Here is a 288,358-nt window from a genome sequence, read left to right as displayed (position 1 = left end):
AGAAGGGGACAGCATCCAGCAAGGGGAAGGAGCCACAACCACCCAGCAAGGCCACCTTAAAGACTCCAGCTGACAGACCCAAGGTGACATCACCATCTGCCAAGGGCAGGAAGGGGCACAAAACACGAGCCAAGCCAGGTCAGCTGTCCGAGCCTGCAGGTGATGGCCTGGTGGCTACCAGAACAACTGCCATCACCGGCATCTGCACCATGGCCAGTACCGCCACCTGCACCACCGCAAGCACCACTACTGTCAGCAGCAGCCCCAGTGGGCAGCCGTCCGAGGCTGCAGGAGAAGGGCTGGTGCCTCCCCCCACCACTGGTAGCACCAGCACCTGCTCCGTGGCCTGCACGGCCGCAAGCACCGCCCCAAGCACCGCCACCTGCACCACTGACAGTAGTACCACTGCCAGCAGCAGCGGCCCCAGTAGGCAGCTGTCCGAGGCTGCAGTAGAAGGGCTAGAGCCTCCCCCCACCACTGGCAGCACCAGAACTTCCACCGCGGCCAGCACCGCCACCTGCACCGCTGACAGTAGCACAACTGCCAGCAGCCCTGGTGGGAGGCCGTCTGAGGCTGCAGGAGAAAGGCTGGAGCCTCCCCCCATCACTGACAGCACCACCACCAGCACCGGCACTACTAACACTGTGCAGCCGTAGCCGCCGGTGGATGGACTGTAGCCCTCCCTCCATGGACTATCATGCATCCTGGCCACTGCAAATCTCGTGGCTCTGACACCCAGGTGAGGGACTGTGACCTGGCACCCCGCATGTGCTGCATCACTGGGCACAAAGCACCCTCCAGAACCAGTGGAGAAAGGCATCTATTCACCCTACCCTTGGCAGGATGAAGCACACTGAGCACAAATCCCCCTGCAGAACCAGTGCAGAAAGGCATCCACTCACCCTATCCTTGGCAGGATGAAGCACACTGGGCACAAAGCGCCCCTCCCCCAGAACCAGTGGAGAAAGGCATCCACTCACAATATCCTTGGCAGGATGAAGCACACTGGACACAAAGCCCCCTCCAGAACCAGTGGAACATGTCACCCACTTGAGAGCCTGTGGCTTTGCTCTCCTCAGGAACAAGCAGTGGGCAAACCACCCACTTGAGAGATTTGAGAGACTGTGGCTTTCACTTCCCACGACCAAGCAGTGGGCAAACCACCCACTTCAGAGACTTGAGAGTCTGTGGCTTTGCACTCCCCAGTACAAGCTTTCTACTACAACTACTAATAGCGTTGGGGTCCTCCTGACATTTTCAAGTTCTATGATCTGTCAAAGGTTGCTCTACCAAAACTTGTCCAAGTTCTAGCTATCAAGTGATGAAGAAACGTAGAGGTGTACTTTTTCCCTTATTTTGCCACTCTTCAGCCACACTGTAGTCTTGACTTTTTTGAAAGGGGTGCCCTTCATTTATAATACTATCAACACATTTGTATATATTGCTTAATAAGCATTTTTTGTTATTTGTAAGCACTTTGAATAACTGGTGTTTATTATTTAGCAGTACTCAACTTATCAACCTCATGAGGAGGATGACACAGCATGGACTTACATTATTGGAATTCACTACCTGCAAGCCACAACATGAGCCAGAATATGTGCCTTGCAATGGTGACAAGCAATGTTACTCTAAACATTGGTCATTCTTCTAGTATATGCACTGAACCTACTGCAAAATTACTTTTTCACTGATCATTGAAAAAACAATATTTTCATAGTCCCAAACATTTGCCCAGGCAGTGCATTGAAAAAACTAGTTTATAGTAATTGGTAGTACCTTCCATTAATGAATAACATAATTAAAATGTATACATGTGCAATAATCTGATTATTGGACATTTTTACTACAAAAATGGCTGTCAGGTGTATTGTAAATGAAGGGCACAGTTGATGAATATTAGTCGTAATATGCTGGATGTAGAAAATAACTATAACTGCTAAATTTATATGATTTTGTGTGAGTAAATTCATAACGTAACTATAACATCCCTGTAACCTTTGTTTTTTTGAGTGAATGTCTATGATTTTTTTCAGCACACACGTTAATATAACCAATGGGAGTGTAGCCACAGGCCAATTCTGCTGCATGCACCCAAAGCCAAGCTACACATGGCCTTTGGCTGTGCGCAGCATGGGGTTGGAGGCAGTGGGTGTTTTCTTTTCCATTTTTTCACTTGACCTGTGGATCCTCTATGAATTTACACAGAGGGCCCCACTGAGGCCCACAGAGGTTCCATGAGTGGATCCGCAGATCCACCGATTAAATGGAAAAACAATTGGCCACTTTTTTGTCCCATTGGGTCTGGATACCTGTACATGTTTTTGCACTCTTCTTTTCCCACCGCTCAGCTGATGTGAGAATCAAAATGGAGGCTGCAGGTCTTCTGTTAGGTTGCGGCCAGTCAATCAAGGTTTTGCCCTGATCCGCCAGAGGATCCCCTTCTCTATATATCTATATTTTTATCTTAAATAGCTCCAAATCTACATAATAGATTTACACCAAATCACAAAAAGCACAATCTGCGTACCAAGATCTAGCTTCCTGCCAAATTTGGTGTATTTTCCTTCAATGGTTTGGGCTGTAGGTGTGTCTAAAGCCCCTTTGGAGAAATGCATAAGAAAAGCATGTTTTGGCCCCCCTCTTTTTCTCAGCTCCCGCTAGATGGATCATTCCGAAACTCAGCAGCTGAACTGACTGTCATATTAGTTTTTAAAATGTCAATTTGTCAAGCAGTGCCAAAGTTATTGGCAAAACAAATAGACTTTTCCTGTGTAAACTAGGTTCTAACTATAACTACCAGTAGGTTTTATATATATATAAAGCACTCTGGAGCTCCATACGGTAAAATTGAAGCTCAGTAAGGTCCTCACCCACATTTGCTGTTACAGATGACTGCAAATATCCACATATAGGACATATGTGAAAAGGCATGCATATATTTATGTTATCATTGAAAGTATGCATTATCATTTATGATTTGTATAGTATGATGCAGTATAAGGTTTAAAGGATTGCTGTCCTTTAAATATCCCACCTGGCATTTTGTATTTCCTTTTTCTAGAATATACACAAAAGTTATATCAGAAATCTATTCTAAGATCAGAAAGATCTTCCAATGGATCCCGCTGTCAGCCATGAAAACCATCACCCAGGACCTCATTGCCAGGCCCTCATCACCAACAGGCTCAACTAGAGCAATGCACTCTATGCCGAAACCATAAAACAACTCATGACCCATATCCAGCCAATCCAAAACGCAGCTGCTAGGCTCACCCTTGACCTCCCCGGAAGAACCAGGATCACTCCTCGCCGTACAGCTCTCCACTGGCTCCCAGTCCAACAAAGATGCCTCTTCAGGCTCCTCACCCACTCCTACAAAGCCCTTCACAACTTAGGCCATGCCTACCTCAACAACTGCCTCTCCTTTCACCAACCATCAAGGCCTACATCTCCTGCATCCGACGCAACCGCTCCGGAAGCAGTTCCTTATCCCACATTGCTGCCAAGGCCTGGAGTGATCTCCCCCTTCATCTGTGAACATCCCCTTCCCTAAGTGAGTTCAGGAAGCAGCTGAAGACCTGGTTCTTTAACCAACATTTCCTACTGGCTGAAGCTCGCTGAATCCTGCATCCAACCCCATGTTACGTACATCCAAAGGCCATGCGTAGCTTGGCTTTAGGTGCATGCAGCAGACTTAGCCGTTGGCTAAACACCCACTGGTTATATTAACATGCTTGCTGAAAAAAACATAGACATTCACTGAAAAAAAAACAAAGGTTACAGGGATGTTATAGTTACATTATGAATTTACCCACACAAAATCATAGAAACTCAGCAGTTATGGTTATGTTTAACTCAAGTAACTATAACTCATACCCTAAGGTAACTATAACTCATACCCTTAGCATGCACAGCAAATTACTCCAAATATTACATAATTGTTTGATTGATCTGTGGCATCAATTATATTATCACTGCAGCATTTGAAATTAAATTATTGATGAGAAAACTGTGCATGGTGGGGTCACGTGTTATTGTTACCTTAGGGCGCAAGTTATAGTTATTTGAGTTAACCATAACTATAACTGCTGAATTTCTATGGTTTTGTGCGAGTAAACTCAGAACATAACTATAACGTCCCCCTGCAACCTTTGTTTTTTTAGTGAATATGGATATGCACATACATACATATATATATATATATATATATATATATATATATATATAGAGAGAGAGAGAGAGAGAGAAAAAGTGGCTGGAAAACACTTTATAATATCATTGTTCCTGTTCTTCAAATTAAAACGCTTGGTACCCTCACCTTCCAACAAGTTAAAACCTCAAAGTACGAATTTTCACTTGCACAAGACAAGTCCTAGGTATGTGCGCCTTAACACAATTCTGCAATCACACGGCTTGCAAATGGCATTTTTATCATGCCCTGACATTCCAAGACTTTGCCTGCTGACAACCACGTGTGTTAAATGGTTAAAATGACGCAAATAAATGTGCTGCTTTTTTCTTGTACAAAGGTTTATAAGTGCAGTCGTCATTTTGCATAATTATTTTTGGCATTTTATCCATCTCATATAATCTTCGGCAAAAGGGTAGAGCACTCGAACAGCCCCCTCCCTGTGCGAAGCAGCTCTTTGAGAAAAGTGCTTGCTATACTTAGAGCCCATATTTTGCTGTTATGGTAACTACATATAAAAATGAAAATGACGCAAAAAGGCTTATTTGAAAAAAGCATCGATTTATTTTGGCAACTGAATTCTGTGTGGGAGAAAGTTTTATTTCCCAGTAGATTCATACATATTCCTAGTATGCTGTCATTTGCGAAACTAACAGGATGTTTACTAAAGAAATTAACAGGGTGGTTTGATGTAGAGAAGAAACAATGTAATGACCCATCTCACATAGGGAAAATTATGTTTTTATAGCTGCGCACGCGTTGAAGCACGTGTAATACTATGCAAGCGATTCTGAACAAACAGCATTCACAAAGAGTATTCAGATATGTTCGTCTAAGTGTAGATATATGCCGACACATCCTCTTACGAATATGCAAATCAGGAACAGCGCAGACGAGTATATGAAACCGAAAGTGTCTCAAGACCTCTGAAGATGTACACCATCCAACTCAAGAGGAAGAAGAACTTCACTGAGCGGTAGGAAGACGTTGTGGTCAACTTTGTAGTTGATGACTATGGTGAACTGCTTCCAAACACCCTTAGTGGTGCCGAGAAGCAGGGCATATGGTGGATACTACCAGTGGGTGAATGCAATGGGACTTAGGCACGCAACATGGACAAGATTCAGAAATAGTGTCAAGATAGGAGCGTGTTTGTAAAAGATGTGTGCGTAATGTGACAGCTGTTGATCTTGGTAGTAGTCACAACCACGCCTCCCGCTCATTCCCGTGGAACTGTGCATTTTTCCACCACCCACCCTAGCAGCTATAGTTGCCACTTTCGGAGCCCACAATCATTAGTCGATGTGAGGGCACTCATGAGTATACACACCAATATGTTATCCCTATAAATGAAACAATGCCCCAAAACACCATGTACTGTGCCTACCACACACAAAGGGGCAAGTGCAAAATATACAACACATCTCATACATGCAGTAACAAAAGTAGCAATGACTATATTGTTATCTACATCTGCACAAAAAGCAACATGCTTACATGTCAATAATCATTTTAATTTTTCTAGGCCGATTGGGAAAACAATGTAGGGATCAACAGCAGCAGCCACTCTTCACGTGGCAACAGCACAGCAAAGACTGACTCCTCTGTCTGTCCCTTTCATCCTGTTAAGTAGGACCGACAGCAATGTCAGTCATACCCTAATGCTTAATTTGTGAAAAGATATCTGTCAAGGCACAACATTTTAAAAATAATTTTGCCTCTCACTGTCACTGCCAGCGTAATCCAGTACAGCCACTGGTGCTCTCCACTCCCAGCATGGGCATTGCCTTTTGTTGTTAGTGCTAGTATCACCCCAGCTTACATGTGGTAAGGTTTGGGGGATAAGGGAAAGGCTGGGCTGTGAGAAACAACTCACCATCTCCTAAAAGAGCAGAGGAGTTAGATGCATTCTGTAGTTGAGATGCAGGATAGTACATTTTAAAAGTCCGTGCCCCGAATTCCACCTTTTCAAGAGTGTTAAAAACATTATTAAATATTTAAACATCCTCTGTGGATTACAACTGAATTGGACTTCCAAATATATGAATAGAGAGATGAGCAGGAACCCTGGTATCTCGAGCCACTTGAGAATCTTTTCACCACAGGCTTCACTTACTCCAGTTTATCCACAACAAACATTCAGAATAAGTGTGGGCGAGGTCAGAAAAAGCATGCAGACCAAGGGGATACACTAGTCAACAAGCACATAGAAAAACTGGAGACATAGGTGGTCATTACAACCTCGGTGGTCTTTTAACAAGACCGCCGAGGGACCACCGTGTGGAAGACCGCCAGTAATGGCGGTTTGCCGCTCGGCGTATTATGACCGTTGGCTGCCCTCCATCGTTTTTCCAACGGAGGGCCGCCAACAGCCATACTTGCGGGCGGCGGGGAAGTGGAGGTTGCTCCACCTCCACCGCCACACCAACAGAACACCACCCAGCTAATCACATCCTGTGATTCTGCGCGGCGGTGTTCTGTTGGCGGTGTGGTATCGGCGGAGCTGCCCCCATGGCTCCCGCCCCCTCCCGGCGGATCGACGGAACTGGTAAGTTGATCGTCCGTTAGGGGAGGGGGTGGGGGGGTGTTGTGTGTTGTGTGGGTGCATGGGGGTGTGTGTCTGTGTATGTATTGGGGTGTGAGTGCGTGTATGCTTGCGGGGGTGTTGCGTGTTTTGGGAATGAGTGCATGTATGTCTGTAGGTATGTCTGTGTGGATGTGTGCGTGAATGTGGGTGTACGTGTCTGACTGTGTGTGTGGATGTTGGCATGTATGTCGGTGTGTGTGCGTGTATGTGTGTTGGTGGTGCCTGCGTGCGTGTCGGGTTTGTATGTGTAAAGTAATGTCGGGGGTCGGGTGGGGAGGGGGGCCCTGCCACCTTTGGGGGGTGGGAGGGGCGGTGGGGGGTGTAGGGGAGGGCGTCGGGGAGACCCCTATCAGTGCCAGGGAAGGAATTCCCTGGCACTGATAGTGCTTACCGCCATGGATTTCACGGCGGTTCCTACCGCTGGAAATCCACGGCGGTAAGCCGGGTCAAAATACCGGCGGCGGTATTGTGACGGCTGCCGGGCTGGAGACCCAGGTCTCCAGCTCAGCGGTCGTCTCCGCCCTGGCGGGCGGAACGGAGAAGCGGCGGATGACCATGGCGGTAACCGCCATGGTCATAATCCTCAAAAAAAGACCGCCAGCCTGTTGGCGGTCTTACCGCCGCTTTAACACCGTCTGCCAGGGTTGTAATGACCCCCATAGTGCTCAACGAGGCGACAGGCTAAGCAGTGCACACAGTACAAACTGCACAATGAACAAACAGACTAGGGTGTTCCACTCTATGGTCCATACTTCAGCAGGGGCTGGGGCAATCGCCCGAGGCAGGACAGTTGACCGTTCATGACTGGGCAGTAATAAGCAAGCAGGGGTGTGCCACACCTCTCCACTGCACAGGGTAGAAAGTAAGCAGCCATACATGGCAGGCGTAGGCAATATAGGACACAGTGGCACATCTGCAGGTACCAATGCATATGTTTGCAGCTCACCTCATTTAAGCTCATCTGAAAGTTTTTCAAAATCGAAGTAAATGTGATTTACATATGTCACAATGCCACAATGTGGATACCTGGGCCTGGGTAGGGCTGGGAAGGAATACAGTGCAAACAACATCCTTTTGCAAAGTATGATGGGTAATTCAGGACTGTTGCCTGTGGGACAAGTGCAACAGTCAAATTCCGCAGATATAAGTGCCTGTGGCAACCACCATCAATCACATTTGTTTACACGTCTTATGTACATGTGTGGTTTCTCAATGTTCTATGTCCCAACCACCCATGTCTATGCGTTCACATCTGTAGGAAAATACCTCTTTTTGCATGATTACCCCAATTTTTGTGAACTGATGCTGCTGGTATTTTGACTCTGTGACTTTGCTAACCAGGCCACAGAGCATGTGTTCTGATCCCTGAAACATGCTGAAATTGGTTATACTCCTAATTTGCATATTTAGCTTTCTTATAAGTCACCAGAATATGGATCAAAGAGTAACGCTAGATGCTATGTTCTCTATAGGAAGGCTGGCTGTTCCATAGGAAAGCACTGGATTATATCATTACATTTAATAATGCTAATTTTGGTTATGAACCATCTAGAAATATATTTCAAATAGTCTTTTCAATATTAATTTCAAATACAACTTAATGATAATTTTAGAACATTCCATTTTCCCTGCCTAAATCCTCTGGAGGTGCATTTGCATGAGTTCCAACTGTCACCTGGAAGCTGAATAGCACCCTTGAACAGGTGTGAAAGCTGCTCCCACAGCAGGACAAGGGTCATGGGTTAAGGAGGTGTTTCTGTTCCTTTGGTAGGATAACTATCTGGTCTATGCCCAGGAATTTAATTTACTTCAAACAGACCTACCCTGTCACAGGTCAATGGTAGTGGACATCTGGGTAGGGACTTTCCCTTTTCCTACGGCCAGGCAGGCACCAATCCCAGTGGGAGAAGAGCTGCCAATAGAAGTGATTTGAAGTGGCCACACAGGAGGGATTACTCATTTCCCTGGCCACACCTCTGGAGTGATCATGCAGACTCTGTAGAAGGGGAGTAGGGTTTCACTACCTTGGCTTTGGGTATTCAGGCGCACTGTGGGATTGCTTGCAGTAGCTATTGGTCAGGGAGAGGTCAGAAGTCTCCCTCACCCACAAACCTTTTCCAGGGATAAATGTGGGACCTCTATGTGCACTACTCAGAACACTCTGGACCTGTGGAAGAACAGAAGAAAGGCTTGCTGTTTGAGACCTGTGAGTGGACCTAAAGTACCCAGGACAAAGAAGTGGACTCATAGGATTAGGCGGCTTACCTCTTGTTAAACTACAGGAACACAACAAGTAGCCCTTTTTCTGTAGAGTCCACCTGACCAGTTTCAACTGGACGTACCCTGGACAGTGCTGGTTGCTTCTACTGGAGTTGGCCTTGGTCCCCCCGCCCCCTCCCCCAAGATTTGTTCCAGAGGTCCTGGGACCCTTGGCTGTGTGAAAGTGTATTCTTCCTAAAATCCTGAACAACCTGTGACATACTAGCTTTTTGGTTCCATAAACTCCAAGATGCCAGGACAAATCTTCCAAGTCAATCCAATAAAGGTGCATTGCCACTGGGCCAAAGATTCAGGTTGCTCCCACTCTGAGCTTTTCAGAGTAGCACATGCATTCAGGGGACACTGTGGAGGACAGCCAGCATTGTGGAGCCTGTTTGGCTACAGCCTGATGCCATGCCCTGCTGAGGATTCCTGACTTCTACTTCAGATACTAAGTCAGTTGATAACATTTCTGACCGGATGAACCAGGTTTCCGTGTCTGACACATGTTCCATCACAGTTGGGCTTAAATTGTGCCTAGGTCCTGGTTAAGTACAAATAGATGACTGCGGTTGGTGCTTATCACTTTTTCGCACTTGTTAGAATGGGGTCTTTGGTTGGTAGTCAGGTTACCCCCTGTCCAAGCAAGGACCCTCACTCTATCCAGGGTAAAGCAGACTCACCCTCAGCTAATCCCCACTCACCCCCTTGGTAGCTTGGCACGAGCAGGCAGGCTTAACTTCAGAGTCTAGCTGTAAAGTATTTGTACCAATGCACACAGTAACTTAGTAAAAACACTACAAAATGACACAAAACAGGTTTAGAAAAATAGCAAATATTTATCTAAACAAAACAGGACCCAAACAACATACATCCACCATACACAAGTGAAGTTATGGATTAAAAAGCAAGAACGAGTCTTAAATACTTGAGAAAACAGTAAAAACACTGTTTGTGTTGAAAAGTACCTGGGTAGTGTCAAAATAACACGCACGGGTGAGTGTGCGTCGGAGAGGGCTAGTGGTGCATCGATTTCTCACCCGCAAGCGAGACCGTGTGATGTTTCTCCTCCTCCGGTCACATCGCGTGCGTCGTTTCTTCTCTCCGCAGGAGAGCGGTGCATTGTTTTTCCTCTCCCAGCAATGCTGCATCAAAAATCCAGCCGCACGGTATCAGGAAACCGTGCTGTTTGGGTTGCGACGATATCAACCTCTGTCAGCGGGTACTGCCCGTCATTTGTCCAGCTGCATGTGTTGATTTTCAAGCTGCGATGCAGGTGGAGTGTCGATTTCTGCAGCGAAGCTGGCGGCACGTCATTTTTCAGCCGTGTCTCGGAAGGTGCGTCGAAATCTTCCCCGCACGGCGGTCTGTGCCTGGATTTTCAGTCTTGGTCTGCCAGCTTCATCTTCCAAGGCCCCAGGAATTGGATAGGGCATCACTTGGCAGGGCAGGAGTCTCAGCAGAGAGTCCAGGTCCTGGTAGGAGAAGTCTTTAATGGCCCTGAGACTTCAACAACAGAAGGCAAGCTCAGGACAAGCCCTTGGAGATTTCTTCACAAGCAGGAATGCACAACAAAGTCCAGTCTTTGTCCGCTTGCACAGGTAGAAGCAGCAACTGCAGGGCAGCTCCACAAAGCACTGTTACAGGCAGGGCAGCACTTCTCCTCTGCTCTTCTCCAGGCAGAGGTTCCTCTTGATGTCTAGAAGTGATCTAAAGTCTGTGGTTTTGGGTACTCTTCTTTTACCCATTTTGGCCATTGAAGTGGGCTTACTTCAAAGGAAAGTCTCTCTGGTTTGTGAAATCCTGCCTTGGCCAGGCCACAGACACACACCAAGGGGTTGGAGACTGCATTGTGTGAGGGCTGTCAGGTGTAAGTGACCACTCCTCCCCTCCCTCCTAGCACAGATGGCTCATCAGGATATGCAGGCTGCCCCCCAGCTCCCTTTGGGTCACTGTCTAGAGAGAGGTGCAAACAGCCCAACTGTCAAACTGACCCAGACAGGGAATCCACAAACAGGTAGAGTCACAGAATGGTTTAAGCAAGAAAATGCCCACTTTCTAAAAGTGGCATTTTCAAACACACAATCTTAAAACCAACTTTACTAAAATATGTATTTTTAATTTGTGAGTTCAGAAACCCCAAACTCTACATGTCCATCTGCTCCCAAAGGGAATCTATGCTTTATTCATATTTAAAGGCAGCCCGTATGTTAACCTATGTGAGGGATAGGCCTTCCAACAGTGAAAAACGAATTTGGCAGTATTTCATTGTTAGGACATATAAAACACATTAGTATATGTCCTACCTTAAACATACACTGTACCCTGCCCATGGGGCTACCTAGGGCCTACCTTAGGGGTGTCTTACATGTAACAAAAAGGGATTCACAAATAGCCCAAATGTCAGTCTGACACAGGCAGGGAATCCACAAACAGGCAGAGTCACAGAATGATTTAAGCAAGAAAATGCCTACTTCCCAAAAGTGGCATTTTCAAACTAACAATCTAAAAACCATCTTCACAATTTTTTTTATTTTTTGTAGATTTTGGGTTCAGAGACCCCAAACTGCACATTTCTGTCTGCTCTCAAAGATAAACTGCACTTTAAGAATATTTAAAGGCAGCCCCCATGTTAACCTACGAGAGAGATAGGCCTTACAACAGTAAAAGCCGAATTTGGCAGTATTTCACTGTTAGGACATGTAAAACACATCAGTACATGTCCCTCCTTTAACATACACTGCACCCTGCCCCTGGGGCTACCTAGGGCCTACCTTATGGTGCCATACATATATGAACAGGGAATGTTTGGAGCCACGTCGAATTGATAGTTTAAAAACTGCACACACAGACACTGCAGTGGCAGGTCTGAGCCATATTTACAGGGCTACTCATGTTGGTGGCAGAATCAGTGCTGCAGGCCCACTAGTAGCATTTGATGTACAGGCCCTGGGCACCTCTCGTGCGCTTTCCTAGGGATTTATTAGTAAATCAAATATGCCAATTATTGAAAAGGTAATTACACATACAATTTCACATGGGGAACACTTGCACTTTAGCACTGGTGTGTAGTTGATTAAGTGCCCAGAATAACAAAAACAGCAAAAACTGAGTCTAGCACACAGCACAAACCTGGGAAGTAGAGGCAAAAATTAGGGGGAACTACGCCAAGAATGCCAGGTCTACCACGTTCCTAAATTAAGCCTGTCTGCTCTATGCCATAGCCATCAGGGGTTGAGCTCTTGTTTATATTAGTGAACCTTTACTGAACCATACAGCAATAATGGCACTATTACTAATGATGGACTACCATCTACCCCAAATAATAATCCACTTTCTCACATTTCACACTGTCACTCTATGGAAAACCCTTTCCAAAACATCCCCACCTCAAGTAAGGTATGATATCTTTATGTCTCCTTTGCTGGACTCAAGGTGCTAGCTCCTCAGCAACCTCAACAGATATTGCCTTTCCTGCAGTGCCATTCAAACATCCCTTACACACTGTTTAATGCATAGCATGTATCACATAACTATCATGTTGTTCACGCAAGTGCCATGTCTACATTGTCTTTATGCAACACACACCCTTGCGATATCCACTAGGTATGCAAACATGGGTGTCTGAGAATATGTCTACTAAGTATCACTAGCAACATCAGTGTTAGCTTGATTAAAATTCCTATTGATGTTTCTGTCTGAAAACCCAACATCATCCCAATGTTACATCAGAGGTTGTGCATATCTGGCAAATATACATGAGCAAACACAGGTGTAACTTTCATGACCTGTGATGTCTCTTTACTTATGTTGAATCCAACTGTCCTATCAGCAAAGGTGCCATTGTGATATGCCACATCCAGTTAAATGGAATGGTTTTGTGACAGCATCAGTAGTGCTGGTGAGTACATGGAGAAGCACATGGTCTGACTTACCTTACTCATTGCTGTTCCACCTTCAATATATAACATTTAGGGGCATATTTATACTCCGTTTGCGCCAAATTTGCGTCGTTTTTTTCGACGCAAATTCGACGCAAAACTAACTCCATATTTATACTTTGGCGTTAGACGCGTCTAGCGCCAAAGTTCCTGGAATTAGCGTCATTTTTTTGCGTGAACACCTTCCTTGCGTTAATGATATGCAAGGTAGGCTTTCCCGTCTTAAAAAATGACTCCGACGCTATTGCGTCGGATTTATACTCCCGGTCAAAAATGACGCCCGGGAGTGGGCGGGTCTAAAAAACCCGCATTTGCGCCGGATTTTAGCGCCTGGGTCAGGGCAGGCGTTAAGGGACCTGTGGGCTCATAATGAGCCCAGAGGTGCCCTCCCCTGCCCCCAGGGACACCCCCTGCCACCCTTGCCCACCCCAGGAGGACACCCAAGGATGGAGGGACCCACCCCAGGGACATTAAGGTAAGTCCAGGTAAGTATTTTAAAAAAAAAAAAATGGTGGCATAGGGGGGCCTGATTTGTGCCCCCCTACATGCCACTATGCCCAATGACCATGCCCAGGGCACAGAAGTCCCCTGGGCATGGCCATTGGGCAAGGGGGCATGACTCCTGTCTTTGCTAAGACAGGAGTCATTTCAATGGGGGATGGGCGTCGTAAAAAAATGGCGCAAATCGGGTTAAGACGTTTTTTTTGCCTCAGCCTGACTTGCCCCATTTTTAGACGCCCAAACGCCATTTTTCCCTACGCCGGCGCAGCCTGGTGTACGTGTTTTTTTTTCACGCACACCAGGCAGCGCCGGTCGGCTAACACCGGCTAACGCCATTCAATAAATACGGCGCCCGCATGGCGCTTCAGAATGGCGTTAGCCGGCGCTAATTTTTTTGGCGCAAAACTGCGTTAGCGCAGTTTTGCGTCAAAAAGTATAAATATGGGCCTTACCATCCACATGTCTCCACATGTATTTGCGCACAGCTCCAAGCACTCAACTTCCCCCGGTCACATCAACTCTACTTGTGTCAGGGGGGTCCATGGCAAGCAGGCCATCAAACTTCTGGCATGCATCAGTTAAGTATGTACAGAGTCATAAAGCATCTATGGCGGTGCATGACATCAATTAATGCAATGTGAAATAACCACATATTTATGTCACTGATGATTGTTGGGCAGGACATGGGAGAAAACATCATCCATGTCAAAACACCCATGTCCTTAGTTCACACATTAATCTGAGAAATGACAGGTGTGAAAGGTGTGGTACTCTATCAAAAAAGGGCGTATTACATGTCTGCAGGTTGGGCCACATACCACACTTGTGATCGAGTGTCTCATCCGCCAAACTCTGAATGAGGACCTTAATTTTATTATTTTACATTTAGATAAAAACAAGCTCAACGTTATAAGTTACAATGAGGTAAACATCTTTCTTTGGGTATTGAAGTGATAATGTGGTTCAAAACATAAACAGTCATATGTGGACATCCAAACATATAGCCTGCCCCTTCATTAGACAGAAACCTTAATTGCCATGGAGCTACCACCCTTCCTACACAGGCTCACCTTCCACCAAGTATTGATAAGATCTAGGCTGAGTTCAGGGGAATGGCGCCCTCACATGGCAACTTAAAAGATAGATTTTTAAATGTGTTGTTTGTTTCATTTGTAATGATATTAGAGTCACGTTATTGAGCAATATGATGAGAGACATACTTGCGAGAAGGTGGGTGGTCATTTTTCCTATTAATGTGGCTTCTGCCTGTCTGGTCAGGAGAAGATGACCATGATGGCTACAGCCTAATTGCTCACCAGACTGATTGGATCCAACATGATGGTAATCATTACGGTGAGGAGTGTATGGCCACTTTGAGTTGGCAGTGCCTAGCCACCAATTGATGACCACTACATGTCAATGAGGAGCACTTGGGTGCTTCCTCTCTCATCTGTGTACTATGATAGTGGAGTAACACATCCACACATGGCAACATACAATGCTGGAAGACAAGCTGCACACCTCCTAGTAGCACCAGGTCCTGAGAGACACGCTCACCATAAACTAGTCTCCGCAGGTGAAAAAGCATAACTGGGAAGGAAAAAGTGAGATACGTCAATCACAACAAACAGGTATTGCAGAAAATGTTGCTTGTTTAAATAATTAATCGGGGTAATTGTTACTAACCTTCATTGTTACATGTTGGCATTTTACCCTCAGCTATCCACTCCTGTAACCCCCGCGTCATCTCCCACGTGGTAAGTTGGAAGAGTAATGAAGGGGCAAGATTTGTTTCCAGTTTCAGACTGATGTTGTTGAATGCTGGGCTGATGTTAAGCAGTGATAAAGGGGAGAGGCTGATACCATATACTCCGGCCACTTGCAGCTCATTCTGTCTGGTCAGTAGTTTTCTAAGCCTTCCATGGTCACTATAATTGCATATACCGTGGGACGATAAAAGTAAAGTATTGTTACATCTGTAAATTAGTCTGACTAGGATGAAGATTTGGGATTAAATTGTCTACTTTTAAATGTTGTCTGCTTGAGTCTGCAGTATGTTGTTTGGCCCCAGTAAAACCCTCATGTCAGCTTTAAGACATAGTGAGCGTGCTGCATGTGTTAGGAATAACATTATTCACTTTCAGTCAAACGCCTATGGTATACAGCTATTATAGAGAATTACAGGGCACCATGACCAGCAAACTGGACGAACGGATAAGAAAAAGCTGTCTGAAAACCAATGGTTCCGTGAGAGTGTGAATTTTCTAATATGTTTATTAATGATTTTCAAATTAAAATGTGTAATGATTTAACATGTACAACAAGAAACTTTTGAAATGTCTGTTTTTCTGTTCTTGCCAAAGCAAATTATATTCAAACGCTGTGGTTATTTTCCATGATTGAAAGCTTTCATAATAAGTGTTTTTGAAGTCTGTGTAGATGCACCCACAACTACCCCTAGTGGGTTGCAGCGTTATGTCTTACAAGGTCGTGTATTAACTGAGCATTGCATAAGTTGAAATGTCCTATTGCTTGGATATGTTGGTAATATCTGGTCTTTCCTTGAGGATGGAAGTAGAAGGATACAGTAAAAGTTTCTTCCTGGAAACAAGATATTCGAGAGGCGATGAGACAATGGAGTTACAGACGAGACGGAAGAAGTAAAGACACATCAAAAGAAAATGTTATACTTAGCATAGATTGGCTGAAATGAAACCACCCCATTGACTGACCATTCAGGAGTTAATTAGCATTTAGTATAACAACCTGGGTAGAATGATTAGAGGGGTTGTTGTTCTTCTTCTTCTTAGTCCTTGCGTGTAGAGTGATTCTTGGAGAGCAGACGATATTCGAGCCTAGCTGTCATTAGGCCTCTGATGATATAACTGATGGTGTCCTCAAGCTGAAGCTGATCATTTGCTGTTACTACCTTTGTGGTAATGTATGTTTTTAAATGTGAATTGTGTCTCTCTTGCTTTCCAGGTACCAGCTGCAACTAATGATTTTATTGCTGCACATTAATAGTTTTTTTATATATCATAATCAAGTTAAGAGTTTTCTAAATTAATGTTACTAAATTCTTTTCACATGAAGCACAACGTGTAATGCTAATTTGTGGTTAGTTAGGGAATTAATTTTGATATTCTTATGGTTTGTTTTTAAATCATTTGATGCTGAACTAATGTATACTCTGCCATTATTACCAGTTTTTGTATTACTAATAAGTGTGATTCTTTTGGAGATAATTTGTTTAATTGTATTAATCAAATTGAGATACCTATGTCATTTTGACCAACCGCTATTGATCTTATATGCTTATCACCTGTGTTTGAGAGTTATTTTCCTGACATTAGCATTGTGAAAATAGGGAAATAAATCTATGACCTTTAATTACTAAACCGGTGTAGATATTGACTGAAGTTTTATAATATTGAATGTTGTTGTTATTAATGGTCCTCACACATCCCATTGGTGACATCCCCTCAAACCTATGTTGCTTAGATCCATCATCCTCTAGCACTGAATCCACTATTCAGCATTGATAATAGCTAGGATTCTGTGGCGCATTAGCAGTTCTAAAAAACATTGTTAAAATGTGCTGTTCTTAGGAATATCTGAAGAAATTAGTTCTTATTCATTAGGTTCCCACGTTCTTTCACCAACTGTAGCCTGTCACATAAAGCAAACTGGTCTCTCTGTAACATTCGATGGAGCACTGATATGGGCCATCACATCCAGGCAACCTGCAGAATATTTTAAACATTTGGTTTGCTGGAAGGGACCTTCATGCTGTTTTGTTTTATCTACGACACATTGGCCCTCATTTTGACTTCAGCGGATGGAAAAGCCTGTCTGCCGAAGTTCCGGTGGAGAGGTGTTGCCAGTTTGGCTGCCTCCCCTCCAGGGCCATTATGAGTTTACCGCTTGGTGATAGGGTGGAAACTCAGTTTCTGCCCACTGCCCCAGCGGGAAACGGCCTACAGCTTTGTATCCAGCTCATAACAGAGCCAACGGCAATGCTGTAGTGCATAGGGTTCACAAGCACCCGTCGCAAAGTTCACTGTCTGCAGAGCAGACAGTGTACTTTGTGACAGTGCTGGCCAAGGGTGCTCCTGCACTGCCCGTTCTAAGTGCATGGGCAGTGGAGGGCTCCCCCTGAGGCACCAGACATTTCATGGCAGTAGGGAGAGAAGGGAGTCGTAATCCCCAGGGCAGCGCTGCTTGAAACACTGCTCTCGTGGATTAGGACCACCGGTATCGTCACACCGTCATGCTGACGAAAAGTGGCAGTGCTGGCGGTCCAACTGTGTCAGTCGTAATGTGGCGGTCAGACAACCCTGGTGTTCATTGGACCGCCAGGGTCGTAATAAGGCCCATTATCTTTGGACCTGTTGTCCAATCAGGTCATGACTATGCCAAAAGCCAGTATCTTAGCATTCACCAAAACTGCTAACTTTGAAAAAAGCACAAAATGCTGTGTGTCTTTGGGGTTCAAGGTTCAAATGCAATGCTCATTCCTCAAAAATCCACTGTAAGCTGTGCTAGCTACCAGCGGAAGTTAGAATTAAACCCAAAGTTTTGGGTCAGATGTATCAAAGTATTTTACATTTGCAAACGGTGCGAATCGCAAAGTAGTCTTTCCGAATGTATAAAAGGTATTCACTGGGCAATTTTAAGGAATCTCTAAAACAGCGATTCCCTAAAATTGTGACACCATTTTGTGAATCACAATTTGCGATTCCGTAAATAGGAAATTGCAAATAGGGAATACCTATTTATGATTTCCTATGCACATGTAACAAGCATTTCCTAAATGCAAACTGGGCATTTAGGAAATGTTATTACCACCAAATCCAAGTTGGAGGTAACCATGTGCAATTTAAAAAAAAATGCATTAAAAATTCATTTTATATAGTGCCATTGAGCACATAGATGTGTGCGAACTACATGTAAACAATTTGTTTTGGGGTTGCATCATAGGGGACCTTAGACCTTCAGCATCCTTGCTTTTGCATTTCCTAATTTGTGAATTTCCGCAAAGAAATGGCAAATTAGAGAATGCAAAACCATTCTCACCTAAAGGCCTTCAGGCCTTTAGGAACGAATGGAGTCGCAATCTCTAAAAGCGATTCCCTAATAGCGATTGCAAATTTTAAGAAATCGATAGTAAGGAATCGTTATTTTGTTACATAGCATTTTGCATTCCCTAAATAGCGATTTCTTAAAATTCACTGATTAGGGAATACAAAATGTGAGTTTGATACATCTGGCCAGTAATGCTTTAGTTTAACGCCCTGGGGCAGGGCGCTAGTTGCTAGGAAACACAATTCTTCCTTATACATTTACACTTTGCTTAACAAAATCTTGGCATTTAGGTTAGATTCAGGTTGGTGCCCATGCGTTTTAATCGTCTCCCGTTCATATTACCTGGATAAACACATTTTGCAGGTTTTTATCAGTTCCAAAAGACAGCTTGACCTTTAGAGTTTAGAGTAGTATGTTATCTATGGTTTCCAGGCTTATGCCGTTCATCTTTGCCTTTAGTTCATGTTGAAATTGTTTAAAAAGCATCTTAACAGGTCTACTCTAAGGGTGGTGTTAGCAGGGGTCGTTCTAAGCTCTGATAATTAAATGAATGAATCACTTAATTTATTTAGAAAGGGTAAAGGCCAAAGGTGAAGTCAGGACATTCAATGACCTGTAGTGGCGATGTGGATCCACCACTTCCTCACCTAGTTGGAACTACAGCTACGAATGGCCACATGTCGAGTGAGACAAGTGAGCAGGGGAAATAGGACTGGGAGAGACACTGACAGATCACAACTTTTGTGATGCTGGGTGCACGGTTGTTGTGCTGGGATGCGTTAACGGGCTGGTCACGCACTGTGCGCTGAATGTAATGTCTTCAGCTTAACATTGATATGATGGAAAAGGCAACAGGTCATATACTGCAATCATTATATCTCTAAGGATCGGTCTACATTTAAATGGATGACCTTGGAATTCCCAATATGGTTAAATACCTGCTAAAGAAGCTTACCCTGCTCTCGCATTAAATAAAGCTCAGTGTAAAGTACTAATGTCTAAAAAAAAATCAAACTTCAGCTTCCGGTTGAGTCTGTTAATGTACTTGTTTAAAACTGTGAACAACATAAAAATGGAGCAGCGGCTTCCCAAAATCAAATTAGGAGCCGAGCTCCCTGAAAAAAGGTAGCACACACACTTTTGCCCAGTTTCAGAATTTTGCAGAACTAGTCACATGTCCATACCTTTTGCTATTCTAAAGAGGAAGTGCAGAGATAATCTCATGGGAGCAAAAAAAAATTAGAGTGGACGGCCTTCCAGCATCAACGGTATGTACCGTTTTCTGCAAGTACAGCTTTGTTTATAATCACACGGTCATGCCAAGCGGTCACTCATATTAGCTGAGACAAGGTAACTTTGTCGTTTGTATATGTCAGCACTGTAAGGAAAACATGGCGTTTATAGGCTTCCTTAATTAAACATCAGGGTGAGCAAGTTCCATCTATCTGACAACAGTTTTTTTATGGATAGTCAGTTGTGCAGTGACCGTAATACAAGTGAGCAAAGGGTTTTTACAGCTGTCACTGAATCAATATTAAATAAACATTATTCAGACGCATTCATTTATACTGGCGCATACCCATGGTGAGAGGTTTAGGAAATCCCTTTGCCTTTATAAATTATTTAATGCATGGAGACTAAAAAAATCAGGTCGCTAAAGTACTAACGTGCTACTTTGGGGAAACGCATAACAACAGTAGCATCATAATCTCAAATAAACATAATCAAAATCTAAAAATTCTATTAAGAATAAATAGAAGCATCTATAGTGCCTAGACAACTGGCAAAGTGCATTCAACTAGATTTTTAAAGCTGCACCAGAAAGCAATGTTCTTAGCACTGCAGCAGTAGGTACAAGTCTACAGCTTGTGCATTAGACCCATGTGCAGTATTCAGATGCAAAACTGTGAAATGCATCAAAAGCATGCAAGCTGAATCCCTTAGTGACTAACTTATCTTACTTGGATCTCAAACTTCTACCAGGGACTGAAGAAAAAAAATCGACAGCATGTCCTGAAAGTGGAACTCTGAAGCTAGTGAATTCCAGCACCTCTGTTCCAGAGAACACAATGAAGTGCTGTAGGGACATAGGTGAAACACTGGGAACAGCTAGTCTGTAGTCCCAAGACCTAGCACCTGATGTCTGGTTTGTATTGAAAGATGTGTTCTTATATCTGCAACACTGCAGAGTCAGCATGAACACATCAGTCCCATGCGCCTATACTACCCCAACTGGGCAGTTAGGTAGTGATTCCATCAACCCACGGGGAAGGTGTTCAGGTCGAAATAGAAACTAAAATACCTAACAATAAATAAGAAAAATGTTGCAGATCTCCCTGTTGAAAAAGAAGAGGTTGCTGTCTTTTTTTGTTCCACTTATGCTTTCCTGATTATTCTTCATAGGGGAGGCAAAATTCTTATCTCACTTGGTGCTAGGCTTTCTCATGAGAGAGATGGGTTTAGGCAAGACCAACTTTATGCCAACACAATAAGGTTAGTTTCTATTCAGTCAACCCCTACTGGCACCCTTTCCTCCGCTGTTGAAGTGAATGCATACCCAGGGAGATGGCTAAAATGCCTATGAATGTCTCTGCTGTTTTCACTTACTGATTCCTTCTTCCTTGAATGCCACCCCACACCAAATGGTTCACAGAGACATAGAGAAATAGTGCAACAATACTTTTTATCCAACATTAAATTACAACATTTATTTTAAGTCTAATGGCAACTGTTGTCTCTAGTGTAATCACAAACAGTTATACCATTCATAATATGCCCAATGTAGAATTCTCATATTGCCCAATGAACTAGTGATTTATCATTAACAGGAGCACTAAATCCATTTATGCAAATTTTCGGAATTAAGAGCCTGATTACGAGTTTGGTGGTCCTAAGACTGCCAAACTCGCAGTGACGGTCCGACCGTCCCAATCCTGGCAGTCTCACCACCAGATTACTATCCTGGTGGTCTGACCGCCAGGAGACTGACACCACTGCCGGGATCAGGGATCCCGCCGGGATGGCAGCAGTGAAAGTCATGGGCAGCTACGGTGGTGCTGAGTCTGGCATCACTGTGTTGATCATGACTTTCCACCAGCCTTTCCATGCCAGGGTCCCTGCAATGAAAAGTCTGGCAAAAAGGCAGAGTTGGGGCCACAGGGGGTCTCCTGCATTGCCCACGACCAAGACCATGTAGTGGGCAGTGCAGAGGCCCCCCAGTCAGCACCCTTGGACAGTGCACATTCCAAGGGTGCTGTGTGCGTTGTCATTGCAGAGACCAATGCCATGGGTCAGCCCAGCGGAAACATTGTAACACAACGTTTCCACCTGTCAGCCTAGCAGTAATACGACAGTGGTGAGGCTGCGGGCTTAACAGCTTCCTCTCTGCCACCGTATTAGAGTTTGGGTGGTTTAACCGTCAACTTGTAATCAGGCCCTTAGTCTCGAAGCAGAAATATAAGGAGTATTGAGTCTCAAGAGAGGGAAAGATACATCTGCCTGCAAAGGTTGCCAGGGCAATGCTAGGATTTAACTACTCTAACTGCAGCCAGAGCATAAAATTAAATCATCAAAGTCAAGGGAAGATATATCTCCCACAGTTCCCAATGTAAAAAGGACCAATCAAAAATCAGCATTCTTGATGTCCTTGATGTCAGACTCCATCTTGTGGATAATACAATACCAGAGTCTTCCATCATTGCAGCCTTTACAATATCTCGCAAATGAGTATCCACCTCCTCTGCCTCCTATTCCATTCAGATGCTGAAAGTTATTGTTCATCCAATTAACTGCAACAAACATGGACTTTGCAGAGTAACACAACAAAAATATTGTAGGTAATGAGAACACAGTGACTCTGGTGCCTAAAAAAACAAGAACGTTTTGCCACACCAAGGAAAAGTACAACATTTACTTTTAAATGGATTCGGTCACGTAGGCCCACTCATTTGAGTGTTAATATGCATTTATCTCAATTATAGCTAAATCAAAAACATCAAAATCACTTGTTTCATTAAACATACATGGAAAATAATGTGTGGCCACTTATAAGTAATGGTTAAGCAGGTTGCATGTTAGCATATTATTATTGCTGCACCAATAGCGTCTGAAACCAAAATGGCAGCAGGGATTCCAAGTCTAGTGATACCTTCCAAAACTTGCAAGTCTTGAAATCATTATGCATGGAAGAATGTGTGTGTCATAGTTCTATCCTCCAGATCAGGAGAAGTCTTTCCCTGTTTCAATGCCTGCATATCAATTTTTAGTAAGGAAATCAAATAAGGGTGGCAAATCTAAAGCCTTTTATTGCAAATTAAGGAAAAATCCCTTTGTCCCTAAGTGGTGCCCCAACAGTCTCCAAGAGAGATGTCTTTCCAGTGGAATTACAGTGGAACGACATGTAATGGAAATGTTCCCTCAACATTAATCCCTGACACTTGAAAAGATGCGTATACCTTTTTATTCAGAAGTCTCAAAATTAAGCTGACACAATTTACTCCCTGTGCTCTTGTGCACACTAATAGGGAGCCTACTAGTGTTCAAATACGCTTCTGGACATTCCAGGTTCTTGAATGTTATTCAGAAATTCCAATTGATTCCAGAACCATGCCAGGTTTGTGGAAGCTAGTCTGCTTATGTTAAACAGTCTAATACCTAAAATTCTGTGCTCACTAATTCAGCTCCACCCAGCACGCGAAGGATGGGTGGAAGAATTCAGCACATCTATAGCAGGCAGCTCGTGCTCTGCTCACTAATGATGCATGTGATTATTGTGAGATGTGTTAAGCTCTAGTTCCTGTCAGTCCAGTGTTGGTCATTGACGCTGTGTTCCTGTTTGACTGACTCCATTTTTCCTGAGTTCCTTAAACTTTAGTTAATCCTTGTTCCTTGAGCTGACACTGCCTGCAGAGCTTCTTTGATCCTATATTCGTGAGCCTTAATTTCGGGGCCAGAACTATTTATTGTATCCTTGAAAGTTTTCTCCTTCTGTAGTTACCTTTTTCCATGCCTGCCTCCTTATCATTTACCTGTTTATCAATGTTCTAGTATCCTACCTACCTGTTCCTGCTGTCTTAGCTTCCAGTTCCATTGTGTGGTTTGTTACTTGCTTTCTGCCAAGTGTTCCGTTTTCTTTCCTTTCTCCCCTTTTAAGCACTCCTTCTTGCTAGGTTGCCAATCATGCCTATGTATTTAATTCGACAACCTTGCTGTAACTGCCTTATGTGTTCTTGTTTGATCACCAGAATTTTTGGGCACAGCTGACAACCTAGGTGGTACTTCTTGTCTACTGAGGGTATTGTCTTGGAGTTACTTTTATAACCCCACCATAGGTATCAGCTTCACAGGCCTTGCCTTTTCACGTATGTCGTTTATGTAGGTATTTGCAGTCAGTATCAGTAACAGCAAATGTGGGTGAGGACCTTACTGAGGTTCAGTTTTAACGTATGGAGCTCCAGAAGGCTTTACCCCATATTCCACTTATTGGTAATGTTTATATATATATATATATATATATATATATCTATATATATATATATATATATATATATACATACATATATATATATTACATAGTGGCGGTCACCAGTAGGTAGAGAAAAAGCATTTTTTGACTTGCCAATATCATTGGCACTGTTTGATAAATGTTCGCACAATTTTCCAAAAAGAGTACCAAGGTGAATTGCAATCTTTATTCCTCCTAGTGAGGGAGAACAGGAACGCGTTTCAGTCAACCTGTTCGCCGACATTTATACCCACACGTGATTGAATACGAACGAGACAACTTAAAAACCAACCTTATTTTTACATATTTCAACCTTGTCATAACAATGCTGGCTCAAATGTTAAACAATGATAGAGCAGTCGGGCTGTACTCAATATAATGAATACTTTCAAAACTTTCTATCATGAATACGCCCAAACTGCTCATAACGAGGTAAATAGTTATAAAAAACTCTCTGTGTATAACAAGCATGGAACGATCTTGAGGTGAGAAGCGAACATAAATTATTGTCAATAGTTGATCAACAATACGCATGGCACTTCCGAGCCCAATATATATACACAGTATAAATAACTCCAATATTAAATGTTGCATTTTATATAGATTTTATATAGATTGCACAAAATTGAACCATCACAAACCATCAGAAACATTCTTGTCCTATTCAATACACATATTAAACAGGAAGGCCAACAGCACACAGAATATAAAGTTCAATAGTGTTGCAGGGATAGGTATCCCTGGTGGTGTGTTGTCGAAGTGAAAGAGTTGAATGGAGTCTCAGGTCTGGTTTGCAGAAGGTGTCTTTATTTGTGGCAACTATAAATCAGAGTGCCATCAACGAGATACAGCCAACACGTGTTTCGTCACACAAGTGACTTTATCAAGACTGGGCCATGCGGCCAGAATGGTACGACAACACACCACCAGGGATACCTATCCCTGCAACACTATTGAACTTTATATTCTGTGTGCTGTTGGCCTTCCTGTTTAATATTTGTCCTTGGGTACTTTGTTACCCATTCTTTGTGCCTACTGGGTAGTAAGGCACTGGGCCAGATTGCACCAGATTCTATGTTTACTTGGATATTTGTCACAAAATCATTGTTTTACTGTTTAGATGTGCGGCGTCCTTTCACCCTTACTACCCTTGTTTGCTGTTTCTATTCAATTCACAATTGTATATAATTGCCAAATCTCGTATTAATCACTTATGGGTGTTATAAGGATTTCTAGTATTGAATTGAGCCCAAGTGGGCACCACATACCTTGAAGTCAAACCCCAACCCTCACCCAGGTACACAAACATGTAGCACCTTTGCTCTGCATAACATCCACATGCAAGCTCTGAAAAAAACATTGAAAACACTGCATTAAAACCAATACATTTCCCCCAACACTAACTATACCTATGGAAAAATAGATATTAAGCAAAAAACATTCTCAACTTTTCCAATGCATGTAAAGTTTAAAGATTTGACATATAGGCTCTCATTCTGACCCTGGCGGTCCTAAACCGCCAGGGCCGCGGGCAACGGAAGCACCGCCAACAGGCTGGCGGTGCTTCATTGCCCATTCTGACCGCGGCGGTAAAGCCGCGGTCAGAAAAGGGGATCCGGCGGTTTCCCGCTGGAATACCCCTGGCAGGGCTGAACCTCCATGGCGGCGCTGCAAGCAGCGCCGCCATGGGGATTCCGACCCCCTTCCCGCCAGCCTGTTTCAGGCAGTTTTGACCGCCAGGAACAGGATGGCGGGAACGGGTGTCGTGGGGCCCCCTAACAGGGCCCCAGCATGATTTTCACTGTCTGCATAGCAGACAGTGAAAATCGCGACGGGTGCAACTGCACCCGTCGCACCCCTGCAACACCGCCGGCTCCATTCGGAGCTGGCCTCTGTGTTGCAGGGCCTTTCCCGCTGGGCCGGCGGGCACTCCTTTGGCGGGCGCCCGCCGGCCCAGCGGGAAAGCCAGAATGGCCTCCGCGGTCTTTTGACCGCGGAGCGGCCAAATGGCGGTGACCGCATGGCGCGGTCAGAATTACCGCCATAGTGTGATTGATGGAGTACCCAAAGACATTAGGGGAGGCAACAGAGAAAATAAGTTGTGGATCTTGGAATCTAGATACATAATTGCTTTCGATACCAAGGAACCGCATAGTTTGAATAGCAGTGAAGAACTGTATATACATTTGAAAAGTTTAAACAAACCAATTCCTATCACCAGTTTAAGTATAATCCTTGTAATCGGAAAATATTGATAATGGAATGCGTGCACTGAACACAGTACTTGCTGCCAAGGTACGTACTCAAGGGAGTTTCGAATCTGGAAAATTTTGAACGTGCACCACAAAGAACAAAGTAATCAAATCCGCTTAGTCCATATAATGACGAGAGTAATTTCTCTTTAGTAAAGTGTCCTTGGATGTAAAAACAAAACAGCCAACGCATTTCGTCCTTGTTGAAGGACTTCTTCAGGGCTGCAAACATGATAAGAGCACAAAAAATAATCTAAATATATACACAGACAAACAAGACATATAAGGAAACATACAACAATATTTCAAATATATAATATCAAAAATTATCACCAACAACATAAATACACATGAGGGCAGGAGACAACAAAAACAGACAGCAGAAAGATGAAAAATACTTATCATAATGAATTAGAAAGCTACCAACAATACAATACCTATGAAAATAGGGGCAAATTAAAGACTGATCTCTATGATAAATCTTGACTGCAAAGTGTATGCTAAAATGACAGCACGTAGACTGGAGTCAGTTATTTTGCAATTAATGGGTATGTCGCAAACTGGTTTCTTAAAAAGTAGACTTGCTTCGGATAATGATTGATTATTCTGTCATGTTTTAGAAAAAGCCAAATAATCACTTACCTCTACAGCATTGGCCCTTGATGCAGAGAAGGCCTTTGATGAGGTGTCTTGGCCTTTTCTGAAAGCAGTCCTACATAAATGCCAATTGGGAGATGAGTTTACATAAATGATTATGGCCCTCATTATGACATTGTCGGTAAATCCCACTTACCGCCATGCTGACTGCCGCCAACATACCGATTACCGCCACCAATATTATGGCCCACACATAGCAATCCGTCACTATACAGCCACACACACACAAGTCCGCCAGCCCAAAAGTCAGTGATAAGCTGGCAGTAGCAAAACCCTCACTGTTACGCCAACAGAACTACGCCCACAGCATTATGACCCACAAATCACTGCGGCAGACTTTAAATGGCGCTAAACCATTGGCTCAAAATACACACAACCTAACAAAACTACACCACATTGAACAATTCAAACTACACACACCTGACACACATACACACACCACACCCACACCACTATAAAACACACACCCACATTACCCACAACCCTTTACGATTACAAACAAGTGCCACAGGGGAGATAGCAAAATTCCCAGACAAGACCACAGACACACACCACCATCACCTATACAACATCCACGCACCCTACATCACACAGCCCAACACAGTACCAAACACACCCTCACCCACACCACTCACAATACACCCGTTGCACTGCAAAGACACCTCAGGTTCTCTGAGGAGGAGCTAAGGGTCATGGTGGAGGAAATCATCCGGGTAGAGCCACAGCAATTTGAATCACAGGTGAAACAGACGTCCATTGCTAGGAAGATGGAGCTATGGTGGAGAATCGTGGACAGGGTCAATGCCGTGGGACAGCACCCAAGAACAAGGGATGACATCAGGGAGAGATGGAACGACCTACGGGGGAAGGTATGTTCCACAGCAGCAAGACACCAAATAGCTGTACGGAGGACAGGTGGTGGACCCCCACCTCCTCCCCCACAACTAACAACATGGGAGGAGCAAGTCTTGGCAATCATGCATCCGGAGGGCCTGGTAGGAGTAGGAGGAGGACTGGACTCTGGTAAGTCAAATCTCTATTACTGTCACCATCCCTACCTGCATGCCATCGCAAACCCCCACCCTTACCCTCACTTCCATCACTTCACCACTTCACCACCTCCCACATACCCCACAATCACAACTCACTCATCCCAATACTAAGCCCTGCATGCAACACCAATGCATGGACACCCCTCACAGACCTGCATGGACACCCATCACTACAGCATGCACATTAGAGAGAATCACCTAGCCCACACAATCACTACTCACACAAGGCAAAGCTTCCAGGGCAATAACAACCATACAGGGCAACACACCCATGCACAAGATGACACACACAGAGACAATAACACTGCATTGACATCCCCACAGGTCCCCCACCCAACGTCACCGGGAAGGAGGTACCAGCAACTTCCAGTCCACCCCCAGAAGAGGCCCACAGGGATGACAGCAGCTCTGGATGCCTGGATCTGGATGACCAACCTGGCCCATCAGGGACCCTCACCCACACCACTCACAATACACCCATTGCACTGCAACAACACCTCAGGTTCTCTGAGGAGGAGCTAAGGGTCATGATGGAGGAAATCATCCGGGTAGAGCCACAGCAATTCGAATCACAGGTAAAACAGACGTCCATTGCTAGGAAGATGGAGCTATGGCGGAGAATCGTGGACAGGGTCAATGCCATGGGACAGCACCCAAGAACAAGGGATGACATCAGGAGGATATGGAACGACCTATGGGGAAGGCATGTTCCACAGCAGCAAGACACCAAATAGCTGTACGGAGGACAGGTGGTGGAACCCCACCTCCTCCCCCACAACTAACAACATGGGAGGAACAAGTCTTGGCAATCATGCATCCGGAGGGCCTGGTAGGAGTAGGAGGAGGACTGGACTCTGGTAAGTCAAATCTCTATTACTGTCACCCTCCCTACCTGCATGCCATCACAAACCCCCATCCTTACCCTCACGTCCATCACTTCACCACTTCACCACCTCCCACATACCCCACAATCACAACTCACTCATCCCAATACTAAGCCCTGCATGCAACACCAATGTATGGACACCCCTCACAGACCTGCATGGACACCCATCACTAAAGCATGCACATTAGAGAGAATCACCTAGCCCACAAAATCACTACTCACACAAGGCAAAGCTTCCAGGGCAATAAGAACCATACAGTGCAACACACCCATGCACAAGATGACACACACAGAGACAATAACACTGCATTTACATCCCCACAAGTCCCCCACCCAACGTCACCGGGAAGGAGGTGCCAGCAACTTTCAGTCCACCCCCAGAAGAGGCCCACAGGGATGACAGCAGCTCTGGATGCCTTGATCTGGATGACCAACCAGGCCCATCAGGGATCTCCGGAAAGTCGGTAACCCAGGCACAGTCCCATACCACCACAAAGCCTCCCCCCCTCAGGAAACAGCACTATACCCACCCAGCGGACCCATACCTCTGTCCCCAGGACACATCAATCAGCAGTGTGTCCACCACTACAGGGAACCCAGGCCACCCCACAAACACAGGACGATCAGGGACCTGGGGTCAGTGGCAGTGGGCACACGGTTCCGGGGACAGAAGCACAGGACAACAGGGAAGCTGGGAGGACTGCTGTGCGAAAGGGGGAGGACAGGCCCAAGGAACCGACTCTCCAGGAGGCACTCACCAACATCCTGGGCGCATACCACCATTCCCAGGAGACGATGGGCCAGATACTGGACAAGTTGCAGGAGACCCAGCGGCTGCAGGAGGGACAGTACCTGGGGATCAGGGAGGACTTGAAGTCCATTAACACCACGCTGGTCTCCATTGCAGGGGTGCTGGCAGACATTGCCAACACCATGAGGCTTGCAGTGTCACACCACCGGGCCCCTGACACTAGCCAAACCGATGAACAGCCTTCCACCTCTGCTGCCGCTAGTGGACAGGAGGCCCCCACAGGAACAACAGGCCACCATCACCCCACCCCCTGCATAAGGAGAACCACCCGGCAAACGGTCCCTCCGATCCATGCAGATGCCAGAGAACACTGCCAAGACCCCCGCCAGGAAACAAGACTCTCCTGAATGTCACCCTTGTGTCTCACTCTGTCACACTGTCCACCTTCAACTGTCATGTCTCCCCTTCCTATGCCCTCTTGGACAATGCACCTGTGATACAAATTGACTGGACTCTATTACGGACTTTCCTCCATCATCACCCCAGCCCATTGCACATCCCCCTCTAATCATTAGCACTTAAATAAACAGCATTTGAATAAATACGAGTATGGAGTCTGTCACTTCATTTAACCATTTATTTGTTTAACAAGATTTAAGCACTGCAATATAACTGTACAGTAATGTATACATAGGAATGACCTGTAGTTGGCTGCAGTCAACACACCAGGAGCGATAGTGGGGCACAAATATCTGAAAATAGAGATGCCAAAGGGTACAGTAAGTGGCCATAGAAGTGGGAAAATCAGCCTGCCAGTGACAATGTCAAATACAAAACTGTCAATGTAAAGTGTAATTACAGTGTCTTACCTGGGTGTCATTGGAAGTACTGTCTTATTATACAACTTCTGTTGTCCTCATCCTCATCCTCTGCCTCCTCATCTTCACTGTTCACAGGGTCCACTGCTGCCACACGCCCATCTCCAGCCTCATTCTCCTGCAGAAAAGGCAACTGGCGACGTAAGGCAAGGTTGTGCATACAGCATGCCACGATGATCTGGCACACCTTCTTGGGTGAGTAGTACAGTGATCCACCTCTTAGATGTAGGCAATGAAACCTGGCCTTCAGGAGGCCGAATGTCCTTTCTATTATTATTCTTGTTTGCCCATGTGCCTCATTGTAATGTTCCTCTGCACTTGTCCTAGGATTCCTCGCAGGGGTCCATAGCAATGAGAGGTTGGGGTAACCAGAGTCTCTCAAGTGGGTGGTTTGCCCACTGCTTGGACCTGGGGAGTGCCAAGCCACAGTCTCTCAAGTGGGTGGTTTGCCCACTGCATGGTCCTGGGGAGTGCAAGGCCAAAGTCGCTCAAGTGGGTGGTTTTCCCACTGCATGGTCTTGGGAAGTGCAAAGCCACAGTCTCTCTAGTGGGTGGTTTGCCCCCTGCGTGGTCCTGGGGAGTGCAAGGCCACAGTCTCTCAGGTGGGTGGTTTGCCCCCTGCATGGGCATGGGGAGTGCAAGGCCACAGTCTCTCAAGTGGGTGGTTTGCCCAATGCTTGGTCTTTAGGAGTGCAAAGCCACAGTCTCTCAAGTGGATGGCTTCTCCACTGGTTCTGGAAGGGGCCTTGTGCCCAGTGTACTTCATCCTGAGAGGGATGGAGTGATTGGATGGCTTCTCCACCAGTTCTGGAGGGGGCCTTTCCCAGTGTGCTTCATCCTGGGAAGGATGGGGTGAGTGGATGGCTTCTTCCACTGGTTCTGGAGGTGGCCTTGTGTCCAGTGTGCTTCAACCTGGGAAGGATGGGGTGAGTGGATGGCTTCTTCCACTGGTTCTGGAGGGGGCATTGTGCCCAGTGTGCTTCATCCTGGGAAGGATGGGGTGAGTGGATGGCTTCTCCACTGGTTCTGAAGGGGGCATTCTGCCCTGTGATGCAGATCTTGGGGAGTGCAAGTCACAGTCTCTCACCTGAATGCCAGAAACCACTGGATTTGCAGGGGCCAGGACGCACAACAGCCCATGGAGGCAGGACTACACACTCTCCACCGGTGGTGATGGCTGTTCAGTGGTGGCAGTGGCGGTGCTGGTGTCAGGGCTGGCAGTGGTGGGAGGAGGCTCCAACCCATCCCCTGCAGCCTTGGATGGCTGCCCACTGGACCTGCTGCTGGCAGTGGTGCTGGTGGCAGTGCTGGTGCCGGTGCTGGCAGTAGTGGGGGAAGGCTCCAGTCCAACCCCTGCAGCCTCGGACGGCTGCCCACTGGGGCTGCTGCTGCTGGAAGTGGTGCTGGTGGCGGTGCTAGAAGAGGTGGGGGGGGCTACAGCCCTTCCCTTGCAGCCTCGGACAGCTGAACCACCACGGTTGGTAGTGGGGGCTCCGCTTGAGACCCAGCACCAGGCCTCCTGTCCTTCCTGCCTGCTGGTACAGGCCCCTTGCCCTTCCTGTCAGCAGCCGGAGATTGCCCCTTGCCCTTCACACCTGCAGCTGGTGGTGCCTTCTTGCCCTTCCTAGTCGCAGCTGGTGGTGCCTCCTTGCCCTTCCTTGATGCACCTGGTGCAGGCACCCTGTCAGTGTTGCTGCCTGGTGCCCGGGATCCTCTCCCACCTGCAGTAGCTGTTGACACTAATGTGCCCCTGGACTGGGTGGCTGAGGTGCTTGCCTGGGTTTTCTTCACCTTGGCCTGGTGGATGGACGGGGGGAGGAGGGGTAGGGAAGAGGTCAATGGTGGAAAGGAAAAGCTTCTTAGGGACATTGGGGTGGGAAGATGGTGAAGGTTTGGAAATGGAGGAAGACGAAGTGGTTGTAGGAGGTGTCTGTCTGCTGTGTTTGGGTGAAGGTGCATGGGCTGGATGCTGTTGTGAGGTGGGTGGTTGTTGGGTGTCTGAGTGCTTACGTTTGTGTACAATGGCAGGAGGGGGCACAGACACAGAGGGAGAGGACACAGGGGACGTGTGCATTGAAGTGGGGATGGTGACTGCCAGTGAGGGGCGTGTAGTGATAGGCGTGCTGATGGTAGTGGATGAGGATGTAGTGCATGCCGATGTGAGTGTAGACGCTACTGGGAGGGAGGTGGACGAGGATGAGAAGGGGGACACAGTGGAGGCAGTGGATGTTGGTATGTCTGCATCTGGATGGTGTTTGTGTGACTGCCTGTGTGGTGCTTGTGTTTGCCTGAACCACTCCTGTGTGTTGTCCTGGGTGCATGCTGGTCTGCCTGTGTGCTTGGGGTAGGTTGAGGGGAATAGGATTGGGCAGAGAAGGTTGGAGGGGAGAGGCTAGAAACAGGGACAATGGCTGCCATCAGAGAGGAGGCCAGAGCCTGGATTGATCTCTGTTGGGCTGTCATGCCACAGTGAATGCCCTTTTTGGAATGCATTTATTTGTTGCAAATGGGCTGCCAGCCCATGGATGGCATTCACAATTGTTGACTGCCCAACAGAGATGGATCTCAGGAGGTTATTAGCCTCCTCACTCAGGGCAGCAGGGCTACCTGGGGAGGTGCCTGGGGCCAAGGAGATGCCCACCCTCCTAGGTGAGCGGGCATGGGAAACACGCTGAGGGGCTGCTAGGAGGGCAGTGCTGGTACGGGGGATGGCAGCTGTACCTGTAGTTGGGATGGGCACAGAGGTGTTCCCCACCACCAGGGAGTTTCCATCGGAGGAGGTATCACTGTCAGAACTGTCCCCTCCAGTCTCTGCCGTGGTGCTCCCATGGCCCTCCGTCCCACTGGTGCCCTCACCGTCGGTGGATTCATTCTCTTGGGCCCTGTGGGATACAGCTCTCCCAGTCGCTGGTGCCTCTGCTCCTCTGCCAGATGATGCTAATGCACATAAGGACAGGTTGATAAAACAAAAAGTGGGGGGGGAACGAGACAAAGGATACCCTTGGTCAATGGCGGCAACAACTCCACTGTTACGCACTAGGCAATGCACTACCATTCACAATGCTAGTCACCAGCCCATGGACAGGGATACCTAACAGAATACCTAACACCAATTGCAGCATACCTGATACCCACAGACCCCTGCCCAGTAGTGGAGGCCTACTGTCAGAGTCACCAGATTCTCGGGGTCTGTGCACGTTCCCAACACGTCCACCACTGAACAGCTCCAAGACTCTGATAGATAAATCACAGAGGCTGAGAGAGTTCAAGAGGGGAAGAGGGGATTAGGAAGGGAACAGCTGGGAAGGAGGCCTGTAGTAAGAAGAAGGTTAGAACACACAATATGTAAATTATATATCCTGAAATCAATACTAGACTATGATTCTAAGCCTAGTTATTCTGAAAACATGAACAATCTAGGAATTAAGTTTAAAATGACTAAGTTTCAAGCTGGCCGGATACCTGTAAGGGAATCAAGATGAATTAAATGAAAACTTTCTTATTCAAGTACTTTCCTTTACATGAGAATCAGAAAAACATTCTGACTAAATTTTAAACCAGTCATATAAATCCTGTTTTGAGAATGCATACTAGGACCATGCAATATTGCATCTAGAAACTCTGGCCACACAAATTGCGCATATTGCAGATATATATATATATATATATCGTAAACACCATAAAAGGATTTTGCACCATGAATAACACAATATGGATTCAGGAAGCAATTCACATAACTTGTCAACTCAAATATTACATAATAAATATCTTAGAATAGTGGCATACAATAAACAACATGAATTAAACTTGAGGAGAGAATCGTGCATCTTGCCGATTCCAGTGTCACCATGTAAAATACCAAGAAATGGTAGCACGCAATGAATATCAAAGTCAAATCCTCATTAAACGAATTGTGCGTCTTTCCGATTCGTAAAACACAATGTAAATGCTAAGAAATAACAGCTCACAATGAATAACAAGATCAAAGTAGAATGAAACGAATCGCGCTTCTTTTTCCGATTCTTAAGCCACCATGTAAATGTCAGGAAATGGTAGCGCACAATGAACAACAAAGTTAAATCCTCATGAAACTAATTGCGTGTCTTGCCAATTCGTAAGACATCATGTAAATGTCAAGAAATAGTAGCGCGCAATGGACAACAATGTTTAAACACCATAAAACGAATTGCGCGTCTTGCCGATTCTTAAGCCACCATGCAAATGTCAAGAAATGGTAGCATGCAATGAATAACAAAGTCAAAACCTTTATGAAACAAATCGCGCGTCTTGCCTATTTGTAAACTACCATATAAATGTCAAGAAATGGTAGCGCGCAAATAATCTGTTACTCATTAAAGAATTAAACCAAGAACATGAAAATTCTCGATAACGGTGTCGGGACAGTCCAACCACCGTCTTACCGCCTGGAACAATGATCACCAATGGATGAAGGGCAGAAGACTGGAAGATCCAAATAGGCCGCCTGGACAGGAGTTCAGGAAGAAGCTGCTGCTCAGCACCGGGACCTTTGAATAGTGAGCACTGGGAGTTGGGCTGGCTCTTCTTTTATAGAGTCTTGGCCCAGCCCACAACCACGCCCAGGCATGTTGCAGGGAAAGTCTCTGGAAGGCCCTGGAAAGGGGCCACACCCTAACACACTCTGAAAACCTGCAGCAATACATTGCAAAGGAACAGTATTTGTAAGCATATTAAAAATAAGTGTTCAGGATTGAACTCTGCAATGCAAAAGGTTAAACCACAACATATCAGCACAATGCATAAATTACGTTGTTTTGAGAGTGCTGGGTTTTTGCAGTTTAGTTGCCAATAGAGCGCGTACTGCTCTGGTGTTGACACCTACTAGCTTGTTTGGAAGAGGTTGACATCAGATCCTTCCCAACATGGGCCCAACCCTTCACTGGCCGCCCTGGCCTAGGGGCACCCATAGGGCCACATCCACCACCCAGATGCCACCCCACCATGCACAAGTAGTACATTGGGGCACTGTACTCACCCCCTTATGGCTGCTGTGATGCCCATCACCCATTCCATTTTTGTTACCACCGGCCTGTTGGTGGTATTACTGCTGCTTTCTCACCAACCGCCAGGGTTGTAAAGAATGCGTCTTTATATTCTAACCCAACTGCAAAAATTAGAGTTAATGGTTATCTTCCACAAGTATTCCCATTAACTCAGGGTACTTGTCAAGGCTGCCCATTATCTCCTCTTCTCTTCCTTTAGTTTATTGAACCTGTGATTGCATCCTTTAGCGACAATCTTGATATATCTGGAATTCCTTTTCCATCAGGAAGACAAGTGGTGGCAGCATATGCCAATTATGTGTTACTATTTGCAAAGAATGCTTCTCAAGCTCTGCCCATCATTATGATGGTGATTGAGAGATACTCAATAGTAGCAGGATACTCTCTAAATAGAGATAAAACCAAAGGTTCACTGCACCTCTGATTTGATTGCCACTCTAGGTTTGAAATGGCAGCCAGATAATATTAAATACTTGGGAATTTTGTTAGTAGGGATTTCCAGGGTGGTACCAACGCCATCAAAAGCCTGGCGGAAACATATCACGGAAAATGAAAGACTCACCAACAGGTACACAGAGGACCCTGCTGCTGCCACGGAACCGGAACTTCAAGGCTTCCCAATGCTCTTCTACACCATGGCCCTCCTGGAACACCAACGCCAATGAAGACGATGACAGTGAGTACAGCCACCTAGCACACAAGGGAGGGAGGGAGGAAAGGAAGAGTGACACACACACACACAACACACACCATTCACACACACACCATACACAGAACCAGCTGCAGAGTTAAACCAATGTCACAGGACCCACAATAAAATAAAACAAGGACCACAATGAGAATAGACTAACACTGTAATGTGATGCCAACAGCCACCATATAACCCATTTGAATCTTAATGCAGGCATCAATGTCCAGCATGGGCCCATGGACAGTCCAAAGTACAAAAGGGCCACATGGCAATAGGGCACAGTCCAAGGCCCAACTTGACTCCTGACACAATCCGGAATCCACTGTTCTGGGGCATCATGTTGAAAATGGGCAGGCACCTCAGGGTGAAGGGGGCACCTCAGCTGAAGTGGGGAACTTTCCCACTGAGTCTGGAGGGGGCTCCACACCCTATTGTCTTTGGTGGCAAGTGAAAGGCCACAGTCTCTGAAGTGGGGAACTTGCCCACTGGTTCTGGAGGGGGCTCCATGCTCAATTGTCTTTGGTGGGAATGTAAGGCCACAGTCTCTGAATTGGGGAACTTTCCCACTGGTTCTGGAGGGGGCTCCATGCCCAAGTGTCTTTGGTGTGGAGTGTAAGGTCACAGTCTCTGAAGTGGGGAACTTTCCCACTAGTTCTGGAGGGGCCTTCTGGTACAACAGTCCCTGGAGGGTGGCCTACATTCCAGAGGTGAGGGCTGCTGTGCCTGTGCTGGAGGTGAGGGCTGCTATGCCTGTGCTGGAGGTGAGGGCTGTTGTGCCTCTGCTGGAGGTGAGGGCTGCTGTACTTGTGCTGGAAGTGAGGGCTGCTGTGCCTCTGTTGGAGATAAAGGCTGCTGTGCCTGTGCTGGAGGTGAGAGATGCTGTGCCTGTGCTGGAGGTGAGGGCTGCAGTGCCTCTATCTGGAGTTGGGGGCTCCTTGCCCTCTGCTAGTGGAGTGGGCCTCTTGCCTTTCATTAGTAGTGGAGTGGGAACATTCCCTTTCTTTGCTGGTAGAGTGAGTACCTTCCCTTTCTGTGTTGATGGAGTGGGAACCTTCCCTTTCTTTTCTGGTGGAGTGGGTACTTTCCATTTCTGTGTTGGTGGAGTGGGATCCTTGGAAATCTTTGGTGGTGGAGGGGGATCCATGTGTCCCCTCTTGTGACGGGTCCCCTTGGCCTTTGACATGTCACTTGTGTTCTTGCCTCCAGGACTAGGAGTTGCCTTTACTGTCCCCATCTCCTGTCCCTTGCTTTTCACCACCTTATTCCTCCCTTTCTGAGCCAGAGGTGTGCTCTCAGTAGGAGTGGCAGCTGTCACACTCTGGGGCCCCTTTGTGCCAGCAGCTGCTGATTTGATGGGAGAAGTGGCAGGCTGTTTGGCTGAGGAGCTGTGCTGGGACGTTGGGACCCTGCTCTTACAGGAAGGACAGGGAATGGAGAGGGAGGGAAGAGGTCAAGACGTGCAAAGAAAAGCTTCTTAGGGGCATTGGGGCGGGATTTTGGAGGATGGATGGGAGTGGAGGTTGAGGGAGTGGTTGTTGGAGGTGTACATCTGCTGGAATTGGGTGCAGATGCATGGACAGTGTGTGTGTGAGGTGGACGGCTGTTGGGTGTCTGAGTGCATGTGTTTTTGTCTCTTGGGGGGCAGACAGGGTGGGAGAGGACAAAGGGGATGAGTGGATGGATGTTGTGGAGGTGTCTGCAAGTGAGGTGCATGTGCTGCTTGATGTGGTGATGGTGGTGGTAGCTGTTGATGCAATGCATGCAAGTGTGAGTGCGGATCTGACTGTGAGGGAGAAGGAGAAGGAGGGGTAGACAGCAAAGGCAGTGGACGTTGTGTGTGCAACTGTCTGTTGTTTGTGTGAGTGCTTGTGGCCTGAAGTGTGCTGCCTGTGTTTGACTGTGCTACTCTTGTCTGGTGTTTTGTGTGCATGCTTGTCTGTATTTGTGTCTAGGATGTTTTGGGGTTGAGGAGAATGGGACTCGTAGGTGGTAGTTGGAGGGGGGACATTTGGAATAGGGACACTGGCTGCCATCAGAGAGGAGGCCAGAGCCTGAAACGATCCCTGTAGGCCCGCTAACCCACCGTGGATGCCCTCCAGGTATGCATTTCATTGCTGCATCTGGGATGCCAACCCTGGATGGTATTCACAATGGTTGACTGCCCTACAGAGATGGATCTCAGGAGGTCAATAGCCTCCTCACTGAGGGCAGCAGGGCTGACTGAGGCAGGGCCTGAGGTGCCTGGTGCAAATGAGATGCCCACCCTCCTGGCTGAGAAGGCACAGCCAACTTGGTGGGGGGCTACTTGGAGGGTGGTGCTGGTACGGGGTGGCGGCTGTACCTGTAGCTGGGGTGGTTCCAGAGGCATCCACTACGAGCAGGGAGCTTCCATCGGAGGAGGAATTAGAGTCTGTGTTGTCACCTCCTATCTCTACTGTAGTGCTTCCCTCGCTCACTGTCCCACTGATGCCCTCTGGGTTAGTGGACTCTGCCTCCTGAGTCCTGTGGGATGCAGCTCCCTCAGTTGCCGATGCTCCTGCTCCTCCACCAGACGGTGCTAATGCACACATGGGCAGAATGACAGAAGAAAATGGGGGGGAGAGAAAGGGAGCACTGGGTCAATTACACCAGCAAACCACAGTTGGCAGATACATTACCATCACACACAGGGATCAGGATTGCACACTATGCATCGCACTGGCATTCAACTGGCTAGGTTCCACAGCAAAATGAGAGCCAACCACCACCAACTGCTCCCCTGCTGGGACACACTAAGCCCTGTCTGGCATGTACCGCAACCTAGCTAGATTACCAGATTTTGCTATACACCCATTTACCTTGAGCTGGATCACGCAGCAATGGCTGAGCTGGCATTAAGGGGCACCCACTAACTGAAACCTACTACCAGGATCCATGCCACCCAACAAAAATGGTTGTCACGCTCACTGTACTCACCACCTTGTGGCTGCTGTGCTGCCCGCAAGCACCCATCTAGCTCTGGGTGGACCACTGCCAGTATGCGGGCCATCAGGGGGCTCAGGTTCTGACAGGCTCCCCGCCCTTGTTGGGAGACCATCCTCAGCTGGGCCTCCATGGTCTTCCAGGCCGAGATCTCAGGTCCTCCCACCTTTTCCTACAGTGGGTGCTCTGCCTGCCATAGACCCCCAGGGTCCGCACGTCCTTGGCGATGGCACGCCACAATCCCTTCTTCTGATGGGCACTGACCTGAAGAGGTAATACTGACAGGAGGACACTATTAACCATACAATCCAGCCTGTCACACATACGGCCCACAAATACCATTTCCATCTCCATTGGCACACACATCGCCTGGAGCACTGCATGTACACTACCACCAGTGCATGTACACTACCACCAGACATACCCCCACCCAAATGACACACTACTAGCACACACATCTCCATGCAACCTTGTCGCAGGCATCGTGCCCATGGTGTACTCACCTGCTGGTCTGGAGGTCCATACAGCTGTCCATACAGCGGTAGGACCCCATCCACCAGGCGCTCTAACTCCTCTGAAGTGAAGGCAGGGGCCCTTTCCCCTGTCACACGGGCCATGACAGGATCCGGACACAGGTCACAGCAGTAGATGTGTTGTCCTGTCGAAAGTCCGGAATTAAGTGAGGTTTTAGACAGAAAATGGCGTTCAAGCCCGCAGCGGTGTACAACGTCCCCGCCGCTGGTGATCCCATTGGACACTGTACTCCATAGAGCCCCATTATGGCCAATGAGGAATAGCACGGTGGTGCAAGACCGCCTTCTGCCATGACGCCCAACGCCGGTGGAGTTACATCACTTCCACCTGTCCATACTTACAGGACAGGCAGTCGCCATTTTATGGTGGTGGACAATATTCAGAAATTGGAAACTACGTCATTGCTATAAATTGCACATACATTGCCATTCACATTGTCTGGTTACATACATGCTCTATGTACACTGAGGTGGTGGTTCCATTGTTCAGTTTGTGACACCCTACTCACTCTTGTGTCCCTTAGGTACCTACCACTGCAGAGGAATAGGTGGAGGAGCCCTACTTGTGTACAGACCCCTTCTGGACTTGGCTATACTGGAGGACAGGCACATTATACTGACCTATAGACTGTACAGGGCCACAATCACATAGCTGTGTACTCGATTGGAGCCTGATCTGATATCAGCTATCCGTCATCCCACTGGGATACCACCTCTTGTGCAAGTGCTATCAGTGCTTTATTTCCTGGCAACTGTTTTTTTCAAAGTGATAGTGGGCTTGGCAGCAGGAAGGTCACAGCCAATATTCTCAATCGTGCTGGCAATGGTTTTCTCTGCCTTGGTCAAACACATGGTGCAGGTACATCTCTTTCCCCCAAGTGGAAGATTTGGCCACTGTGAAGGCTGGATTCTAAACAATGGGACATATTCCTAACATCATTCAGGCGATTGTTGGAACGCATATTGCATTTGTCCCCCCCGGCACAATGCACAGGTGTTCAGGAATCAGAAGAGTTTCCACTCACTCAATGTGCAAATGGTGTGCTTGGAATGTCACTGCCAAGTATCCTAGGCCAGTGCATGACTCCTTCGTCCTGAGGAATAGCAGCATCGCAAATGTGATGGCACAACTACAGAGGCACAGGGTGTGGCTAATAGGTGAGCCAGAGTCCCCACCCAATGTATGTGAGTGTATGCCTTCTGGAGTCATCCTCCATACCATTGTGTAAGGCTAATGTTTGTCCCTCAATTCTTGCAGGAGACTCTGGCTACCCAAACCTGTCATGGCTCCTGACCCCTGTGAGGAATGCCAGGACAGGGGTTGAGAATCGGTATAATGATGCACATTCCTTTGGCCTCCTGAAGGCCAGGTTCAGATGCCTCCATCTGACAGGTGGATCCCTCTGCTACTTCCCTGAGAAGGTTGTAGCATGCTGCATGTTGCACAACCTGGCCCTCAGGCGACATATGCCTTATCTGCAGAAGGAGGATATTGGAAATGCCCCTGTGGCAGCAGTGGACCCTGAGGACAGTGAGGATGAGGAGGCAGAGGATGAGGATGTCCACAGCAGAACATCAGTTTAACAGCAGTACTTCCAATGACACACAGGTGGGACAGTGGAGCTGACCATTCCTCTGATTATTTATCTTTTCAGTGTGGCTGTAGCAGGATGGCAGTCACTTCCTTTGCATCTCTACTGACTGTCACCTATGCCTTCCCATTTTGCGGATGTTGGTGTTATACTGATGTGATGGCCACAGACAGCTATAGGTCGTTATTTGTATGCTATGACAGAGTTCAGGTCAATTGCACAAGATGTAACTGTTACCATAATTGCACATTTTCATCACATAAATCATTATTACTCAAGTTGTGTTTAAGGGTGTTTATTGTAGTGAAATGTATAGATGGAATAGTGCAATGGAAGCGGGTGATGGTAGAGGAAAGTCCAGGGTATTGGTCCAGTCTCTTTGTATCACAAATCCAGTGTCCAAGGGGCCATAGGAGGGGAGAAAAGGCAGTTCAAAGTGGAAAAGGCGACAGAGTGGGACATAAGGGGGACATTCAGGAGGGTCTCATTTCCTTGCAGTGGTCTTGGTCATGACAAGTACCTCTGGCATCTGCCTGGGTCACAGGGAACATTTGTCAGGTTGTTCACCTTCTGCAGGAGTGCTGGTGGCCTGTGGGTCCTGTGGCAGGGCTTCCTGTCCACTAGCTGCAGCAGATGTGGTGGGCTGTTCAGTTGACTGGCTAGTGGAAGGGGCCCGCTGGTGTGCTGTATACTCCCTCAGTATGTTGGCCATATGAGCCACTGTAGGAAAGTACCATCTTGCCTAGCATGTTACCTGCATTTTTACTTGTGTGTCAGTTTGTTTTTGCCTGTCTCAGTGGGATCCTGCTAGCCAGGACCCCAGTGCTCATAGTTGTGGCCTGAATGTGTTCCTGTGTGGTGCCTAACTGTATCACTGAGGCTCTGCTACTCAGAACTCCGTGCTTATGCTCTCTCTGTCTTTAAAATTGTCACTGCAGGCAAGTGACCATTTTTACCAATTCTGATTGGCACATTGGACACCCTTATAATTCCCTAGTATATGGTACCTAGGTACCCAGGGTATTGGGGTTCCAGGAGATCCCTATGGGCTGTAGAATTTATTTTGCCACCCATTGGGAGCTCAGACAATTCTTACACAGGACTGCCATTTCAGCCTGAGTGAAATAACGTCTTCGTTATTTCACAGCCATTTTACACTGCACTTAAGTAACTTATAAGTCACCTATATGTCTAACCCTCACTTAGTGAAGATTAGGTGCAAAGTTACTAAGTGTGAGGGCACTCTGGCACTAGCCAAGGTGCCCCCACATAGTTCAGGGCAATTTCCCCGGACTCTGTGAGTGCGGGGACACCATTACACGTGTGCACTACATATAGGTCAATACCTATATGTAGCTTCACAATGGTAACTCTGAATATGGCCATGTAACATGTCTAAGATCATGGAATTGTCCCCCCATGCCAAATCTGGTAGTGGGGTGCCAATCCCATGTATCCCCGGAGCTCCAGCATGGACCCCGGGTACTGCCAAACTAGCTCTCTGGGGTTTTTACTGCAGCTACTGCTGCTGCCAACCCGCAGGCAGGGTTCTGCCCTCCTGGGGTCTGGGCAGCCCAGTCCCAGGAAGGCAGAACAAAGCATTTGCTCTGAGAGAGGGTGTTACACCTTCTCCCTTTGGAAATAGGTGTCAAGGGCTGGGGAGGAGTAGCCTCCCCAGCCTCTGGAAATGCTTTGAAGGGCACAGATGGTGCCCTCCTTGCATAAGCCAGTCTACACCGGTTCAGGGATCCCCCAGCCCCTGCTCTGGCGTGAAACTGGACAAAGGAAAGGCGAGTGACCACTCCCCTGTCCATCGCCACCCCAGGGGGGGTGCCCAGAGCTCCTCCAGTGTGTCCCAGACCTCTGACATCTTGAATGCAGAGGTGTGAGGGCACAATAGAGGCCTCTGAGTGGCCAGTGCAAGCAGGTGATGTCAGAGACCCCTCCTGATAGATACTTACCTGACTAGGTGGCCAATCCTCCTCTGAGGGCTATTTAGGGTCTCTCCTGTGGGCTTCTCTTCCGATAACGAATGCAAGAGCTCACCAGAGTTCCTCTGCATCTCCCTCTTCGACTTCTGCCAAGGATCGACCGCTGACTGCTCCAGGACGCCTGCAAAACTGCAACAAAGTAGCAAGAAGACTACCAGTGACATTGTAGTGCCTAATCCTGCCGGCTTTCTTGACTATTTCCTGGTGGTGCAGGCTCTAGGGGCTGTCTGCCTTCACCTTGCACTGGAAGCCAAGAAGAACTCTCCTGTGGGTCGATGGAATCTCCCCCCTGCTACAGCAGGCACCATACTTCTGCTTCGCCGGTCCTCTGGGTTCCCTCTCATCTTGATGAGCATGGTCCCTGGAACACAGGAGCTGGATCCAAGTGACCCCGATAGTCCAGTGGTCCATCTGTCCAAATTTGGTGGAGGTAAGTCCTTGCCTCCCCACACCAGACAGTAATCCTGTGTACTGTGTGAACTGCAGCTGCTAGGGCTTCTGTGCACTTTTGCAAGGAATCCTTTGCGCACAGCACAGCCCATGTCCCCAGCACTCCATCCTGCATTGCTCAACTCGCTGAGTTGACCACCGGCTTCATTGGACCCTCTTTTGAAGTGTTGAGATGACCGCCATTTCTTGAACCCATGTTCAAGTGCTTCTGCAGGTGCTGCCTGCTTCTGCATGAGCTCTCTGTGTTGCTGAGTGCCCCCTCTGTCTCCTCCTCCAAGGGGCGCCCTCCTGGTCCTTCCTGGGCCCGGGCAGCACCCATTTTATTTAACCACGACCTTTGCAGCTAGCAAGCCTTGTTTGCAGTCTTTCTGTATGGAAACAACTCTGCATCCTCCAGGACACCGTGGGACATTTTCTGTGCAAAGGAAAAGTTCCTGCCATCTTCCGTTGTTGCAGAATCTTCATCTTCTTCCACCCAGAGGCAGCCATTTAGCACCTTCATCCGGGGTTTAGTGGGCTCCTGCCCCCCCCCCCTGGACACTTTCATGACTCTTGGACTTGGTCCCCTTCCTTTACAGGTCCTCAGGTCCAGGAATCCATCTTCAGTGCTTTGCAGTCAATTGTGGTCTTTGCAGAATCTCCTATCACGACTTTAGTGTGTTTCTGGGGAAATAGGGTAACTTTACTCCTACTTTTCAGGGTCTCGGTGGGGTATCTTGGACACCCTCAGTGTTTTCTAACACTCCCAGTGACCCCCTACACACTACACTAGGCCTGGGGTCCCTAAGTGGTTTGCATTCCATTTTGTTAGTATATGGTCTGTGTTGCCCCTAGGCATATTGCATCCTATTGAATTCTACAGTGTTTCCACTACTTTTCTAACTGTTTACTTACCTGATTTTGGCTTGTGTGTATATTTTGTGAATTTTACTTACCTCCTCTGTGATATTTTTGGCACATTGTCACTAAAATAAAGTACCTTTATGTTTAGTAACTCTGAGTATTGTGATTATTATGATATAGTGCTATATGATATAAGTGGTATAGTAGGAGCTTTGCATGTCTCCTAGTTCAGCCTAAGCTGCTCTGCTATAGCTACCTCTATCAGCCTAAGCTGCTAGAACACTACTAACCTACTAATAAGTGATAACTGGACCTGGCACAAGGTGTAAGTACCATCAGGTACCACTATAAGCCAGGCCAGCCTCCTACAGCCAGCACCCCTGATACGGAGACCATGGTGGTGTTGAAGGCCAGCAAATCTTTAATGATCTCCCGATGGTGTACCTCCTGCAGCTGCTGGTTCTCCTGCATGATGTCAAGAATCTGGGCCATCGTGTCCTGGGATTGTTGGTAAGCCTCTAGGACATTAGTGAGTGCCTCCAGGACAGTCGGTTCCCTGGGCCTGTCCTCCCCCTGGTGCACAGCTGTCCTCCCTGTGTCCCTGTCCCCTTGTGCCTGGGTCCCCTGAACGGTGTGCCCACTGCCACTGACCCCAGGACCTTGATTGTCTTGTCTGTGAGATGTGGACTGGGGTCCCTGTACAGGGGGGCACACTGCTGGTTGACGAGTCCTGGGGACAGATGTGTGGGGACGTTGGGTGGGTGCTGTGGTATTGGCTACTGAAGGGGGAGGCTCTGTTGTGGACTGGTAGGGGGCTGGGGTGGCCGACTGACCAGTGGTCCCTGATGGGCCCGGTAGTTCATCCAGATGTCCAGAGTTACTGTCATCACTGGGGGATCTTCTGTTGGGGGACTGGATAGCTGTGGCATCTCCTCACCACTGGGATTGCCTGGGGTACCTGCGGGATGTAAGTGATGAATTATGCTTCATGTCTGTGATGTATTCTACAACCCTAGCTTCCACTATATCGTTGCTGTTGCCCTGCCACCTTTGTTAATGTATGGTGATGTATTGTGATTGTTAGTTCTCATTGGTGATGGGTGTACATGCAGGGCTGGGAGGGCTGTACATGCAGTGGGCATGACATGCAGGGCTTGGCATTGGGGTTAGTCAAATGTGTAGGTGCACTGTGTGTGATAGAGTGGAGTGATAGGAGTCAGGGTGAGAGGGTGAGATGGCATGCAGGTATAGGGGGGTGATAGGTGATAAATATTGACTCACCAGTGTCCAGTACTCCGGCTACTCCAGTGAGTTCCTCAGGATGCAGTATTGCCAAGACTTTCTCCTCCCATGCTGTCAGCTGTGGGGGAGAAGGTGAGGGTCCACCACCAGTCCTCTTGAAAGCGAGCTGGTGCCTCGCTACATGGAACGTACCATCCCCCGTAGGTCGTTCCACCTCTTCCTGATGTTGTTCCTTGTTCTTGGGTGCTTTCCCACGGCGTTCACTCGGTCCACAATTCTTCGCCATGACTACTTCCTCCACCATGACCCACAACTCCATATCTGTGAAACGTGGGTGCCTTTGTGGGGTCATGGGTGTTGTGTGGTGTGTGTTGTGCAGTGGGTGTTAAATAATGTGGTGCGATGTGGGGTGCGTGATGCATGGATGGGTGTTTTTTATGTGTGCAGTTGTGTCTGTGATTTGCGTGTCTATCTCTTGGCTATTTTTCATGTTCGTAAAGGGTTTTGGGTAATGTGGGTGTGTTTTGTATAATGCTGTGGGTGGGTGTGTGTGTGTATTAGTGTCAGGTGTGTGTTTTTGGTATTGGCCAATGTTGTGTTGTTTTGTATTTGGGAGGCCATTCTGACTGCGCCGATGTGTACCACCAATGGTATACTGCCGTGGAATGCCCGCCATGGTGATTCATGGGTCATAATGTGGAGGGGGTTGTTTTTTTGGTGTGACGGTATGGGTGTTCCTACCAACACTTTACCACTTACCTTTGGTCTGGCTGATATGTGTTTGTGGCAGTATTCTGTCAGTTTAGTGTGTCAGTGTGTCATAATACGGCGAACATATGTTGGCCTCCGCAACGGTATGTTGGCAGACGTCACCACGGTGGTAAGCAGGATTTACCGCCAATGTCATAATGAGGGCCTTAATCTGGTTGGAGATCCTGGTACTCACTTACACCCCATTCCATTTTCATCTTTTAGATGAACATTTAATTTTGAGGATTTTATATCCATTTTTAAAACTTAAAGGAGTGCTTGGAAGTTTAAAACCAACACATACATCTGAGTTACCCACCCTATTAGGTAATTTCAGGAAGCAAGGGCATGCTGCGTCTTGTATTTATACATTTTTTGAATCACCTCTAAATCATGTACTTAGATCACTCACTCAAAAATGAGAGAAGTACTTTAACTCTTTATGTAATACATTTAACTTGGATATTGATAGGGTAAAGATTTGGCAGTCTTTGTTTTGCACTCAAATTACACAGGCGCTAACTGTAGATTTTGGTCTACACATAAGACATTTCGGGCACTTCTAGGCTTCACCTGATAGGCCTAATCACAACAAATATATGTTGGAGATGTGAAGAGGATATGGGGAATTTACAGCATATGTTTTTAACCTGCAAACTGGTTAAGCCATTATGGGCTAAGATTAAATCGCTATTATATGATATAACTGGAGTGCATATCCAGATTGATTTGCTAACTGTAGCTATGTGAATACATGCTAATCCTTCGCCCCTTGGTTGAATGGATCAGGTTTCAACACTGATCAAACTTTTTTTTGCATTGGCTACCAAAATAGTACTTTCTGATTGGAAGCTTAATTCTGTTACTTCTTTTGAGAAGTAGTGGAACATGCTGTGTTGCACCCGTGGAGTGAATAATGTTTTATATGCTAAATTATATGGTGCCTCTAGTTCTAGACATATATGGTATGCCTTTGACGAGTATCTGCAAAAGTTTAAACCCCTGTAGATGTCTTGCTTTCCCACTCTTTTTCTTTTGTGGTTGACATTTGTCAAGGATCTCAGGGCCTGATTCAGAACTCGGCGGACAGGTTACTCCATCACAATGGTGACCGATATCCTGTCTGCCGAAATCTAAATCCGATTGCATATAATGTAAGTTATATTTTGGTGGATGGGATATCTATCACCGTTGTGACAGAGAAACCATTCTGCCTAAATAAGGCCCTAAGTTTGTTTAGGTCGTTGGTGTTTTTTGATTTGCTGAGATAATATTTATTTTAGATTTTAGGGTCTAATTGTAGCCTATACTTCTTTGCTTCTCTTCTCATGTTGTTTCTTTTTTTTATATACATTATTTGAAACTCCTTTTTTGTCCTTCTCTTTTTCCTTATCTTTCTTTCTTTTCTTCTTCACCGTGACATATTCCCTAATGGTCTTTGGATTATTTGAACAGTACAAAATTATGATTATATGGTATTTGTTTATATATTTCTCACCTTTGATTATTGTGTTTGTTGTATGCACCCTTTAATTTAGTGTTTACTGATTATATTTTCAACTCATGTTTCTAATATGGGTTTTTATACTTGATATTTCTATTGTTTTTATGTCATTATGTCATAGTTTATTCTTTTGAAATACAATAAAAATGCTGAAATAAAGAAAGTCCTTATAAAGAACAACAAAATGTTGGTAAACAATATATATTTCACAATAATTTTAAAAACAAGACTAAAAAGATATACTTACCTTCCATATTTATGTACATGATATTTTTGATATTACTGCATTCCTGCAACAATATTTTTGTATCGCAATATTTTTTATATTTTGTTCGAACACCAACTAAAGAATTGTTATAAGTTTTTAAAACCGATGGCAGAACACCTGTAGAATGTCCTACAGCATGCATACTCATCTGACCATATTCCTCATTATCTGCTGCATTCATGTGGTAATCCCCAATTATTTGGTGGATTGAGTCACACTTATCAGCTCCAAAATATGACCTGTGTGGTGTGTATAAAATTGGTATTCAAACCACCCCATATTCTTACAATCCTATGTTCTTCTTCAACGAGGAAGGGAGTTCTCCATTGAGTACATGAAGTGCTAATGTGTACTCGGGCCTGGTGTGTGCATGACAGGTAGTCTGACAGAGGTGAAGGGATATCATCTGAAGTCTTTATTTTCTGCTGGAAGATCAGCTGAAAGGGCCTGGAAGCCATCCCACTTGCATAGGTGGGAAGGAGTGTACCTGACTCTGCAGGAGGAGAAACTGTCCATGAGGAGAAAACCAGTAAGTTTTTGGTGTGTGGAATTCCCAGAGGAAGCTGAAAAATGAAGACAGGGAAGCATGAGAGACAAGTGCTGTAAAGAAGTCCCAAGTCTCTCTGTACAGTTTCCAAGTGTACTGCAACAGAATCACACCACAGGAAGGATCCTTATCTCACTTAGAAACACTCTGCAAACCTAAGAAATTTGATTCCAGAAGAGAAAATGAAAGCTGCTGAAGCGGTAAGCCAGGAACAGCCTGGAGACTGCATCTGCCATATAACTGAGGAGCAACTCAGCTGGGAGGCTGCAACTGCTATGTCGAATCAGCTGTTTGCGGCCAGTCATAATGTCCACTACTGCCAAAGATTGGTGAGACTGTGTAGACCTGCCTAGTGAGTCTTCTCCATGAACTGTGGCATGAACTAAAGGTCTTTGCAGCTCCCACTGAGAAAGAACCAGAGCCATAAGGGGAGGAGCAGCCTGTTGTGTTATAGCAGATAAGAACAGTGTTGGCAGTGTGCAAGGATTGATGCAAATCTTACATCTCAGTTGTACCCAAGTGAATGGATGTTTGACTCAAATTGAGGCTTAACATCAACAGTTCAATGGCATGTCAAAAACAGTGAAGTACGTAGTGCCCTGCAAGAATGACAGAGTGATACGTTGCAAACTCTGAGGATTTGGATGCACTATATGATATGGCTGGGCAACCTTAATGTACAGTACACTCACAAATACTGCCTTGGGTCCAGTCAGGTGCATTTACTTAACCTTAAACTCAAGCTTGGGTAGCTGTGGCTGCAAGCAGTAAGGCTTGTGAAGGAACAATATGTAAAGCATTTAACAGCACCAAACAGCAGAATAAGAAAGTCACACAACAGGTAAGAAACAGCACACCAATTTATAAAAATAGACTATATTTGTATGAATCTTTAGATATCTTAAGCATCAAAATCCCCCAGAGTGGTCTGGCGATACAGATCTAAGAAGCAAAAAATTACTTTCATATTAACTGCAAACAAGCATTGGCCAGCACAATGTTTGAAAATGTTTGAAAAGTTTGTAAAAGTTAGTTCAGCAACTCTGGCCAAAATTATGATTGGGGACAAAAGGATAGTTTGGACAGTTACCTGCCCACTAGTCCATTGTAAAGGCAAGTTCCGAACTTTACAAGATGACCGCCATAAACATCAATGAAGTGGTCCTGATGCTCAGGGATGCAGGCAAAAAGATGCTTAAAGATTACTCCGGCTCAGGTGCAGTCGATGGGGGTGCCTTGGTGGGTATTCTCTGGTCCACCGGTGAAGTAGGGCAAACTTGGAGGCAGAGGTCAGTGACCCTTGAACTCTTCTACATTGCAGTAGCACAACAGCCGATGGTGGGCATCTGATCAGTTTGCACCATGGTTGGGGCTAAATCCATTGGTGCTGGCTTGTGTCCCTTGGGCACTACGAATGCGGTCCTGGATAGCACTCCTGGGTATCTAAGTCAGTGAAATGTAATTAAAACATGGATTTCAATGGGACAGACACTCCTATGGCTCACACAGACAAAGAATCAATCAATACTGAACATTTACATAGCTCTTGTAGTCTGCCTTGTTCTCATGAGTCATACAATGGAAGATTTTCAGCTCTGTGCCCTTCATAGATATTGCACAAAGGAGGCTTTGTCTTCATTAGTTCTCTCACGCATGAGTGCTATTATTTATTGTCCAGCTCATTAAAAAGATACATTCAGTGACCTTCACACACAATCTAACAATAACAGCACAGTTTAATGAGAACAAGGTTGAAACTTAACTTCTGAAACAAGAGAAATATTTACGCACAGCAAGCAAAAATACATTTCCTTTAGCATAGGCCTTTCAAATCATAGCCTACAATGACTATGGCTCACTTACTGTGAAATCACTCTAACTATGGTTACCTGTTCCTGTAAAAATCACTCATTATGATACATTTAAATATAAAATCACACTAAAATGTGGTCAATTAAAGATTATATGTGAAATGTAATAACCTGAAGTGAAAACAGAAATAAAAAAATAGTGGTAATGTGTCACAAGCTGTACAGCCAGACCTGTATTGCAACTGAGAATTGGTAAATGTGGGACTTAGCCTACATAGGGGGACAGAGATGAATGTGCATGAGTGACACTATGCAGTCAGTTAAGATGTTTTACCAAGGGTTAAAAAAGACATTGGATCAAACATAAGATCAGTAACCGCCTACCCAATAGATTTACAGGTTGCACTAGTCAAGGCTTCAATACTTTTCAATATATATGTTGAGATAAATCTTTGATATAAGTGTGCACACTACATTTCATTTCTGTTTTTATTTATTTTCTCAACCTATATTATTTTCAAATTCAAACTATTTTTCCTTTTTACACATCAACATAATTGGATACACCACTTTCTTGAAAACATTGTTAATATTTCATTCACATGGCTGCTCCTACCCTAATCACCATTCACCCGACATAGATCCACTAAAATAGTAGAATCATACTTCATTCGTTCATATCACACAACATTTATCCACCATACTACTCTCACACCATTCATCACACCAAATTGAAAACCATTGGGGAAGACAGCAGGAGATTGGAATATACACAACAAAATGAAATGGTCATTATTACTTTGATTTAAAAGTTATGTTTATTGGATATTGTAAATAGAAAAGAAATAAAACATCAAAGTGTTGAATGTTTATTGGAGATACTGTGTGATTTAATGTATTAAATCAGTACCAGGTGCAGGTCTTTATGAATTTTGTCTAAGAAAACACTTGTGCCATGATGTGCAGATCCTCTACTGTGTTCCCCCATGGTTTTTAATTTGCTGTGATATATGATGTGAAAGTAGTATGGTAGATAAATGCTGTGTGATATGAGCAAATTAAGCATGTTTAGTGGATCTTCGTAAGGCGAATTATGATTAGGGTAGGAGTGGGTATATGAGTGAAATATGAGCAATGTTTTCAAGAAGGGTGTTTGTCTAATTATGTTTATGTGTAAAAATGAAAATATTGTGCATATAAAAATAATGTGGTTTGATGAAATAAATAAAAAAGGAAATGAAATGTATTGTGCATACTTATATTGAACATTTGGCTCAACACATAAATATTGTAGCGTATGGAAGTCTTGATTAGTGCAGCCTGTAAATCTATAGGGTGGGGGTTATTGTTTCTATGTCTGATTAAGTCTACTCTGCATCTGCCCCTCCTCCATACATGACAATCAGGGGCCCTCTTTTTCTTGTCTTAAATTGTAAAAAAAATTGAACAGATGGCCTTATTTATGGGCCCCTAGCGCCACAGGGGCGTCACTTTTTGTCACGCTCCTGTGTCGCTAAGCACTGTACCATATTTACAAGGTAGCGTTAAGCCACTTTTTGTGGCTTAGCGCCACCTTGCAAATACGACCCCTTCCCACGCAGCACTGTGTGTGGAAGGGGCGTGTAATGGGTGTTGCTGTGGGAGTGCCACAGCAACACCCATTGCATTTTGACGCTGCCTCAGATTTATGAAATTTCGTAAACCTGAGGCAGTGCCAACATCTAACGCCACCCCCAGGGGTGGCGTTAGCAGGGTGCAATGAGGAGGACCTCGTTTTTTGCTTTTTCTATGCATGCTGCAGAATGCCAGAAATGATTATTTATGTGCAGGAAGTTGTCCCTTCCTGCACATAAACAATAATTTGAACATGACGCTTTGGCACTTCTGTGTGTGATGCATTGTGCAGCACACACAGAAGTGCCAAAGCACCATTAGTGATTGTTTATGCGCAGGAAGGACCACCCTCCCGCACATAAACAGTCACACCCCTCAACACAGACATCCTTGCAGGATGGTGCAAGGATGCCTGCTTTGGCGCTGGCAGCTAAACTAGCCTTAGCGCAGGGGGAATCGCAGGGGTGCACCGTATTCAGTTAAACATGGCGCATCCCTACGTTTCTAAAGTGATGCAGCGCTGCCATTGGCGCAGCACCGCGCTGCACCACTTTTCAATAAATCTGGCCCAGAGTGTCTCTCCTAAGTGAGGTTGATTTGAATTATCTCCACCAGTACCAAATCATTGTGTATTCCGTACAGGGTTGAGGACTGTAGAGACAGAAACTCGACCACAGTGGGAATGAGAGAGGAGTTATGGAGAAGGAAGGACCTAGTGCTTCATTGTTAGATGCAATTGATTATAACCCTGAATTACATTGTCATTGTGTTATCTAATATTTAGTTTTGGTATGTGATTAAAGCACACTTGGGCTGGACATTACCTTATTATTTTTGTTGGCTGGTTGTTCAGATCTGAGCTCTTTCCTCCACACCACCCTCTCGAAAAGCCTGTGACTGCTCTTCCTTGATAACCTGAGAGCCAAGTGTGGAAAGAGTTGTTCTTGGATCATTTTGTAGATCCATAGTAGGAAGGACCCCAGGACACCAGTGGCAAATTACGTCAACCATCACCATTGTGACCCCGTAGCTCCTGCCTGCCCTGTACCCCACCCCCTCAAACCTGAACGGGGTCGTACAAACTCTAAAGCCATTTTTTAGTCTAGTGTCACATAGAACTCAATGTACTTTTTGTGTTCTGCATTCTCTAACACACAATTAACATTCAAACTTGGATTTGGAACTGGAGCTGATGATCAACGAAGAATCCGTAGCCTATTTGATTAAATTATGAAAAGGGAAGAGTAAACAGCATTGTTGACATATAGGGTTGCACCCGTTACTGAATAGAGAATGACACTTACCCAGGGCAATCATTTGCAACTACCTGGAGTCCAAAATGAAGCACTCAGCAATGAACTTGTATTTTTTAGCCGTTTTCAAACTTCATACTTTAACACCTTTAGGAATTTGAACACCTCACCACCTCCTTCATATGCTAATGAACCTTTTCTTTAAATATTTGTAAATGAAGAGTTCCAGATTTAAAATCTGAAACAGTTAAAGGATGGAAATTAATGAAGCAGTTGATAAGATGGCCCCGCTCAATTACCCTGTCTAGGAAAACAGACAAGGGTGTCTTTAAATGCCAGTTTTCACAGGGACATAATGTCTTTGCTTTGAAATGACACCGAGCTGTGCAGCTGCATACGTTTCCATACTTACTAAGCCACTGCAGAGCTTTTATCTAATCATCCTCATGAATGCCGTCCATTAGAAAATGTCGCCTGTGGCCGCTGGAATGCCCCATAAAATAGAATAATAATCTGCCTGCTTTAGCCAATAAATCCATCCTCCCCTTTGTAATTGCCTTTGTGGCCACCAAAAGGCTAAAGGAAAGAAGGTTGTAAGAATGTATAATGAATGGCTCATATAATGACACATGACAATGACACCAGGACAGTGGGGCACGTTTGAGCCACACGTTGAGGGCCAAAAACCTTTACCAGCAAAAAGCAGTGAGGCCAATTCACAAAGGCATTTATCATTGTAGGCCCGTGGTACAACTTCAGGTGCTCGTCCATGTCTTTATGAATTGACCCTAGCGAACCAGACACGTGCGAATTCAAAGTCAAAGCACGAAACTTCACGGTCAATGATATCGACCACAACAAACATCAACCTCACAATACAATGCTTTATTATACAGAACGTGACCCAGAGGAAGAGAGAGAGAGAGAGGCAGAAACGGAGGAAAGAAAATTGAAAAACAGTGAGGTGGAGAAAGCACAGATACAATTGAGATTCAGACAAGAGAAGTGTAGGGCGGTGGAAAAAAGAAGAAAGATGTGAAATCAAGCCTGGGCATTTTTGATATTCAGCAACCCAAGTATTGGCTGCAAGGCGGGAAAATCTTTGGCCACTGCCCTGTTTTCATTACGACTAAGCTTTTGGTAAAAGGTATAGCAGACCTTCCAACTCACAGCCTCAAAGGTTTTTTTTGGGCGACGGGTTACAATTACGTCAGGTTGTGATTGGCCCAACACCCCACCCACTCGAAAGCCCTGTTCTCTCCTCTCATATGGTGGAAATGTGTCATGTTTTGTATAGTGATGCTGTCGACTACGATCTGTTTTCCGGAGTAGCATTTGCTTTGAACGTGATACAAATTAAAATGGGCATACAATGCTTCATGCCCGATGGGATAGCCAGTAAGGAAAGTGGTTGCATTATTACCCTCAAGTATACAGTCAAAGAAAAATGTACTTCAATAAGTTAAACTAGATGGCAAATTTCAATAATACCTATTTTGAGTCCTCTCAAAAACGACTGCTCTAAGTGAGACTCCGAAATTGTCTGAGGCCTCAAATACTGACATGCAGAAAGACACCTTTGGCTTGACAATTCTGAAAGTTCTGTCAGCCTAAATACCATGTCTTTTGCTTTCAGACTGAACTATGCTTTTTGAATGCTCTCCTACCTTCGAAACGAGTTCCATAAATGTACCAAAACCTGCTTAAAAAAGTAGGTAGAAACTCCATTAAAGGAGGGGCTTTATAAAAAACTAAAACATTATACTCCTTCTCTTGTTTTTCTCACACCATTCATCACAAATTGTGTCTGCCTTATTTCCAGCTTTATAATAAAACAGCGATTCTATTTCCTGTTGTAGTGTTGGGGTTCCTAAACCCTCATGCTACTTAAATAAGTGACACAGACACATGGTTACTGCACTGCTAACTGGCCCAGGGCATGTGCCAGACCCTTTTATTAGCAGGGTCACTTGACCGGTGACACCTGTGATGTTGAAACCAGCCCTCAGGGAGTGGCTGGTGGAAACATGTCATTTCACAACACTAGTATGAATCCAACCTTATTCTACACCCGTGTTCCTTTTTCCTTAAACCCCTCCCTTTGAGTGAGAGGGACAATGAAGGAAGAGGAACTGCCAAAGAACCTGCAAATAGAATACGTACATCTCCTTCTGCTCCATACTGGGAGGGAGGATGGAAAATTGATGAATGGTGCAAGAAATTCAAAATAATGAGTAATGCAAATTACCCAAAGTAACAAAATTACCTCCCATCTTGCATCCTTTCACCACTCATGAAATAATGAGGGAATATTAAAGCTCACACAGCTGAAGGAGAAACCTTAAATATATCAAAATACAAAATACCTCATGTCATAACATGAACAAAGTTTAATGATATTTGTGCTATACACACAATCAAATCTATTGTATCATGACTGTGCCCAGTACAGAATATCCCAGATGAACATAAGAACCCCCCTTTGCACTAGAAGATGCTAGTGTTTGATAAAAGTATTAGATGAAGTCTAAGTGACAGACCCACAGACATCCGAAAGAGGAGCACCTTTGGCAGAAGCCCAGGAGGCAGCTACACCCCTGGTACATCTACCTTGAATAAATGAAGGGGAGAGATATAACAGTTTTAGGATAGACATAGACTATAGTTAAGCTAACCCACTGACAGAGCGTAGCTGTAGATTTCAAACTGTTACATCTAGCACTAAAATACACAAACAATGAAACATAAAGACTAGAAGAGGATGTCCTATCCATGTCGAAAGTTCCTTGCAAACATCAAACACAACTAAATCCACACAATCTTCTGATACTTCAGGAAGAATACGATCTTCATTTCAATGAAATGAAGTTAAGAGTTTGGTCAAAATGAGGAGCCAGTACACACAATTAGGTTATCCAACATAACGCCTAGCTAAGGAGTTGGCCACTTCGAAAATCCCAGGCCCCTCAACCTCTTCATGGGGATAATAAGCAACAAGATAAATCTCTTTCTAAATGAGTAAGTCCAAAGGATATTCTGATAATGGAACAAAAGGAGGCATATGTAAGGCATGCAAAACCAAAGAATGGTGCAAAGTAGAACTAATAGTTTCCTGAAGGGTTAAGAATAAGAAAACCATTACAATTACTAGAAACCAGATGGTGCAAAATCTACAGTTCCTCCACCAGGAGAGTGACAAGCCTTATTATTGGGCCATTGGACTTGTAAGGTTGCATCTGCTTATCCTAGCTTGAAACCATCCTATAAAAAAATCAAAGCCATTACGAATCAACACATTTTCCAATGGACATAGAATGGATAAACCCTTTGATACATTAGGCCTCTAAATTGAAAGAGGAAGACAAGTTAGAGGTTATAGACCCTTAGCCAACCACCAAGACTGAAAAGAGGTCCAATGATGTTCATAGGCCCTCATGTAGAACATCTCCTAAATTTTTGAACAGCCAAAGAATCTAACACAGAAAGGCATTTCCTTCTACTGTCCACGACTATAATTTGTTTGATAAGCAACGTTTAAGGGCAAGGTAGAGTGTCAAATGATTCAACCAAGGAGGAACCACCACCAGCCCTAAAAATGAAGGTTACCACACTTTGTGAAATCAATTTTGTGCTTTCAATATCACTTCCACCCTTTCTTGGCAAATCATTAATATGACTTCTGTTAGAAGAGGAAATGGTTGGAAACTACAAGAAGACAGAAAGGTTAGTGCATCAGCAATGTAGTGTCCCATTGGATCTAGAACATAAATACAGAAGCGTGGCACCATCTTCTTGCCCATTGAGGCAAACAGATGCAACCAGGGGGGTACTTAATTTCAGACATATTTCATAAACCTGTCACTGGGAAGACAGTAATCCTGGTAATCCTGTGAAAGGAGAAATGTCTGCTTAGTTGGTCTGGCCTGAGATACATCTGTCCCCAGAGATAAAATGCTGCTAGAGAAGATAGTCTAGGCTTGGCCCATATAAATATCTTTGAAGTCACAGGAGATCAGGTTCCTCCTTGGAGATTTATATATGCTTTAGACACTGTTGTCTGTTCTTATCAAAATTCCCCTGTCAGGAAGATGGAGAAAGAAAGCCTGATGACCCATTGAGATGGCCTTTAGTTCCATCCAATTTGATGATCAAGTTGTCTTCACTGTAGACCATCAGCCACAAGCATCCAGAGAGGACATGGTTGGTCCCCACCCTGTGGTTCTAGCATCAGTAATTAGAATCAATGGAGAAGAAGGATACAGATGAACTCCTTGGTTTGGATTTGATTTGCAAAGTCACCACCTCGCATTGAGATTTTCTCAAACTCATATCCCAAGAATTCAGAAGATGGGATAGGAATTGCCTGAAGTGAAAACAAGCTCCCTGGAATAGAAATACTGCAAATGCAAAATACCCACAGCTCTGAGCCATATCCTTACAGGAGCCGAAGTGATCTGAAAAAGAAGAGTCAATGGGTCTTAAAGTGCTTCCACCCTTCAATCTACAAGTGTCACTTTGCCCTTGGTTGTCTGAAATAAGACTTCATTGAATTGCAGTCTTGAGTCCAGATGTGATGCAATATTTTTACATTAACCAGCCAATACTGTTTGCCAAAACATTTCAAATTCCTATCATGGCACCAAAACAATCCTCTTTTGGAGGAGCTCTGAACAACCGCTCATCCACGTATGAGAAGATGGACAAGCACTCTGTATGCAAACAGTTTACAAGAGATGCCAAAACATTTGTAAATATGTCTTTGTGCTTAGGTATAAATTGATTATGCTAATTGCATATGATGAACTGGAGATATTTTCAATAGGTCTGATCCAATGAAAGGTGTAGACATCAATCCTGAAAATCCGGGGAGGATAGTAAATCTCCTGAATCCAAGAATGGTATCTCCCATTGCAGTGGTACTATTTTGAAATGAAGTACAGGCCCTGCTCTCAACATCTGCTGTCCATTGTTCAGTGCCGTGCACCGTAGGGTCATGTGCAGTAGGTTTGTCTCCCTGCAGCATTAGGCCCAACCATGCATCCAACCTGCTGTGAGAAGACAACCACCAGAACAAGGCTTTGGGCTGCCAAGCTGAGCTGGCCTCTTTCATTTATTTCTTCATTTTCAAAGGTTAGTGAAATTCTGTTCTACGTTTTTTCTGTACAAGGGAGCAAATAATCATATGTGAGTTAAAATGAGAAGCTTGTCTTTTTTCCCTCCTTTTTTAGGGTGCCTATGGTGGGCATGTCTGGGGTGGACACCGGCCTGTCACCAGCTCTGATCCTCACATATCACACTCTATCTGACATGAATAAAGTCTGACCTCTTTCTGCATGGAGGGTGCTCCAAAATGTCCAGGCAGCTGCCAGCTGTGCAAATTCAGGAGGAGTTGAAGGTTTCTAGATTGTTAAATCCCCAAGACAGGGGTTCCACAACACATTATTTAGAGGACTGGTATGAGACGACACTGGGAATGCATGTGGATTCTTCCACACATTTTGTTTGCTAAGGTTTTGTTATGTTTATAATGCCAACACCCTCTCAGATCATGCACTTGGCGAGGAAAAAATTAGTGAAAGAGGAGACTAACAGTTAGATTTATTAGTCACTCATTCACCTTCACCATCGTCTCAGGAGGAACTACAGTTGTTATCCATGACATCTCCTAAAGTTGCTATTGTGGTGGCCACTTAAGTTAGATATCTCGAAGAGAGCAAGTTCGATGAACAGTGTCTTTTGTAGAGAACCCACTCACTCCTTCTTGGAACTAGCACCTTTTCTACTATGCGCTCCAGGTAATAGCTTTCCAATATCATAAAGATGTCGCTGATGTAGGCTCATGTGACAATACTCATATCAATCATATAAATGAGAGGGATAGTGTTAGAGAAATCACTTAAGAAAATAATTGGCTCCAGTTACCATGCTTAGGAACTAAGGGCCTGAATTAGAGTTTGGCAGAGGGGGTTACTTCATCACAAACATGACAGCTATACCGTCCACAGTATTACAATTCCATTATAGCCAAAGGAAGTTGTAATATAGCGGACAGGATATCCGGCATGATTGTGACAGAGTAATCCCTCAACCAAACTCTAAATCAGACCCTTATTCTATTAGGACTGACATATGTACATATATAGTTATGGATGTTTGGACAGAGGATTGCAATCTTCTACCAGTATGTACCAATTTGATTCTTACCAAATAGACATGTTTACATTGGTCTCGGTACTCCTAGACTATGCCAATAAGTCCGCACCTTTCTTCCATATATTCAGATTTTGGGCATCAGGAAACTACTTCACCTAAGATTGCATATAGTCCAGCTCTTCAAGCTGTAAATTGATTATCTCCGGGAAGAAGAATCAAACAAGTATCTTCGCAATGAAGCAACTGTGGATGTTTGGACAGAAGCATGCAGTCTCCTGTTATTTAGTACCATTTTGACTTTTACTCAGGGTACATGTTCATCTTGCTCTTGTCATTCCTAGATCATGCTGAACTTCTGTACCTCAGGCCCACCTCATTTACATTAGATGTCAGCTAATGTTAAGTTATGTTATTTTAATCACCTCGGCTGGAGTATCTCGGCACTAAGCAGATAGCAGGCAGGTGGAACACAGATTAGAATAACACTGTCTTAAACATCTTTCTGAAATTGATATGGTGTGTACATGTACAAATATCATAAGGCAGTTCATTATAGTAAGAGGGAACCAGATAGAAAAAAGACCTACCCCTGCTTTTACTTTTTTAGTATGCGGGACAAAGAGCAGTGCTTTGTCACTGGATCTCAATGCCTGGCAGGACAATAATGATTCACTTTCTGGATATGATACTTGTCCCCATTAATAACTTGTGAGGTGAGGCAGCAGACTTTAATGATTATTCTTTTCCTAATAGGCAACCAATGCAAAGCCCTCAAGAGAGGTCTTGAAGCAGGACCAGAAGGAAGATTGCAGATGAGACAAGCAGCCGTGTTTTACACGACTTGAAGTTTGGAGAATAAAGTCTTGTTTGTAGAAGCAAGCAAGGCATTGCCATAGTCTAATCTGCGGATAATAAGCCCCTGTATCAAACCTTTCCTTGCTGAGAGTGGAAGAAAAGGGAAATCTTTCTTCAGCAGGCTCATTGTATGAAATCATGTGCCGACAGTAGACAGGACCTGCTCTTTTATGGTTAAAGTTTGGTTCAGTCTGACTCCAATGTTCTTTATTTTCTGTTTAGGTGTTGGTGTGAGGCCCAGCTCTGCAGGCCACCAATTTGCCAACCAAAGCTGTTGGGCCTTTCCACACAGCATGATCTTGTTTTTTTCTGTATTCAGTTGAAGGCAGTTGGTGGACGTCCAGGCTGCAATCACTTTCATCCCTGTGGCAAAACATTGTTTTGCTTTGACCAGGGCTTTGTCAAAGGAGATAACCAACCTCGTGTCATCTGCACAGGATAGAATTTCGAATCCAAAAAAATTGATGATCTTAGTGAAAGGAGCAAAATAAATATTAAAAAGCGTAGGACTTAGACAAGAGCCTTAGGCACTCCCTTGTCTATCAGTATAGTGTGGGATTTAAATGTTCCAGTGACATGGTTTAGGTTCTGTTATATAAAATCATGGAACCATTGCAGGGCAGTCCCATAAATTCCAATGTCATACAGTCTTTAATGAGACACCATATTAAATGCTGCAGATAAGTCTAACAGCCCAAAAATGGATAGTATATGAGCATCAAGAGTGAGTCGTAAATGATCTGTAACCACCACTAACACTGTCTCATGCTATGTAAGGAACGGAACCTAGATTGTGAAGGATCCAGTATCATACTTTCTCCTAAATAAATTGATAGTTATTTATTAATTAGTTCTTCCAATATTTTACCCAGCAGAGGGAGAAGTGAAATGGAACAATAGTTGGTGAGATCAGAACATGTGATATTGGCCTTTTTTGTATAGATGTGACCTGAGCTTCTTTCCAAATTAAGGGAATTTTTCCTGTTTTTATTGATAAATTAAACAAGGAGCATACAGCTGAGGCCAGTAAGTGAGAGAGAAATGCTGATATTCTAGGGGGACATGCGTCCAATAGAGAGCCAGATTTTGCTGCTTCAAGAGACCTTTGGATATCTTCCAAGGTCAATGAATCAAACTTGCCTAAACTATATGGACAGTTAAGGGAGGACCGCTGTAGTTAAATTCGATGTCAGCCTGTCCAAGCGGGCTTGTAAAATTCTGATAAATGAGATAGATTTTTTATTCAATGAAATCCACTAATGCATCACAGAGTTCCTGTGAGACCTGAATTTCCTGAAAACAGGCACAGGGATTGGTGAAGTCATTTAGCACTTCAAAGAGGACTTTAGAGGAATTACCAGCTTTATTAATTTGGGTAGTAATGTAGATTTTATGGGCCACTTTAATATTTCTATGGTACATAGTGAGGGATGTTTTACAGGCTACCTTATTGCTGTGATTATTTGTCATGCACCAGCGTCTTCCTAATTTTTCAAAGGAAGGTATCTTTTGACATAATCCAGTAGTATACCAGGGCACTTACCAATGACCTTCAGAATCTTCTAGACCTATGGGACACATTCTTGTTATCATATTAATTGGAGCAAATCAGTGCTCCGCCATCCCTACACCCCTTTGGCTTACACTGGTCTCCCTCAGGTGCTACAGGTGGTGACCAAGGTTTTCAGTATCTGGGCATGTATGTGACGCCTCATCGAGAGCAATGTTTCAGTGGAAATCTTGGGTGAGTGAGCTGCGCTTTCCAGGAAGAGCGGGCTGGTAGTGTGTGTTGCCCCTTACACTGCTGGTGAGAGCTGCCATGTTCAAAACCATTACCCTCCCTGATGTTGTCTTTGCTAAGTTGGAAGGCAATGTGCTGTCCCTGCTGTGGTGTAGTAAACACCCAGAATAGCCCTTCCACTCTCCAAAGCAACTCTTACAATGGGAGAATAGCACTCCTGGATGTCAGGGCTTACTATTGGGCAGCACACCTGCTGGCAGCAAATGACAGGGTATTTGCCTCTCAAGACCACTCCACTTATTGGCTGGAATGGAACCAATTTACTGTGCACTCCTATCTCTTTATATGGGGAAAGGGACTTTGACGACTGATGCCAGCCACCCAGGTGCTGATGGAGGTCTGGCGAAGAGCAACAAGCTGTGTGGGCTGGACACTTAAGTTGACACGTGAAACACCACTCTGGGAGGGGATCTGATTGAAAGAGATTGTGAAATTAAGGGGCTTTGGAGCCTGGGAACTGCTTGTGATCTTGTGTGTGGGGATCTCCTTGACGGAGGCGAGTTAGTGTCACTCCAACTTGAGCACTCTATGCAGAAAAATCAATTCCTGAAGTATGCCCAGCTGAGACACACCTGGCGGGCAGAGGGCATAGAGACACAGGATCAGACTGAATTTGCTGCAGTGGAGGGGTGGATACAGCAGGAAGAATTGTCTTCCAAAGCAATATCCCTTACATAGAAAACATTTATAAATAACATTCCAGACAGACTGTCCACATTGAGGGAATGGTGGTGCCTCTTAGCCGGAGAGCTCGAAGATGTAGACTGTAAGGCGACCTTGATGCACCCAAAGGAGGTGGCATTAAAATCCCATCTACCTCTGATCTAACTGATAATCTTACATAGGGAACAGCTACACTGCATGGGAAGGACGCCATCTCCGGCCTTCCTCCTTTGTGGGAATGTGAAAGGTTCCTACATACATACTCTATGGAACTGCCCGGTTATACCGAAGTACTGGACAAAGGTGGCAGGGGAGTTGGGCAGAGTGATGGGTGCGACTATTCCTCTTGACCCCAAGTATATCCTGTTGTTGCTACTGGGAGATGTCAATGTCCCCATGGTGCAGCAGTTTTTCTGTAATTTGGGTTTGGTGGTCATCAATCGAGATGTAGCACAATATTGGGGGTGCTGGAAGACCCGGCATTGTTGGAATGGAGGAGGGTAATGGACTTATATAGGGCAGCTGAAAGGGTCACATACACAAACATAGGTTGCCCATGTAAATTCTACGAATTATGGGGAAGGTGGTTGAGATACTATGATATCCAGCTTTCATCGGGTGCGTAACTGTGTTCATTATTGGGATTTCTTCTGGACTTGAAACTGATTTGTGACTGTGGGAATGTGTGTGCCTCCCTCATTATTTCTTATGTTTTGTAATCGACGCATGGTTGGCACCCAACAGCACTGTTTGCTGTGGTATTTGATTAATTCTGAACAATAAAGAAAAATAACAATAATATTTTTTTTTTTTTTTTTAAAGAAACAACCAAGGTCTCCAGCCTTTTTAAAAAAAATGCATTCCAAAACTGATTTGAAACAATACTGACCCACTGTGCTTTACAATGTACATTCACAGATGATTTGTAATTGTAATTGTATTTATATGGCGCTTACTACTTCTGAGGAGGCATTAAAATGCTTTTTGCTCGGTAAAACACAAGGAGAAGAGCAAAATGGAGCGTAGGGGCAGGAGTAAAAGTACACAAATGAGAGGGCAGCGCAATAGGGAGAGAGCAACATGGAGTATGTGGGGGTAGATGCATATGAGACAGCAGGAGACAGGACAGAACAATGCAGAGAGCGCATGGGATCAGGTGTTTCATCAGCAAACGAAGGAGAGAGTTAGAAAACACATGCACTGGTATGGAGTTCTGAAAGAAAAAGTATTTCACTGAAAGTGAGTAGTGGAAGAATACAAGTCAGACAAACAAAAGGAAGATGAAGAGGCTATGCTTCAGGAGACAAACAAAAACACAATGCACATGCTAAGTCATTGGATAAGAAACAAGCAAATGTGAGACAATAATGCCAACCAGTGGTAAGCAATGGGTGAACGTTGAGCCCACTGTACAGTTTGTTAAGCCCACAGTAGGTGTTTGGCACCAAACAGTGTTTGCTCTCTGGTAGGCAAGATCTAATGATATCTAATTAAACAAATTCACATAAGTGCTATTTCCCAACTCCTTGTAAGATTTTCTATTAATCTGATTCAGTTTTCAAGAATGTTTCTTGCTAAGCGTGGTTAAAAAAATGCTATTTACTGATTACATTCCATTTATGTACTTATGAACAAATAATCTTTTAGAAAATGTACCCTCCAAATGTGTTTTAAAAATCACCGGCAATTAATTATTTAAAAAAATACCCTTATCACCGTCCAGTGCACCTAATATACTTGAAAATTCACAATGTCCATCTTCATTCATTAGGGGTAGTCTGCACTTTGGTTTGCTTGTCATGACCCTCGCTATCCTAGATAGAAACGTCACAAATGGAGGAACAGCCAAACCAGCGAAGACCTCGCCTCATTCATAGCTGCAACCTCCGCCCACTGATGAAAAATCAATAACGCAAGGAAGGGTGCACTCCAGGAGCGCAACTCCTCTGCACCCAACTCTAAGGAACTCTTCTCAGCATTCAACGAGTTTAAAGATCCCTCCTCCCGGAAAATCCTGACACCGGAACCTGTGACCGACCCACCCATCCAGAGAACCCACATAGACCATCCACAGCTGACCCACGCTCACCACAGAGGAAACCGTCAACATGAACAGCACCCACTCTGGAGCCCCCTCGGACCCTTGCCCACACCACATATACATCCGAGCCAGCTCATCCATCGCCTCGAGCTCCGGAACATAATCAACTGCTCCATCAACACAGCACTTTCCCCACGGACTGGAAACAGGCCAAAATGCGCCCACTCCTGAAGAAACCTTCGGCAGACCCATCAGAACTAAAGAATTTCTGCCCATCTCGCTGCTACCCTACCCTGCCAAAGTACTGGAGAAAGCAATCAACACACAACTACAGAATTTCATTGAGGACTGCCACTCCCTGGACTGCTCCCAGTCCGGCTTTCACAGCAACCACAGTACGGAGACAACCCTCCTGGCAACCACTGATGACATCCAATTACTCCTACACATTGGCCACACTGCAGCACTCATACTCAACCTCTCAGCAGCATTTAACACGGTCTCTCCCAGCACTCTGCACACCAGACTCCACGACATGGGAATCTGCGGAAGAGCCCTGGAATGGATCCACTCCTTCCTCTATGGGAGGACTCAGAGGTTCAGCCTCCCATCCTGCACTTCCAGCCCCACAAAAGTCAACTGCGGAGTCCCCCAAGGATCCTCATTAATTCCCACACTGTTCAAAGTATACATTGCTCCTCTTGCTGCCATCGTCAGAAGCCACGGTATGAACATTGTGTCATATGCCGATGACACACAACTCATCATTCCCCTCACTGAAGACCCAAACACGGCCAAAAGAAACTTCCACTCAGTAATGGAAGCTGTTGCCACCTGGATAAGAGAAAGCTGCCTCAAGCTCAACTACGACAAGACTGAGCTCATCATCTTCAGAAACGCCACCTCAGCTTGGGATGACTCCTGGTGACCCACATCCCTCAGAGCCCCGGCCGCACTGACTAAGCACCCCGGCAACTTAGGAATCATCCTTGACTCCTCTCTTTCCATGACCCGCCAGGTAAACTTTGTCATCTCCTCCTGCTGGCAAACACCCTGCAAACTTCGGAAGATCTTCAGGTGGATCCCAGCAGACTGTTACAGGACAGTTATCCACGCCTTGGTCACTAGCAAGCTCATCTATGGCAACGCCCTCGATGCCAGCACTTCAACTATAAACATCAAAAAACTACAACTCATCTAGAATGCTGCCACCAGACTCATTCTGGACCTCCCTTGCCAAGAACACATCTCCCAACACCTGAGGACCCTCCACTGGCTTCCTTTCGAGAAGCGAATCACCTTCAAGCTTCCCACCCAAATGTACAAGGCTATACACAACCCAGCACCAGCCTACCTGAACCACCGCATCTCCTTCCACACCCCGCCAGATCCCTCTGCTCTGCCCTGATGGCCTGGCCACCATCCCTCACATCTGCAAAACCACCGCTGGAGGACGATCCTTCACCTACACTGCAGCAAAGAGCTGGAACAACCTCACCCTGCACCTCAGACAAAGCCCGTCGTTAACCATCTTCAAGAAGAAACTCAAGACGTGGCTCTTCGGATGAGACCCCTGCCCTCCCCCCAGCACCTTGAGCCCCTCACGGGTAAGAAGCCGCACTTTACAAATACTGATTGATTGGCAAAGGCAGCAGCAGGAAAAGCAAGCAAACATATTTCTAAATTCTAGTTTACTTCTGTATATCATATAGACCAGTAGCACACAGGGAACGGCTCGGGAAGCTGCCGGTTGGACAGGTGTCAAACCTGTGATGTCACCGGGGAGTCACAAGATGTGTGATCTTACTTCCGGCTCTCTCAACGTCCACAATCATGTCCCATAGCTTTTTCAGAAGATCATTGGAGGGTGATGTTTGTTGTCTTTAACTGCGCCCTCAAATCTTTTTCTAACAAACGTGGTCAGGCGGCACAACGCCAGTACATATTTATGCATTATTTGTTTGTGTAGTGCAAAAGCAGTCGAAAGGCAGGTGAAACAGCATAAATGTCATGTTTGCCTCCCCATCGTCATTTGGTTTTCGCAATACAGGCATTTGCAGATCTATTACGGTTTACAGATTTAAGGGCCTGATTATGACCCTGGCGGACGGCGGAGGCCGTCCGCCAAGGTACCGCCGCTGAATGACCGCACCGCGGTCAAAAGACCGCGGCGGCCATTTAGACATTTCCTCTGGGCCGGCGGGCGCTCTCCAAAAGAGCGCCCACCGGCCCAGAGGAAATGCCCCTGCAACGAGGACGCCGGCTCAGAATTGAGCCGGCGGAGTTGCAGGGGTGCGACGGGTGCAGTTGCACCCGTCTCGTATTTCAGTGTCTGCTTAGCAGACACTGAAATACTTTGCGGGGCCCTCTTACGGGGGCCCCTGCCGTGCCCATGCCATTGGCATGGGCACGGCAGGGGCCCCCAGGGGCCCCGCGGCACCCCCTACCGCCATCCTGTTCCTGGCGGGCGAACCGCCAGGAACAGGATGGCGGTAGGGGGTGTCAGAATCCCCCATGGCGGCGCAGCAAGCTGCGCCGCCATGGGGGATTCTAAGGGCAGCGGTAAACCGGCGGGAGACCGCCGGTTTGCCTCTTCTGACCGCGGCCGAACCGCCACAGTCAGAATGCCCTGCGGGGCACCGCCGGCCTGTCGTCAGTGCTCCCGCCGACCCTGGCGGTCTTGTACCGCTGGGGTCAGAATCACCCCCTAAATGTGTTTAACTAGGAATACAATTGTAGTGCAAGTGCTTTGTAATAAATAAAGAGCACAATTCTGCCCCACACCATATATTTAATTTAAGGCCAATCTGTTTAGCTCAGAGCAGTTTACTTCCAGAGGTTCAATGGACGCTAGAAACAAATGCTGAGGGCAACCTGCTGCAAGTCCCGTTCATGAATCTCCTAAAGCAAAATAAATGGGTTTGCAGATAATTGAATTGGCTGTGCAGCGCACCCATATTTTACACACGATTTATTCGCCCCTCAGTTCCCTATTTGCAGTATTCTGGTCGAATATATCTTCTTCATATGTCACGGGGAGTCATGACACTTACTGTATCTGTTAAGAATATCTGCAGTTGTTAGCATTTGAACGTGAAAATGTCTCAAATTGTTACTCCTCTGAACTGATTTGCGCTTTAATGACTGTCTCCCTTACAGTTGTTTTAAATGTGAAGTAATTCTGCGACTTGGCTTAGGAACAGAAAGGAAACAAGCTGTAAAACTGCACTTGTCAGCAAGAGATAATTGTTCATGTAAGTATAAAATACATTTCTATAGTGGGTTTAGAAGACCATACCTTGGCATATTTGTTAAATATTTATTGGCTTCCATCACGGTTTTACCCACAGCACAGTGCTGTGTGAAAGGGCCGTATTTACAAGGTGGCGTTACGGATATCAGAACTGCAAAATCTCTCCTTTCCTTTCAGCATTTACTGAAAACGAACCTGTTCAAACTTTACCTCACCCACTAACTACTGCTTTTATAAGGCATAAGGTACTCCTGTATGAGACTTAGGCCCAGATTTATACTAGCTTTGCGCTGAATTAGCGTCATATATTTTTTTTTACGCTAATTCAGCGCAAACCTAACTCCATATTTAGACTTTGGCGCTAGACCCGTCTAACACCAAATTTATGGAAATTAGTCCAGAATGACCAGGCACTCAGAGAAATAAAGTCCGGTTATATCAATGGGAAAAAGTTTCCCTAAGTAATGTGGATCCAGAAGCGGAGAAAAAAAACACTGATTCCAAGTTGATGTTGGTCAAGGTCTTTAATCCTTTACACCGTGTTGGTCATAGATGAGTTTTTCATTAATGCAGAGAAACAGCCAACACGTGTTTCGTCACACAAGTGACTTTTTCAAGGCTGGGCCTATCCGGCCAGGGAGAGTACGAACGTGGTTGGTATGTCGGTAGGATTGGGAGAAAGAGCTGGATCAGCTAAGTCGAGTGTGGTTTCTCCAGTTGTCGAAGAGGGAAGACGGGGAAGCCCTGATAAGCCTCCAAAGATTCCCTTATAGATGAAGCTCGGTTCGTCTGTTGTGTGAAGTAAAACGTCCAAATTTATGGAGTTAAAGTCATTTTTTGCTAACGGGAAACTACCTTGCGTCAATGAGATGCAAGGTATGCGTTCCCGGGCAAAAAATGACTCTAAGGCCCAGGCATCTTATTTATCCTCCCGTGCAAAAATGGTGCACGGGAGGGAGGCGGGCCTAAATAATGTGCTAAGCTTCCTTAGCGCCATTATTTAACGCCTGGGTTAGGGCAGGCATTAGGGGACATGTGGGCCCATTTCCATGGAGGAACACCATGGAATAAGTCCACAGGTGCCCTTCCCAGGCCCCAGGGACACCCCCACCCACACAAGAGGGACAGCGGAGGATGGGGACCCCAACCCAGGTAAGTAGAGGTAAGTATTTTGCATTTTTTTAAAATGCCATTGAGGGCCCTGAAATGGGTCCCCCTACATGACACTTGGTGCAATGGCCATGCCCAGGGGACCCTTGTCCTCTGTGCTGCCATTGAGGTAGTGGGCATGACTCTTGTCTTTTATAAGACAGGAGTCATTTGGTATTGTAGGTTTTGTGTCAAGAAATGATGCTGGGCTGGTTAGAGTCATCATTTTTTACTCCAACTGGCCTAATGTAATTTTTTGGTGCGAAACCTCCTTCTCCCATACAGCAACCCTCACCCGGCTAACATCATTTTCCTTGACGTTAGGCCAACCTTTGCATCGGATTGTGCCATTCCATAAATAAGACACCCAGCTGGCGTCTTGGAATGGCGCTAGCCAGCGGTAAACTTTTTCTTGCAAAACTGCGTTAGCGCAGTTTTGCGTGAAAAGTATAAAAATGGGCCTTAATTTGTTAACTCTACCCTCTCCATCCGCTATCCTCCACCATCTCCTGCCATCCTTCTGTCTCACCATCCTACCTCCTTTCCTCTGCCCTTGAGCCCTCCAAAACAACTTATCACCCTTATCCACCCATCCATATGAACCCCGTTTTTTCCCTTCTCTTTCCTCTTGACCCAATATCATAGTAGTACCATCTTTCTCATGTAAGGCAACTTTGCCTGCTCTTTGTAAGACCATGTGTTGCTCTTATTGTTAACAAGTAAAGTGCATCTATAGCAGGGTGACTATGTATTATAGAAATATGTTAAATAAATACATACGTCAGAGACTGATATTCCACTTACAATTTCTGCACATCACAGTTAGTATCCTACCTTTGGGTAAGTAATTTCAGCCCTGGCAGCAACAATGAACAATACAATAAACACAGATTTGTGACTGGGGGTGAGTGTTTGAAACTTTCAGCACTCAGTCCATCATCCTTTTGTGCAGTGTGAAGAATATGCCCAGACGTCGGTCCCATGCTCACTGTGTCACTGGATTCAAGCTAGCCTGGCTGATGGAGGGGGATACCCTGAAAGCAGTCTCAGGATGCTTGTTTCAGGTCCAGGGAGGACCAGGCCTGGCAGTGCAGGCTGGACTCTTTTCATGGGGAATAAGGACAAGACTGGTTTGCATATGGCTGGGTCCAAAATGGGGTTGCATGGTGAGGAAAAGAAAGATGGATTAACCCAGATCTGTCACAGGGATGAGTGTTTGAAAATTTCAACACTACACTCATCATCCTTTTGTGTTGCTAAAGGTGGCAATGAGTGACCAAAAGATCAGAGCCAAGAATAGCTTGAGGGGAACATGATACAGATTTATTTTTCAGGCCTTGTACTAGACACTGTAAAACAGGATGTTGGGTTTCTGACTAGCCATTTAGATTTGGTTTACTGACTACAAAAAGGTATGTTGTAGATGTAATTATTTATAGGCCAGATGAATTTTTATCGTCATATGAATCCACTAGATAGGCCTTTATTGAGGAGGTAGGAGAGGGTAACATTGGGTGCTTAGCATAAGTACCACTAAAGGTCTTTAAAGGTATCAAACAGAAGTCCTGAAAGCATAGGATGACTTTTTGCACACCTTTCAGGGCATGCTTTGTTGAAGAAGTGAGAAGGCAGCCTGAGAGACCTTGAAGGTGCATACAAAAACAGCTGAACCTATTGGTTTTATTGCGAGCATGTTTGTGAATTTGAATGCATGTATTGGACTTGGTAGAAGAGACTCAGGAGATAGATCTAGTAGTGAAGAGTTGGGGAGGATCATTAACATCAGTTATGAAGAACACTTCCTGCATTATCAAGAATCAGGGGGCAACTCACAAAAGGAAGCAGCACTACAGGAGTAAAACTAATACATAAGACAATACTCCACTAGCTAATGCAAAACACATTTGTAAATGAAAGACTTCAGTCAGTTAAGTTAGCCTGACTTTCACTAAATATTTATGCCCTCATTATGACGTTGGCGGTAAATGCTGCTTACCGCCACACTGACGGCCGCCAACATACCTCTGTAGTGGCGGATATCCATTCACCATATTATGACACGCACACACCAATGCGACAGAATACAGCCACATACACAAATCTGCCAGACCAAAGGTCAGTGCTAAAGTGGTGGACCCAACACCCATACCGTTACTCCAACAAAACAATGGCGATCACATTATGACCCACGAATCACCACGGCGGAAATTTAACGGCAGTAAACCATTGGCGGTACATATCACCGCGCTCAGAATGGACACCAACATACAAAACAACACTACATTGGCCAATACAACAAACACATACCTGACACCTATACACACACAAACACACACACACCCACACCACTATAAAACACACACCCACATTACCCACAACCCTTTACCAACAACAATTACTGCCAGGAGATTGACATGAATAGCACAGAGACAACTACACACACACACCACTCACACCCATACATCCCTTACGCACTCCATATCACACACACCACCACATTGCTCAACACACTCTCACCAACACACACCACACAACACCCATGGCACCACAAAAGTACCCCCGTTTTACTGAGGAGAAGTTAAGGGTCATGGTGGAGGGAATTGTAAGGGCAGAGCCACAGCTGTTTGGAGCACAGGTACAGCAAATATCCATTGCAAGGAAGATAGAGCTATGATAGAGAATTGTGGACAGGGTAAATGCCATGGGACAGCACCCAAGAACAAGGGACGACACCAGGAAGAGGTGGAACGACCTACGGGAGAAGGTACATTCCATAGCAGCATGGCACCAGCTCGCCATACAGAGGACTGGCGGTGGATCCCCACCTCCTCCCCCACAGCTCACAGCATGGGAGGAGCAAGTCTTGGCAATACTGCATCCTGAGGGACTTGCTGGAGTAGCCGGAGGACTTGACATTGATAAGTCAAAAGTTAACACCAATCACACCCCATACCTGCATGCCATCACAACCCCTCACTCCCATCACTCCACTCCATCCCACACACTGCACCTACACAAATGACTACCACAGTGCCAAGCGCTGCATGCCATACCAATGCAGGGACACCCATCACTAAAGCATGCACAGCATAGGGAATCTAATATTCCACAATACATCACCATACACAAGCAAAAGGTGGCAGGGCAACACCAACGATAGAGGAGAAGCCACGGATGTACAATATGTCATACACATGAAGCATAATACATTATTTACACCCTCACAGGTATCCCAGCCAATGTCAGTGGAGAGGAGGTGCCATCACTATTCAGCCCTCCAGCAGAAGATGCCCCCAATGATGACAGTAACTCTGGACTTTAGGATCTGGAGGACCTACCTGACCCATCAGAGACCACTGGACAGCCGATCACCCAAGCACAATCACAGTCCACCACAGCACCCACCCAGCGTACCCAGACCTCTGTCCCTAGGACACGTCAATCAGCAGTGTGCTCACCTGTACAGGGACCCAAGGCCACACCTCGCCCCCAAGACAATCAGGGACCTGGGGTCAGTGGCAGCGGGCACACCATTCAGGGGACAGGGGCACAGGCCAACAGGGAAACTGGGAGGACTGTTGTGCGCCAGGGAACCAACTGTCCAGGAGCCTACCAACATTTCCAGGACAGGATGGGCCAGATCCCAGACAACGTGCTGGAAAACAGGCGGCTGCAGGAGGGACAGTATCAGGGAATCAGGGAGGACTTGAAGGCCAACAACACCACCCTGATCTCCATAGCAGGGGTGCTGGCAGACATGGCCAACATCATGAGGGAGGCATCAGCACACCAGCGGGCCCCTACCACTAGCCAGTCCATTGACCAACCCTCCACTTCTACTCCCACTACCCTCCACTTCTACTCCCACTAGTGGGCAGGAGGCCCCCTCACAGGCCACCAGCATCCCTCCCCTTGCAGAAGGTGAACCACCCTGCAAACGTTCCCTGCAACCCAGACAGAAGCCAGAGACACTTGCCAAGACCACCGCCAGGAAATGAAACTCTCCTGATTGTCCCCCTTGTGCCTCACACTGTCACCTTTTCCACCTTGAACTGCCTCTGTTCCCCTTCCTCTGGACACTTGGACACTGCACCTGTGCTACAAAACAGACTGGAACAATACCCTTGACTTTCTTCCATAATCACCCCATTACATTGCACTTTCCCCTCAATTTCTTAGCACTACAATAAACACCCTTGAACACAACTCAAATATTTGTATGTCATTTGTTGAAACAGTGTATTAAAGGAAACAGTTATAACTGTTACAAATAAACTGTACTGTGTGAGAGCATAGAAATAATGACCTGTAGCTGGCTGTAGTCAGCACATCAGTACACAGATGCCATTGCACTAACATCTGTAAAATGAGAATCCATAGGTGACAGTAAATAGAGGTAAAAAGTGGATAATGCCACCATTCCACAGCAACACAGAATACACCAATAGTCATTAAAATGTGAAGTTGCACTGACTCATCTATGTGTCATTGGAAGTACTGATGGATAACTGTGGTTCTGTTGTCCTCACCCTCGTCTTCAGCCTCTTCATCCTCACTCTCATCAGGGTCTACTGCAGCCACGGGGGCAGCTCCTGTCTCCTTCTCCTGCAGAAAAGGTACATGGCGTCTGAGGGACAGGTTGTGCAACATGCAGCATGCCACGACTATCTGGCAGACCTTCTCAGGTGAGTAGCACAGGGATCCACCTGTCAGACGGAGGCACCTGAACCTGGCCTTCAGGAGGCCAAATGTTCTCTCGATGATCTTCCTTGTTCACCCATGTGCCTCGTTATAACGTTCTTCAGCCCTTGTCCTGGTATTCCTCACAGGGGTCAGCAGCCACGATGAGTTTGGGTAGCCAGAGTCATCTGCAGGTATTGAGGGACATTATTTAGCCACACACCAGGTTAACATCAGAGGCATACACTAACATACACTGGGTAGGGACCAAGGCTCACCTTTAAGCTACACCCTGTGCCTCTGTAGTTGGGCCATCACATTTGGGATGATGCTATTCCTCAGAAGAAAGGCATCATGCACTGACCCAGTATACTTAGCATTAACGTGGGAGATGTACTGGTCCGCCAGGCACATCATCTGTACATTCATGGAGTGGAAACTCTTACAATTCCTGTACACCTGTTCATTCTGGCTTGGAGCAGACAAACAAAAATATGTGTCCCGTCAATCGCCCCAGTAATATTGGGGATATGTTCCATTGCATAGGAATCCAGCCTTCAGAGTGGCCAAATGTTCCACCTGGGGGAAAGCTATGTAGCTGCACATGTGTTTTACCAGGGCACACAACACTCTTACCAGCACGATTGAGAACATTGGCTGTGACATTCCTGCTGCCAAGCCCACTGTCACTTGGAAAGAACCTGTCACCAGGAAATGGAGCACTGACAGCACTTGCACAAGAGGGGGGATCCCAGTTGGATGACGGATAGATGAGATCAGGTCAGGCTCCAACTGGGCACACAGTTCTGTGATTGTGGCCGTGTCCAGTCTATAGGAGAGGATAATATGCCTCTCCTCTAGTGTAGCTAAGTCCACCAGGGGTCTGTACACTGGGTTTTGTCTCCACCTCCTATTCATCCGCAGCGTTAGGTATCTCAGGAAAACAATAGAGAGTAGACTGTCAGAATTTGAACAACTAAACCACAACATCAGTCCACATGATGCACCTATGTATTGGGGCAGTGTAAATGTCGAAGTATGTGCCTATTTAACCTGTGACCCAGTAACTGTCGATAGGCCTGTTCCCCCCTCAGAAATGACAACCGCCGGTCCTGTATGGAGGGACAGGTGGAAGTGAGGTAATTTTGCCGATGTTGGGCGTCGTGGCGGTAGGCGGTCTTGTACCACCGTGCAATTCCTCATTGGATAATATTGGGCCCTATGAAGTACAGTGGCCAATGGGGATGTACGCTGGTGGTGACGGTGTACATCGCCGCAGACATGACTGCCATTTTCTAACTCAATCCTCACTTGTTTTCCGACCAGTAACAGGCATAGACCTACACTGCGTGTGCTGCTGTGACTTGTGTCTGGAACCTACCATGGCCCGTGTGATTGGGGAAAGGGCCCCAGCCTTCACTTCGGGGGAGTTGGAGCGACTGGTGGATGAGGTCCTACCCCAGTACGCACAGCTGTATGGGCTTCCAGACCAACAGGTGAGTACACTTTGGGCATGATGCATGTGGCATGGATGCATGGGGATGTGTGTGAAGGCTTCGTATAAGGGTGGTGGGGATTCTCTGTTGGCGGTATACATGTTGTGCGCTGGGCTATGTGTGTGCTAATGGTGATGGAATCGGGTATGGTGTGCCATGTGTGTGACAGACTGGACTGTTAGCTTCATGGAGTTCTCCTGTATGTATTACCTCTGCAGGCAAGCGCCCATCAAAAGAAGAGATTATGGCATGCCATTGCCAAGAACGTGCGAACCCTGTGGTCTATGGCAGCACCCACTGTCAGAAACGGTGGGAGGACCTGAGACGCTGGAAACAAAAGACCGAGGAGGCCCAGCTGGTGATGGCCTCCCAACGAGGAAGGGGTGCCCATCGGACCCTGACCCTCCTGATTGCCCACATAAGGCGGTGGCCTACCCAGAGCTGGATGGGTGCTTGAGGGAAACACAGCAGCCACAAGTGGGTGAGTACAGTGTGTTTCATTACATATTTTGGCTAGTGGGGCGGTATCCGGTGGTGGTTGTGTGTTAGCGGGTGCCCGTAAAGCCAGCCAGAGATTGCAGCGTGGGTCATCACTAGGGTAATGGTTGCATGGGAAATACAGGTAACCTAGCTTCTTAGTAGTCCCTTTCAGTCACAGCATCGTGGGTCCCAGGTGTGCTGCAGTTGGAGGTGTGTGCTCCTCATCTTGCCTTGGTAACTAGCAAAATCACTGGTAGTGCAATGCAAAATGCTTAGGTCTGTTCCCTGTGTGTGACGGTGATGTGCATGCCAATAGTGGTGTTGGTGCAGTCATTGACCAAGTGTATCCTTTGCCTCCCCCCTTTCTTGTTTTGTCATCCTGTCCTTGTGTGCATTAGCATCATCTGGCGGAGGAGCAGGGGCACCGGCGACAGAGGGAGCTTCATCCCGCAGGACCCTGGAGGCAGAGTCCACTGACGCTGAGGGAACCAGTGGGACGGAGGGCAAGGGGAGCACCACGGTGGAGACTGGAGGAGACAACACAGACTCTGATACCTCCTCCGATGGTGGTGGCGGACACCTCTGAGACCACCCCAGCTGCAGGTACAGCCGCCACCCCGTACCAGCACCGCCATCCAAGTAGCCCCTCAGCGAGTTGCCCGTGCCCGCTCAACCAGGAGGGTGGGCATCTCCTTCGCCCCAGGCACCTCAGGCCCTGCCCCAGTGAGCCCTGCTGCCCTGATTGAGGAGGTTATTGACCTCCTGAGATCTATGTCTGTGGGGCAGTCAACCATTGTGAATGCCATCCTGGGGCTGGAATCCCAGATGCAGCATTGCAATGCATTCCTGGAGGGCATTCACAGTGGATTGGCGGCCCAACAGACATCAACATCCACTATCCATCACCACATCTACCAGAATACACACCTCACTAGCAGACACCTCCACAACAGCCATTAAGCGTCCCCTCTGTCCTCTCCCACCCTGTCGGACCGCCCCCAAAGGCCACAAACGCAAGCATTCACACACACAACAGCCATCCACCTTACATCAGCATACTGCCCATGCACCTGCACCCAAGTCCAGCAGACATACACCTCCAACAACCACTCCCTCATCCTCCACTCCCATTACTCTGACTTCCTCCCACCCCACCGCCCCTAAAAAGCTTTTCCTTTCCCAATTTGCTCTCTTCTCTACCCCTACCCCAACCCCAGTCCTGCCTGCATAGGCAGTGTACCAAGTACACAGCCCAGCATCTCAGCCAAACAATCTACTGGGACAGTGGTAGCACCACCTACTCATGGTGGTAAGGATACCAGACCTCCATCAAAGAAGGGGAAGGAGCCAGCACCACCAGGGAAGAAGGGGAAGGGGCCTGCACCACCTGTAAAGAAGGGGAAGGAGCCTGCACCACTTGGAAAGAAGGGGAAGGAGCCTGCACCAATTGGAAAGAAGGGGAAAGGGCCTGAACCACCTGTGAAGAAGGGGAAGGAGACTGCACCACCTGTGAAGAAGGGGAAGGAGCCTGCACCTTCAGGCAGAGAGGGGAAGAGCCCATCCACCCGTGCCAGGAAGGGAAAGGGATCCGCGCCCCATGTACAGGAGGAGATGAAGCACTCTACGCAAGTGGAGGCTATAAGGCTGACACCTCCACCACCACCAGCTGTCACGGGCCCCCACCACTAGCTGAGGAAGTGCAGCCATCAGAGAGTGCAGAGTCTGTCCAGGAGGCTTCCTCACCCACCACCACAGTGCAGCCATCAGAGAGTGCAGAGGCTGGCCAGGAGGCTCCTCCATCCACCACTAGAGTGCAGCCATCAGAGAGTGCATAGGCTGGCCAGGAGGCTCCTCCATCCACCACCACTGTGCAGCCGTCACCGCCAGCGGACGCCATGTAGGCCACACTCGAAGGGCTGCTGTGCATGTTGCCCCCTTCAGAACCAGTGGTCAAGACACCCACTCAAGAGACTGTAACCTTGCACTCCCCAGGACACAGCAAAGGGCATGTTGCCCCATCCAGAACCAGTGGGCAAGTCACCCACTCCAGAGACTGTGGCCTTGTACTGCGCTGGACTAGAGCCATGGGCATGTTGCCCCCTGCAGAACCAGTGGGGAAGTTACCCACTCCAGACACTGTGGCCTTGCACTCCCCAGGACAGAGCAATGGGCATGTTGCCCCCTCCAGAACCAGTGAGCAAGTCACCCACTCCAGAGACTGCGGCCTTGCACTCCCAGGACAGAGCCATGGGCATGTTGCCCCCTCCAGAACCAGTGGGGAAGTCACCCACTCCAGACACTGTGGCCTTGCACTCCCCAGGACAGAGCAATGGGCATGTTGCCCCCTCCAGAACCAGTGAGCAAGTCACCCACTCCAGGGACTTTGGCCTTGCACTCCCCAGGACAGAGCCATGAGCATGTTGCCCCCTCCAGAACCAGTGGGGAAGTCACCCACTCCAGACACTGTGGCCTTGCACTCCCCAGGACAGAGCAATGGGCATATTGCCGCCTCCAGAACCAGTGAGCAAGTCACCCACTCCAGAGACTGTGGCCTTGCACTCCCCAGGACAGAGCAATGGGCATGGAGCCCCCTCCAGAACCAGTGGGGAAGTTCCCATATTCGGCTGAGGTGCCCCCCCATCCCCCTGGGGTGCCTTCTCACTTGCAAAATGATGCCCCTGCAGTGTTCTCTCCGGATTTGTCAGGATACAGGTTAGGCCTTTGACTTTGTCCTGTGGCCATGTGTGCCCTTATGACTTTGGCCTGGGCATTGGCCCGTTATGTACATCTGTAAATATATTTGATTTGTGTGGTGGGTTTTGCTATGCTAATGCATTGCCAGTACTCCAGCAATCTGTCCCGTGTTTTATTATGGCGTGTGTCCTGTGCCATTGGTTTATGTGTGCAGTTGGTTGTGTGTATGGTGTGTGTGAGGATAGTGTGTGGCGTGCGTGTGTGTGTGTCACTGTCGTTTCCTCCCACCCTCCCTTGCGTGCTAGACGGCTGTACTCACCGTCGTCGTCTTCATCTGCGTTGGTGTTCTAGGTGAAGCATAACGTAGAAGATCATCTGGAAAACTTGCAGTTCAGGTTCCATGGCAGCGTGGTTCTTCCCTGTGTCTCCAATGGTGAGTCCTTTCACTTCTGAGTTCTGTTTCCACCAGGCTTTTGTTGGCGTTGGTACCGCCTCGGAAAAGGTGGAGGTTTCCAGTGTCATAATATGGTGGGCGGTACTTTGTCTTCCGCCTGACTGTTGTTGGCTACCACTGTGGTGAGTGTTGTTTCCGCCCTGTCGGTTGGTGTTGTACATTGGCTGTCTATGGGAGTTATCACTGCCATGGTCAAAATTTGGCTGAAGTTACTGCCAGCCTGTTGGCAGTATTACCACCACTTTATCACTCACCACCAGAGTCATAATGAAGGCCTGAAGAAAAGAAATGCAATTTACTTAAATAAATGCAATTTAAAGTGTAAATATAAAATGTGAATAATGAATACATGTAAACACTTTTGGCCAAAGGTACGACCGTTTGTTTTGCGACTCACAATTTGCAATTTATTGGTGAATCACAAGTTATGAGTCGCAAAACAAAATGTATAACAGTATCTGAGACACTGTTAGAGGTTCCCAAATGGGTCGCAAGGGACCTGCCTCATTAATATTCATGAGGAAGGTCGCAATTTGTGACCCATTTTGGAATTGCCACACTCACAGGGATGGTGGCCTGCTGGGGTCAGCAGACCACCATGGCTGTGACTGCTTTTTAAATAAGGCTATTTTCTTTTTAAAATGCAACCCAATTTCTAAAGGAAAATGGGATTTGTTTCAAAAATAAAAATGAAACGCTTCAGTTTCATTTTTTCAGAGTAGGAAGTTGTCTGTGGGGTACAGAACTTCTTTCTGGCAATATTGCAGCTTGCTCTGAGACTCAGTTCTCAGCTAAGTGGTTCAATAATGCTATGGTGTCTAATTTGCAAGCTTCCTGAGCATCAGCCGCTACCAACGTGTAATTGATATACTGAATTAAGACATAATTACAGGGTATGATTAGGGCTTCATGATTTTTTTTAGGATCTGGTTAAAAATTGAGGGGCTTTCTGTATACCCTTGTGGGACTCTGCACCATGCCAAAAAAACGGGTTTGGAACCCGAAGGTGAAAAGGTACTGACTGTCCTAATGCAAGGGAATAGAAAAGAATGCCTGACACAAATCAATGACAGTGAAACACTCTGCCTCACATGGAACCTAAAAACAAAGTCACAGCTGGATTGATACCAAGAAACAATGGGAAATAACAATATTGTCGATCCTTCTCAGGACCTGCACTATGCTGTACTTAACAATAGGCTTTTGTAAGCATAAAATGGGGAAATTACATGCACTTCCAATTGTCTCTTTCAAAATGCCTTGCTATATCATTGACTCTATCGCAGGAGTTATTTCAGCAAATGTTTTGCGGATCAAAATGTACTACAAGGTTATTGAATGCTCAACATTGGGCTTTACTTTTATGCAAACAGGCTCAACTCCTTTTATGAGACCAATGTCCTGACCTCAGACTTCACTACATCTCTAAGATCTTCTGGTAAATTCTCAGATGTCATTACAGGATACAACTCAATCTCTGGCGTTTGATTCATCACTTTAAAGCCGATGACCACATCATGGGTCTGGAATACCTTTCACTGTGCAATAGTGTGAGAAAACAGGGCTGATTGCAGAGGCCCCCTAACTTTTTGCCCCCATTTTCCACTTTTTGCTGGTGTTTTCCTGACTCTGATGGTGCCCTGGGTACTGCTAACCAGTCCCAGGGACTGTGCTCTGTGTAAATTAGGCTAATTATAATTGGCTAAGTCAACCTACCTATAAGTCCCTAGTATATGGTAGGGCATGTAGGTTTAGGGACCCCAGCATAGGTAGTGCACCCATAGGTGCACTGGTGAGGTGCCCAGTGTCATTTTAAAGGCAGGCCTGCCTTGCTGGCTGCTTTTAAATTAAAGTTATATGTAAATTCGACTTTGGAATTAAAAGTAGTTCCAAAGTCTTAAACTACCTTATTTGTACATATATGTCACCCCTAAGGTGTGCCCTATGCGCCCCTATGGCTGGGTGCCACGTAACTATAAGCATGGACCTTATAAAAATAGTTTTATAAGCCCTGGTGAGGTAAAACAGCTAAATTCGTTTTTCCCTCATTGTAGTGAATGGCCTCCATAGGCTAGAATGGGGAGACTTTATTTTAATTTTAAAAGTCACCTTAAATGACAGATACAAAGAGTTTGGTATCAAATCAATTGTTATAATACATCCCACAACTTCCAGTTGTTGAATTTAATATAACTTGTTCAGGTAAAGAGTTTTAAACTTTACCTGAAAAGTTGCCAATTTCAGCCCTGCATTGTTTTTGCTGCTGTGCTCTGATTGGCCAGCCTCTGGCAGCCTGGCCAGGCTGCCTTGATGAGGTGTGAAATGGCCTGGCTTCACACAAAGAGATGTGCCTGTGGGAGGGCATCTCCCCTCAGCAGATGGTGAGGCAGGAAGGGGGAGGGCTGCCAAACTGGTCTTCAAAGGCAGAGAAGGACATTTGGTGCAACCCAGCAACACCCCCACATCCTGCAACCCCAGACAATTAGGTGCCCCCTTTATTGGATTAGGGGAGGGCAGGAGAGGGGTGTGTTTATGATTTTTAGCCACACCAGTGGGTGGGCTAAGCCAGATGTAACCTCCAAAAATCATTTTCAGCCATGATGGATTTTTGAACAATGTTGCCTCCTGGGATTGATTTTTGCCACACTTCCCAGGAAGTGGTCATCACAGGGGGAAGGACCCTGCACCTGATTGGAGAACCAGGACCCCCCTGCTTTTCACCCAGGAGCAAGGATAAAACTGGCAGACCTGCACCAAGACCTTAGTTCCCTACCAGCTCCCTACCGGGAAGATCTACAGAAGAAGAAGGACTGCCCTGCTGGACCCCTGGCCTGCACCTGGACCCTGCACTCTGAAGGACTGCACCAGCTGCACACTTGGGCTTCACCACAAGAAGGACTTTGCCTATCTTCATCTGGTTCAAGGAGGGACTTCCTGCTTGCTACAGGTGAAAAATTGCTAACCAGAGTCCCCTGCACCAACTCATGAAGAAATCAACCAGCTGACCACTGCCCAGTGGCCAAAAAGGAGTTTGTGCCAGGTGCATTCTGGGAGTTGTAGTCCACACCCCCAAGGATCATCTCAGAGCTTCTGGACCCTTGGGGTGAGCTGTGGACCCCAAAAGAACCTTAAAAGAACACCTGGGTGAAGATCCAGAAGTTTGGAGAAGTTTGGGGAACTTTTGAAAAAAAAGCTCCATGGAGGGACAGACCCGCTTCAGCAACTCTAGCCGGCTTACCTCAACCGCGACCCGGCCTGATTTGCAGGTTCGTCCCGCTGAAGAAAATCTCCAAAAAAGAGACTAAGTCCAAACGTACAAAGTTGACCGGGACCTCCCAGGCAGCGTATCCAAGGAGGACTCCAAGGACATCGGATCAAGATCCAGGTTTACCCCGGTCGAAGGATTTTCACCTCGAAAAAACGATTAAGTCCGAAGGTAAAAATCTCCACCAAGGATTCCCTCGACGCGTATCCGGAGAAGAGTTCCAGGAGGTCAGATTGGACTGGCAGGTTCGTCCCGCTGAAGAAAATCTTCAGAAAAACGACTAAGTGCGAAGGTAAACTTTTGACGAGGCCTCCCGCGGCCTGTAGCCGAGCCTGGCTGCATCGCAGTCGGCCTTAAACTTTGACTTTGCCCCGGTCAAGGTGCAACCAGATGACCCAATTGGCGCTTTTTGTTTCTAGGCGCTAAAAAACAATAATTCTTTAAAAATTCATATCTCCGGTTCCCCTTATCCGATTTTATTAGTTTTTGTGTCATTTTAAAGATAAAAATATAATCTATTATTATAAATTTGTTTTGGATTTTTAAACTGTTTCCTGTGTTTTTTTTAATTCCTGTTTTGTGATATTTGAATGCTTTACACTCTGGGCCTCATTCTGACCCCCAGGGTCGGCGGGAGCACCGCCAACAGGCTGGCGGTGCTCCTCAGGACATTCTGTCCGCGGCGGTTCAGCCGCGGTCAGAACAGGAAAACCGGCGGTCTCCCGCCGGTTTTCCGCTGTCCTGCAGAATCCTCCATGGCGGTGCAGCTTGCTGCGCCGCCATGGGGATTCTGACACCCCATACCGCCATCCTGTTCCTGGCGGGTCGCCCGCCAGGAACAGGATGGCGGTATGGGGTGTTGTGGGGCCCCTGGGGGCCCTTGCAGTGCCCATGCCAATGGCATGGGCACTGCAGGGGCCCCCGTAAGAGGGTCCCACAAAGAATTTCAGTGTCTGCTGAGCGGACACTGATATTCGCGACGGGTGCAACTGCACCCGTCGCACATCCTCCACTCTGCCGGCTCCATTCGGAGCCGGCATCCTCATGGAGGGGTGTTTCCCACTGGGCTGGCGGGCGGCCTTTTGGTGGTCGCCCACCAGCCCAGTGGGAAACCCAGAATCACCGCAGCGGTCTTATGACCGCGGAGCGGTGTTCTGGAGGGGGGAACTCTGGCGGGCGGCCTCCGCCGCCCGTCAGAGTTAGAATGACTCTCCCTGTCTCCTAAGTTAAGCCTTGTCGCTCGTTGCCAGGCTACCAAGGGTTGAGCTGGGTTTAATTTACGGAGACCTAACTGGACCTAAGTGGAGGTTAGTGACCTATTGCTAAGTGTAGGTACTTACCTGCCCTTACCAATAACCCATTTTCCAACAAATAGATACTGCAATTTAACTTGCACAGCAAATCACTTACTAGTAAATTCACAGGACTCTATTCACATACCACAAACTGGTGATTCTTTTTAACACGTACTTCTTCTGTTATGGGGTTTGTCATTTGCTTATTTGCAACTCCTACAGCTTGGATTATTTTTCCAAAGAGGGGCAGGTTTAGAACCGCCACTGTCTTAACAGTAGAGTAGAACCAGTATTGATCAATAACAATACAGGGTGGCCATTTACCTCATCCTTTATGAATGGACCACTCTGATCTACCTCTAAGACTGCTCCAAACACACAATCATCATCCCCCCCTCAGGCACCGTCATTGTGACTGGTTAGATTTGTAGCCTTCAAAGGTGTCAAACGCATGTTGAAATGGATACTGATTTTGGAAGGAGTTTTGGTTTAAATGCGGGACTGTATTTGCATTAAACCGGGACCATTTGCATTTGGGGAATCGGACCTTGTGGAACCTGCATCACTGGAGCTTGGGGCAATTTTGCAATGTCGGTCTCAATAGGTTCTGTGGCGGTACAGAATTATTACTCTTGGGTTTGTACAAACCATGAATTATGAACCTGGTACTCAGTCTTACTTCTGTTGGGATTAAGATGACATTACCACTTCCAATGGCCTATCTTGTTGCAATAATGACAAGGATTTGATCACTTCAAAGTTGCCACATCTGTCACTGTACTCAGGTCACTTGGAACACCATGATCTCTACTTTGTTGTGGGAACCCATTTCTACCTTGCATCACAGGAACTCCATACAGATACACTCCTTGCATAGAACCAACATTCCCTACAAAGGGTTGACTCTAACCTTCTCAATGTGGTGCTTTCATCTGTGCCACCATAAACTTCTCCTTCAACAACTGCTTAATTTCCAGTTCACCACTACAATATTTTGCAAATCTCAGAATCTCATTGACTGACTTATTCTGCCAACAGATCAAGTGTTGCTGAAACATCAAGTTAATCTCAGGTCTCAATCCTGTCATATAACCGGGACACAAAATGTTCCATGCCTTTTTCTTCAAGCGTTTCCTTTCTACTGTGCTGTAACAATTTCTCATAATAAGCATGCACCGACTCGTTAGGCTCCTGGGTCATTATGTCAATTTTAACCCAATCAATATCTTTGGCTGGTAGTTTCCCTTTTTAAAAAGGTTATCACCTGCTGACACTTTTTCATCACCAACAGTGGAGGGGCATTTTTTATTGGATGTCTCAGAGGCTCAATTTCTGGCTACTCCACAGCCACCCTAGATTCTGCTCACAAGTCATCTGGTACTGCAAAGTCAAAGAAGATATTCAAATGCACCCACAAAACTTGTGAAATCTTCACAAACCGCTCAACCTGTCCATACCATTCCACTGGCTTTTCTCTCAAGTTTGGGAAACTATTAGTGAATGAGACACGATCACTCCTACTCCAGGGCACATGGACATAACCTCCACCAGGCATTTCCTTCAGTAGAATATTTGAAGCACCCTCTCCATCCTGTCAAGTTGGAGGCATCCTTTTCTTTGTCTTCTTTTGTTCTTTCTTTTCTTTCCACCTGCTTTCCCGCTTATCCTACACGCTCCATTTTCATATGCTACCAAATAAACTCCTTGATTTGCATTTTCCTTCCTGAGGTTTTCATGCTGCAAACATCACTCTCATCAAAACACACACAGTAACTTTTCTGCAATGACTTGGTGTGATTTATATCTATTTAATATGTTTGGGCTAATGCAGACAATTTATTGTGAGCTTGTCCTGCACGTTTTGCAACATCTTTACACATAAACACAAGCTTCTCCTCTTGAAGGTGTTTTATCGGGAAAGATCTAGATTTCAGAGTATCATCTCATCCAATGATAACTTTAATTTGACCTCATCCACTGCGGTTTCCCTCACCGGGGTCTGAATTATTTCTCTGCCTGCTCCTAAACCTTCACATTTGTTTGGGTACTCAGTGAAAAATCTAATCAGAGTGTCTATTTCTTGAGAATTTGTATTATTCTTTATTCCTTCTCTGGGACTACTGTTGATCACACTTTGAGGTGAATTCCAAATTGACATGTTAGGTTTTTGAGATCTTGGAGTATTTATAAAAAGGAGCTGCGGGACCAATAGTGACTGGAACATCAATTGCATCTGGGGTATTGAGAACTGTGGAATTAACATGGACACTAATCCCTGAACTGTTTATTGTCTGGTTCTGACTTGTATTTACTGGAACTGAAACTATTCCAGAGCTTACACTGGCTTCTGTGGTGCTCATTCCTTCAGGTTGGGCCACATTATATGGAGGTGGATGTGCTGATAACAACACATCGAATAAATCATCGCTTCAATCACTATCACTCTCTTTGCCCGAACTTTCAGAACTTTCAGTCCTTTCCTCGTTCTTCTTCTTTTCTTTCTGTCTCTCAAATCATTCATGCACACTTCAATGCAGAGTGCAATCTAGCTCCCTCTATCATATCAGTCCTCCATCACTTCTGTTTTCTGCATCCCATCTAGCATCAGCACAACTAAGTGCTGCCTTTTGAACTCTTCCCTGATTTTTTCCTTTCCCCAGCATGAGATTAAGTGCTTTAAACTGTGCTGGTCTAGGAGGTGGCTTCATTTCATTCAATACCCTCCTCAAATTTTCAAATGTGGCATAGCATGGAAACAGCAATGCACCTTCCTTCTCTGTGAACTTGTGCCACTGACTCAGCCAAATGCATGTGTGAAGTCCTACATTTATAGCCATATATTGAGCTGGCGTATCTTCTCGTGGTGCCTCTTCTCTCTCTCGAACAGGTATTCTCACATCCCCCAATCAAATTTTGATTAGCATTAAAGAATTTCAGTTTTCCAACACTAATGTCAACAATCACAGATAGAATATCAATTTTCAACCTGGAATTTTTTTTTTTATTTGAGAACATTGCACTACAAGCACAAAACAAACGCAATGCAAATTCAACAACTTCTCCTGCACCACTAAAAAAACAGGTAGTATTGGATCAGACAGGAAGTGATCTGGAGTGACACTTTCCAGCCTACCCAGACTCACACTTAATTAAAACCTCGACCAGTAGGGAATCACCCAGATTAGTGCAGCTTCACTCATGTGCACACGCATCCACTACACCAATCAATCAATCAATCAGTCGCATTTATAAAGCGCGCTACTCACCCGTAAGGGTCTCAAGGCGCTGTGGGGGGGGGGGGTCAATGCTCGAAGAGCCAGGTCTTGAGCTGCCGTCTGAAGTGAAGGTGGTCTTGTATGGCGCGAAGGTGGCTGGGAAGGGAGTTCCAGGTCTTCGCTGCTAGGTAAGAGAAGGACCTGCCTCCGGCAGTGGCTTTGCGAATGCGTGGTACGGCTGCCAGGGCTTGTCCGGTCGAGCGTAGGGTGCGAGGAGGAGTGTAGAAGGAGATGCGGTGGTTGATGAGTTCTGGTCCGCGGTTGTGCAGGGCTTTGTGTGCGTGGGTGAGGAGTCTGAAGGTTATCCTCTTGTTGACTGGGAGCCAGTGGAGTTTCCTCAGGTGTCCGGAGATGTGGTTGTGGCGGGGTATGTTCAGGATAAGTCGTGCAGCAGCGTTCTGGATTCGTTGAAGTTTCCTCTGTAGCTTGATGGTGATGCCGGCGTACAGAGCGTTCCCATAGTCCAAGCGACTGGTGACGAGGGCGTGGGTGACGGTCTTCCTGGTGTCGGTGGGGATCCAGCGGAAGATCTTGCGGAGCATGCGGAGGGTGTTGAAGCATGCTGAGGTCACCGAGTTGACCTGTCTGGTCATGGAGAGGGAAGAGTCCAGGATGAAACCGAGGTTGCGTGCGTGGTCGGTGGGTTGGGGAGTGCTGCCTAGGGCAGGAGGCCACCAGGAGTCGTCCCAGGCGGTAGGTGTAGGGCCGAGGATGAGGACCTCCGTTTTCTCTGTATTCAGTTTAAGCCGGCTGTCTGTCATCCAGTTCGCTACTTCCTTCATGCCTTCGTGTAGTCTGGTTCTTGCTGAGGTGGGGTCGTTGGTGAGGGATAGGATGAGCTGGGTGTCGTCTGCGTAGGATATGAGGTTGAGTCCGTGTTTGCGTGCGATGTTCGCCAGGGGGGTCATGTAGATGTTGAAGAGGGTGGGGCTGAGGGAGGATCCCTGGGGGACGCCGCAGATGATCTCCGTAGCCGTGGATCTGAAGGGGGGGAGGCGGACTCTCTGAGTTCTTCCAGAGAGGAAGGAGGTGATCCATTCCAGGGCCTTGCCTCTGATGCCGGCGTTGCTTAGGCGACGTATCAGGGTGAGGTGGCAGACCGTGTCGAATGCTGCAGAGAGGTCCAGGAGTATGAGGGCCACGGTTTCTCCTTTGTCGGTCAGGGATCTGATGTCGTCCGTGGCTGCGATGAGGGCGGTCTCGGTGCTGTGGTTAGCTCTGAAGCCGAACTGTGAGGGGTCGAGTGAGTCGTTGGTTTCCAGGGCGGTGGTGAGTTGAGCGTTGACGATTTTCTCGATCACTTTGGCGGGGAACGGTAGGAGCGAGATGGGCCGGAAGTTTTTGAGTTCGGTGGGGTCTGCTGTTGGTTTCTTTAGGAGGGCGTTCAGTTCAGCGTGCTTCCAGTTCTCCGGGAAGGTGGCGGTGGAAAAAGATGTGTTGATGACGTCTCGGAGGTGGGGTGCGATGATGTTGTCGGCTTTGTTGAAGATGTGGTGCGGACAGGGGTCGGATGGTGATCCTGAGTGGATGGAGTTCATGACGCGGGTGGTTTCCTCAGTGGAGGTTGAGTTCCAGGTGTGGATGGTGGTGTTGTCGGTGGCGGGTTCCGGTGGAGGGTTCGAGTTGGTTGTGGTGAAGCTGTTGTAGATGTCGGTGATCTTGTGGTGGAAGAAAGCTGCGAGGGAGTCGCAGAGGTCCTGTGAGGGAGGGATGGAGTTGTTTTCGGCGTCGGGGTTGGAGAGCTCTTTGACGATGCCAAATAGTTCCTTGCTGTTGTGGGCGTTGCTGTCTAGTCTGTTCTGGAAGGCTGATTTTCGTGCTGCACGGAGGAGTTGGTGGTGTTTGCGGGTGGCGTTTTTGAGAGCAGACATGTTTTCGTCGGTCTGGTTGAGGCGCCAAGTCTTCTCGAGGGTGCGGCATTCTTTTTTGGAGTCCTTGAGGTCGGGGGTAAACCAGGAATTTTTCTTGTGGCTGTTTCTGTTTGCTTGGGTCTTCAGGGGGGCCAGGAGGTTGGCGCAGTCTGAGATCCAGCTCGTGAGGTTGTTGGCGGCTTCGTTGGGGTCTGTAGTGCTGGTGGGTGGGTTCTGAGAGAGGGTCGATATGAGTTGTTCCGAGGAGATTCGGTTCCACTGTCTTCTTGGTGGTTGTTGGGCGTGGTGGTGTACGTTGGTTTTCTTGAAGCTGAAGTGGACACAGCTGTGGTCTGTCCAGGAGAGTACAGTGGTGTGGCTGAAAGAGATGTGTTTGCTGGAGGAGAAGATGGGGTCCAGCGTGTGTCCGGCGTAGTGGGTGGGGGTGTTGACTAGTTGTTTCAGTCCCAGGTTGGCGAGGTTGTCCAATAAGGCGGTGGTGTTGTTGTCGGTGCGATTCTCCAGGTGGAAGTTGAGGTCCCCTAGGAGGATGTAGTTGGTGGACGGGAGTGCGTGTGGGCTGATGAAGTCTGCGATGTCTTCGCTGAACTTTGTGCGTGGTCCTGGTGGTCTGTATATCAGGGTGCCTCTGAGGGTGGTCTTGGGGTCGCTGTTGATTGAGAAGTGGAGGTGCTCGGCGTCGGGCAGTGAGTTGTCGGTGTAGGTTGAGATGCGGATGGAGCTCTTGTGGGCGATGGCGATGCCTCCTCCGGTGCGGTTGGTGCGGTCTTTCCTGATGATTTTGTAGCCGTCGGGGATGGCTATGGCAATGTCGGGTGCTGAGGAGGGGTTCATCCAGGTCTCGGTGAGGAAGGCGATGTCCGGGTTTGTAGAGTCGATGAGGTTCCACAGTTCGATGGCGTGCCTGTGGACGGATCTGGTGTTGACCAGGATGCAGTTGAGGTTGTTTCTGGGCGAGTCGTTCCTGTTGGGTGTGGTGTGAGTTCGTAGGCAGGTGAAATGGCAGTTGCGGCAGGTGAAGGGTCCGTGGGTCCGCTTCGGGGTGGCGCGGCAGCAGGCCGGCGTGCGGCCGGGGTTGAGAGCAGTGAGGAAGGCGGAGTTGTGGGTCAGGCGGGGGAGGTGGGGGTCGCGGGGGCCAGGGGTTGTGGCGCTAGGCGCGGTCCAGGCGCGGACGGGCGCAGACGGGCTTGCCTTAGGCGCGCCAACTACACCTTCCTCTCACGCAAAGGTATGTTTCCCTATTTCAATTGTGTAGTTGATGGTACCCCACAAATAACACCAAAAAACTTAGCAAACAACAACAACACAGTGACTTCTACAATAACAACTTATTACAAGCCTGGGATCCTAGGCTACGTCCAACCCGATAACCACTTCAACTTCTTGTGTTAAGTGCTTCTCATCCACTCAACAACTTAAAACATCACCACATCACACCACACAATCTCAGCAAAACACTGCAGGCTAGACAACAGTGATTGCTATGCACAACCCTAGTGGTACACACTTCTCCAGTGCTAAGAGTTAATTTTGAATTTCTGGAATACCATTGCTCCTCCAAACCGGGACATTTGCTTTGGGATCAGGAATGGGCTTGGGCAAAAGCGAGCTCTCATACAAATATAATGACTCCCTCTCACAACAGAACCATCCTCCACTACCTTCTGTGAGTGGCCATGAAGTGTGTCTTCAATCTCTCACCGGACAGATCTTTTTATGTTGGCAGAGACGACGAGGGAATCAACAAGATTAAACAATTTAGATTTCTGTAAAGCCCATTTGGCCACACAATAAGGACCCAGAATCAAAAATCAAAAATGTAAGTTAAATGATTTATTTCCAATCAATAATCAATCCAATGTTTATGCAATGTATATGCAAGTCATGAAAATGTTGAAAAGGTACAGAATTACAGCTGGCAAGCTGAAATATCTCAATCAGTTCAGTCTCATCAAATTAAGATACAGAGCAATAACAACCACAGCAATACCAATACAGAAAATTAAGATTAAAAATAAGTGTCTCATAAAGAAGCCCCCAATCTGTCTTCTGAACATGAAATAATTCCAAAATCATCTAGTCAGAATTCTAGGATAAGGGTGGTTGGGATGGAGTTTAAGTAAATTCGGAAATGTGAGAAGGTGTCAGCATAGAGAAAGCTTTCGTAGAAGTCCTCCAGAAAAAGGAATACATGTTAAGCATAAAGCTTAACATTTTCAAGAAGAAGGAAAGCAGAGAGGTCTGTACCCCTCAAAATCTAAGGGAAGTCTGTCCCAACGTCTATCAGCATAAGCATTAGTTAAAACAAACAGAGTCTTCAACGTGAAAGTTATCAGTTTCCTTCCCTTGAAGGACCAATCAGCTTTGGAACTATCATCAACATTCGCAACATCACCTGAATTTCCCATCCCACAGATCCCGGACAGTTACTATGACCTTGGACGTCCTACATTCTTGGTACACGATGAATAGGAGGCTTCAGGTTCTCATTAAATCTTCACATCTCTTGCCAGGATTTATTCTCTCATTCCTTACTATCAACAAAGCTAATATATAAGACAATACTCCTTTTCACTAGCTAATGAAGCCTTGAAATGGACCTGCAAAGACAAAGAACACACTATCCAGTTAAGTTAGCCTGACTTTAACTAAACATTTAATGTGCATTTCAAGTACATGGCTATACATGTCTTTTCATGCACACACATTTCAAATAAGCATAAACATGAAGAAGTGGAATACAATTTACTTCAATAAATGCAACTTAAAGTGTTAATCTAAAACATGAATAATGGACACATGTAAGCATTTTATGTGAAAATAAGTATGCATGTTTATAACGCTTCATTTTTTCAGTGATTACATTGCATTCATATATTTTGACATCAGTCCAAGTTAATAATATTAAAGCACACAATAGAGATAATGTCAAAGGTAAATGCATAATTTGGGCAATGATGACGTGTAAAGGATGGAGTTTAAATTGCGCTACTCCACCAGTAAATAAAATTCCAAGGTGGGCATAGTTCATTCGTTTTCTGTTATTATAATTATTTACAATTATTTACAGAATAGTCCTCTTTTATTGCCATGTTTGAAGTTTTAAGGCTAATTCACAAAAGCATGTAGGGGTATGTAAAAGAGTACTACAGTACAAGTACTTCACATACTTAAAAATGTCTTTGTGAATAATCAGCTAAATGTTTTGTGGTAAATTCAAAAAGGCATGAAAGAGCATATAAAAGAGTACTACAGGAATCCTATTTTTACATACTCCAAAATGCCTTTGTGAATAGGCCCTTAAAGTGCAAGGCTGAAACATGTTTAGTGTGTCCTATATAAGTCAAAAAGCCTAATTCACAAAAGCATTTATAGGTTCAGAAAGTAGTACCATATGACTACTCTTTTACATACCCTTGTCTGTCTTTGTTTATTTGCAACTAAATGTCAAACACAGCCTTTTCAATTTACTAATTGCAGATGAATATTCCTATGTTATTCCCATTTGAAATGTTTAGGGCCAATTCACAAAGGCCTGTAATAGTATGTAAAAGGGTTCTACATGAGTTCTCTTTAATGTCCTCTTATATGCCTTTGTGAGTGTGCCTAAAGCTTGAAACATGGAGAAAACGATTTGAAAGTTTCTCTAAGCCATGCCTGCCACAACAACTGAAATACATTTGAAGCCAGACAAAGGATACATTTTTCACAGCTATGAGTTATTTTCAATTGTAAGTGTATGCCTTCCAATTAACTTTGGTTCAGCCACTGTGGGCATTATCCAGGGATTGCTGGGGGTTGCAGCCATGATCCCCAGCTTGTCTCATGTGACCTCTGACACTGCATTTGTGACCTCTGGCGATATAGGTGGCAAAATCAGTGCCAAGAACAGAAGACAGCTTGCCCTAATTGGTATTGGGCCACCACTCTCCTTTTTCCCCTTTGTTTATTACATTCATTTTGAATAACAGTCTGCTATTCACTATTAGTGTAATCCAAAACAGAATGCTATGAGCTGCAACATGACCTTTGTTGGCAGTAATGGTAAAAACTTAAAATATATGCTTTTAAATGTATCTTATGTGCATGTTTGCATGTGAGATTGTGTTTGTGTGAAAAGAAGGATGTGTATGTGTGAGCATGTGTGTCTGTGTAAGTATGTGCATGGGTCAGCAAAGGTGAGTGAAAGTCATTGACAGGTAGTGAGTAAGAATGAGGAAGGCTAAATGTCAGTGAGCATGAGTGAGCCAAGTGAATGGGAATGACAGTGTATGAGTAAGAGTGACCATAAGTAACTGAAAGAACGTGAATAAGGATGTGCATAAGGAAGTGTTAGGGGGTGTCATTTAGAATGAGTGTGAGTGAAAATGTGCAAGAAGGACAGTGAGCAATAGAGAGTAGCTGTGAGCGACAATGAGTAAGAATTAGGGAGTCAAAGTAAGTGATAATACCTGAGAATGACTGGCGGAGACTAAGGGCCTGATTTAGTTTGGCAAATGGGTTACTCCTTCACAAATGTGACGGATATCCCGCTCACTGTATTACAATTTCCATAGGATATTATGGAATCATAACAGGGCGGACAGGATATCAGTCATGTTTGTTACAGAGGAACTCCATCCGTCTAACTGGAAAACAGGTCCTGAGTGTGAGTGCAAGTGATTGTGAGTGAGAAAGTACTGTATATGTGAATGAGAGAAAGAGTGAACATGAGTAAGAAAGAATGAGTCAGAGTGAGTGACTGACAAGACCTGAGATTGAATGAAAATGAGTGAGTCAGACCAAGTGGATGCAAGTGTGTGTTAATGAATGAGTAAGAGTGAGTGAGAATAAGTATGATAGTTAATGTAAGTGAGAGCGAGTGAACTGTGGTGTTTTGTTTGTGAGTCTCATTGGCCCAGGAATACTGAAGGTAATTCTCGGCTTATAGAGGTACCATTTTAAAATACTGGTAGTAAGATATAGAAAGCAGTTATTAGCATGACAGGCTTTGCAACAAAATGTTGCTGCTGGCATACTGGAAGCAATTCTTAGCATGACAGGCACCTGTGACAAAATAAAAGCACTGTAATACTAGTGGTAATTCTTGGCATATGGGGAATCCATGGAAAAATGCTAGTAATGACATCTTTGAAAACATTCTTGGCATGGGACACCTGTAGCAGAGTGCATTTGCTGATACGCTGAAGTCATTTTTGGCATAAGGTAAAACAACCATGGCATATGGTAGCTGGGGCAACCATGAAAAAATGCTGGCCCTGACATATTAGAGGTAAATATTTGACACAGTATTAATAGCAAAATTCTGGCACAGGCATTTTGTATGTCATTTCTTTGGCCTAAGAACCACCCATGACAAATGTAGACAACCATGACAAAATGATGACACACTCAATTAAGTCAATTTTTGAAATATTGAGTCACCCATGGCACATTTGGAAACAAAAGTGACTTCCAGGAGTGTCAGGTTTTATTGGCTTGGTACACCATGAAAGAGCAAGAATGCTTAATGAGTTTCTTTTCAGAGCCTATAGTTTTTTTAGCAAATTATATGAAAGTTGATCTTTAAAATGCACTATTTGACCCCATTCTTTTCAAACATTTTTCAGGGGAGAAGCTATTGCACACATACAGAAGGGGGTTTGCTCACTTGCTACAACGCAGGAAAGCATTATGCCCCACCACTTTCAAAGATAATGTTAGCACCCTAATCTAGATGGTATCTACAATGGATATTGCTCTGTGTTGTATTACTATATCAATCATGCAGTTATTATGGAACTTCAGCAATGCCAATTATTGTGAGGTCATCAGGGCTATAGTCATTTGAAATCTCTTCCTGGGAAAGATTAATCGTCAAAGGCCACATGCTATCACTTCATGTGATGTCATTAAGGTCAAAGTTGTGTGATGCCACTTCCTCCCCCCCTGCCATTTTGTTGAATTGATATCCATGGCTGGCACCTCCTTAAATCAATACTTGCAAACAAGTGACCCTGGTGATTGCTGCAGCGTTTGTGGGGTCCTCATCAATGAAGGTGCAGAAAGCACTGGCCAGTACAGGACACAAATGGCCAGCAGCCACTCTAGAGACACACTGGCCCTCCTTCATGGCCTACCAATTGTCTTACCATGCAGGAACTGTGACAGCCCTAGATCACCTCGTTCTGTCAGTGACGCTTTAGCAAGACGGGAAGGGTCAGGGAGAGAGGCCCTCATAACATTAGCAAAGCCCTGTGAGAGGTGTATTGCAATACTGGGCGCTGTGCTTCTCCATCTGCATCCCCACTTACTGTTCACCTTAATAATAAGAATAATACTTTTACAGCGATGCATGCAGCACTTCTGACTTTTCAAATTTTAAATAACAAATGTGTCTGGTGCCCGGTTTCTGGTACTCAATTTACTAACCTCTGCAGGATGTGTCTGCCTTGACTTATCATCTTCCTATCACTACATTTGTATGCAGCAAACTTTCAACTCACTTAGCTGTCCATTTAGCATTAATAACCTTTTGTTTGTTGACTGGAAAATAGTATATGCATTTACTGGATGCACCATCATGACCGCATTGATTCACCCTAAATGGCTGCATTTAGTGAACGTGCCATATATAGATGCATTTATCAAATATATCAGCGGGACCTCCATATAAAATACTAATCATGGTAAAGTGCATTTACAGCATACACCACAGTGAGGCTGCTTTCATTTATGCACACTAGTGGACATTTATTGAAAGCACTCAAGTAAACTACATTTACTGGCGGTTTTTACTTCACAGGGTAAACTTAATTTCTTTAATGCACCGCAGTAAACTGAGTTTATTGAATATATGCAGTGAGCTGCATTTATTGAATGGATTCTGTTAAGGTGTGTTCATTGAATTCAGCATGGCTGGCTCATTTGTTAACAGTATTCTATTAAGCACTCTACTTCAGTGAAACTCATTGTGTAGCATTCATTTAATGTACCCAGGCACAGATTTATCCTACTTTCACTCAGCGCAACGCAGTAAGCCATCTTATTGTGCTGCATGAAAGGACAGGAAGGTCTCAGCATTTAAGTCCAAAGTGCAAACAAGCATTGGTAACCATAAAGTTTGAAAACTTTTAAAAAGTTTAAAAGAGTTGCTTTTGACAACTCTGGCCTGGTTTGGTTAACCTAGTTCCAACAGGGAAAAGGTCACAGGGATCAGAAAGTAGATTCTGAACGGTTACCTGGTCACCACAGCAGCCTTGAGTCCAGTTCCACACTTTAAGAAAGAATAACCTTAGAGTTCAATGGAGTGGTCCTGATGCTGGGGATACAGCATATTGAGATGCTGAAAGATTTTCTGGGTGCCGTGCAGTCAACAGCGGTCTTCCTGTGATTATTTCTTGGACCACTGGTAAGGTGGAGAGTCTTTGGCTAAAGAAGTTGGGGTCCGTCAAAATCCTCTCTGAGGCAGTAGTAGTCCAGTGGTGTCTGAACTAACAATCTGCACTTCCAATGGGTCCAGTAGTTTCCTTTGGTGAAGGCTAGCGAGGGTTTGTGTCTATCTTTGGTGACCAGTCTGCACTCCGATGACACGGTGAAACTTTTGAGTGCTGAAGGGTGGCTTTCTTGGCTGCATATCGACAGTAAGCAGTGTTTCTTTGCATGTAGCTACTGACTACCTAAAATGGGCTACTCCAGTTTTTATGGCCCTAGTGCTGGAACAAGGGGTCAGCCGACTGACCCTTGAAGTTCACCTTTTCTGTCTGGGGGTCTGGAGTGACTTTTTCAAGAGCAAGGCACCACAGGCACAGTCTTCCCTTTATTAGACAAAGGGGCAGCAGGTGCAGCCTCTTTTGAAAGATCCAGTGTTCAACAGGGCAGTACTGCTTCTGTCCTTTCTCCGGTCTACATGTGTTAGACTTGGCATCCTCGGTGTGGTCTCCCCAAACTTTTTTGCCTCTGCTTCCCAGGTTGTTGATGTGTGCTAGACTCTGGTTTTGCTGTTTTATGATACCCTGGGCACTTTACCACTAATAACCAGTGCTAAAGTGCAAGTGCTCCTATGTAAAATGTATGTGTAATTGGCTTATCCATGATTGGCATATTTGATTTACTACTAAGTACCTGGTTGTTGGAAAATGGGTTATTGGTAGGGCAGGTAGGTACCTACACCTAGCAACAAGCCACTAACCTCCACATAGGTACAGTTAGGTCTCAGTAAATTAATCCCAGCTCAACCCTTGGTAGCTTGGCAACGAGCGTCAAGGCTTAACTTAGGAGACAAAGTGTAAAGCATTCAAATATCACAAAACAGTAATTAAATAAAACACAGGAAACAGTTTAAAAATCCAAAACCAATTTATAAAAATAGTTTATATTTTTATCTTTAAAATGACACAAAAACGATTAAAATCGGTTCAGGGGAACCGGAGATATGAATTTTTAAAGAATTATTACTTTTCTAGCGCTTAGAAACAAAAAGCGCCAATCGGGTCATCTGGTTGCACCTCGACCGGGGCAAAGTCAAACTTTCAGGCCGACCGCGATGGAGCCCTGCTCGGCTACAGGTCGTGGGAGGCCTCGGTTAAAAAGTTACCTTCTGACTTAGTCTTTATTTTGAAGTTTTTCTTCACCGGGACGAACCTGCCAGTTGAATCCGACCTCCTGAAGCCCTTGTCCGGATACGCGATGTGGGTTTCCTCGGTGGAGACTTTTACCTTCGGACTTAGTCGTTTTTTCGAGATGAAAATCCTTCGACCGGGGTAAACCTGGATCTTGATCCGACGTCCATGGAGCCCTTCTCGGATACGATGGCTGGGAGGTCCCGGTCAACTTTTTACGTTCGGACTTAGTCTCTTTTTTGGATGTTTTTCTTTACCGGGACGAACCACGAAGTCAGGCCGGGTCGCGGTTGAGGCAAGCCGGCTAGAATTTCCGCGGCGGGTCGGTCCCTCTCTGGAGCTTTTTTCCAAAAATTCTCAAATCTTTTCCAAACTTCTGGGGCTTCACCCAGATGTTCTTTTAAGGTTCTTTTGGGGTCCACAGCTCACCCCAAGGGTCCAGAAGTTCTGTGATGGTCCTTGGGGGGTGCGGACTTCAACTCCCAGAATGCACCTGGCGCAAACTCCTTTTTGGCCACTGGACAGTGGTCAGCTGGTCGCTTTCTTCAGGAGTTGGTGCAGGGGACTCTGGTTAGCAATTTTTCACCTGTAGCAAACAGGGAGTCCCTCCTTGAACCAGTTGAAGCCAGGCAAAGTCCTTCTTGTGGTGAAGCCCAAGTGTGCAGCTGGTGCAGTCTTTCTGAGTGCAGGGTCCAGGTGCAGGCCAGGGGTCCAGCAGGGCAGTCCTTCTTCTCCTTGTAGTTCCTTCTTCTTGAAATTTGGTGGGGATCTGAGGCGTGGGTGCAGGTCTGCCAGTTTTATCCTTGCTCCTGGGTGAAAAGCAGGGGGGCCCTGGTTCTCCAATCAGGGACAGGGTCGTCCCCCTGTGATGACCACTTCCTGGGAAGTGTGGCAAAAATCCATCCCAGAAGGCAACAGTCTCCAAAAATCCAAAATGGATGAATCTGATTTTTGGAGGAGAGATCTGGCTGAGCCCACCCACTGGTGTGGCTAAAAATCATAAACACACCCCTCTCCTGCCCTCTCCTAATCTAATCAAGGGGGCACCTAGCTGTCTGGGTTTGCAGGATGTGGGGGTGTTGCTGGGTGCTCCAGATGTCCTTCTCTGCCTTCGAAGACCAGTTTGGCAGCCCTCCCCCTTCCTGCCTCACCATCTGCTGAGGGGAGATTCTCTCCCCCAAGCACATTCCTTTGTGTGAAGCCAGGCCACTTCACACCTCATTAAAGTAGCCTGGCAGAAGCTGCTGCAGGCTGGCCAATCAGAGCACAGCAGCAAAAACAATGCAGAGCTGAAATTGGCAACTTTTTAGGTAAAGTCTAAACTTTTTACCTGGACAAGTTATATTAAATCCAACAACTGGAAGTTGTGGGATTTATTACAACAATCAATTTGATACCAAATTCCTGGTATGTAACATTTAAGGAGACTTTAAAATTTAAAATAAAGTCTGCCCATTCTAGCCTATGAAGGCCATTTACTTCAAAGAGGGAAAAACGAATTTGGCTGTTTTTACCTCACCAGGGCTTATAAATCTATTTTTATAAAGTCCCTGCTTATAGTTACATGGCACCCAGCCCTAGGGGCACATAGGGCACACCTTAGGGGTGACTTATATGTAAAAATAAGGTAGTTTAAGACTTTGGAAGTACCTTTAATTCCAAAGTCGAATTTGCATATAACTTTAATTTAAAAGCAGCCAGCAAGGCAGGCTTGCTTTTAAAATGACACTGGGCACCTCAGCAATGCACCTAGGTGTGCACCACCTATGCTGTGGTCCCTAAACCTACATGCCCTACCATATACTAGGGACTTATAGGTAGGTTAACTTAGCCAATTATAATTAGCCTAATTTGCATATCCATTTTACACAGAGCACAGGCCCTGGGACTGGTTAGCAGTACCCAGGGCACCATCAGAGTCAGGAAAACACCAGCATAAAGTGGAAAATGGGGGCAAAAAGTCATGGGGCCTCTGCAATCAGCCCTGTTTTCTCACACAACCCCCCCCCAGCCCACACGCCCAGGAGACTCAGCCCAACCCTGGGAGAGTCTTCCTGGCTTGTTAGGCGAGGAAGACAGTGAAGAAAACTGGCTGTCCCTTTGCAGGGCCTACTCTGCCTTATCTCCTCCTGTCAGGGTCACTCCCTATGGGTAGTGAAGCCATCCCAACAGTAAAAGGACCCAACTCAAACTGAAACTTCCCTCTAGGGGGGTCTTCCTCCTCTCTCTCTGCCAACTTGGGTAGTGAGGTGCCCACCTCCCCTACTCCTAACTTTGCTAGGGCAACACCTAGCTTACCCAAAGAGGTCACCCAACACTTGAGCAACCCAACCATGACCAATAGGGTCAGGGGGCCTACTTTGCTATTGGCCCTGGGGTCTGCCTCCCAGGCCAAGTACAGTGCTGCCAGGAAGGCTAGCACCCAGCAGAGGCTACTGACAGCTGTCAGTACCCAGAACCACACCCTAAGCTCTCCACTGACAGGTGGCTGAGCTGCTTTAGGGGCATCTTTGGGGTCCTGGCACCCCTCTTGCTGTCTAGAGTGGGGGGCTACCACCTCCTGTGGCAGACACCCTCCTTCCACTCTCCCTTCTGTCAGTGCAGGGGCAACACCTTGCATCTGGACAGCTGCCTGACTACTCAGGACTTCCTTGGGGTCAGGTGAGGCCTCACCAGTGCCAACTCTGGGCTCCCCCCCTACTGGGGCAGAAGGCCCTTGGCTCCCTGGAACTCTCTTTAAGAGTGGCCTACCCTTCCTTTTCTTCTTTCCTTTTCTTGGGGACCCCTGTCTCCTAACTGTAGGGACTGACTCCCCAGGACTTTGGGTTGGGGGGGCGCCCTGGGCGACCACCCCATCTGTGACCAGACTCACCTCTGGGAGGTCATTGCCCAGGATACAATCTAGGGGAAGGTCAGCACTGACTACCACCCTAATCCAGTCAAGGATACCCTCCCTTTCTAGGGGAACTATGGCTACAGGTTTGGAGGTGACCTCCCCTGTGGCTATCCTGACTTTCTTTGTCTTTCCTGGGACATACATGTCTGGGGTCACTAACCGGTCACTCACTATAGTGTGACTGGCACCGGTGTCTCTCAGGCCAGTGGTAGGGATCCCATTCACTTGAATGTGGTGGAAGTGCCTACTCCCACCATCAGGGATCACCAGCTTACCATCTGGTCCTGTCTCCCAGCACAATGCTAGGAGGACTTCATCATCTGAGGAATCCTCCTCTATGGCTACACTGGACAGCCCAGTGCTAACCACCTTCCTTGGACAGGCTGCATTTCCTCTGAAGTGACCTGTCTGCTGACAGTTAAAGCAAGCCCTACTGTCCAAGAGTTTTTTTAGCCCTGGGTCTCCCTGTCTCTGCTTGTCAGAGTGGGAGTGGGATTTACTCTCCTCCTTCTTAGGGTTCTGGGGTACAGAGGGAGTCTCTGTGGTGGGCTTACCACCTCCCTCCTTAGGTTTTTGGGGACCTGTCCCCCCCTTCTTGGAGTCTCCCCCCTGGGACTTGACAACCACCCTGGTTCTCAACCACTCATCAGCTGCCTCCCCTAGCTCTCTAGGGTTGGTCTGCTTAGAGTCCACTAGATGCTGGCGTAACCTTTCTTGGATACAATTGGTCAAGATGTGCTCTCTCATGATCAGATTGTATAACCCCTCATAAGTATCTACTTTGTTACCAATAATCCAGCCCTCTAGTGCCTTTAGTGAAATGTCCACAAAGTCAACCCAAGACTGGGTACTGACCTTCTGGGTGTCCCTGAACTTCATTCTATATTGCTCTGGGGTCAGACCAAACTTCTTGGCTAAGCACCTCTTCATACTAGGGTATGAATCTGCCTCCTCCCCCCTTAAGGTCAGAAGCCTATCCCTCCCTGAGTTGGGGACCAACTCCCACAAAAGGGAACCCCAGTATTGAGGCCTAACCCTTCTCATTTGGAGTGCCCTCTCAAAGGCCCCTAGCCACTTATCTATGTCATCCCCCTCTACATAAGCAGGAACTACCCCCTTGGGTAATCTGGGGCAAACTCCCCCACCCATGGACACCTCAGCTTCTTTATCGCTGCTTCCATCTCTTTTTTCTTTGTATGCCCACTTTTTCTTTTCTAGGGCCAGCTTCTCTGCTTCCAAAGCTATGTATGCTAGCTGGGCCTCCAGCTCTCTTTCTCTGATGGATGGGTTCTCTCCTCCTGAAAGGACCCCCTTCCCACCACTAGCTTTGGATCTGCCCCTAGTGACTGTGTTTACTGAGGACCGTTCTTCCTCATCCTCACTTGGGCTCAGATGCATTCCCTCCCCTGAGTGGTTAGAGCTTGCATCCTCCCTTCTTTCTCCCTCCTCTGGAGCTTCTTCTGACTCTACCTCTTGGGCCTCAGCCCATGCTGTCAGGGATGTGATCAGGATTTGCTTCCTGAGATCAGTGGTTGCAGGCAACCCTCTTTCAATACACAACCCCCTAAGCTGGACTACTGTCAGTGTGGGTAGGCTAGCCAGATCAAGCTCCATGGTTCCCTAGTTTTGTGTCAACAAAAACTTTTTGCAAAAATTGGAAACAAGAATTTAGAAAAATTACAAAAATTCAATAATTGAAATTAATCCAAATTAAAAATTAAAAACAATTTTTGCACTAGGACAATTTAAAGGATTTTTAATTTGTTTTACCTAAAACTGTAACGTGATATTGAACACAAGTACAGGATCCCGTCGCTGCTTCCAATTATGTTGGAAAATGGGTTATTGGTAGGGCAGGTAGGTACCTACACCTAGCAACAAGCCACTAACCTCCACATAGGTACAGTTAGGTCTCAGTAAATTAATCCCAGCTCAACCCTTGGTAGCTTGGCAACGAGCGTCAAGGCTTAACTTAGGAGACAAAGTGTAAAGCATTCAAATATCACAAAACAGTAATTAAATAAAACACAGGAAACAGTTTAAAAATCCAAAACCAATTTATAAAAATAGTTTATATTTTTATCTTTAAATTGACACAAAAACGATTAAAATCGGTTCAGGGGAACCGGAGATATGATTTTTTAAAGAATTATTACTTTTCTAGCGCTTAGAAACAAAAAGCGCCAATCGGGTCATCTGGTTGCACCTCGACCGGGGCAAAGTCAAACTTTCAGGCCGACCGCGATGGAGCCCTGCTCGGCTACAGGTCGCGGGAGGCCTCGGTTAAAAAGTTACCTTCTGACTTAGTCTTTATTTTGAAGTTTTTCTTCACCGGGACGAACCTGCCAGTTGAATCCGACCTCCTGAAGCCCTTGTCCGGATACGCGATGTGGGTTTCCTCGGTGGAGACTTTTACCTTCGGACTTAGTCGTTTTTTCGAGATGAAAATCCTTCGACCGGGGTAAACCTAGATCTTGATCCGACGTCCATGGAGCCCTTCTCGGATACGATGGCTGAGAGGTCCCGGTCAACTTTTTACGTTCGGACTTAGGGGGTGATTCTAACCCCGGCGGTCGGCGGAGAGGCGGCGGTCGGACCGCGAACAGACCGGCGGTCCAAAAAATGGCATTCTGACCGCGGCGGTCACCGCCGCGATCGACCGCCACTTTCCCACTCCGACCGCCACGGTGGTCATGACCGACGGGCTGGAGTTTGTGCACTCCGGCCCGGCGGTCGACCCAAGACCGCCAACCGCATCATGACCCTGCTTACTGCCGCGGTTTTTGGCGGTCGGGAACCGCCATGCGAACCATGGCGGTAGGCACTATCGGGGCCAGGGAATTCCATCCCTGGCACTGATAGGGGTCTCCCCCACCCCCCACTACCCCCCACGAGTCCCCCCCCCACACCCTCCACCCCCTGCCACCCCCCAGAGATGTTACAAACCCCCTGCCCCCCCCACCCCGACATGCACATACACGCACCCCGACATGCACGCACCCCCAACATGCACATATGCACACCCCCTACACACACACATACACAACGGGGGCACATACCCGCACACATACATGCCAACATGCGCACCCGCCGAACTACACACATTGCCCATAGGCACAGCAGCACCCCCCGCCCGCATGCACGCACTCACACACCCCCTCTACACACCCCCATGCACGCACACATCACACAACACCCCCCCACCCCCTCCCCTCACGGACGATCAACTTACCTTGCGTTGGTCCTCCGGGAGGCGACGGGAGCCATAGGGACGTGACCGCCAACAGAAGACCGCCAACAGAAGACCGCCACACAGAAATGTGGGTCGTAATTCTGTGGGCGGTGTTCTTCTGGCGTGGCGGTGGAGGTTAACCAGTCTCCACTTTCCCGCCGACCGCCAGTGTGGCTGCTGGCGTTTTTCCGGCGGAACGCTCCCAGCGGTCGGAATACGCGCCGCGGCATACCGCCGCGGTCGGCGGTCTTTACCGCGGCGGTAACAAGGCGGTCTTGCGAAAAGACCGCCAAGGTCAGAATCACCCCCTTAGTCTCTTTTTTGGATGTTTTTCTTTACCGGGACGAACCACGAAGTCAGGCCGGGTCGCGGTTGAGGCAAGCCGGCTAGAATTTCCGCGGCGGGTGGGTCCCTCTCTGGAGCTTTTTTCCAAAAATTCTCAAATCTTTTCCAAACTTCTGGGGCTTCACCCAGATGTTCTTTTAAGGTTCTTTTGGGGTCCACAGCTCACCCCAAGGGTCCAGAAGTTCTGTGATGGTCCTTGGGGGGTGCGGACTTCAACTCCCAGAATGCACCTGGCGCAAACTCCTTTTTGGCCACTGGACAGTGGTCAGCTGGTCGCTTTCTTCAGGAGTTGGTGCAGGGGACTCTGGTTAGCAATTTTTCACCTGTAGCAAACAGGGAGTCCCTCCTTGAACCAGTTGAAGCCAGGCAAAGTCCTTCTTGTGGTGAAGCCCAAGTGTGCAGCTGGTGCAGTCTTTCTGAGTGCAGGGTCCAGGTGCAGGCCAGGGGTCCAGCAGGGCAGTCCTTCTTCTCCTTGTAGTTCCTTCTTCTTGAAATTTGGTGGGGATCTGAGGCGTGGGTGCAGGTCTGCCAGTTTTATCCTTGCTCCTGGGTGAAAAGCAGGGGGGCCCTGGTTCTCCAATCAGGGACAGGGTCGTCCCCCTGTGATGACCACTTCCTGGGAAGTGTGGCAAAAATCCATCCCAGAAGGCAACAGTCTCCAAAAATCCAAAATGGATGAATCAGATTTTTGGAGGAGAGATCTGGCTGAGCCCACCCACTGGTGTGGCTAAAAATCATAAACACACCCCTCTCCTGCCCTCTCCTAATCTAATCAAGGGGGCACCTAGCTGTCTGGGTTTGCAGGATGTGGGGGTGTTGCTGGGTGCTCCAGATGTCCTTCACTGCCTTCGAAGACCAGTTTGGCAGCCCTCCCCCTTCCTGCCTCACCATCTGCTGAGGGGAGATTCTCTCCCCCAAACACATTCCTTTGTGTGAAGCCAGGCCACTTCACACCTCATTAAAGTAGCCTGGCAGAAGCTGCTGCAGGCTGGCCAATCAGATCACAGCAGCAAAAACAATGCAGAGCTGAAATTGGCAACTTTTTAGGTAAAGTCTAAACTTTTTACCTGGACAAGTTATATTAAATCCAACAACTGGAAGTTGTGGGATTTATTACAACAATCAATTTGATACCAAATTCTTGGTATGTAACATTTAAGGAGACTTTAAAATTTAAAATAAAGTCTGCCCATTCTAGCCTATGAAGGCCATTTACTTCAATGAGGGAAAAACGAATTTGGCTGTTTTTACCTCACCAGGGCTTATAAATCTATTTTTATAAAGTCCCTGCTTATAGTTACATGGCACCCAGCCCTAGGGGCACATAGGGCACACCTTAGGGGTGACTTATATGTAAAAATAAGGTAGTTTAAGACTTTGGAAGTACCTTTAATTCCAAAGTCGAATTTGCATATAACTTTAATTTAAAAGCAGCCAGCAAGGCAGGCTTGCTTTTAAAATGACACTGGGCACCTCAGCAATGCACCTAGGTGTGCACCACCTATGCTGTGGTCCCTAAACCTACATGCCCTACCATATACTAGGGACTTATAGGTAGGTTAACTTAGCCAATTATAATTAGCCTAATTTGCATATCCATTTTACACAGAGCACAGGCCCTGGGACTGGTTAGCAGTACCCAGGGCACCATCAGAGTCAGGAAAACACCAGCATAAAGTGGAAAATGGGGGCAAAAAGTTATGGGGCCTCTGCAATCAGCCCTGTTTTCTCACACTGGTAAAATGCACTAGAGGTTCCCTGGACCTGTAAATCAAATGCTACTAGTGGGCCTGCAGTATTGGTTGTGCCACCCACATTAGTAGCCCTGTAAAGATGGCTCAGACCTACCACTAGGGTGTCTGTGTGTGCAGTTTTAAACTGCCAATTCGACTTGGCAAATGTACCCACTTGCCAGGCCCAAACTTTCCCTTTTTATACATGTAAGGCACCCCTAAGGTAGGCCCTAAGTAGCCACATGGGCAGGGATCAGTGTTTGTTAAAGGGGGGACATGCACTGATGTGTGTTACTGTCAGCGAGGCCGGATCCTCGGTGTTTGCGCCTGTTCCCAATATGCTCACCTCTTGGCAGCTCCAAACTCTACTAACTATCATTGCACAGAGTTAAAGAATGGCCAAACGGGTGATGGGGTTGGGAACAGCGGGGAAGGAGACCTGTGGAAGGAAGAGTTAGGAACACAATAGCAAGGTCATTCACATTAATCTTCATGAACTTTGTTTTAATTCTTTATGCTCTAATAACATGAGAGATCAAGAACTTTTCAATAACGTGACCTTTTTATAATCATATACTGTGAACATTGAACTCTCTCAAGTTAATCCTTAGAATAGCAATTACGTCACAACAAGAGTCAATGAGTACATTCGTTCCCAAAGAATTAACTGCTATAGGATTCATGAATGATACTGTAAAATTGGCAAACTGACTAAACTTGTTTTGTCTAGAAAGATCACACTCTGTTTGATCTAAGTTTCATGATTCAATTGCCCAGAAGTGATTGCACACCTTATTGCCAGACTGCGCATCAAGACTCAAATATCTGGAATGATCGCGCGCTCTGCCGATCTGAACTGCAACGGTTAATTGCCAAAAATGAATCGCGCTCACTGTTGCCGATTCAACCATCAAGATTCAAACGTCTCGAAATGATTGCGCACTCTGCCGATCCGAACTGCAAGGGTTAAGCGCCAAGAGTAAATCGCACACACTGTAAATCACAAAGCCAAAAACACAAATGTTTCTAGAAAACGGAGTTGAGGGCCTACCCCGAACTCCGCCTTACCGCCCTTCTTGAAGATCAGCAAGATAACGAGGAAAGGGCCAGGAAATGTCCAAATAGGCCTCCGGAACAGGAGCCCTGGAAAATGCTGCTGCTCTGCACTGGGACCTCTAAATAGTGAGCACGTGGAGTTGGGCTGGGTTCCTTAAATAGACCCAAGCCCCACCCACATGCCACACCCAGCCAGGCTGCAGGAAAGGCTTGAAGATGAACAAGCTTGAAAATGCAATATCAGCACAAAATGCATGAATTATTACATTGCATAAGGCTTGTCATTTTGCATTATGTTGCCCGTAGAGTGTGCACTGTCCTGGTGTTGACAGTTACATGTCCTAACGGTAAAATACTGCTAAATACAGTCTTCGCTGTTGCAAGGCCTATCTCTCTCATAGGTTAACATGGGGGCCGCCTTTAAATCTTATTAAAGAGCAGATTCCATTTGAGAGCAGATTGAAATGTGGGGTTTAGGGTCTCTGAACTCACATTTTAAAAATACATCTTTTAGTGAAGCTAGTTTTTAGATTGCTAGTTTGAAAATGCCACTTTTAGAATGTAGGAATTTCCTTGCTTAAATCATTCTGTGACTCTGCCTGTTTGTGGATTCTCTGTCTGGGTAAGTTTGACAATTTGCATCTCTCCTCTAGACTGTGACACAAAGGGAGCTGGGGTATAGCTTGCATATCCTGATAAGCCATGTGTGCTATGAGAGGAGGGAGGAGTGGTCACTCACACCTGAAAGGGCAGTGCCTGCCCTCACACAATGCAGTTTCCAACCCCCTGGTGTGTGTCTGGGGCCTGGCCTGGGCAAGGTAGGATCTTGTGAACAATAGAGATTTTCTTTTGAATTAGGCCTATTTCAAAGGCAGAAAGGGGTATAAGTACTGGACCCAAAACCCCTGAAAATTAAATCACTTCTGGATTCAAGAGGAACCTCTGCGGAGGAGAAGAGCTGCTCCTGCCTTTGACTGTTTAGTGGTAGAAATACTTTATTCGGTCATGCATGACCATCAAAGTGCACATAAATATGAATAACATTTAAAACAATTCTAAAATATAAACATAGGACACATGAATGGAAGGATTAATCGGGATCCTACTATTAAAACTCAATAAATAACTCAGTCCTAAAAATAATAATAATAACCTCCATACCCTGAGGGGGATATTAATTACCCAAATTGCCAAAAGTTCCACGGATAATGATATTGAAAACAGTTTCAGGCCAGCCCAGTCCACTGACTTAAAATTATATTTCCTAGTTAGATATTTATCAACCGAGGCTAGAAACGTTTGGCGCCCGCACCAAAGTGACAGTAGGAATCTGCTAACTGAGAATACTATTTCCTCTGTTGTGTCGTATTTTAAAATTCTTAGGGTCTGATGATGATCTCTTATCCTGAGCTGCAAACAAATTGGTCAAATCCATATTCTTCTTTGTTCATTATACTCTAGGCATGAAAATAAAACATGGGCTTCAGTCTCATTCGTCAGGCCACAGGCTGGGCATAAGCTTGAGGCGGTGTCCCCATTCTACCTACCTGAACACACTTAGGGGAGGGAGCCTGTCCTGGATCTTATGAACAGACTTTTAGCTAGGGCCAGATTGATTCTATCAAGATATGGTTCAAAGCCAGGGAAGAGTTTTATCTCCATGATTGCCCTACAAAGCTGTCTCCTGATTTATAAACTCCAAATATTGTTTTTTAAGTATTTGGGTATCAGCTTTACGTAAGCAATCAGGCTTATCCCAGAGTCTGTTCAGGCTCAGCTTGCTGAACCAGTCTCGCACTGACTTCATCCAGGGTATACGGTTAGCATTAGCTGGGGTAATCAAATCCCTTACTGAGCCCCTGTAATGACTCAGTTCATTAGTGGACCACAAACGGACCTAGTAAGCAAGAGGCGTAAAAGCTGCGAAAAATGCCACTCTACGTGTGTTTCAGTCCAGGTAGAGTGGAGTTAATGGGCTCCCCATTGGTATTTTTAAAAGTTTCCTTATAAATGTATTTTCTGCAATAGTCAAGCAGTCTAGATTGATGTGCCCCCACAGTTCTCTACCAAATAAGCCAGCTCCATGCGCCTTTGCTCGATAGACTGCTAACGCTGGAGAGACAGATCGTGAGCTGGTTACATTATAGACCCTGATAATAGCGTTAGAGCTGTGCTGAAACACTAGAGAGGAATTGGATAGTTGGGGGAGCCATTTTCGATTTCTGGTTAATTTCACCACCAAGTTTTCAAATGATTCAGTCCTCTCCAGTATTTCACCACCTACTCTAATTGGTCTCAACTTAGCTTCCCTCTGTCCGAAAACCATATATTTTGTCTTCTCCACATTTAATTCCAATCCTCTTGAATTACAAAAATTCATAAATCTGTCAATTAAAACTTGGAGCCCCATTGGTGACAGAGAAATCAATAGGGAATCATCAGCGAAATGTTATATGGGAACATTTACGTTGTTTAATGAGGAGGCATCGTTCTTACAATTACAGGGTTCCTTCGCCACTGCGTTCATGTAGAGAATAAATAAGGTGAGGGTTAATGCGCATCCTTGGTTACGCAATGGCTAATACGCACACCACGTCTGATGGCAACCTCGTTTGTTAATTCACCCCTTTTATCCCATCGCACTGTTGTGTAGCCATTTTAGTTATAGCTCCATGCACATCATTTTAACATACTAGGCCTGCAGCTGTGCACTTTAACCTAGATGTATTTTATTTGGCTTTGCTTTATTATTGTTACAGTAGCCACTTTTACGGTCTTGTTTTAGTTTCTCTCTACATACTGTTTTTGCCTACAACAGCACTCTGTTCTCAAACAAGACATTCTTGCTCACTCTGTGCTTCTTTCAAGGCTACAACAGGATAGGTTCCCAGTGAACGTGGTATAAGTTTAGTCTCTGACGTTCATAGAAAACACACATCCTTACATAGGGACATTTTCTTAGAACATCAGCTGTTTTATTATAAAAACACTTCCCTGTCCCTTACACATTAGAGGGAGATTCCAGCCAGAGAACCACGACTGTATGCTGATTGCCGAATGCCTTGCTACAGCTGTATTGCAGACTTCAGGCCTTTGCTCAGGTATGGGGGATGATGTCTTCCCAGGGGAACCTGAAGGGCAGAATTAGAGCTTAACACACTGTGCTCTATCGTAGCCTAGGTAGGAATTAGTTTGCTGAGTCTAGTGACAATATGGTAGCAATATCTTTATGTTTTACTCTCCTTGTCACGGTTTTAATCTTGTCACGCTGTATCATCCACGCTTTGCTATCTAAGATGTACTCACTTTATCAAAGCATTATTGAAATATATACTGCCTCTGTTTGTCATTGTGTATGTGAGGCTAATGTAACTGAGAGAAATGGATGAGACCTGAGTGACCATGGCTTCCCTGAGAAACCAGTTATGTCATGCGCTTGGCTTCCCAATCATCCCTGCCTTTGGGTAGAGATGAGGCCCTGCTAGTTAGCCGGAGCAGAACCTGGATTGGAGCAACAGGTGTCACCTGTAGTGGGTCAGACTCAGTCTCCCACACCGCAGGCGATTCTGCCAATCGAAATCCAGTAGTCTCATTAGAATAATGAGAGCCTAGGCGACAGCACTTGCGCATAATTCATGTATCCCTGATGCCTCGCCTCGCACTGCAGCCCATAGTCTCGGTGGAACTACCACTGCAAGATGCATCCTTGACAAAAGTCTTTGCATCACAAGCCCCTCATTGATGACATTTTTGACAATGATGCAGGACTCCTCATTACAGTCCTACAGCTTCTCCAGAGCAGTGAATGTGCAAAGCATCTTTGACATAGGACTTTGCATCCCAACCCCTCATCAACAGCATCCTTGAAGATGACATAGGACTCCGCATCCCAGCCATGCATCTTCCTCGAAACTTCTGCTGCATGATGCATCTATGATGAAATCACACAATGCTGCACAAACCTGAATTTAAGGTACTTTGTTCAGCAGGCCTAACAAGGTCCTTGTTTCTGGCCTGCGCTGCATCACAGTCGTCCTGAACTTGTGACTTTGTCCCTCCCAATCAGTAGCTTCAGGTCTAGGTCACAGGGCTTATCTGACCATGTATTTCTGACTGAGGATTGATGGGGAGTTCATATCAGGTGGATTCAACAACAGTGATTCGAGTCCTTTGTTATGATGACACATATCATGGCGTACACTGACATTCTTTTTATGCATATTAACATTCCCTCCGCTCATTGAATTTACAACTACTTCATCCACTCCATACTTCATGACAGTCACATTGTGAGGTTTGACATGTTTCTGTTGTGTCCACTACTATTTTCCTAGTTAATTGTATGCTACCTAATTTGAGGAGTGGGTTTTTACAGCAGCAAACCCACACTTGTAGGAAACAACACTAAAAAAGCACACAAATAAGAATTGGCAACAATGACAAGCACATTCTGGTCGCCCACCCAGGGAGTCAGGAAAGACAATCAAACAATCAGTCCTGCCCAGGGAACCTCTGTCTTTCTTCATGTTGGCTTGTAGATGATGCAGTGCTTGGATGGCGAAAGTCAGTGTCCCAATGTCCATGTCATCACCAGGTACAAACGAACAACATGGTGTGCCAGTCTTAGCGCACATCCCACCCTCTGGTCAGCAAGTCCAACACATACCAATTTTGCATTACCATGAGGCTAATGGCTCTTAGTTATTCCTTGATAGTATTTAGGCCAAGCTCAGTATTGTTGATCATTTTCAGAATTTCCCATCTAGTTATCTGCAATCAGTGGGCATTTACTTTTGTTTGTAGGGTGAAGAAGGGTATGGTCCTTCCCGGATTTTCTTGAGTGTCAGTGAATAGTCTGAATTATTCTGGAATACCCTTGTACTGAGCCTAGGCAAAGGAATCAGCAGTTATTTTCTCTCCAGCCTCATCCAACAGAGTTGGATTCTTCTGTAATGGATGTTGGAACAACTCAGACTCCGGGAATGACCACGGGTGTGCACAGTCATGAGGGCGCAGAGGCCCTGCCATCCAGGGTTGAGATGAGCATAGGCGAATTCTCCTCACTCCCAGTAAAAGTCCATCAGCAGGGAGGTTCCTCAGTGCATGTTTGGTAGGTACAGTATTGCTCCACAATCTTCATTAGTACCAAGAGGGTTCATCTCTTTGCCTCTGAAACACAATCAATTCTGTGTAAGTTACTGTACAATTAGGGGTTGCCCCTTCTCTTCCAACCACACGTACTCACCTATTTCAGTATCCCAGATTTCCTAAAATGGGATATCTATCCTGGTATGTAATCCTCACCTATGAGACTCATTTCCTCTTGCATCACTGAGGTAGATATCCCTAAACAGGAACTTTATGTCTGGGGTCCACTTGTTATTAAAGAAGAGTGACCCACATTCACTAAGGGCTGTCCTGGGACCACAGACAGAGGCGGGAGCTGATGTGTTTGTGCATTGGTGCAGTGGTTTTGCTGCCTCCAAGAACCTCTTTCCAAGAAAGTCTTGGGGCAAAACAGTGTCCTCCACCTGCCTACAGTGCTTCACCTGCGCATCCTGTCTAGCTCAGTTTAAATATCACAAGGCTCAGTGTAAAGGTAAAGTGCTATGGAAATGGTCCCATATAGAGTGACTTTGGAGGAATTGGGATGGTTTTCTGGGAAAACATCTGTGGTCGTCTGGTGATTGAGGATGGTTCTTTGCTCTGCAGTACTAAGGGCGTCCTTGCTTTGGTAAGAGAGTTCGTAGAAGAGCTTAAAAAAAAAACAGTTTAAAAACAGTCTGTGGTCTTTGTCTTTGCACACTTGGGTCTTGTCCGAGTTCTGGAAGTTGCTGCTGAAGTGGTGGCAGGCAGTTGTAAAGGTGGTCCACTCGTGGTGTGGTTGAGACCTGTTGGATAAGAGCTGTGATTGTTTTAAGTTAGCTTAGAAAAACATAAACCATTATGTAGTCTTGGGTGATTCCTGTGCCTTTCTTTTTTTCGCATGTTCTGTATGTTTATTTTGGAGGTGGACCCTGTTGGGGTAACTATTTTAGGGAGCAGCGAGTGTTTTAGTCAGGGGTCACTTGAGTTTTATTTTTTGGTCATTTGGTCCTCTCCTCTCAATATGGTAGAGGAGAGTGTTTCTATAGTGTGATCTTCATGGGGTTATTCCTTAGCTCTTTTCCCTAATGTGTGTGTGTATGGATGGAATCTTTTGAGAAACACGTGCATGGAGCAATCGGAAAGGAAGGGGTGTGTCTCAATTTGGGGGTTGCTGATGATTGCAACGTGTTCGGAGGACACGTGTATGCCCCTCTAGTTCCTGCACGTGGCATGCAATGAGGATCTCCCTAACGGAGTCAGGTGTCTTGCCTACGCCCTTTCTCTGGAAGCTTCATTTTGGGCTACTTTTTGTGGTTCATTGGGAGCCTTCCTAGATCTTCATGTGATGGTGTTTTATTGTGGTATGCCGAAGGGTGTCAGAGAGGTACTCTGCGGCCTCCATATGAGTTTGATGTGACAATGACTGGGGCAGGTCTATTGCTTCCTCTCACAGTGTGTATATGTGGGAGGCCTTGTGTGATCTAAGTGACAGGCCTGATGCGGCAGTGAGCGTATCCCTGTGCCTGGCATGGGACTGTGATGGTAATTTACAGAGTCACTTTTCCTCCCGGCATCCCCCTCTTCTTGGATCCAGGATTTTTTTGGCCTGCTATGGCCAGGGCGTTCTTACAGGTGACATGTACTTTTGCTATTTGGGAGGGGCGTGATATGATGAGCATACTTTGGACTTTTGGAAGCCTTTTGAGGGACAGGAGAAAGTAGAGCATTTGCATCAATGGGAATCAGGTGCCTGATCAGGATCCATTGTGATCTGTCCGATGTGGGTAATAAACTGGGATGGCTGATTGCTCTGGTGAATTTCCCTACTGACTTGGTGTCATGCTGTTGTTGTACCCTGTCAGATGTGTGGATGGACTTTGGAATTTATGGGGACATCATTATCCCACATGGGCAGAGAACTGGCTTTCAGCACTGGAACATTGCTTCATTTTGGAACTGGAAAGGGGGCCTCCACTGGCCTGAAGGCTACTGATTTTGAAGGTACTGCAGTTCGGACTATACAGCACGAGGGAACTTTGGTCCCGAGCTAAGTGCCTTTGAATGGGGACTGTTTGACTTGTTGATAGGATCCTGTCCCATTTGGACCTGGATTGGGGACTTGGGTGCTTATTTTTATGGGCTGGTCCGGACAGTGCTAGCCCCTTATCAGACTACCCTCCCCCTTGGGCATGGCAGCCAACCCCCACCCTCAGGGACCAACAGTAGAGTGGGGCCTAGGCCCCTGTAGGAGCCTGAATGGCAACTTCTAGTGCTGATTCCCAATTGACACAACGTACAACAAATAAACTGAGTTTTTTTCTGAACGCAAGTAAAGGCATATGTTTTCTCCTAATGTTGTCACTTTTATCTATTTTGAGATGAGTTTTGAAGTGGGTATGATGGGAATGCAAACTTACCGGGGATTTCAGACCGCCGCATACTTGGATTTTCCAATTGTGTAAAGGCACGGCCTACCGAAACAGTTATTCCTCCCTGCCATGGCTGTAGCCCTGGTCCTTGTTGGGCTGGGTTCCCTGTCTGCGGCTGTTGGTGCCATGTGTTTGGCCAGCCACTTGGTCCTTGGTGTAGTGGTGTGGTGGCTGCCTTATTTCCCTGTGGCTGAATGTAGGATGCATTTGGGTAGACCTGAGCTTGGTTCTGTGGATGGGGATTTTGCGGGGACTGACCAAGGCTCATCACTTTTAGCTCATGATATGCCTTTAGGCCACATGGGTCAGCCATGTGGTCTATTCTCTGGCAATAGTAACTCTGTCTGAGGACTGGCTGCGGCAAGCCCCCTCTGACCTCAGCCACTAGGACAGGATGGAAACCCTCTGGGGTTCTGAGGTGGAGCTTCCTTCAAGACTGGTGCCATTTGCATGTTGGTGGTCAATACCGCCCCCTCGAGGGCAGTCTTTTTTTTTTATTTATGTTCGACCAGCTTAGCGGTGTTTCTCTGGGTTTGCTCCTGCATTTCTCTGCCCTTTTCCTGTTTCTTTCTATAGTAATATAACATATGGGCCTGTATTTCCCTCCAAGGTTTGGTGTCTTACCCTTCTACGCTGTCCAGCCCACTCTGTATTTCGGTGGCAGTCCCTTTTTAGAGGATGTTGGCCCTATATCATACCCAGAGCCTATGCATACCATCTGTTTCTCACCCAGCAGTCCAAGCGTTGAAGCTTCAGCCCTATGTCACATTCAGGGATCAAGCGTACCATCTGTATCTCACCCAGCAGTCAAAGCAGAGCCTTACACCACATCTCGAGTCAGGCGTCCATGTCAGCACATGGATGTCCTGTCTCTTGTCCTGATCGTTCCCTCATTCTGTCTAGAAGTCAGTCATGGTTTTCCCAGGCTTCATACTCTCTGTCATCAATCCTCCTAAAACCAGGCAGCCAGGGTACATTTCCCTCATGGTCGCCCATATCTAGTGTCTGAATAAATTGAATGTGTCCCCATCATGCTCAGTATTAGACAGCATGACTGTTGGGATGTGAGCTCAGGAAAACACTGCTGAGCAGATTCTTGACATCACCTATTGCTAGATTTATTCCTGCTGTGTAATTCTCAAAACATAATATCCATTTTCCTGTCCCATCCTTCAATGGGGGTAGCTTGGTCCTGAGTCCTTCTTTGACCATCTGAACCCATGGCACATAGATTGTCCCTGACGTCCCCTTCTGTAACGATGGGAATATTTAGTCTCAGAGTGACTGCTAGATTTTCTTCAACATAGCAATCCCATCTTCTCAGGCATTCCAGCATGTAGGGGAAGTTCCATTTGGGATCTCCCCCCCCCATGCTGGATGCAGTCTTCCGCGACAGCCATGTCCTCTGGCTCAAAGGATCCCTCCTCCAGCCAGGATTTATCATACTAACCCTCACTTTTGGTCCAGTGGGCCAGCAGGTGGCAAAATGGTCACGTAAAGACTTTGGTGGTCATTCCGACCTAGGCGGGCGGCGGTTGCCGCCCGCCCGTCGGAAGCCGCCTGAATACCGCCCCGCGGTCAATAGACCGCGAGGGGTATTCTGACTTTCCCGCTGGGCCGGCGGGCGATCTGATTCAGATCGCCCGCCGGCCCAGCGGGGAAAGCGCCTTCCACAAGGAAGCCGGCTCGGAATCGAGCCGGCGGAGTGGAAGGCGTGCGACGGGTGCAGCAGCACCCGTCGCGCTTTTCAGTGTCTGCATCGCAGACACTGAAAAGCCTAGTTGGGCCCTGTTAGGGGGCCCCTGCCGTGCCCATGCCATGGGCATGGGCACGGCAGGGGCCCCCAGGGGCCCCGCGACCCCCCCTACCGCCATCATGTTCATGGCGGCTTTCCCGCCATGAACAGGATGGCGGTAGGGGGGGTCAGAATCCCCTCGGCGGCGCAGCGAGCTGCGCCGCCTTGGAGGATTCTAAGGGGCAGTGGAAAACCGGCGGTTTCCCGTTCTGACCGCGGCCAAAGCGCCGCGGTCAGAATGACCAAGGGAGCACCTCCGGCCTGTCGGCGGTGCTCCCGCCCCCGTTGGCCCTGGCGGTAGAGAACCGCCAGGGTCAGAATGAGGGCCTTTGTCTTCTTGTCGAAACACTATCACTCTCGGGTCAGTCTATCTATCTATATGTTCGGGGGAGCAGCGGACATCTTCATCGATGCTCTCCACATACATGCTTAAAGGTGTTATTTTTATTCTCCTGTGCTTTTATTGGGATTAGAATAGTCTACTCTGATCCTTTATTTCTTTGTCGCCCCCCCTTGATGACGGTCTGGTGGAGTTCGGGTTCCCGATGTGGGCCTCCTTTCTGGTTCTACTTCAGACTCCTCTTTGCGTGTTACCTGGGGCCTGGCTCTGCTCTCCTCCAGGGGAGGGGGTGCTGCTCTGTTCTCAGTTAGCACTTCCCAGGCAAGAGCTCTCTCTGTCTCTCCTCAATCTGCATCCTTTCTTCTAACTTCCACCTGGGCTGCCTCATTCACTCAGTGCTGCACACACTTCTCCTTGGTGGGAACATACCCTCAAGCTCACTTTGTGTCAACTGGTACAGTTCTAATTTTCTGAAATTTAAAATAATCCTAAATTCTATTCTGGTCATGGGGAAATATGTGCACAGGATTATGCCAGCAATACCTACTAGCCATGAGCTCAAAGCTAGACAGGAATTAATCAAACAGACTTTTCACAATACATAAAACAGCACATTAGAAAAAATCACAACCTGAAAGAATGTACAAATGTTAATTTCAAAATATTATGAAACATAACATTTCAACCGTTTTGTAGCAGCAGAGTAGCAGATTTGGAATAATGATCTTTGAGAGAAAGTTAGTGGGTTTCTTCATACCCACATTCAAATCACTTAACGAGATATAACATTTCAGCATGAAATATAGTTGCAATAGGTTATCAGCACCATAACATTAACAATGCATCATTTAAAAAAAGCCACAATGTAAAAAAGGGAAAAGAGATGAAAAAATCACAGAGAAAAAAAATGCTTTGTGCAAATAAAAAACCCTAGCCCACTCCTAGCGCATGCTACCCGGTGCTGAGAGGAGGCTTTGCGTCCTACACAGGACTAAGTGAGCCCGATAGTCTTTCAATATGGCTGGGGTACAAAGATAGCAACAATTTACTCAGAGAAGAAGGAACAACTCGACTACAGACCCTCCACAGCCTAATCTGTACAGACCAAATATTTCCCTAATGTTCGAATTGCATCCTGTTTCACACCAAGCGGCTTAGCATACCATCTGTGTCATGCCCAGTGGTCCAAGAAAATAACATCTCTCACTTCTTTCTGACACTACCAGTGTTTAAGAGACCAGTAGTACTGAGAAAACCCTTTCAGACTAAAAAATTAAATTGAGGTTTTGGCTCTATATCACACCCAGAGCCTATGCATACCATCTGTGTCATGCCCAGTGGTCCAAGCATTGAGGCCTCCTCCCTATGTCACACTCATGGATCAAGCATACCATATGTGTCTCATGCAGTGGACCAAACAGAGCCCTACGTCATAATCTGGGTCAGACGCAAAATCTGTATCTGACCCGGCGCTCCAAGGGGAGCCCTATATCACATCCAGGGTCATGCATACCATCTGTGTGTCACCCAGCAGTCCAAGCGGAGCCTTAGCGTGCCACACGCCACATGCTTGGACTAAGGACCAGAACCTAAGACTCTGACCCTCTGATGGTGGCATCAGATTAAACCTCGCCCCGCAGATTCAGCAGAACTTTCAATTAATTGCAGAGTCTGCTTACCTTTCTTTTTTGAGCATATGTGAATCTGTTGGGTGGGGTCCCCTTTCTTCGGCTGCAGTCTAGGCTCGGAGAACCAATCTCTCCTGGCTGGCTCAACAAAAATGTTGCTCGAATGAGCAATTACCTTAAAGAAATGAAAGACAAGAGGCGTTTGGCAAGATAGGGAGAGTTGGTTTAATTAAATGCAACGGCCAGGACAGCGCAGGACAGAGTCGGGGTCTGATGACTTACTTTCAAAGTTGCAAAGTTCTCAGCGTCCTTTCATGCAATTCTTCAAGGGTTATAAAACAATTCTGTACATTGTTTGCAGAAAGGAATCCGGGCCTAGCCATGGAGTCTTTAATTTGACCATCTGATAAAGCGCTCAGGTGAGTCTCTACCTTGCGTGGACAAAATGCAGGCCAGTAGATGACATGTCCAAATGTCCGGCATGGGGAGCGCATGATCACTGCATGTTGTGTGTGTGTTGTGTTCTGATTTGCTCAGTGTTCCGACCTTCATGTGGTATATGACTTTTATGGTGTTTTGGGAACCTACGTCACTCGTGCCAAATGTTTTATTCGGGGCCAATCTCCTATGAATATTGTGGTGTTGCTGCCTATCTGAAAGATCAATCTGGGTTGTTCCTGTTCGAGCATTTGTCTACAGGCTACATGTTACCCCTCCTGCAATCTGTCAATCAGTTGCTTCAGGTCTAGGTCACAGGGCTTGCCTGACCACATATTTCTGACACGAAGTTGATGGGGTGGTCATGTCACGTGGATTCAACAACAGTGATGGGAGGACGTTGTTATTCTGGCACATATCATGGTGTACATTGACAGTGTTTTTATGCATACTAACATCATCAATAAACTGGGCACCTAAAGTGCAAGCAAAATATACAGCCATTATGTAAGTTAATTGAAGTATAACCTAAATTAACTTACATGGAACAAGGTTTATCACTGACAAGAAAGGAGCTATTATGTTGATTTGAACAACTTGCACATGTTTTGTGCATTTAGTCAAAGTTAAGGGACCTAATGGGTAGAGAGGGCCGGCCCTCTGCCCTATGCTGTATGCTGTGGTGGGGGTTAGCAAAATGTGAATTGCAATTTTTAACAGAGTAGTGGGTAAAGACAGCTTACCAAATACCTTACTCTATGTTTGTACATTATGTTTGAATTTGTATTAGGAAAAGCTTTGCCTGTCTCAAAGGCCAGACCTAACAAGCAGGAAATATTCAGTTATCTAGTGATAAAGAGGAAATCAAAGAGAGGCAGATAGACACCAAGAGGCAAAAGGTCAGTCAGGAGAGGCATGACAAAGGTTAATGAATGGAAACTGTTAGATCTGACAGCCTTAGGGTGGTCATTCACCAACTTTTTGCCTGCCTCCCTCCACTTTTTGTGACACTGTTTTTGCTAGTTTCAGGACTCTGCGCACTTTACCACTGCTAACCAGTGCTGAAGTGCATGTGCTTTCTCCCTTAAATATGGCAACATAGGTTAATTCCCAATTGGCATATTTGATTTACTTGTAAGTCCCTAGTAAACTGCACTACATGTGCCCAGGGCTTTTAAATTAAATGCTATTAGTGGGCATGCAGCACTGGTAGTGCCACCCACATGAGTAGCCCCTTAACCATGTCTCAGACCTGCCATTGCAAGGCCTGTGTGTGCAGTTTCATTGCCACTTCGACTTGGCATTTAAAAGTTCTTGCCAAGCCTGAAACTCCCCTTTTTCCACATGTGTCACCCCTAAGATAGGCCCTAGGTAACCCACAGGGCAGGGTGCTATGTAGGTAAAAGGCCAGACACATACATGTGTGTTTTATATGTCCTGGTAGTGGAAAACTCCTAAATTCATCTTACACTACTGTGAGGCCTGCTCCTTTCATAGGCTAGAATTAGGGCTACCCTCACATACTGTTTGAGTGGTAGATTCTGATCAGAAAGGAGTAACCTGGTCATATATAGTATGGCCAGAATAGTAATAGAAAATCCTGCTTATTGGTGAGGTTGGATTTTATATTACTATTTTAGAAATGCCACGTTTAAAAAGTGAGCATTTCTTTGCTCCTAAAAATCCACCTGCGCCTTGCAGCCAGTCTCCAATCGATGTCTGGGCTAGGCTGGTTGACAGCTTCCTTGTGCATTTCACCCAGACAACCACAAACACAAGATACTCGGTCACACCTGCACTCATCTGCATACTGAATGGGTCTTCCTGAGCTGGAAGGTTGGAGGGTCTGGCACTTACATTTCAAAGGCTAGTGGCCTGCCCTCACACAATGGACTACCAACCCCCCTACTGGGTTCCCTGGCAGACAGACCTGTACTGAAAGAGGAACATGTGTACTTCAAAACCACTCTTTGAAGTCTTCCCAATTTCAAAGGCATTTTTGGGTATATAAACTGGGTCTCTGACTCCACCAAATCAGACACTTCTGTACCTGAACCTACAACCTGTCTAGAGGAACTTCCTGGCTGCCCATAGGACTCATCTGGACTGCTTTGCTGAGAAGGACTGCTGCCCTGTGGTTGCCCTGCAGTTGCCCTGCTGCCCTGCTGCCCTCTGACTTTGCTGAGAAGTGCTCTCCAAGGGCTTGGATTGAGCTTGCGTCCTGTTTTCTGAAGTCTCAGGGTCAAAAAGACTTAGGGCCAGATGTAGCAAAAAAACAAATAGCGAGTTGCAATTTGCGAGTCCTTTCCGACTCGCAAATTGCAACTCGCTATTTGGTATGCAGAACGGTGTCTCAGACACCGTCTGCGAGTCGGTATGGGGTCGCAAAGACCCACCTCATTAATATTAATGAGGTGGGTCGCAAATTGCGGCCCCATAGCGACTATGGGCACTCGCAAACATGGAGGCCTGCTGTAGTCAGCAGACCTCCATGTTCGTGACTGCTTATAAATAAAGCAGTTTTTTTTTTTTGAAGTGTAGCCCGTTTTCCTTAAAGGAAAACGAGCTGCACTTAAAAAAAATCCGAAACCTTTAGTTTCGGTATTTTTTCATGGCAGGTAGTGGTCCCTTGGACCACTACCTGCCCTGAAAAAATAATTTGTGGTCCTTTCACAAAGGGGAAGGGGTCCCATGGGGACCCCTTCCAATTTGCGAGTGGGTTACCATCCACTTCAAGTGGATGGTAACTGCGACACCATTTGCGACTGCATATGCGGTCGCAAATGGTATTGCATACCACTGCGAATCGCAAATAGGAAGGGAACACCCCTTCCTATTTGCGATTCGGAAATGCATTTTGCGAGTCGGTCCCGACTCGCAAAATGCATTTCTGCATTGGAAACTCACATTTGCGACTCGCAAACGGCATTTTTTGCTGTTTGCGAGTCGCAAAGAGTTTCCTACATCTGGCCCTTGATCTCTTCAAGGAACTCCTTGTGCGCCAAAAATGGACACGCACAGCCTACCGGAAATGATGCACAGCTGTGGTGCGACTGAGAAATTGCCGTACAACTGAACTAGAATGATGCAGCCCAACTTCCTGAGTGTGTCACAGAAACTCCGACACAACGCCTGTGACTTCGTCCCACACACCCAGGATTTCCACACATCGTACCTGGGCATCAAAAAGATCCCTGCATCGCTGTAAGGAACCAAGAGTGCGCACCGGAAATCGACGCAAAGCCCCTTGCATCATGGAAAGAAACTACGCATCATCTGTGCCGTGCTGGAAATTCCGACGCACACCCTATTTTTCCATGCATCTCCTCCTCTGCGGTCTCCGTGTGTGTTATTTTTTACTCAAACCAGGTACTTTGTGCAAACAAGAGACAACTGTTGATTTCTAAGATTTAATACTTGTCTTAATCCTGCAAAAGTGATATCTCAACTTGCACTTATTGAATCTATTGTTTTGTACCCTAATTTAAACAGATAAATATCATATATTTGTATAATCCTATGTGGTATATTTTTGTGGTGTTTTCACTGTGTTACTGTATGATTTATTGCACAAATACTTTACACATTGCCTTCTAAATTAAGCCTAACTGCTCATTGCCAAGCTACCAAAGGTTGGGCACAGGATAATTTGGACTGTGTGTGACTTACCCTGACTAGGATTGTGGTCCCTATTTGGACAAAGGTGAATACCTCTGCCAACTAGAGACCCCATTTCTAACAGAAACAATGGACCTAAACCCACTGATAGAGTGAGAAACATGGAAGAGTGTGAAAAGTCCTTGTGACAAAGGGAAAGTGAGGCAGAGTTACACAACAAAAGGCACCAGACAGCCTCACACAGTGACACAGGGAGAACCTTGAAAAGGCAAACCTGAGAGAGGTAGAGTGAGGATCGAGGGGCTGATAGACAACCAGAAAGAGAGCCAAAGGCTGGAAAGAAGTGGATAGGCACCAAGATACATTAAGAGAGCCAGAGCAGAGACTAAAGAGACATTCAGCAATAAGGAGAGAAGTTTACAGAGACAGTTTCTTAGCTATGGATAAGGTGAGAAACTAACATCCACCATGTAGCACATACGAGAATGTCATGCATGCATTGACATTAGAAGCGACAGCGAGAGGCAGACTCCTAATGACACGGAAAGCGGCAAGGGTAAAATATACCTGTACTCCAAGATAAAGAATGAGACTGATTGGTGGGAGAGGGTAGCAAGCAGCCAAGAGTCCTTGAAATACGCACGGGTAAGGCAGAATGAAACCCAGAGATGAAGAGAGGGGGGCGTTGGGTGACAGATACACACACACATTAATGCAAGGACAAAAAAGGAATAGAGATGCCAACAAACACCCTGGCACATGGAAGATGAGAAGGTGAGGAAACGAGAAGTAAAGAGGGTGGCAGGAAAGCGATAAGTTGGCACACAAAAGCATGGGGAGAGGAAAACAATAGGCACCCCGAACAAACTGAAAGACAGTGAATAGCAAATTAGACTGCAGAGGTGCAAGAAGAGAGGGAGTGTGAGAGAGAGAGAGAGAGAGAGAGATAATCATTCAAGTACACAGAGGCAGACAAGCACATACACACACACAGAGAAGCAGAAATAGTGTTAAGCCAACATGGAAGGCTATGGGAGACAGTGGGACACCAAGACAGAGAAAAAACATTGATGAGATAAACAGATGTAAATAAACACAGTCAAACATGAGAGGAAAGGACATACAAACAGTTATTCTGAGTGTGAGAAGGCAGGCCCTTTTGCATCATGGTGCAAGGGTGCCTCCTTTGGCGCTAAGCAGCCAGATGTACTCCAGCATTATGAGAGCACAGAACTGTGCAATATCTAAGCAGATATGCATTGCTCCTCTCTCCGTTTTAGACAACGCAGGCAGCAACTTCCCTTGCAGTGCTGCTTTGCACCTAAGTTTAGTACATTTGGCCTATGATTATTAGCCTCGTATTTTACCAAATACCCTGTTTGACAGTTTCCACAATCATTTTAAACTTAATTATAAAGAAAGAGAAATTTCATAGAAAACAAATACAGTTTCGTTTTTACTCAGAGCTCTATACATTGTTTTGAGTGACATTTGGTAGCTTTAGAGGCGTGATTTTAATTAGTTATTGTGTACGAACAATACTTGCTGCACTTCACGAGTCCTACGGCAAAGATTTCTGAGATTGACATTTGGAGTTCCAGAGGGTTCATCCCTCATTCCTCCGAAGTTTAGGTTTATCTGCATCCACTTGCCCCATACATTACAATAGCACATACATTTTCCAACACTGCCATCTTAATTTTGAACTTTCACTCATCACTGCCTTGATGGCACCGTCAAAAAGAAGTTGAAACTGTTTCTATTCCAAAGGTGCCATCCAATTCGCATCTAATATATCCTGACTGTGTGTTCCTTCCTTTGCCTTCCCCTCAGTTTCTTCCCTGTTCCCTCCTTTTCTCCTGTTTCCCTCGGCTACCTTCTCTTGGCCTCCTACTACCTTTGCTTCCTCAATTTCTCACTCAACCAGACTATAACGTTTGTATCTATCATTGTAAAGCAGTCTACTCCTATGGGCATGTTGCATGATATAAAACTTCAAAAATAGGATAAATAAATAAATAGAAATGCAAATCCTGTTTGGGGACGATCATCAGACCCCTCCACATCTACCTCTCTCAAATTGTGCTTGCTGGCTATTTTCTCTTGAAAGCTTGAAAATTATTTTAAAATGATCAGCACCAAAACTGAGATCCTCATAGATTGTAGATAGAGCCATGTAAGAATTCTGGAACTTCCAACTGATGTCCTTTGACCATACCCAGCCATAGGTTGCACAGTTTATTAATTATACAGTAATATAAGAATCCATACCCAGTTTGAAGATGCTTTTAAATGTTCTGTACTCCATTTGAGACTCCCAAGAAAAAAACTGTCACTACCATATTTGTAGTAGATTGATAAGCCTATTCTAGTAGTTTGAATTCAGATCCCCACCATCTTTCGTTGGCTGACCATAGGCATGTTTCAGCACCAACCTAGCTTTCCAGTAGTGATCCAGTTGAACTGGAACCCTCTGGTCTCTTGAAGTAAGTTTTACACACCTTGCAAATCCCTAAAGCTATGTATAGCACAGCTTCAACTTTATATCTCACTCCTTGTATAATTCTGCATGACACCGGCGAAACTGAATGCATCTTGTTCTTGTAATTTGCTAAAGACTTGTCACTCCTGTCTTTATTCTCACCCTGGCAGGCACAGTTCCTTCAACACCTCCCTTCCAACAAGAATGCCTCATGAGAGGGAATTGGTGCAATGAGCATGGCCTTAGGAATCCTCCCCTTGACCTGCTCTGAATGGGTTACTAATCGAATGACAACTGTCCTTAGATCATTAGAGGCATATTTAAAATTTAAGAAAAGTCGTGATGCGCACAGTGCAGTGCCACTTTTCATGTGCCCTTTAGTGCCCCCTACTACCACCATATGTGAGCCGTATTTAAAATACGGCGCACCATGGCACAGGGTAGAGAGCAATAGTGCCATTCTGATTGACGCTATTGGTGTACTCTGTTGGAGTAGTGGCAATATTTTGGCGCTACTCTTGCACAATACATAGGGGTCATTTTTTCACCCCCTCTAACAGGCGTATGCCCCCTTTGCACACATTATGCTTGCGCCAGGCATAATGTAGCGCAATGGGTTACGAAGTGGCACAATGGGTACATTGTGCCACTTTGCAAATATGGCGAAGTGTTTTTGGCCTTCTAACAAAACATTAGCGTAAAAAAACTACGCTTATGTGGTGTTAGGATGACGTTAGGGGCTCTTAGATATGCCCCTAAGTACTTTATGCAGACAGTATGTGGTTCACCGTGTTCCATCTTGTAACTATTTTATTATGTTGAATTAGCTAAGAGCAGAGAAAGAGAGGATTGCCCTATTACCTGAAGAATTTCAAATAACTAGGGGTTGGGTTGGATTGACCCGAAGGTAAATATGTGAACATCTTTTGCTTGAGATCAAGTGCAAATGATAAGGACACTGTTGGCAAATGCTGTTGAAATAATAGACCTGGTTATAAAGCCTGATTAATGTCTCTCTTGGAACTGGGAAGAGATAAAGAACATTATAGTCACTATTTCTTCAGAAGAAATCCATATGGCTCAGAGCTATTGGAATTTGGGAAAACTGAAGGCACCCTCTGAAAAAAACAAAGGAGAAAATACGTGCTTAGAGTCTGTGGCTATATTGTGGCAAAGGGGGCTCTTTTATGAAAGAGTGTCCACCTTAGTTTTACGTTAAATTGATTTTAGATTTATAGAATTGTTGACCACACAGGTTTCTTGGTGCTGGGTTAATTGAGTGTAGCAGATTGTTATAAAACATCAAAGAAGCTCAAGATTTACAACAACAACAACTAGAAGATAAACACAATTTTAGCTACTTTGTGGAGGGGGTGTTCTTTGTCAATAGCAAGTGACACTGCAGAAACAAAGCCATACGTGCCAAGTTCTGTTTATTGAAACAAGGGACATTAAAAACTAAAGGCTAAATAAGGACTGTGAGTTACAAGCCTCTAGCAGAAGTGGGACACAGTGCCACCAGGCAAAGCTCTTTTTCTTAAACTAGGGCAATGAAGACAATCTGGGACCACTTGAGCTTTCCATGAATAGAAATGCGTACAAATGTTGGAGAAGAGCCAGTTAGGCAAGGTCAGTGAATGATTGATGACTGGGTAAGTGGAGGGTAAGAACGATGATCCCTTGGTCTGGCTACTTCTCCACCAAGCCCTCACCATCCTGGACAACATCCATCTGCTGCTAGAGGAGCAATTCACTCCTTAATATGTAATGCACAAGTCCTCAAACATAACCCGGAGAATCCTATATATTACCACACTGTTACCTCTTCGGCCATCAACAAATTGGGAGTGCGCCATAATTAGGTCATTCATCCACCTGCCAGCCATTAACTTCCACCCCGCCCACATCTCCAATAATCAAATACATCAAACAACTATACTTGCCCTTCGCCTTCATTTCACATTTGCACTGATACACATTCGAGGCTAGTGGAGTCTCTGAATTGGATCACATATTAAGTCCATGGACGCCATTTGGAGGTCGCAAGGGGCCGCAGCTGCGACCTCCGGCCTGCCCCTTGTGACCCCTGGCACTGTCTTTGAGACCCCTGGCTTCAGAGTTGCCAAACTCAGAGCCAGAAACACAGTGGCAGCACGCCTTTATGGACCTTGGTTGGGGCTCCTTTCTGTTTGTTTGCTCTCTTTTTTTTACTACACTGACAGTGAAAAATGTTTAATTATTCTCTATTGGTGTAATACAAAATGGAGTACAATCATCTGGATTAGACGCTCCCTCACACCTGAGGAAATAAAAAAATGGTTTTAAATGGATGCTGTGTGCGTGCTAGAGGGTGAATGTGTTGTATGTGTAAGTATGTGTGTGAGTGGGATTGAAGGTCAAAATGGGTGTATGACGTCACTTCCGCTACCCCTGGCATTTTGGTGAATTGACGTTCATGATGAAGCCCTGGAAAAACTGATGAAAGGTAATAGAAGTTGTATAATTTAAGATTTGCGTTGGGTTTTCTGCTTGCTGTCATGTGTTGGCCCTGGTTTTTTTAATTTCCTTTTGCAATATTACCCTTTTAAACTGACACTGTGTCAATAATTTGTTCTCCAGGATCCTTTCTGTGTGATGACCTCCACACATGGGACTCACGAATCCATGGTTCTCGGAAGCACCTACTGATAGACGCGTTACTGTCAAGGATCAGGTTAACACTTCTGAGCTGTAACTAAATGCCCTAAACATTGCAATTCTTTGAAGCTTGCATCGTGCTTCCATAACTCAACTCATATGAGGAATCCTCACTTTCGATCTCTCAGCCAGTTTCTATTTGTCTGCACTCATATACTCCTATCCTGCACTTTCTAGCCCAAGCTCTTAATGAATGTCACCCTGAATTATACACATTTTGCACTTTGTACATGGTGCATGGATTGTCCATTCATTCTATTTGTTGCAGATGTTTTGCACTTTTGGGTGGTCTGCCCCGCTGCCAGCATTCAGCTCATGTGACATGCCAAATGTACTATATTTTGCTGCTGATAGCTAGCTGCCTGTTGGGACACCTTGAATGTCCTGACAGTGTCCACATTTCACTATACAAGAGGCTCCACTCTGTGGCTGGGAGGAAGGAGATGAAACACAGGAGAGGTCCTACACAGTGCAGCTCCCGGTGTGGCGTCACCTTGAGAGATGCTTATTGCAAGCATCATTGCTTATGACCCCTTCTTACAATAATTCTGTGAAGAAGAAAATGAGAGGAGATGATTGCAGCAAAGCTATCTAGACCCCCAAAAACGAAGCCCTTGAGGGAACCTACAAAACCATCCTGTTATTAGAGCACCTTCTTCCTGGATACTATTAAGGGCTGTCAAAAGCTGCTCCTTGGGTCTGCTTGACTGGATAATTAGAGGATTTTTATCTAGAATTCACAGACTAGAACGGTTCCTGGATGTGCAGCAATAATTCACCCAGGTGTTAATGATTTGCAGATATGTTAAACTCCTAAATCACCGTACACATTAAGAGTTCTTGTTGGAAGCTATATGTCTTCCTCGAGAAAATCATGGCAGATACTTTGCTCTAAGGTCCAATTAGGAGGCAAATTGTCTGCCTTCCTCTGATTTTTTCTCTGTACATAAGTATTTGGATGCCACTGACAGGAAATTGGAAGATCTTGCTAGGCAAGTAAACCAGCAGCCAGATTGAGTGGCTGAGATCTGGCACCTCATACGTAAGATTGTGGATCCTGAACATCGCTCATACTAGCACAGGTATATTAATAAAAATTATTAATGAATATTCATGTATTCTGAATAAGGGGTTTGTGTAGAAAATGTAATGATGTAGAAAAATAAGGCACGCATTTGAAAATGTGATTACGAAGAGTGCCCGCCAATGTGCACAAAGTGTACTTATTAATATCCTAACATTGTGAAAGGTTGAATATACATTTGACTAATGTAGTAATATTTCATATTAAGGGTTATGTATTATGCTCTAGTTTTATTAATTGTAAGCCTTAACTTAGCGAGTGTCTTGGCTTACTTGCCAGGCCGCATGTCAAAGCTGTATTTCTTTTTGTTTAAAAAAATGGCTGTCCTAAAGAGTTAAACTGTGATTTTCATTGTATTGTTTAAATGTGCTCATAATGGAAGCTTTCTCATGAGAACTGACTGCTAGAAGATGCTGTTCTTGCTAACACAACATTTTGTGTGTAATAAGTGTGAGACTGACTTTCTCAGGAGAAGAACAATGGAGATAAAGACTGGAGTAGAAGCTGCAACAATATTGTTACCTGACAAGCCGGATGATGAGGACATTGCAGGACAACCAATCAATGACATGTGAATGGAGTAATGGTAGAATTCATAGATTTTGAATTTTTGTTTTATTGGACAAAGTGTGAACATGCGATTAACTAACCAATAGGGATTTGGGAAGTAGTTTTAGTAGTTTTGATTTAACGACACTGCACTGAGAATAAACCAGCATTCTGCATTTTGCTATTACCATCATTGTCCATATTCTTGCTGCCCAAAAGGTCAATATTTTGTGTGTGTCTTGAAAAACAGAAATGCTTAACTTTAATGCTTCAAGACTTTACCTTTTCTGAACTTTGATGCTGAATCCTGAATGCCTTGCTGATCGACTGATGTCCTGAGGATGAAGACTGACTCTGCTTGCTGATCCATACTGAGGACAGGTATTATGAATTAGATTGTTGACTACCATGTGTATTTGCTTTTCCTTTGTAGGTACCAACTGCACTGTTTTGATAAAGCCATAGTTCGATGTTTTTCCAAATTTGTGTTACTAAATTGTTGTGCATGAAGCCCAACATGCTGATGCTAATCTGATGTTAGTTAAGGATCCTTACTAATGAAATTGTGCTAATTGTGGATAATGCTTGATGAATTTCGCTGCTGAATTTGAATGTACATAATTACTTTGACGCAGTTGACTGTGCTATTAATTTGCACCACAACCTTAGAATGCGTTGTAGTTCAAGCTTTGATTAGATTACGTTTCTTCCTCCGCTTTGGACAGCCAGTATTGTTTCTGTATGTGTTTCATTCGATTTTGAGATTAATTTACATCACCTTAGCATTGTTATTATAGCGAAATAAATATTCTAACCTTTATTAAAAGGTGTGGTTATTTATGACTGAAAGGTCATGGTGTGTGATAATCACTGACTCAATTGATTATTACTGTTATTGATTGTTGTTGATTATTGATGTTGTGCATTGGTTATTGATTATGTGCTGGAGCTATGGTGAGAACATCTTAATTGCGAGACAAAAGGTTCATCAGACGCGCTAACACTCACAAAGGGGTAATAGTCGAATATATGGAATAGCAAAGGAGGCAGAGAAAGGCTACATGCCCACATTTCTGCAGACTCTCTTTCTGCAGACTCTCTTGCTGTGCCAGGGGTGTATTCACAAACTGCATTTTGTAATATATTAGTAGTTTTAAAATTGGTCCAATAACATAGAACAAAATGTTAGTCACATACCCACGTTCAGAGATTCAAGCCTCTGCCTCTCCTGTCTTGTGTGTTGAGATATCTGCCCTGATAACAGAAATCTTCACACACAAAAGAATACATTTTAGTAGTAAATGCTCAACTCTGAAGTATCACACAGGAGGACTGCGGAAATACTGGTTAAACGCCCCAAAATCACTAGTATCCTTTGATATTGCTACAGAGGAGTGGTATTTTGTTGTTCCAAATGTGTTAGACCCTGGTTGTTCTGTGGCCATATACTAGAGTTTTCAATATGTCTCTTTACAAATTTAAAATGGGAATTCCAGCTATTAGAAATGGGGTCTTTGGTTGTCAGTCAGTTTTCCCCTGTCCAAGCAAGGACCCTTACTTTAGTCACGGTAAAAGAGAATCACCCTCAGCGAACCCCTGCTTACCCCCTCGGTAGCTTGGCACGAGCAGTAGGCTAAACTTCAGAGTGCTAGGTGTAAAGTATTTGTACCAACACACACAGTAACTTCATGAAAACACTACAAAATGACACAACACAGGTTTAGAAAAATAGAGATTTTTCAGCCGCATATCAGAGTTGTGTCGATCTTTTCCCCGCATGGCGGTCTGTGCATGGATTTCTCACTCTTGGGCTGCAAGCTTCTCCTTTCAGGGTCCCAGGCACTGGATGGGCACCAGTTGGCAGGGTAGGAGTCTCTCCAGAGACTCCCGGTGCTGGCAGAGAGAAGTCTTTGCTGTCCCTTAGACTTCAAACAACAGGAGGCAAGCTCTATATCAACCCCTTGGATATCTTCACAAGAAGGAAGGCAACACAAAGTCCAGTCTTTGTCCTCTAGCACAGGCAGAAGCAGCAACTATAGGATAGCTCCACAAAGTACAGTCGCAGGCAGAGAAGCTCTTCTTCCTCAGCTCTTCAGCTCTTCTCCAGGCAAAGGTCCCTCTTGGTTTCCAAAAGTGTTCCAAAGTCTGTGCTTTTGGGTACCCTTCTTATACCCATTTTGCCCTTTGAAGTAGGCTTACTTCAAAGGAAAGTCTCTATTGAGTGAGAAATCCTGCCTTGCCCAGGTCAGGCCCCAGACACACACCAGGGGGTTGGAGACTGCATTGTGTGAGGGCAGGCACAGCCCTTTCAGGTGGGAGTGACTACTCTTCCCCTCCCTCCTAGCACAGATGGCTCATCAGGATATGCAGACTACACCCCAGCTCCCTTTGTGTCACTGTCTAGTGAGAGGTGCAACCAGCCCAACTGTCAAACTGACCCAGACAGGGAATCCACAAACAGGCATAGTTCCAGAAATGGTTTACACAAGAAAATGCTCACTTTCTAAAAGTGGCATTTTCAAACACACAATCTTAAAATCAACTTTAATAAAAGATATATTGTTAAACTGTGAGCTCAGAGACCCCAAATTCCACATGTCTATCAGCTCCCAAAGGGAATCTACACTTTTATCATATTTAAAGGTAGCCCCCATGTTCACCTATGAGAGGGACAGGCCTTGCAATAGTGAAAGACAAATTTAGCAATATTTCACTGTCAGGACATATAAAACACATTACTACATGTCCTACCTTAACTATACACTGCACCCTGCCCTTAGGGCTTCCTATGTCCTACCTTAGGGGTGCCTTACATGTAAGAAAAGGGAAGGTTTAGGCCTGGCAAGTGGGTACACAGGCCAAGTCGAATTTACAGTTAAAACTGCACAGATACTGCAGTGCAGGTCTGAGACATGATTACAGAGTTACTCATGCAGGTGGCACAACCAGTGCTGCAGGCCCACTTATAGCCTTTGATTTACGGGCCCTGGGCACCTCTAGTGCACTGTACTAGGGACTTACTAGTAAATCAAATATACCAATCATGGATGAACCAATTACATACACCTTTTGTACAGGAGCACTTGCACGTTAGCAATGGTTAGCAGTGGTAAAGTGCCCAGAGTAACAAAAACAGCAAAGAGTCCAGTACACATCAACAACCTGGGAAACAGAGGCAAAAAGTTAAGGGAGACCACGCCAAGGATGAAAAGTCTAACACCAGCCTTATAAATTGCAGTTAGTTGTGGAATAGCGAGTCCTACCTCAGTATAGATCATGAGACTTAGGTCCTGATTTACAGTTTGGCGGACAGGTTCTCCACCACAAACATGACTGACATCCCGTCTACCATATTACAATGTCCATACGATATGATGGAATCGTAATACAGTGGACGGGGTATCCATTATGTTTGTAACAGAGCAACCCCATCTGCCAAACTCAAAATTGGGCCCCTAGTCAATAGCTTATGTCTTATGGGCACTTACCTCTAGAAACGTTTGATTTCATGTTGCTATATTTATAATAATATTGGCTTCTACAATTAAGCTAGAACCAGTAGATTCCCTCATCCTCTGCTTAGCACCGGAGATTAGTGATAGTCATGTTCCCCTATGTTATTAATGACCCGCTTAGAGCCCTGGGATTTTTCCAGAGGCCTGATGAAGGGGAAGAGCTAGCAGTTAGAAGGTTAAGCGTGTTTTGTGAAGAAAGTATAGGAAGTCAGTCCTTAAACCCTCAGCATTTCACATTGCTTTTAGGAATAACCTCTGGAACCCCTTTACATACTCAGTATCCAGAAAGGTTATTGTAATCCACTATCATTTGCCTCAGGGACAAATCCCTTTCTGTGTTTTATTTGTGTTTTTATTTCCCCATTGATATTCCCAAATCTCATCTAGCTCTATACATACATACTTAGTTGGAGACCCTGTTTCTGTAGCCACTTGCCCCTGCTGCAACACAATGGCTCATGTCACGTCATCTGATGATGTCCGGGGGGGGTCATGTAGGTGTTGAACAGTGTGGGACTGAGAGATGATCTATGGGATATGCTGCATATGATGTTCTTGGGTTCAGAGGTAAAGCGAAGCAGCTCGATGCTCTGAGTGCACCCTGTAGGGAAGGAGGCGATCCATTTGAGGGCGATGTCTTGAATGCCAATGTTGTGGAGTTTATTGCTGAGGGTGTGGTGGAGATGGAGCTGAAAGCTGCAGAAAAGTCAAGGAGGATCAAGGCAGTAGTCTCTCTGCAGTCGAGGAGTGTTCTGACGTTGTCTGTGGCTGCGATCAGTGTGCTTACATGCTGTGACTGGCCCGGAAGCCTGATTGGGAGATGTTGAGCAGGTTGTTGTGATCCAGATATTTGGTTAGCTGTTGATTGATGGCCACCTACCATCTACAGAAGAAAGCAAATTAAAAAGAGATTGGGTGGAGAGAGTGGAAAGCAATTGTCACACTGACGCGAAGATAAATGACACAGGCATCCAATTATGCTAAAAAATGCAGAGTAGCAATACTCAGGCATAAAACTTTCCAGCATGAAGTTCTTTGCAAGTGGACTGACCCAGGTGGGAGCTTCGTGAAAATAAAAATTTAGACAAGACCCTGACTTTGCCATTAATTAATGTACCTGACAATAGTAAAGCTGCGTTCCTGTCACATTTATCTAGAACAATTACTGAATTCAGCAAGACCTGAGTTACTATAGGAGAGGGACTGGAATGTTGGTTTAGAAGCTATTGTAGACAAGAAAGGACCCTTAGATAAGTGCTTTGCAGCAGTCAGAGTGCTATTGCATGATCTCATTGCTGACCATCTGTTGATAGATATATGGTGCCTAACACATCCATCTGGCAAAGACTACACCTAATACTCACAAGTGCACAGTGAATCCTCTTGGGTAGATTTTTTCCTAGTACATGGTTCTTTGCTCAGGCCTACATTCTAGGTAGACATTTTAGAGAGAGTGCTATCAGACCACTTTAAGATCCTATTTTGCATTCACCCTTGGCAAAGCTCCCCTCAAGTGCTATTTTGGAGGATTAATGTTTTTAAATATATACTATCCAAAGAGAAGTGCCTTCTGAATTCATACATTCAGATGTACAGGATATCTAAATACTTGCCAAAATCCTAGATACCAGGCTACAAAAGGGTATTTCATAATTAAATCTTTCTTCCCAGGAAATATTTGTGCCTGGACGACCTTCCAAGAACAACCTAAAGATGCTAGAACATCTTCTAGGGGCTTCCAATAACTCAAATGAAGAAACACTGGCCACTTAGCAAGTTCAGTCTAGGCCAGGAATTTATTGACATTGTCAAGCACCAGTAAATCAACTAATTTGCCGTAATTTTGTTCCCTTACTAAGACTAGAAACAAGAAAGGGGTACCCTCTTGCCGCACTACCATTTCTAACTGTTTTTTTCTGGCTTTTGAATGCTTAGCTATTGCTTTTAGAGCATCTCTGCAGATTCATGGTGTCCCCACTGGAGCATGTCCTTCAAAATATGTTCTATATGTGGGTGATATCCACAAATAGTGGGTGATATCCAAATGACAATACAAAGTCAGATGTGACCCTACCTTTACTTATATCCATGCTTTATTCCATCTCTTGACAAGGTTAACCTGGGGAAGTAAGGTAATGATCATGACCAGGGAGTGTTTAAAGGTTTATAATTTGAAATTAATGTTAAAGGGTGCTGGAGATGGCTCTTTTATCAGGGTCTCCCCTAGATTTTTGTCTTCTGTTCTGAACCCATTTTTGAGGGCATTATGACTCCCTGGTTGTGCATTTTTACACTACTAATCAGTGATAAAGTGATTATGATCACTCCCTAAAAGATGGTACAATTGGCAGCGACCTGATTGGCACATCTACTTTGCTTATAATTCAATAGGCGATAATACTGGCTGTTCCCGGGGCCTGTAAATTAAATGCTGCTAATGGACCTGCAGCACTCCTTGTGCCACCCACCGAAGTATGTTTAACTGTTGTAAGGCCTTTTTCTCCCACTGACTAACACTTGGTTACCTTATTTACATTCAATAAATGCTGACTTCAGATTGGGAGCAAACAGAGAGATGTGCTGTTTACACTCAAATGAAATGTCATTTAAAACCCTCCTTAATGATGAAGTCAGATTGAAAGTTAGACTTCTGCAAATGCCACTTTTAAAAAGTTGATATTTTCTTGTACTATTTGTGCCTTCTGCCAGTGTCCTGGGACAAATGAATGTGAATGGCTTCGCTGTTGGGATTTGCATTTTGCCTCCAGACAATAACAAAAAGGGGGCTTATGTGTGGACAGGATGGGCCATCCTGGCAGAATGACTCGGAAGGGACTTTACCCAGCCCCACTTACACTTCACAGGGCTTTGCCTCCTGCACACCCAAACATCAGGCTTGTCCTGTCTTTTGTCACCCTAGACAGTTTAGAGCCTTGTCAGGAAAAAGAGAAGAACTTTTCAGAACCAGACATGGGGGTCAAACAGGGGATCCTCCCATACCAAGACTTTCACCAGGCATAAATATTGGACCTCAGGAGCCATGCATCAAAACACTCCTGGATCTGTGGAAGGTACGGAAGAAGGGCTGCCCTGCTGCCAGATTAATGCCCTGCTGCCTGAGGGACTGCCTTGCTGTTTGAGAAAGAAGACTGGACCTGCTTGCCTTCATCCCAGGCTAACCAGGGTGACTCAAAGGGTTAGTTGTCTGACCACGTGTGTGCTCCAGAGGGACACAACAAACCTCAAAGGCCTTCCTGCAGCTGTCAAGCTGACTAGCTGCAATTGGACCTGCCTGGACCTCCCTGAGCCCTGCTGACCTCTGCTGGAGTGAGTCCCTGATCCACAAGAGGTGCCTCCCTAGGTCTTGGATCCTGAAGAAAATATGAAAATCTGAAAGTCTGAACTCCTCTCAACTGCAGATGTGCCATTTTGTGCCAACACTCTGTTGCTTGTGATGACCACCAACGCAAAGCTTTGGTGAGGCCTGCTCTCCACATCAACAGTGACTGCCAGTGACGACCGACAACATAAGACATGATAGTCCACAACAATCATCACCAATGTGAAACTACAGAAACAACTGTTGGCAAAGCCTGACCAGCTCTTCACACTACGGGGATGACCTTTTGCGATGCCTGATCAGCTCTCGAGTTACAGGAACAACAGTTCACAAAGACTAGGCCTCCAACTTGTGGCCTCCTTCAATGAAAACTAAATTTTTGCACCAGACTTTAAGGGTAACTCTTCAGTGGGACTAACCTTGTCCCTGTAATTGACCCCAAGTGTTGAATGTCTTTGGTTCTACTGATTGTTTTTTTGTTGTTCTGGTATTGTTCTATTTTATAAATGTACTTTATTTTTCTAAATTGGTTTGTGATTTTTCTTGTGTTGTGTTTTCACTTTATTACTGTTGGTGTGCTTCAATAATACTTTACACATTGCCTCTAAGTTAAACCTGACTGCTTTTGTGCCCAGCTTGCAGAGGGTTAAGGGCAGGTTCATTTTATGACTTTTGTGGTTCACCCTGACAAGGATTATGGTTGTTGCCTGAGTGGGACTTCCACACCCTTCAACAATAACCTCATTTCTTACAAAGGCAATTAAATATTTAGGATTTTTCCTCTACATATCGTCGTCGAATACGGTAGAGGATAATTTCTTACTGCTCATGGCTAGAACTCACTCAGATTTTGAATGGTAGTCACAATTACAATTGACTTTGTGGGCTGAGCACAAGCTGGTAAAATGGAGGGTGCACTGTCATGTAATTATGTTTCTAGACTGCTTCCTTTAATAATCTACAAATCTATCCTATATTGAATATATTTAGTATAAAAGGCAACCAATATAGACACCCTAGGCTTAACTGTATGCTAAAACTCAAAGCTTGATGTTTCCGCTTAGCCCATATGGGTTGTACTTTCTTGCGCACCCTCTTGCACAATTGTCAAACTGGCTTTTGGATGCACCTAAATTGAAAAAGATATTCCTTCTTATGAACACAGTTTGGATGTCTTTTAGACATTTAAATCACTTCTGCAGCAGTCTTATTGTACAGATTAAGACATTCTGACTATTTGGAAATCTTCTCAAGGCCTCCTGAAACTTTGCCTCTGATTACACACTTCAGCCCCTCTTTGGCATAATTGTGGCTTAAAGATAAAGGATACCTTTGTTTATTGGACAGTTGGAAGGTGGCTGAATAAACACTTAGAACTACTTCTAGCTATTGATTAGATCAACTTCTATTTATTGGTACTTTAGAAACCTTTCGAGAGCTTCATGCTAACTTTAGGCTGGACCGGTATCAGCAATGGGAATATACTCAATGCATTTCCTCTGTGATAGACTTGGGAGGAGCCCCTGGACAATTCCAGGATCTCCAGTATTTGGCAACCAGGGGAAGTGTAGATCAGTAGCATCTGGCTTATATGGACTACTGATAGAACATATATACAATAGGCTTCTGGAAGACAGCACTACAACTTTACTATACACCTGAGAGATGGTAGCTTATATAATCTATATTAACATGAAATGTTTATGAATTAATGTGTGATAATGCCACATAGAAACTGTACAAATGATTTTTCGCTTAAACGTGCACCTGAAATGTGACCACTGGGAGTGGCTGCCAATTTATACAAGAACTAATAGAAATGACTAATGTTGATAAAATATGATATTAAAGTGTGGTTTTATACTAATTATTGCGTTATTGAATTTGTGCTGAAATCTTTGTAGGCCTTAAGTTAGCATGAGCTGAAGCTTAGCTGCTTGGCTCTCATATTAAATGTATTTTTCCTATCTTGCAGGGTGCTGACTCGCAAAACGACATGACCCCTTGTTTTCTTCAAACTAGAGGCTGAATGTAACCATAGAACATCCACTCTCACGAAATCCACATTGCTTGTAGAAAATATTAGGCAAAATGCAACAGTGTAGATTAATGTAATGTACAAGGTCGTTCATACCGGTGAAGACAATGGAGCTCCTGACCAAAAGATGTGGAAAGCATTACAGAAGGGTGAAATCATACCGGACGTGCTACCTCTGAAGACGCCAATCATGCGGACCAATAAAAAGCTTGTAAAATAATATGGGGTGAAAGATTAAATGACACAATCAATTTTCTAATTGGGTAAAAGATAGTGGGGTTTAATGTTCAACCAATCAAGTTTTAGGGGAATGTACTACGAAAAAGGGATAAAAACCCATGACACGGGGAGCCATTTAGGTGGGTTAGGGAATGCTATTGATTTTATCCAGCAACTTTGTCACTCTGTTTGGTGACTTGTTGGTTTACTTAAAACCATCCTCACACTTAGATTGCCCACTTTGCACTTTACCTCTTATGAGGGAAGTGCCCCTTTTGTCCTGGAGCTGAATTCTGATTGATGGCGATTAGACTCATGTCCTGAGGACGAAGACTGAACATGAGTGCTGACCTAAACCTTGGAGGGTAACTATGACAATGATATTCTGATTTGTCTGTTTGCTTTTCCTTTCTAGGTACCAACTGCTTACTTTTGACAGGGACCATAGTTAGATGTTTTCCAAATTGGTGTTCTAAATTATTTAGCATGAAGCCCAAAATGCCAATGATAATTAGTGGTTAGGACAGGTGTTCACTAAATTGACGCAAATAGAAAAATGACTGAGTCTATGCTTTGTTGAGCTGACGCGCTGTTGACACGCCGTTAAATTGATCTATGTTCACGCCGTGTTACATTTTGATGTTTGTGATTCTTGCCTTAATGAAATCTTATCAAAGTTGCCATATCGTGACTATGTTATTATGTTTCTTGGTTTTGAGATTAACACATCTGCTTTTAGAATTGGAACTAATAGGGAATAAAACTCATAAAATTCTACTAAACTGGTGTGGTTATTCATGACTACAATGTCATGGTGGTGTCTTGAATTGATTCATGACTTTGACTAAAGTGAAATGTATTGTTGTGATAAATATTGATGACATCATTGACGTATTGATTGACATATGGATTAGCTATCTCGTCCTAAGGTGTCTCTCAACTGGGTCAAAAGATTCATTGGCCTAAAACAAGTCCTGATGTGTAATAAATTATCATAAAGGGATGCATTAACAGTTCTGGTAGCAGAGCGATGGTTTGGCCCTTTGGGGCCCTAGGCCGGAGAATTATTGTTTAGATTGTTTTACTGAGATAATGCAAATTGGAGGTATGATGTGTTTCTAAATTCACCATGACTTTCCCGGGATCCCAGAACCTGCCTAAGTGAGTTGGGAATGTTCTCGGCATCATAGCATGTGTGGTGGAGAATTTGCGCTTGCTCAGCTTATGCATTTTGCAGGGGATTTGTGAAGTTTATGTGTGTTTAGGCCAGGTAAATGTTGTTTTAGTAGGAGTGGGCGTACTCCACAGTATGAGAGTAGGGAAGTCAGCGAACTTCATATGAGTGTGGCACTTTGTGCTCCAAATTATCCACGTGGTTGGTTGTTAATGTACGGACCCGTTGCGGTCTAAGACTCCAGAGTATATTGACAAATGTAGGAGACACTTGGGTTTATGTTGTAATTTGTGCGGTTTAACTAGGTCAATCGGGCGTGGTTGACAAGTCAAGTTTGAGTCAAAATTGTATGGGTGAAACCTTCGATGGAGATTTGGCAAGTTCTAAAGTGCACTAGGACAAACCATTGACAAGTCGAGAGTAGGATTTACTGGTCGAATTCTGCTTGCGGGTGCGGGAACTGACAAGGAGAGAGTAGCGGCTGAGGCTTCAAGTGAAATCTCTGTAAAGTTCTGAAGTGAATGTGTTACCCTTCCTGTAGTAAACCGGCAAATTTGAGTTGTTGTTGCTGTTGAAGGTGCTCGCAGTAATTTTGCATTAGTTTGTTGTGAATCTAGTGAGGGGCGGACGAGCCGCAAGACTTTGTCAGCTGCAGTGTGTGAGTGTGACGTCAGTGGTGCGGTGCTGGGATAGGTCAGTTGCCGAGAGGGGTCGCGCACGGATTGGCTGCCGTCCGTGAGAGGCAATAGGTTGAGAAAGGTGGGTGAAGAGTGTCCTGGGAATTAAAGTCACTGCCTGATTAAATACAAAACAAAAGAAAAGACGCAAAAATGAATTTTATCAAAGCTTTTAGGAGCGCTCTGAAAGGAGATGCATACATTATGGCGAGTGAAGGGGAGCCTACACCGCCTGAGGGTACTCCAGCTTATATAGTCATGGAGGAAAAGGGTGTTGCGCCTTGCTTGTGGATGAAACAGTGGCGCAAACTGACAGAAAAGGAGGGATGTTTGGCGTTTCCGGAGCATGGAACGTTCAATACGAGAATTTTAGAGAATTTGAGGTGGATTTTAAGTGTACAAAAGCCACCCCCGAGGCCAGCTCAGTACGAGGCTTTAGCAGTCTGGGATTTAATGGCTATTAAACAAAGACAGCAGAAATTCGAGAGGAAAATGAAAAAGGCAGAAAAGACTTTAGGTGAGGCTAGATGGGACAATGAGAGCAAAATGTGGAGACGGGAAATAGTTGACGGACTAAAATTGTTTCCAGCAATAGCACAGGGAGACGAGACGCAGGGGAAGAAAGCCACCTGTAAGACCAACAAGGACTCTAATAAGCCGAAAGAGACTAAGAGGTCTTGGATAGAAGAAGATGATTCAGGTGATGAAGAATTCCTAAATCAGTTATTACATGATCTCCTGCGACCTTATGCGATAGACGACAATGTCCCGAGCACCAGTGCGGGTCCTGGGAGCCAGACGCAGGAGAAGGGAGTTACCGATACAGTTCAGACTAGTGATACGGGTTTGATACAGAATGGTGACAGTGTACCCACTGCGTCAGACATGCAGATACAGTTGCAACCTCCACCACAGATACAGAGGATCTATCCAGACGTCCCAGTACTAGAGACTACTATAAATCTGATAGTGCCGCCTGACCCGATATATACAAAATCAAGGTTAGTGCAGATTGAGCCGACTCCACAATTGCTGCCGCAGCAACAGCTGATACCAGGGTATAATCCAGCAGCAGGACCTCCATTAGTACCTGCCCCGGCTTCAGAGAATCAAACTCTGGGAGTTGCTGCTCCGCGGTGTTTTGGACCAGGCCAGACACCTGCTGCCATATTGTTACCAATTACTGTCGGTCCACCGGTACCATTGTATGCGCCAGGTAAGCCTGGTATGTGTGATCAGGGAGTAATGACCCAAGATGCAATAAGAGGAGGGTCCATAGGAAGTCCCCAGTTAATGGCCCCGGGAGAGCAATCAGTCAAAAGACCAAGGTCTTTGTTAAACCTTAGTCCGGTTGAAACACCTTTGGAGGCAATGAGACAGGCAGGGCTAGGTGTGCTAACTCCACAGACAATAAGTACGAATGCTTCACAGTCACCAATGATGCATGCAGGGAATATTTCACTGCAAGGTTTTACGGTACAACAATTAAATGAGTGACTAGAAAAAACTTACGCTTCACAAAAGATTGCAGTAACTGCAGAGAAGCCAGAAAGGTCAGAAAAAGATGAGTACTTGAACTTTGTGAGACTGGGTGTAGAAGCTGCTGAACCAGTGGAAGGAACAATAGGGGTAAACAGATTAGAGTCACACACAGAAGCGGAGCTAAGGTATCTGTGCCCCAAGATTACTAAAGAAGTGGGTAAGGTGCATCAGAGGTTGGCGAACATGGCAGACAAATACAATATTGACACTGAGAATACTAAGCATTTGAAAAGAAGTTACAGAGTAGACTTCGACTCTAAAGATTTTGACCACATGAGGTCGGCCGGAATAAAAGCGCATCTTAAAGAAATACCGCAGAGTACTCAGATCTGGGGAGCCTTAGAAAAGTGGGAAGGCAGATGGGCAAAGAAAAGAGATAAGGAGAAAAGCGACAGTTCGGGATCGAGTCCGACTAAAGCCTCACCAGACACTGGGATAGTAAAGATACTACCAATGAGAGAAACAACTGGAGGGGTTTTAGTCCATGTACCGTGGTCCTGGGGAGACATTCTGTCTTTCACAAATGATTACCCCAGATTGAGGGAGAAACCAATAGAGTGGTATCAGCAGACAGACAGGTTTGTGAAAACTTGCGAAGTGTCTCTGGGAAGACTTGAATACCTTGTTTGAGATTATTGTCCCACCCGACTTATGGCTTGAGTGCAAGAGAGGTGTAGACTGGCCGAAACAGGAGCCGGCAAGAGATAAACCGACCGGAGCACCATCTGAGGAGGTGATGAAGTGCTATCAGAAAGTGATTGAGTTTTTGAAGCAAAAGGTTTTGCCAAAAGTAACAGATTGGCAGAAAATCGACCGGACCTCACAGGAGGTTAAAGAGTCAATCCATGGTTACTATGAGAGGTTATTGAAAGCGTTCAAACATTACAGTGGCACTGAGACTATTGAGCCGAAAGACATGAACCATCTTATGTTTATATTTGCTGAAGGGCTGAGACCAGAGGTTAGCCAGATGATTAAGAATCATTTGATTTGTTGGCAAGCGAAGCCGATTGATGAGGTGTTGCAGTATGCGAAATACTGTAGTGACAAGATTGAGCTGAAGCAGAGAAAACTGAAGGAGAAAGTGATGGTGATGCAGATAAGGGCAGCGCAGGCAGGTATGCAAGGGAATGGAATCCAGCAGATGGTACAGCAACAACCGCAAGGGAATGGCGTGTTTCATGCGCAACCGAGAGACCGAGGTCGAGGTTTTGTGAATCGCGGTCCAGACTTAAATACTGTTGTGGTTCAAAATGACGTACAAGGGATGAAAAAGTTGTCACCATGTTGCGCGTGCGGGGGTGTGGGGCATTGGAAGTGGGAATGTCCAAATGCGGTACATGATGGTGTTGTTCAACAAAGCACTGATGTCGGTACATTTCAAAACGTGAGAGGTCCAAAAATGAGAGGTCAAAATCAGAACTTTCAGAATGACATGGTTCAGATGCAGGGGCTACAGCCCATGCAGCAAATGCAAATGCTGCGTGTTCAACCAGCACAAATGCAGCAGGTACAATAGCAGGTTCCCATGGTACCTGGACAGCAAATGCAATTACCATTAGCTCCAATGGGACAGCAACAGATGATGCTTCCTCAGCAGGTCACAGGTCAAGTAGTGAGTCAAAATAATACAGTACAGCAGTTCCCATTATGTGGTGAAGATGGAATGAATGATGAATGGTCGGATGAGAGTTCAGACAGTGAAGAGTGCAGACTTGCAGCGTCCCTAGAAGTAGACCAGAGGGGTCCCTATGTAGAGGGGAAAGTGATGGGTCACAAGGTTTCATTCTTGGCTGACCCCGGAGCTACACTCTACAGTCAGAAGTGGATGTTCCAAAATTACCACTTTCAGGGCGTACCATAAGAGTGGTAGGAGTAGCAAACCATTACTTGACAAACCCGATCACAGATATGGTGCAAGTTGAGATTGGCAACTTTCAGGGACTGCATAAGTTTGTAGTCTGCGATTCTAGTCCAGTATCCCTACTGGGAAAAGACTTACTGTGCAAGACAAAATGTTCGATTACCTGTTCCAACTATGGAATTGAGGTGCAGACAAACAGTGATGATGAAGGGGATGATGGTCAGTTCTCAGAATTAGAGACAGAGACCGCGAATGAGGATTACCCTTTGATAACCTTATTCCCGATGCTTACAGTGACTGACTTACGAGCTGAGTTACAGTGAACGGTGACAGAGAAAGTGTGGGACTTGACAGGAAAAGAAGTGGGGTTGATAAAAGGAGTGGAACCAGTTAAAGTATAAGTGAAGCCAAATCCTGTGTTTCCCCAGATGCCGCACTACCACATGGCACAAGATGTCATTATTCAAGTGTAGCAGATAATTGCAGATTTTGTGAAAGAAGGAGTTCTGAAAGAAGTATTGAGCAGCCCATGTAATTCACCAATAATGGCTCTGAAAAAGCCTTGTGGGAAGGTTCGAATTGTGCAGGACTTAAGGAAAATAAACAAGATTGTGGTAAAATGTTGCCCCATAGTGCCGAACCCAGCAGTGATTCTGTTTCAAGTCCGCTGTGATGCAGAATGGTTCACCGTTGTAGACTTGTCACAAGCCTTCTTTTTGGTGCCTCTTCATGAGGGCAGCCAATTTCTCTTCAGTTTCAAATTCCTTGACAAGGTGTACAGTTGGTGCAGAATTCCTCAAGGGTTTTCTGAGTCACCGTCTATCTTCAATCAGATATTGAGGAAGGATTTGGAGTCATTCGAACTGCCTTTCAGTTCGACTCTGGTACAATACATTGATGACTTGCTGATTGCGCCCAGGACAAAAGACGACTGCAGGTATGACACAATTGCCTTACTGAACCATTTGGGAAAAAACGGACATAAAGTGTCTCCAAAGAAGCTGCAGTACTGTCACAAAGAGGTAAAATACTTAGGGCAGTTGATTGAGAGAGGGTCTAGGAGAATATCAAAGGAAAGAGTGACAGCTATAGTACAGATGAACCCACCGACAACAAAGAGAGATGTCAGGATGTTTTGGGGAATGGTGGGCTACTGTCGCCAGTGGATACCCAACTTTTCAATTATCTCTAAACCATTAATAAAGCTGACAGGCAAGGAAACTAAGGATGAACCGTATACTATAACCCTGTCCAAGGAAGAGCTTGAGTCATTCATGGAATTGAGAGAGTGTATGTGCAGGGCACCAGCTTTAGGTATGCCTGATTACACAAAGCCTTTTCTACTGTTTTGTCATGAACGTAATGCTTGTTCTTTGTCTGTTTTGACACAGGTCCATGGAGGTGCAAACCGCCCAGTAGCATATTTTTCAGCTACTCTGGACCCAGTCGCAGCAGCCTTACCGGGTTGTTTGAGTGCAGTTGCAGCAGTTGGTCAGAGCCTCACGCAGTGTGAAGATATAGTGATGGGACATCCCTTAACAGTAATGGTTCCACATTCAGTTGAAATTCTGTAGACTCAAACTAAAACCCAGCACATGACAAATGCCCGACTTACCCGATATGAGACAATTATTTTGTGGTCACCAAATGTCTCCTTTAAGAGATGTACTGTATTGAACCCGGCATTTCTACTTCCTGTTGAAAGTACTGAGATCAAGAATGAAGAGGAAGTGGAGCATGATTGTCTTGAGGTAACAGAACTACGTACCAAGCCTTGACCTGACATTCAAGATACATAGTTAAAAGAAAATGACTGCATCATGCTTGTTGATGGATTTTGTTTGAGAGACTCAGTCAGAATACTGAGAGCCGGTTATGCTATGTGTACAATTGCTGGTATTATTGAAGATTCCTTGCTCGAGAGAGTGTATTCTGCACAAGTGGCAGAATGAATTGCCCTTACTAAGGCATGCCACGCAGCTGAGAATTTGAAAGTCACTATCTATACTGACAGCAGATAAAGATTTGGCATTGTTCATGATTTTGGCCAATTGTGGTCACAGAGGGATTTCATGACATCTTCTGGTTCTCCAGTGAAAAATGGCAAACAAATTAAGGATTTGTTACATGCGATTCAGTTACCTCTTGAAATTGCTGTGGTGAAATGCAATGCTCATGTTAAATCACAAGACTTTGTGTCAATGGGAAACGGCTATGCAGATCAAGTTGCAAGATTTTGCGCATTGAACTTTATATCGTTCAAGGATCAGTGGGAATTGTTACCGCAAACTGAAAATGAAACATGTTTGAATTTTGCCTTAAGAGTAGTTGATACCTTAGATGAGTTAAAATGACTGCAGGGCCGTGCAAGCAGGGAGGAGAAACGCTCTTGGCAGAGAATGCAATGTGTACAGAGGGCTGACAACTTGTGGGTCTCAGAGGAGGGGAAGCTGGTTTTGCCAAACAGTCTTCTGTCACAATTTGCAAGGCTTTATCATGGACAGGCACACCTTGGGAGAGATGCAATGATCAGGTTATTCAAAATTGACAGGTTTAACCTGAAATTCAGACAAGCCGCAGAGGTTACTTGTCACAGGTGCATCATCTGTCAACAGATGAATGCAGGAAAAGGGACTGTGGTAACTTTTGAACCACAAAGGGAGAGCTGGCGGTCCATTTGGCAAAATGCAAATGGATTTCATTGAGATGCCTGTTTGTGGAGGATTGAGGTACGTGTTGGTGATTGTGTGTGTTTTCAGCCACTGGATTGAAGCTTACCCCACACGTAGGAATGACAGTCTCACAGTTGCAAAGCTGTTGCTTAGAGAACTAATACCCAGGTTCGGTTTTCTGGTCTCTTTAGAATCAGATAGGGGCAGACACTTCGACATTTAGGTGATTAAGCTCTTGTGTGCTGCATTAGACATTGGACAAAAGCTGCATTGTAGCTACCACCCCGAAGCATCAGGACTAGTGGAACAGATGAATGGTACCTTGAAGTCGAGAATGGCAAAAATGTGTGCAGCTACCAATATGAAATGGCCAGATGCATTGCCTTTAGTGCTAATGTCAATGAGAAACACACCCGATAAGAAGACAGGACTAGCTCCCCACGAGATATTGATGGGCAGAGCTATGAGGCTACCTACAGTACCCGCATATGCTCTTGTGAATATCACGGATGATATAGTGTTGGACTACTGCAAAGGTTTGGCTGATGTGGTTCGCTCTTTTTCCCACCAGGTGGAAGCCAACACATTGCCACCGATCAGTGATCCAGGTCACAACCTGCAAACCGGTGACTGGGTGGTTGTCAAGAAGCACATGAGAAAGTTGTGTTTGGAGCCACGCTGGAAGGGGCCATATCAAGTAATACTGACAGCAACCAGTGCTGTGAAATGAGCAGGCGTTCCAAACTGGATACATGCCAGTCACACAAAGAAAGTAACATGTCCGACTAATGAGGAACTTGAAGTTTCCAACTCAGCAATTTCAGAGAAGGAAGTCTCAGGGCCAGAAAACAACCAAGGGGGAACTGAGACTACCGGAGAGCCCACTGAGGACGGCCTAGTCCCTCAAACAGTAAATGAGTTTGGGCGAGGTGACAGTGAGCCTATCTCAGTAGAGGCAGCAGGAGAACTAAGTCAAGGAGAGGTTCTCCCAGAAGTAGACGGGTACAGGTTAGAGCTTGAACCTGTTACAGACCCAGAAGAAGAAGAAGGGGAAATAGTAGAGAGAGGTCAAAGCACACCGGCATCCCCTGAGCCAATTGCAGGTCCGTCAAGAGAAAACACCATAGCACAAGAGGAGGGTGCTGTTCAGCGTCCTGAAAGACCAAGCAAGAAGAAGACGCATAAAGGTGATAACTGGTCAGAGAAGCAGGCTGCGAAAGAAAAGGTTGTACCAGGTGAAACAACAGCGGAGGAAATCGATACAACCCAAGTAGAGGATCTAATTGAAGGAGAATTACAAAGTGAACGCAGGTTGAAAAGAAAAAGAACCGCAAATAGAAGGTATGCAGGTCCTGAATGGGCATATGCAACAACATCCGAATGGCAACAAGAATTCTTAGCGTTCTGTTTTGATCGAGAAGTACCAGGCCAATATTACAGTACCTGAAATCAATCAGAGAAAGAGACTGTGTTAAAACTAAAATTGAAATTGAAAGCTGAAAAGCTGAGAAAGAGACTTATAAACTACCGGATGTGACACTGATAACCTGAATTGACTTTGAAAACCCGATAATGACAAGCTGCTAACCTAATTTGACAAAAGGGTCCTGGAGTGAGTGAAACGCTGTAAATACACGCAGAGAGAAAGAGAGACTTTGCATCAAGAAAAAAAAAAAAGAACTTTTAAATTGTCCTCAAGTTGATTGTTTTGCTTTGAGTTATTCTGCTATCTGATTCTTTACAGACCATGGCTCATAATAGAGGTAGTAGCAAGAAGGGTAAAGTGTGTGGTTGGTTAAGTGTTATATTAGGTATTGTGTGTGCAATAATAATTGTAGGTGTGATTGTGGGAATGCCGTGGTTGGATAAGAAAGCGACTAACAATGCTTCAAAACCTGAGACTACAACACTAACACCGTGGGAAATGTTTGAGAAAGATACAAAACACTTGCATGAGGGAACTAATTCAAAAGGGGAACTCTCCACTAACGTCTTCTATCGCTTGCTGAATGAGTATGTTGAAACCATGGATGCGAGAAATTGTAATGTGTGCACAAAGATCCCTTCATCAGTGCAAGAAGGGGTTACTTATCATAGCCTACATCTAACTTACTGGATAAGCTGTAGTTTGCTACTAACGAGATTCTATAATCAGGAGCATGTGCAATACTTTTATTCCAATTTGGATGTGGTGTTTTCTTTTGTGCCAGTGATTGAGTTTTTGAATAAACTAGCTAAGGAGCATAGTATAAAAAGAGAGGTTTCTTTGAACAGACACTTACATTTGGGACAGCTTATGCACACCGCAACAATCTGACTTGCTTATTAACACCTGTAGAGAAAAGCTTTTTAGATCACACTTATGATATGGTTACACTGCAATAAAGACGCAAGGCAAATTAGCTATAGATGCACTACATGTAGGAAGGCTTTGTATATATAGGCCAAAATCTGATCATGACACTTTATTTGTGGGAACGAGTGAATGCAGGCATGTGTTTTTGTTTCAGAGTAAATGGACATTCATGTTAAATGGACAGGATCCAGCGATCCCTGGGATCTATTTTATCTGTGGACTTAATGCTGATTACCCTCTCACTAAGGGATGGTATGGGACATGTTATTTGGGGATAGTTTTCGCAAAGATTTACCAGATTGATAACTTAAAGCAAATACCTAAAGTGTCTGAATTACAACATGCTAGACAAAAACGAGAGACAGCGGCTGCTGTCGTTGGTGACATATTTGGAGCCATAATTCCTTCAGTAGGGGTTATTCTAAACTCCATAAAGATTCGAAAGTTGTCTACTATTGTGGATAACATGCTGACAAATTTTACAGGGGCTATACTCCTGATGGATACTGAACTTGCTGCGGAAAGAGCTATGACTCTTCAAAATCGGCTTGCTTTAGACATTCTTTTAGCAAAGAGTGGCGGAGTCTGCAAGATGCTCAACGAGCGTCATTGTTGCTCGTTTATACCAGACAATAGTAAAAAGATTAATGATATGCTTAGTAACCTAACTAGAGATAGTACAGATTTGAAGGAACTGAAGGAACCTGAAGTGTGGGAGAACGTGGGAAAAGGAATTGCCAGAGTAGGGAGCTGGTTTAGCAACATTTGGAATGGGGTTCTTGCAAAAATACTAGGGGGTCTATTAATTGTTCTAGTCTGTTTATTAGGCTTATGGGGAGCATGCAAAATTATTGACAAATTAAAAGAAATTGGACGAAGAGAAACAAGAGAAATGAGGAAAGTGAAAGGGAGAAAATGTTCAATGAAATTTGGGAAAGTTCACACAAGGGACAAGTTGTTGAAATGCGCACTATGCGCAAGGTGAAAAATTAAACGTGAAAAGGTTGAAAGGGAAAGGTTTGTGTTATGACGAACGTCATGAGAGGAGGGACTGAGAGAGTGTAGCTTATATAATCTATATTAACATGAAATGTTTATGAATTAATGTGTGATAATGCCGCATAGAAACTGTAGAAATGATTTTTCGCTCAAACGTGCACCTGAAATGTGACCACGGGGAGTGGCCGCCAATGTATACGAGAACTAATAGAAATGACTAATGTTGATAAAATATGATAATAAAGTGTGGTTTTGTACTAATTATTAATGATTGCGTTATTGAATTTGTGCTGAAATCTTTGTAGGCCTTAAGTTAGCATGAGCCGAAGCTTAGCTGCTTGGCTCTCATATTAAATGTATTTTTCCTATCTTGCAGTGTGCTGACTCGCAAAAGGACATGACCCCTTGTTTTCTTCAAACTAGAGGCTGAATGTAACTATAGAAGATCCGTTCTCATGAAATCCACATTGCTTGTAGAAAATATTAGGCAAAATGCAACAGTGTAGATTAATGTAATGTAAAAGGCCGTTCATACCGGTGAAGACAAAGGAGCTACTGACCAAAAGATGTGCAAAGAATTACAGAAGGATGAAATCATACCGGGAGTGCTACCTCTGAAGACGCCAATCATGTGGACCAATAAAAAGCTTGTAAAATATTATGGGGTGAAAGATTAAATGACACAATCCATTTTCTAATTGGGTAAAAGATAGTGGGGTATAATGTTCAACCAATAAAGTTTTAGGGGAATGTACTACGAAAAAGGGATAAAAAACCATTACACGGAGAGCCATTTAGGAGGGTTAGGGAATGCTATTGATTTTATCCAGAAACTTTGTCACTCTGTTTGGTGACTTATTGGTTTATTTAAACCCATCCTCGCCCTTAGATTGCCCATTTTGCACTTTACCTCCTTATGAGGGAAGTGCCCCTTTTGCCCTGGAGCTGAATTCTGATTGATGGCGATTAGACTGATGTTCTGAATACGAAGGCTGAACCTGAGCGCTGACCTAAACCTTGGAGGGTAACTATGACAATGATATTGTGACTTGTCTGTTTGCTTTTCCTTTCTAGGTACCAACTGCTTACTTTTGACAGGGACCATAGTTAGATGTTTTCCAAATTGGTGTTCTAAATTGTTTTGCATGAAGCCCAACATGGCAATGCTAATTAGTGGTTAGGACATGTGTTCACTAAATTGACGCAAATAGACAAACGACTGAGTCTATGCTTTGTTGAGCTGACGCGTTGTTGACACTCCGTTAAATTGATCTATGTTCACGCTGTGTTACATTTTGATGTTTGTGATTCTTGCCTTAATGAAATCTTATCAAAGTTGCCATATCGTGACTATGTTATTATGTTTCTTGGTTTTGAGATTAACACATCTGCTTTTAGGATTGTAATTAACAGGGAATAAAACTCATAAAATTCGACTAAACTAGTGTGGTTATTCATGACTGCAAGGTCATGGTGGTGTCTTGAATTGATTAATGACTTTGACTAAAGTGAAATGTATTGTTGTGATAAATATTGATGACATCATTGACGTATTGATTGACATATGGATTAGATATCTCGTCCTAAGGTGTCTCTCAACTGGGTCAAAAGATTCATTGACCTAAAACGAGTCCTGATGTGTAATAAATTATCATAAAGGGACGCGTTAACACATCTTAGGGCTGGTCGACGTTGTTATCAACTCATCAAAGCGTGCCGAGAACTGAAATTTACTGACTTCTCCATAACTAACTTTGGTCACCTCAGAGATTGCATAGGGTGCGACTGTTGCCCCTTAGAAAATGGAGTTGTGATGTGGACTGTTTTGATTTGATTCATATAATATGGAAATGCACCAGATTGCATCCATATTGGGTATCAGTTTGAGTCATTATCTCAGGGCTGGGTGGACTGCAGGTAATACCCTCCATAAAATTAGCACTTTACTATGATATGTTGGACTGTGTACTACCAACCAAACATATATGTTGCCTATTGGTGACATCGCCAGCAGCTGCAAAAAATGTATCCTTAGACTTTGAAGGAAACTGTCCTAAGCAACCCACACGGAGTGGTTGTCCAACCTGGCATAAATAGCTGATTGAAAACCTTTCATATATAAAATGAATGAACAAATGGAAACGTCTGACATAAGCTTTTGTTAAACCTCCTGCTGTAATACCTTAAGAGTTTTGTACCTAAGGCAGAAAAATATACCTGCTATATGTAAGCCTATTCACCAACTAATATCTGCCTTGTGAAACACTCTTTAGGGGGTTACAAGGAGTGAGCATTTGTCTTCAATCATTTTCTAGAATTGCTTTGTTAAAAAAATAAGTAGAGTTTACAAAAAATAATGAAAATTAAAAGGACCCTGCTTCACCATGTGACTGGCTAGGCTGTAGTTTAAGCTCAGTATTTTCATGGTCAAGCACATGACCAGCTCGCTTTAATTAAATAGCATCTGCTGAGAAATGCTTGGGGCCTGATCGAGATGAGCCTTGCTGGTGCAGAGCTGAGCCCAGTGCACGCTTTATGCGCCTGCAGTGTGTAAACTTGATTCAGTTAACCAGATATTTCCCCGAAGTAGTGCAATATCCATTGTTTACTATTCTTAACTGCTTCAAACTGAATTCCTAACATTTATGAGCCAACACAAATCGCAGAGGCTTAATGCCGTAATGTAATCATACATTATACATTTGAGTCTAAGGATGCAAGTACATACTGATGGGCAGGAATGAGGCACCAACATCAGTATTGTTTTCCAGTATGTATTGAGTCAAGCCACAAGAGTTTAGAAAATCCAGTAAGCCACTATGAATAAGCTCAAATATGTCTCATGTCAGGCGTTCATATGTTATTGAGATTAGGCAAACTAATTATAAACTGCTTTGGAAATAGCATTATACAGCTTCTTGAATAGCAATCAATTGCATATAAGTTTGATTAATGTTAATCCAAAGAATTCTGTAAAAGATGAATTAATGATGGTTAACTTCTAATTACACAGTTGGTCACAATCAATAAAAGCTAAATAGAAAATGCCTCCCAGTGCACATGCTCGTAATTTTACAGCAGGTTCAGTGCTCTCCGGAGCACAGACTTTCTACAATACAAATGTTCCTTCAAATACACAATGATGTGGTAGCTCGAAAACGCAACCTGCCCATTCGCCCCCCACACACATATATATTTCTGTGATCCATCACCGAAAATGACACAGGCCGGTCACACTACAAAGCTTGTGCGGTTAATTAGGGCAGAGTATGACGCACTGAAATATTCCCAGAAGTCTCAGTTGAGGGATGCAGCTCTGCGCAACGAAAGACATGGGCGTCGCCATGTGTGTATTCCTGATTGCATTATTTAGACCATGCTGTTTTAAAACCAGGGAGAATATCATGTTTTGTCACTTTTTGAACACGGCCGACATTTTTAGAATGGTGGATTGATGACTGGGGATGGAGAGGCTTTTATCTTGGTATGAGCTATTGCTGAACTCGGACACGTTTAAACAGTCCAGTGCACAGAAGTAAATGCAGGTTTCTGTGGGGATTCCCAAGCTTACTCCATTTAAAACTTAGGACAAGGATCAAGGCCTCCGCCAGATAAAAGTGAGTGTGATGAGGAACAGCAAAACAACAAAATAGCATGAGTAAATTGCTTAGTTCATAAGGAAACACATTAAAGATTAAAATGGCATAAAATAAGCAAATCTGATCAGTAGATATTCAAAACAGGAATGTTGTGCATTGAAGCCCGTTGTTCTTGTAGGAGTATAAAACACCAGTGCTCTGACTGCTCTGTTCAAAAATGTCCATATGGCAAAGGGGACAGCAGTGCATTCACTTTTAGCATGTGTCTGAGCCCGTTTCAGAGGGTCATGGGGAAAGCAGTGGCTACAGGATCCAACCATGGTGGTTGAGGTCTTTTACTCCTGATGTCCCAGGGCACACCTACTATGGATCCTGAGTAACTTGGCCAAGCACTCCTTCTATGCTTGACACTCAGTAGTAGCTGTGGACGAGTAGTCACGTGTACTCTCCTTGGGAGGGGGGGAGAAGTGTACATACAGGTTAGACAAGACTCATAACTCAAAGTGCACTCAACAACATCTATAAACCAATGTCCAGTCAAATACTTGTTTTTGTATTAAAAAGAATAATTTTCATTCTAATACTATGTATTCAAAGAAGTATTACAACATTTGTAAGCAGTAACACAATCTCCTTGAGGTCGGGTCTCTAGTATTTAACTGGCAAATCCCTGTCCCACACTCTTCCTTGTAATGTGGTCAGAGTTATTCCTCATTCACTGGTGGCTGCATCAAGGGAATGTTCACTGCTAGGGCTTACTCAAGAGTCCACTCTGACTCTTAAGAAACAATCAAAAGTGTCTCTGGAGGGGAGCACCTTTAGCAGTGAGTACCCCAGCAACAAGGAGGCATTCAGCAGTTCAGTAGGTGCCCCGATCATAGGCACTTGGAATGCTCCAATCATGCTCGGTCAAGTCATTCTGCAAATGAGATGCGTGGCAGCATCTGGCAGGCACAGGCTCTCCCTGAGCTGCATGGGCAGCTCAAACAGCCATCAGAGGTGCTTGCCTCTGGCTTCCAATGGCACAGTAAATGTATTGATTCCTCACAAGAGTTTGGGAAGGTTGACCCTTGTGCTCTCTTCCAGGCCCCAGCGATGAAGCAATGTCCTCTCAACATCCTCCAGAGTCTACAGTGGCCCATCCTGGCAATAGAGGATCACTGAAATGAGGAGGTACCTGTTTCACACACCCTGCATTCCACTCGATTCATGGCTAGGTTTACAGCGGCCCTGTCCTGGCATACTGGGGTCACAATCTGATCCTGCACATGGGCAATGACGCATTCAGAGCACAGCTGTCCCCTAACACCTCAGACCAGGAGCCGACTGGGAGCCCTCTCAGCAGGGCTCTTCACTCCCTCCAATGCTCTCCTCTTCCTCACAAGGCACATTGGTCTTGGCAAGCAGGCAGGAGCTCAAAGCTCCAAAGCAGGTGGTTTTGGTTTCTCTGGGTTATATCCCTTCATCCAGCAGGGAGAGTAGCGGGCCTCGGCCGCCAGTCCTGTACACAGGCAAAAGTCTTTCAGAGCTTCCCCTCTATTGCTGATTGGCAGATGACACATTTTTGGGGTCTCAACCTCCCCTTTTTATAGTCCACTGCCAGTAAACAAATGTGTTTTTATTCAGGGTATTTGACTTTTTGAAGATTTATGTTGGGGTCCTACTTCTTTTGATGTACAGTCTTCTCGCCTCTCCTCTTCCTCTTGAAAGGCTGTCAGTGATAGAAGGAGGGACTCCAAGCTGATAGTCTCACAACACAGACCATGGGAGTGCCTAGAGTTAACAGCTGAATGTCAGCCACAGTGATATTTGCATCAGAAGATTAATTCCGGGCGTCCAAACCTAATCTTTATGATTCCCTTATCGGCCCGATCTCCTTCCTGAGATGTGTCCAGGCCCCTTCCTTGTGATCTCTCACTGAATCAAAGAGCACCCTTTGAAGTATACAGGGGGAGACTCTCTCCTTCATTTCCAGTGTGGCCACCCAGCTCACAGGAATGCATTAAAAAAAACATATGTTCGAGGAAATTACTCTACTTCTCATGTCTTTGCTGGGCAAGCCTGGACATCTCAAAATGTAATCCAAAGTCCTCCACGTAATGTACCATTACAGGCACACTTGCACATGTGTATGGATACAGCACACACTCTATTCAGTACTGTTAACTCCATGCATTTTGCCCTCACATACACACATGCATTCAGCACACACATCTGCTTTGCGCATTGTTCAGTACTGTAGTTTTTCTGTGCTGTGTCATGATGTGCTTCTTGCAAACACACACACACTACTAGTACACACATTCATCATGCGTACACTGCACAGCACTTAACCTTTCATGTTTCGCACATTTTGCAAGCACACATAAACCCAGCACAGGCTTCCACTGTGCAAGTACTGCACAGCAATGCACCTCTCATGTAATGTATCTCTCGCAGATATACATACACCCAGAACATGCACTCACCATGCATGCACTGCACGGAACTGCTCTATCCTTTTACTCTACTCTTTCCAGGCACACATAACAACCAGCGAAGAGTCACCATTCCTGCATTGCACAGCACTTTACATCTAGCTGATGAAGGCCAAGGGTAAGTTAAGCACACATCAGATGAACTTTTAAAAATGTGAGTAACATTATAGGCTTCACTCGAGTGACACTGGTTAAAAAATACCTGTTCACTTCTGCTGATCACTACGTGATGTGCCTCCACCACTGCACTCATGCTGCTTAACTCCTGGTGAAGGCAGTAGCTTTACATTAGTATAAGGGTAGCAATTTGGGCGACTCTCCCAGTCCAGCTAGATCATAATCCATGAGACAGGCTTATATTATGGCGCACAGGCATTATCTGTGTTTTAATGTGACAGCAAAAATCAGCAATAGCGATCCAGACAAAATTACAGTTGGGCACTTAGGGTAGGGGTACACTTCCTTTACCATGCAGAGAACATCCCAACAGCATGGAAACAAAGACACAACTCTGGAAAATGGTTTTAAAACATGTCAGTTTTTGTTAGCAACTTCATGCCAAAACAATGTTAACTCTCTTGCAGCAAATGTTCATATCTAGCAATAGACTGGTTTAGTTAAGTATTTGAGCTCTCAGAACTTGTAGCCAAAGTTCACTAAATTCATTCTCCAAATGTCCCCAGATTTCAAACCTATGCCCAGATTTAGAAGAAAGTGGCGCAGCGCTGCAACAAAATTTGCAGTGCTGCGCCACTTTTGAAGCACAGGAATGCACCATATTTACAAAAATACAACGCACCCCTGTGTTTCCCCTGCACCAGCATAAATTTAGCTGCCAATGCAGGCATCCTTGCACCATAGTGTTGAGGGGTGTGACTGTTTATGTGCAGGAAGGAGTCCCTTTCTGCAAATAAACAATCTACAATAGATGTAGCACACATAGAATACCAAATCGCCATTTTTGAACGATTGTTTATGGGCAGGAAGGGACTCATGACCTTTTGCTCTTTCTAGTTGCAAACACCACCCCTGCGGGAGCATTCGTTTTTGGTGCTGCCACAGATTTATGATTTCTCCTAATTCTGGGTCTGCGTCAAAAGCAATGGCTGTTACGGTGGAACACCCACAGCAACACCTATTGCATGCCCCTCTGCCTCATAAAACTGCATTGGAGGTGCAGTGAATAGTGCCTCCGGAGCGTCACTAAAAGTGACGCTGTGGTTGCGCTAGGGCCTTGTAATCTGGCCCCTAGTACCACACCACTGAGGTATGTGGAAATAAGATTTTTTTTAAACCTCTTTTAGGACAACACTATAAAGTCCAATTCCAATTGAACCTGATAGTTTTAGTCAGCCCATGGCATCTACCACTGTCCTTTGAACCCACCTTTTTTAACTAGCCATTGGAGAAGTCAGTCTACATTGGTGGGCATTCATGGATAAATCCTGAATTCCCTTTTTCCCTGCTGGTTTATCTAGAGGCAGCTCTCTTGGTCCTGTGAGTTACCTGCAGAGTCAAAATTGCAGGTAGCTCACCACCATTTTCCTTCCTTAGGAATGCCATAGTTCTTCAGCAACAGACTTGGTCTTCATATTTTTAAGGATTCTGGCAGCAGTCTGGCATCAGAGTTGCCACACAAATTACACATTTGGTCACTTTACATCAAAGATGATTTAACAGCATGTAAAATGTGGCAGACTCTCTGGACTGTAATGATCGTGTTGTTATTTTCAAATTTAGAAGTAGTAAAATTAGTTATGTTTTTAATTTGAAAATTATGCAGCTGCTTTAAAGTTTGCTTACAGCTGGTTTACATAAGTCAAAAATACATTCATGTGTAATTAAAGCACATTTGGCCACATGTATGAAGCATTTTAACAGCTGCAAACACTTTGTAAGTGTTTGTGATTGTTAGAATGCTTTTCTGAATGCTCTCATCCCATTTTAGGTTTTGGTAAACTTTTACAGACAACTTAAATGAGATTGTGACCTCACACTAATTTGCTATTTGGAATAGGTGTTTTGTTGGAGTCCTTTAAAAAGAGACTTGGGTCCGTATTTATACTCCGTTTGCGCCGAATTTGCGTCGTTTTTTTCGGCGCAAAACTAACGCCATATTTATACTTTGGCGTTAGACGCGTCTAGCGCCAAAGTATTGGCAAATAGCGTCATTTTTTTGCGTGAACGCCTTCCTTGCGTTAATGAGATGCAAGGAAGGCATTCCCGCCTAAAAAAATGACGGCGACGCAAATGCGTCGTATTTATACTCCCGGGCAAAAATCACGCCCGGGAGTTGGCGGGTCAAAAAACCCCGCATTTGCGCCACTATTTAACGCCTGGGTCAGGGTAGGCGTTAAGGGGCCTGTGGGCTCAAAATGAGCCCACAGGTGCCCTCCCCTGCCCCCAGGGACCCCCCCTGCCACCCCTGCCCACCCCAGGAGGACACCCAAGGATGGAGGGACCCACCCCAGGGACATTCAGGTAAGTTCAGGTAAGTATAATTTTTTATATTTTTTAATTTTTTTTGGGTGGCATAGGGGGGCCTTATTTGTGCCCCCCTACATGCCACTATGCCCAATGACCATGCCCAGGGGACACAAGTCCCCTGGGCATGGCCATTGGGCAAGGGGGCATGACTCCTGTCTTTACTAAGACAGGAGTCATGAAATGGCGTCTGGGCGTCGTAAAAAAATGGCGCAAATCGGGTTGAGGCGATTTTTTTGCCTCAACCTGACTTGCCCCATTTTAAGACGCCCTAATGTCATTTTTGCCCAACGCCGGCGCTGCCTGGTCTACGTGGTTGTTTTCCACGCACACCAGGCAGCGCCGGTCTGCTTGCGCCGGCTAACGCCATTCCATAAATACGGCGCCCGCATGGCGCTTCAGAATGGCGTTAGACGGCGCTAAATTTTTTGACGCTAAACTGCGTTAGCGCAGTTTAGCGTCAAAAAGTATAAATATGGGCCTTGGTATGAAATGTGTCAATACTTTGCAACTGAAATGTAGTTTCAAAACTTTGAAAAATGACTGACTCCCAAGCTGGGGTAGTAATGCTTTCACAAACTGGAGCCCTTTTCCTTTCTGAATGTTCAAAAAAACTTTATTTCGGATTAGACAGTGGTCCAAGGGACTGCTGCTCATTCTTAAACAAACTTTTAAAAAAATAAACTTCTTTTTAAACGGAAGCCCATTTCCTTCAAAGGAAAATGGGCTGAATTGAAAAAAAAATCTTTATTGAAAGCCTCTCACAAACATAGTGGTCCGCTGACCCTAGCAGGCCAAATCCTCATGATGGCTTCCAAATAAAGTGAGTTGCAATTTTTTACCTACCTTATTAATATTCATAAAGTAGGTCTGATAGAAACCTACTGCAAATTAGAAATTTACAAACCATACTTTTGGCACTTATGTCAGTTCATAAGATTATTTACCTGTTACAAAATGTCAGTTACCAGTTGGCATTAGATAGACAAAGTACTTTGGATGGATTCACTGGTTTGGTCTGTCATACCTAGCTGGAGTAATCATATTGCTCTACTGACAACCATGCTGTTGGAGAGACCTTTTCTACTATGCCTAACCGTAAATAGGGGGTGCACTTAAAGTTTCACCATATACAACAGTTGTTAGTTACCTTTTTTTGTAACTGCAAATAGTAAGTATAAATAACATTTAGGGGCTGATTTAGAGTTTGGCGGATGGGATTACTCCATTCACTAATGTGACAGGTGTCCCCACCGCCATATTATGAGTCCATTTGTCCTATGGACATCTTAATACTGCAGATGGGATTTCTGTCATTTTTGTGACACAGTAACTTATCTGTCAAACTCTAAATCAGGCTCTTAGTACAAAAAAGTAAGCAGCCTGTTAAAAGAATTAGGGGGTCATTACAACATTGGAGGGCGGCTACCGCTGCCCGTCAAGCTATAACCGCCATGCGGCCGCCAATGCTGCCGCACTCCCGCGGTGCCCATTACAACATCCCTGCTGGGCCGTCAGGCGCAAACCTAGTTTACGCCCGCCGGCCCAGTGGGGATGCGGCCGCTCCTAATGGAGCTGGCGGTGTTGCGGCCATGCGACGGGTGCAGTAGCTCTGTCGCGCTTTTCACTGTCTGCTATGCAAACCCCCAGAAACAGGCTGGCGGGAGGGGAGTCATAATCCCCAGGGCAGCGCTGCTTTGGCGGATTATCACCACCGGGGCTAAAACGGCGGGAAACCGCCGGCCCCGGCAGTGCGACCGCGGCGCTACCGCCTCAGTCATAATATGGGTCTCCGTACCGCCAGCCTGTTGGCGGTACGGACGCCACTTTAGCCCTGGCGGTCTCCGACGGCCAGGGTCGTAATGACTCCCTTACAGTCAATTGTCATTTCAAGTGACCAGGACCCTTGGTAGATAAAAGTCAGCTGGAGCATAACATCTAAAATACATAGAATTGAAGCATAACAGCTAAAATACTTAGAATTTTAGAAGAGTCAATGTACGTTTTTTCTCCATATATGTAAATGGGGCTTAACCATGTATGACACAAACTTGTTACTTTATGCATAAACTTATCCAATGAGTAGGTGGCATGACCTCCTTCCTGAGGATGCACAAAATGCCCTTGATCAGAAGATATTATTCATAAATACAATGCTAGATGTATTATTCTCTTTAAATCCTGCTTCCATGTGCCAGGTTTGAAAGCGTGGTAATGCTTTTAGGGAATGAGCAAATGTATAACCTTGACTAAAATGGATATCACAGCTACTTAAATCATGAAAATTAGCAAGCATATTCAAAGCTACTCATTACTCGAAACTACTGTAAAATGACATCTATATCAGATCATAAAATATTGGTACAGTCTTGATTGTATGTGTAAACCTTAATACTGTAATGCATTTGGGTATATAAACATGGTATAAACAGGATGTCGGTTTTCACAATCCCATTTTACAGCAATTCAATAGAGAGTAGTCTCATCACTTATTTAGAAATCTCCTTACTATTGCATTCCCCATCGTCCTTAGAAACAGCTAAAGTAACAGTATTCCTGTACCTTTTTTTGCAAGAGCATTGGATGGACCACAATATTAGTCTAACAGTGATATACTGTCAGGGAGACCAGATCCTCGGGGCCTGCGCACGTTCCCAACATGTCCACCACTAGACAGCTCGAAAGCTCCAATAGATATACCACAGAGCCTGAGAGAGTCCACGTGGGGGAAAAGGGGATTAGGTAGGGAACAGCTGGGAAGGAGACCTGTAGGAAGCAAGAGGTTAAACAACACAATGTCAAGATATAATCACATTGACTTTCAATAGACTATGGTTCTAAGAGTTCTTATACTGTAATCATGGATAACCTAAGAAATGACTATAACTAGACCTCAAGAAATCTAGGTACCTGGAAAAATCAAAAATGGGTTAATACAATGTTTCATATGAGCTTTTCAAGAAATATCACATACTGTCTAGAATCTTCTTCAATAATGTTTCAGAATAAACATTGCATTTTTACATGAGGACAAAGGCTATCTGAACATTCCCTTGAAACAACAGGAACTGTACTAGGAACTTAATATGCACAAAGAATGTCGCATTTTGAATTGAGCGTTTCAAAGAAATCCAAAAGCTCAGGATAAATGTGTGCACCTCAACAAACACGGCACACCAAAGTTTTTAATGTCATGAAATGATTGCGCACACTGCTGATCTAAAAGCCAAGCTTTTTATGCCAGGGTTGAATCGCCCACACTGTTGTCAATTCGAACAAGAATATGCAAAGGACATGAAATGATCGCGCACACGGTTGCCGATCTGAATGCCAAGGGTTACATGTCAGAAATGAATTGTGCACTCTGCCGATTCAGACAAGAATATGCAAATGCCATGGAATGATCGCGCACACTGTTGCCGATCTGAACGCCAAGGGTTACATATCAGAAATGAATGGTGCACTCTACCGAATCGGACAAGACTATGCAAATGCCATGAAATCACACTCACGCACACAGAGAGTTTCACAACTAGGGCCAAAACTCGAATTTCCCAGCCCGACCTCCACCTTACCGCCCTGCTCAAGCATCACCAAATATAATGAGGGCAGGCCTGAAATATCAAAGTTGGCCTCTGGAACAGGAGCTCAGGAAGTTGCTGCTGCTCTGCACCGGGACCTCTGAATAGTGAGCACGTGGAGCTGGGCTGGCTCCCTTTTATAGAGTCAAGCCCAGCCCATAAACCACACCCAGTCATGCTGCAGGGAAAGCTTCTAGAAGGTCCTAGAAAGGGACCACACCATAACATACTCAGTAAGTCTGCAGAAATACCTTGCAAATGAACAGTTATTCCAAACATCATTAATAGTGTTTTTCAAGGTTAAACTCTGCAATGCAAAAGGTTAACATAGCGCATATAAACACAATGCATGAATTATGCTCTTGCATATAGACTGGGTTTTTGCATTTTTGTTGCCCGTAGAGCACGCACTGTCCTGATGTTGACATATACATGACAGTAACAATTAGAACAATTCCAATAATTAGTTCAAATATTTTCATACCCCATGGGTTGAAAACATTCCCCAACCACACCCAGTGGCCTATGAGACTTAGGTCAAAGGCCTTGCATCTCATGTAACTTCTTTACACTCTCCTTTTAATGGGAGTTATCTGCTTGTGAATACTAAGATAAGTATTGGGGAGAGGGATACAACATTCAGTCTCTACAATTGCACAGAAAACACGTTTTGGCTACTAAAAGGACTTCTGTTTTGAATCAGCATTTTGGTGTGAGCATCTAACTTTTCTGTCACTGATTCTAAAGCTATTGCCATTGAGATTGCAAATTCTTCAAAAAGTTCTGCAATTCTTATTTCATCTAAAGCACAAGTCAATCCATGCAGGAAAATTAAAGCCGGAAAGAACCTAGTAGTAGTTGAGACAACCTGTCTACATGTGTTAATTCTAAAGGATGATCATCAAAGTGTCTTATAGCTGAAATGATGTGTGGTGTAAAAAAGTCCGAGTCCGATTTAAGGGCAGCCCAAGGGTAAGCTTGTGACCCACAAATAAAATATGCATTAGCTCCCTATGGGTGCTATGTAACAAACACCAGTCAATGATGAAGACCGTTCTCAAAGAAAACAGATTCTAAGGGAATGTTCTGAACTGTTTAATCAATTAGGGCCAAACACAGGCCATAAAGGGCAGCTTTGTGTCTCATGCTTACAGAGTTAAGAGGGCATCAAAGTCTCCAGACTACAACATTCCACACCTACGTTTATGATGAGGAGGATCTGATAAGGCCTGTGTGAGCAAAGTTGTAGTGCCGTCTACTGGACTACAAACTAAGGTAGACCAATCACTACACTGGAGGGAATGGCAGCACTTAGTCAGTCAATCACGTAAAGTGGCTTGCATCTGAGAACAGAGACTGTAAAGAAAATATACAAGCTTTATGCAATATTGTAAGATTGCAACATCATTTGACTGTAAATCTAGTGGTGGAGTGGAGACGGGATTTAAATAGAGCATCATGGGTCGTCCCATACTTATTTTGTATGGGCTTCATTTTGTGCTGTTAGAAAGGATCACTCTTAGAGACCATAATGCTATTGGCAGGACATCAGGCCATTTTAACTGTGCTTCTTAACATATCTTCAATTACTTGTACTTAATGGTTGCATTATTGCTCTTCACCTTGCCCGCTGACTCTGAGTGATTAGCACAACAGAAATACTGGTCTATTCCTAAGTTCTACAAAATACCTGCACTACTGCTCATACAAAGTTTGCTCCTCAGTCACTACTGATTCTGATGAGCACTTTAAACTGAAGGACAGCATCTCTGAGTAACCACTAAGCTACTGTGATGGCATCCGCATTAGCATAGAGGGTCGTTTCCACCAATCAGGAGAAAATATATACAAGAACATAGGACTAATTTGCACATTTAGTGCCTAATTTAGATGTTGGTGGTAACAGTCCTGCAGTCAGGTTTTCAGCTGCTGCAGTGACGGTCCTCCTGCCATATTTAGATGTTGGCGGTCCAACAGCTGAAAGCCAGTATTCAAACCACTGTCTCCTCCAAGAAATGTTGCCCACGTCGATGGTGGGAGAGGAAAAGTGGATGCCGGCCGGACTCCACTCAACCTTCCCGCCGTAGAGATTTGGATGTGCCTTACATCAAAGAAAAAAGTGGCGGTCCAACCTCCACTTCTGAGTTGGCGGGTTGGGTGAAAAATGTGTGGAAACTCACCTTTTTTTCCCCATTCCACCTCCGTCTTCGACTGGACACAACTGGACAACACGTGCTGTCACTGCTGCCACCACCAAATGTAGAAAAAATGACACATCCCCGTTGCTGGATTCAAAGGTAGAGACGCCGCATTGCCAAGGTACGTTGAGTGGGTACTGCACGGGATGTCAGGACCACTGCAGGCATATAAATGTCACAATCATTATTTTAAATCACTGTGACATGCACATGTTGGAGAGACACTTATGTCACACATGGCTTGGAACACACTGGTACAACATGTATACTGCACACATACACAACTTTCATTGTGGTGTCATCATTCATTGTCAAATGAATGCTGGCACCACAATGACGGTACACTCACACTGGACAACAATGCTCATTTGAGCGCATTGCAAGGGGACCTGTACTGGTAGGTTTGTGCTATCTGCTGTGAGTCAGTACGTGTATGTGTGTCTGGCTGGTTGAGGTGGAGGGGGCTGGAGTGGGTGATGTGGTTTGTGTGTCACTTGCATTTGAGATCGGTGTTGTGTATATTCTGTTGCCATGTGACACTATCGGGTGGCGGATGTTGTCATAATGTGTGTAGTTATGCTTGTGTGTGAGTGTGAATGTGTAGCTGTGTTAGTCTTTGTGGTTGTGTCGTGTGTGGGTGCAGTGTCAATGGTGTGTGCATTTTCTGTCATGGACTTATGTCAATGTGTGTTTTCTGCATGTGCAGGTTGTGTTAGAATTGTAATGGATGGTGGGTATGTTTTATGTAGTGTGTAGTGCAGGGGGAAATATATGGCTAAGGGACAGTGTGTATCACTCACCTCTATTCCATAGCCGCTGCCATTGTACGAAGTCTACTGGGTCCTGCTGGAACTTTAACATCTAAATATGGTGGGCACCATTGACTTGACGGTCTTTTCTGGTCCGCTGCTGAAGCGGCTTGGTGGTAACACTGTTAAGATCTAAATCAGGCCCTTAGGCATCTGAATAAATTCTATCTGGAAGTGCACAAAGGATCCCCAAGGGGGAGAGTGAGAAATTTGGGTGGTCTTTATGCCATTTGCAACATTGTATGACAGGCATACGGTACAGGATTGGCAAACAGTTCTGAGCTATGGAAGAAAAGAAGGGCACATACCATTGGTCTGCAGCTTCATGTATCACCCCATGAGGGACTGCTCTGTAGCAGAACCTGGTGTGGTTGGGGAGCAGCTTTTGGGGTTATGGCATATCTAGGAAAGTGTTTTGTCTCAGTTTGCTTTTGTTCCCCTGTTTGAGACTATTCCTGTATTCAAAGAGCACGGAATACAGTTAGCATTAAAACATACACACTATTACGTGCAAGTCTCTAGTAGAGCTTATCTTCAACTTCACTGAACCTTACCTAGAATTTGAGATTATTAAGCAAACAGTCACCAATTCCGGCTCTTGGTTTTGAGCAGTGTTAACTCACAACTCCTGCTTATGCCACTTGGGCGAGTCTCAGGTTTGTTAGTGCACAAAACTAGATTGCCCCAAACCAGAAAGTCCACAGTTTCTACGAGGTTCTTACAGTCTCAAACCCTTGGCCAAATAACATGTCTGTCTTGCTTGGCTTGATTTTCTCTCGGTTGTTGCTGCTATTTTTAGTGCACACTAACTTGGTGTCCTTGATAACTTTCTCTTGTTTCCTTTTACAAGCATTGCCCCAGTTGTGCCACTGTGTGATACAGGACTGAGCTGCAGAGTGTTTGAAGTCCAGTGATGTTCAGATGCAGGTAAGTGGAGAGCTTAATGAGGAAGATCCTTCTTCCACAAAGTCCAGGAAGTTAGGTACCAGCCTCATGGAAGGGGCATGGTATTTATACCTGCCCCTTCAAAACGGCCACCGGTCATGTGATTGCATAGGCAGGGGAGCAGTGCAGGGATCAGCTAATGGGAGCAAAAGCAAGTAAATACCTAAAATGTTTAAGCCATGCAAACAGGGTAGGTAGAAGGGCAGGTGTGTTGCATCTCGTACCAATGGATACGAAAACCCATGCTTAATTTCAAATCTTCCATTATGTGGTGCGATTCTTCTTCCACCTTGTGATTTAATGAGAATTGGGTTATTCTGGGTACCGTTTTCTTGGGGGTGACCTTCACATATGCAGGTTCCATTCAGTAGATTAGTCTCACATCATTGAACCCCATAGACCATAATATGGACAGAACTTTTAAATTCATTCTGTACATCAAGAGACAGGGCAACCTTGTTTGCTTACTCTGGGCATCTCAAGCTCTAGCAAAGTAATGTAATGACTTTACTATCTTGTCTTAGAGCATGGATACTCCCTTGACCTAGAGGAGTAGCTGTTCACTCCATCGTAAAATAGAGATGCAATCGTTTATTTCAAGGTTAACTGTTGTTAAGGAAAGGAAGTAACCAGGGAGTCCTGAGCTTCACTTTAGAAGCAAGTTCGCTTTTAAAGACATCGTGCAGCAAAAGTGTAAAAATATAACGGTCACTTCAAAATTGAAGTGTATTAGATTAACATGGAGTCCATTTCACCTAAGTAGAATTTATTGTATCAGTACAGTGAGAAGAATTCATTTCAATGTGATACTTTTCAAACAAGAATTTAGAAACATACATTTTCACCTCTACCCTGACAGATACGCCAATAGTGATATTAAACAAGCAAGTCAGATGTTATGTGCACTTTTTGAGTGATCTGGGTTCCTAGTATAGATGAACAACATTATAGTTTACTAAATCAAACACAGGAGCTGATTTGTACGATGCAGACCCTGAATCTAAAATTACGCAATTGCCCAGGAGCACACAATTTGTAAAAGTGGGGACGCCAAGATTAATCCCAGGTTTTCTAGTTTCATATTGCTCAATTCAGCCACTAGATGTATATCCTTCGCTTCGCCTAGCAATATTTAACCGCCAGTCCTATCAACCTCCTCGCCCGACCACCATTCTGCTGGCATTGATGCAGCCCTCGGGCACATCACAGACCAAACTTTTTGGCCCTTGGGAAATATTTGTGAGTACCTATGTCTTAGAGGTATATTCAAGAAATCCTCTTCTGGAGTACAAAACACAATACAATTCAATTTACAGAATATTTCCTTTTCTAACACATTTGTTGGAGACATTAAGCAAATCAGAAAGAAATGCTTGTCGCTTAATCAATCAATCAAACATTTATAGAGCACGGCAGATCGCCAGTGAGGGCCTCGAGGCCCTGGAGCCGTATGCTGCTGCATAGAGGTATGATCATTTGAACATCCAGGTCTTTAGTCTCTTCTGAATTGCTGGATTGACGGTGGTTCAGGCCTTGGCTGCCAGGAGCGAGGAGGAGCATCCTCCAATGTTGGCTTGTTGAATCCGTGGGGTGTCTGCCAGGAAGAGGGAACCTGATCTATGGTTTTCTGGCCGGTTGGTGAAAGGTCAGGTGTTTGTTGATGTATGCTGGTTCTTCATTGTGGAGGGCTTTGTAGGCATGGGTCAGCATCTTGAACTGGCATCTCTTCTGAATCAGGAGCCAGTGTAGCTTCTTGTGGTGTGGGTCCTGCTGGGGAAGTTGAGTATGAGTTCTTGCCACTGAGTTCTGTACTGTCTGGAGTCTCTTTAGGAGGCATGCAGTAATTCTGACTTATTGTGTGGTTCTGTAGTCCAGTCTGCTGGTGTTTCTTCATTGATAGCTTGCTATCCAGGATGATGCTGAGGTTGTGGGCATGGTCTGTTGGGGTTTGCTGAGCTGTACCAGCCACATGTATCAGTCCATGGCGAGGTGCTGTTCCCAAAGATGAGGACTTTCATTTTTTTGGTGTTGAGTTTGAGATAGTTGTCCTTCATCCCATCCGCTGCATTCATCAAGCACCTGTGGAAGTTTGCTTTTTTGGTGGAGGTATCTTTGAACAGTGAGAGGATGAACTGTTTGTTGTCAGCATATGAGATGATGTTGAGTCTGTGTGATCTGAGGATGATGGCCGGGGGTCATGTCGGTGTTGAAGAGAATCGGGCTGAGGGACAATCCTTAGGGCACTCAACAGATGATTTTTCTGGGCTCTGAAGTAAACGGTAAGTGAAAGATCCTTTGGGTTCTGCCAGTGAGGTATGAGGTGATCCATTTGAGGGTATTTAGTTGAATCCTGATGTGGTGGAGTCTGTTAATCAGGATTTGGTCATAGAGGGTGTCAAACATGCTTCCCGAGGTTCAGGACGGCTTTAATGTCATCTGTGGCTGCAATTAGGATGGTCTTGGTGCTGTGTTTAGCTCAAAATCTGGATTTTGGGTGTTCCAGGAGATTGAGGTATTCTAGTTGTTGGGTGAGTTGCTGGTTGATTGCTTTCTCAAGGACTTTTTGCTGGATAGGGGAGCAGAGGCGTGGGCCAGTACTTCTTCAATTTGGCTGGACTGGCAGATTTTTTTTCAGGAGGGGCCTTACTTCAACGTATTTCCAGTCCTCCTGAAAAATGGCCGCAGTGATGGAAGTAATCAGGACCTCCCTGAGCTCGTCGCTGATTTGTCTTGCTTCCGAGGTTGAAGAGATGGTGGGGGCAAGGGTCTGTGGGTGCTCCCGAGTCCACAGAGTTCATGATAGAGATAGTGTCTTGTGTGCTAGTTGATGCTGTCTGCGGTGGAGGCTGGCATTTTAAGTTTTTGAAAAAGGCTGAGATCTTGTTGTGGAAGAAGTATGTGAGGGTGTCCCACAGTTCCTGGGAGGGAGTGATGTAATTCTGCGTGGATGTGGGATTGGTGAACTCGTTTACGATGACAAAGAGTTCTTTGCTGTGGTTAGCGCTGGCTTTGATGCTGTCTGCTAGTGTGTTCCTCTAGGTTTCTTTCAGGAGGCAGTGGTACTGGTTGAGAGGAGTCCTGAAGGTGGTGTGGTCTTCTGTTTGTTTGCAGATGTGCCACTTCCTTTCAAGTTGTCAGCAGTTGCATTTTGTGGAGTGCAGTTCCTCGTCGACCAGTTGCTCTTTTGCTTTGTTCTTTAATCTTGGCTGTCTTTGAGGGAGTGATGGCAGCGCATTCTGTGATCCACTGGGTAAAGCTCTTTTCTGCTTGTTCAGGATCATGTGTAGCGTCTGGGAGGTGGGGGCAGGGAGTATTGTTCCATTGGTCTTTTTTTTTTGCTAATAGGTCCCACAGAAGTGGACACAGGATCAGTAATATGATAGGGGACTCTCCTATGTTTGCAACTACGGACATTCTAGAGAGAACTAAAGAGAGGGAATTCAGAGGTTATGAGAGCTGAACAGCCTGCACATATGTCAATAAGCCAAGTAGTGCACTTACCATCAATACCACAATTCACATAAGGGTCCTTTTAATCTGCAGAAATTAAGATATGCATAACAAAGTCTGAACATGTCTGGCTGTCCTACATTTAGGGGTAAGGATTCAAAGCAATTTGATGATATCCAATGAGCATTAGGACAATTTTGTTTCCAATGCACCATTTGACCATGAGCAAAGGAAGAACCTCCTACTCCCCTGGCCTCTCTTCTGCTCCTTCCATTCCCAAACCCAATTCTTCCACCTCTCTGCCCTCTTCTACCACCCCCTTTGTAGAGCCCTTGTCTTACTCATTTAATTGCCCTCTGTATTTTTTTTCAAATTTAATTCAGCATTTTCTCTCTTTGTTTCCTGGGAGGTTAAGCAGTGGTTAGTGTCTCTTACCAGTAAATCAAGCTTCTTAGTTTGCCATCCAGTACATATATGGTCAGCTGACTCAACATTTGGTAATAATACCAGTTCAAAAACAGCACCAACAGTTTCCAGAGCCATCTCCATTAAAAGGGTTACACCTGAATACCTTTTAAATACATCTTTAAGTCTGCCCAATCAATCAGATGGTGCCTCACCCCTATTTTTTGCAATTCTAGATCTTAGTTCAAACAGAGTTAATTGGTCACAGCTCCTCAGTCACATTTAACAATGAATCGTTTGCAATATTCAGTTCCCCATCATTCCCAGGGCCCCTCTTGGGGGCCCCATGTAGATTGTTCCACCAGTCTTTCTCTCACCTCACTTTGCACATTAATCTCAATAAATTATATACATCTGCTAGTCGTGTCCATGTATACACTTATAGTTATTGTTAAAACTGTTACTGAGGAACTGTTTCTTGATGCTCATTAAATTGGAAGGTCCAAGGAACATGGACCATAGCTGGAGAGAGAGAGTAGGGGCTGCCTTCTCGACAGCTGTCTTGTGCTCTGCCACAAGCTTTCTAGTGTGATTAGGTAACTGTGTTCTCATTGGTCTGTATGTATTTTTGAGGTGAAACGCGTGAGTAGAATCAAACACCCCTGACTTGGATTCTGTACTATCAGCCAATCACACCAGTGTTCACTTGCATGTTGCCTCCTTGTGCTCCAGCCACTGACAATCTGACAGGCTCTTATCACTTTCTGGTGCATCTCCAGGTACCCTCCACCCCATAAGCCAGCATGGGGAATATGTCCAACAAATCCTCCTCCCTCTAGTCCTTGCTTTGCTTCTTCTTCTAATATGTTTAAGTGATCTGTGGGAATAGGTAGGAAGGAGGCAGAATATTTGGAGCACAAGCCCTAACTCTGACCCCGAGGTGGCTAATTTGGTATAACAATGTTTTATGAGTATATTTCATACTCCAGACTTGAGGTCATGTTTGTATTTGTGTGCCTCCTCATGTCATTGATTTAAAAGTGCCCATTGCTCGGCATCTATTCTAGTTTTAGGATCTTTCAGTGTTTTCTGCAAACTAACTAATCTTTGATATTGCAGTTACCATGATCTGGAAAGAGTTTCTTCCATGTGTCATTAGTGAGCCTGCAGACTCACGTAAAATTGGTATATTCATTTACCATATTGTTGGTGTATAGTACACACAGGAGTCTCCTTTGGTGGGGACACAACAAGTTTAGATTGTCTGGTCCATATTACTGTTTCTTGCAAATCACTCACACTTCGGCACCAAGAGGTCCTCCAAAAAAGGGTCTCTAGTGGATGGAGGTAGGGAATAAAACGGAAAACCAGGAAAAGGGGATAGGCTTCCCTTCTATTATGTGTCTTCGAGCTGATCTTCTAGATGGAGACTGGGAAACTATTGTGCACTCATATGCCAAGAACTCCTTTCATTCAGAAAACCTTCAGTCAACACCCAGAGGGGCATGAGAACGGGTTAGGGCAGCTAGGGCAGAGGGTCTATTTCTGTCACATTTTCATCAATGTTTGTACTCTGGACTTGGCTCTCCTGCATATCTTCCCGGTTATCACACTATTTCTAGAGCCTGCTCACTCTAAATCATAGGTTCACACCCATAATAATTTTCTTTTCTTTGGACTCTTTCCAGCCCTATGAACCCACCAAGTTTCCTGGTATTGCCTCCCTTCGTCTTCTACTAACATGACATTTGTGGATACCCTCTATCACAATACATTAGCCACAAAACACTACAAGTGACGGAAGCAGGTAAAAAACAAATGGTAAGTTTGTTTTGATTTGATTCATGCTCAGACTTTTAACCAATTCAATAGGTTCTCCACCCTAGATTCCCTGAAGATACTTCTCCCATACCTCTGTCACCCAGGGCATCATGTGGAGCTGAGTCCAACACTCTCAGACTTTCTTTCTGTTGAGGCACTTTCTGGCAAATGCATCATCTGTTAAAAATAAAACACAACATGTTCTGAAGCCTAAAGTCAACGTAGAGTTTAATTCAAAATAGAAGAATTTCAGTTAGAGCACAAAAACTAAAATAAGTAGCATATTGGATGGATATACATATGTTTTGTTTTCACACTGCAAGTCAATGGAGCACAACCATGTGACAGAAACATGTTACTTTCTTCTAAAATGTATCTACTGAGCAGGTGGCAAGATCTTCCCCCAGAGGAAGGGCAGGACCTCCTTGTGGAAAAGATATATTTCATAAATACAATATTAGACTCATTATTCTCCAAAAATCTTGCCTCCACTTCACAGGTTACATTTGTAGGACACAGACAAATGTACAACTTGGAATAACATGGCTTCTGTGCCTACTTGAATCATGAAAATTAGAAAGGATATTCAAAGGTACTGGACACTCCAAACCACTTTGAAGTGTTGTGAGGCTACTTTAGCTATTACGGTATTTTAGCTTAGGGCTGCAGCTTGTGCGGGTTCACTCCAAGACGTGCATTTTTATTCTTATTATTATTTTAGCAAAAGCTTTATTTTATTGGAGATGCTTTTATTATTTTATAAGCTTGTCCTTTTGCAAAGAATTCTTTTATTCTTTTCTCTGCACAAAATTTTCATTCTGTGCTTTATTCAATGCTGAACGTAATAAGTTATGAGTTATTGCTGACAGAAAGCATTCATCATGTCCCTAACTCTCACACACAGAAATATACGTGTTGCCATGTCACGGCTGTTTTCTCAGAACAACAGGGTCCAGATGTACAACACCTTCATGCAGTTGCAAAAGGCGAAAAACACCATTTGAGACTGCAAAAAGGTCAGGTAAGATGTACCAATGTACCATACCTATTTTGTGAGTTGTTACACAGTTACCGACTCACAAAATGAGGGTTGCAACTCGCAGTTAGGAAGGGGCATCCCAAGGGCATCCCTTCCTAATTGCAAGTTGAAGTGGTATGTATTATTGTATTTGACCATGAATGCAGTCGCAAAACAATCGCAGTTAACACCAGTTTCAAATTGATACTAACCTATTTGGTAACGGGAAGGAGTCCCATGGGACCTCTTGCCATTTGAGAATGCATGCAGAAATATTTTTTTAGAGCGCAGGACCATTGCCTACTCTGCAAAAATTTAAAGAAAATTTTTCATTTTCTTTTGTGTAATGCATTCCATTTTTCCTTTAAGGAAAACGGGCTGCATTAAAAAAAAGGAACTGCTTTATTGAAAAGCAATCACTGACATTGTGGTCTGCTGAGCCCAGCAAGCCACCATCTCTGTGAGTGCAGCCATTCCCATTGAGGTCGCAAATTGTGACCTACCTCATGAATATTAATGAGGTAAGTCATTTGCAACCCCATTGGGAATTGATAAATGTGTCTGAGACACATTTGTACATTTCATTTTTATAGTCTCTAATTGCAACTCACAAAATGAAATGGTCGTACATCTGGCCCTAGCTATTTCATTCTAAAACACCTCACTGCCCCCTACAAGATTGAGAGGAACTCATGTCCCCGACTCACATACACAGAAAAGTGTGTGTTGCCATTTCAGGAAAGTTTTCTCAGAACACCAGATATTTTATTATAAAACACCTCACTGCCCCTTACACTACACAGTAGAGGGGAATTCCAACGAGTTTCCATCGTATGCTGCATGTCACCACTGTAGTTTCTGCTGAGACCTGATGCCTTCTCTCTCTCCATGTGGGAGGACTTTCAGTAGACCAACAGACCTCTTCTCTACCTAAAAATACAGGTATAGGGACGAGTTTCTTCCAGGGAGCCTGATGGGCAGAATAGGGCTTACACTGTCATGCTCTTGTATAGAATCTTAGTAGTACAGGTAGGGATTCTAGAACCTTTGTTTTGACTGGATGGTGGGACTTATCCTATGTTTCACTTTCTTTGTCACTGCCTTGCTTTTTATTATGTTTTATCATCCTCATAATCGCAATACATGCCTTTTAACATAGAATGCAGTTAATTCAATAAAACGTGTTGAACCTACTCTTGCTTCTGTTTTGCCTTTGTATGTGTAAGACATATATGACTGAGAGAAAGGGGTAAGATATGTTCCACCACAGTTTCCCTGGGAAATCTAGATGTCATGCAAAAGGCTGCCACAAATCACCTTTTAGTCTTGGGTACTGGTGAGGTCCTGCTAGCTGGCCGGAAAGGTTAGGCCAACAGTTGTCACAGGGTACAGGGTCAGACTCAGTCCCCCACGCTCGGTGGTGCTGCCACCAAACTCCAGCAGTCTTGTTACTCTAATGGGAGTCTCTACAACAGAAGCAACATTAATATTTCATTACACAGCATTAGTACATTCCTGATTATAAGCATAACCATTGTCACCATAATGCATAGAAGTATACAAACACGATACAAACTGGATTTAGGTTTAGTTTGATTTTTCTAGCTTTAGTGATACTATGGAGAGGGACAGCCTTCACTTATTTCCTCTCTTCCTACCTTTCCCAGGTTCCTCTTTGTTGCTGTGTTTGCACTATTACCTCACGCATTTCCTGAAGCATAGGATAATCCTCCAGATGTGTCCTGATTATAGCATCTGTATTCACTCCAGAAAGAATCTGGACCTGCAAAACTGATAGTATCTACGTGTCAATACAATTATAAAATTACACCATTTAGAGGCTATTTAGTTCACAGTGTGTGGCATGGATAACATGTTAATTCATTCATCACTATGACTGGTAATATATAGGTTCCACCCCACAGTGAGGAAATGCTCACTCTTTAACCATATTCCTTTGAGAAAGCATATCACATACTCAGACTATGCCATTGTATTCCCTTTAAGAAATCCTCTTGGTAAGAACCTTTAAAGCCAATATGTGGTGTCACACTGGACTTTATAGTATGCATTAACCTCTGATCTGTTGAGGTTTATCAAACTGGCAAGGACATGTCTGACAGATATCACTGTAAAACTCATGGTTTAGGTGTGGCTTGTGCAGAACCCCTGGCAGTGGTGCAGTGAAGTTAGAACAATTTAACGAGGAAGAAAGATCTTGAAACATACCTAAAAAAATTCCGGACTGATTCTGTTTCATAGGTTTGGAGCACGGGCATTGCCTGGATCATGCTTTTTCATTCATTTACTTATTCATTGTATGAATGTCTGATGGACGCCTCAATTGGAGGAGAGAATTATAGGATAAAACAGTAGAAGAAGAGGGCAGAATTTCTGACTCAAACGTACTGTGATTAAACTTCAGGTGCAAGACAGGGTATTCTGGAACCTTAGGGCATAAGGTTGAAACTGTTTGTTGTATTTGTGGCTTTTTTTTGCTAGCAAGGTTTTAAGACAGAAGTCATAGAGTATTCAGAGAACATTGATTAGCTGTCATTTTAAGCTCTCCTTCGAGACTTACATGGTAACCCACATATGAAGACATACAATTAAGCAGCAGGACTTGAGCAAAATATGAAAATGGAGGGAGAAATAACATAAGGAGATGTGGATTGCCTTTAACTGGTAAGATATTCTATTAACAATAAACATTTAGGGCCAGATGTAGCATGCATTTTTGCGGTCGCAAACGGCGTATGAACTCCAATTTGCGATTCGTAACTTGTTACCAAATCGCAAATTGGAATTGCGACTACACACCGATTCGGTATTAGGAAGGGGTATGTCAAGGGCATGCCATCCTAATACCGAATCACAGCGATATGCATGAATATTTTGTGACCGGAATGCATTTTACCACCTACTTCAAGTAGGTGGTAACCCATTCGCAAAGGGGAAGGGGACCTCAAGGGACCCCTTCCCCTTTGTAAATGCATGCAAAAACATTTTTTAGGAGAAGACAGTGGTCCCATAGACCACTGCCTACTCGTAGAAAATGAAAAGAAAACGTTAATTTTTCTTTTTTAAATGCATCCCATTTTCCATTGAGGAAAACGGGCTGCATTTTTACAAAAATGCTTTATTTAAAACCAATCACAGACATGGTGGTCTGCTGACCCCAGCAGGCCACAATCCGTGTGATTTTAGCGTAAATTGTGACCAACTCCATGAGTTTCATACATTAGAATAGTGATTACCTAATTGTGATTCACAGGGAATCACAATTAGGTAATCACAATTTAATAGAATGATACATCTGGCCCTTAGTGTATAATGTTCAGGGTACAGATAGGTAAACTTTGAAGAAGTGCAAACACAGCCTATCTTTCACTATGCAATGAAACACTCAAGACTGAAAAAGGTGAGTGGGGTAGAGGCCTCAAAGGTGGCACAATCAGTGTAACGACACAGGAACAGCTTGCTCTATTGAATGTTGTTGCTTAGCTCTTCTTGTTTACTGCCCATTTTTCAGTTTCTATTATTAGTGAATAATTACTAATGATTCACTATTAGTGTAATAAAAATGGAGCACCAGAAGCTAGATGAGACCTTTCCTGGCAGCTAGTGTAAGGGTACGCAGAGCAACGCTTCATATGTACATTGTCTGTGTATATGCAGGTGAGAGTTTGTGTGAGAGAGACAAAGGCCCTCATTATGACATTGGCAGTAAAACCCACTTACCACCATGCTGACTGCCACCAACATACCCCCGCGGTGGCGGACATCCATTCACCATATTATGACACATACACACCAATCCATCACTATCCAGCCACACACAGAAATCCACCACACCAAAGGTCAGTGATAAACTGGCAGTATCAAAACCCACACCGTTACACCAACAGAACAGCGCCCATCACATTATGACTCACGAATCACCACGGCGGACATTCAATGGTGGTAAACCATTGGCAGTACATACCGCTGTGCTCAAAATACACACACTCAAACAAAACAACACCACATTGGTCAATTCAAATAACATACACCTGACACCCATACACACACCACAACCACACACCCACAACACTATAAAACACACACCCACATTACCCACAACCCTTTACCATTACAAACCATTGGCACGAGACAGACACCACAACTACAGACAAAACCAGAGCCACACACCACCTACACCTATACACCACCAACGCACCCCACATCACACACCCCAACACATCACCCTACACACCCTCACCTACACAACTCACACAATATCAATGGCACCACAAAGCCACCCTAGGTTCTCAGAGGAGGAGCTAAGGGCCATGGTGGAGAAAATCATCAGGGTAGAGCCATAGATATTTGGAGCACAGATGCAGCAGATATCCATTGCTAGGAAGATGGAGCTATGGCGGAGGATCGTGGGCAGGGTTAACGCCGTGGGACAGCACCCCATAACAAAGGACGACATCAGGAAGAGGTGGAACAACCTACGGGGGAAGGTACGTTCCATTGCAGCAAGACACCAACTCGCTGTACAGAGGACTGGTGGTGGACCCCTACCTCCTCCCCCACAACTAACAACATGGGAGGAGCAAGTCTTGGCAATCATGCATCCTGAGGGCCTGGCCCGAGTAGCAGGAGGACTGGACTCTGGAAAGTCAACTCTATACTACTAACACCCAACTACCTGCATGCCATCACATACCCCCACCATCACCCGTACTCCCATCACTCCACCACCTCCCACACACCCCACCATCACACCTCACTCATCCTGATGCCAAGCCCTGCATGCCATACCAATGCATTGACACCACTCACAGACCTGCATGGACACCTATCACTAAATCATGCACACTAGAGAGAACTAAACATCCCATCATACACCAACATACACAAGTGAAAGATGCCAGGGGAAATACAAACAAAAAGGGCAACCCACTGATGCACAGTATGTCACACACAGAAACAATAACACTGCATTTACATCCCCACAGGTACCCCAGCCAATTTCAGCGGCGAAGAGGTGCCAGCACTATCCAGTCCCCCCACAGAAGACGCCAACAGTGATGACAGCAACTCTGGTCGCCTGGATCTGGATGACCAACCTGGCCCCTCAATGACCTCTGGACAGCGTGTTAGCTAGGCCCAGTCACACAACATCACAGAGCCTCCCCCATCTGGAAACACCACCACATCACCCACCCAGCGGACCCATACCTCTGTCCCCAGGACACGTCAATCAGCAGTGTGTCCACCTCTACAGGGACCTCAGGGCACACCTCATACCCAAGACAATCAGGGACCTGGGGTCAGTGGCAGTGGGCAGAAGCACAGGACAACAGGGAAACTGGGAGGAGTGCTGTGTGCCAGGGAGAGGACAGGCCCAAGGAACCCACTCTCCAGGAGGCACTTGCAGAGATCCTGGGAGCATACCAACGTTCCCAGGATATGCTGGGCCAGATCCTGGACAACGTACAGGAGAACAGGCGGCTGCAGGAGGGACAGTACCAGGGGATCAGGGAGGACTTGTAGGCCATCAACACCACCCTGGTCTCCATAGCAGGGGTACTGGCAGACATGGGCAGTATTATGAGAGAGGCAGTATCACAACAGCGGGCCCTGCCACTAGCCAGACATCTGAACTGCCTACCACCTCAGCTGCCGCTAGTGGACAGGAGGACCCGCCACAGGACCATCAGGCCACCAGCACCCCTCCCCCTGCAGAAGGAGAACCACCACGAGGAAATGAGACTCTCCTGATTGGCCCCCTTGTGTCCCACTCTGTCACCATGTCCACCTTGAACTGCCATTGCTCCTCTTCCTATGACCCCTTGGACAATGCACCCTGTGCTACAAATAGACTGGAACATCATCACCCCATCCCATTGCACTTGCCCCTCTTCTTCTTAGCACTGCAATAAACACACTTTGAAAAAATACAAGTATGGAGTATGTCAAATGATTTAAGTATGTATTTGTTTAACGAGGTTCAAACATTGCAATTCAACTGTACAGTAATATTGACATAGTAGAGACCTGTAGTTGGCTGCAGTGATCACATCAGGAGCGATAGTGGGGCACCAACATCTGCAAAATGAGTTGCCAAAGGGTACAGTGAGTGGGCATAGAGGTGGGAATTAACAGTATGCCAGTGCTATAGGTAATTCAAAAAATGACAATGAAATGTGAAGTACCACTGTCTTACCTGTGTGTCTTGGAAATATTGTTGAATCACTGCAGTTCTGTTGTCCTCATCCTCTGCCTCCTCATCCTCACTGTCCACAGGGTCCACTGTTGCCACACGGCCATCTCCAACCTCTTCCTCCTGCAGAAAAGGCACATGGCAGCTCAAGGCAAGGTTGTGCAACATGCAGCATGCCACGATTATCTAGCAGACTTTCTTGGGTGAGTAGCACAGGGATCCCCCAGTTAGATGGAGGCACCTGAACCTGGCCTTCACATTTGATAATCCTTCTTGTTTTCCCATGTGCCTCATTATAATGTTCTGCCCTTGTCCTGGCATTCCTCACAGGGGTCAGTAGCCATAATAGGTTGGGGTAACCTGAGTCACCTGCAAATATCGAGGGACAACATTTAGCCACACACTATCCTATATGGCCCACACCATACTCATACACCAACATCTACTGGGGGGGACCCAGGGCTCACTTATTAGCCACACCTGGTGCCTCTGTAGGTGGGCCATCACATTTGGGATGCTGCTATTCCTCAGGACAAAGGATAAGGCATCATGCACCGACCCAGGATACTTAGCATTGACGTGGGAGATTTACTGGTCCGCCAGGCATACCATCTGCACATTCATGGAGTGAAAACTCTTTCGATTTCTGTACACCTGTTCATTTTGACGGGGGGACCAATGCAATATGTGTTTCATCAATCACTCCAATTATGTTGGGGATATGTCCCATTGTATAGAAGTCAGCCTTGACTGTGGCCAAATCTTCAACCTGGGGGAAAATAATGTAGTTGCACATGTGTTTAATCAGGGAAGACAACACTCTTGTCAGCACTATTGAGAACATTGGCTGTGACATTCCTGCTGCCAAGCCCACTGTCACTTGGAAAGAACCAGTTGCCAAGAAATGGAGCACAGATAGGACTTGCACAAGAGGGGGGATCCCAGTGGGGTGATGTATAGCAGATATCAGTTTAGGCTCCAGTTGGGCACACAGCTCCGTAATTGTGGCCCTGTCAAGTCTATAGGTGAGGATAATGTGCCTGTCCTCCATTGTTGCAAAGTCCACCAGGGGTCTGTACACAAGGGTATGTCTCCATCTCCTATTCATCCACAGCAGTTGCAGTCTAAGGGACAAAAGGGTCCTATTTTTAACTCTGACACAGTTATTACCAGGGCCTGCCCCCCTTGAAATTGCGTTCGCCTGTCCTGTGTGGAGGGACAGATGGAAGTAATGTAATTCCACTGACGTTTTGCGCCATTGCAGGAGGTGGTCGTGAACTGCCGTGCAACTCCTCATTGGATAACATTGGGCCCTATGGGGTACAGTGGCCAATGGTGATGTACGCCGGCGGTGACGGTATGCACCGCCGCGGACGTGATTGCCATTTTCTATCTCATCACTCACTTGCTACCTGACCTTCAACAGGAGAGGACCTACACTGCATGTGCTGCTGTGACCTGTGTCTGGAACCTACCCTGCCTTCACCTCTGCTGAGTTGGAGCGACTGGTGGATGGGGTCCTACCCCAGTACGGACTGCTGTATGGGCCTACAGACCAACAGGTGAGTAAACTGTGAGCACAATGCATGTGGCATGAATGCATGGAGTGGTGTATGAAGGCCTTGTGTAGCCGGGGTGGGTGGATGTCACCTGGGCAGCGTGCAGCTTGTGTGCTGGGCCCTGTGTGTGCAAATGGCAATGTGAAAGGGTATGGTGGGCCATAAGTATACCAGGCAGGATGGTCTGACTGATACCATTTTCTGTGCTATGCCTGCAGTAGACACAGATAAGCAAGATGTCCCTGAGAAATGACCATGTGACAAATACAGATATTCGCAATAATATACGCAGTGGGTACAAATCCTGCTGGAAAAAAACCTACTGGCACTAATCACCCAGTTGCAGTTCTCAAAGGATTTCCAATATTTTCGGTGGTCAGTGATCATGTTCATCCAATAACTGTGTTTATAATGGAGTTAAGATAAAAATAAAAATTCTCTGAGTTGCCCAAATTTGAGTTCAACAACACCCTGTCATCCTGTTCACCGTATTAAAGGTCAAATGAAGTACATGTTGATCAGTAGTCTAATAATCACCCACTCCAGAAAATTAAGGTCATAAAATCTTTTGCTTAAGGGATATCTTATTCATCTGCAACCAACACAAAAATATACATTTCAAGTTTTCTCAAACCTTAAAGTTAGAACCTTTCCACGGGCGAATAGCATTCTGCTTGAAAATAACCCTTTTTGTTCTAGGAATTTTTAGAGGGGTTCATCCACACCAACCCCCTTACCTTCTATATCATCAGTTGAATTCAACCAAACACTGGGCGCCAGGCTTTATCACAAGATGTAACAATAAAGCATTAAAGGCCTGGGAGCAGCCAACCACGAAGATGGTGGTTGCATAACGGCAGAGCTCCGGCCCGACCTGCAGCGATCCTGATGTACACAAGCCCCACCTGTGGAACGGGGGATTGAGCCCCCCAGCTAAGATGCGAGAGGAACGCTTGGGGGGGAAACCAACGCCTCAAGGGCGCTCCCGCTGGGCGGACGGGTAGGACCGATGCCAGGGAATGCCCAAGTTGGTGGCCGTGTGAAAGTGAAATCCCCACGTGCCACGAGAGAAGAGAGCCGGTGGGGCCGGCAGAACCAGGACCCATCTACCGGCAGTGTCGGAGGATGGGGGCAGCCCGTGACAGGAAGAAGGGAGGTCGCCGGCACCCTCAGGGGTGCAGTGAGAAGGAACGGTCAGCTGCTCATCAGTGTGGACTCTGAGTGGGCCGCGTGAAGGATGCAAGAGAGGAGCGGTGACTTCAGGCCCCTCCCCTGGTGGTAACGGCTGGCAAAGAAGGCCTGCGGTTACAAGACCCGGGTGGCCCTGAAGACAAGGCGAGGAGAGGGGGGTCGGGCATAGATTGGAGCTCTGACCCCAGCACTGTGCGACTGGAGGAAACCAAAGCGGCCTGTGCACCTGGACCTTCGGACCCCCTCTGGGCCGGGCGAGGTGGGAGGAGCCAGTTCGGGGGGGCAGTCAAACCCCCCGAGGGAGAAGGAGAAATAGAGGTCACCTGCAGTGCTGGCACCTGAGCGACGGTGGATGCAGAGGGTGGCACTGTTGCCCTGTTAAGTCTTAGCGGAGCTGCTGAAGAGGTCAGATCCCTGAGGGAGCTATTCGGTGTATTGGAGGGGAGCCCGATTCTCCCACAAAGATCCCCGCATGTATCAGCGAATGGAGTGCTCCCCATAGCCGCAAAAGGGCGGAATAGGATGGACCCCTTCTGGAGCGCACTGCAAATTTGCACCCTGAAGAGGGGTGAAGACGCAATTGCAGAGGGTGGTTCGGCTGGGCCCGGACAAGGGGGTTAACGTGGGTGGCAAGGGGCCCCCTCTCCAGCTGCCCCGCCAGGTGGCTCACCTGAAGGCTGAGAGTCTAGCCGCAAAGCTCTCCAATGGGGAAACAATGCCTCAAACAACAGGTGCAGAGGCCATTTAGTCCAGACAGCGCTTGGGGTGTGGGGCAGTCGACCCTGGATCAGTCTGCGCAACCCCCCCAGTGCAAGCTAGCCCCCTAGGCTCCTGGTGCCGGGTAGGCCTCCCAAACCAGTGGCTGCTACACTACATTGACCAAGACATTCTGTTACAGAGAGCAAGGGAGGCGGGCCCTTTTCCTTTAGAGAATGGTAAAGTCAATATGCTCCCCGATTACACAGCTGCAGTACAGTCAAAGCATTCTTCCTTTCAGTGAAGAAGGCATTGCAGGAGGAGTGGATCTGTTACACACTGATCTTCCCCTCTAGGCTGAAGATAATGGGGAACGGCAAGACGCACTTTCGCCAAACACTGGAAGAAGCATGGGACTGGCTAGAGTCCCACAAAGGTGGCAAACTTGATCATGCCTAGGACGCACATGGGGTACCTGGCCATCGGCGGAAGAGGCGCCACTCTAAGGACCTACTACTGACCGCATGAGGCGGCCCACGCAACTTCATGTAACCCAGGAATGGCGAGCCGCAATTCAGACTGCAGCATCACTGACGGAGTCGCCGGCCTCAGACAGGGATAGGATCTATTCATCTGACATTTGCGAAACTAAGGACACTTCTGACCTTGAATCTGTTGGCAGCATGAACGATGAACTCCCCTGAGTGACGCTTCAGATGGTGGAAAATGTAATCTGATATTTTTGAGGGGGTTTTCTTTCAGTCTGCTGGCAGCCCCCGGCTAGAGAGGCGACATGTAACTGGATGGGGTCATCCCGATCCAGCTTGGAGGACTATAAGAACCATCGGGACATCTTCCCCCCTTATTCGCCAATGGACTCCTCCAGAAGGGCGAAGATAAGAGACTGTAGACGTTTGGTTCTGCCGGTTTGGGCGGTCGGCCATTGCTGGGCTGCTCTTGGGTCAGGGAGTTGGGAGTTGTATTTGGTTCCTTATTTCTTTTTCTTCCTCATGTTATGGCCCAGATATACAATAGGTGTGGGGCTGGTGTTGGGTGGGAGGTTGGGAGGGACGGAGTCCTGTGGACATTGCAGCTCACAAAACAAAATGCTGAACATTGATACACCTATTAAATTGATGTCTTGGAACATCCAAGGGTTGGGGACCACAATAAAGCGGCACAATACTTACCTAAATGAAAAGGAGGGGGGGTTCAGGTGGCACTCTTACAGGAGACCCATCTCACAAAGTCGGAGGCTGATAACCTCCGCTGGCGCTGGCGGGGGCAGTTCTTCACAACTACCTACTCGGCATATACATGAGTACACTGGTGTGGGTGTGGGCGGGGGTGCCCTTTGAGCCCACCACAATAGATGTGGATAAAGAGGGGCGGTATGCCCTTGTGGAGGGATGCCTTAATTGCAGACCCATAGTACTGGTGAGCATATACGCTCCTAACCAAGACCAGAATCATTTCTGGCAGACCCTGATGACCCGACTGGCACGATTCCCTGAGAGTCCCTACATGCTGGGGGGATTACAATAGTGTCCTTAATCCGCACAGGGACCACTCTTCTCCACCACTATCGGAAGCTGCTGCATTCAGAGTAGCGAAAGGCTTGAAACAATGGCTAGATCACTGGGACATGGCAGGCGCATGGTAGATCCAGCACCCCCACAGTAGGGAATACTCACACTTGTCTTCCCTCCACCAAGTCCACACAAGGATAGACCACATGTTCTGCTCCATGACACTCATAAGTGACGTTCTACATACTGAGTATCTGGGTAGAGCATTTTCTGACCACAGCCCACTACTGTTGACACTTCAGACAATATGGCGACTGTACCCCATGGCCCTGGAGGATGAGGTCTTCCGTATTGCACTAACTGCTAAACTGAAAGACTATTTTTCCCTGAACAAGGGAACGGCCTCCTCTAGGGAAATCGAATGGAAAGCTCTGGAGGTGGTTATAAGGGAGCACTGCATTGGACACACAGTGGGTCTCAAAAAGGAGCTAGAATCAGACCTTACCCACTTAGAGCTGCATAGGTGGGAGTTGAAACTGGGGATGGATGAAGGGGGCCGCACTACACCTAGATGAAGTGCGCAAGGCCCAAACTGAAACCTTAAAGTGTCTCCATTGTCACAACTACAGGACGTACCTGGGCAGCCTGCATGCAGAAGAAGACAGGTCGGGAGGTTACTGGCATGGTTGGTCAGACCAGAGTGCAGGGGAACGATGATCACCCACTTGACATCTAGAACTGGGACTCCAATATACTCTCCGACAGATATCAACGGAGACTTTAAGTTTTAGTACACAAACCTGTATGGCGTGCCAGAGGGGATGGATCCAGACTCTCTCTGGACTTACCTGGCGGGCATGCATTTAGCGATGGTCTCGGAGCAGGAAAGGGAGAGGCTGGGGCATGGTTGGACAAACAGGAAGTGGGAATTGCCATCTCAGCTCAAGCGATGGGGAAAACTCCGGGTGCTGATGGACTCCCACCGGAACTCTATCAGAGGTTTGCCAGGTTACTGATACCCCATATGGTAGAGCTATACACAGAGGCTTATGAGATGGGCGAATTACCGCTATCGACTAGGGAGGCCCTAGTGATCCCTTCCCCCCAAGGTTAAGCTGGCAGATATGACAGTTGCTGATTATCGCCCCCTCTCTGTGCTCAATACCAACATCAAGGTGCTGAGTAGGGCCCTCGTGACTAAGTTGCTCCCCCACATGCAGACCCACGCGTACCACATCACAAAACTTACAGAGACTTTATTCTCTCCTTTATGAAGACCCCCAACACTTGGGGATAATGACTACGATAGTGTCAGTGGACCTGGAGAAGGCCATCGACACTATGCGATGGGACTATCTGGAGGCAGTGATGCTGCGGATGGGGCTGGGGTAGCAATGGGTGCGATAGGTTAATCTACTGTATGCACGGACTACGGCGAGAGTGAAGACGAGGCACACAATCTTAAGCAGCTATGAGATTTTCAGGGGAACCAGACAGGGCTGCGCCTCTTGCCCCTTTTATTTGCCCTCGAGATTGAGCCCCTGGCGGCTAGGTTCCGAGCGAAAGCTGGAGAATGGGGATTGATCAAACAAGGAACACCAGACATCATCTCCCTCTACTCGGACGACCTCCTCTTTTATTTACATGACAGGAACACAGTGCTCCCAAGGGAGCTGCAGATGTTGGAGGATTTTGGGTGCCTCACAGGCATGCGCCTTAACCAGCTCAAGTTGTGTGTTTTCCAGATGGTGGCAAGGGCACCACAACCGCTCTCCTGCCCTGAGGATGTCCTGTGGGCTCCTCGTACTTTTAAATACCTGGGTATCCAGATCTATCATGATCTGAAGGAAGTGTACAAGGGTAACTTGGGAGGAGCCTCAAGGGCTCTGAAGATAGCGGTAGCCTTTGGGTGATCGCAAAAACTCCCCATTATGGCTCGGATGGCCCTGTCCAAAATAGTGATGCTCCCCAGACTTCTTTACTACTTTGGCAACTTGCCATTGCTCATCCCTGCAGCCTGGTTTAGCACCCTGAATGGGCTTTTGCCGGAGCTAATATGGGACGGGGGACGCCAGAGAGTGGCACTGGTGACCCTCTGCTTGCCACCGGAAGGGGGGGACTCAGAGTGCCTGACTTCGAACTGTATCACGTAGTGGCCCAGCTCCAGTGGCTGGCGAGATGGCTCCAGGGGCTGGACTCATCTATGATCTACTTAGGCGAAACCCATACTCAAGAGGAAGTTATACTGTCTGGCCTTTTACTAGGGAGACGCCCCCCCCCTGGAATTGAACCTACTGGTAGGAGTGGCTTTGGCGGCCTGGTGCAGAGCCCTCGCCCAACACACACGACAAGTCCATACGCCCCTGCCTTCCTGCTCGTGGGCCTCCCACATGGTGACCCTTGCACTTCCTTTACTGCGCGACAGCTACAACACTGGACGGAGGCCGGGATAGTAACAGTGGGGGACCTGTTTCAGGAGTAGATGTTGATCCTGTTTGGGGACCTAACCTGATGGTCAATTCCTAAACTATGAGGCTACTGTACGAGCCCTGAGAGATGTGGGGGGAGGTAAGCAAGGAACCCGCAGCAACTACGATCTTACAGACTGTGATGACATTGGGAGACGGTTCCCACCTGGTGACATGGTTCTCCAGAGCTCTGAACGGGATGGTGGTCCGTTCTTTGGAAGGACAGAGGAGTAGGTGGGACACGGACCTAGGGAGACAGTTGACGGACGCTGAGTGGACTCAAACCCTGACTTACCCATATAAAATCTCTTACGACACCCGCTTGAAGTATATCCAGTATAATTACTTACATAGGATGCACCTTACCCTGCATAGAATCAACCAAATATATGGCACAACATCAGGGGAATGTCCTCGTCTAGGCAGGGCGACGCTGACTTTTGCCATATGACTTGAGGATGCCCGGAATTGCAGTGCTCCTGGAGGTAGGTGATTGATCGCCTCAATGGCACGCTGGACAGGCAGATGGACTGTGGGCCATCTGTCTGCTTAGTGGGAATCTTTGATAGGCTTCTTCCAAAAAAGGTAGGGAATAGATTTATTGACCTGGTTCTTGGACTGACACATAGGAGGGTGGCAGTTGCCAGAAAGTCTACCACGGGGTCCAGACTGAGCACTTGGGTGGCAGATTTTACACGCTGGGCTAGGGTGGAGGAGTGGGCCCTCCAGAGGGAAGAGATCAGAGAAGTGAGAAACAGACAGATAGCCCCTCTGTGGGCCACAGTGGTGGGAACGTGGAAAACACTTGAGGCCACCCTACAGCAAACTGCAAATGAACTACCTGACCAGGGAAACTAGGATCGCAATTGTGCTGGACACCTTGGACCCCCAGATGAGGGCATAAGTGGTCTTTTTACCTACCCGCTGTGTGGCCCGCTACCCCTCTCCACACCTGGCTGGGCCCCACATGCTTGCGGACACACCTGCAGACCACGTAGTCTGAACACATCACTGGGCAAGTTGTATTGTTTAAATATGTTAAGATTGTTCACTTCAGCACTTGAATTAATTAGGTACCTGAGAGCCTTGAGTTTACGCTGATGGTGCATAGCCACTCGGCCTCCTGAACATACCACACAAACCGGAGAACCATTGATACCTCACACTATGCTTGTTTGTTATATATGCAGAGCAAGACGAGGGTTAATCAGCAGTGTAGGGTGCAAACTGAAGGACAACAGTGTATGATGTTTAAGTAACACCTGCATGAACATGTTACCTATGAGACTTTAACAGTAAAGATGATCCTGTGACTAAGAAAATGTACCAACCGAAATACCAATAAATAAATATGTTAAAACAAAAAGCATTAAAGGCGTATCAGCTTTCAAATGTGTTTTTTATAATAATAAAACACAGGTTTTCTCTCGTTGACAGGGGAGACAAGCCATATTTTACCTAGATTCAATTTTGTAAGAATAGGTCCCTCTCTAGAGAAACCTGTGACACACTAACCAGAACAAAAGTTATTAACCTAAGTTCTCTCAACTCGCATCAAAGTCAATGAGAATCAAAGGCAAGACTAATTTAATTCAGTGAAACACTCCATTGCTCAAGAATCAACTGCTTGGACACTCGGCATCCATGCAAGGGAAACAGGGAATCACAGGGATAGGATACAGTGAAAAGTGAGGTTTTCAGTGTGACACTCTTACCATAGACTCCACTGCCTGACCCAAACATGCCCATCAAGCCATGGAAACAATAATATTTCAGGGAGAGGGATTCGTGGCTGGCGACTGGGCAAAGTGGTGGGGTGGGGACAGGGGGAGCAAAACACAAATAAAAATAAAAAATGTAAACTTACCTTAAGGACGCTGCCGTGCCGCTGCACCGCCACTGCACTCCAGGCACAGGCTCCCAGCCTGCCCTGCGCCAATCATGACGCTGCTCAGAGCAGTGTTGTGATTGGCTGGAGCGCTCTGGCTGGGTGTTCCTACGTAGATTGGGAGCATGGGCCTGCTCTGTCCAACTTGGCAACATAGTGCTGGGTTGGAGAGAGCTCTTGTGTGCATGTGTGTTCGGCCGGGGGAGACGGCCAGCCAAACATACATGGGCACTGAGGGGAAAGCTCTATGCACTCCCCTCACTGCTCGTCATCCCCATGGCCCCACCCCTTTAAAACTAAAACAATAATAAACACAGTTTATTATCATTTTATTTTTAAAGGTTTGCAGCTCCTGCTGATGCTGGCGGGGGCGACGCTCCTCCGCCATAGTAGAGGAGCCGCCATTGATGTATTTTTTATATATATATATATATATATATATATATATATATCAGTGGTGGGCCAAACTCACTGACTTTTACTCCACGGAATTCCACAAAGTTACATGAAAACTTCACAGAATTCTGCAGAGTTCTGCCCACCCCTTTTTGACACCTCACCATCAGACATTTGCCACCAGCAGGCGCTGACACCTAATACCACAACAACATAGGGGAGCGAAACAGGCTGGGTAAGCAGACATCTATAGATAACATGTGAATTTCTACAGCCACCACGCTTGTGTTTGTTAATCAGTTCTCAATCAAAATAACCTTGTAGAGAGATGGGAGGAATTAAGGGTCAGCCAAGTGCATCATTTACTGGCTCGCATGCACAAATTAAACCTATAAATTAACATATGTCATATGTTATTTTCAGGGCAAAGTAAACTAAATACAAAGTTTTAAAAGTATGCTGTGAAGCCTTCCCAGTAGCAATGCCTTTTAAAGAGACTGAGTAGCACCATGTTCTCCTGTTGTTTATGCTAATGTGAGAAGCGGGAAAAGGTGCTGGTGAGGCTTCTGGTGGCTGGCGATCCAGTGGATGTGAAGCATTTTGTCTCTCACGCTCTACATCTTCAGCCTCACACATGCACAACAAACCAGATACCTGTGGATTCACCCACCCACAATTCACATGAATATGAAATATGCCCACAAAGCCTTAGCACAGTTATCCAACAGCAAGCAGTTAATAGCCCAATAAAAGCTCTCCTGCTAAGAAAAAGAGCATAGTTTTCTCAGCAGATCGGGAGCCTGGTGTTTCATCCTTACACTAATTGTGATATCACCTGCTTTATGAGTGCAGGAAAACCTCAATGTTTTCTTTTGTACAATTGCAGCATCTACGCACTCATGACTGGAGGAAAGGTATTAACAAATGCAAAATGAATATTCAGCACTCAACAGATGGCAAAGGCACATTTGTATCTTCATGTGTGACTCCTATCCTGCTTCTGCCCCTAACCAACCAAATCAACTGGATGAGTACCTACATTTACTTTTCCAATGTTCAGTCACATCATCTCCCAAACCACAAGTGAAACTAGGCACCTTTTTTGTATATGTGCTGACATGAGACCTGCAGTACCTAAAAATCAAGATGGGCATAGATCCATACATTTAGGAGAAACCACTGCTCTTTGCAGAACAGCACTTAAACATCAAATCTACATGAACGCAACCCTCATCGATAACTACAACAATGCAAGTACAACTTAAATGACTCACCAATGATAGTAAGTGCTACATAAATGTAATCATAAACATATAATGCTTGCAACTATGTCAGTGAGGCCACACAACCAGTTCCTATTCTAGGCCACTGTTTGTACTAGGTACTCCCATGCCCACTAATATCTTAGACATCTTTTCCCAAACCCTTCCTCTGCAAAGCATAAGATGGCCCAAATCCTGCATGTGACACCTTCACTCAATCATGGATCGTTATTCGAAATCACTTACACATTTCATAAGTCTACTGAGTAACTCCGTCTCTTCATCTCCATGCCTCAAAGACTCCTCCCTTTAACTTAGGGGCAGGAAACCTGCTGTTCCAAGTAATGTAACGTATCAGTCCAAAAAGGCTTCTATTCTTAGAAACAAGAACAAGAACCCCCGCTTTGGCACTCCTGTGAATTCATCAATGCCCTGTACTCTTACCTACAAAGACATACCCACTCGCCTGCACATCACAAAATTCCCATCCAGAGGGAGCTACATACACTGTGCTTGTTTCATATCACTTACGCAAACACCATGTTGAAAGCAGAGTCAGACTGCAAATACGCTACAACAGTTTAGTCTCTTTCCATGCCAAGCACCACCTCGTAGTGACCGCAGTTATCTGAAAGGACGGCAACTCGGCCATCCTTGACCTCATTGGTCTAATATGTGGCGTACACAGGAAAAGAGCGAAAAATGATAGAGCAGAGGCAAGCGGGACAGAGCGCTGCCATGAGGCAAACTTCTTGGACTTCTACAGTTCACCGTCAGACTCTTGGATGAGTGGTAAACTCTGCCACGCAGCTGTTGGAGGAGTTTTTGCCAAACTCTGTGCCGAAAACGGAGCGCAGAGTGGCAACAGCACCTATAACTCTGTCAGAGGAGCAGAATTTACTACCCACCCTTAAAATATACATATATATATATATATATCAGATAGCCTGGTGAACATATGGCTCATTCGTACATTTTCACCAAAACTAGAAGGGGAGCCATTTTCAGCAATACTTTACATGGACAACACTATTCTGTTCCATTATACACCATAAGGCCTTCTAAAGCAGTTGGATGCTTTTACAACCTATTGCCTAGTTAATGATTTACAAATTAATATTGCAGAAATGTTAGATTTTTCATCCTTGGCGTGGTCTCCCTTAACTTTTTGCCACTATTTCCCAGGTTGTTTATGTGTGCTGGACTCTGCTTTTGCTGTTTTTGTTACTCTGGGCACTTTACCTCTGCTAACCAGTGCTAAAGTGCAAGTGCTCCTATACAAAATGTGTATGTAATTGGTTCATCCATGATTGGCATATTTGGTTTACTAGTAAGTCCTTAGTACAGTGCACTAGAGGTGACCAGGGCCTGTAAATCAAATGCTCCTAGTGGGCCTGCAGCACTGGTTGTGCCACTCACATTAGTAGCTCTGTAAACATGGCTCAGACCTGCCACTGCAGTGTCTGTGTTCGCAGTTTTAAACTGTAAATTCGACTTGGCACGTGTATCCACTTGGCAGGCCTAAACCTTCCCTTTTCTTACATGTAAGGCACCCCTGAGGTAGGCCCTAGGTAGCCCCAAGGGCAGGGTGTAGTGTATGGTTAAGGTAGGGCAGATAGGGTCTGATTACAACTTTGGCGGAGCGGGTTAATCCGTCCCAAATGTGATGGATATCCCGCCCACCGTATTATGAGTTCCGTAGGATATAATGGACTCGTAAGAACACGGCGGGCGTGATATCCGTCACATTTGGACAGATTAACCCCCTCTGCCAAAGTTGTAATCAGGCCCATAGTAATCTAGTGTTCTATATGTCCTGACTATGAAATACTGCTAAATTAGTTTTTCACTGTTGCGAGGCCTGTCCCTCTCATAGGTTAACATGTGGGCTACCTTTAAATATGATTAAAGTGTAGTTTCCCTTTGGGAGCGGATGGACATGTGGAGTTTGGGGTCTCTGAGCTCACAATTTAAAAATACGTCTTTTAGTAAAGTTGACTTTAAGATTGTGTGTTTGTAAATGCCACTTTTAGAAAGTGAGCATTTTCTTGCTTAAAACATTTCTGTGACTCTGCCTGTTTGTGGATTCCCTGTCTGGGTCAGTTTGACAGTTAGGCTGGTTGCACCTCTCACTAGACAGTGACACAAAGAGATCTGGGGTGTAGCCTGCATATCGTGATGAGCCATCTGTGGTAGGAGGGAGGGGAGGAATGGTCCCTCACACCTGAAAGGGCTGTGCCTGCCCTCACACAATGGAGTCATGCAGTCTCCAACCCCATGGTGTGTGCCTGGAGACTGGCCTGGGCAAGGCAGGATTTCACAAACAAGAGAGAACTTTCTTTGAAGTAAGCCTACTTCAAAGGGCAAAATGGGTATAAGAAGGGCACCCAAAACCACAGGCTTTAGAACAATTCTGGAAACCAATAGCAACCTCTGCCTGGAGAAGAGCTGAAGAGCTGAGGAAGAAGAGCTGCCATGTCTGTGCTTTGTGGAGCTATCCTGCAGTTGCTGCTTCTGTCTGTGCTAGAGTACAAAGACTGGACTCTGTGTGTCTTCCTTCTTGTGAAGAACTCTCCAAGGGCTTGAATTAGAGCTTGCCTCCTGTTGTTGAACTCTCAGGGACAGCAAAGACTTCTCTCTGCCAGCACCTGGAGCCTCTGCTGAGACTCCTACCCTGCCAAGTGGTGCCCATCCAGTTCCTGGGACACTGAAAGGAGAAGCTGGCAGAACAAGAGTAAGAAATCCACGCACAGACTGCCGTGTGGGGAAAAGATCGACACAACTCTGAGAAGCGGCTAAAAAATCAACGCACCGCTGGCTTCGCGGCTGAAAATCAACACTTGCCTGCAGCGCAGCTGGAAGATCGACCCACGCGGCTGGAGAAACGACATGCAGCATCACTGACGGAGGATGGTGAGATCACAACCCACGCTGCGTGATTTTCGGATCGTCGTGTGGCAGGATTTCCGACGTAAACTTTGCTGGGCATTTAAAAATTACGCAAGGCCTGCCCGGAGAGTGCGGTTTAAATCAATGCATCAGTCTCCTGCGGAGAGAAGAAACGATTCACGCCGACTCGACTGAAGGAGAAACGATGCACAGTCTTGCTCGTGAGTGATATCGATGCATTGCAAGCCTTTTTTGACGCACACTCCCCTGTGTGGGGTTATTTTTGACGCACCCAGATACATTTCAATGCTAACAGCGTTAGCGTTGTGTTTAAAATTACATGAAGACTCTTTTTGTTTTTTAATTGATAACTTGAATTGTGTATTGTGGATTTTTGTCATTTTGGTCTTGTTTTGTTTAGATAAATATTTTCTATTTTTTCTAAACCTGTGTTGTGTCATTTTGTAGTGTTTTCATTAAGATACTGTGTGTGTTGGTACAAATACTTTACACCTAGACTCTGAAGTTAAGCCTGCCTGCTCGTGCCAAGCTACCAAGGGGGCGAGCGGGGGTTAGCTGAGGGTGATTCTCTTTTACCCTGACTAGAGTGAGGGTCCTTGCTTGGACAGGTGGCAACCTGACTGACAACCAAAGACCCTATTTCCAACAAGAAACAAACGTAATGATATTTTCAAAAGCAACGAACAAGCAAAATCAGTTAAAATGGCGGATCGGATCCAATAAAAGAGGTCATAAAGGAATATAAATGTTTGGGCATACATTTCAAAGACAATCTTAACTGTAAGGCTCATGTGGTCTCCCAGGAGCAGAGGGTGAAGTCCTTTGCCTGGTCTTTAGAGAAATTGGACTCCGCTCTGGGTCACAAGTCTGTTAAGGTACTAAAGGAAATGTACACCCTAAAAATAGTGAGCTTATTGCTTTATAGCTCTGAAAATCATGTTGGAAACAAATACAGTAGAATTGCAATCAGTAGAAAGAGTAATTTGAAAAAACTGGTTGAACTTTCCAAAAGGCTCAATTAATAGTGCACTTAGTCTAGTACTGGGTCTTGTTAACATCAAACAAAGATACTGGCAGAGAATATTAAACATTGGTGTGAAGTTAGGGTTATCTACAATGGGTTGATTTAGGTATCTTTTAAAATGGCAGTTATAATTGTAGGATGCAACCAGTTGGACTATGAATTTATGTAATTTCTGCAAGCCTTGAATTTGTCTTCAGCGTTTAGTCATCATGAAATTCAGCTGAGCGTTAGTAAAAATAAGAGAGAAATATGCTAAAAAATCACTCTCTGCAAACAGATATTACTGCTTGCAAGAAGAGACCACAGATTGTACACTCACGACACACAGATTATAAAGGCAAGTTTCAGAGCAGCATCAGGATTGGCTGAGAATGCCCAGCTAGGTTGCTCTCAGGCAGACTGGGACCCTGTCAAGGCTCTCTTCTGCCGGGCTGGAGAGAGCCTAGTGCATATGTGAGTTTGGCCGGTCCAGGATGGCCAAACTATAATACTATTGTTACTTTAATACTATTGTTTCGTTTGTTAAAGGTTTTGAAACTTTTGCTGCTGGTGAGGGGCGATGCTCCTCCACCCTAATGGAGGAGCCGCCCTTGGAAATACAGCTCTGCGAGCTCTAAAATGGACCACCAAATAGAGGATCTCAGTCCGAGTTGTGCACAGTACACTTTACTCCTATGTCATATTTTAATCTTTTGAAATGTTTTTAAAACCAAAAGAAAGAACATTTTCGTACTGGTTTTTAGAGAGCTTCTGATGCAACAAACTCAAGATTTACTATTTCTAATACTGCAAAGTAGCAATATCAAACTATGCTACAAATGTTTAGAGATGGTAAACAATAGGTTGACCAAAGAAGCTGAATTTTAATAATATGAACTGCTAGAGCAGGTGCCAGTAGTGATAAAAAATAGAATGTGTGACATAAATTATGTTATACTGGTATGATTCTGCTTTCAACATTATCATGATTCCGATAAAGTTAAACTGTATTTTGATTATTTATTTATTTTATTTATAATATATACACAATGTCACTTTATATTAGGGAAGCAATGAGTAGTTTATTGCAACAGAGGGATGGGAATGTTAGATTAATTATGGAAAAGTTGTCTTATTTGATCGAATGTGAAAGGACTGCCCTGCTGTCTGAAAGCCTGAGAAGACTAAACTTGGTTTCCTGGTACCTGAACATCAGAAGTGACTCCAAGGGTCAGAGAGTTGATCTCCTGTTTGAGCTGCAGGGATACAACAAACTTCAAGAGACTTTATACTGCATTCCCAGCTGATCAGTGCAAGCTGAACCTCCTCTGAACGCTTCTGCTGGCCTCTGCCAGAGTACGTCATGACCTCCCAATGCTGTCCCCAAGATCCTGGACCCATGTCTATGGTCAAAGTGTACTCCTCCTGCCTAACCCTCTAATCTGGAAATTTGCCAAATTTTCACCTGGTGAACCATTGGGAGACTGTGACCAACTCAGGGCTGAACTGACAAGGGTGCATCACCGATGTGCTTGACGTTTCTGTAACTCATGCTACATTCTCCTATTGACTCCGGAAGCCATGGACACTGACCCTTTTCAGCTCCAGTCTGCATCCTTGCCATACCAAGTAAATGCCAGGTCTCAATCTAGGTCTGACGTAGACCAGTGTTTCCCAAACTGTGGTTGTGACAGACTGGTTGGTTAAGAGCCAATTTTTAGTGGGTCACAAAAGTCCAAGTACTGCATAAGGATGCCTTTAAATTCTGTATTTATCTTGTCACATTTGCAGTGCTTGAAAGACAGCAGACAAATATCAGGCAATGTCCTGTGATAAAGTGATGCTTTTATAACTTGCAGATTGATGTTTATAAACTCCTCTCACCTTGTAGTCAGAGAAAGCAAAGTAAAATGAATTGGAGTGTGAAAAGGAAGGCTGTAGGTTGTCATTTGTTTGTAACAGAAAACAAAATGTAAATATCTGTAAGTGAACTATATACATTTAAGAGTTAGGTAAACAAAAAAGAAGCACATTTGTCTTGTGAATCTGAAGTGTGATGGAAACAAAGATGTTATTAGGATAAACACAAATCAAGACACTTTACTTGGTGAGGCACAACTGATAAATATTCACTGACACCTGATTTTCACACATTATCATTTGTGTGCAATATAGTTTTATCAATAAATCTGTATTTCTGGGCAAATATAGTGCCATTTCAATTAACTCCGCTACCACACGCTGCTTTAGTGGCATTAAAATCTGCTGCCTAATGTCAGTGAAAGATAGGTGCATCACAAAAGTTGGTCATTCTAAAATATGGGTGATGGCTTTTAAAAGTTTGTGAAGCATTTATGTAGACATCTCCAATAGCACTGCTGTTGAAGGGGATCTAATCAACACCAAATAACTTTTCTCGCTCTGAGCTTTTCCTGCCTTATACTGTGGCTTTACTGTGGCTCTGTCCAACGCCAAAATCCAACAGTGTGAAGCCTCTAGCCTGCTGCTTGGTTCTGCCGAAGGATTGTGACATTTATAAAGTTTCTAAATACAAAAATGACTTTCTGATCAGGACAAACCTGGTCCTTGTAAGTTGCCCTTTGCAGTCGGCCTAAACACTTACCCTTGACCCATTCTCAGGCAATGATATGACATAGTTGGAGTTTGACGCTTTCTGGCACTATTTTTAATTATAAACTTTACACATTCTGGTTCTAGTGATAGGATTTATTTGTTTTTTGGTGTAATTTTATTTATTAAATATTCTTTGTTTTGTTAAATTGGTTGGAAAAATTCCTTGTGTTATGTTTTGACAGATTACTGTTGAAGTACTGTATAAATACTTACCACACTTCCTCTAAAGTAAGCCTGTCTGCTCAGTACCATAACTAACAGAGGGCTGAGATCAGGTTTATTTAGTGACTTTTGTGGTTCACCCTGACAATAATTGTGATCATTACTTCACAATCCTTGTATAACTCAATTTCTTACAGGCAGAATGCATTTATACAAATCAAATTGAATCAAATGGAATCTTAAAAATAGAAATACAGAAACCAATGTGAAAAAACATGAGGGTGGAGCAGGGCTCAAAAGTGCTTGTGGTGAGAAATAAGATTGAAAAAAATATCACTCACAGAAATCATACACACGTTGTGAGATAAACATATATATAGAAAACAGTTTTTGTTCTTTTAACCAATTAATAGGTTATATCTCATTATGCCACTTGCTGAATTCTTCAAAGGTAGGGAAAAGAGAGAGGCAGAGGCTGTATATTAGGACATTGTAGAGTTGAGAGCAAAGGACCTCTCTTTGTCTGCTGGACAAATACCTTTGGATTTATGGACTTTGTTTTTGTGGTATCAAACAAGTAAAAACTATTGTATAAAGGTGTTGTTTGTTTGATAGGGCATGCACCAGTATTTCTTTGTACTTTTATTTGATTATAGAATTCTACTGTGGTGGGAGGCCTGGAGTAGGGGCCTAGATATTTTATAGCATTTCATTTTTCACCTTTTTGTAAAGGGAAAATGTTGCACAGTTCAGTACCTTTTCTCCCTGTTTGTTAAATGTGCAATATTCATTTATTGTACTATGTGGCCAAGTCTTCCAATGGGCCATTCAACCAGTAGGCCCAGTACGAGTCATCAGTGCATGAAAGAAAGTTTTGAGTGGTGTATGTTTTTAAAACTTCATGTAGGGCAGGGGGTGGCATTGGATTAAATTGAAAATGTTGGTTATTGTATTTCATGATGTTTCCTGCAAAAAGTGTATAGGTGGGGTAATATTCAATGCCATCGGGGAATGTGTGTTGAATTTTTTATAGCTAAGTTAATTTTCATGTTTTGCATTGCTGAATTAATGGTAGTGTTTTCTTCAGTGTTATCACCATGCCTCCTTTTTCTGGACAGTGTGTGTGTGTATGTTTGTTATTAGCCACCATTTGTCTTTGCTCCCAGTGCCATGTGGCCAGGGGTCATTTTGTGTAGTCTGTGTCCATGCTTCCTTGCTCTATGTTGCTGTTTGGCCATGTGACTTGTGGACATTTTGTGCATTCAGCCAGTGTAGTGTGCCTTTGCCATAGGCTTGCATGCGTTCTTTGTTTCTCATGTCTCCTTGCTTGCTGTTGTTGTTTGACCATATGGCTGGCAGCCATTTTGTGCATCCAGCCAGTGTGCCTTTGCCACATGCTTGTATGTGTTCTTTGTTCCCCATGCCTCCTTGCTTGCTGTTGTTGTTTGGCCATGTGGCTGGTGGCCTTTATGTGCATCCAGCTAGCATTCCTTTGTCATAGGCTTGCATGAATGTATGTGATATCAGTTTAATATTATGCTTGAGGGTCATTGCAGTATATGTACATTAGGAATATGAAGATAATGAACAGTTCTTAAATTACATGCATTGTTTTGCATTTTTACTTTGCACCTATTTGCCTCACAATAAGTTTCATCTCATACTCCCAAACATGAGCAATTTTTTTGTTTTTTTTATTTTAAATGTTTTATTTTCACAGTTTGATTTTATTTTTTTAGTTTATTTTTTTCACTTCATTAAAAAAATATATGTTGGATTTAAAAAAAAAAAAAGTTAATTCTTTAATTTGATTTTTTTTATTTTATTTTGTTTTAAATATATTTATTTATTTCATTTTGCCTCCACCTGACAACACACATGTGGACCAGTTGTCAGGTGACTGATTACATTTGCATCACTGCACACTGGATCTCTTTTGCCGGGGGTAGGAAACAGCTATCTACAAGTCTTGGCACTGAAGAAAGTTTCAAGAGTGTTTGTTGCATGCACCAGTAGCCATGTTCGCCATGGAGAAATCACATACAGCTGCAAACATCTTGAGCGCATTTAACAGCAAGGTGTCTGAATGGCTGTGACCCAGAGGTCTCAGCATTGGATTTGTTGCCATGGACAATGGCAGTAACATAGTCAAGGCCATGGCAGATGCTGACATTTCATCAACTTGGTTGTGCAAGGCTTTCTGAAAAAAAAAAGACACAGTCAGAAACATACTGACCACCTGCAGAAGAATTTGCACTCATTTCAGCCATTCTTTTAAAGCCTGGGAACAGTTGCAGATTATTCAGTGTGCTAATAGAGTGCCAGTTAAAGCCCTGATATAGGAGGTGCCAATACGTTGGAACTTAACCTATTATACATGTTGCAACATCTGTTTGAGCAGTGCAGACAGATCAATGACTATATTATTTAAAGAGGAGGGGACGAGATTGGGAAAGCTATGACCATGGATGCGGACAAATGGAGCTAGTCAAATGTTTGACACAGATGTTACCCTCTTTTGAGGTTTTCACATGGGAAGTTAGCAAGGAGGACAGTATGATGGGCAAGCTATCCAGCTGTTGCATGTGCTACATAGCCAGCTAAAGACGGTGTCTGAAAGGTCCGCAGTCACAGGTGTGAACAAAAACCCAGAAGGACATGCCTTGTTTGAGAGCATAATCTTTCTCTTGGCTTGTAATGCAGGGCTGTAAAATTGCATTATCTCATCCAAAGAGTTCATCTGTGCCACACAACTAGATCCATGGTACAAAAACATTCTGCCCACTTTTATTCCTTTTTCTGAAGGGGATGTTTCAAAATGCAAGAGGTGGATTGTTGAGCAAGCCGGAGACCTGGAAAAAGAACGGCTGGAACTTAGAGTCCTACCCCACAGTTAAGGGATGCCTCCTTCAACTTCCAGGGAGAGTAGTCTTGTCTCACAGCAGCCAATACCAGCAACAAGAACACTGGCAACAACAGCAACAGGAGAATTGGTCCCAACCTCTGCATTGGCAGCACCAATGACCATTCGGAGGATGTCCTGGCAATATGTGGATGACCCGAAGAGGTATATGTGGATCAAAATGCATTAGTGTATTGGTAAGGGAAGATGCGCCAATGGCCAGAGCTCTGCATGCAGGCAATCTGGCAGATCGTGTGTTCAGTGCAGCTGGTGCAGTAGCTACAGTGAGAAGGACCAGTCCCTCATGTCAAAACACGGAGAGATTGACCATGATCAAAATGAACCAACGTTTCATACCACACAATTACACCATTCCTGAAACAGCACAGGAGGAGGAGGAGGATGATTGGTAAGAATCAAGTGTGTTAGCTGAACAACTAGTGGGTCAACCACCTAACTTTGAGGACAAGCTCTACTTCTTGGGCTGAGTATGCCAGTGCCACCTAAGAACTTTTGAATTATTTATCGTTTAACTTTTCTTTGCAAACAAATGGCTAGTGTAACATTATGTTTGTGTCTGATTTATGCTGCCTCATCATGTTTTAGTCACATGTATGACCAGATTGGAATTAGACCTGTTGTGGGTCCATTTTAGTTTGCCTGGATGCAGGAGTTTTGCTTAGATTCTCTTGCAGGCCTGTGCTCTTTTACATAGATAACATGCTCTATTTTATAATTCAATTTTAGTCACTTTAGCACTGCTTGCATTTTGTACCAGTGGTTCCCAACCTTTTGCTTATGTGGACTCCCACTTTATCATTACTGAATCCTAGGGACCCCCACTGAATTTTTTTCGGAATTCGAGGACCCCCCACTGAGTCATTACTGAAAGCTGCGGACCCAATCTGTTAATATTATTTAAGTTACTGAGCAGTCGCAGACCCCCTGAGGAGGCTTTGCGGACCCCCAGGGGTCCCTGGACCACAGTTTGGGAACCACAGATTTAGACAAAATGTTTTTATTTTATAATCAGTTGCCATTCCATGAAAGTGTCATTATCACTAATTTGCGTATTAGATTGTCATCATGTCCTTTTATTTTATGTTGACAAAGAACAGCATGCGAACATGTTGGGCGTTTGTTATGACATTGCTGTTACAAGTTTGCACATACAATGTAGCTATTAGGTACATACCCACGTCAGGATGTCTCCACGAACAATAACATGTGCCTTATAAAAACACCTTGTGAGACCAAGGCCACTGGAAGGGGTTCCACCCAGGATATTCCTTCTATAGTGCATGTCACTTTGCAGCAGGCCTCAGCCTTTGTGTCTTTACAAAGCCAGATTTGGAGACTAGAGGAATTCCTTCTCCTCAGGTAACGGGGGATGGAGCGCTTCTCATGGACACGGCATGGACAGATTTGGTTTGTCACGCCTTGTAGCAAATACGCTTTAGGGAGGAATTTGCATATTCATGTTTATTGCGATATGTTGGGGGTGTTCATATTTGCATCGCTTATTTTCACAATCCTGATCTTGTTAGTTGTCATTATCCTACTCATTGCAGCTCATGCATTTTATTGCAGATTGCAGTCTTTTCAATAGTATTGAAAACTGTCCTGCATCTTCCTTCTTTCCTGTGTGTGTGAGAGAGAAAAGGGTAGGACTTGTTGCACCACTATTTTCCATGAGCGGGTCTTCCAGAATCCATGCGCTAGGCTGCTAGAAATCACCTTTACTCTTTGGGATTTGGTGAGGTGCTGCTAGAGATACGGAAGGATTGGGCTGGTAGCTGCCACATGGTAAATGAGTGACTTAGTCACCTACAAGCAGAGGTGCTCCCCCCCCCATTCAGGCAGTCTCATAAAGATACAAAGGTCCTTATGACAGTCCATTGTGCTGTGAAAAAACCTCCACAACTCCTTCATGACATTGGAGACCATGCCTGCCTCCCTCGCATGTTTATCCTTCTTTTGCATCACTTAGCAGGGCTTCCCCAGATAATCATTGAATTACAAGAGTGCTAATACCAAATTCCAATGTGTTGCTTGCATCAAACATTCTATTTTTAACCTACCCATGCTTGGATTGGAAGAGGTAACTACAACTATTGCACCAAGGAGTGAGTGCTTGTGAGTGATGATTTTTGTGGTGGCAGACACTGAGGGAGTGGGTTCAATTAATTGTAAACTTGATTTTGATGAATTGCAATGTTTGGTGCATGATAGGTGATCCTTTTTCCTAAGGGTGATTAGCCTTTACAAACCTACTTAGAACCAATTTATCAGTAGAGTCCATTCCTTTTTCTAGTTCTTCTGAGACCAGACCGGTAATTTTAGTTAACAAACACAAATATATACCAAATAACTCAATTTTGTTTCTCTAATTGTTCTTCAACAGCAGTGCCCTACAGGTCCATCTCGCTCGGGTCGGGACTGGGACAGAGTTCCTCGGACTCAGGAAGAGGGTGGAAGGACTGTGGGCGGGACTACCTCACCAGCTAGAAGAAGAAAGTTATCAACTTCAAAGAAAAATCATGACTCTGAGGCCCAGTACTCATCTATGTAGAATGAGAGAGGTGCGTTGATTTAGAAAATGCTGCCCAGTGCTTGTGTTGCACTGGTGGCAAACGTGAAATTCTGAGACCTATTCTTTTTGATCTGTATCTGAGTCTTCTTTGTAGGCTCCTCATGAAGCTTACCTTCCTTCTGTTCTTCTCCCTGACTCTACACTACAGTTTCTGTTTTACAATCTGCAGGCCCTCTCCTTTCCTGCACGAACAAAAGGCAAAAGCTGAGCTCAACATTCCTGCTTACTTAACGACCTGACATTCCCGAGGAGAATGCAAATGCACACCCCAATTTAGCAATACAGTATCAATTTTCTTTTAATATTCATATTTTTTAGAACTGGGTGGGTTCAATTTACTATTTGTTTTTTTCAAACATTGAAGACAGAACATTTAGGTATTATTCATTTGGGCCCTGGGGAAGAAGGATTGTTTGCAGTTCATTTAACTGAACTGTGTCATACTCATTCCTTCGTTTCTGTCCACAAACAATTGGTGATGGTGATGTGCTGCTCATCTCCCCAATTAATATTATTCTTATGTTGTGTTTCTCTTTGTCACACCTTTCCCTAAATCCCCTTTCCCATCCATTCATCAAACCTCTAATCCTGTTTTTAGGTGAGTCTTAACTTACACAAATAGATCACACACTTGGTGGGGCACAAGTAGTTAAATGAGACACCAACTCACTGTTGGATCTTCTATTACCTGAGCAATAGCCCACACCAACCCCACTTTCCCAATCACACAATGTCATTTTTCAACATCATCATCATCATCATTCAGGCCTTTGATCTGTACAAACACTAAACCTTGTTGAATGCAGAGTACAGACATTTTTCCTGACTTGAGGATTTTATAACTTTGTTTTTCAAATTCAATGCTCACCATTGCTCAGAATAATTTACTATTGCTAGTTTTTGTTATGATATGTGGTAGTCTGTCCTCAGTCTTTCTAAAGCTATAATATAAATGTATATGTATAACCTACTGACTCTGAGTTTTTCTTTCAATTCCGTTGTCAGTGATCGTTTTGCTTAATCCTACAGGTGGAGATCACCTAGGTGATTCCTTTCCTATTAGTGCACTACCACTACCATAAAGAAGGCACTTTGGAAAACCCTCCAGTACAGTGTTGGAACATTGACAGAGGGAGCAGCCTCCTCCATCACTTCATGTATTCAGGTAAGAGAACTATAGGGGGAAGTGAACTATTTTAATTAGTAAGTAAGTAACTTCTACTATAGATGAGATAAGTAATTGTTTATCTAGGTTTCTGTAGGCAATATAGGGAATGGCAGCATACCCTCCTAACTAGCATACACTTTGAGAAGTAGATTAAAAAGACAGGCTGCAAGAAAAGGCATCAGTGCAAAGTTAAAGAAAACACAAAATAAATCTTCAGAGAGAAAGTAGATTAGAAATATTTTCTTTTTAATAACATATAAAGTCAAGTCAAATCTCTTTGTTCGGCAGATTGTCATAAGATCACATAAGTCATTTAAATACAAATTATTATTATTTTTAATTTGTTAAAACATATGACTTTACACCATACATTCATACATGAAAGTGCCTATAACTACAAAACATCAGATTAAATGTCATCCATCAAATCATATCCTTTCCTAATTACTGGAAAAAACTTGTAAAACATTTTAAGTTCATGACATGTAACTAAATCAAGTTGTGTAACTACATAGACCAATCCATAAGGTTTCCTGATGGCGATAGTGGATCTAATAAAATTTAATATGGAGTGATACATTTGAATCATTATTAATTTTGTACAAAGCTCATTGCTTCCATATAATGTCTAACATTTGCCCTACGTAAGAATGGCAGTATACAATGTGCAAAATAAGAGAAAGTGGCATGTGCTCTGGTTGGACATAGTGTCACAGGGACAGGTTGGCAGATCTTTTTGCCAAGTACACTGTGTGGGAAAGTCCACTCTAAAGTGGATTAGATTTAGCCTGACCAGGGTCGGGCGAGAGCATGCTAATGGACTCTGGAACCAGGCTAAATAAGGTTCCATAGTGTCTGTGGTTGAAATCTGGATGTAATGCTCAATTGATTTCAGCTTCATTGCACCATGAAGACTAAGGCTCACAACATTCTCTCTATATCGCTGTTTCACCACCTCTTTCGCATTTTCAGGCAGGGACTTAGCAACTGTAAACTTATTTTCAAGGCCCAAATTTCGAAATGGCATTTTCAGATATGAGAGCCAAGAAATCCTATTTATTTTGGCCAATTGTAGACAATCAGTCATGTAGTCTTGCACAAAACTGGTCTCAGGGTTTCTCCAACATTTAATCCAAAATAAAAGAGGAGAGACAGCAATCACATTCTCTAAGTACTGCAAACTCGGCTCCTCATGACAGATGTAAGACTCAATTGATTTCAGCTTCAGTGCACCATGAAGTCTAAGGATCACAACATTCTCTCTAAATCACTGTTTCACCACCTCTTTCGCATTTTCAGGCAGGGACTTAAATTTCAAAATGGCATTTTCAGATATGAGAGCCAAGAAATCCTATTTATTTTGGCCAATTGTAGACAATCAGTCATGTAGTCTTGCACCAAACTGGTCTCAGGGTTTCTCCAACATTTAATCCAAAATAAAAGAGGAGAGACATCAATCACATTCTCTAAGTACTGCAAACTCGGCTCCTCACGACAGATAATATTTGCTATGTTCTTGGGTACCAACAGTAATCGATGTACAAATTTGTTCTCAATGCATTGTAGCGAAACTGCTTTGCCATAATCCCCCAAAGCCCACCCCATATGTAGCTGCTGTTACACATTTTGATTTATATACCATCTGTGGTATTGGTTTATGACCTAATTTATGAGCAAAGCAAAAGATCGTACAAATTGTTGAGTCTTGACCTTAAGATGGAAATTCCATAACATGGAGGAGCTTACATGCATACTTAGATTGCAAAAATCCTTCACCTTGTTAAGGACATTTCCCCCATACTAAATTGTTTAGACTTTGTATTCCGGGAACCACATGTCATTACATAGGACTTTGCAATAGTATATAAAAAAATAAAATCCACCCTCTCCACCTACAACAGGCCCACCCCTCTCCCACAGCACTCCCCATCCCCAGTCAATGTCCAAAAAAAATATAAATGCCCAAATGTCCATAAAGAAAAATCCACTGCCCAAATTCCCCCCTCTCCACCCACAACAAACTCCCTCCCACCAAAACAAAAAACGAAAAATAGGCTAGTAGAGGGCATTTGCGATGAGGGTCCTCAGGTGTTGGATTTGGCCTCAATCCATGCCATCTTATGGCCCAAGTGTGCCAGCTCGTGCAGCACTAGGCGATGGTGTAGCCAGTCGGAAAGGGGGTGAAAATGTTGGAATTGGGACAGGGACAGGCAGCTCAAAGCTGCTCGCAGTGCCGGTGTGGTCTGGAGGCTGGAGTCACAGGCCGTTGGCTGGTGGAACTGGGCCCCAGAGCAGGGGCATGCGCCTGACTATCCTCGTCTACCAGCCGCTGGTAGTGGGTCCTGGTGGTGTTCAGTGTCTGCCACCAGAGCCGGGCCACTATCTCCAGCTGGGTCTGCGGTAGTGGAGGTGGACCAGCAGGATTAGCCATATCAAGAAGGAAAAAAAATTAAAAAGACAAATTGTAAAGAATGCTCTGTGTAAACACTTGTTTTTTTTAATGATTTAGTGGCACAGTATACATACATTGCTGGTCCCCTAGGGCCATTGCAGTTTTTGATATGATTAGGAAAGTCACACGGACATGATTTTATCAACACATGCCTCACATGAAGCTTTGACTGGCTGAAAGGAGGCAGCAAAAGATTAAAAAATAGAGTGTTTTTTTTCTTGTAAAGGATTATCTAAAAAATTAAACCACACAGAATTCTTGTGGAAAAAATGAAAATGAACTCTGATTAATGAGTAAGGCATCATCCAATATAGAGTGCAAGTATTCTATTCAGATGATTTATATATACCTCATGTCATGTATAACATGCAGATAATAGATATCCTGTCTACTGTAAGCTGACAATGATAAAAAAAGATGCACTGCAGTACAGGTAAAGGAACAGGATATATAAATTGTATTGGGCACGCTCGTCACAGAGTATCCCATCCACAAAACACAAAATAACAGACATTTAATCCCACTTTACTTCCCAGCCTCACCTTTATACAAAAAATATTTCCATCAAACACATTTGCTTGGCAGTAAGGGAAGGAAACTTGACATAGGACCTGATTTAGATTTTCACAGAGGGGCTGCTCCATCACAACAGAGACGGTTATTCCATCCGGCGATATCTACATCCCATTGGACATAATGGGATTTAGATTTCAATGGACGGGAGATCCATCACTGTTGTGATGGAGTAACCCCTCCACCAATATCAAAATCCGTCAGTGAGTCTGCTGCAGGAGGGTACAGGAAAAAGGCCGGGTATACTGTATATGGTAGAAGTTTTCCTACGGAATAGTGTGGGGGGGGGCACTGATGATGTACCTAAGCTTAGGCTTAGTTAGTCACTGTAATTGAAACTGAAATTTTATGAATGTTAAAAGGAAAAACTTTGAACAGGTGTAAATCCATCATGGAAGCCATATGGACCACTCGTCCTTTAACATGTGGCACATGCCAAATTTTTTTTTTTTTTCAATGTTTTTGGCAAGCTGGGACAAAGCTTAGGAATGAATTAAGGAAGGGAAAGACTCCTTGTTTTCATTTCAGTTTGCAATCCATTGAACGTTTTGTAAATGCCACATTCACAGAAGCAGATGCACATTGCACAGCCAACACTCCAGTGCCAGAGTGAGCCATGCTGCAGTTAGGTAGGGTCATGGCCCATGGGTCGCAAAGTACAATGGGCAGGGAGGTCATGGATGATGATGGGTGGGATCTGCCTCACTCAACAAATACAGTGGGTTATCATTAATCATCAATAACCAAGTAATGTGACTTACCATCGCCCATCCCTGATGCCGCAGAGACTTCCCCTTCAGCTGCTGTGTCATCTAGGGCACTGGTGCTGGCCCCGGGCACTGATGGTCTGTGCGACTAGAAAAAACATTTAGCATTTTAGATGCCAGACACACCTCCCCTTTTTTTGTTATTTTAAACAAAATATGACTGCAATGTATGACTACAGTTCAGTTTCCAGTATCTTCTTTCCCATCTAAAATATCACTTTGGGCATTTTGTTGGTTGACAATGTTAGAAAAGACAATAGTTAAGACAACCGTAATGGAGGGGCAGATGACGATGACTATGAGCCATCTGAAGCGCATTGAAGGGGTAGAATAAATTAATCAATGAAGGACATATGGTTTTGGTTGGAAAATGCAATGGGACAGTCCTCATACTATTGTCCTGCTATGCTGCACTGCAATCAAAACTGCTGTGATACTGAATAATAATACATACAAAACAGCTTTGGTCGGTCACCATAACCGTGGCCACTCTCACATCATTTGAGTATGAGCAAGAAAGAGAAAGCCTCCTCAACAAATAAGGGTAGAAGAGCTTGTTTCAGTCTGCAAACTCTGCAATCTTAACAGTAGAATACCTGATCTATTATCTTATTCTTACTGTACAGGCCACAGGGTATAAAAATTAGGGGAGAGTGACAGCTTAATAGCCAAGCAGAAGAAAGCTTAAGCTATAAATTAGTACAGGTAGAAGGAAGTTAGCTACATAAACAAGAAATATAGAAAAAAGATAATGCAGGGAGGTATAACAAGAAAACACATTAAATAGAATGAAAAGAATTTGAGAACAAAAGTCACAGTATAAGAGAAAGGCAGAAAAAAATATTCTAATGTGGAGACGTAAATGTTAGAGAAATAAATAATATTAACGAGAACTTACTGGAGCCAGCAGAGCCATCAGCCGTGGCTCTGGTGGTGACAGTGGAACTTCCATCTGCAACAGCCCTGATGTTGGCACCGTCCTTGGCCCGACCCTCTGATGTCCTCTTCTTGCCCTTGGGTGCTGACGTAAGAAATAAAGAAGACAACAAAAATAGATTTCTAGTACAGTTAATCTCCTAGAAATTATTTTGTAAGGCAAATGCAGTAGCATATTGTCATTGTATTTTTCTAGATTAGATTGTCTATATTATTGAGCTGAGCTATTCCTAATTTCTAAAACATTACCCAAGCCCTATTCCAAATTTCCTAAACTACATTTGGAAATACTAATGCATTACAATGAATGATATTTGCTTTGTGTCGGAGGCAGGCCCTCTATGTAGTGTACAAAATCGATTACACTATACAGAGGGTCCGGGCAACCACACGTTGGTTTCCATAGGTAAAAATTAGACCACCTAATGCTCCAATTTTTAAGGTAGATGGTTAAGCTGTTACGCTAATCCAGGAGATGTACTAAGCATTTGCTGTACTCACAAATCCACTTATGCATCACAAACACTCAATGAATAACTCAAGACCAGAATTTATAAAAAATACTTCAAACTTTTATATAAATTTTAAGAACAAGATGTTTAGAATACTTTAACTACTGATCAAGTTTTAGCAAAGTTAGTCTTTCTGTGCGTTATTCGACACCATTGGACTCAATGCACAGTCACCTTTAAAAATGCAGTAAAAATCACACAGTTGGGTTACCAGTCTCTTCTCTTGCAGGGTGGTTGGAGTGGTTGGTGGGCACACTGTGCAAGCTGGAGAGTCTCGGGCAACTCCTGGTTCTGGAGGGAGTAGCTTTGGAGAGGTTCTTGGCACAGGAACAGGGCTACCTGGAGGGGCACTTGGAAATGGAGCTGGTTTGCAGAGTTAAGGATGGTGCCTTGGGGTCGCCTTGGGCTGTCGAGGTCGCAAGGGGTTGGGGGCCTGGGCACACAGCAGATCCTGCGATGCGAGGCCCAGGGCGGCCAGGTGCAAGGCGTTTTGGAGGTCTTGGATGCTGTGCGCAACAGATTCTACTGGACCTGGAGGTGAGTCTCTTTGAGGGCAGCTTACAGGACAACAGGGGCACTCTGGTTGGAGGTCTGGGGTGTTCCTGAAGTCCCTTAACTGGGGATTCCTCCTGATCCTTTTTCAGCTCTGGGGGAGCTGGTTTTCTGCATGTCCAATGTCAGCTGACCAGTAGCCAGTGTATTGGCGTAACTCAGCCACCAGAGGGCACAGTGCCACCAAACATGGCACAGTTGTGGGTCGCATCTGGGCGGTCACTGGTGTGTTGTTGGGTCTAGCTGTGACATCCGCTAGCGGAGATATCAGCCAGTCAGTGAAGTGACCCTCACTGGTTTGTTTGTCCTTTGCAGGTTTCTTGATTTTCCTGAGTGGTGCCTCCACTCAGGAGGGTGACTTAGGCTATTTGCAAAGCCTGGAGATCCTCTGGGGCTTTTAAGGTCAGTCCAGTGGTCAGCACCTCCGCAGTGGCAATTGTTGAGCTTTGGTGCAGCAAGCAAGGGTCTTGAGCCTCTTCTGGTGCAGCAGGTCCTCTGTTCTCATCCTGGCGGATTCTCTGGTGCTGTCTTATTTCTTCCTGTTCAGTCCTTTTCAAATCTAATTTCTTGGTCTTGGGGAGCCCACTAAATACTAATTTTTGTGGGCATTTTAGTGGGAACCTGGTAGTGTCCAATGGGACACTTACCCTTGGGTGGCTACATCTATTACAGTGAACGATTCCTGTGGGAAGGGTAACTTCCCTAAACCTAATTGGTTATTTTCCTGCCATCCAATATGGAGGTAAAGGAAATGAAGGGTCCACTTTGCTTGGGGTGGTGCAGGCTCAGTGAGGCCACTCCTCCTACCCTTTCTTTCATTTCCTGCCTTTGCTCCCTCCAGAAGTGGTGGTTTGCAAAGGGGGAGGCCATCTGCTGCTAGCAGCAGGCCTGGGTGTCAAGTTTCAAGAGCGGTAGCCCTCTGAAGCTCACTGCCATCGCAATGCAGATTCCTGAGGGAGGGGGATTAGCACCTCCACCCAGGAAGGGCTTTGTTTCACAAACCAGAGAGACAGGGCTTTCCCCCAGGGTTTGTGTATTGGCTGTCTCAATGTGGCTGGCTTGCTGGAACCAGTCAGCAACCAAGCCAGGATAGTTGGCTTTTGCAAGGGGCACCTCTAAGGTGACCCCTGGGTACACTTTATAATAAATCCCGTACTGGTACCAGTTTGGATTTATCATTCTGAGTTGTTTGATACCATACAATCTAGGGTTCAGAGTAGCCATTATGTAGCTGGGAAGTTTGTATTGACCAGTGTCCAGCACATATATTAAAATGGCTGCTCTGTTCACTCACTTTATCCCAGGCTTGGCAAGGAAACAGTGGGGGAATATTGCTCATGCAATTATGCCCTCACATATAGTATGGTGCACCCTGCCTTAGGGTTGGAAGGCTTGCTAGAGGGGTGACTTACCCATAACATATGCAGTGTAGGGTAGACAGGGTACACAGAGAGTGTGCTATGTCGAGTTTGTATTTTAGGTTTGCACCAGGACACTCAGCCTGCTATGGCAGTGCTGGGTGCACCTGGATGCATAGCTCTTGAGGGTGGCACAATCAGTGCTGCTGCCCTCAGGGGCTTACCCATAGTACCCTATGCCCTGGGTACCTAAGTACATTTTACTATGGACTTATAGTGGTAGCTAAAAGTGTATCCAATTACTTTTACCATATTTTAGGGAAAGAACACTGGCACTGGGAACCTGGTTAGCAGGATCCCACTGCACTCCAGCCCGAGTTGCATTAAGAAACCAGGCACAAAGTGGGGGAGTACTGCAACAAGGTGCCAGTCTCTCACACTTTGCAAAACGCAACTCTCTTTGATGGGCCAAGCAAGTTAGTTTCCTTTTTCAATGCATAGATGCATACTACACATCGCTGAGAGATTGCTTGGGACTGCACAAGCTACATAAAAAGAAAGACACAGAGAACGCTAACTCACTGGTATTATTTTACGCCTACTGCCACAGTACCAATGTGGTAGTGAGAGGAGGAGAGAGGAGTCAGCATAGCTTCATAAATAATCAGGCCAAGCGATTGCCTACAGTAATAAGCAGAACTAGGTAGCACTGAGCCCCTGGCTCACTCAAATTGGATAGATCACATATTATTCGTAACGTTACGTGAACTTAACCTTTTAACTTACCTTTGAGTGTGAGCAGCATGCTATTTGAAAAAACATTGCATTGTAGGACAAAACAAAATTAGTAATAATGACTAGCACTCACCAAGCCCCTCAACCTGGACACCCAGCAGGTCAAGCAGGTCCCGCTCCTGGTCCAGGATATCACCCCAGCGGCACATCAGCTGCTGCTGGGTGCACCAAAGCCGAGTACGTCAGCAAACACAGTGGTGCACTCTCCTCTAGAACAGCTGACACTCCTGCAGGCCGTACCCACTCCCTGGCCTGCTGTCAGCATGGAGGAGAGGTGGCATTGCACAAAAAAAAGTGTGGCCACCTGCTCCTCGCTAAAACTGCTGCAAGGCTGCCAACACCTGCAGAGTGTGCGGTTTGCTGCACCCCCTGCACTGTTGCTACCTCTTCCATGCTCAGCCATGCACTGGGTGGGAATAAACATAAAGACAGGAGAAAATAGAATGCATAGAGAGGAAAAAATTATGGGAAAACAACAAAGGGACAAAAAAGTCACAGAAAAAAAAAAAGGCAAAAACATAAAATACACCAACACAAATACACACACTAAGGAAACAAATGTAAATCAGGTGAGGATAAGTAAGATAAAGTAAGGATGGCAAAGGTATAGTATTGATTCAAAAGTAGGACCAGCACCAGGCACAAAACAGAAATAACAAGATGGTCGTGAAAGTGGGCGACTGCATGGTGCGGTTCGCGCTCATGTTTCAATGTGGAGCGCATTACTCACACCAATCAGCGTGAACCTGTTGGCAAGTACAACTTCACCCGTTTGTGCAGAATGAGGTGGAGCTCTCAGAGTTTTTTTGGCACTCTGCGAAATTATGCATAGCAGAACTCCACAAACTCTGCCAACCCCTACTAAAGATCCAGTCAGGTGTCACAGATGACTGTTACCGTTAGCTGTAATTTTTGTATTACGTAAGGCAAATCTCACGTCGTCAGTCTTGATTCATGGTCGCTATAGATTAAAGAGTGTGGTTCACCAGGGCTTCATGTTGGAGGTCGTTGCCGGCTGCAGAGTCTTGGCGTGAATGGATCTGTGTGCAGTCGCGAAGAGCTCAAAATTTCAGGATTTCATCTTTCTTTATACAAGGAGCTCAACTGATGGCAGCCAAGGTTCCAGGACCTTGAGAGGCACCCCCTGCAGACCAGAAACTCACTTCAGCAGACCCCAGGAGGGCTCACGCAGGTCCAGTTGCAGAACTAGACAGGCCAGTACAGTAGATTAGCTGGGCAGTTGCAGGGAGGCTTCTGCAGCTTGTTGTGTCCCTGGAGCTCAAACAGGAGGTCAGTTACATGTCCCTTGGAGTCACTCAGGTTAGCCTGGGATGAAGGGCAATGATCCATTCTTCCTTTGCAGAGGGAAAGATAGTCCAGGGGTCGAGGAGTGTACTGAAGAGTTGTTCTGAGGGTCAAATATTTACACCTCATGCCAGCCTTTGTATGGTAGGCATCCTGTCCTACCCCTATATCTGGTTCTGGAAAGTTCTTCCCTTCCTGTGTAAAGACTCCAAGAAGTCTGGGGTGATAAAAGGCTAGTAGCAGGTCCATTGTGTGTACTGGAGGCAAACCCTTTAGAGTGTAAGTGAGGTAGGAAACAGCTCCACCTCCAGCCATCCTGGCAGGATGGCCCCATCTTGCCCACAGCTAATCCCCTTTTGTATCACTGTCTGGGAGGAATACACAAAGCCGAACAGGAGAATCATTCACAGCGATGTGACCCAGGACACTGGCAGAGGCACAAATTGGTTACGACAGGGAAATGCCAACTCAATGAAAGCAGCATGTTCAGGATTGTGACTTTAAAATCCAAACTTACAATTAAAGATAACTTTAAAGTACAATTCATTTCTGTCTGGAAATTACATAGCTACCTGCTCCCACTCCAAAGTTAGCACATATTAAACAAAGTAGGATAACCCAGTGTTAGTCAATCGGAGGGATAGGCCTTGCAGTAGTACAAAAGATGACTTTAGGAGTTTTTCACCACAGTACATGTACAATTTACAGCCACATGGCCAACTTTTTAAATACAGGACACTCTGCCATATGAGCCTTTAGGGCCTACCTTAAGAGTGACATATGTTTTAAAAAGGAAGGTTTAGGCCTGGCAAAAGGTTTATTTTGCTAGGTTGAAATGGCAGTTTACAATTGGACAACATGCTTCAATCGCAGGCCTGAAATTTGTTTGAAGCTCCACTTTAGTGGGTGGCATAATTAGTTCTGTAGGCCCACTAGTAGCAGTTAATTTACAGGCCCCAGGTGCACATAATACCATATAATAGGGACTCATAAGTAAATTAAATGTACCAATCAGGTAGATGTTGATTGTACCATGTCTTAAGGAGAGAACACAATCACTTTACCATTGTTTAACAGGGCAAAAGTACATGGAGTCCTAATGTCGACAAACACTGGTCAAGCAATCGAATGCAAAAATCTGGGAGAAACCCTGCAAAAAGGGCCAGGCCCAACAGTACTGAATAAAAACATGCGCTGCCAGCATAGCACAGACTATGGGCCTCATTCTGACCCTGGCGGTCTATGACCGCCAGGGTGGAGGCCGGCTGAAGCACCGCCAACAGGCTGGCGGTGCTTCATTGTGAATTCCAACCGTGGCTTCGCCCAGCCGGGTCCGGCGGTTTTCCGCCGGATTTCCCCCGGCTGGGGGAATCCTCCATTCCGACCCCCTTCCCACCAGCCTGTTTCTGGCAGTTTTCACCACCAGAAACAGGATGGCGGGAACGGGTGTCATGGGGCCCCCTAACAGGGCCCCATAAGGATTTTCACTGTCTGCTTAGCAGACAGTGAAAATTGCGACGGGTGCGACTGCACCCGTCGCACCCCTGCAACTCCGCCGGCTCCATTTGGAGCCGGCTTCCTTGTTGCAGGGCCTTTCCCGCTGGGCCGGCGGGCGCTCTTTTGGCGGTCGCCCGCCGGCCCAGCGGGAAAGCCAGAATGGCATCCGCGGTCTTCTGACCGCGGAGCGGCCATTTGGCGGTTCCCGCCAGGCGGGCGGCAGGGTCAAAATGAGGCCCTATATGTCTGATGATGTGTAAAACTGCAGCAACAGCAGATTTTATATTCCTTTCTTACCACTACGCTTATCTTATTTGCACTGTGCTGTGTCACAATGAAGGGCAGAATCTACATTTATTGACTGGTCTGTTCCCCTGATGACAGCTCATTAAAGAAGACATTTCTTTTTCCAAGCAATGCACTTAACTGAAGGTGCCTGCGCATGTTACATCCCCGAATTCACCTCTGCTTTTATTATTATTACTTTGAATTGCTGCTAGACAATGATTCTTTTTTCACTTCAAGTTTATTAACTGTCTTTCACAACCCTTCACAAGATATTTTTATCAATATACAGACCTTCCAGTTCTCTCCACACTATTTCTTCAGCAGCCTGCAATGGAATGGACTTTACTCTCTGTCTTCCTCTGCTGTCGAGAACAATTGAAGCACTAGGGGGAGATTATATCACTGTTGATAGGACTGCGATTATTTTTTCAGTGTTGATCGAACAAATGGAGCCTTCTTCACAGTTAAAAGTGAGTTTCCTATTGAGTTAGACCGATCAATGCATCACTGTGGCAAGCAAAGAACCTTCAAGAAACTGTTTTCCACTTCGTGCGATGATTATTTGAAAACCCCGTGATGATTATTTGAAACCCCCATGAATGCCAATTCGAGATTATGCTAAAAAATAATGATTGATCAGAAGAGCAATTACTCGTAATTATATTTACTTAGAAATGTTGTTACATTTGAAAACGAGGAAGAACATTTTTATACCACATTTTCCTTTCGAATAACGTAGTAGGAATCTCATGCATCAATGATGCAACATTCAGGACATTTTTAAATCTAACATTTGTACTATGCAACTCTGTGGTTGAATGTATGAGGCATTTCTGGGATGGTGCAGAGATGTGTTTTTTTTCGGAATTCCTCATGAATATTCACAAAAAACATTGATGTGACTTCTTTACAGATAGAATTACTTTGAACTACCCCACTGGGATTCCACGCAAAAATAATGTGTTTTCAAGAAGGACGGGTGAGCAGTGTGTTGTCAACTGTCCCATTAAAATGTTGTATTCTGGAAGATTATTAAGAATGCTTCCTTTTAGAAATGGATATTGGGCTACATTATGAGTTTGGCGGACGGGAAAGCTCGCCTGCCAAACTCCCGACTGGGTTGCCACTGACGTAGTGGTGACCAACCTGCAGAACCTATTAGGACTTTGCCGCTAGGCTGGTGGGCAGAAACCTCAGTTTCCACCCACCGGCCTAGCGGGAAACAGGCTACATCATTGTCTCCGGCTCGTAATTGTGCCGGTGGCAATGCTGTAGCCTGCAGGGTGCAATGCAGACAGTGAACATTCCAACCGTGCTGGGCAGGGGGACCCCTGCACTGTCCATGCCAAGTGCATGGGCATGTGCATTGAAGGGTCCTCCCCGTGGCCCCTGCACCTGTTCTTCACCAGCCTTTCCATGATGGTGAAACCGACATCAAAGGGCTGGTGGAGAACGAAGTCATAATTCACAGGACAGTGCAGCCCTGGCGGGTTACAATCTCCGCCACCACCATGCAGTTGGGATCATGGATCCTGGTGGTGTTGGCAGAACCCTGGTGGTCTGCCACACCAGCAGTCCTGACCACCAGCATGAGGCTGGAATTCTCAAGACAGCAGCCTCGTAATGAGGCCCATAGTGTTCAAATCTGCACAAAGCAGAGGTAAGAAAACACTTTTGAATTGCACTTATAATAACTCACTTGATGTCAACATGCAATTATGTTTAAGGTTTGTGCGATGTTCTTAGCATACTGATCAGACTGCTTTAATTTAATTATAAGTGCCTGTTCTGCTGTGAGAACGGGACTCGTGTACTGGGGTGGACGGAAGTCCACCACAGGAAATAAGGTCACTCACTATCTTATTAGGTCCAGTTAAAGGTGTTAGTAATTTAAACCTAAACTCAGTCTCTTTGGCTATGGCACAGAGCAGACAGACTTAATTTAAGAACATGTGTAAAGCATTTTAAAGCAAATTAGTTAAAAACTCAAAAACGCAACACAATAAAAATCCCACTCTAATTTATGAAATAAGAGAATAATTTAATGGAAAAATTACACCAAAATGACAAAAATTGAATAACGGGAACAGGAGATATGAATTTTGAAATATTTAGTAAAAATAGCTCTGAAAAAAAGGATAAACGCCAATGGTGGTCAATGGTCATGGTAGACAAGGACCTAGGTGTGCTTTCAGGCTGACTGCGATGGAGTACAGGTCGGATACATCAACTATGTTTGACCTGGTCAGAGGTTTTACCTTGGGAATTAGGGCCTGATTTAGAACTTAGTGGACAGGTTACTCCGTCACAACAGTGACGGATATCTTGTCCACTAAAAAATAGATCCCATAGGCTATAATGGGCTTTAGATTTCGGAGGATAGGATATCTGTCACCATTGTGAATAGCAATCAGTATCACATACTGTCAAAAACGATATACTTGACAGCCAGGATCACTAGATAGACAAAGTAGTTCCATTCTGACAGCAATTCCTCTCCCCTCCAATTCAGCATCCTCCAGGAAAGATCTAGACATGCCTATCACCATCAAGGAAATAGAAGAGGTGCTACAAGAGATGAACTCTGGGAAAACACACAACCCAGACAGTTCCCCCCTCAATTACTACCATCCATACCCCCAATTGTACGCATTCTACAGTGAGGCAGCTATAAGAGGAACCTTCCATCCAGATCTTGACAAAGCAAACATTGTGGTCATCTCCAAATCAGGCCACCCTACTACCTCTGCACCACATACAGACTTATGGGCCAAATGTATGAAGCATTTTTCAAGCCGCAAAGGGGACAATTTGCAGAATCAGCCTGTTTGCGACTTGAAAAATGCTTTTTGGGATGTACAAAGCCCAAACTGCGATTCAGTAGCTTGTTACTGAATCGCAGTTTGGGTTTTCCAAATCGGTATTAGGCAGGGGCGTGTCAAGAGCGTCCCTTCCTAATACCGTATCCAAATGGTATGTATGATTGTTTTGTGACCGCAAATGTGGTCGCAAAACAATTGCAGTTAGCATCAGTTTCAAACTGGTGCTAACCCATTCGCAAACGGGAAGGGGTGCCCATTGGACCCCATCCCCTCTGTGAATGGCAGTGAAAATATTTTTTCAGACCAGGCAGTGGTCCCGGGAACCACTGCCTGCTCTGAAAAAATGAACAGAAAACTTTTCATTTTTGATTTTGAAATGCATCTTGTTTTCGTTGAAGGAAAATGGGATGCATTTTTTTTAAAAAACTGCTTTATTTAAAAGCATGATGGTCTGCTCTTCTCCTACATGCCACCATCCCTGTGAAGGAGGCGATTTCCAATGGGGTCGCAAATTGCAACCTACCTCATGAATATTCACGAGGTAGGTCATTTGCGACCCCATTGGGAATCGCAAACAGTGTAAAGTACACTGTTGTACATTCGGTATTGCGACTTGCAAATTGCGAGTCACTAAGACTCACAGTTTGTGAGTCGCAATACCCGATCTTTGTACACGTGGCCCTATTACCCTAATCAATACCAAAAGTAAAATATTCATAAAAGTCCTCACCAGTAGACTCTAGAGAGTCCTTGCCACTCTTGATCCACATGGATCAGCATGGTTTTATCCTTAGGCTGAGGTACACGCCACTGCATGAGGTGCGTACATGTTGCAATAGAGCGCCTTAAGGAGATACCCAACCCATGCACTCTCTCATTAATAGATTTTGGGAAGTCGTTCAACTCCATCAAATGGTCCTTCCTTGCTTGGTAAGGTCCTTGAATGCATTGGTCTGAGACTATGCTTTCATGGGTATATTTGGCTTCTCTATTCTGAACCGTTGGCGCAAGTGCAAAAAAATGGTGTGATGTCTGACACGTTCCCCATCTGATGTAGAACCCCACATGGTTTTCGGTTGCCTACATTCCTTTTCACACTGGCCATAGAAACCTCACTAGACTGGTGAGTTGTGACACCCAGATACTAGGCTTGAGTTGAGAGGAAGAAATTGAAAACAGAATAGTATTGGCCGAAGTCCTCCTGTTTCTAGACAACCCACACCATTCTGGACCTCATTTGTCTGCAACTCCTAGATCTCTATGAAAAAGCCTCTGGCCTCCAAGTGAATGAGAGTAAATACTTGCTGATCCACTTTGCAGAGATAATGAGGTCAACTCAAGACAGACTTCTGTCCCTATAAAACGACTAAGCTGCCAATACCTGGGCATCTACATAGAACATTATCCTGGTCTAACATGTAGCCTTCATTTTTCTCCCCGTGTGGCCAAAGCAAAGGCAGGTTTTGAAAAATGGACACCGTTGCCACTCAACGTACTTGGCAGTATACCCCTATTTAAAATGATGATGCATCCCATAATTCCTCTATGTCCTCCAAAGCTTTTCACTGATGATCTCAAGTCATTGGTTTAGGGACCTGGTGCCAGATTTACTAATATTTTACACAGTGCACCAAGGCAACTTGCTATGCTGCATGTGTGAAAGGGAGACATCAGAAATGCATCCTATTTACAAAGATAAGGTGCACTTCGGCTGCCTCCTTATTCTGGCGCATTGTGTGCTGCCTAGCACCAACACAGACACCCTTGCACCATGGTGCAAGGGTGACTGCATTAGAGGCAAGATTGTTTTTTGTGCAGGAAGGACATCTTCCTGCACAAAAACAATCATTAAGGGCATTCTTTATTTTCTATTCGTGATGTGCAATTCATCATACATAGAAAAAGGATGAAAGGAATAAAGGTATTTTTCCTCATTACCCCTGGGTATGGGAAGCGTACCATTTTGAACCAATCCCTGGTTTATAACTCTATGTAAATTTGAGAATGTGCCAAGATCCGTGGGATGTGTGGGACTCCCCAGACTCCACCATGGAACGCCTCCCTGTTGTGACTTTGGTGTTACTCTACAAAGTTTGCTTTCCCATCCACGAGTGACCTTGGTTCAATGCATCCGCGATTAATGTAAAAGACAGGTTACTGTAGCCCCACAAAGTACTATTAACTGTGTAATTGAGAGAAGCTCTGCTTTTGGGTTACTAATAATCCAATGAAGGGACCAGGAGCACCGTGGAAACAGCAACAAATCGTATTTCATCATTCATAATATCACCCACATTGTACTAAGAAGATTGAACATTTTTAAGTTAAAAGTAAGTATTACTACGGTAGCAATCTGTTTCTCAGTACATCTGAAACAACTACACAGAATACTGTAAAGACAGCAAGAAGGTAAGTTATAAATAACGAGAATAAAGTGAACATTGCGAGCACGTTCTAAAATGTCATTTAAATCCTAACACCCCAATGCTTACTTCTATGCGCTACAATAAGAGAGCATGAAGGTAGAGCAACTTGTAGTCTAGAGTTTCTTAGAGGTAAGAGATGCACTGCATAACTTGTTGGCAGCAGAAGCTGTGTTTATCAGTGGAAGACTGAAGACAGTGTTCCACGCGAAACACACTGCAGAAGTGTCAGTTGGTCTTCCTCCAGGACTCGGCTCTATCAGCTTCAGTCTTCACGTGAGATGTAGCATCCACAATGTGTGAAGTTTGCTGGAAGTAGGTGAGTCTGCCTCTGGCAGAATCTCGAGTAATAATGTGGGTGAAGCACCTCTCCTGACAAGTGCTCATTTGGCAGTCGTTATATACTAAGGGGCTCAATTAAGAGCTCCCAGCTCCTCCTTGCATCATTTTTTTGAATGCTAATGTGGCCCATATTTACAAAGTGGTGCAATGCATGCATTGAGCCACTTTGTAACTCTTTCCACCATATTATACCAAAGTCAGGCATAATGTAAGCAAAGGGGGCGTTCCCCGGTTAGGGGGGCCGAAAAGTGGTGCAAAGAAATGTAAAAGATTTGTTTGCGTAATTTATTTCAGCACTTTTAACGTCTGCTCAGAGCAGGTGTTAACCACATTGCTGCCAAGGTCGTAATGGTTACGTCTGGTGGCGGGCGCTGACTTGCCACGGATGTAACCATTAAGTCCTGGTAGAGGCCCTAGTGTGAAGCGCTTTTTTATTTATGTTTATGAGGGAAGCGACCCCTTAGGCAAGGGGCAATCCCTAGGGGGCAATTTCATTATTGGGCTTTTTGTGCCCCCCATGGGGGCAGATCGGCCCATGTTAATTAGGCCGATCTGCCCCCGGGGGGGGGGAGAAGCCACCAGACACCAGGGTTTTTCTTTCTGTTTAAATTGATAAGAGGGGTGACCCCTTAGGCAAGGTTCGCTCCCCTATGGGGGCAAATTGTTTTTAGGCCATTCTGGCCTATTCTTATTAGGCCAATCTGCCCCCCAGGGGGTCAGAAACAACTAGACACCAGGAATCCTTTTTTGCAAGAATTTCAAAAAAGGGCAGTGACCCCTTAGGGAATTTTCACTCCCCTGGAGGTCAAATTTATTTTAGGCCATTTGTGCCCACCTTGGTGGCACGCCGGCCTATTTTTCTTAGACCAATATGCCCCTAAGAGGGGCAGAAACCACTATACACCAGGGAATTTTTTTTGCTCCAATTTCACTCAAGGGGAGTGACCCCTTAAGCGAGGGCCGCTCTCCTGGGGGGGGGTGGATTTATTTTAGGCCAGTTCTGCCCCCCTTGGGGTAGATTGGCCTATTTTTGTAAGGCTCAGTGAGCAGATGGGGCAGTTACCCCCAATCCACTCCCGTGGGGGTCAGAAAGTCTAATATACGCCAGGGAATTTAAAAAAATAAAAATAGTGGGTGGTGGCTACCAACCAGTATGGGCATGGTTGTGCCCGCACCCCAACTGAAGGGGTTAACAGTCTCTCAGCTCTCCCCCGCACACTAAAACATCTTATCCCATGGCAAACTCTCAAAATCGTCCCACTTGGAATGGTGAGGGCTGCACTTTTTGGACTTTGGAACGCTGCCATGTAGAAAAATCTATGAGAGCTAAACACATCTGAAAGCTAAGCATCTGGGTGAGTCCAGGGTGGTGTGCTTCACCTGCACCCCACACTGTTTTCTTACCCACAATCCCCTGCAAACCTCCAACTTTGCTGGAAATCACACATTTTCCAAACATTTTCGTGATCAAACCTTCCAGAATCTGCAGGAATCCACAAAATTCCTACCACCCAGCATTGTCGCATCTATACCGATAAAACGACTGCCCCACTTGTTAGCCTTAAAGTGTTTTTTTTCAAACTGCCCTTTTGGACCTGGTTTGGTTTCCCCTCATTTCCGACATGTTTTTGGCTCTTCCCTGTCACAGGCACTTAGTCCACCTATTCAAGTGAGTTATCTTTTTTACCACAAGACTGAGGGGAACATTCGGAGGTAGCTAAATTTGAGGTTTGCTGAGAATTCTGGGTAAGAAAACACTGGGGGATCCATCCAAGTCACACCTCCCTGGGCTCCCTCAGGCGTCTAGTTTTTTTTGGGTTTGGTAGGTTTCCCTGTATAGCTTCTGAGCCCAGGACCAAAAACGCAGATGCCCCCACCGCAAAAACAGGTAGTTTTGTATTTGATCATTTTGATGTGTCCAGATAGTGTTTTAGGGCAATTCCTTTCCCGGGTACTAGGCCTACCCAAACAAGTGAGGTACCATTTTTATCAGGAGACTTGGGGGAATGCTGGGTGGAAGGAAATTTGTGGCTCTTCTCAGATTCCAGAACTTTCTGTCACCGAAATATGAGAAAATGTGTTTGTTTTTGCCAAATTTTGAGGTTTGCAAAGGATTCTGGGGAACAGAACCTAGTGAGAGCCCTACAAGTCACCCCATCTTGAATTCCCCTAGATGTCTAGTTTTCATAAATGCACAGGGTTGGAAGGTTTCCCTAGGTGCCAGCTGAGCTAGAGGCCAAAATCCACTGCTAGGCACTTTCCAAACAACACGTCAGATTTAAATGTAAAAAATGTGATGTGTCCATGTTGCGTTTCCTGTCGCGGGCATTAGGCCTACCCATGCAAGTGAGGTACCAGTTTTATCAGGACACTTAGAGGAACAAAGAATAGAAGAACAAGTGTTATTGTCCCTTGTCTTTCTCTACATTTTTTTCTTCCAAATGTGAGACAGTGTGCAAAAAAGATGTCTATTTGAGAAATGCCCTGTAATTCACATGCTAGTATAGGCACCCCGTAATTCAGAGATGTGCAAATAACCACTGCTTCTCAACACCTTATCTTGTGCCCATTTTGGAAATACAAAGGTTTCCTTGATACCTATTTTTTTCACTCCTTATATTTCAGCAAATGAATTGTTGTATACTTGTTATACAATGAAAACCATTGCAAGGTATAGCTCCTTTATTGGCTCTGGGTACCTAGGGTTCTTGATGAACCTACAAGCCCTAAATTTACCAGCAACCAGAGGAGTACAGCAGACATAATGGTATATTACTTTCAAAAATATGACATCGCAGGAAAAAGTTACAGAGTAAAATGTGGACAAATATTGCTTTTTTTTACCTCAATTTCAATATTTGTTTTATTTCAGCTGTTATTTTCTGTAGGAAAACCTTGTAGGATCTACACAAATGACCCCTTGCTGAATTCAGAATTTTGTTTACTTTTTAGAAATGTTTAGATTTTCAGGGTCCAGTATCGGTTTCACACCTATTTCTGTCATTAACTGGAAGGAGGCTAAAAGCACAAAAAATAGTAAAAATGGGGTATGTCTCAGTAAAATGCCAAAATTGTGTTGAAAAATGTGATTTTCTGATTCAAGTCTGCCTGTTCCTGAAAGCTGGGAAGATGATGATTTTAGCACCGCAAACTCTTTGTTGATGACATTTTCAGGGAAAAAATTACAAACCTTCTTCTGCAGTCCTCTTTCCCCATTTAAAAACAAAACAAAACATTTTTTGATTTATTTTGGCTAATTTGTCGGTCTCCTCCAGGGGAACCCACAAACTCCGGGTACCTCTAGAATCCCTAGGATGTTGGAAAAAAGGACGCAAATTCAGCGTGGGTAGCTTATGTGGACAAAAAGTTAACTCCCCCAAATAGCCAAAAAAGGCCTGGCTCCTGAGGGGGAAAAGGCCTGGCAGCGAAAGGTTTAAAAGGAGGCATGCCATCGTTTTCAATGGGCCTCAAAATGGGCTTTGCAGGATTAGCGTCAACATTTTTTATGCTAATCCTGCACAGCTCTGTTCTAGCGTCAAAAATGTTGATGCTAGTTTCCCTAACTACCGCCGTGGTGCACCGTATCTCAGATATGGCGCACACGTGGTGGCGATAGGGGGGCGCTAATGGGTCACAAGAAAAGTGGCACTGCACTAGGTCAAGTGCCACCTTTCTTAAATCAGGGTCTAAATCTTCTCAGAATCCGAATTTTTGGCATACATTTGGGAATGTCTGACATAGATTATGTGCACCACAGTTTCCTTATGAACAATAAGGGAAAAAGAGAACAATTCAGACTACACTATTCTGTTTATATGCATGTATGTGCTCTTAATTAACCTTGGCATGGTGAAAAGTAGACATATCCCTAGACATATGTTGCTTCAAGTGCTATATCTGTCATCAATCATATGGCTTGACGTTTTGACAGTTCTCAGAAACATAAGGTCAGTCGACATCTGTGTCTTATTGCAGAAATAGCAGTGATTCTGCATAAACTGGAAAAGGTGAAGACTTCCATTGTTAAGGAGTGAGAATATGGAAACCTCCATTAGCCAAGATGGAGTCTGGGCCTAAGTTAGATGAGGTGGACCTTAGTGGCTTTATCTCATTCCCAGCTTGTACATCTGAATGTGACATCATAACAGCATATCTAATCTAGAGGGATTTATCAAATGTATAGTAAAATCCATACTTTCAAATTATTGAGTTCTAAAAAACCTAACATAAAATACACACTTAAACAAACTATTCGTCCTATTAAAACTTTTGTTCTAAACTTAGACCAAATGTCTAAGTTTACGAATTTTGATATTCATAAAGGGCATTTACAAGTAGTATCTTTACGTCTGCACTCAGAACAGAGATTCCACTCCAGGTGCAGAGCGTACTCTCCGGTCCCGGAGTGTAATTTCGGAGTGTGTACTCTCTGCACCAGACATGTATTCTCTACACTTGTGGCATATCTTTGTTCTGACTGAAGAGAGTACACTGTGGGTGTGGAGAGTACACTTTACACCCGAAGTGGAATCTCTGCCTTAGTGAAGATGTAAAGATACTACTTGTAGATGACCTTTTTGAATACAAAAGTCATGAAATTAGACTTTTGGTCTAACACAAAGGTAAACTTTTGGTCTAAGTTTGGACCGTAATTTTACCTTTGTGAAATGGGCCCTGTGTGTGTAAAATATAATAGAAAGTGTTGCACCTGTAAGCCTAAGGGTGGTCTTCCCCCAAACGTTTGCCCCTCCTTCTCCAGTTTGCTGAAACTATTTTGGTTGGCCTTAGGAAACAGGGCACTTTACCACTGCTAACCAGGGTTAAAGTGCTTGTGTTCTCTACCTAAAACATGTGAGATTGGCATATACCTATTTGGCATAATGAATTTACTTATGAGTCTCTAGTAAAGTAGTATTACATGAAGCCAGGGCCTGTAAATTAAATACTACTAGCGGGCTTGCCTCGCTGATTATGCCACTGTCAACATCAGAACAGTGCGCGCTCTATGGGCAACAAAAATGCAAAAACCCAGTCTTTATGCAAGAGCATAATTCATGCCTTGTGTTTATATGCAGTATGTTAACCTTTTGCATTGCAGAGTTTGATCTTGAAAAACATTATTAATGGTGTTTGCAATAACTGTTTATTTGCAAGGTATTGCTGCAGGGCTTACTGAGTGTGTTAGGGTGGGGTCCCTTTGTAGGACCTTCTAGAATCTTTCCCTGCAGCATCACTGGGTGTGGTTTGTTGGCTGGGCCAGACTCTATGTAAGAGAGCCAGCCCAGCTCCACGTGCTCACTATTCAGAGGTCCCGGTGCAGAGCAGCAGCAACTTCCTGAGCTCCTGTTCCGGAGGCCTACCTTGATGTTCCAGGCCTTATCTTGGTGATCCTTGAGCAGGGTGGTAAGACGGAGGTCAGGCTGGGCCCCCAACCCCGTTCTAAAAGTCTCTTGAGTTTTGGGGCCTACTCGTGAAACTTTCAGAGTACGCGAATCATTGCCCTGATGTAAATCTTGGTGTTCAGATCGGCAAAGGCTTGCGCAATCATTTCATGGCATTTGCATATTCTTGTTAGAATCGGCAGTGAGCGTGATTCATTTACCGCATGTAAATCTTGGTGTTCAGATCGGCAAAGGCTTGCAGTATCATTTCATGGCATTTGCAAATTCTTGTTAGAATCGTCAGTGAGCGCGATTCATGTACTGCATGCAAATCTTGGTGTTCAGATTGGCAAAGGCTTGCGCAATCATTTCATGGCATTTGCATATTCTTGTTAGAATCAGCAGTGAGCATGATTCATTTACCGCATGTAAAACATGGTGTTCAGATCGGCAAAGGCTTGCACGATCATTTCATGGCATTTACATTTTCTTATTAGAATCGGCAGTGTGCACGATTCATTTCCCGCATGTAAAACTTGGTGTTCAGATCGGCAAAGGCTTGCGCAATCATTTTCTGGCATTTACATATTCTTGTTAGAATCGGCAGTGTGCACGATTCAGTTTGCGCATGTAATACTTGGTGTTCAGATCGGCAACAGTGTGCGCGATCATTTCATGGCATTTACATATTCTTGTTAGAATCGGCAGTGTGCGCGATTCTTTTCCTGCATGGAAAACTTGGTGTTCAGATCGGCAACAGTGTGCGCGATCATTTCATGGCAAGTAAAAACTTTGATGTGTAATGTTTTTTTAAGTACATACATTTATCCTGAGCCTATGGATTTCAAAAAGTGACGGTCTTTGTGCATATTAAGTCCCCAGTACAATTCCAATTGTTTTCCAGGGAATGTTTCAGATTGTTTTGTCCTCATGTTAAAAATGCAGTGTTTTTTCTGAATCATTACTCTAGAAGGTTCTTGTATTTCTAGACAGTATGTGATATTTCATGAAAAGCTCATGTGAAACATTGTATTAACCCATTCTTGATTTTTCCAGGTACCTAGATTTTTTGAGGCCTAATCGTAGTCTAGTTCTAGGCCATTCATGTTTCTTCAGTACAGAGTGTTATTTCATGTTCCGAGTATTGTTGAACCCTAGATTTAACAGTGTTATTTCATGTTCCGAATATCATTGAACCCTAGATTCAACAGAGTGTTATTTCATGTTCCGAGTATCAATGAACCCTAGATTCAACAGAGTGTTATTTCATGTTCCAAGTATTATTGAACCTTATTTTCAACAGAGAGTTTTTATGAAAATCAATGTGATTATATCTTGATATTGTGTTGTTTAACCTTTTGCTTCCTACAGGTCGCCTTCCCAGCTGTTCCCTACCTAATCCCCTTTTCCCCCACTTGGACTCTCTCAGGCTCTGCGATATTTCTATCGGAGCTTTGAAGCTGTCTAGTGGTGGACATGTTGGGAACGTGCGCAGGCCCCGAGGATATGGTCTCCCTGACAGCCACACACTTAAGTAGCCCGTTAAATATGTCTCAGGTCTGCCTTTGCAGAACCTGTGTTTGCAGTTTTAAACTGCCATTTTGACCTTGCAAAATAAACCTTTTGCCAAGCCCAGACCTTCCTTTTCAATACCTAAAAGTCACCCCTATGGTAGACGCTGGACAGTCTAGAAGGCAGGGTGCAATGAATATAAAAGGTTGGACATGTACTTTTAGGTTTTACATGTCTTAGTAGTGAAAAAGATTTAAATTTGTTTTTCACTACTGCAAGGCTTCTTTCTCCCATATGGTAACATTAGAGCTGCCCTAATACATTTTATTAGTGTAATTCCAAAATGGGAAGTGATCACTAGTTCATGTTTGATGTCTATGGATTTGGGATGAAAAGCCCTATTTAGTGGTGAAGTCAGGTTTTTGATCACATTTTATTTTTAAAATGTTGTTTTTAGAAAGTTGGCATTTTTCTGCCCTTGCCATTTTGTGCCTACAGCACGGCCTGGGTCACATGACTGGGTGTAAATAACAGTCAGATTTTATGAATTCCTCCTAGACAGTTGCACAAAAGAGAACTAAGTGTGCTTGAGTGGTCCCTCTGCTGGCAGGATGGGGGTGGAGCTGAGCGCACCTCCACTTACATGTGAATATCCTCTGCTCTGCCTTCACACAAAGGCCCTGATAATCCTCCAATGTCCCTTCAGCAAGTTTGGAGCCAGGGCAGGGGAGACAAGAACTTCCATGCACCTTAATGCCACTGTCTAGAAGCTTCCTCCACCTTCTAGAACCATGGCACAAGGGTATAAAAGAAGGCCCTCAAGCACCAACTCTTCAGTACACTCTTGAACCTGGGGATACTCTGTCAGGAAGAAGGACTGCTGTGCTGTTACAAAGGCCGCCACACTGCTGGACTGCTGCTCTAAAGGAACTGCTGCCCTGCTGACCTGCTGCTTGTTGCACTAGTGCCTAGGGAAGAACTGGACCCTCAACTTAATCTTGAACCAAGGAACCCAGAGTGACTCAAAGAGCTAGACTCTGGTCTCCTAATCTGAGCCTCAGGGACATAAAACATTCCCCAACAGCTCCTGCACCCGTCTTCAATGAGTTCCTGACCCCCAAGTGCTATCTCTCAGGTCCTCAAAGCTTAGTGTGGCTCTCAAGACCTTGAAATCAAGCTTTTAGGCTCTTTGCAGCTGTGAACGGGCTCGTTCGCACAGAAACCATGCAGCTCGCACCAAAAATCAGTGTGAACAGCTACCTGCCTGTCTCTTCACACAGCAGAATCGACTAAGATCACTAAAATAAAGCACCAGCCTGCCCGTACGCGACATTGGTGCTTTATCACATTGGCACTTAGGGCCAGATGTAGCAAACTTTTGCGAGTCGCAAATGGCCCGAATCGCAATTTGCGACCCCGCAAAATCGGAAATGGGATGCAAAAATCCCATTTCCGAATCGCAAATTGCGACGCGAGCCATTACCGACTCGCAAAAATTGCAACCCCATTTTGCGACCCGCAAATAGGAAGTCGCAATTTGCGAGTCACAAACCATTTGAAATAGCCACTCGCAAATTGTGACTAGTCGCAAAAAGCCCATTTTGCACTTCCAGTTTACCACTAACTCAGAGCAGGTGGTAACCAGAACCAAAGTATAAAAGGGGACCCAGAAGGCACCTGGGTCACTCAAGATGGCGGAGATATATGTGATAGCAAGGAGGACGAGAGCCCATGCCGCACAGCAGATGAGGAGGAGGAGCCAGAGACAGGAGAAGATATACAGAACCAGACAGACACTTTTCCAACAAACTGAGGAGGAGATATGTAATAAATACAGACTCAGCAGTGCAGCAATATTAGAATTAATAGATCTACTCAATCCTCAGTTGCAACGCCAGACTGTGCGCGGCAGCGTCATCCCCACACATGTGCAAGTGCTATGCTCACTGCACCTCTTGGCCTCGAGTAGCTATCAGGGGGTCATAGCTGTGGCAGGTGGGGTATCTCAAAGTGCACTCTCACGGTTCTTCAGAGCATTCCTAGATGCCATACTCACACACATGTCCAGATACATATACCTACACAGGAATGAGGCAAAAATCAACAGCACCAAGTTGGAATTCTACAGGATTGCCAACTTCCCCCATGTAATAGGATGTGTAGACGGGACACATATACAAATCTGCCCTCTTGCAAATCTGGAATATCTGTTCTGCAACCGGAAGTATACCCACTCACTGAACATCCAGGTGGTATGTGACGCCCATTATGTTATAACTGATATGGTTGCCAAATTTCCAGGGAGTACACATGACTCCTGCATTTTCAGGCACAGTGGGATACACAAACGCCTAGAACGTGGGGAGTTTGGATATGGATATCTATTAGGTATAGCTGCAGACACCCTGACGACATACACACAGGTCACTGTAGAAACCATCCATGCCCTGCTAACATTGTTCATTTTGTGCCAAACAGGTGACAGTGCATATGCACTACGACCATGGATACTTACCCCGTACTTAACACCCAGCAATGAGACAGAGAGGCGATACAACAGTGCACATAGGAGGACCCGAAATATTATAGAGAGGACCTATGGACTGTAGAAGGCAAGATTCCGATGCCTCCACAGAAGTGGAGCTGCCCTGCAGTATGCCCCAATAACAGCATTCAAGAACGTTGGCGCATGCGCTATACTGCACAACATTGCCACCAGACGTGGGCTACATCTCACCCCTGAAGACCCAGATTCGGAGGATGACGAGCAAGAGCTACCACATCGCCATCATGGGGATAGAAGCATTGCACATCAAGGCAGAGAGAGACGGACAACATTGCAAACCAATACTTTGGAAGGTACGTGGTAACTACACCACACACACAAATGTCACACACAAAGAGGCAAGGTGTGAAGTGGAACAAACAAGAACTTTAATGATGTGAAACAATGAACTATTTACAAAAACTATTGATCAGGGGCTGTAAAAGTCCACCTGCTATGAGGACACATTAACCTCATGTGCCTCCATTGTATGTCAGTGCGTAGCTCACACCCTACGCCTGGGACGCCCAGCATGGCTGGTTCCTGGAGTGTCTGCAGTTCGCTGCTGTGCACTTCCACTACGCAACACCCTGGTGTCTGTGGCAGATGCACTACTTATAGTAGAGCCCTCCTCACTGTCTTGTGGCGTGTCTGCCGCGCCCCTAGCCACCTGTCGTGCCTCCATCATGTCCACTGCGTGTCTTATGCGTCCCAGCCCACGAGCCACATCGCTGGCAAAGTGGCCCATGTGACAGCCCCGTGGTATTTACAGCCAGGCGGACAATGGAGGCAGCCATGCGGTCTAGCCGGTGGATTAGCTGCCGGTCACGGCGCCCTGCATCCTCTCGCTCCGTGACAAGTTCAGCCACTAGTTGTCTGATTGAGAGCGCAAGGTCACCTACATTGCTGTTCAGGTGTTGTAGCTCTGTGTGGACCTGTTTCAGCCCTGTTGTTTGATTCCTTTGCATTCGCCGCATGGCCCCTGAAATCAGTCTCATTTGCCTTGTCTGCAGGCGCTGACCATGGATGAGTGCAGCCTCGGTGGCGGAAATGGAGGCGTCCCCTACTTCTCCCTGTGACACAGTAGGGACATTGACACGTCGCCTGCGACGCGGTGGTGGATCTGTGTCCTGTACGCTGGCACTGTGGCTGGGACCGGGTGCTGCCTCTATCTCCAATATGGCCACTGGTGCATCTGGAGGGGACTGTGGTTGGGTGGTGCAGGTCCCTGTGGTGGCTGCTCCTGGGTCCTGTGCTGCCTGGTGGCTGACCTCTGGCCCCTGGACAGTGTGGCTGGATGTGTTGTCTTGTGGGAGACCTGTGGGACATAGGGAACACACTGTCAGTATCTACCATCTGTTGTATGCTTCCTAATAAACTGTTGCCTATCAGCTGCCTACTTGACTACATTGCCCATAATGCACCATTCAGGTGGTTGCTACTCTGAAATGGAGCTAATTTGGTTGTGCATGCTGCTGTGTACTAGGTGGGTGGGGGTATGGCAGATATGAGTGTACATGCATGTTTCATGGTACTCACTGGTTGATGGTCCTGGCGCTGACGTGTCCAGCTCTCCTATTCCAGACACTGCCTCTGGCTCCAGGCTCTCTTCCACTCTTTCCTCCAAGGGTGTGGGTGGTGGTATGGTAGATGGTCCTCCTCCAGTGCCCCTCATCTCCCGGAGGCGCTCTGCCACCCTCTCCTTGGTCCGGGAGCGCAGGTCATACCACCTTTTTTTAAGTTCCTCAATACTCCTGTGGCTCACACCCATTGAATTAACTTTGTCTTGGATTTCAGTCCAAATCCTCCTTTTCTCCAGCTCTGGCACACTGAGGGCTGCTCTCCCAAAGAGTTGATCATGGTGCTGGCAGCATTCATCCGTCAGCACCTCCAGTTCTTTTTCAGAAAACTTGATCTTTCTCTTTCTGGCTGATTCCTCCATTTTTGCTGGTGTTCCTCCTGTTGGCTGTTCAGCAGTTGTAAATGGGGGTGGTCCTCCCTCCTCCCAGGTGTATTAGTAAACTTCCTGGCTGTGATGTCATCATCAAGAGCCAGGAAGTGTTTTCCAGAGTGTTCTGCTGCACCTGCATGCAATTTGCGGCACAGTCGCGATTTGCGACACCCACTCGCAATTTGTGTCTTCATTTTTAGCGAGGTCGCAAAAAACGACCTCGCAAACAGCGGACTCGCAATCTGCGGTGCGACTTCATTTGCAAGTCGCAAAATGAAGTCGCTTTTTCTTGTTGGATACCATTTTGCGAGTCGGAAATTGCGAGTCGCAACGACTCGCAATTTCCGACTCGCAATTTTTTAGCTACCTACATCTGGCCCTAAGCTTTTTACTTTGACCCAGTCCAGCGTGACCAGATATCTGCGGTTGGCACTTTCTGCTTGTAGACACTATATTGCATTTTCTTTTTTTTTAAATCATAACACTGATTGAACTCTTGTCGTTTTGGGCTTGTTGTATCCATGGGAGACTCTTTGTGTGGTATTTTCACTGTTTGAGGTGTTTCACAAATAGTCTATGCATTGACTCAAAATTAAGCCTGACTGCTCTGTACCAAGCTACCATGGGGTTGAGCACAGGTTAATTTGGGGTTTGCTTCTGCCTCACCCTGACTAGGATCATGGTTGCGGCTTGACCAGGGCTCACACCCCAGTCAACCAGTAACCCAATTTCCAAAAGAAAGCATTCAATATTGTTAGACTTTTTGCCTAACGCAGGGTCATCCCTAGTCTTTTTGCCTCCTTCCTCCTGGTTTTTCTGACCTCTCGCTGTTGGCTCTAGGACTCTGAGCACTTTATCACTGCTGACCAGTGCTAAAGTGCAGGTGCTCTCCCATCTAAAGTTGGTATGATTGGCTTATACCTAATTGGCATATTTAATTTATCTATAAGTCCCTTGTACAGTGGTATCTCCATACCCAGGGCCTGTAAATTAAATACCACTAGTGGGCCTGCAGCGCTGCTTGCGCCACCCACTGAAGTAGACTTTCAAACCTGTCTCAGGCCTGCTAGCGCAGGGCCTGTGTGCGCAGTTTTCTGCCACAGGGACCTGGCATCTAAATTTACATGCCAGGCCCAGAACTCCCCTTTTACTACATGAAAGTCACCCCTAAGGTACACCGTAGCTAGCCCTATGGGCAGGGTGCCATGTATGTAGAAAGGCAGGACATGTGCCATATTGCATGGCCTGTCCTAGTAGTGACAAACAGCCTAACTTGGTGTCTCACTGATGCGAGTGCTGCCTTCTCATAGGATTGCATTAGAAATGCCCTGCCTTATGTGTAAGGAGTATTGTCTGATTTACGAGGGGTAGCGTAGGCGTGTTTGGTATGGTTGTGATGGTGATAATAAATTCTGCTTACTGGTGTGGGTGTATTTTTTATTACTATCACAGAAATGCCACTTCTAGAAAGTGTGCATTTATCTGTGCTTATGCCTCTGGTGTTTTGCAGCTTGACTCCAATCCACGTCTGGGCAGAGTGACAGTTGGGGCTTTGTGCATACTTTTCAGACAGCCTGTACACAGGGAGGGTGGAGGTGTCACAGAGGTGCATCTGCATACTAAATAGTCTTCCTGGGCTGAGAGAAGGGAGAGGCGGGGCACACCTGCATTTGTAAAGACTGTGCCCTGGCCTCACACAATAGGGTTGTTAAACCCCCACTGATGTTTGGAGCCTGTGCTGAAAGGAGAGAGGGGGCACTCCCAGAACCAGTTGTAACTGGCTGGAATCTCCTCTCCCTACCATTGTAAAACACTGTAAGAACTGACTATAAGTACAGGGGAATTTTCCTCACAATTTGGAGACTCTTGGAATCATCTTGGAACTGCACACCAAAGGCTGAAAGGACTCACCAGGAACCGCCATGGACTGCTGCTGCTGTGCTGACCTGTGACCTGCCTGGTCACTGTGAAGGACTTGCCACTTGCTGCCTTTCCCTTGTGCTGGCCTGTAGCTGGGCCCTCCACCTGAGGACCTTGTCTTAAGATTCTGCTCCCCAGGGGCAGGGTGCTGTGGCCCCTGACCCCTGCATCCATTTCTTCACGAGGGGTGCTTCTCCGTGGTTGCGGCGGCCATAGCGCTGATTGCAGCCCGCTTATGGAGCCTTGGGAGCTCGTAGGCTCCTTGCTACATTGTGCCCCTTTAAATAAGATCACCGCAGCGGCCCGGGAAGCTGGAAGGACACTCGCGCACCGCATCGGGTGCAGGCGAGTGTCTGCTCGGGCCCAGGAGGGGTCTGATCTTCTTGTGGCTTCACGGAAGGACCAGGGGAAGGCGCGGGGAGTACCCCCTTCCCCCTGGCCTCTGCCTTAGGAGCAGGATGCTCCTTTTCTGCTGTTAGGTAAAACGGGCATTATTGTGGGGCCCCCCCTTGGTGGAAGGGCCAGTGGAGGCCCGGGGGGGCCCCCAGAAATCGCGGGTCCCAGGGGGGGCCTGTCATTAAACCGGAGGGGGTGCTTGGTGCCCCCCTCCTGCCCTAAGTTGTTTTTGCTGGCTTTGGCCCCCTTCGCGAGGGCCGGTTGAGGCCCTGGGGGGCCCCCAGTAATCACAGTCCCCGGAGGGGCCTGTCTATAAAAGAGAGGAGGTGCATGTCGCCCTCCTCTGACCCCAGAGTATAAGGGAGGCCCCCGTTTTGCGCATAGGAGTGCCGGGGGCCCCATTGTTCGCCTTCTAGGCACTGGAGGTGCCTTCATCCAACCAGGTACTGTTTAAAGGACCAATATAGTTGCAATCCAAAGTTCTTTCTACAGACTTTTGTTTGATTCATATATTACCTACCTGCGTTTGATGTTTTTACATATGTGTATGCAAAGGTTCCTTTTATGGACATGCTTGCTAATATGTTTTTCTAACTTGCCATATGTTTTCTAATGTTCCTACTATGGGCATTTTATGATATTCTTATGACAAGTGCTGTAATAGCGTGTATTCCTGACTACTGCTTATGTTGCAGAATACTGAGTAAACTGCATGTTATGTGTGACTACTGCTATGTTGCAGAGTAACTAATGTGTAACGTTCTGACAACTGCTAAGGTAGCAGGATAGTACTGATATGTGATGTTTGGTCTGATAATTGCGTTGTGTACAATACAGTATATTTTCATATAATCTGGTGTTGTGTTTCCTTTGTGGTGGGGTTATTGCGTCACATGTGTTGTGTGTGTTGTGCAAACGCTTTACAGATTGCCTCCGGGTTAAGCTTGACTGCTCGTGCCAAGCTACCGAGGGGGTGAGCAGGGGTTATCTTGGACATGTAACTCCTTCGCCCTGACTAGAGTGGGTAAGTTCTGCCTGGCTGAGGTGCATACCCTAGCCAACCAGAAACCCCATTTCTAACAAATATCAAATATATAAATGAAGCAAAAAACAAAGGCAATTAATAATTTCTAGATTTGAATGGGCAAAATGACACATCTAGTAGTTATCCACAAATAATTTCAAGCCTTGCATTGTTTTAGGCAAATGACATCTATATCTATATTGCAAATTATCTAAAATGCTTTATGTGTGTTGGCAATTAAACATACCAGTGATAATATGAAAAAGTCCAGATTAAAAATCTGCAGTATAAAAAGTAAAAAGAAAAAGAGCCATTTAAAAGGGAAAAAGATTTTCTTAAGTTTATAGTTCATGTTGTTTTGTTGTGGTATGTTTGTTGAAAACTTAAATATTTAATGTACTTGTTGAGCTCATTCTTCGTCAGAGATCATGTTGACATCCTTGAATACACACTTATCAGATGTGTGATCTTTATAAAAACCAGGAATTGGTAGCTCGTCCTGGTCACTCAATGGTAATTGTGTCTCCTTTCCAGGGGGCTCGAAGAAAGATAACAGTGTGTCAAGCCATTCAGCAAGAGCTTGGTCGAAAAATTCCTATGGTGATATTGTTCTGTCATAGGTAGCAACCTGTAGAATGGACACATGCATTGCTTGGCATTATTTCTAGTGCTTCGGTAGAGGTTGAATGCTTGTCAAGATAAGTCATCAGAGATTGCTCCAGATGATTTTAGTTGCCCAGTTTCTGCACCAGAACACAGGTTTTGCGTGTGTAGCATCCATTTTTCTACATGTGAGTTTCCAGTGCTTGCTGAGGTCAAATAGCCAAGCATGTTGCTTGAAGCATGCTAGCATCTCTCTGCAGCTTTGCTACGCTGAAAATGTGTACTCCATGTTGTTGATTTCCTTGTCAGAACAGGAAAAGGATGATGATGCATAGCCAACTAGCAGTATGATAATTGAAAATCCTTAAAAAAGGCTGGAGAACAAAGAATTTTAAGAATTGACCGAATCAGTAAAATACTGCCTTAAATCAACCCAGTGACCAGACCAGATCCAGTGTTCTTAAAAAAATGCACAGCTACAGTTGTTATAAACGGATTCAATATTGATTGTACAACTTCTGCAAAGTGTGTTGAGTGTTGTGTGTGCAACAACCTTTGAATTTCTTAAGCAGTTCTACTTTCTGCAGATTATAAACTTTAACCACTGAAGTCAAAGTAAAATCTTTTTGAAATAGAACAGACAATAGTTTGTCTAAATTGTTTATTCAAATCACCAAAAGACATTGGGGGTCATTTCGACCCTGGCGGTCTTGCTGGGGACCACGGAAGCACCGCCAACAGGCTGGCGGTGCTTCCCAGCCCATTCTGACAGCGGCGGTAAAGCCGCGGTCAGAAAAGGGAATCCGGTGGTTTCCCGCCGGATTCCCCTGCATGGGCTGAATCTCCATGGCGACGCTGCAAGCAGCGCCGCCATGGAGATTCCGACCCCCTTCCCGCCACCCTGTTTCTGGCGGTTTTTACCGCCAGGAACAGGATGGCGGGAACGGGTGTGGTGGGGCCCCTGGGGGCCCCTGCACTGCCCATGCCACTGGCATGGGCCCCACCATGATTTTCACTGTCTGCTTAGCAAATCGCGCCGTCGCACCCGTCGCACCCCTGCAACTCCGCCGGCTCCATTCGGAGCCGGCTTCATTGTTGCAGGGTCTTTCCCGCTGGGCCGGCGGGCGCTCTTTTGCCGGTCGCCCGCCGGCCCAGCGGGAAAGCCAGAATGGCCTCCGCGGTCTTCTGACTGCGGAGCGGGCATTTGGCGGTTCCCGCCAGGCGTGCGGCTCTCGCCGCCCGCCAGGGTCAGAATGACCCTCATAGATTTTATAAATATGATGGGCCAAAGGATGTTCCTAATGAGATTTCTTAGCAGAGGACACAAGGTCTTTCCACAATACTGTATTCTTTCTGAAACAGTTATCAAGTATGGCTGTCCTGGTTCAAACCACAGCTCATTTGTTAAAAATAAATGAGACAGTTATTCAGAAGTTCATGATGTCTGGGGATGGATGTAATGGGGTAAACAGATAAAACACAACTTAAGCCTGGCATCAAAGCGCTGCACATTCTGTGCATGATATGGTGTCACACCGAAGGGCTTGTCCAATAGGATTTCTACAATTTGCTGTACTGATACATACAGGGTCATATTCATTTTAATTTAAGCAGATGTGGGAGAAAGGACATTTCTATGAATTGTGAACCATTGTGAAGTGTGCATGGTTTCATACCAGCTAATATATTTATATTTCTGACAGTCATGAAAATGAAAAGTTGCAATGTTGTAGAGCCCGTATTTAAATTTTAGCTTTCCTTTTTCACTTGACATTATTCTTTAATGGTGACTTTTTACATATTTCCCTTCAACACAAGAATGTGCCACATATTTATACGTTCCTGGTACGCATTGTCACCCTGTAGTCTGCACACGTAGAGCCTCATTTATGAGGCCCTAGAGGAACAATGAGCCACTGAAGCGTCATTTTTTTGCGTTCCAGTGGTGCAGTGTGCCAGCCCATATTTGGAAGGACATCCAAAGCCACCTTCTGAGGCTTTTTATGGCCTTGTACATATGGACCCCTTTCACTCATAACACTGCTTGAAAGGGGTGTTCCATTGGGGTTGCTTGGGGTGTTCCCATGCAACACCCATGGAACTTAAAGAAATCTGACACATTACTAGATTTACAAGTCTGGGAATGCATCAGATTCCTATGCCACCTCAGGGGTGGCATAAGAATGATGCAACAGGGAGAAATATTTTTATTTCTCCCCGTTTTGTTCCTGTTTCTATGTGTTCTGCATCCTGCAGCACACATAGAAAGAGGAAAACACCTCTAGTTTTTGTTTTTATGCAGGAAGGTCTTCCTTCCTGCACAAAAGTAATAATCCCCGCAACACAGGCATCCTTGTACCATGGTGCTAGGCTGCCTGCATTGGCGCTAGCCAGCAATTTGTGCGCCAGCGCAGGGGGAGAGGACAGAAATGCTCTGTATCTTGTAGATAAAGGGTATTTCTTCCCTTTCCAGTGGCAAAGGGCAACGCAGTAAGGCACGTGCTGCGCCACTCTTTGCCACAGGCCTCGTAAATGAGGTCGTTAGTTCTAAGGTCACACAATAAGAACTCAATCCCCTGGTTAGAATTTTCGGTTCTCAAAGGAGACAACTGAACCTCCCTAGACTAATTAAAGACGCTGTTCTGCCCCTTTGGCACAGTGTCCATTCTAGCCTCAATGAGAGGAGCACTTCATGCTGAGGTTATCATGGAACTGCTGTGAACTGTGACTGAGATACAGTCCTGCTGATCCCAATCTTAATCCTGAGAAGGAAGATAGCTGTGCAGAAAGAAGTGCACAGGCCTGCACACGTTGACAGGTGCATTAGTTAATGCACTGAGGCCAGCATCCTGACACATAATACCAAGGCAATGGGGTTAGATCATTCCATGAGGTCTGGCAGATGGGTACTCCCCCTATGATTTTCTTAGTGTAGAAGTATTATTGACAGAGGGGAATAATATTAGGAACAACTAACCAGGTTGAATTGTTTGTATTTTTCACCATTCTAATAATGCTTATGACAATGATGTGTCTCGTCTGCTTAATAATCGCAGCTCATGTTTTATTTACTAGAATACGTTATTTTCTATAAATATTTGATAAGGTATTTCCGTATCTTTTCTTGTGACACCTTGACATTCAAAAGTAATGAACAATAGGGTTAGATCTGTTTCTACAGATTCCTTGGGGATTGGAGTTGTGTCCAAGGTTACCAATATCATCTACTACCCTGACGGGTTAGTGGTTTAGATGTGGTATTGTGAGCTAGCCTAATAAAATCATAATAATGACATAAGTAGACAAAGGGCCTGATTTAGATATTGGCGGACAGGTTACTCCATCACAGCAGTGACAGATATCCAGTCCACCAAAATCTAAATCCCATAGGAAATAATGGGATTTTGATTTCAGCAGATGGGATATCCATGTGACCGTCCATCAACATCTAAATCAGTCACTTAGTCTCTATATTGTAAAGTTTTGTGGACATGATACACAATCCTTTTAAATTTGTAGGAACCGTATAACAGTAATGGGCAATGAGATAACACAGCGTATTAAACAGGTAGTAGATGGAGTGGCACTGACTGTAACGGTGCATCTTCAACTTGTTCTATACCTAATAAGATGTATGTAGATTCCTCTTTGGCCATTTTATTTTGCATGAGTGTCAAATTATATGGTTCAAACAAGGCTGTTTCTCTGAGAAGTTGCCAAGGCACAAAACCTGATCTAAGTGTTTGTAAGGCCCAATTCAATTTTATAATTTCTTTTAAAAGAGCCTGCCCATGTTGTGTAGTAAATTCAGGTCTCCTTTCAAGAGGTCTAAGGCTGAAGACAGAATGCGATTTAATGAGTACACTCTTTTAGAAAGCGTGTGAATTCCATTGTCGACTCTAAAAAACATTTGCATGTTTTCTTAACCTAATTGACTAATTCTTTCTGCAGCTTCTTTCTCAGAATATTTATTTAATTCACTGTAACTGACATATAGTTCTGTGGCAAGGAATCTTTTATTTCTTTCAGGACTCCATCTCAGAAGAAATTCAGGAAAATCCATATTTTCATTTATACGGAAAAGTATTTCTTTGCCGCTAAAATACTAGAATGTTCTAGTCATTGTTGACATGGCTTACCTGCACTATATGTAGTAACTACTACAGGTGTTTGTGTACTGTACTGTGGGTCAGGATGATTCATTTTAGGTCTATAAGGCAATAAGGCTAAACCTTTAACAGAAAATTGGGTTGAATTATAGGTTTAATTTTGTATCTTATCATTTACGTCTGTTTCAGACTTATTCATTTGAAATTGTCAATTACTGAACATGGTCAAGTTGACTTTTGGAATAGATGTTTATTTAAGTTTTCATTATTCTGTATCCCAGACCAGTAGTCTTCTGGAAAGTTTTGTTTAGAAAGATAATTTCTTTTGGTATTGTGCAGGTTCGAAATAAGGCTTCTTTGCCTTGTATCTGCCACATATTGTCCCCCAATACTGTTTTCTTCAGCATTTGATTTCCAATATACATATCCATGAATAGCCAGGTTTTGGGGGTAATTAGATTTTTTTAGGAGCTGATGTGGTTTATTTATAAAATGGAAGTCTGAAGGGTGTAATCTGTCATCATTCTGAAAGATGAGGAATATAGCTGCATTTCATGAACCACAGGAGAGGCAATTGTTCTTGCAGGGACGAAATGTCCATTCAGTATAGGTTGAACGACAAGTATTGTTGAAAACCACATGATGAAAATAAAAGTTCCCGAAATGATTCATACGTAGGACCAGGGAGGAATCAAATACTCACCACAAAACCACTGACAAGCATGAAGCAGTCTCTGGCAATGAGTGACTGTAGAAGGGTTTGAAAAGTGTCCTGTGACATATTGAGGGTAGTTTTCAACATAATTGGCCTTAAAAGGATACCAGTTCAAAAGACATAGCGTCAGGTGGAACTTTATAGTAAACCATGGAATTGCATTTGACATTTGCTGCTGTAATATTGGCAGCATCAGCTGTGTTTGTTGCACTGAATGTTCTGCATAGAGTGTTAAGCTCAGATATTCCTGTCTGGGAACTTGAGCTAGAAATGTTACTGCTTTATTCAGGGGGTAGGGTATTTAGAGTAGGGAGAGGCTGGGAAGCACTACTCTGAATCCTTGGTGTCTGCTGCAGTCGACTTTAGAGGACTGGCCACAACGTGTTTTTTATTGTGGATGATAGACACCTGCCTATTTCTCCTTGAGCCAGGCAGAAAAGGTAGAATAACAGACCTACTAATGGTGACAAGTGGTCTGCAAGATGACTCAAAAGCTTGCTTGTCATGATTTTTTTCCCTGAACTAGGTTCACAGCCAAGGGAACCCAACCCTCAGCTGCAAAGATAACCTTCTCTTTACAGGTGGCAGCGTCAGAGGGGGTTTTGTTAGACAGTGTGTCTATAACTTCTTGGATACTCTGTAAAATAGTCAAATGTTTCTCCAAGTCAAATTTATCATCATCTGTCACCTTTCCAGAATTATCTAAGCAAGACAAATACATGTGAACTCCATAGAAAGCATTGTATGGAGTGCATCCTTCCAATACTCAGCTAGACAAGTTATGTCATGCTCTCTGAACCCCATACAGATTATGGTACCAACTAACACCTGAACGTAGCACCCTAGCCGTTAAAGCGTGTTTAATCTTGCATTTGGCCCTTCCTACAATGCCCTTCAATTCGGGTTGCTGAATTGCAGACCAACCACCAGAGCAGATAATGAATCCCTGCAAGCCTTAGACGTGAACACAGGACTGTTATCTGAATAAAATGAATGAACTGCCCCATTGACTCTAGGCTCTGCAATTCCTTTACTGATGCTGAAGCGTCTGCATTTCTCTGTGGCCAAACCAATAGGAATTGAGAACATGAATCAGTTGTTACCAATATGTACTTGAATTGGTAAGCTGAACGGAGGGGATCAATATGGGCCAAGTTAATCACGTGGAAGGGGATATATGAAATTTTGTGGGGAGTTGGTGAGAGTCTTTTGACAGTAGAGGATTTAATCTGCTGACAAATGTCACACTGCCTAACATAGCCCCTTGTTTGTTTGTATAAACTAGGCCACCAGTAGCATTGCTGCAGCACTATTACAGTCGCGTTGATTCCTGCATGTGCAGAGGCCAACCTCTAATGGGCCTCTTTGATTAACTCTATTATAGACAGACTATCAAGTATTTTTCTGTCTCCCAATGTGGTATGCCGTATTTGGGAAGAAAACCTGCAGGAGATTTCCTAGCTTGCTTAGTTGCATTTATAGCTGTTAAAATATCTGGGTCAATATTCATTTGAGGTCAGGTTAGGACTTCTACTCTGTCAGTCTGAATTGCAGCCTTTGCTGCTAGGTCAGGTGCACAGTTCCCTTTAGTGTGAATGCTATCAATGTTGATGCCTTACATGGACCATTGGAAGCTTGTCTTGTAAGACAAGTACCTTTCCCCAAAGCTGTTTATTCTTTACAGGTTTTCCCTTTGAATACTTGAATTCATTCAACCAGCAATGCTGTAAATCAACATTGTAGCCTTGCACACAGAAGGCTGAGTCTTAGATGATAGGTGTGGCAACTGAAAAGACAGTCTTTTGTAATGTAGGTAACAGAGCTTGTAATTCTGCATGTTGTGCAGTATTGTTACCTAAAAGTTTAATGTGGCTGTGTTGTGGGATGAATTCACCATCTTTCACTGCGCAAGCTGCAGAGTATTTATATTTTGTTCCTAGAGCAGGCTGGGAAGAGCCATCTGTATAAACGATGCTCTGGTAAAACTTAATGGGTAAAGTGACTGGAGTCAGAGCAACATCCTGTTCATAATGGAGAAAAGTTTGTGTACTAAGGGAGGGATCATACTGAAGCTTTACATCAACTGTACTCAAAGAAGAGGCCTATTGCACCCATCTCATGTGTAGGTCACGAGCATTAGGTATGCTTGCCTTTGAGGCCGACTCTAGCGCTGGTACAAGAGAAACAATAATGATATGTTTTCCGTGCGCCAAAGGGTGCTTGTTTAAAATACCTGTCTGTAGTTCCGTCAGGATTTTTTCAATGGAAGCAAAACCTGCTTCAGCCATGGAATACAAGTGAGACTTGTAAGCAATAGGAACGGTCTGTCCTTCGTTGTAGGTCACATAAGTGTACCCACATTGACTGAATATGACTCTGATAATGAGGTTAGTTTTATTATCCCTACATTTTAAATATTTAATCCCAAGAATGTCTGCTTGTAGAACTTGCAGTACGTGCATTTAGCCATTGTTTGGATTGAAACTGGAGAGGAATCAGGTCATACAAGGGGTTCACTCTTTCAGCGTAGTAAGGAAAATAAGGACACCCAAAGTTTAAAAATCCCAGCAGGGATTGCAACTTTTCATTTTATCGGAAGGCTGCAAGGTAGCGCATTTCTGAAAGAAGTCCAGAGCTAGACCCCGACCCTCACTAGACACCTCAGATCCTACGAAGATCACCATCAGGTAGGCAAGCTTCAATTTTTTAAAGTTAATTTTCTAACTATATGCTGTTAATATGGTCACTGCTCTGTCTACCCTGGTAAGGTGGAGATTCATATCATCATCATTTAGGTAGATATCTTCACTGTATGAAAATACTTTGGGTCTGTTTGCAAGATCTCCATGATTCGCACAGAAAAAAAGCCAAGACTGTTGTTAAAACCCAGGGGCAAATGTTGGAATGAAAGTTTTAGTCCACCAAGACGGAAAACAGTTAGATATTCACTTTCAGGTGCTGTGTTCTGACTAAAGAACCATCTGGAAATATCAAGGGTCATTTTGTAATTTTTCCGCACAAGGTTGGTCATTAAACCTGTGCTATAGGCACTTTCTCCTGAGTATGTTTGTGTGTGCAAATTCACATTTCTATCTACTAAAACTATTCTATAGGATAGGAGCTCTCTAGTTTAGAGACAGGAAAAAGGAGTGTGGTCAGTGGTGAAAGACAAGGTGCTATTATGCCCGGCTACTGCAATTGATCCAGTGTTTCTTTTCTACCTTGTTTTACTTCTGGTTTTAAAGGGTATTGTGCATGTGACTGTGGTTCACTGCTTAAAAGAATGGCATGTGGACTAGACTGTTTGTCCCACCCCACTTGATTTCCGTACAAGGCTGGAGCTTGTCTCACAGCTCATTCATTGGAGTTGGAAATGGCCTTCTGCAGGGTCACCCCCAGACTTTTTGCCTTCCTCTCTCTATTTTCTGACCTCATTTTTGCTGGCTTTAGGACTCTGCTCACTTTACCAGTGCTAATCAGTGCTAAAGTGCATGTGCTCTCTCCTTAACCCCTTCGCTGCCAGGCCTTTTCCCCCTCCTGTGCCGGGCCTTTTTTTGCCTATTTGGGGCAGTTCGCGCTTAGGCCCTCATAACTTTTTTTCCACATAAGCTAACCAAGCCAAATTTGCGTCCTTTTTTTCCAACATCCTAGGGATTCTAGAGGTACCCAGACTTTGTGGGTTCCCTTGAAGGAGGCCAAGAAATTGGCCAAAATACAGTGAAAATTTCGTTTTTTTCAAAAAAATTGGAAAAAGTGGCTGCAGAAGAAGGCTTGTGGTTTTTCCCCTGAAAATGGCATCAACAAAGGGTTTGCGGTGCTAAACTCAGCAGCTTCCCAGCTTTCAGGAACAGGCAGACTTGAATCAGAAAACCCAATTTTTCAACACAATTTTGGCATTTTACTGGGGCATACCCCATTTGTGCAATTTTTTGTGCTTTCAGCCTCCTTCCAGTCAGTGACAGGAATGGTCATGAAACCAATGCTGGATCCCAGAAACCTAAACATTTCTGAAAAGTAGACAAAATTCTGAATTCAGCAAGGGGTCATTTGTGTAGATCCTACAAGGGTTTCCTACAGAAAATAACAGCTGAAAAAGAAAAATATTGAAATTGAGGTGAAAAAACCATCAATTTTTCTCTACGTTTTACTCTGTAACTTTTCCCTGCAATGTCAGATTATCGAAAGCAATATACCGTTACGTCTGCTGGACTCCTCTGGTTGTGGGGATATATAGGGTTTGTAGGTTCATCAAGAACCCGAGGAACCCAGAGCCAATGAATGAGCTGCACCCTGCAGTGCGTTTTCATTCTATACCGGGTATACAGCAATTCATTTGCTGAAATATAAGGAGTAAAAAATTGCTATCAAGAAAACCTTTGCATTTCCAAAAAGGGCACAAGATAAGGTGTTGAGGAGCAGTGGTTATTTGCACATCTCTGAATTCCGGGGTGACCATAGTAGCACGTGAATTACAGGGAATTTCTCAAATAGATGTCTTTTTTACACACACTCCTATATTTGGAAGGAAAAAATGTAGAGAAAGACAAGGGGCAATAGTACTTGTTTTGCTAATCTATGTTCCCCCAAGTCTCCCGATAAAAATGGTACCTCACTTGTGTGGGTAGGCCTAGCACCCGCGACAGGATATGCCCCAAAACACAACGTGGACACATCACAGAAAACAGAGCTGTTTTTAGCAAAGTGACTACCTGTAGATTTTGGCCTCTAGCTCAGCCGCCACCTAGGGAAACCTACCAAACCTGTGCATTTCTGAAAACTAGAGACCTAGGGGAATCCAAGGAGGGGTGACTTGCGGGGCTCGGACCAGGTTCTGTTACCCAGAATCCTTTGCAAATCTCAAAATTTGGCTAAAAAAACACATGTTCCTCACATTTCTGTGGCAGAAAGTTCTGGAATCTGAGAGGAGCCACAAATTTCCTTCCACCCAGCGTTCCCCCACGTCTCCCGATAAAAATGATACCTCACTTGTGTGGGTAGGCCTAGCGCCCGCGACAGGATATGCCCCAAAACACAACGTGGACATATCACAGAAAACAGAGCTGTTTTTAGCAAAGTGACTACCTGTAGATTTTGGCCTCTAGCTCAGCCGGCACCTAGGGAAACCTACCAAACCTGTGCATTTCTGAAAACTAGAGATCTAGGGGAATCCAAGGAGGGGTGACTTGTGTGGCTCGGACCAGGTTCTGTTACCCAGAATCCTTTGCAAACCTCAAAATTTGGCTAAAAAAACACATGTTCCTCACATTTCTGTGGCAGAAAGTTCTGGAATCTGAGAGGAGCCACAAATTTCCTTCCACCCAGCGTTCCCCCACGTCTCCCGATCAAAATGATACCTCACTTGTGTGGGTAGGCCTAGCGCCTGCGACAGGATATGCCCCAAAACACAACGTGGACATATCACAGAAAACAGAGCTGTTTTTAGCAAAGTGACTACCTGTAGATTTTGGCCTCTAGCTCAGCCGCCACCTAGGGAAACCTACCAAACCTGTGCATTTCTGAAAACTAGAGACCTAGGGGAATCCAAGGAGGGGTGACTTGCGGGGCTCGGACCAGGTTCTGTTACCCAGAATCCTTTGCAAACCTCAAAATTTGGCTAAAAAAACACATGTTCCTCACATTTCTGTGGCAGAAAGTTCTGGAATCTGAGAGGAGCCACAAATTTCCTTCCACCCAGCGTTCCCCCACGTCTCCCGATAAAAATGATACCTCACTTGTGTGGGTAGGCCTAGCGCCCGCGACAGGATATGCCCCCAAACACAACGTGGACATATCACAGAAAACAGAGCTGTTTTTAGCAAAGTGACTACCTGTAGATTTTGGCCTCTAGCTCAGCCGCCACCTAGGGAAACCTACCAAACCTGTGCATTTCTGAAAACTAGAGACCTAGGGGAATCCAAGGAGGGGTGACTTGCGGGGCTCGGACCAGGTTCTGTTACCCAGAATCCTTTGCAAATCTCAAAATTTGGCTAAAAAAACACATGTTCCTCACATTTCTGTGGCAGAAAGTTCTGGAATCTGAGAGGAGCCACAAATTTCCTTCCACCCAGCGTTCCCCCACGTCTCCCGATAAAAATGATACCTCACTTGTGTGGGTAGGCCTAGCGCCCGCGACAGGATATGCCCCAAAACACAACGTGGACATATCACAGAAAACAGAGCTGTTTTTAGCAAAGTGACTACCTGTAGATTTTGGCCTCTAGCTCAGCCGGCACCTAGGGAAACCTACCAAACCTGTGCATTTCTGAAAACTAGAGACCTAGGGGAATCCAAGGAGGGGTGACTTGTGTGGCTCGGACCAGGTTCTGTTACCCAGAATCCTTTGCAAACCTCAAAATTTGGCTAAAAAAACACATGTTCCTCACATTTCTGTGGCAGAAAGTTCTGGAATCTGAGAGGAGCCACAAATTTCCTTCCACCCAGCGTTCCCCCATGTCTCCCGATCAAAATGATACCTCACTTGTGTGGGTAGGCCTAGCGTCCGCGACAGGATATGCCCCAAAACACAACGTGGACACATCACAGAAAACAGAGCTGTTTTTAGCAAAGTGACTACCTGTAGATTTTGGCCTCTAGCTCAGCCGGCACCTAGGGAAACCTACCAAACCTGTGCATTTCTGAAAACTAGAGACCTAGGGGAATCCAAGGAGGGGTGACTTGTGTGGCTCGGACCAGGTTCTGTTACCCAGAATCCTTTGCAAACCTCAAAATTTGGCTAAAAAAACACATGTTCCTCACATTTCTGTGGCAGAAAGTTCTGGAATCTGAGAGGAGCCACAAATTTCCTTCCACCCAGCATTCCCCCACGTCTCCCGATCAAAATGATACCTCACTTGTGTGGGTAGGCCTAGCGCCCGCGACAGGATATGCCCCAAAACACAACGTGGACACATCACAGAAAACAGAGCTGTTTTTAGCAAAGTGACTACCTGGAGATTTTGGCCTCTAGCTCAGCCGCCACCTAGGGAAACCTACCAAACCTGTACATTTCTGAAAACTAGAGACCTAGGGGAATCCAAGGAGGGGTGACTTGTGTGGCTCGGACCAGGTTCTGTTACCCAGAATCCTTTGCAAACCTCAAAATTTGGCTAAAAAAACACATGTCCCTCACATTTCTGTGGCAGAAAGTTCTGGAATCTGAGAGGAGCTACAAATTTCCTTCCACCCAGCGTTCCCCCAAGTCTCCCGATAAAAATGATACCTCACTTGCGTGGGTAGGCCTAGCGCCGGCGACAGGAAACACCCCAAAGCGCAACGTGGACACATCCTAAATTTTGGAAAAAAACAGAGGTGTTTTTTGCGAAGTGCCTACCTGTAGATTTTGGCCTCTAGCTCAGCCGGCACCTAGGGAAACCTACCAAACCTGTGCATTTCTGAAAACTAGAGACCTAGGGGAATCCAAGGAGGGGTGACTTGCGGGGCTCGGACCAGGTTCTGTTACCCAGAATCCTTTGCAAACCTCAAAATTTGGCTAAAAAAACACATGTCCCTCACATTTCTGTGGCAGAAAGTTCTGGAATCTGAGAGGAGCTACAAATTTCCTTCCACCCAGCGTTCCCCCAAGTCTCCCGATAAAAATGATACCTCACTTGCGTGGGTAGGCCTAGCGCCGGCGACAGGAAACACCCCAAAGCGCAACGTGGACACATCCTAAATTTTGGAAAAAAACAGAGGTGTTTTTTGCGAAGTGCCTACCTGTAGATTTTGGCCTCTAGCTCAGCCGGCACCTAGGGAAACCTACCAAACCTGTACATTTCTGAAAACTAGAGACCTAGGGGAATCCAAGGAGGGGTGACTTGCGGGGCTCGGACCAGGTTCTGTTACCCAGAATCCTTTGCAAACTTCAAAATTTGGCTAAAAATACACATGTTACTCACATTTCTGTGGCAGAAAGTTCTGGATCTGAGAGGAGCCACAAATTTCCTTCTACCCAGCGTTCCCCCAAGTCTCCCGATAAAAATGATACCTCACTTGTGTGGGTAGGACTAGCGCCCACGAAAGGAAAGGGCCCAAAACACAACGTGGACACATCACATTTTTTTATAAAAAGCAGTGCCTACCTGTGGATTTTGGCCTATAGCTCAGCCGACACCTGAGGAAACCTAGGAAACCAGTGCATTTTTGAAAACTAGAAACCCAGGGGAATCCAAGATGGGGTGACTTGCGGGGCTCTGACCAGGTTATGTTACCCAGAATCCTTTGCAAACATCAAAATTTGGCCCAAAAAACACTTTTTCCTCTCATTTCGGTGACAGAAAGTTCTGGAATCTGAGAGGAGCCACAAATTTCCTTCCACCCAGCGTTCCCCTAAGTCTCTCAATAAAAATGGTACATCACTTCTGTGGGTAGGCCTAGCGCCCACAAAAGGAAATGGCCCAAAACACAACGTGGACACAACATATTTTTTCACAGAAAACAGAGGTGTTTTTTGCAAGGTGCCTACCTGTGGTGTTTGGCCTGTAGCTCAGCCGGCCCCGGGGGGGGGAGGGGGCAGAAATGCCCTAAAATAAATTTGCCCCCCCAACCCCCACCCTCCCCCGCCGGGAGCGACCCTTGCCTACGGGGTCGCTCCCCCTGCGTGACATTGGCACCAAAAAACAAATCCCCGGTGCCTTGTGGTTTCTGCCCCCTTGGGGGCAGGTTGACCTAAACTCAGCCAATCTGCCCCCAAGGGGGGCAGAAATGGCCTAAATACAATTTGTCCCCCAGGGGAGCGACTTTTGCCTGATGGGTCGCTCCCCATCTCTAAAAAAAAAAAAAAAAAAAAAAAAAACAGAAAAAAAAATTGCCCTGGTGCCTAGAGGTTTATAATAGGCCGATCTGTCCCCCGGGGGGGCAGAAATGGCCTAAAATAAATTTGCCCCCCCAACCCCCACCCCCCCCCCCCGGGAGCGACCCTTGCCTACGGGGTCGCTCCCCCTGCGTGACATTGGTGCCAAAAAACAAATCCCCGGTGCCTAGTGGTTTCTGCCCCTAAAATTGGCCAATCTGCACCCAGGGGGGCAGAAATGGTCTAAATACAATTTGCCCCCCCAGGGGAGCGACCCTTGCCTGATGGGTCGCTCCCCATCTCTAAAAAAAGAAACAACAAAAAAAAAAACACAAAAAAAAAATTGCCCTGGCGCCTAGAGTGTTCTGCCCCCCCCCCGGGGGCAGTTCGGCCTAATAATAGGCCGATCTATCCCCCGGGGGGGCAGAAATGGCCTAAAATAAATTTGCCCCTCCAACCCCCCCTCCCCCGGGAGCGACCCTTGCCTACGGGGTCGCTCCCCCTGCGTGACATTGGCGCCAAAAAACAAATCCCCGGTGCCTAGTGGTTTCTGCCCCCTTGGGGGCAGATTGACCTAAAATTGGCCAATCTGCCCCCAGGGGGGCAGAAATGGTCTAAATACAATTTGCCCCCCCAGGGGAGCGACCCTTGCCTGATGGGTCGCTCCCCATCTCTAAAAAAAGAAACAACAAAAAAAAAAAACACAAAAAAAAAATTGCCCTGGCGCCTAGAGTGTTCTGCCCCCCCCCCGGGGGCAGTTCGGCCTAATAATAGGCCGATCTGTCCCCCGGGGGGGCAGAAATGGCCTAAAATAAATTTGCCCCCCCAAACCCCACCCCCCCCCCGGGAGCGACCCTTGCCTACGGGGTCGCTCCCCCTGCGTGACATTGGCGCCAAAAAACAAATCCCCGGTGCCTAGTGGTTTCTGCCCCCTTGGGGGCAGATTGACCTAAAATCGGCCAATCTGCCCCCAGGGGGGCAGAAATGGTCTAAATACAATTTGCCCCCCAGGGGAGCGACCCTTGCCTGATGGGTCGCTCCCCATCTCTAAAAAAAAAAAAAAGAAAAAAAAAAAAAACACAAAAAAAAAATTTGCCCTGGCGCCTAGAGGTTTCTTCCCCCCCGGGGGCAGATCGGCCTAATAATAGGCCGATCTTCCCCCAGGGGGGGCAGAAAAGGCCTTCCCAAAAAATTGCCCCCCCTGGGAGCGACCCTTGCCAAAGGGGTCGCTTTGTTGCGTGACATTCGCGCGCAAAAACAAACTCCCTGGTGTCTAATGGTTTCTGCCCCCCTTGGGGGCAGATTGGCCTTATCAAAATAGGCCAATCTGCCCCCAAGGGGGGCAGAAATGGCCTAAATATATATTGCCCCGTAGGGGAGCGACCCTTGCCTAAGGGAGCGCTCCCCACCTAAAAAAAAAGAATTCATCACAAAAAAAAAAAAAAAAAAAAAAAAATGGTCCCTGGTGCCTAGAGGTTTCTGCCCCCCCTGGGGGCAGATCGGCCTAATAATAGGCCAATCTGCCCCCAGGGGGGGCAGAAAAGGCCTTCCTAAAAAAATGCCCCCCTGGGAGCGACCCTTGCCCAAGGGGTCGCTCCCTTTTGCCAATTTCAAGAATGAAAAAAAAAATCCCTGGTGTCTAGTGGGGTTTCAAAAGCCGGATTGCAAGCAATCCGGCTTTTGAAACCTGTGAGAGACTTCAAAGGGAAGGAAATACATTTCCTTCCCTTTGAAGCCTCTCGGGGCCTCCCCCATGGGATTGAAAAAGAAATGCAAAAGCATTTCTTTTTCAATCGCGCTGGAAGCTCTGCTTCCAGCGCGATGGGGGAGACCCTGTGACTAATCAGCGCGCGCTCGCGCGCTGACGTCACAGTGGGGGTTGGGGGGGTCGGGGGTGGGAGGGGAAGGGCTTCCCCTTCCATCCCTGACTTGGGGGGGTGGGGGGGAACACCTGAACGTAGCACCCTAGCCGTTAAAGCGTGTTTAATCTTGCATTTGGCCCTTCCTACAATGCCCTTCAATTCGGGTTGCTGAATTGCAGACCAACCACCAGAGCAGATAATGAATCCCTGCAAGCCTTAGACGTGAACACAGGACTGTTATCTGAATAAAATGAATGAACTGCCCCATTGACTCTAGGCTCTGCAATTCCTTTACTGATGCTGAAGCGTCTGCATTTCTCTGTGGCCAAACCAATAGGAATTGAGAACATGAATCAGTTGTTACCAATATGTACTTGAATTGGTAAGCTGAACGGAGGGGATCAATATGGGCCAAGTTAATCACGTGGAAGGGGATATATGAAATTTTGTGGGGAGTTGGTGAGAGTCTTTTGACAGTAGAGGATTTAATCTGCTGACAAATGTCACACTGCCTAACATAGCCCCTTGTTTGTTTGTATAAACTAGGCCACCAGTAGCATTGCTGCAGCACTATTACAGTCGCGTTGATTCCTGCATGTGCAGAGGCCAACCTCTAATGGGCCTCTTTGATTAACTCTATTATAGACAGACTATCAAGTATTTTTCTGTCTCCCAATGTGGTATGCCGTATTTGGGAAGAAAACCTGCAGGAGATTTCCTAGCTTGCTTAGTTGCATTTATAGCTGTTAAAATATCTGGGTCAATATTCATTTGAGGTCAGGTTAGGACTTCTACTCTGTCAGTCTGAATTGCAGCCTTTGCTGCTAGGTCAGGTGCACAGTTCCCTTTAGTGTGAATGCTATCAATGTTGATGCCTTACATGGACCATTGGAAGCTTGTCTTGTAAGACAAGTACCTTTCCCCAAAGCTGTTTATTCTTTACAGGTTTTCCCTTTGAATACTTGAATTCATTCAACCAGCAATGCTGTAAATCAACATTGTAGCCTTGCACACAGAAGGCTGAGTCTTAGATGATAGGTGTGGCAACTGAAAAGACAGTCTTTTGTAATGTAGGTAACAGAGCTTGTAATTCTGCATGTTGTGCAGTATTGTTACCTAAAAGTTTAATGTGGCTGTGTTGTGGGATGAATTCACCATCTTTCACTGCGCAAGCTGCAGAGTATTTATATTTTGTTCCTAGAGCAGGCTGGGAAGAGCCATCTGTATAAACGATGCTCTGGTAAAACTTAATGGGTAAAGTGACTGGAGTCAGAGCAACATCCTGTTCATAATGGAGAAAAGTTTGTGTACTAAGGGAGGGATCATACTGAAGCTTTACATCAACTGTACTCAAAGAAGAGGCCTATTGCACCCATCTCATGTGTAGGTCACGAGCATTAGGTATGCTTGCCTTTGAGGCCGACTCTAGCGCTGGTACAAGAGAAACAATAATGATATGTTTTCCGTGCGCCAAAGGGTGCTTGTTTAAAATACCTGTCTGTAGTTCCGTCAGGATTTTTTCAATGGAAGCAAAACCTGCTTCAGCCATGGAATACAAGTGAGACTTGTAAGCAATAGGAACGGTCTGTCCTTCGTTGTAGGTCACATAAGTGTACCCACATTGACTGAATATGACTCTGATAATGAGGTTAGTTTTATTATCCCTACATTTTAAATATTTAATCCCAAGAATGTCTGCTTGTAGAACTTGCAGTACGTGCATTTAGCCATTGTTTGGATTGAAACTGGAGAGGAATCAGGTCATACAAGGGGTTCACTCTTTCAGCGTAGTAAGGAAAATAAGGACACCCAAAGTTTAAAAATCCCAGCAGGGATTGCAACTTTTCATTTTATCGGAAGGCTGCAAGGTAGCGCATTTCTGAAAGAAGTCCAGAGCTAGACCCCGACCCTCACTAGACACCTCAGATCCTACGAAGATCACCATCAGGTAGGCAAGCTTCAATTTTTTAAAGTTAATTTTCTAACTATATGCTGTTAATATGGTCACTGCTCTGTCTACCCTGGTAAGGTGGAGATTCATATCATCATCATTTAGGTAGATATCTTCACTGTATGAAAATACTTTGGGTCTGTTTGCAAGATCTCCATGATTCGCACAGAAAAAAAGCCAAGACTGTTGTTAAAACCCAGGGGCAAATGTTGGAATGAAAGTTTCAGTCCACCAAGACGGAAAACAGTTAGATATTCACTTTCAGGTGCTGTGTTCTGACTAAAGAACCATCTGGAAATATCAAGGGTCATTTTGTAATTTTTCCGCACAAGGTTGGTCATTAAACCTGTGCTATAGGCACTTTCTCCTGAGTATGTTTGTGTGTGCAAATTCACATTTCTATCTACTAAAACTATTCTATAGGATAGGAGCTCTCTAGTTTAGAGACAGGAAAAAGGAGTGTGGTCAGTGGTGAAAGACAAGGTGCTATTATGCCCGGCTACTGCAATTGATCCAGTGTTTCTTTTCTACCTTGTTTTACTTCTGGTTTTAAAGGGTATTGTGCATGTGACTGTGGTTCACTGCTTAAAAGAATGGCATGTGGACTAGACTGTTTGTCCCACCCCACTTGATTTCCGTACAAGGCTGGAGCTTGTCTCACAGCTCATTCATTGGAGTTGGAAATGGCCTTCTGCAGGGTCACCCCCAGACTTTTTGCCTTCCTCTCTCTATTTTCTGACCTCATTTTTGCTGGCTTTAGGACTCTGCTCACTTTACCAGTGCTAATCAGTGCTAAAGTGCATGTGCTCTCTCCTTAACCCCTTCGCTGCCAGGCCTTTTCCCCCTCCTGTGCCGGGCCTTTTTTTGCCTATTTGGGGCAGTTCGCGCTTAGGCCCTCATAACTTTTTTTCCACATAAGCTAACCAAGCCAAATTTGCGTCCTTTTTTTCCAACATCCTAGGGATTCTAGAGGTACCCAGACTTTGTGGGTTCCCTTGAAGGAGGCCAAGAAATTGGCCAAAATACAGTGAAAATTTCGTTTTTTTCAAAAAAATTGGAAAAAGTGGCTGCAGAAGAAGGCTTGTGGTTTTTCCCCTGAAAATGGCATCAACAAAGGGTTTGCGGTGCTAAACTCAGCAGCTTCCCAGCTTTCAGGAACAGGCAGACTTGAATCAGAAAACCCAATTTTTCAACACAATTTTGGCATTTTACTGGGGCATACCCCATTTGTGCAATTTTTTGTGCTTTCAGCCTCCTTCCAGTCAGTGACAGGAATGGTCATGAAACCAATGCTGGATCCCAGAAACCTAAACATTTCTGAAAAGTAGACAAAATTCTGAATTCAGCAAGGGGTCATTTGTGTAGATCCTACAAGGGTTTCCTACAGAAAATAACAGCTGAAAAAGAAAAATATTGAAATTGAGGTGAAAAAACCATCAATTTTTCTCTACGTTTTACTCTGTAACTTTTCCCTGCAATGTCAGATTATCGAAAGCAATATACCGTTACGTCTGCTGGACTCCTCTGGTTGTGGGGATATATAGGGTTTGTAGGTTCATCAAGAACCCGAGGAACCCAGAGCCAATGAATGAGCTGCACCCTGCAGTGCGTTTTCATTCTATACCGGGTATACAGCAATTCATTTGCTGAAATATAAGGAGTAAAAAATTGCTATCAAGAAAACCTTTGCATTTCCAAAAAGGGCACAAGATAAGGTGTTGAGGAGCAGTGGTTATTTGCACATCTCTGAATTCCGGGGTGACCATAGTAGCACGTGAATTACAGGGAATTTCTCAAATAGATGTCTTTTTTACACACACTCCTATATTTGGAAGGAAAAAATGTAGAGAAAGACAAGGGGCAATAGTACTTGTTTTGCTAATCTATGTTCCCCCAAGTCTCCCGATAAAAATGGTACCTCACTTGTGTGGGTAGGCCTAGCACCCGCGACAGGATATGCCCCAAAACACAACGTGGACACATCACAGAAAACAGAGCTGTTTTTAGCAAAGTGACTACCTGTAGATTTTGGCCTCTAGCTCAGCCGCCACCTAGGGAAACCTACCAAACCTGTGCATTTCTGAAAACTAGAGACCTAGGGGAATCCAAGGAGGGGTGACTTGCGGGGCTCGGACCAGGTTCTGTTACCCAGAATCCTTTGCAAATCTCAAAATTTGGCTAAAAAAACACATGTTCCTCACATTTCTGTGGCAGAAAGTTCTGGAATCTGAGAGGAGCCACAAATTTCCTTCCACCCAGCGTTCCCCCACGTCTCCCGATAAAAATGATACCTCACTTGTGTGGGTAGGCCTAGCGCCCGCGACAGGATATGCCCCAAAACACAACGTGGACATATCACAGAAAACAGAGCTGTTTTTAGCAAAGTGACTACCTGTAGATTTTGGCCTCTAGCTCAGCCGGCACCTAGGGAAACCTACCAAACCTGTGCATTTCTGAAAACTAGAGATCTAGGGGAATCCAAGGAGGGGTGACTTGTGTGGCTCGGACCAGGTTCTGTTACCCAGAATCCTTTGCAAACCTCAAAATTTGGCTAAAAAAACACATGTTCCTCACATTTCTGTGGCAGAAAGTTCTGGAATCTGAGAGGAGCCACAAATTTCCTTCCACCCAGCGTTCCCCCACGTCTCCCGATCAAAATGATACCTCACTTGTGTGGGTAGGCCTAGCGCCTGCGACAGGATATGCCCCAAAACACAACGTGGACATATCACAGAAAACAGAGCTGTTTTTAGCAAAGTGACTACCTGTAGATTTTGGCCTCTAGCTCAGCCGCCACCTAGGGAAACCTACCAAACCTGTGCATTTCTGAAAACTAGAGACCTAGGGGAATCCAAGGAGGGGTGACTTGCGGGGCTCGGACCAGGTTCTGTTACCCAGAATCCTTTGCAAACCTCAAAATTTGGCTAAAAAAACACATGTTCCTCACATTTCTGTGGCAGAAAGTTCTGGAATCTGAGAGGAGCCACAAATTTCCTTCCACCCAGCGTTCCCCCACGTCTCCCGATAAAAATGATACCTCACTTGTGTGGGTAGGCCTAGCGCCCGCGACAGGATATGCCCCCAAACACAACGTGGACATATCACAGAAAACAGAGCTGTTTTTAGCAAAGTGACTACCTGTAGATTTTGGCCTCTAGCTCAGCCGCCACCTAGGGAAACCTACCAAACCTGTGCATTTCTGAAAACTAGAGACCTAGGGGAATCCAAGGAGGGGTGACTTGCGGGGCTCGGACCAGGTTCTGTTACCCAGAATCCTTTGCAAATCTCAAAATTTGGCTAAAAAAACACATGTTCCTCACATTTCTGTGGCAGAAAGTTCTGGAATCTGAGAGGAGCCACAAATTTCCTTCCACCCAGCGTTCCCCCACGTCTCCCGATAAAAATGATACCTCACTTGTGTGGGTAGGCCTAGCGCCCGCGACAGGATATGCCCCAAAACACAACGTGGACATATCACAGAAAACAGAGCTGTTTTTAGCAAAGTGACTACCTGTAGATTTTGGCCTCTAGCTCAGCCGGCACCTAGGGAAACCTACCAAACCTGTGCATTTCTGAAAACTAGAGACCTAGGGGAATCCAAGGAGGGGTGACTTGTGTGGCTCGGACCAGGTTCTGTTACCCAGAATCCTTTGCAAACCTCAAAATTTGGCTAAAAAAACACATGTTCCTCACATTTCTGTGGCAGAAAGTTCTGGAATCTGAGAGGAGCCACAAATTTCCTTCCACCCAGCGTTCCCCCATGTCTCCCGATCAAAATGATACCTCACTTGTGTGGGTAGGCCTAGCGTCCGCGACAGGATATGCCCCAAAACACAACGTGGACACATCACAGAAAACAGAGCTGTTTTTAGCAAAGTGACTACCTGTAGATTTTGGCCTCTAGCTCAGCCGGCACCTAGGGAAACCTACCAAACCTGTGCATTTCTGAAAACTAGAGACCTAGGGGAATCCAAGGAGGGGTGACTTGTGTGGCTCGGACCAGGTTCTGTTACCCAGAATCCTTTGCAAACCTCAAAATTTGGCTAAAAAAACACATGTTCCTCACATTTCTGTGGCAGAAAGTTCTGGAATCTGAGAGGAGCCACAAATTTCCTTCCACCCAGCATTCCCCCACGTCTCCCGATCAAAATGATACCTCACTTGTGTGGGTAGGCCTAGCGCCCGCGACAGGATATGCCCCAAAACACAACGTGGACACATCACAGAAAACAGAGCTGTTTTTAGCAAAGTGACTACCTGGAGATTTTGGCCTCTAGCTCAGCCGCCACCTAGGGAAACCTACCAAACCTGTACATTTCTGAAAACTAGAGACCTAGGGGAATCCAAGGAGGGGTGACTTGTGTGGCTCGGACCAGGTTCTGTTACCCAGAATCCTTTGCAAACCTCAAAATTTGGCTAAAAAAACACATGTCCCTCACATTTCTGTGGCAGAAAGTTCTGGAATCTGAGAGGAGCTACAAATTTCCTTCCACCCAGCGTTCCCCCAAGTCTCCCGATAAAAATGATACCTCACTTGCGTGGGTAGGCCTAGCGCCGGCGACAGGAAACACCCCAAAGCGCAACGTGGACACATCCTAAATTTTGGAAAAAAACAGAGGTGTTTTTTGCGAAGTGCCTACCTGTAGATTTTGGCCTCTAGTTCAGCCGGCACCTAGGGAAACCTACCAAACCTGTGCATTTCTGAAAACTAGAGACCTAGGGGAATCCAAGGAGGGGTGACTTGCGGGGCTCGGACCAGGTTCTGTTACCCAGAATCCTTTGCAAACCTCAAAATTTGGCTAAAAAAACACATGTCCCTCACATTTCTGTGGCAGAAAGTTCTGGAATCTGAGAGGAGCTACAAATTTCCTTCCACCCAGCGTTCCCCCAAGTCTCCCGATAAAAATGATACCTCACTTGCGTGGGTAGGCCTAGCGCCGGCGACAGGAAACACCCCAAAGCGCAACGTGGACACATCCTAAATTTTGGAAAAAAACAGAGGTGTTTTTTGCGAAGTGCCTACCTGTAGATTTTGGCCTCTAGCTCAGCCGGCACCTAGGGAAACCTACCAAACCTGTACATTTCTGAAAACTAGAGACCTAGGGGAATCCAAGGAGGGGTGACTTGCGGGGCTCGGACCAGGTTCTGTTACCCAGAATCCTTTGCAAACTTCAAAATTTGGCTAAAAATACACATGTTACTCACATTTCTGTGGCAGAAAGTTCTGGATCTGAGAGGAGCCACAAATTTCCTTCTACCCAGCGTTCCCCCAAGTCTCCCGATAAAAATGATACCTCACTTGTGTGGGTAGGACTAGCGCCCACGAAAGGAAAGGGCCCAAAACACAACGTGGACACATCACATTTTTTTATAAAAAGCAGTGCCTACCTGTGGATTTTGGCCTATAGCTCAGCCGACACCTGAGGAAACCTAGGAAACCAGTGCATTTTTGAAAACTAGAAACCCAGGGGAATCCAAGATGGGGTGACTTGCGGGGCTCTGACCAGGTTATGTTACCCAGAATCCTTTGCAAACATCAAAATTTGGCCCAAAAAACACTTTTTCCTCTCATTTCGGTGACAGAAAGTTCTGGAATCTGAGAGGAGCCACAAATTTCCTTCCACCCAGCGTTCCCCTAAGTCTCTCAATAAAAATGGTACATCACTTCTGTGGGTAGGCCTAGCGCCCACAAAAGGAAATGGCCCAAAACACAACGTGGACACAACATATTTTTTCACAGAAAACAGAGGTGTTTTTTGCAAGGTGCCTACCTGTGGTGTTTGGCCTGTAGCTCAGCCGGCCCCGGGGGGGGGAGGGGGCAGAAATGCCCTAAAATAAATTTGCCCCCCCAACCCCCACCCTCCCCCGCCGGGAGCGACCCTTGCCTACGGGGTCGCTCCCCCTGCGTGACATTGGCCCCAAAAAACAAATCCCCGGTGCCTTGTGGTTTCTGCCCCCTTGGGGGCAGGTTGACCTAAACTCAGCCAATCTGCCCCCAAGGGGGGCAGAAATGGCCTAAATACAATTTGTCCCCCAGGGGAGCGACTTTTGCCTGATGGGTCGCTCCCCATCTCTAAAAAAAAAAAAAAAAAAAAAAAAAAACAGAAAAAAAAATTGCCCTGGTGCCTAGAGGTTTATAATAGGCCGATCTGTCCCCCGGGGGGGCAGAAATGGCCTAAAATAAATTTGCCCCCCCAACCCCCACCCCCCCCCCCCGGGAGCGACCCTTGCCTACGGGGTCGCTCCCCCTGCGTGACATTGGTGCCAAAAAACAAATCCCCGGTGCCTAGTGGTTTCTGCCCCTAAAATTGGCCAATCTGCACCCAGGGGGGCAGAAATGGTCTAAATACAATTTGCCCCCCCAGGGGAGCGACCCTTGCCTGATGGGTCGCTCCCCATCTCTAAAAAAAGAAACAACAAAAAAAAAAACACAAAAAAAAAATTGCCCTGGCGCCTAGAGTGTTCTGCCCCCCCCCCGGGGGCAGTTCGGCCTAATAATAGGCCGATCTGTCCCCCGGGGGGGCAGAAATGGCCTAAAATAAATTTGCCCCTCCAACCCCCCCTCCCCCGGGAGCGACCCTTGCCTACGGGGTCGCTCCCCCTGCGTGACATTGGCGCCAAAAAACAAATCCCCGGTGCCTAGTGGTTTCTGCCCCCTTGGGGGCAGATTGACCTAAAATTGGCCAATCTGCCCCCAGGGGGGCAGAAATGGTCTAAATACAATTTGCCCCCCCAGGGGAGCGACCCTTGCCTGATGGGTCGCTCCCCATCTCTAAAAAAAGAAACAACAAAAAAAAAAAACACAAAAAAAAAATTGCCCTGGCGCCTAGAGTGTTCTGCCCCCCCCCCGGGGGCAGTTCGGCCTAATAATAGGCCGATCTGTCCCCCGGGGGGGCAGAAATGGCCTAAAATAAATTTGCCCCCCCAAACCCCACCCCCCCCCCCGGGAGCGACCCTTGCCTACGGGGTCGCTCCCCCTGCGTGACATTGGCGCCAAAAAACAAATCCCCGGTGCCTAGTGGTTTCTGCCCCCTTGGGGGCAGATTGACCTAAAATCGGCCAATCTGCCCCCAGGGGGGCAGAAATGGTCTAAATACAATTTGCCCCCCAGGGGAGCGACCCTTGCCTGATGGGTCGCTCCCCATCTCTAAAAAAAAAAAAAAGAAAAAAAAAAAAAACACAAAAAAAAAATTTGCCCTGGCGCCTAGAGGTTTCTTCCCCCCCGGGGGCAGATCGGCCTAATAATAGGCCGATCTTCCCCCAGGGGGGGGCAGAAAAGGCCTTCCCAAAAAATTGCCCCCCCTGGGAGCGACCCTTGCCAAAGGGGTCGCTTTGTTGCGTGACATTCGCGCGCAAAAACAAACTCCCTGGTGTCTAATGGTTTCTGCCCCCCTTGGGGGCAGATTGGCCTTATCAAAATAGGCCAATCTGCCCCCAAGGGGGGCAGAAATGGCCTAAATATATATTGCCCCGTAGGGGAGCGACCCTTGCCTAAGGGATCGCTCCCCACCTAAAAAAAAAGAATTCATCACAAAAAAAAAAAAAAAAAAAAAAAAATGGTCCCTGGTGCCTAGAGGTTTCTGCCCCCCCTGGGGGCAGATCGGCCTAATAATAGGCCAATCTGCCCCCAGGGGGGGCAGAAAAGGCCTTCCTAAAAAAATGCCCCCCTGGGAGCGACCCTTGCCCAAGGGGTCGCTCCCTTTTGCCAATTTCAAGAATGAAAAAAAAAATCCCTGGTGTCTAGTGGGGTTTCAAAAGCCGGATTGCAAGCAATCCGGCTTTTGAAACCTGTGAGAGACTTCAAAGGGAAGGAAATACATTTCCTTCCCTTTGAAGCCTCTCGGGGCCTCCCCCATGGGATTGAAAAAGAAATGCAAAAGCATTTCTTTTTCAATCGCGCTGGAAGCTCTGCTTCCAGCGCGATGGGGGAGACCCTGTGACTAATCAGCGCGCGCTCGCGCGCTGACGTCACAGTGGGGGTTGGGGGGGTCGGGGGTGGGAGGGGAAGGGCTTCCCCTTCCATCCCTGACTTGGGGGGGTGGGGGGGAACCCCACAGAGGGAGCAAGAGCGCTCCCTCTGGGCTCTGTGCACAGGACGTAATGGTTACGTCCTGGGCACAGCAGCACTGTGCCTCAGGACGTAACCATTACGTCCTGGGCACAGAAGGGGTTAAAACATGGTGACATTGGCTCATACTCAATTGGCTTATTTAATATCCCTAGTCCCTAGTCAAGTGCACTACATGTGCCCAGGGCCTGTAAACTAAATGCTACAAGTGGGCTGCAGCTGTGATGCCTGCTCCTTTCATAGGATAGCATTAGGGCTACCCTCATAACTGTTTGAGAGGTAGATTCTGATCTGAAAGGGGTAGCCAGGTCATATTTAGTATGGTCAGAATGGTAATGGAAAATCCTGCTTATTGGTGAAGTTGGATGTAATATTGCTATTCTAAAAATGCCTCTTTTAGAAAGTGAGCATTTCTCTACACTCCAATCCTTCTGTGCCTTCCAATCCACGTCTGGCTAGGTTAGTTGACAGCTCCCTTGTGCATTTCACTCAGACAACCCCAAACACAGGATGCTCAGTCACACCTCCACACATCTGCATACTGCCCGACACTTACATTTGAAAGGACAGTGGCCTGCCCTCACACAAAGGACTGGCAGACAGGATGAAACTGAAAGGGGACCTTGTGCACTTCTAAGCCACTCTTTGAAGTCTCCCCTACTTCAAAGGCACATTTGGGTATTTAAACAGGGACTCTGACACTACCAACTCAGACACTTCTGGACAATATACCACAGGCGAAGAAACTCTGAACCAGAACCTGCCCAGAGGAACTGCCTGGCTGCCCAAAGGACTCACCTGACTGCTTTTCTGCAAAGGACTGCTGCCCTGCTGTTGCCCTGCTGCCTTGCTGCACTCTGGCTCTGCTGAGAAGTGCTCTCCAAGGGCTTGGATAGAGCTTGCCTCTTGTTCCTTGAAGTCTCAGGACCAAAAAGACTTGATCCTGCAAAGAATTCCTTGTATGGGAAATTTTGATGTACAGCCTGCCAGAAATGACGCACAGCCTGCATCGCGGTGAGAAAATCACTGCACGCTGAACCGGATCGCTGCAGCCCGGCTCCCCGAGAGGAGATCGACGCAGCACCAGCGTTGCGACCGGAACGTCAACGCATGGCCCACTGGATCAACGCATAGCTGAGCCGGAACGATGGAGCCAGACTTTCTGCGAGAAGAATCGACGCAGCGCCTGCCTTGCGACATACATTTTCCCACATCACCCACCGGATCGACGGAGCTCCTATAACTTTGTCCTGCACGCCCAGGATTTCTCTGCATTGTCCCCGGGGCATCAGAATACTCCGCAACCCAAAGAGGATTCAAGATAGGGTGCCAGAAATCGACGCAAGGCCCTCCCTGCATGGAAAGGTATCGAAGCATTGTCTGTGTGTGCTTGGAGAAACCGACGCCCATCTCCCCGTTTTCCTCGCATCTCCTCCTCTGCAGTCCCTAGCAGAGAATTTGAACACAATCCATGTAGTTTGTGCTTGCAAGAGACACTTGTTGCTTTTTAAAGACTAAAGACTCTTCTTCCCATTTTCTGACGTGATACTTCAATGTGTACTTATTAAATCTTGATTGTTTTGACCTACATTTAACCAGATAAATATTCTATTTTTCTAAACACTGTGTGGTGTATTTCTATGGTGTTATACTGTGTTTTTGCATGACTTATTGAACAAATACTTTACACATTGCCTTCTAAGTTAAGCCGAAACAAAGTGACTGCATTTACCATGATGCATTGGGGCTAACCTTTTGCTTGAGTGTGAGACAGTGTGCTCCCTTTTTTCTTTTTGTACAATGACTGCTCCCTTGAGCTAACGAGCTGACGAGCTCTGGAGAGGCACCTGTGCGCCAGTGAGTGGTACATAAACCCGAGAAGACTTTTGGCGGCATTTCAAGCAACCCCACAGACTTGGCTGCTCTCTGCTGATGACGGGCTAAACCTAGAAACACGTGTCCAGAGATACACAGCACTTGCTGCACCTACTTAGGTGAAAGACTTTTGATTACTTTTTCAGCACAAAACGAAGTGACTGCATTTACCATGATGCATTGGGGCTAACCTTTTGCTTGAGTGTGAGGCAGTGTGCTCCCTTTTTTCTTTTTGTCCAATGACTGCTCCCTTGAGCTAACGAGCTGACGAGCTCTGGAGAGGCACCTGTGCGCCAGTGAGTGGTACATAAACCCGAGAAGACTTTTGGCGGCATTTCAAGCAACCCCACAGACTTGGCTGCTCTCTGCTGATGACGGGCTAAACCTAGAAACACGTGTCCAGAGATACACAGCACTTGCTGCACCTACTTAGGTGAAAGACTTTTGATTACTTTTTCAGCACAAAACGAAGTGACTGCATTTACCATGATGCATTGGGGCTAACCTTTTGCTTGAGTGTGAGGCAGTGTGCTCCCTTTTTTCTTTTTGTCCAATGACTGCTCCCTTGAGCTAACGAGCTGACGAGCTCTGGAGAGGCACCTGTGCGCCAGTGAGTGGTACATAAACCCGAGAAGACTTTTGGCGGCATTTCAAGCAACCCCACAGACTTGGCTGCTCTCTGCTGATGACGGGCTAAACCTAGAAACACGTGTCCAGAGATACACAGCACTTGCTGCACCTACTTAGGTGAAAGACTTTTGATTACTTTTTCAGCACAAAACGAAGTGACTGCATTTACCATGATGCATTGGGGCTAACCTTTTGCTTGAGTGTGAGGCAGTGTGCTCCCTTTTTTCTTTTTGTCCAATGACTGCTCCCTTGAGCTAACGAGCTGACGAGCTCTGGAGAGGCACCTGTGCGCCAGTGAGTGGTACATAAACCCGAGAAGACTTTTGGCGGCATTTCAAGCAACCCCACAGACTTGGCTGCTCTCTGCTGATGACGGGCTAAACCTAGAAACACGTGTCCAGAGATACACAACACTTGCTGCACCTACTTAGGTGAAAGACTTTTGATTACTTTTTCATCACAAAACGAAGTGACTGCATTTACCATGATGCATTGGGGCTAACCTTTTGCTTGAGTGTGAGGCAGTGTGCTCCCTTTTTTCTTTTTGTCCAATGACTGCTCCCTTGAGCTAACGAGCTGACGAGCTCTGGAGAGGCACCTGTGCACCAGTGAGTGGTACATAAACCCGAGAAGACTTTTGGCGGCATTTCAAGCAACCCCACAGACTTGGCTGCTCTCTGCTGATGACGGGCTAAACCTAGAAACACGTGTCCAGAGATACACAGCACTTGCTGCACCTACTTAGGTGAAAGACTTTTGATTACTTTTTCAGCACAAAACGAAGTGACTGCATTTACCATGATGCATTGGGGCTAACCTTTTGCTTGAGTGTGAGGCAGTGTGCTCCCTTTTTTCTTTTTGTCCAATGACTGCTCCCTTGAGCTAACGAGCTGACGAGCTCTGGAGAGGCACCTGTGCGCCAGTGAGTGGTACATAAACCCGAGAAGATTTTTGGCGGCATTTCAAGCAACCCCACAGACTTGGCTGCTCTCTGCTGATGACGGGCTAAACCTAGAAACACGTGTCCAGAGATACACAGCACTTGCTGCACCTACTTAGGTGAAAGACTTTTGATTACTTTTTCAGCACAAAACGAAGTGACTGCATTTACCATGATGCATTGGGGCTAACCTTTTGCTTGAGTGTGAGGCAGTGTGCTCCCTTTTTTCTTTTTGTCCAATGACTGCTCCCTTGAGCTAACGAGCTGACGAGCTCTGGAGAGGCACCTGTGCGCCAGTGAGTGGTACATAAACCCGAGAAGACTTTTGGCGGCATTTCAAGCAACCCCACAGACTTGGCTGCTCTCTGCTGATGACGGGCTAAACCTAGAAACACGTGTCCAGAGATACACAGCACTTGCTGCACCTACTTAGGTGAAAGACTTTTGATTACTTTTTCAGCACAAAACGAAGTGACTGCATTTACCATGATGCATTGGGGCTAACCTTTTGCTTGAGTGTGAGGCAGTGTGCTCCCTTTTTTCTTTTTGTCCAATGACTGCTCCCTTGAGCTAACGAGCTGACGAGCTCTGGAGAGGCACCTGTGCGCCAGTGAGTGGTACATAAACCCGAGAAGACTTTTGGCGGCATTTCAAGCAACCCCACAGACTTGGCTGCTCTCTGCTGATGACGGGCTAAACCTAGAAACACGTGTCCAGAGATACACAGCACTTGCTGCACCTACTTAGGTGAAAGACTTTTGATTACTTTTTCAGCACAAAACGAAGTGACTGCATTTACCATGATGCATTGGGGCTAACCTTTTGCTTGAGTGTGAGGCAGTGTGCTCCCTTTTTTCTTTTTGTCCAATGACTGCTCCCTTGAGCTAACGAGCTGACGAGCTCTGGAGAGGCACCTGTGCGCCAGTGAGTGGTACATAAACCCGAGAAGACTTTTGGCGGCATTTCAAGCAACCCCACAGACTTGGCTGCTCTCTGCTGATGACGGGCTAAACCTAGAAACACGTGTCCAGAGATACACAGCACTTGCTGCACCTACTTAGGTGAAAGACTTTTGATTACTTTTTCAGCACAAAACGAAGTGACTGCATTTACCATGATGCATTGGGGCTAACCTTTTGCTTGAGTGTGAGGCAGTGTGCTCCCTTTTTTCTTTTTGTCCAATGACTGCTCCCTTGAGCTAACGAGCTGACGAGCTCTGGAGAGGCACCTGTGCGCCAGTGAGTGGTACATAAACCCGAGAAGACTTTTGGCGGCATTTCAAGCAACCCCACAGACTTGGCTGCTCTCTGCTGATGACGGGCTAAACCTAGAAACACGTGTCCAGAGATACACAGCACTTGCTGCACCTACTTAGGTGAAAGACTTTTGATTACTTTTTCAGCACAAAACGAAGTGACTGCATTTACCATGATGCATTGGGGCTAACCTTTTGCTTGAGTGTGAGGCAGTGTGCTCCCTTTTTTCTTTTTGTCCAATGACTGCTCCCTTGAGCTAACGAGCTGACGAGCTCTGGAGAGGCACCTGTGCGCCAGTGAGTGGTACATAAACCCGAGAAGACTTTTGGCGGCATTTCAAGCAACCCCACAGACTTGGCTGCTCTCTGCTGATGACGGGCTAAACCTAGAAACACGTGTCCAGAGATACACAGCACTTGCTGCACCTACTTAGGTGAAAGACTTTTGATTACTTTTTCAGCACAAAACGAAGTGACTGCATTTACCATGATGCATTGGGGCTAACCTTTTGCTTGAGTGTGAGGCAGTGTGCTCCCTTTTTTCTTTTTGTCCAATGACTGCTCCCTTGAGCTAACGAGCTGACGAGCTCTGGAGAGGCACCTGTGCGCCAGTGAGTGGTACATAAACCCGAGAAGACTTTTGGCGGCATTTCAAGCAACCCCACAGACTTGGCTGCTCTCTGCTGATGACGGGCTAAACCTAGAAACACGTGTCCAGAGATACACAGCACTTGCTGCACCTACTTAGGTGAAAGACTTTTGATTACTTTTTCAGCACAAAACGAAGTGACTGCATTTACCATGATGCATTGGGGCTAACCTTTTGCTTGAGTGTGAGGCAGTGTGCTCCCTTTTTTCTTTTTGTCCAATGACTGCTCCCTTGAGCTGACGAGCTCTGGAGAGGCACCTGTGCGCCAGTGAGTGGTACATAAACCCGAGAAGACTTTTGGCGGCATTTCAAGCAACCCCACAGACTTGGCTGCTCTCTGCTGATGACGGGCTAAACCTAGAAACACGTGTCCAGAGATACACAGCACTTGCTGCACCTACTTAGGTGAAAGACTTTTGATTACTTTTTCAGCACAAAACGAAGTGACTGCATTTACCATGATGCATTGGGGCTAACCTTTTGCTTGAGTGTGAGGCAGTGTGCTCCCTTTTTTCTTTTTGTCCAATGACTGCTCCCTTGAGCTAACGAGCTGACGAGCTCTGGAGAGGCACCTGTGCACCAGTGAGTGGTACATAAACCCGAGAAGACTTTTGGCGGCATTTCAAGCAACCCCACAGACTTGGCTGCTCTCTGCTGATGACGGGCTAAACCTAGAAACACGTGTCCAGAGATACACAGCACTTGCTGCACCTACTTAGGTGAAAGACTTTTGATTACTTTTTCAGCACAAAACGAAGTGACTGCATTTACCATGATGCATTGGGGCTAACCTTTTGCTTGAGTGTGAGGCAGTGTGCTCCCTTTTTTCTTTTTGTCCAATGACTGCTCCCTTGAGCTAACGAGCTGACGAGCTCTGGAGAGGCACCTGTGCGCCAGTGAGTGGTACATAAACCCGAGAAGATTTTTGGCGGCATTTCAAGCAACCCCACAGACTTGGCTGCTCTCTGCTGATGACGGGCTAAACCTAGAAACACGTGTCCAGAGATACACAGCACTTGCTGCACCTACTTAGGTGAAAGACTTTTGATTACTTTTTCAGCACAAAACGAAGTGACTGCATTTACCATGATGCATTGGGGCTAACCTTTTGCTTGAGTGTGAGGCAGTGTGCTCCCTTTTTTCTTTTTGTCCAATGACTGCTCCCTTGAGCTAACGAGCTGACGAGCTCTGGAGAGGCACCTGTGCGCCAGTGAGTGGTACATAAACCCGAGAAGACTTTTGGCGGCATTTCAAGCAACCCCACAGACTTGGCTGCTCTCTGCTGATGACGGGCTAAACCTAGAAACACGTGTCCAGAGATACACAGCACTTGCTGCACCTACTTAGGTGAAAGACTTTTGATTACTTTTTCAGCACAAAACGAAGTGACTGCATTTACCATGATGCATTGGGGCTAACCTTTTGCTTGAGTGTGAGGCAGTGTGCTCCCTTTTTTCTTTTTGTCCAATGACTGCTCCCTTGAGCTAACGAGCTGACGAGCTCTGGAGAGGCACCTGTGCGCCAGTGAGTGGTACATAAACCCGAGAAGACTTTTGGCGGCATTTCAAGCAACCCCACAGACTTGGCTGCTCTCTGCTGATGACGGGCTAAACCTAGAAACACGTGTCCAGAGATACAAAGCACTTGCTGCACCTACTTAGGTGAAAGACTTTTGATTACTTTTTCAGCACAAAACGAAGTGACTGCATTTACCATGATGCATTGGGGCTAACCTTTTGCTTGAGTGTGAGGCAGTGTGCTCCCTTTTTTCTTTTTGTCCAATGACTGCTCCCTTGAGCTGACGAGCTCTGGAGAGGCACCTGTGCGCCAGTGAGTGGTACATAAACCCGAGAAGACTTTTGGCGGCATTTCAAGCAACCCCACAGACTTGGCTGCTCTCTGCTGATGACGGGCTAAACCTAGAAACACGTGTCCAGACATACACAGCACTTGCTGCACCTACTTAGGTGAAAGACTTTTGATTACTTTTTCAGCACAAAACGAAGTGACTGCATTTACCATGATGCATTGGGGCTAACCTTTTGCTTGAGTGTGAGGCAGTGTGCTCCCTTTTTTCTTTTTGTCCAATGACTGCTCCCTTGAGCTAACGAGCTGACGAGCTCTGGAGAGGCACCTGTGCACCAGTGAGTGGTACATAAACCCGAGAAGACTTTTGGCGGCATTTCAAGCAACCCCACAGACTTGGCTGCTCTCTGCTGATGACGGGCTAAACCTAGAAACACGTGTCCAGAGATACACAGCACTTGCTGCACCTACTTAGGTGAAAGACTTTTGATTACTTTTTCAGCACAAAACGAAGTGACCGCATTTACAATGATGCATTGGGGCTAACCTTTTGCTTGAGTGTGAGGCAGTGTGCTCCATTTTTTCTTCTAAGTTAAGCCTGACTGCTCAGTTCCAAGCTACCAGAGGGTGGGCACAGGATAATTTGGATTGTGTGTGACTTACCCTGACTAGAGTGAGGGTCGTTGCTTGGACAGGGGGTAGCCTGACTGCGAGCCAAAGACACAATTTCTAACAACTGGCATAAATTTCCCTGACATTCTCAGGCACTATGGGAGAAAAGGCTACACTTATGACTTTCTCCACTTGGGGTGCTTCCCTAATAAAGACTGGAGGCCAGTGTTAATCACCAGGATGATGTTGTAATCATCAGATAATTGTGTCCAGAAGACTGCTTTACTCATACTTGATATGTCCCTTTCAATATTTATATTAAAGTTGTAAATCCTATTAGGAGGATTTAAATGTTGATCTGAAGTTTTGATCTGTTTAAACTCATCAGTTGGAGTTGCATCCAGAAATCTCTGAAGTATTTGATTAACTAGTGTGACTTCTGTGGCGATGTCTGTGGGCTAACTCACCAACGTTATGTTTCACAGGAGCTGGATCGGCATGTATTTTAGAAAGTTCTCCTACTTTCTTCTTTTTTACTAGGGTTTTAAAGTCCAATCCTTTCTTATCCCTCTTTACGCTGACGTCCCTCTTGCATCCTGCTTCACTTTTCCTACTATACTCATCTTTTCTTCTGTACTCAGCTAGGCTGCCCCTTTTTGTTCTTTTAGCTTCCGTGTCCTGAAGAGAACTTGAAGAGCAACTATCAGAGCACTAATTCACAGACTCTTAAGTTATAATGATTTCTGCCAGATCCCTTAGAAGCCGGTGATCTAGTCCATATTTTATCCTTGTTTTTCAGTTTTTTCATTCCTTCCTTGCAGATTTCTCCTTAATCAAACTCTCATTGTCATTTTTTCGGTTTTAAATGTAGTTTAATGAGTTAAGTACCAAAGTTATCTCTACCTACAGAGCTATAAACTTCTGCTATAACATAATTTTTGGTAGTTCCCATTCAAAGTCTTGAACCGCATCTGCTTCCATTCTCTAATTATTTGAAAAAATTGAAGCCTCTCCCTTAATGTTGCTTAGGACTATAGAGGACATGTTAGAGAAGATCCCCTTCAACTCCATGTCTAAATCCAGAGCTGATGCAGCCCCATGGTCATTTTGTACCTGCCTCAGTGCATCAGGAAGGACTGCCAATGAGGGTGTACCATGTTAAGTAGTGTAAATGCATGTAAAGATGAGTCCCCAGGTGTTAAACTTCTTTATGGGAGGCACCATTACAAAAGGGAGACACATATTCCATATTCTTTGTTTATCTTGAGGGACAGCATATGGATTCACTGCTTCTAATTGATTATTTTTACGAGCAATCAAACAAGCCATTTTATCATGCTTTGTGGGTGCTATTCCCATGATAGCTTCAATAGTCTGTGGGCTAGTAGTTTGTATTTGTGCAGGAGCGACAGGCCTGCTGTGACAGTAGGTTTGGAGCTAAAAGTACGTTGAACAAACTGTACAAGTCTCCTGCATAAAGCTGTTTAATTTAACACTCCTACCACATCAGACTGGCCATGTAGCCCTATCATTGCTCAGAGACCTCAAACCAGATTTCTGTGAATGTGTGACAACTGACCACTTAATCAATTTTGGCAGGTTAAAGGAATTTTCAAACCTTGATAGGCCCTTGAATATGCCAGTGTGTCTACCGCTGTGTATTCTTGAAACTGTCTTGAGGCAGCATCAATAGTCTCAAACTCCAACCAGGAGCAATAAATCTCCAGGCAAACACTGAATGTGCAGATATTACAGAAGTAACTCCCGCTCCCTCTCCAAAGACATCTTGAGCATTGAGATGCTGAGTAACTGCTTTCCTGCAAATGACCATTATCACAATAGGTGCTCTCATAATGAATGGATTCAACTGAAAATGTGAATCTAAGAATTAGAAAAGCCACATAATGGGGGAATAACCTCTTATGAGTCACGCTTGACAAACCTATAGGAATAGACAATCCCTAATCTCCAGTAGGAGGAAACTATGGATGTTACCACAATGGCATAACCAATGGTTCAGATATGTGTGAAAGTGAAAAAACTACTCAATGCGAAACCATGAGATATGAGCCTCACATTGGGTGTCAACTGTTGTGAAAGTTACAACTTTGACATAACTTGGCATACAGTGTGCTTTCCTACCCACAAGTGACATGGGAGAACTTGGTTCAATGCACCAGGGATGAATTGAAAGAAAGGTTATTGTAGCCCCACAAAACACTATTGACTGCATATTTGAGATAGAAGCATTCTTTTGGGTTACTAACAATCATATGAAATGATCAGAGACACAGTAGAAATAGCAACACACCTTATTTCATTACTCACAGTAACACACTGTGAGAAAGTCAATCTATTTGCTCTCATCACCCCCATGGCTAATACTGGAGGTTACTGACTCTGACTGTGCCCTGGCTCTGCTAACCAGACCCAAGGCCAGTGCTCTATTTAAAGGAATATGCAAATTAGGCATAGTTATAATTGGCTATGACAGCCTACCTGTAAGTCCCTAGTATATGATAGGGTGTGGAAGATTAGAGGCCCAGTGGATTTAATTTAGTGTGCACTGCTGTAGTGCCTGCTGAAATTTTAAAGGCAGACCAGCTTTGAAGGCTGCCTTTAAATGTAAATTATATACAAATTCAACTTTGGAATCAAAAGTACTTCCAAAGCCTTGACCTACATTATTTTTACATGTAAGTCCCCCTTAAGGTCTCCCCTAAGTGCCCCAGGTGCAGGGGGCCTTGTATCTATAAGCATGAACATGATAAAATATATTTTATATGCCCTGGTGAGGGAAAAACTGCCAATTAAGTTTTTCCCCACTATAGTACTGTAGCTCCAAAGGCTAACATTGGGAAACATTATTAAAGTATAACTTACGCTAGAAATGGGCTACAAATTCCATTCTTGGACTCAAAATTATAGTTACAATAAATCCAACAACTATAACTATCACAGAAAAGACATTATAGAACTTACTTTTTTGTTAAGCAAAAATATAGCTCTCCAGCTGCTCTTCTCTGATTGGCCAGCCTCAGCTAGGCTGAGCCAAGCTGTCTTTAAGGAGGTGTCTAGTGGCCTGCACTAAGACAATGGGACCTCTGGTGAGGGGAGATCTGCAAGCTGCAGAGCAAAAGGCAGGAAGGGGCCGAGTAGCCAAACTGGTCTACAAAGAGAAAATGACACTTAAGACAAGACACAGGCTCCCCCCTCTTCCTATCACACCTGCCAGGTGGGAGCCCCAGTAATGAGATTATCAGAAGGACTGGAGGAGGAGTGTTTAGGGAAATAAGCAAGACCAGTGGGATGGCTTAGCCAGATCTTAACTCCAAGGAGGGATTGAGGGGTTTTGAAAGGGTAGTGCTTCCTGGGATTGATTTTGCCGCACTTCACAGGAAGTGGTCACCTCAGATGGGGCACCCTGCACCCGACTGGTCAAGGGTGCCTCTCCTGCTTGCCAGCCCAGGAACACTAGATAAATATTGGAGAGTTGCCCAACAACTCAAAACACTGCCTGAACTACAAGGAGAAGAAAAACTGCCCCGATGGAACCCTGGCCTGCTCCCCAAAGGACTGCACTCTGCATGACTGCACTTGCTGCAAACTGAGGGAATTCAGCTCTAAGGACTTTGTCTGGCTTCAAGAGAAAAAAAGATTGAACTCCATGAGAACAAAAAGGTTAAAACTTCACCTGCAACATCATTATCAAGGACAACCCGGCTGATCACCTTCACCAAGACTTTTGAGGATTCGCCAGGTGCATTCCGGGAAACATAGGCCCAACATCTCAAGGACCATCTCAGAGCTTCTAGACCCTTAGATTGGTGTTGTGGACCACTGGAGACCCAAAAGAGGATTTCTGGAAGGAGATTAAGAAGTTTAGAGAAGATTGGAGAACTTTTGGTTAAAAGTTCCATAAGGTGACCAGTCCGTTGACGAGAGTCAAGCCGCCGACGTCAATCCGTGACTCAACCTGAATTTCAGGTTCATCCTGCTGATGCTCCAGAGCTTTTCCCCATCAATTAAACTTCCAGGAGTTGACCGGGAGCTTGCGCTGAGCCAAGCTAACGACGACGCATCGAAACCCGGCCTGACAAGGAGCCTCACCCGACAACGGTAAAACTTTGACTGAGGTCTCCTGATCAGAGTATCTAAGAAGAACTCCATTATGGTTGGTCTCAAATTGTAGCTTGGTCTCGGTCAAGCGTGACCAGATATCTCCGGTTGGTACTATTGGTTTTAGGAACTAGAAAGCATATTTTTTTAATGTATTCTTTAAAAATTCATATCTTCTGTTCCCTACATTGAATTTTATGCGTTTTGAAGATGAAACATTTCCTATTTTTATAAATTGGTGTTTAATATATTGGTGTTTTTAGATGCTTTATACATCTGTGTCCTAAGTTAAGCCTGCCTGCTCATTGCCAGCTACAAGGGGGTTGAGCAAGGGATTCATTTACTTAGACCTTGAATGGACCTTACATTGTGATTGTGGCTTTATTACTAGTAGTAGGTCCTTACTTATCACTATTACTAACACACACATAATTGACTAAGGAGAATGAACACTTTAAAGTTAAAAGTATGTGTTACTACAGGAACAATCTGTTTTTCAGTGCATCTAATCCAACTACACAAAATATCATTAAAACTGCAAGAAGGTACATTATAAATAATGAGAATACAATGAACATTTCTAGCATGTTTTAAAATGTCATATAAGACTTAACGCCCTAATGCCTACTTCTGTGTGCTACACTAAGAGACCATGGAAGGCAGAGCAGCTTGCAGTCTCGTTTCTTAGGGAGAAGAGACGCACTGCATATCTTTTTGACAGCAAAGGCTTACTTTATTAGTGGAGGCATGAAGAAAGTGTTCCTCACAAAGGACAAACACATGCTGCAGTGACTGTTAGTCAGTCTATCACCGAACCTCAGCTTTATCAGCCTCAGGCGAGATGTAGGATCTGCGAAGTGTGCTAGCAGTAGGTGAAGTCATCTCTGGCAGAATCTCAGGTGATAATCCGGGCAAAGGACCTCTCCAGACAACTGGTCAAGTGGCAGTCCTTATATAATAAATCTTATCAGAAATCAGAATTTATGACATAAGTTTAGGAATGTCTGACATGGATTATGTGCATCAAAGTGTGCATCCCAGACATTTCTTTATTAACATCTAGGGTACAAAGACATCAATTCAGACAACACTATTTTGGTTATAAGCCTGCATGTTTTCTTAATGGGCCTTGACATGGTGGAAAGTAGACATTTGATCCAAATGAATGTAGCATCAAGTGTTGTATCTATGTCATCGATTGAATGGCTTGATGCCTTCACAGTTCTGAGAAAGATAAGGTTAGACGGCATCTGTGTCTCATGGCAGACATAACAATGATTCCGCATAAACTGAGAAAAATGATGACTTCCATTGTTTGAGAGTGAGAAGATGGTGACCTCCATAGCCAAGATGGAGTCCGGCCTACATAAAATGGAGACGGACCTTAACAGTTTTACGTCAAGATAATGCAAGGCTGCAACATCTGATTTGGCTTTTCATGGCTTAGCAAATCCCAGCAATAGACTTGTGTTGCCCTGCGACAACTTGTGTCACACAAATGCAATGCAAACCCTTAGTAAATTGGATCTGAGGTGTCCATGATCCGCTCCTTCCTATGAGCAGGCCTCCAATCCCATATTTCCCTGGATAAATGCTGTCAATCAGTACACAAATGAGGAATGGGTGTGGCAGGCCTACAAGTCTATCGCCAAGATGCACACACCTTGTTCAAGAATGACTGGCTGTGTGGAGGGGGTGAGGGATGATGTGACCCAGCCTGCCCTTCTGGGTATAGATAAAAGGATGGGACTTTTGTACGGCACAGCTATTCCCCAGGACCTCCCTGATGGACACAGAGTGGGCTTCATGCATTAGCACCTGGCACTACTCTTGATTGGGTGGGCCAATAAACTAATGCAACAAGCTCTACAATGGTTGGGGTAATGGTTCCATCACATCGCACAACTAAAGGGCTTTTCCAAGTGGGGCAAAATTTGCATGACAAAGTTTGGGAACATAGGGTAAAGGGACAGCATACACACATTCCAAGACTTGCAAACCCATTTCTAACTGTCACAAACCTAATTACATATATATTTACAACTCTGGCACGCTCTCTCCAGTTACAACAGTAATATGTAAAACTTGCCTGAATACAACCTAGTCAATGTAAGTTTTCATGAGAGGAGTATATTCTAGACATAGTTCATCCTAATAATTAATGGCACAATTGGTTTGCAGCCTTTAAAAAGAAATGGGAGGTATGGGAAAGTTCCTCTTGATAATGTTGATTGGGAAGATGCCCGAATGGAGTCCTGTGAGCTTGCTATATCCTCTTGCTTTAGATTGGTCCAACTGAACTACTTGCACGTGACCTATCTTAGTCCTCGCCTCAAATGGCATTCATGTAACATATCTAACCCCTCATGGTTCCATTATAGATGCCCAGACTCAGGCTTTTGCCACATGGTCTGGCAATGTCCTAAGATCTCTCGGTGCTGGCATCCGACTGAAGAACTTTGAACGATGGATTGACCTGACACCTAGGATAGCCCTGTTGGGCATACTGGATGTACCGGGTGGTACCTGGCAGATTATCAAATATTTTTTGTCTTTCAAATAACTTTAAATTAATTGATTTTTGAACATTACAAACTGTTTCATTTAAAACACACACCAATTAGAAAAACCCTAAACTATTTTGTGGAAACACAAAAATATGATTACATTTTCACAAATAAATTCATTTTTTAAAGTAAATGTATTTTTTTTAGAAATATGGTACATTGTAAAAAAAACAATTGTTTAAATGTTTAGGAAACTAATATTTAAATACATACTCTAAGCTAACAACATGTACATACATATTTTGCAAGTTATCCAGAAAAAAGGTAACTAGATGTGTTAAACAACAAAAAACTCAAAATAAACATAAAAAACATTTAATACATCATCATTCACTAAAATTCTAAAAACAGTTATAGAAAGTATATAAACCTTACTGGTGAGAATTACACATACTATTATAACACCACTTGTGCAAAAGATGAAATAAGTACATATAATTTGCTGTGGAGTATATTTGCTATTCTAACTCCAGATCAACAAACGTTGAAGCTGAACATATAAAGTAATCTAACACCAGTTCTACAATCTATGGAGTACATGTAACTTGGTGATAGGTCGCCTAGTTACTGTTCTAACTCCAGCCCAATAAATATTGCAGAAAGTGCATAAATATTTAGGGGGTGATGTTTACTCTTTTATTATTTACTGTTCTAACTCTAGTCCAATTAACACTGAGGAAAATGCATATATCTGGAAAGAGGTGTAAGATGTACGATTCTGTTTCCAGTCCACCAAACACTGGGGAAAAATAATATATTTGGGGAGGAAATGCGATTTAGAATACAAACTCTGGTTTATATAATATTTGGGAAGTACGTTTATTTGGGAGGGAAGGTCAAACTTACTATTCTAACTCCAGTCCAACTAACATCAGGAAAATGTATATATATATAAATATATGCATATGTATATATTTAAGGGAGGTCAGACTAAATATTCAAATTCCAGTCAAATTCTTTGGCCGTGCCCTCGGCCACGCCTCCATTTGCACAGCAGACACGTGCAGTGGGTGTGCCTAGGGCAAGCCCATCTTTGCTTGTCCCCAGCCCCTGCTAAATCCATCAAATGTTTCAGAAGGCGCCCGACTGTGCCATGGTTTCCCATCAGACCTAAGGAAATGAAAAAGAACTGTAGGAAATAGGAGAGGATCCGGTGAAGCAATTACTCCATAGATAAAAAGTTAAAATATAAACAGTTTATTCAGAACTATAAATATATGATTAAAGGAAAAACAAATCTATACAGAAAAAATCAGTAGGGTAAATAACATCTCAATAGCTTTTTAAGAGTGTTCAGGACCTGGTATTTCCACCCTCTGATAGTGTGTTAACTCCCACAGTGGAATTTTATGTTTGCAGCTCTCACTCAGCTGGGGTTTGGCCCCAAGTTTTGTGGCTGGGTCTGACTTCTATATCAGAAACTGATGGTGAGGGTCAGAGAGAATACCAGTCTGTCCCAAGTTTTTTCTTTACAGAGGGGCACAAGACAGGGGTGACTCCTCTCCCCTACATTATTTGCACTGGTGCTTGAGCCTTTAGGGGCATGAATGCATCAAGACCCTCTCATCTGGGGAGTGAGTATCAGTGGGATTTGGGAAGAGCGAATTTTCCTCTATACCATTGACATCCTTTCCATGTCACCAATCCGGCTCTTTCCATAGAAAGAATACTACAAAACAGTTTTTGGATCTTTGGAGATCACTCAGAATACCGCAATCACAGGGAATGTTGGAACTTTGGAGGATGATGACTAGACAGAGTCTGTACAAAGCCCATGATAGATGGTGATCCGAGCATGCTTCCGACTAGTCCATCTACCGAATCTCCACAGGGCTTACTTCTGCAGGATGCTCATATGTGGGATGGGCAGGGAGGATTCAGCGTTCTGCTAGAGGGAGTGTTTAGCTGAAAGGCTCCTTTTACCACATTTAATGGCAATGTCCGTCTGTACAACTCTACTGCACCGGGGTATTGCAGATTATGGCCAAAGGCTTTGGGCAAACAGTCCCCCTGTAGGCTAAACTACTTCTATTGGTGTCAACAGCTCTGGTTGATGGTAGCAGCTATTTTGGGCAAGTGTAACATAGCAAGGGCCTGGGGTGCCTCTGCTCCACCCTGCATTGAAGAATGGGAGTCTGACATGAGCTGATGTCAAAGGGCAGAACAGGTGATCTATCAAAGTAGGGGTTGCCCCAAGAAATGGAACAAGGTTTGAAGCATGTGGCACAGTAACAAGTAAGCTTGAATGAAGGGGAGTGTTGAGAGCCAAAGGGTTGTTGGATGGATCCCTGGGGCCTCTACATGGTCCCCATATCTTGCATCTATGTTTTGGTCTCACAAATGACATGTCTATGCTTGACATTGGCTATGTGCTTTCTGATGTATGTGTCCTGCGATTGTTACAACCTTGTATTCACTTTATGCTGAGCTTCAGCCGTTTGCAAATAAAAAAAAAATTAAAAAAGAATTACTGAAGGCTTCAGTAGAAATGAGATAATGAAAACCAGCTAGGGTGGCTGAACCCTAACAACATCTATAGAACATTTAAACCGATCACTGCTAGAAGAAGAATGCCAAAAAGAGAAGAGCATTGCTATTTTCTACAAAAGATTAGATGATTACCTTAAAGGAATTTCAGCAACATGTGTTAACTGAGCAGCAGATTTGTTAGTACAGCTTAGGCAATATTTAGAGGTGAGTGCTAATGAGGTTTGGTGGGTGTCCTATCCACTGACATCCACACCCCTCTCCTTAGGTAGAGTTCAGAAAAAGGCATTGTTGCAGATGGCTGAACCACTGACAGCTCTGCCACTGTGGACAATCTCTATGTGGTCTCGGCGCAAAGGAAATAGTGTGGAGAGGTTGCTCAGTTCAGGACATCCCCTTCAATGCAAATAATGGTATAACAAAATGAAATTTTTCAGTTCAAATATAAATAAAGATATTTTAATGTTAAAAAACCTAAAAATAAAACATTTATTATTGCATTATCAATCATTGCAACACCTTTTTTTAATTTATAAATTAAGGTAAAAATATCTTTTAATTCAAATATAATTACATTACTTCAATTCTAGACAGTTCTACTAAGACTTATTAATTGCTTTATGCTGGAATTTATCTTTTAGTTTCAACTTCAGAGAAGTATGTTTTAAATTTATTATATTTATTTAACTGAATTAATGTAATAGTGCTGTGCCATTGTTTAATCTTGTTCTTAAAGTAAATATACACAATTAATTTGTACTAATATTTAACATAAACATATTGTTAAATAACGTTTTTAACTTTTTTCTGTATTTTAGCGCAGGGAGACTCCACAGGGGGGGTGCTATGGTAAAGTGTAGAGAACATTAAAACAGTTTATTAAACCAAATACTAAATACAAATTTCATTTAATTTAACATTATTTCCTACAGGGTTTTATCTTAGGTCCCTGTCTCCATTATGTTTTACAGGAGGATGTTGCAGTATCAGGGGTTGATCACATGTGGTGCTAGACTTGACTTACTACTGTTTCTTTCTGGCAGTAGTAGCACTTGTAAATTTGGCTCCACCTCCTTATCACCCATTTGAATATCTTTGCACTCGGATTTTATGAATAGCAAAACAGTAGTAAAGTTGCTCAAAAGTATAAGAGTAAATTTACTCATGTAAAGTACTCAGAAGTGCAAGTTACCTTGGTCAAAAGACCTGCAAGTATTTAGGGCCTTACTAAATTACATGTAGTTGGCGTCTGCATGGAAAACCAGAACTCCCTGTTTGATCCAACAAGTAAGTACTTTTTGAGTAATTAGGTGTGTAAAAGTAGAACGTGATCTAGCATCATAGCATTTCTAGGCTTCTAGGCTGTGCAGAGCACTTTAAACTTCATTCTAGGATCAGCTTGAAGCCAGTGAAGTGCTATCCATGCAAACTTAAGAATAGACGCATCCTGCTATCTTTGCTGTAGCCAGAACTCCGCCAAGTGAAAGTCTAGGGCCCATATTTGCACTTTTTTAGCGCTGCATTTGCGCCGCTTTTTGACGCAAAAGCAGCGCAAAGTTACAAAATACAATTGGGCCGTATTTATACTTTTTGGCGCACAACTGCGCCAACGCAGTTGTGCGTCAAAAAACTTAACGCTGGCTAACGCCATTCCAAAGCGCCATGCGGGCGCCTTATTTATGGAATGACGTTAGCCGGCGGAGCTGACTGGTGTGCGTAAAAAAAAATGACTTACACCAGGCAGCACCGGCGTAGGGGAAAATGGAGCTTCGGCGTCAAAGAATAGGGCAAGTCAGGCTGAGGCAAAAATTTCGCCTCAACCCGATTTGCGCCATTGTTTTTTACTTCCAACCCCCATTGAAATGACTCCTGTCTTAGCACAGACAGGAGTCATGCCCCCTTGCCCAATGGCCATGCCCAGGGGACTTCTGTCCCCTGGGCATGGCCATTGGGCATAGTGGCATGTAGGGGGGCACAAATCAGGCCCCCCTATGCCACAAAAAAAAATATATATATAACTTACCTGAACTTACCTTAAGTTCCCTGGGATGGGTCCCTCCATCCTTGGGCGTCCTCCTGGGGTGGGCAAGGGTGGCAGGGGGTGTCCCTGGGGGCATGGGAGGGCACCTCTGGGCTCCTTCCGAGCCCACAGGTCCCTTAACGCCCTGACCAGGCGTTAAAAAATGATGCTAAAGCGGCTGGACGTCATTTTTTTTGACCCGCCCACTCCCGGGCGTCATTTTTGCCCGGGAGTGTAAATACGGCGCACATGCCTCGGAGTCATTTTTTAGAAGGGAACGCCTACCTTGCATATGATTAACGCAAGGAAGGTGTCCACGCTAAAAAATGACGCAAACTCCAAGATCTTTGGCGCTAGACGGGTCTAACGCCAAAGTATAAATATGGAGTTAGTTTTGCGTCGGATTTGCGTTAAAAAAAACGACGCAAATCCTGCGCAAACAGAGTATAAATATGCCCCAATTGTATTTTGTAACTTTGCGCCGCTTTTGCGTCAAAAAATGACGCAGATGTGGCGCTAAAAAAGTATAAATATGGACCTAGGTGATTATAAAAAAATAATACCAACATAACTTATAATCTCGAATTCAAGAAATATTTGTCACCGGCTACTAAACAATAGATGCTATTGTGTTGCTAATATGGGAATATTTAGACTATTTTTACTGATTCTGTTATAGTGAAGAGCTCTGCCCTTGACCCACAGAGCCCCACGGCTGTGCCATTTCAAGGACACTGAGAAATGTTTCCTCCTAGTGCAAAGCACATTTTAGAAGGTTATGACGACAATTATATTATTAAATATGACTTCCTCCTCGTACCACTGACATTTCTCCTGATTGCATCTGTACATTTTGTAACACAAACCACTAATTGAATCATCAATGTCCTTAGAAACTGCTATCACATTCTAAGAGCAAAATCGACTCACATATTAAACATTTATAAAAAATGAAAGCGCTCGCAGTTAAATAATTTAACACATGAATTCCTTATTATCTTAAAAACAAAAATATGATTTAGTGGATGTATTTGAATGAACTGTGTGCTTTCGGTGGACACAGGGTTTTCGGGCGTGGTGGTGTTTCACTCCAAGATTTCATCTGCTTAAAGGAATCAAAGTCTGGGGTAGACTACCATGAAAAGCATGCAGCAATGGCACCCAGGTCATGTTTCTGCATATTGCTCCCCAAGAATTGTTAATTCCTATAATAATCTCACCCCTAGAATTGCCAGGGCTCCCAGTAGCAGAAGTTCCAGACCAGGGAAATGATAGCAATTATTGCAGTGTGATCAATTTGAAAAAATCAAAATCAAACATATAAGCGGTATGGTGGCTTAATGTAAAGTCCTCACACTGTAGACAATATGGGTTCGAATCACAAAGCTTTTCCTGCAGTAAATTGTGTCTCACTTCAGCCTGAGGTGTAAATTACATCTCCTTTTCCAGGGTATGATTCTCATAGCCTATAAACTCGATTCTGAGAGTAGATGTATTGATCCATTGTGTACTCCGAAGGTGTCAGAGATGTAATCAATTATGGCATTTATCATGTCATGAGAGATGCCACGAGTGAGGTCATAAGCAGTGAATGGTAGGAGCGCAAGTGAGATCTCAATAAAGCGTACATTATTAATTCTATGTTTTTTTACGTTTGTTTTTAAATTACAAGATCTAACATCACTGTAACATCTGTTTGTTTATCAGAGACTTTATATGGATTTTTAAAGTGTAAGCTAAATCTTATTATGTATTCCTATATTTTACCTGTGAAACATACTCTAAGGCCCATATTTACACTTAGTTTGCGCTGAATTAGCGTCATTTTTATTTTACGCTAATTCAGCGCAAACCTAACTCCATATTTATACTTTTGCACTAGACATGTCTAGCTCCAAAGTTATGGAGTTAATGTTGTTTTCTGTAGGGGAAAACCTACCCTGCGTCAATGAGATGCAAGGTAGGCGTTCCCATTCAGAAAAGGACGATATGGCTTTGCACCATATTTATCCCCCGGTGCTAAAATCCAGCACAGGGGGATGGGGGGCTTAAATAATGGCATTAAGCTTGCTTAGCGCCATTATTTAACGCCTGGGTATGGGCAGGTGTAAGGGGACCTGTAGGCAGATTTCCATTGTCAGAGACCGTGGAAATTGCCCACAGGTGCCCTTTCCTGTCCCCAGGGACACCCCCACCCACCCCTACCCACACCAGGAGGTCGTCTGAGAATGGGGGACCGTTCCAAGATAAGTCTGAGCGAGTAGTTTTTTTTTGTTCCCAACACCACTCGGAGGCCCTGACTTGGGGCTCCCTGCACTGCGCTGACCACAGTGGCCAGGCCCAGGGGACATTTGTCCCCTGGGCATGGCCATTGGGGTGTTGGGCATGGCTCCTGTCTTTACTAAGACAGGAGCTATGTCCATGGGGCTTGTGTGCCAGAAAATGGCGCTACACTGCTTAGAGGCATTTTTTTTGCCTCTACACAGTGTAGTTCCATAATTTGGTGCACAAACCCCGGTTCCCACTATGCCTCCCCGGCCCTGTTAGCGTCCTTTACAAGGACGCTAACAGGGCCTTAGCACCGGCTAGCACCATTCCATAAATATGGCGCCCGCCCAGCGTCATGGAATGGCGCTAGCCGGTGCTATACTTTTTTCCGCAAGCCTGCGCTAAGGCAGGGTTGAGGCAAAAAGTATAAATCTGCCCCTAAGGGCCCCATTGCGGCTTTGGCGGTCTTATGGCAAGACCACCATGGTGGTGGTCACTAAAAGACCACCATATTGGCGGTCATACAGACTGCTGTATTACAAGTGACACAGCGAGGACCGCCAAAACCCAGCCAAAATCCCAACACCGCCAGGATTAATGAGAGCGGGAACGAGGAGGTTCAATCACCAGCTCTGCCAGTCCACCGAAGATCCTCAAAACCTATTATGACCCACAAATCACAATAGCGCTACTTCCATGGCAGAAAACCAATGGTGGAGCGAACCACAGTGGTCTGCGGTCACCACAGTAAAACACTACACTACATTGGATAATTTGAATTCCACACATCTGACACACATCCACACACCTAAAAAACCTACATACTGCATTATAAATCACCCCCCTTTACACACCACAACACTTTGCAATGACAACGCCACACACAGAAGACAGAGCACCATGCAAAAATACAGAACCATAGAATAGGCACTCCTCCAAATTTAAAATATCATTCATTCCACACCTGCACATCATACACATCACACAAAGCTTTCTCAACACAACAGACTCCACCTGTCACCCACTCACAACACAGCACCCACACCTCTTCACCCACTTCACAGACGATGAGTTGAGGGTCATGGTGGATGAAATCATCAGAGTAGAGCCACACCTATTTGGAGCCTAACAAACATTTATTGCCAGGAAGATTTAGATGTGGCAAAGAATAGTCAACAGGGTGAATTCTGTAGGCACCTATCCACGCATAAGGGAGGAAATCAGGAGGAGGTGGAACAACCTCAGGGGAAAGGTATGTTCCATGGCTGCCAGGCACCAGCTGACAGTCCTCAAGACTGGTGGTGGGCCCCCACCCCCTCCTCAATGTTCACATCAAGGGAGGAGAAGGTGTTGGACATCCTGCATCCTGAGGGCTTGACAGGAATACCTGGGGGAGTGGAGCCAGGAAAGTCACAACACTGAAAATGTCACCTTAAAGTTCTGTCGTGCATGCTCACTGATCAACTTTTGACATCTTAACAGCCAACACACTCACCACCCCTGTCCAAATACCCCTCTCTGACATTCAACATGCCAAGTAAACTCACCTGGGGGCACAGTGTCTGTGAATGGCGTGGGTAGTGCAGGGACTGATAGCATTACAACTCCCAGCAGGCACCGTTCTACCATTAAGAAAACCAGAACAGTGTATCATGATGAAAATAGCCTTGCATGTCAACTACAAAATCGACTAGACCCACCTGAATGATCCTCAATTGTATGGTCAAGGGCAATGACAGCAATGCTATGAGCATTTGCCACTACAATACCACCAACACACAGCTACAGAGGTGTCCTCTGCTAAAATGGCCCTTTTACCTCCTATCACCCATTGGCCTATACTCACCTGGAGGGACTTCAGAAATCTGCAGTGTGCTGTACTAGGTGCAATCTGATAAATATGGCCAGGTAGAATGGTCACCCCCTAAGCTGATGGATAGGTCAGTGTCCACTTTACGTAATGCAGCTGTGTGGTGTCTCATTACTGAACTACTGGGAGGTAACATGCACTATATAAAGCTACATGGCAGACAAGATATGTGTCTATCAACAGACATCCAACTGCCAAGCTAATCTGATATCTTGCAGCAAGGTGTATAATATAGGACATTTCTGTATCCCATATAGGGGTACCACAGATTTGAAAACAGGTGTCACTGTTGTATACTGGGATCAAGCAAAGCCTTTCTGTACATGTCTCAAAGCATATCTCCCTATTAAAGTTTGATACAGTCTGTTCCACTTCTTCAACAGGACACCTACCCATTGTGACCATGGAGAGGACACCTGAGACAGCCACTTGCCCCCTGGATGAACACCCCTGGATGTGAGGACATTGAGGACGACTGTGGCCCATCTTGAACCTCTGGTGAGTCTACAACTGTCAGCCTCAACATGCCTACATCTACTACTCTCAGCACTGTTGCACCAGTTGCCCCCCAAACCTGTGTTCCAGGGACAGCTACAACCATCATGTGTTCCCCCAGTACAAGTACCAGAATCACCACTAGAAAACCCTCACAATGAAGGACCTGGCACCAGTGGGAGTGGGCAAACTGTGCCAAGGGCACAGGCACATGGGGGTAGGGTGTGTGGGAGGGATGGTGTGGGCTAGCGGACAGAGGTTCCTAGGGATGCAACTGACCAGGACACCACCTCCAAAGTCTTGGGAGCCTACTAACAGTCCCAAGGAGTGATGGGCCAGGTACTTGCCATGATGGGGGAGATCAAGGAGCTACAGAGGGACAATCACCAGGAAATAATGCAAAAGTGGGAGGCTCACAATGCCAACATGCCCTCCCTAACAGGGGTTCTGAGAGACATTACTACCAAGCTGAGTAGGTTATGTCCACAAAAGCAGACCCCATCCATTGGCCATTTAATATCAACCCTTTCTAGATCTGTGGCACCCAGTGGAATGGAGACTCTGAAAGGGGAAGAACATGCCTCAGATACCCCAGCCTCTGTAGCTGAAGAACTCCCCCCGCAAGCGTGGACATCCATCAAAACATCCACAAGGAGCAAATGCCAAGACTTCAACCACTGCCAGGAAGTGATCCACTTCTCATCAGTTCCCCTGGTGTGTCACAGATAACCCTGCTGACTGTTTTACAACCACTCTCCATTTTCCGGTGGTACAAGGACACTGGACGTGAGACTCCAGATGTTGTAGCAGCTACGCTGATGATTACATCCACCATGACTGAACCCTTCACTGTATGCACTCTATGATTTGATCCCTATCCGATAATTTTTCTGTGCATTTGTTAATAAACACAACTAAACCCCATATCATGTTTGGAATAATTTTTCAGCTATAGTGAATAGTTAACTCTGAAACTTGTTGCTTACACATGATATTCACATATGTACCAATTCTGTTAAGTCCCATCTCACATGTACTGTAGAATCTGGGTTAGATTAATGTACAATGATACAAATGAACACACCCCTATTCCCATTTATTGCAACTTCCTGCACATAGGTTGACAACATGCCAAAGATCACACAGTGAAGTATAGCTGCACAATTCAATGCTTAAGCATAGATGTGAAGAACAAGCAACCCACAGACTAATGAAGTTAGGGATATGGCAGTCTTTGTCTATCCAACTAGGCAAAGAGATTGGTTCAATGTGTCATCAGCGACCATCTTATCCCATACTCATACCATACCTCACAAATTATCATAGCCCTTAATACAGACAGAGCTCAGTACAACTGCCCCCAGTCATGGAACCTTACACTTACCATAGCCAGGTACCTGTAGGCACGTAACTCACCTTGGTCAGTCTTGAAACACGTGCACATTAGCCTGCAATGAGGAAACACAGTGACAACTACATACAAGTTAAATAGTATCATTGACAAACCAATGAGACAGTTGAGAATATGGATTGCACAGGATGACATGTGTCAGAGACACAAGATCACACATATGACATCATTGGACCCAGATAACATGGCACATTGTGGAACAGAACACAACCTTCCCACTGTACTGACAGTCTGGGCATGGAAATCAGACACAACCAATATGATGGCATACAGTACCTGGGTCTAGCCATGCTCACTTTACATGTCAGACCTGCAAATCCCACCTGCCTGTGATACAATTCAGAATTGACCACATGAGGATGACCTTGTGAAGAAATCTGCAAAGTAAATACGTAATACCAATGGTATAGGCAGGTAATAGTAATGAAGACGTATAAAGACATGTCCAAAATACAATGGTAACACTGATTGTGCAGTGTAAGAAACATGAACAAAGGAGATCATCATGATAGTCACAACTTCATGTACAATTTTGCATGCACACCTGAGAAATGACCTGCTAAGCAACTGATGAGCTGTCTGATGGTCATACAAAGACCCTTCTCAGACATCACTAAGCCCCCAATAGCCCACTGAGTCTATTTTTTTTAAAGGATAACACATACCTACAGTCAGTTTAAGTGCTGATTTATGAGATCTGCCCGGATGTCTTCATCTTCATCCTCATCACTGTCATCCCCACCTGGCATTTCTGCATTCTCACTCGCTGCCACTGCTGGCTCCCCCTCATCTGATGAGATCAGATGTCTCAGGGTGAGGCTGTGGAGCATGCAGCAGACAACAATGATTTGACACACTTTGGCGGGTAATTAGAGGAGGGCTCCACCAGACTTATCAATGCAACAAAATCTAGCCTTTAGGAGCCTAAAAGTCTGATCCACGAAACACCTTGTCCTTCCTTGGGCATCATTAAGGCAAACGTCCCCTGGCAAGTTGGGTACCTCACTGATGTCAACAACCAGGGACGGTTTGAATAGCCAGAATCCCCTATAAGGAATTGTTACATGTCTGCAAACATCAATTTTGGACATACTTACATTTGGCAGTGGACATACAATACTGACGCACACCACATATATGACTTACCAACCAGCCAGGCCCTCTCTGTGTTCTTTCATGTCATCAACAGTGGGATATTGCTGCTCCGTATTATGAAGGCATCATGAGTTGAACCAGGGTACTTTGCATGTCCTGGGAAATGTAGAGGTCCGCCAAATTGACTACTTGGACAATGAAGTATAACTGTTTCCTGTTCCAGTGCACCTGTTCATTCCCTTTTGGGGGAAACAATGCTACATGGGTACCATCAATGGCTCCCACCACTTGTGGGATGTGTGCCAAAGCATAAAAATCAGCCTTCACATGGGCCAAATCTTCATGTTGTGGAAATCAGATGTAGATATCCAGGTGTTTTAACAGTGCTGAGAGGGCATCCTTAAAGATCAAACTGAATAAAGGCTGTGACATCCCTGCAGTCAGAGCCATGGTATTTTGAAAGGATCCTATGGCCAGGAAGTGCAGCACTGACATGACTTGTACATTGGGTGGAATATTATTGGGATGATGAAAGGAAGGCATCAGATCTGGCTCCAATTAACAAAAGAGATCCATGATGCCTGCCTATCCAGTTGGTAGATCTGGATGACATGTTAATCCTCCATGGTCTGCAGGTCTGCTTGTGGTTGGTACACTGGAGGCTTTCTGACCCTTCTTATTCCTGGGTAACTATGCGAAGGAATATAAGAAGGTATGACTTTCAGGCATTGTGTCCATTGTAAATATGAAAATACATATGCCACACATAATGCTTGGACATGCTATATGGAAATGATTAAACATGGTACACAGGACATGCCTAGGGAAACAATGGCTTATTATTGCAATGTCACCCCCTTACATCAATGACGACTTGGAAATGGATATGCGTGTCACAGAAATTCTCTGTGATAATAACATGCTTACCATGTTTCAGATATAATGGGTACAACTGCCGTTTTGCAATTGACAGGAGGGTGCAGAGTATGCCACTAATGATACATTACTCACATATCATCAAAATGACAGCATGTCTATGAATTTGGATTTCTATACATGGTTGCTTAAAGTCAGCACTGAAAATTTTGATGTCGAAAGTTTCTGACCGCGTGACACATCTTTAAATAAACTTTTCAGACCATCTAAGGACATTACAATGGCAGCTGTTTGACCTACTGTACTGGACGTTAGGAAAATACCTACGTTTGCTGGTGGAAGCCGTCATGATGGTAGGCGGATACTACCGTGGTAGGCATTCTCATTGGAACACATTGCTGCCTTTCGTGGTCTTGGGGAACTGGCGATGTCCGCCGGTGGTGACAGTCTCTTATGTGGTGGACGTAACTGCCATTACATACGTCATCGCTTGCTTGAATCCTGACACTGCTGCCAATAAGACCGCCAGAACTTGAGCTGCTGTGTACTGCCTCTGAGAGCAACCATGCCACATCCTACAGATGATAAGGCCCCTGCCTTCTCACCCAAAGAGCTGGAGAAGCTGGTGGAGGAGGTCCTACCCCTGTATGTACAGCTCTATGGTGCACCAGAGGATCAGGTAAGTGCACCATGTGCAGAAGTATATCATTAGTAGAACTTTACTTTGTTATACTAAGCAAAGGCTGATGGGCAATGTTACAGATTGTGTCCTTATAGTATGTAGAGTGCCAAAGTTGTGATAGAATGAGATGAGTTCATGGTCATGTATTTAGGTTTAGTGACAGATATTTAGTCCTGAGACATTGTGGAGAGTGTTTGATGTATGTTCCCTGACTCACCTTGTGAGTGTTGCACAAGGTTACTGGAGTTGCTATACCAGACACCTCCTGAAATACCAAATTTGCATATGTGTATGCTGTCTGGTCATATGTGACAACATGAAAGATGGTGCTGGAGATGCATGCCATCTGCCTGTGTCCACCTCACATATGGCCTGACAGCATATGCTCATCTATCAGTGGAGGGGATGTTTATGACAGTCTCTGT

The sequence above is a fragment of the Pleurodeles waltl genome, chromosome 5 (assembly GCF_031143425.1).
Source record: "Pleurodeles waltl isolate 20211129_DDA chromosome 5, aPleWal1.hap1.20221129, whole genome shotgun sequence".
In the NCBI taxonomy this organism is placed as follows: domain Eukaryota; kingdom Metazoa; phylum Chordata; class Amphibia; order Caudata; family Salamandridae; genus Pleurodeles; species Pleurodeles waltl.
Note: the sequence above shows the minus strand (reverse complement) of the source record.